General features: G+C 38.4%; 2 protein-coding genes across 4 annotated transcripts; one reads left to right on the forward strand and one right to left on the reverse strand.

Moving 5' to 3' along the window:
• Positions 1 to 2,297: 2,297 nt before the first annotated feature.
• Positions 2,298 to 63,118, forward strand: EMILIN2 (elastin microfibril interfacer 2). Its single transcript, XM_020970682.2, has 8 exons — positions 2,298 to 2,841; positions 3,471 to 3,593; positions 33,432 to 33,607; positions 37,484 to 39,436; positions 55,787 to 56,191; positions 57,797 to 57,832; positions 58,623 to 58,751; positions 62,718 to 63,118. Exons 1-8 carry the CDS (start codon positions 2,729 to 2,731, stop codon positions 63,053 to 63,055), a joined length of 3,273 nt encoding a protein of 1,090 aa, XP_020826341.1. The 5' UTR covers positions 2,298 to 2,728; the 3' UTR covers positions 63,056 to 63,118.
• A 3,268-nt stretch (positions 63,119 to 66,386) lies between these two features.
• On the reverse strand, positions 66,387 to 172,540 carry LPIN2 (lipin 2). Of its 3 annotated transcripts, none has more exons than XM_020970654.2 (20): positions 172,287 to 172,540; positions 131,984 to 132,184; positions 124,329 to 124,424; positions 117,027 to 117,325; positions 106,394 to 106,501; positions 105,671 to 105,794; positions 101,559 to 101,913; positions 98,557 to 98,656; positions 93,051 to 93,238; positions 89,467 to 89,560; positions 89,022 to 89,091; positions 87,783 to 87,872; positions 85,795 to 85,877; positions 80,561 to 80,705; positions 77,362 to 77,510; positions 76,478 to 76,564; positions 75,014 to 75,166; positions 72,900 to 73,014; positions 71,571 to 71,674; positions 66,387 to 70,665 (listed from the first exon to the last, which is right to left on the reverse strand). In XM_020970654.2, exons 2-20 carry the CDS (start codon positions 132,173 to 132,175, stop codon positions 70,521 to 70,523), a joined length of 2,697 nt encoding a protein of 898 aa, XP_020826313.1. In that variant the 5' UTR covers positions 132,176 to 132,184; positions 172,287 to 172,540; the 3' UTR covers positions 66,387 to 70,520. The 3 variants fall into 3 exon arrangements, with proteins under 3 accessions (XP_020826313.1, XP_020826311.1, XP_020826312.1); XM_020970652.2 differs by lacking the exon at positions 172,287 to 172,540 and adding an exon at positions 147,986 to 148,312; XM_020970653.2 differs by lacking the exons at positions 66,387 to 70,665; positions 172,287 to 172,540 and adding exons at positions 71,221 to 71,430; positions 147,986 to 148,313.
• Positions 172,541 to 232,286: the final 59,746 nt, after the last annotated feature.

Here is a 232,286-nt window from a genome sequence, read left to right on the forward strand (position 1 = left end):
TGAGAGGGCTTAAGTGATTTATCTTGGTCACACATCTACAGTCTGAAGTAAAATTTGAATTCAGGTCTTCCCGACTCCAAGTCACTCCACTACATCCCCTAGATGCCCACAGAGTACAGAGGGTAATTTATTGTTATTTAAATAGTTTTTCTGGTCACAGCTATAAAAATTTGGGCCTCAGACCCTTGGTCAAGTCCCATTAATTCTGTAAGAAAATTAGATTCCACCCATTCATCTGTTGATATAAAGCTATCTTTCTTCAAGGCTCTGCTCAAGTACCATTTCTTTTCCCTAGATGAAAGTGATCTTTTGTCATCAGATATTCTCAGAAAAATTGATCCAGATATATCTTTGCCTTTGTTAGAGTCTACTTCATATTATTTGTATACATCTTGTAGTGAATTGGAAAAGAATGCTGTATTTGTCACCAAAGGAGTTTTTGAAATGACTCTGCCACTTACTACTTATGTGATCTGGGGCAAATCCCTTCCCTCCTCTGGGCCTGTTTCCTCACCTATAAGGTGATAATCTAGTTGACCTCCCATACATCCCCTACAGCTATCCATCTGTGATCCTTCCTCAGTATCTTGAGAGCCTGGCACATAGCAGGAGTTTCATCAGTGTTTGCCAGATTATTTCAACTTACTTTCCTTTCCATTAACATAATAATCCATCATGTTTGAGGATTACTTTTGAAGAAAAAATGGTGTTAGTATTATGACATGAAAGGCACGTTTCCTTTTCTTTTCTCCCACTGTCCTTTTTTATTTCTCTTCTTATCTGCATAGTGGATGGGAGGCTATACAGAGATACAGACAGGATTACCCAATAGAAAATGATTTCTGACCTTTTTGAATATTAAAAAAAAACAATTTCCACTAAATGGTCTTTTTTGAAAGCTATGATGATATCAGTCATACATCAATTTCATAATATTTCATTTTCAGAGTCTGTGGATAGATTATATGCCCTTACATGGTAGAAATTGCTGCTTAACTCTTGAGGGAAGTCCCTTGTTAGGGAATTTCCTTCACTTGTGTTACCAGGAACAAACAAAAAAAGAAAAAGGAAAGGAAAGGAAAGCCTGTCAACATCAGAGTATCTTTTTGATTCAGACTAATTTCTTTAGTTTGTGCTTATTCCAATGTATTCCAATTCATTTTGGAGGCCAAGTTGCTCCAACCAGTGAATGCCATGTTAACCTATATTACCATTAAATATATGACTAACACATGACAAAATTAAGCATTGCATCAGACACAGTAGATTTAAATTAATTCATGACTTCTCTTTTAAGTATTTTCTGAAAATCCGTATCTTTGTTTAGGACTTCTACTAAGGGGTCTCTAGAGCAAGTTTTCTCCTTTCTAAGAAGAGATGATGAGGATAAGAGAAAGTTAAAAGGATAGGGAATCCAAAAGACACTAAATGAAAAACAAAGTACAAACAAAAGCCTGTTGACTTTTCTAAGGCTGTTAGAATTTGTTAGAAATTATTAGATTCGGTAAAATGCTGAAGGCAGCATTTTATACGTTAAATGCTAAACCAAGAAAAAAAATTCTAGATATAGGATGTTATGGACAAGGGCTTTGATTTACCTTCCAAAAATTAACCCCCATTCTATACTAAACCACAATTCTGAGACCAGAGCCTCTTTTTAGACAATTCTTTGGGTGATATAAAGGCCCCCTAGGAAAATTTCTGGTTAAAGGGAGAGCACTAACTTAATTATGAAGGTGATAAAGCCAAAAAAGTCCAACCGTGGTATTACTGTAGGTATTACTGTAGCTTTGTCTGCCTCTTTTCAGGGGGAAAAAGTGTATTCGAATGGTATCAAAGTCAGTAGAGATGTGCAATGTTGATTTGGCAGTTTTTAAATGAGTACTGACTTCTGTAACTTTGTATTTTGTAAAGATGAAAAAGAAAAGACACCGTCTTCTTAGCTTTCCTCTTATCTCCTCTCTGCCCATAAAAGTGGTGGAGATGAATCAATGGACATAAGAAAAGGGGCATGAATGCATGCCTCCTGCCAGATGAAGAAATCCAGATCAGTACCTTCCCCAGGGGACTGATAAAGATGCCCCTGGACTCTGCAATAGAGCTCAGCACCCAGGGATGCCTGTGGGAAGAGACTCTCAGACTTCGGATTGCTGCTCCTGAGGGGCTGGGGCTGTGTATGTGTCTGGAAGGTGGAAGGCGGAGTTCCTGTGCTTCTGGGAAAAGACCAAAGGAATGAGTAATTTGAAATATTGTAATACAGACCCTTCTCCCAATCCCTTGCCCCTAACCTCCCGCAGAGAGGCGAAGGGGACTGGAGACACAGAGACGGAGCCCGGGTGGAGGGAAGAGTCACATTTCGGAGGGGGAAGTGAAATAAAGAGGAGGGCGGCAACCGGGGGGACCTGTGCGTCATTGAGGGACCCGAGGAGGAGAAGAGCAGGGTGAGGAAAGCCGGAAAAGGAGAAGTGTGAGAAAGTAGACTGAGGGGCCGGGTGCGGAGCGGGAGGGCGGGGGGCGCTGGAAAAGGGGCGAAGCAGCGGAGCCTACTGCCTCCAGCTCGCAAACCTGGTGGCCCGGGCTCCGGGTGGCTGCCCCCTGCCCTCCACCCCAGAGCCCAGTGTGCGGGCGCATTCGTGCCGGCAGGGCGGTGGAGCGCGCTAGTTCGCTCTTTTTGCGCCAGCTGCGGCAGCTGGAGCAGCGGGGCCATCAGAGCGGGGGGCGCAGCAGAATGTGGCCCTGCGGCTGGGCGTGGGTGCTGGCGCTCCTGGCCCTCCGAGAGGACTGGCTCGCTCAAGCTACCCCCCATATGCGGCAGACCAGCCGGCCCGGCGTTCGGAACAAGTAAGTGCCCCCTCGCCTCTTCCCCTTTCCCTAGGCAAGGCGAATCCCCTTGGAGGCGCGGGCTCCCTGCCTGCCTGCCACTCCCCCAATCCTCAGCGCCCCAGAGCTAGCTCCCAGCCCCGAACCCGCTGGGAGCAGCAAGAAGTCCCCGGGGTGCTGCAGGGTGACACGTAGACTCCCCGCGCCTACTCTAGCGAGCATCGCCGGGGCTGGGGGCCGGTTTGGGGAGCCTGTCGGGCAAGCAGTGAGCTGGCTGGCCAAGCGGAGGAGCCGAACTGCAGGCGGGACAGCAGCGGCCTGGAGACGTGCAGGACTGGCCCGGCCGCACGCTGAGCTCGGGCTCTCCCAAGCCCTGGGGGGCGCGGGGCTGGAGGGAGGGAGCATCTCCTGCCTTGGGGGCTCCCCCAAACCTGTCCAAGGCACACAGATGCTGGAGCAGCTTCCCTTGGCATTCATTCTCATTCTTTCATATACTTAATTTGTTTTAAAAAAAAAGAATCCCCTCCACACCCACGTGCCCTCAGCCATCAATGCATTGTATGTATACAATCGACTCATCCTTTCTTTGCCATTCTCATTGTTCACCCATTTTACAGTTAATCCTTCTCTCTCTTTCTACCCCGCCCCAGGAACTGGTGCGCCTACATAGTGAACAAGAATGTGAGCTGCTCCGTGCTGGAGGGAACTGAGAGTTTTATTCAGGCTCAGTACAAATGTGCCTGGAACCAGATTCCCTGTCCATCCACGCCGGTGTAAGTACTTTCAAGCAAGCTGGGCGGGGGTGGATCGGGGGAGTAAGGGGAGCGCTAGGTCTCCATTCCATCAACAAATCACTTCCAGATCTAGTGAAAACCCTAGAGCCGGAAAGTTACCGCGCTTTGGCAGGGTAGCGCACGGTGTGGAGCTATTTTAAAAGTTTGTATCTTTGTATGGGGATTGAAGAATATATATATGATTTTTGAGCCTATGATTACTGGACCATGTTAGATGATGAACAAAGCTTTCCCTTTTTTGTTACTAACATAAGGCAGCTGAAGCTAATTAGATCCATATTGTGGACTGTGGGGCAAGAGCACACAGCACAAGTTTCCAAAATAGATATTGTTAAAATCTTGGGAAAATTGTGTAGTACTTTTGGATTGTATAATACGGATCAAAATGGTAGTTTTGTAGTAATGTCTTACTCTAGAGAAACTCCACCTCAGTGCCTGAATATAACATTTATTTACAATTTCAAATTCCACCCAGAAAAAGTCACTGTTTAAATTTTATAATTTTTTTTTTACAGTTAGGTGCTTTTGTAAGTGAGTGCAAATTGTTGTCAGTGATGGCATAAAATTATAAGAATTCATTAGCATTGTTTTTTTTTATCAAGATTTCAGTTCCTTACAACAGAGAAAAGGCACCTTTTAAAAATGTACTATACATACACTCATGTTCTGTTAGAACCAACCGTTATAGCGGGAAGAACTTCCACTGGATTCAAGTTCTTACTCTTTCACTAACTGTATGAGAAAGACTGGACCTGTGATTTCATTGATAGAGGGCATTCCTAGATGGAGAAACTCCCCATACCAATGTGCAAATCAACATCTTTTCTGCAACTTTGTACTTTTAGAAAGTTACCCCATCACACTGAGTAGTTGCCCAGAACAACTCAGCCATTATTTGTCAGAAGTGGTAATAGCTGTATGATGGTGAGAACTAGTCATCTGACCAATTGGAACCATAATGATTTCATCTTTAATGTAAATGATAGAAATACTCTACCAAAGTTGTCATCAAATTCAAATGAGGTGATGTGCATAAAACATTTTGGAAACATCCCTCTGATTAGGAGTTATTTTATCTTAGTAAATATAATTTTTGCAGTTATAGTTAGATATAAAATAAGGGCAGATATGTGAATGACAGTTCTGAATGTCACAGAATGACAGTTGTGGCTATGTAGTGCAATTATAGGTGCAATTCATTTTCTCCAAATAATTAGTTTGAATGTATAATTATCGTAATACAGAATTCCAGGCAAAGAAAGTATGCCACTGATTCTTGCCATTCTTGGGATGTTTTTTCTACTTATAGGATCATGGATTTAGAGCTGGAATATACCTTAGGGGTCATCCAGTCCTCCTATTTAACAGGAGACTGAAAAGCCCCAGGCTCAAAAAGGTTACATGACTTCACTAGGGTCACACAACTAGTGACTATCTGAGGATGGATTTAAATCCAAGTTTTCCTGACTCCAAGTCCAGTGCTCCAGACTGTATCAGCAGAATGAAACCTTAGGGCAAAAACTTAGAGCTTAATTGCCTGAGTCCAGACTTGATGAAGTGACTGGGTGGTCCTAGGACCCAACTGTTGAACTGACTATTATAAATATATTAAAGAGGAATTTCTTTGCATGCCCCATATTATAAGGGAGAATCTTATCAGTCAGGAAGTCTTGCAAGGAAATCCTACTCTGCCTTAATAAATATAGAAACCTGTTTAGGCTTATTTAATCCCTTACTCACTCACTGACAGATTAGATTGGATAAATGATCAGATAGAAATGTTTAAACTTTTCATATATATTTGTAATTAATATCAATAATAATTTAGACCAGAAATCATACAACTTTATCACTGAAAGTAGAGTTAAATTTTTTTCTAATTACAGAAAAGAGTCTGCAAAGATTTTTTCCATTGCAGTATTGCGGATTCCTTTTACTAATATAGCACATGTCTCCAAAGCCCTTATTGATCATTTTGAATTGGTTGTTATAATTAGGATATATTTGATTTAAATCAAATAAATGTACATTTTGATCTAAATTAAGGTTAACCAGCTGCTTATTGTGTCTTCTATGTGCAAGCAATGTGCTAGATCGTGAGAAAGATACAAAGATGAATATGTGGTTCCTGCCCTTGAGAAGTTTATGAGCCAAATAGAAATTGCTACAGTCTTAGGTTGCATTAATAAAAGTATAGTGTCCAGGAGAGAAGAGGTGGTTGTCCCACCATACTCTTCTCTGGTTGGGCTACATCTGGAATATTGCGCTCAGTTGAGTGCCATATTTTAAGGGCAGACTTTGACAAGCTGGGCAGTGAATGGATGAAAAAGCACTTATTAAGCAGTTATGATATACAAAGTACTGTGCTAGTGGTACTGGGAATAAAAATAGAAAAACAAGCTAGTTCTTTCTCTGAAGAAACTAACATTCCAATAGTGAGAGATAACGCATAGAAGAGTTTTCAGCTACAATTCAGATGGAAAAGCTGAGGTCCTTAGGGTGAAGTAAAAAAGCAAATGGTCACGCATGTTCTTTAATGCCATTTCCATTCATAAAGTTGTATCAGTTTCTGATGTTGATGGCACTAAGGACTTTGGTGGTAAGGATTTTCTTTTCTGGCCATGTTTTGAGGAGAGGTACTACTAGTATGATGAACAGCCATACCAATATATGAATCAGTTGAAAAAACTAGGAAGATTTGGCTTGGATTTTTGTGTTAAGATATTTGGAATGCTGTTATGTGGAAGTAAGATTATTAGATTTATTCATGATTTGAGAGCAGAAGGAGGACCAGTGGAGTGGACGTTACAGGGAGGAATTTTTCTGGTTAGTAAAATTTCTTAGCAATTAATGCTGCCCAAACATGGAATGAGCTTCCATGGCAGGTAGTGATTTCCTTTTTAGCAGAGACTTTTATACTGAAGCTAAATGACCACTTGTAAGGGATATTTAGATGTGAATCATGCTTCAAGTAGAGAATAGAACAGACGTTTTACTAAGTGCCTGCATTGGGTTGCACTAAATAACTTCTGAGGTCTCTTCCAACTCTGAGATTCTATTAGGTAGCACTGGACAGCAGTAACAATGATCAGAGAGGTGAGAAATCAGGCTAGAGAATGTATCTCACCTCGGCTAACACCATACTCTAAAAATCTGTGACTTAACTAAGCGAAACAAACAAAAGTTGGAAGCGTCTTTGTAGGAAAGATAAGAGGGGGCGGGGAGCAATTTGGCATGCTGGAAATTGGACTATACTGAGAAGGGGAGATCTGGAGTGCAACCTCTGCCACTTATTTTGTGACCTTGGGTAAGTCACTTCTCTGACAGAATAGATGTTCCCTAAGATCATTTTCAGTTCTGAAGCAAAAGGAAGGTTTTGTGTTTCTCTGATGCCTAATGTCTCAAATTGACATGATGAGATTTCCTCAGAGGGGACAGCCAGGTGGTGCAATCAGTAGTGTCAGGCCTGGAGTCCAAATGACCAAAATTACTTCACATTTCTGTGAAAAAGGTAGTTTAAAATCTCTAAGAGCACGTGTAGGCAAAGGACTTACTAGAAGTATTTTTACATATGGACACCAAAATCTTCAGTTTGGCTTCCAAGATTTTTTAAAGCAGTTTGACTTTTCCAATTGATTTGGCTGGACCTTTTAATCTTAACAAGGATGTCTGAACTTCCCTTCAGAACCTCCTTCTCATAGATTTAAGGCTGTGTTATTGCAAACACATTCCTTTTAATAGCTTCTTGTTGAATTATCATCCATCAAACAGTGGAGATAAAATACAATTGAACAGTGAATGAGAAGGAAGCCAGTCAGTGAGGGACAAGGCGGAACCACAAAAGTAAATTGTATTAGAAGGCAAGGGAAGAGTTCTGAAGAGACCTTTTGTTGTTGCTGTCAAATCGGTTCAGTCATGTCCGACCCTTAGTGATCTTATTTGGTTGTTTTTTTTTTTAACAAAGATACTAAAGTAGTTTGCCCTTTCCTTCTCCAGCTTATTTTACAAGATGAGGAAACTGAGACAAATAGGGTTAAGTGACTTGCCTAGTAAGTGTCTGAGGCAGGGTTTGAACTCAGGTCTTCCTAATTCTAGGGCTGGAGCTTTATCTATTGCACCACGTAGCTGTCCCTGTTCATTTGATTAAAATACCTTTTTCTTGGGTTTGACGGAGGGGCTAGTTGTTTGGGTCAGTTAATTCAGTTAGAATTCATTCATTCATTCATTCATCAAACATCAGATGCCTAATGTGTAATTGCTACAGAGATAAATAAGACATAGTACCCAAATTCAAGGAGTTTACAGTGTAGTAGGGACAAATATACTACAAAACAGGATTTAAGAGATACATTAATATGAATGTTCAGAGGATGGAGTTACTTCTGTCTAGGTGAGTCAAAGAAAGCTTCTTGTAGCAGGAAGTTTCCTCATCTGTAAAATGGGTATAATAACATCAATTACCTTCTAGGGTTGTTGTGAGGAGCAAATGAGATAACCATTATAAAGCACATTGCAAACCTTAGAGTGCTATATAAATGCTAGCTGCTGCTCTGCTATTATCATCACTTGGATTTCAGTTAGGTTTATTACCAGGATTTCAATGGGCTCAGTTGTGAGAAATGAACACATTTCATTCTCCATTTGAGAATGGAGTGAATGAATAGAGGCATCAGGGCAGAAAAGTGAGGGATGTATTTGGGGACCAGTCAGTGGTCCAGTTTGGTTGGGTTGTGAAGGCTGGAAAGGTAGGTTGTAACAAGAGCATGGAAAAACCTGGACTGCCAGGCTAAGGAGTTTGGACTTTATTATATAGGCAGCAAGGAACCAGGGATGTGATCAGAGCTGTTTATGAGCGAGACTAATCTGGCAGTGGTGCATAGGAAAGACTGGGAGGGTGGTGGTGGTAGTGGTGGTGAGTGGAGGTGGGTTAAGAGGCTGTTGCAACATTCTTTAATCTAGAGGTAATGAGGGTCTAAACTGGAGTGGCAACCCAGGAGGCTAATGGAGATGAGAGGAAAGTGCTGAGATGGAATCAACTGGCAGCTGATTGAATGTGGAGGACAAAGTATAGGGAAGATCAAAGGCAATGACCTTTTAAGGTTTCAAGTAACTAGTGGGGGATGGTGGTCCCATGAACAGAAATCGGAAAGTCAGGACAAGGAAAAAAGAAACAAGTTCATGAGGCCAAGGGTGAAGGTCACAGTTACACTTGAGCATTATAATAGGTTTACTGTGTTCCAGAGCTACCAGAGAACTCATACATAACCATTGCCAGCTGTCCTGGAAATGTGTAGCACTGGTCACAAGGGGACCAGGGGAAGATACTCAGAAGGAACCTATCCCCATCACCAGAAGAACAACTTACACCCAGCACCTCAATGACAGTGGGCCAATAGCATGTTGTTCATATGAATGATGGCACTTTAGCCATTTGTAATTCTGAAAGTTTTCCCAACTGTTAATAATAGCAACAACCTCCTCCCTACCTTTCCCCTCCAAAAAAAAAATCCACTTAGGATTTTAAAAATACCTTTCTCTGGTTTGGGTTTTTAATTAGAATGACGTTAAGCTAGCATTTTGGGAGAAGTACACTTTTCCACTATACTCTGTCATTTTGCGAATATATATCTATGTATACCAAATACAATGCATGAGTAATTAGAAATCTGCAGGCAGATTTCATAAGTGGAAGAAGTTACAATTTAAAATTCAGTTTATTCAAACATAAAGGCAGATAGGTTTATTAACATTTAAGATTAGTTGATAAAAGTTATTTATATAAATTCAGTTAATTGCAAAATGTTCAGAAAAGAAAAAGCTTGATGCTAAAAGAATATTAATACTAGAATTCATTACACTGATTTGATCATTAACTGCTTCGGTGGATGAACCTAAAGGAAGTGCCGAAGAAGGCCTGGTGATGTCCCATCTGTAAAAGACATCTTTATCGGTAGTAGTATTTATCACTTGTTGAGTGCTAATGGCTTATCTGTACTACACAGGATGAGGAAATGGCGATTTGTAGATAATGACAGAATTTGCTCTTTGCAAACTTGTTTAAAATGATCTGTTTCTATTTAAAAGCTGTTTTTGTACTTTAAAGCATTGCCTTTTGACTAGTCTTCAAGCTTGTCTTTTTATTCTATGAACCTCCCTTATCAGGCTGAGGTAAAATAAAAAGATTAAATAGCTGAAAAAAAGGTATAAGCCCCTAGCAAAGAACTGGTTACAGCTATAATCTTCACTCATTAAATTTCTTCAAAGTCTGGCCTTTATAACTCAGTTGGAGGAGAAGACCTGATTTTTCCTGGCTCTGTGTGTTATTCACTGGGCAACAGCTCTGTCTTATCTGCCCTGTTTCCATAAAACCCTGTTTATTTTAAAGCTCTGTTATTCTCTTAGAAAGCAGTTACAGGCTGTGACTCAATACAAGTGTTGTAATTTTGTGCCCTTGGTTGCCCCTTAAAGACATTTTCACAGAATATTTACTCTGTACAAAGGTAATTTTATATTGCCTTGTGAAAAAAGATTTCCTTAATTTTGAAATATACTTACAGTATTAGTTCACATGTGTTTCTGCTTCCACCCTAGTTCAGGCCTTTCTTACCAGTCAAGTCAGCAAGCATTTATTAAGTATCTGCTCTGTGCCAGGCACTGTGCTAAGAGGTAGGTATACAAAGAGAAGCAAAAACAGCCCTTGCTCTCTAGGAGCTCACAATTTAAGGAGGGAGGCAACACGCACTTAACTTTGTACAAGCAAGGTATATATAGGATAAACTGGATATGATAAGCAGAGAGAAAATACTGACATTAAGGGGGAATAGGAATTTGAGCTTAGACTTGAATGAAGCCGTGGAATCCAGGAGGTCAAGACAAGGAGAAAGAGAGTTCCAGACATGGGGGAGAGTGAAAATGTATAGTCAGGAGATGGATTGTCTTATTTGAGGAAGAGCAAGGAGGCCAGTCACCATCTTAGAAGGAAGTAAGGTATCCTAAGACTGGAAAGGTAGGAAGGGGCCATTTATGAAGGGCTTTAAAAGCTAAACAGGATTTTTTATTTGACCCTGACAGAAGTAGGGAGCCTCTGGAGTTTATTGAATGGGGCAGTGGGGATGACACTTTGATAGCTGAGTGGAGGGTGAATTGGAGTGGGGAGAGACCAGAGGCAAGGAGAGAAACCAGAAAGCGGTTTTGTTAATCCAGATGTGAGGAGATGAGGGTCCATATTGGAGTGGTGGCAGTGTTAGCGGAAAGGAGAGAGCCCTGCTCTCTCCAAAATTAGCAATGATCTCTTAATTGCTAACACCTATGGCTCTTTCTCAGGCCTCATCCTTCTTGACCTCTCTGCAACCTTTACTACTGCCATCTTCCTATTCTTGACATTTTCTTCTCTCCAGATTTAGGTGACACTGCTCTCCTGTGCTCCTCCTGTCTATCCACTTCTCAGTTTCCTTTGTGGGATCTTCATCTGTGTCACTCCCACCACTTGTAGGTGTCCCCCAAGGCTCTGTCCTGGTCCCCTTTCTCTACTGTCTCATCTAGTGATCTCATTGGCTCCCATGGTATCAATTATCAGCTTATGCAGGCAATTCTCACATCTATTTGTCCAGCCCCAATCATTCCCCTGACCTCTAGTTTTGTATCTCCAGCAGCATATTAGACATCATGAACCATCATGTATCATCTAGACATCTTAAACTCAACATGTCTACAACCAAGCTTTTTTTTCCTTCCCTCCTAAACTCTGCTTTCTTCCTAGCTTTCATATTTTACTTCCCTCCCATTTACAATTTTCCCTGTCACCCAGATTTACAACCGAAGTGTTATCCCTGAGTCATCACTCTCTCTCATCCGCCATATCCAATCAGTTGTCAAGTCTTGCTGTTTCCATCTTAGTAACATTTTTATGTACTTCTCTTGACACTGCCACCACAGTCTGACCACGTCCTTCCCCATCACCCTTCCCCCCAGTCAGTAAGCTTCCAGTATTCCCTGTACCTCCCAGGGTCAGATATAAAATCCCATTTGGCTTCTACAACCCATCATGATCTCCACCCTTCTACCTTTGCAATCTTCTGGCACTTGACTCCTCTCCACATACTCTCAGTCCAATGTCTCCAGCCTCCTTGCTTTTCTTAGAATAGGACCTTCTATTTCCCTGCACTGAGCATTTTCACTGTCTGTCCTTCGTGCCTCTCTCTTGCCTTATCTCTGCTCCTGGCTTCAAGTCTTAGCTAAAGTTCCACCTTCTGCAAGAAACCTTTCCCATTCCTCTTTAATCTTGGTGCTTGCCTTCTGAGACCATCTTCAATGTATCCTGTGTATGTTGTTATATGCAGTTGTTTGCATCTTATCTTACCCATTAGACTGTGAGCTCTTTGAGAGCAGGGGCTAAATTTTTACCTTTTCCTTAACTTTTCCTACCCAGTGCCTAGCAGTCTTTGGTACATACTAATTGCTTAATAAATGTTTGTTGACTGATGAATTTATTAATTGTCAATGTATTAAGCATTTATTAAACCTACTATGTGCCAAGCATTGAGAAAAACAGGACCTGACTTCAAGGTGCCTACATTCTATCACGGGGGTACAATATTTATACAGATAAATAAGTTAAATATGATTTGAGGAGGAAGAGAGCACTTACAACTTGGGGGATTAGGAAAGGCTTCCAGTAAAAGGTAGCCTGTGAGTTGAACCTGGAAGGAAGTTAGAGATTCTGAGAGGCAGAGTTGAGGGAGAGAATACAATCAAAGATGTGTAAGTGTGCAGGCAAGAGAAGGGATAGCCAAATCAGAAAGCAGACTTCGGAGTCTGATCATGTATACCCTGAAATCTTTTTTTTGTAAGAGTGGCTCTTCATTTAAATTAAGTCACATGATATACTCTTTTAGTTAAAAAATACGGATCATTGTTATGCAATAATGCTGAATTGCATAATACAGATGTTGTAGCAATATACAGTTTGATGAATAAAAACAATGTCTTTTATGATTAATTATTCAATAAATGATCCCTTAGGCTGTGAGCTCCTTGAGATTAGGAGCTTTTTTTACCTTTCCATTCTGAGTGCTCAGCACAGTGCCTGGTATATAGTAGTAGATATTTAATAAATGCTTGATGACTTGACCATTAAAAAATAAAATTCCCTCAGTACATTCTCTAATGGAATATGTAAGTGGGCCAGTTTGGCTGAAAAGTAGAATACATGAGAATCATATGAACTTACATGTTTTGTGACAATTTTATTCTTCTCCTGTTTTGAATATGGCTTTTAGTCTGAGAAGGTGATTAGATAATATATGAGAATAGTTTATGTTTCAAAATCCTTTGGAAGAATTCAGTTCAGCAAATGGCCCTTAAAAATAGGATTCAGGCTGTTCATGGTGGTGTATTTCTGAATCACTGGTACTGGGGAGGCTGAGGCTTGTGGATTGCCTGTGCTTGGGAGTTCTGAGCTGCAGTAGGAATAGCACTTCCACCGTACAAGTCGTAGGGAGACCCAGACTCAAAAAAAAAGGAGGGGTGAGGGAGACTTAGGTTGGATCGCTGGAGTGTTTTCTTTCTGAGTAAACTCTGTAAACCCTACACTTTTAGTAAACACCAAAAGGCCTAATCCTATTTAAAGTAATTCATTCTTATGATGGGTTTATAGGATTAACTTTGTAAACAGTTACATATGGAGCATAGTGGCTTAGTTTCTACTTGGAGTGCCCTTTTATGTACACCACTTTTCCCTGTTTAGAATGATGACACAGGGTGAATTTTTCAGGCTGACCCAGCATAGACTCCTGAATCCACTTCTAGCTCTTACCTAGGTTTATGGACCTGGACTTGAGTATGCAGGGATGTTTGTGAGGCTCAAATGAAATACTGGATATAAAGCAATTTGCAGACCTGAAAGTGCTATGTAAATGCCAGTTGTTGTTATTATTATTCATTGCTGTTGTTAGCCTCCATTCACCAGGTTTCCAGATTAGGAATGATTTTATTCCCTGACCCTTCTAGTGTAGTTCTGCTGAGCTCAAATAGAGCAATACAGGGCTGTGCTGGTGAATGTCTAACAACTAGGGCTCCACTGAGGGGAGAACGCATGAACACACACTTTTAAGTATAATCTGCATTATTAACACTTTCTTAAGTCTTGACAAACAACAAAACAATAAATACAGCTCTGATTTGTACTGATTGCCAGTTTTTGAGGAGTAAATGTTCACACTGAAAATTAACAATTACATCTGACTGCAGCTACTCACCCTGGGAGGATGTGTCTGAAATCCTTAAGGGTGCACGGATATGATTATAAGCCTTCTCCCACCAGGTTGGGAATATTGTTTCAAGGGACTTTTGTGCTTTTCAAAGGAAAACCACATGAGATTCAGGAGGTGGAGGCAGTGGAGGGAGGGAGCAGGTGAAATAACTCTAAGCTGTTCATTCAGTCAACAAATATTTATCAATTTCGTATTATGAGGTTCTGAGGCAACTTACTAGCCTTTTGGCTGAGAGTCTAAAGTATCCCAAATCTCCAAACTGTCTTAGGTAGGAAAAAATTTTCATCCCCTTTGTGAGGTTTTCCCTAGTGTTCACACCTGCATCTCTGAGGTCTCTGGTCATGAGTGGAGTATGACCTACTTCTACTTGACATTGGGTAATCATAGGCCAATGTAGGATGTTCACAACCCTCTATGAGGGGGGTGAAGAAGTGTGTGTGTGTGTGTGTGTGTGTGTGTGTGTGTGTGTGTGTGTGTGAACTGTTGCCTTTAGGAGGTCTCCCTCCTCCTAATAAGTATTTTGATTTACAGCTTGCAGAAAACAACACTGTCCTTCTTCTCTGCTAATTGGAATGGGCATTGTTTCCTTTCATACATCATTCATGCTTTGTTGCAGTAATTCCAGTTATTCACATAACTTCCTACTCATATTAGAACTGCTAATTGCTACTAATATTTTGGGGTCTTTGGGAGAGTAGAATCTAAAAAGAGGGAGTATTGTTGGGGATAAGCATCCAAGCATAGCCACGTGTATCTCAGGAATATTTCATCTACATTTCTGAACCTCCTCCAGTTATATGCCGACTGGAAAAGGGCAAGATTTTTCTGACATCACAAACTGACACAGACTTATCATGCTAGGTTTTTTTTTCCCACTTCTTTCTTTGTATCTTTGATATCTTGGAGCAATTTTATTTTATTTTTTGGTTAGGTTTAAAACAACAAACTATAGCTGAGGGTAGGGAGGATGAAAGGAAAGAGGCTCTGGGCTAGTCAGCTCTGCCTCATCTGTGGCAGTGATAACACTGAGTAAGGAATTTGTGGTACGTGGTGTTTGCAGGAGTGGAGTGCCAGCATTTCCCTCATCCTAATTACATTTTGAAGGAGGCTTCTCACTGAGGTTAGTAAGAAAATTGTCTATAAGAAAGTTAGGTTAGGAAAATCAGAGTATTATCTTACTTGGAAACACTGAAGACTAAGGTAATTCAGGAGACTAATTAAGATCTTGGGCTTGACTTCCTTATGTGATCTCAGAGCTAAAAGGGACCAGAATATAGAAGTCCAATCCAGCCCCACCTCTCCCCAGCCCCCACCTTTTTTTTTTTTTAATGTATGAGGAAACTGAAGCCCGAAGACATGAAATAACTTCAGCTAGATAAGGTCACACTACTAGTTAGTGTTAGAGCCGGGTCTCTGGGCTTCCAAGTTCAGTGCCTTCCCCAACTCTAGCACTCAGTCCAGATAAATACATTCTAGGAGCCTTCTCTTGGCAGAACTTGTCCAGAGTTAAAGTTGACACCACTATCTCTGACAATAGTAGTATTGAACTGCCATAATAGATGAATGAATGAAAAAGCATTAATTAAGTGTTTTCTCTGTGTCATACACTGTGCTGTGTTGGGAATACAACTGTAAGTAGGCAAGACAGTCCCCACCTTCAAGGAGCTTACATTCTAACAGGGAAGAACAATATATAGAGGAGTTGTGGCCAGAGTGAAGTGTTTTAGACACAGAAGTCAAAGAGAATAATGATTGGAGCAATAGAACAGTTAATTGACATGTTTTTATCAGCAGTGGTACTGTTGATTTGATTACTGTTCTTAGAGCTGGAGAGGTAAAGGTGGGATGGTGGGGGCAGAGGGAGATGGAAAATATGTACGAGGGATGGAGACGGCCGGAAGGGTCGTGATGGGCCAAAGACAAAACAAGATATGGGAAGATGCAGACCAGTAGAGTTCAGGAAGATCAGGTTCAACCTACAATTCTGGATAAAGGTAGAGAGCAGGTGACCTTTTGTCAGACAGCCAATTAAGTTCAGAGATGCTCAGCCTCAGAAGGTTGCCCTCAAGGTGATGAGTTTTCTTTTATACCAGTAATTCTTGAAACTCTACTAAGGTACAACACAAAGAAGTTGCCCACTATGTCAGTGGTGGTAGAGCCCATGTGGAAGAAATCATGGAACTTCTGAAGCGTCAAAGTAAAAATATCATAATAATGCCGACTTACATGATTGTACGGTGTGGGTTGGGTTTGTTTTTTTCAGTTTTCCAAGCGCATTCACATTCATTTGCTCATTAGATTCTCATAATCTTTTTTTATTCAAAGAAAAATCTTTTTGCTGTGGTGTGAAACCTCTAATGCAAAATCATGTAACTTTTGTCGCTATGAGCCATGGTGTTTATGGCTTTAGTACCTGAAGAAGCATGTGGTAGGAGCTTGGATGTACATGGTGAATGGAGTCCATTGCTCTGTGAGGACAGAGATTGTGTCATCATCATCATTATTAATAACAATCTCATCTAGTATAGCACATTACATGTAGTAGATGTTCAATAAATTTTTGCCAAGTTGAATATATTCTCCATAATACTCTCAGAAAAAGGGAACATAGCAAAAGGCACAGAGGGCTGTTTTTAGATCTGGATGAACTGGTTTTAAGTCGTACTTTTGACACATACTAGCTGGGCGACCACTTAATTTTTCAGTGCCTGAGGAGTTGCATCGATGGACATCCCCCACAGTGATGTCTGGACCGTAACAAGCATAAAAAATACTTTCAGCAACATGTTGTTTCTATTTAATTTTATCCTTTAGTTTTTCACCTTTATCATCAGCCTTTTCTTTGTGCCTTCTACCATTTTCTTAGTCCTTGAGAGGCAGAGGGACATAATGAATAAGGTGGTGGACTTGGTGGCAAGAAGGCCTGGATTCAAATACTTCCTAAAAAACCTATTAGCGGTGTGGCTTATGGCTGAATTATTTAACCTGCTTGTGCCTCAGGTCCCTTATCTGTAAAATAAGGGGATTAGACTTGATGCCCTCCAAGGGCCTTTCCAACTTTATTACTCTGTGCTCATTCCCATTTTCCTTTTCCTCTCTGCATGTCCCTTTCTTGGTGATTAGGATACACCACCACCACCACCAGAGTAGCACCTTAGTCTTTTTTTTAGTACTTTTTAACTTTCTGGAGTCTAGAAGACAGGAGGTGGGTTTCCTGGAGGGTCAGTTCAACTTAATAAACATTTATTAAGGGCCAAGTTCAGGCTGGTGACATTTGGACGTAGAGAAGAAAGAAATCCTTTGGGGAAAGGACTTAAGGGTTAAGCTGGGGAGGCTAGTCCTCATCTCCCTAGGGTGTTTCACCACAAATCCACCCATTGTATTTGGCAGCAGCATAATTTACTGAGAGTTAACCGCATAGTGACTTAAAGCTAGAAGCCCGAAGAAGTGTGGTAGATGTGGGCTGGTGTTTTGGAGCCCCAGGTTACTTAATGTGAGTTAAGGTGGTTAAGGAAGTGCTATGACCACTACAGCACTCCCAGGGCGGCAGGATGTATTGAAAACCAAGTATGTTGGAGCTTACTGGCCTCATTGGTGAAGATCAGTGAGAAAATGTGTATTGAAAGGTATTCTGCGGGCACATACAGTGGTGCATGTGTATGATTGGCTCACAAAAGTATTCAAGTATTCCAAAGAGATGCTTAACGTCTGTAAAATGAGAGGGGTCTCAGTTCTAATGTTACTTTCTTTTCTGCATCTGTGATTCTGTAAAGATAGGTATCTCTATGACACTGAGGAAGTTATTTGAGATTCTGGAATTTGGTCACAGATTGGGAGACTTAGAGAAAACAGCAAGGCACCTTTGGAGTAACTTAACAGAATTATTCAAATTGTACCTTGGTTTTATTGTCCCCCATCTGTAGTTATAGTATGTTAACCACAAAATTCCTGTTTATGTTAGTGAGAGTGAGCATAGGCATAGAAGAGTCGATAAGGTAATGGCTTAAGACTAATAGAAGCTTAAATAAAATTAAACTATAACCACCTCAAGAATAGAACAGAGTATTATAGACCCTTTGCATTTGACACAATGCCTAGGACTGTGCTAGGCATGCATCTGATCAATAAATAGAATTAACTGCAGGCTTTTTATAGAAAGATGACAGTGCTTTGAATGGTGAATATAAGAACAATAGCAAAATCCTTTCTAGTTACATCCATTTACCAAATTTTTCCAATTGCTTCCATTTCCTGGAGGAAAGTCGTTGTCATAACTCCCCATTGTTCTTTCCTTCTCACCACATACCTTGTTCCCAGAGATGACAAATTAGAATCTTGAAAATAACAGCCAACTCCATGATAAAATATCTCCTAAGTTACAACAGTGGCAAAGAAAAATAACTCTTGAGGACAACGTCTGGGAAGACCCAAGATTAGCTTACCTCCAGGGAAAATCAGATTGCTATTTGCTTGGCTTTTTTCATGTGTTGACATTTTTTGAGTTTTGTATTGTAAAATAATGTGGTAGAATTCTTTTTTTAAATTTTTTTAATTTTTTACCAAACACCATCATGGTAGACAGTATGCGCTCTCTATCTGCAGCTTTCCTTCTGCCTTTTCCTTTCCTTCTCAGTTTTGCTCGTGCCTACCTCCAAACCTCCTTCCTGGTAGGAAAATGGAATTTGAAAAAAGGAGATGGGGTAGTGAAGCAATGCTAGCTTTTGAGTCAGAAGCCCTAGGTTTAAATCCTAGCCTTCATTTACTCTGGCCCTCTGGTTGACTTCTCAGGTCCCTTCCAATTCTAAATCTCTGTGATCCTAAGAGGAAGCAAGTCTGTAATTCTTCCCCTTCACCTCTGACACTTCTATGAAAAAAAGTATAACTAAAGAATGTGAAGATTCCAACTTGCAAATGTCTCTAAGCAGACGACTAGCAAAAAAGGAACACATAAACACAGAAGTGTATATATGTACATGCCCCTCTTTAGTACATGAGTCAAAATACTGTTCTTTCTGTTATCCGATCACTGTGGTAAAGGCGTGGAACATTCACAAACCATTATTTTCTTTGTTTGAGGCAAAAAGGGTATATTTGAAAACTTAAAAAAATAATTTAAGGAAGATTAAAATTACTCAAGGATCTTGAAAATAATTCAGATGGCCATTTATTCCATATTTTTTTTAAAAAAAAGTATTTAAAATCATAACATTTCAGAGCAGGAAGAGAACTTAAAGGTCATTTATTCTAATCATTTCATTTTACAAATGAGAGAAACTGAAGTCCATAGTTGTTAACTGACTTGCCCACAGAGCTGGTTAACGGCATAGCCAGCATTACAACCCAGGGCTCTCAGTCCAGCCCTTTGTGTACTTTACTACTTTTTCTAGAATCATTTAATTTCCACGTTAGATCAAAATGTACCCATTGCTGGGGGCCAGTAGAAACACTGATATGAGGATATCTGTGACTTGGTCAGGTTTACCTTGGTGTCTAAGACACAAATACAGCAAAGTAAGAACAACCAATTTTAGGATTTGGATTCCAGCCCTGGCTTTCACCATTCTGCTCTACCTAGTGGCCCTTATTCTCTCAGGGCACCAGTGCCTTTATGCTGCTGCGCTCCCTCCTTCAAAATTCTGTCTCCTCCAATGGGAACTCCCATTCTGTCAATACTGAAAATCTCAGTTAGATGTCAGTAGGGAAGCAGTATGATTGAATGACCATATTGGATCGACTATAGACAGCATCTGAATAGAATCACACAGAATTCAGAGTTAAGGGATCTTAGTGTCACCTGGTAAATATATAGACTTAAAGTTAAATATGTAGACTTAAAGTTAACTTTCTTTTAAAAGAAAAAAATACATAGGTATACAGTATATAGGTATATACAGAATGACCATGTAAAATTTTACTTTTAAAGTCTTTTCCCCCCTAGCATATCTTTCAGTTCAAGCAGAGATGCTTTGTTCATTTTTATTATCATATGAGAAGCAGTATGACAGTACAGAGAGTAGGAGGCCTTGAAGTCAGGAAGGTCTGGGTTCAAATCCTACTTCAGACACATACAAGCTGAGTAACCAAGGGAAAATTACTTGATTTGTCAGTACCCGAAGCAATTCCCTGAGACTAGAATTATAGACAAATTGCTTGAGTTACATGAGAGGACAAAATTTCCATAACAGGAATGCCCCACCCCGAAGAAATTGTAAGTCCAGACCTTCCCCCTCCTCCAATCATTTTAGTCATTACTGTTCTGTTTATCTTCCCCACCATGGTTCTCTTTCTCTTCGTCATCTTTACTACTATCCATTGCATTCAATGGGCAAAAATTACTGAACTACACTGAAGTTCTGAGAAGTTTTCAAAGGTTTTCTCATGCATTTTGTCTTTGCTACCTCTTATTCTTAGAATGTGAGCGTAGGCCATGCTCTGGTTTTGAACAAGTCAGATTTTGGCACTTAACAGCATGACTATCTGATAGGCTCTTGTCCCTGGAAGACATCCTAGCACTTTAAAGTAGAATGTGTGCTAACCCAAATCGAACAACAACAACTACAGAACATTTTACAAAGTTTATCAAAGATTAGTGTTTGCCCAGTACTTAACAAGAGCGTGCCTTGCTGGGTAGTCCCCCGTATGCTAAAAAAAGAAGGAGGAGAGGAGGAGGAGGAGGAGAAGAAGAAGAAATTAAATAGCTGAATCAAGAATTAAATTTCTTTAAAAACTAAAGTATGCAAGTAGCTTATAGTTCTGATGCATATAAGAATATATATATTTTTTTTATTCAGTTGTTTTCAGTCATGTCTGACTCTTTGTGACCCCATTTGGAGTTTTCTTGGCAAAGATACTACAGTGGTTTGCCATTTCATTCTCTAGCTTATTTTACAAATGAGGAACTGAGGCAAATGCAGTTAGGTAACTTGCCTAGAATCACACAGCTACTAAATGTCTGAGGCTAGATTTGAACTCAGGAAGATGAGTCTTCCTGATTCCAGGCCTGGCACTCTATCCACTGCACCACCTAGCTGCCTATATAGGAATATGGTAAATGGGAAATTTTTCACATCGAGCTGTGTTGATAACCACCCTGGATGTCTATTGCATTTCAGCATTGGTATTAAATCAATTAAGACTGAATAGTTGGGTTGCATGTTCCATGTTCAGTCATTACAAGTAGTGTTTAATTAGTGTTGATAATGTGTTCAGCTTTGAATGGAATGGTTAACATATTGCTTTAATTATTACTCATAGCACAAAGGGCACTTCCTTTTTGGGGAATATTAAAATATTATTGCATGTTGAATGAGTGTGAACAGTATAGAAGGTGCCAGTTAGAACACAGTCACATGATATTTTTAACTAGTGTATTAGTCTAAAATTGATAACCTTAGGCTAGAATTGAATGGACTGTCTTTTTAAATAGTCATCCAAAGGTTCTAATTTTTTCTTTAATCACTAGGTAACTTCTTTCTTGCCCAAATAAATTGTTTCTTTCTCTGGAAGAGCAGCTTTTTGGCCAACTAGAGCCCTGAGAAATAAACTGTTTTCATCTTCTGGCTCAGTTACCATCTCTCTCTCTCTGAAAAAAAAAAAGGAAAAAAAAATAAAGGACTTTCCAGGAGATACAAGAAGTATATGATGTTTTAAAAATATTGTGGCATTTTCTGCCTGAAAAGAAAATGCTCTGAAAAATTAATTTCCAAAAATTAATTCACCACTTGGTTATCTCTTCTTTGACCACTGTGCAGTAATGATGGGTGTTGAACATAAGTAGGCAAGTTCGTTAGAGTTTGTTGTACTCCTGATGTGGAAATGTTGCAGAAGGCAAACTTTTTTTGGGGTGTGTCCTACAAAAGGACCCAGCTGTTCTTATTTTCTTTAATGTAGGAAAAGATGAGAAAATGCTCCTTAAATATCATTCTTTGCAGTGTCAGCCTTTCAGGAAAAATGCACTTTCAGTTATGCTGTACTATATCCACCCTAATTCAGAAAGAAAAAAAAGTATTTCTAGTTTGTGATCTGAGGAAGCTTGTACAAGCAGCAGAAAGGGAGGGATTAGTTTGATGAAAAGGATTTCTGTTGTTATAGGATATCTCAATTTTTCTTCCAACTCTTCAAAATTTTATAAAAAAAACCTGTGATCAGGTACAGTATACAGAAACTTGAATTGAATGAAACATTGTTCAGGGTACATTTTACAAAAAAATGGTGATTCTTCTTTAAAAAAATTTATTTTTTATAAAGATGGCATCTGATCCTTCTGCTTTGCCCAGATCCTTCTGCCATGGCCTGCTTGTCAAAAGAAATAAAGAAAAAATGGTGTATTGTATCTGCATCTGATTTGGCATGTCCACACACAGTTCTTTACCCCATGTTCATTAAAAAATAGCTGCTGATTTTGAAAAGTTCTATTTTTTAATATGAACTTAATAAATACCAACAAACATGACCATTTCAGTATGCACAGGAAAATTTTAAAAAAGGGTTGTATATGAAACTATGAAAGTCTGTTAACATACAGTTTGTCTTTTTTTCCCTCACTACGTAGAACTTGGGTTTTAAAAATATGTAATTTGAATTTAACATAGTAATTCTAGCATTGTATCTAAATTAATACTTGTCTGTATCCTTTTCTGAACTTCCTTCTTTTTTTTCTTTTATGATTCATTGACATTCTTCTCTAAGTATAACTATTGATACCCTCACTACCTTCCCCAAATCTCCCCTTCCAAAAAGAAAAAGAAACAGTGATTACTTGTAATAAATAAGCCTGGTCAAGCGAAAAAAGAATCCACCCATTGGCTGCATATGAAGATATATGTCCCACACTGTTTTTCCTGGTCTATCACCTCCCTGCCAAGAGGTAATAAGCAATGATGTTTTAATTACAACAAAACTATGATGTAGGGGAGAAGAGTTTCCCAGTCCGAGGCATTTCACTGTTCTGGCCTGTGTATGGTTCACATCAGATTTGGTCTAAATATCTTGCACAAATCGGGTAAATGAAGGTTGTAAATGTTCGATGAATGAGGGTGGACACAACAGTTAGAACTTCTTGATGGTTCTTAACCATTCCGCTTCCAATATGTGTGTGTTAAAATTTTTAATTAGAATTGTGAAACATTTAGTTATTGCTTCCTAAATCAATAACTATGTGTGACGTGTAAGACATGATGTATTAGTTTTCCATCCAGAACAAATATGTCATCCTTTGATCACTCTCACATAATCTAGAAGCCATTCTACTTCATGATCATACAAAACAACTAGCCAGGTAAAGCATTTATTTTCTCCCTTAACACTGCATGAGGCAGAGGTGTTGAATATGTGGTCTGCAGGCTACATGTAGGCCACAATGTTTCCAAGTGCCACTCAACTCAGGTTAAAATCTAGTTGGGAAGCATTTAACAAACAAATAAGAGCACAATAAAGCATAGATCATATTAATATGTAGTTTAGCAGCCCCTGTTTCTATTTGTTTGTCATCATTGGTGTAAAGGATAGAGAGGTGACCTTGAAGTCAGGAAGGCCTTGTTTCAAAGCTTTGCCAAGTAGGAAATCAAACTCATATTTTCTTAGTCTAAATCCAGTGGGTTTTTTTCCAGTATACTAAATTGCCCTCAAAAAACAAAGTAAAGTAGTTGTGTCTATGATAATTATTTTAAATAATAATTTGTAAATAATATATTTGTAATTATTATATTAAATAATATTTATAATAAATAATATTTGCCACAGCACTGATAAATGAAAAGCCAATTAAACGGATACTTTGAAGCTATGAAAATGACTTCGCAGATCCAATTTTGGTTTCTGAAATGCATTGAAGTGTTAGTTGAAATGATAGTTAGACCATTGTTGTCCAAGGATGTATGTCTTTTTTGTCCTAGGAATATGAGGGTTTTAAAACCTGCTTCCCATGGCTGTTGTGAGAATGAAAGGAATAATTTCTAACCAAAAGTATTTTCCTCACAACAATTCTGTATTATTATTTCCATTTTACATATGAAGAAATAGAGGCACAGATTTAATGACTTTTTAATGGTCAGATGACTAATGTCAGAGAGGGGATCTGAACACGGATCTCTTGATGCCAAGTCCTTTATTGCTTCCACAACACTTAATAGAAGGGTCAAAGGTAGTCAGTGTTTTTAAAATAAAACAAATTACTGACTATAACTAGAATTTCCTCTTTTTCAAGGAGTATGAAGTAGGTAGAGATCAATTCATGTAATTTAGTTTGGAGCAAACACTTTCTTTTGAACTAAACCTGTGATTTTGTTAGGAAAGAGAATTCCCAGTGAGGAAACACCCTTTACCAGTGTAGATCAGTACCTGCTTTGCAACTTATAGTCTTACAGAATTGTCAAGGACAGTGTTGTCAAACGCAAATAGAAATGGATTCCCACCAGCCATGTATAAACTTAGGATGCCACAAATTTAACATTGTCTATGTTGTATTATATTTTTATCTATTTTGTTAAACATTTCCCATTATCTTTTGATCTGTTTCTGGTATGCTAGAGCACTTTGCGGCCTCTGGGTTTGACGCCTGTGATCTAGGTACTGAGAGGTGATGTGACTTGCCCCAGGGTCACACTTATCTCTGAGATGAATCAGAAGACTTCATCATAGGATCAAAGCTGTAAAGTTAGAAGGGATGTCAGAGGTCCTGTGGTCTAACTCTCTCATTTTTCAAATGAGGAAACTGAGATCCATGAAGATGAAGTGGCTTATCTAAAGACATAGGCAGTAAGCATCATTTGAAGACGCAGCAAAATGCACAAAGTCCTTGCTTTAATGAAAAAGAGTCAGTAGTTTGTGGACTTTTTCTGAGCAACTGCTAGGATGGTAAATATATAACAAATGTTAGGCATTAGAACAATGGTGTTAAAAACCATATGTACAGTAATAGAAAATGGTAGATAAAGTATGAATGATTATTACAGTAACCTTTTCAAGTAGCAAGAATATGCAGTAGGGGTTAAATTTAGTAAACATTAGGTTATGTGGAGGTTGGCAATTATTTGGTTTGTGGTGTATTTTGGCCTTTGGCTTCAGCACCCTCCCTACCTTTTTAGTTTGCCTGTTTTGGCCACCTAATTGGCCACTGACATGTCCAATATAATATCTTGCACATATTAGGCATTCTACCAATCTTTGCTTGAATAATTGAGTGAATATATATCTCTGACTTAGCTTCCCTTTTCCTTGTGTTTTCTTAATTAATAGCCCTTATTGATACCTTTTTAATATGAGAGTAATTTCTCACATCCATCAGTTGACTCCTCCCCTGTAACTAAGAAAAAAGTGAGAAAAACCCATTGACAGATCTCAAGCATTTGACAATATGCAGCCTTCCACACCTTTTCACTGTTGAGAATCAGAAATATTGAGTGTTGTTGTTTAAAAACATAAATATTGAGTTGTTTTTAGTTCTTCCACAGACGGTAGTCTTCAAAAACAATGCTTTTTGACCATTAAAGATTTTTTTTTGTTCATAGCTTTGATTTCATTAGCATCCACTAATCCAAATTAGCAGCTTTTGTGCAGTTTATAATGCTGCAGAATTGCTTGGTACATTGTTGTACTTCTTTGATCATTTTCAGTTGTGCCCAACTCTTCACGACCCCATTTGGGGTTTTCTTGGCGGAGATAATGGAGTGGTTTGCCATTTCCCTTCTCCAGCTCACTTTCCAGATGAGGAGACTGAGGCAAACAGGGTTAAGTGGCTTGCCCTGGGTTACACAGCCAGTAAGCCTCTGAGGTCACATTTGAACTCAGGTCTGGGCCAGCATTCTATCCACTGTGCCACCTAGCTGCCACTGATCCCATTGCAATGGTAAATAACTTGTCTAGTGTCACATAGCCTGTGTGGTAGAGGTGTCATATGAGACTGGGTCCTTTGTGTCTCCAGATTTCTGATTCTGTCTACAAGACCATCCTGCCACTCCTTGGAAAGTAGATTTAGCAAATCAAGATGAATTAACTTATAATTAATAGTAGCTCACATTTATGTGTTACTTTATAAAATGCCTTTTCGCATTATCTATGTGATCATCAACTTTCCTTAAGTAGTTAAATGCTGTTATGTATGATACTAAGAAAATTGGCAAGAAAATGGACTCAGAGGTGACAAATGGCTTGTGAGCTGTTTGTTAAACTGTTCTAAAAGAGTCAGAAATGCCATAAGCTGTAATTACCTCCATTTCCTGATGAGATCTTTTGTTTCCCTAAGCAACTCTGTTGCAGAACCCATAAAGAACAAAATAAGAAAAACAAAAGGAAGAGGATAAATAAATTATCACAGATTTCTTACTGAATTAAAACCACCTTTTCTTCTATCTTTAAAGTTAGCTGGAGGAGAGATAAGTATTCAAACTGAAAAAAGAGAAGAAAGTAAAAACAAACAAACAAACAAAAAACCCCCAAACAAATAACCTACTTAAAGTCTCTGAGCAAAAGATTGGGTTTTTAGAGCATCTAAGGTAATATCTGTGAGAATCATTCATATTAATGGGTGATGTCCATAAATGCTCTCATAGAGTGTGTATTTTGGGAACAAAGAAGAATAAGTTTATTAGCAGATGGCAGTAAGGGTGTGTGTGTGTGTGTGTGTGTGTGTGTGTGTGTGTAGAGTGTCATTCTGACTACAGGAATGAAGGAATGTGATATAAGAACCACAATTGGGATGGTTTGATTGATTTGGGGGAGCAGTTTTTAGTAGTACAAAGCATTTACATACTACCTAGAAAAGTATTATATGTATGGGCTTGGCTTATAGAATCTTCTCATTTTCCTTCCCAGAGCAGGGTGGAAGTTTTACATACCGTTGTATTTGGAAAATAACATCAGTTTTAAAAAAAGGAGTCAAAAACCATTAGAAATCATAAGCAAAAGTTGTATCTCTTGGTGAAGGACACACCCTGCATCTCACTCAACATGACATCAGGCTTAGCAATGCAAGCTTGCTCAGAAAAAAGTTAGTACTTTTGATTCAGAGAAGAGCAAACTCTCTCTCTACCGTGGTGGTTTGAGATTGACCTTTGCTGTCGGGATGCTGCCAGGAGGCCCTCCTCTAGCTTGTTTAGGGCTGTGGATAACTGTTTTCTTCGCAGTGAAGGTGAAGCATTATCAAGGGAATAAGATGGGGGAAACCTGCACTCCTTAATGAGGTTGATCAGAATATTCAGTTTAGACAAAAAGATTTGTTGTCTGTTCTAGGATTTGGACTTTTTAAGTATACAAGTCTATTCATTCATGTCAGTGGTTACTGTTACTTAAGATAAAAATGAAAAAAAAAAAAGTAGTTAACATTTACTTTTTGTAATAGAAAGCAGGTAAACCAGGAGGGAGTGCTGGTGTTTAAACACATCCTCTATTATAATACTTTTATGTTTTGATCTAATCGAGGCTGAACAAATCTGCTGATTTTTATGTTTATTAGATATCTTTTCTTTCTCAGCAATATGTTTGTCTAAGGATTTGTAGCATCTTGACATTTTGATGTTATAGAAAGTCGAAGTGAGATATTTCCAATTCAGTTACATTCACCTCTAAAGAGTTGTCCTGCCCACCATTGTCATAAAACAACTGCATTCATAAAGGTAGTTGAGGAGGTATGAATGGACATTCTTTGAAAGATATATTGATTATTATAACAAGCACTTTTGGTGCTATTGGCATATGTATCATAGTTGCCTTATAGGGAATGAATGTTGCTTGCAAAGATTTTCATTGTCAGCAGAAGATGCATTGGAGAGAAAGTCCCCCTCTGTCCATGAAGCCCCCACTCCATTTTTGGAGATGGTTATGGCAACTTACTGGGCTTGGAGATGCAGCTGAGACCCAGTAACTGATCCCAATATCACAGTCTAACTTCATTTACTTTTAGCAGATTGTTATTTTAACAATAGCAACAATGACCTCCCTTTTAAAAATCTCAAAAGATTTCATAAAACATAGTCTGTTCTTGGCATATAACTCGCTTTTTTTCAGTTTACAAAGTGAAGCCCTTTTTTTAGACTTTGTAAATTGGAATCCTTTATTTCATTGGAGCCAGTGATGGCTGCAATAAAATTGCTGCTCAATTTGGAAGTTAAGACAATAGAAGTAATAATAACAACTCTCATTTATATAATACTTTTAGCTTTGCAAAACGCTCTTTACCCCAATCCTGTGTCATAGGTAGTAGAAGGGCTGAGGCCAAGGTGGTGACTTGCCCATAGAGCTGCCAAGTGTTTGAGGTAGAATTCAAATACAGGCCTCCCAACTCCAGGTACAACAGTGGTTTGCACATCACATCAGACTTCCTTTCAGAAGCCCAGATGGCATCATGGATAAAGTGCTGGACTTGCACTGTCAGGAAGAACTGGGTTTTAATCCAACCTCTGATATTAACTATATGATCATAGCAAGTCACTGAATCTCTCTGAGCTTCTTCATGTGAAAATGGGGATAATACTACTACTCTCCACATCTCATAGGGTCATTGCAAGGAAACTACATTGGTACAATCCTATATAAATGTGAGTTATGGTTATTGTTCCAAATTTGACAAAACGCTTATCACCGTCGTGAATGTCGATTATTCCAGTCTGTTTGGATAGTTCTGTCTTCACAGATCACACGTCTGATTTACGCTAGTAAGCAGGAAAGAGATACTTTTATTTTGCTTATTTTCCCACTTTCTCTAGTCCATTACTCTTTAGATTTGGTGAGCAGTTCTCAAAATATAGCAAGGAGTTTCATCCTCTAAGGTATTTCTTGCCAGACCCAAGACTGGATGAGTAAGACGTTTTCACTAGAAATTCAGCACAGATTGTATCCCCAGGAGGTACTGATTAGTTATATTTTTGTATTGTGTGCATCTTTTTAGAGACCTGCTTGAAATCTAGGTAAAATTCTTCTTACTGAGATGAGAAAATGAACTTTTAAAGATTTGTAGAACTTGCAGAACAGATGAACAGAGTAAGACACCCATTAGTATTGTTTGATTATTGCAGAGGCAGAGAGCATTTCATTTAGAGAAAAGGGATGCTGCAAGGGAAGAAATTTAGCTCATAAGAACAGCTGCTTGCCTTATGGACCTGCTTCTGGAACCTAGTATATAGTTCAGAATAATCCCATAAGGTTATAATTGTTAATGTTGTTTTTATCTCGCTAGACTATAATGACCTGAAGGAACCAGTGGAGATTGGTTCTGGTTTGATTCCAGAGTTCAAGTCTGTTCTAGGGCAAGCTCAAGGTGGCTTTAGGTTCTTAGAGCCATCTAGCCCTGTCCCAAGGCTTCTCTGAACCTTATCTTTCATAGTCCCAAAGTGTGATCCTGGAACCAATTAGTTGTCCACAGTGTTCTTTGGATGGGGCATGAGCCCAGGTTAAAGCACAGTTGTTTCATCAAATGAATTATGACCAAGAGACCATTAGCTACATGTCCCTCCCCTTTGATTCAGTTATTCCCTGAATCTCTGTGGACTTCTTTTGAGTCCCCTGAAGCTGGATAGGTGATGTGTCAGAATGGATTATGAATATCTCCCAAGCTCTCATAGTTCTCTGTTGACTAAAATGATCCCAGTTACCGTCCCATAATTCTGAGCCTTGGTGAGCTCCCTAGAGGTGTAGAGATGAATATTTCCTTGCTCTGCCCTGGGCAGGGAGGGAAGGGTTGTTTTAAAACCCAGTCATCATTTTGCAATGAGTCCAATTTTTATTCCCGTCTTCCCTCCTTTGCACTCAGGGGTTATGCATAGTGGCTCAGCATTGTGGTGGTGGAGAAAGCTAAAAGTTTCCTCAAAGCCATTTAGGTCTAGGAAAATCACCAAAGATGGAAAAGATAGGGCTGGATTATCCCTTACCATTCTCTCTTCCAAATTGGGATCCCAGGGCTAGGTATCTGGGGTCTCATCCAAACACTAGGACTTCCCATGGCCTGGAGTTCATAAAACTGCCAAGCAAAGGGACAATAATATTGCATGACTAATCTTTGTCCTGGAAAAACATCCAGATTATAAAAACATACTTTCTTCTTCTCAGTAGAGAAGTGAATGATTACAGGTGAGCAGTATTGCCTACTTTGTCAGATAGGGTCATTTTGTTGGTTAGTTTGCTCTGAACTAACCCACTTTTTCACAGTTAACATGGAATGAGATTGGGAAATAACTCATATTAAAACAAAGGATATCAATAAAACTTTAATAATGTAGAGAAGAAAAAGAATTTAGAAAGAGATTTGGGAAAAGGACTTTTAAAATTAACATTCACATGTATCTGAAAACACTAAATTATGGAATTTACAGTTTCATTATGATCAATTTTTATTTGGGGGTATTATAATATTAGTAAACAACAACAGAAACAAAGCCTAGGATTAATTTTTAATTTTTTTAGGAAGAAATAAAGTAAAATTCCAGGATGTTTCCCATGGCAGTGAGGTGTATTCTTCATCATTTTTCCAGGGAAGATTCTTCCATATGTTCAGCTTGGGGGTAAAATGCTATGATTGCTATTCTCTAGGACTCCATAGCTATAAAGTGAGACTATTAGAGCAAGAGGAGAACTGGGATTGACTGCAGGAGAAATTCATATCACTTTTGAGCCAGTTTGTAAGTGGTTTTCAGGGAGGAATAAAAGGAAGAAAAGCATTTACAAAGTTAGGGATTTTACAAAGTGTGGCCTGTGCTGGCTCAGTATGATGGAGATCAGCCCACTCCTTGTCTGAGGTGTTGAAGATCAGGCTTCTCTTTCCTCCTCTTTGGAGGAGGAGACATCAAGCTCTTTGATATTCCTCGCCTGGCCTGGTCTTCCTTACCTGATTCTGTTACTTCAAATACTGCCAGGTAGGCAGTATTAAAGAGCAAACAGCTTTACCCACTCAGTCCAAGGGACTTGGCTGGGTTCAGTAAGTTTTTCTGAAATTATACACTGTTCCCACCCCCTAATATTACTATGTTCTTTTTCTTCAAGAGACAAAACACAAATCAGAATTTTCCCATTTTTAAAAATGGATATGAGGAAACAGATTGTACAGTCCTGTTTGCTGGCAGGAAGGATAAAGAAGAAAGACAGGTTGAGAGCTAGCCTCTTGGCCCTTGATTTTAAAGCCTTCTGGGGGCACCTTTGAACAAAGCACCTTTAATTAAACACAAAGCTGCTTTCTGGGCCTGTGGAGGTGGCATTCATCATTGTCAGTTAGTAGAGTTATCTTCAGATGTGAAGTTCTTCTTTCAGAGAAATGTTACCATCATTTTTAGGAATTTATAACCTTTGGAGCTAGAAGAGACTATAGAGATATCTGAGTCTATCCATTCGTTCAACAAACATTTATTAAGTAGGACCACTGAGAGATGTGGATGTGGACCTTTCTCTCCCACCCAGCTTGGGCTCATGTACCCACTTCATCCTGAGGCAGGAAAGATACCTGCCTCCTTCCTGGATTAGCACTCCATCATTGCTGCAGTAGATTCTGGCCCTGTCCCCAAGCAGCTTCTCAGCAGAGCACCAGGAGGTTCAGAAATTAACCCTGAGCACCACCTGCAGGTAAACAAGCCATGTCCCACTGCAAAGACTCCAAAGGTCCCTACCTAGCCTCTCCAGTTTCTTCACCTTCCCACTCTCCACCTCCGTTCAGTCAGGATCCTCTTAGTTCATCTTTATTTTTTTCACTTAGTATAAGAACAAGGGATAAAACAGCCAGCCAGAATGCTGCATTGGAAGCCTTGAGACCTAAAGAAAATCCTTTAGCACTTTGGATACATTCTCTACAGGGCACGGATGGAGGAATTTGGACAAGCTCTCACAGCATAAGAAGGCCTGGATAGGTTGAAATCTATACTGATGGAGCAAATACCCATGGCCATGAGATCATGGACATCTTGGAGTAGTAAAGGGCTTAATTATAATAAATAAATAAATAAATTAATTAATAATTTAAATAGAAAATTTAATAAAATAAATAATTTAATAAAATTAAATTAAATAATTAAACAAACAAATAAATAATAATTTATTATAGGCCCCAGCACATCCCACAATTAAATATAGATGTTGGTCTTGCACTCCCAACTCCTAAGGTTTTTGCTGCTGGTAAGGGGGCATTTTCAAGAGTTTTACCTCTTCCAGAGAGACAGTCTCCAGAGCCCAAGATCTTACTATACCCAACCTCTCTCAACATGGGTTGCTTTACAGTAGAGATGATCTTTTACCATCGTCTGTCTTGAGTAGAAAGGCAAGAAAGTTTAGTTAGCTTACCCTGGTTAGAAAGGAATTTGTTATACTACCTTTTGGTAGTAGTAGGAAGCAGTAGGCTGGCCTTAATTGTCCCAATTTGATTTAACCTGGTTTCATAGGCTCTGAAGTCAGAAGACTTGGGTTCAAATTTCATCTCTGATGTTTACTACTTTTGTGTAAATTTGCCTTCAGTTTCGGGATTGGACTAGATGGCTTCTAAGATTTCTTCTAGCTCTAGATCCAAGACCCTTTGATGACTCACACTGCTTACAATTTCTCACACAGGAAGGCCATTTCCCATCTCCATGTCTTTGCACTGGCTCTGGCCCCTGCCTAGAAGGAGCAAACTGCTTTCTTATCCCCACCTCTTAGAATCTTGGGTTTCCTTCCAAACTCAGCTCAAGCTCCATCATCTAAGTGAAGCCTTTTTGATCCAGACTCAAGCAATCACTTTTGTCTTTGTGTCCTGAGCACCCCGTGCAGTGGCTGGCACATAGGAGGTGATTAATAAGTGCTTGTTGGTTGATTGAATCTAGCGCTCGAAGTACAATATAATAGATATTTTCAGTTCAAATGCCGCTTTCCACAAAAGGTCTTCCCTAGTGTCTTCCCCTTTAAGGTTACCTCTGCATCTGCTTTGTATGTACATATGTACATATCTTGTATATATCTATCTATGGGCACGTTGTCTCCCCCACAAGTCCTTGATGTCAAGGACTGTTTTTGCTTTTTCTTTCTACCTCCAGAACTAATTTTGACTAACATCTGACCTCCAGTCATCCTGGATCTGGTACCTTCTCGTAAGGGAAATAGGGAAATGTTTGCAGGATTTTTGTATTTATGGAAGTACTCCAGATACTGGCTTTATTTTTAGAAATCTGAATAAGAAATGGAACAGTCCACCAAAGAAACCATGAATATTGTTGGAGAAAGATAGATGGTGGGGAGAGAGGGTATAAATGTCAAGACTGGAAAGAAGTTCAGAGGGCCAAAGGTTTTTAGAAGTTTTCTGTTTCTTTTGACCTTAGTAAAGAGTTTAGGGTACAGAAAGTTTCCATGAGAAACAGGATAAGGTCCATCACAACTATTCATACCTGGCCAACTGCTTGGGTTTGCCCTCATTCCCCAGATCATGGGAGTCTGACTTCAAGTAATCTTCAGGGGGCAGAGCTAGACTGAGGAGAACCTGAAAGCCCCTTCTAGATCATATTGGATACAGGAGCAGAAGTCCCCTCATTCAGACACAATCCTAGGAATGAGGGTAGTAATTTAAAAACAAAATAATAAAGGAAATCATTGACCTTTTCTTTTTCAGGTATCGAGTTAATTTCAGGCCCAGATATACGATTAAGTTCAAGACGGTCACACAGCTGGAATGGAGATGCTGCCCTGGGTTTAAAGGTGGTGACTGCCAAGAAGGTCCTAAAGAGCCAGTGAAATCTCCTCTACCCACACCTGCCCGGCCCCGGAATACTATGAAGAAAGCCACAGGTAACGTTTTGTTTGCATCCTGGCACACATGCTTACAGTGGATTTTTCTTGGGCTCTTTTATATCAGTAGATTTATGATTTCTGATCAAATATATGATTTTTAATGATTAGACAAATTCAAATAGCATGTATGCCATGCGAGTATTGGAGAGTGTATACACACATTCATGAGTCACTGAATTTACTGAAGCAGTTCCAATGAGTACATTGACTTTGTTGCAGAATAATGATTTGTTAGAGGTGATTTGTCATAAAACCCATCTAGTTATTTGGAGCATAGGAAGTGTCTATGTTAAGATAATGATTCTTTTAATGATGAACTTGGTACCATGTGGATATGCACTGTGTCTTTTTATTTTATTTTATTTTTACTTCACAGAACAAAACAAACATTTCCATAACAGTATGACAAAAATGATGATTGCACAAGAAGCTGCAAATCTACCATGTACAATTTGTTGTTCCCTCCAAATATACAACAAAATTATTATGTAAATTTCTTTTTTTCCTTTTTTTTCTTCCCTTCTCTCCTCCCCTTCTTCCCCCAGCCCTAGAGATATCTACCACTATGATATCTGTAGACTGTTGTTTCTCAGCTAATCTTCGTCTCTCCCTCAGCACCTAGTTCCCTCCTCTGGATGTAGTGGGAATAGGTGTTTAAGAAATGTTCGATTGAATTGAAAAATGAATTAAGTTATCCCATTTTTGTATGAAACATCATTTCAAATCCCACATGGTATAGTGGAAACAACACTAGCCTTACAGTCATGAGACTTGGCTCTGTACTTCGTTAGTAGTATCACCGTGGGCAAATTCCTTCACTTCTCTCTGCCTGTTTCCTCATCTGCAAAGGGAGCTCAAAGGTCCCTTCCAGAGCTTCACACTCTGTGATTCTGGTTTTGAGACACACATTTTCCAAGTTTGACTTGTATGATTTCAGCTCAGATTTCATGTTCAGTTTCACAGGCGTATTTACAAGCCTTCCAAAATGTGGGAGATTTGGGCTCAGTGTTACTTTTGGAGAAAAAAAAAATTCCTACAGTCTCATGAGGAAAATGAACTTGAGTCATCTTTCTGTAATGAATGGGACATTTGCCTAAATTAGTCCTTAGTCCAGAATACTCAGTGGTTATTCTTAAATGTTTTCCTTAATATGCAGATTACTTTAGTTAGAAGACGATATTGCATTAAAATAAGAAAGTTATCCTTGTTCTATCATAAAGTTTTCTTTCTTTGGGTAACATTAGTAGAGTACTTATGACATTGAACTCCAATTTATTTTAGGCTTATTTTCTTTGTGTTGTAAGTTCAATATAATAATAAATGCAGCACGAATTTTACTCCTAAAATTGTACATTTAGGTCAGCCATAAATGATACTGTCTTTCCATGGACTATAATTTCTACAGTCTTGAAATCTGAAGTGTTTCCTGATTATTTTCATCAAGTTGTAATTTTGGTTGATTGAAGGAAAATTGTGGTGACCAGCTGGTAGGAGTGTGGTTCATGGAACTGAGTTAGGAGAGCTGGATTTAGGATTAATCCCATCCATCTCTGGGCAAGTGACTTAACTTTCTGAACCTCAGCTTTCTTATTAGTAAACCATTTCTGAAATTGTGACTCACAGAGCTCTAATAGGCCCCACAATGGGAAGAGACGTTCTATGAGGAAATTTCAATGATATTGATATTTTTCCCTTTCAAAATAGTGAATAGAAAATTACAAATTAGAAATAGAAAATTATAAAATCACACATGACAAATTTTCAGAATAAGAATCATTTTAATTTTCTTTGTTTTGATACAAGATGTCCTTAATCTTCTATTGCAAGGATATTCCATGACCCCAATCCTCATTGTCCCCTAGTAGTTATGATTTCATTAATATATTCCATGAATAAAAATTTTTCTGTTGCCAAGCTAATTTGAGAAATGCTGGCTTAGGTGATTTCTAAGGTCCCTTCAAACTCTGAAATTCTGTAATGTTATGAAATCTCTGGTACATGAACCGGTTTTTACTGTAGGAGTAGGACCTGCATAATCACTGACAGAAGAGAATTCTCTCTCTAGCCCCCTTTCTGATTAGTAAAGGATAAAAACCTCAGATGTTCATGGGCAGGCTACATGGTCACTGGCTAACACAGTTTCCTAAGGTATCTAGGAAGTCAATCAGTCAACCAACAAGCATTTATTAAGTGCCTACTATGTGCCAGGCACTATGCTGGGACCTGAGGGTACAATAAAACAACCTCTATTCACAAAGGAGCTTACATTCTAATGGGCAAGACAAGCACAGGTTGAAGTATATATATATATATATATATAGAATAAATAAATAAATATATATATATATATATATATATATATATATATATATATAGAATAAATAGAGGGAGAAATGTAAGTAAGTACCAAGTAGTTAGGGAGGGAAGGCACTGGCTCTTGGGGATGGTGGCAGTGAGTGAAGGAGCAGCTCTAGTCACTTCTGGACAGGATGGCGTCCTTCCCGTGCAGCTGTGACTTGGCACCAGCTCCCACTTTGGAGGTGATGTCCATGGCCTACTCATGACTCACGGGCTGGAAGATGAAGCTTGTTATTTATAGATCGAGCTTTTAAAAAAACCCAACTGAATCTATTTCCAATTTGGTTCAACAGTTCTTTATGGAAAACCGATTGTGGGAAGCACAAAGTTTGGTTCTGCAGGACATAAAGTGTAAGACACAGTCTTTGCTCTCAAGGGGCTTAAAGTCTAGAAGGTATACAAGATGAGCACACAAATAATGTACGAGGTTGAACTGGGTAAATGAGTGATGAAAAAGAGGTCCAGAGGACTTAAGTGCCCAGGGGGTGTTCAGACTTCTCCATCCTCTGAACACATGTAAGTTGGAAGAAACTTGCAAAGGCATTCTAAAGAAGATAATATCTGAACAACATAGTATTTCTGTAGGCAGAGAGGCTATTCCAGGTGGAAGAAGCAGTATGTGCAAATACTTAGAAGTGGGAGAAATGCAGCATGTGTTTTGAGATACAGCAAGGAATCCAGTTTATAGCAGAGAAGTGGGAGCCAAGTCTGAAAAGATGGGCTGGACCATACAGTGGAGTGCTTTGAATGCCAAGCTGAGAAGTTTGCCTACCAAAATAAATGCAATAGAGAACAATTCTAAGTGTCAGGGTAGGGGAGTAACATGTCCTCAAAAAACCAAGGTGTTGCTAAGGACTGCATCTACTACAGAAGGTTTTTCAGTTTTTAAAAGGTTCATCCTTTTATTTATTCATCCAGTCATTTAACAATCATTTATTAAGCATCTATTAGTCTGATAAGGAAAACAGAATGGGGACTGCAATCTTGGAGAAAGAGGATTAGGACAGGAATTACAAGACTATCTTCAGGTACAGGTGCTGCCACTCAACTTCTGAGACACTTGAAGAGGCCTTTTTTCTGTCTCCTTCTAAACCATGTCATGCTTTCCCCATCTGTATTGTGAGGTTAGTAATCCTCACACTAGAATGCTAAGGAAAAGGGAGAGACTAGACGATTGATACTAATTTACATGTGGCAGAATTGCATCAAATAGAAGAATATTGGGTCTGGCCAAAGTTGTAGTCTATGGCATTAGGGAGTGAGGTCAACCAGCAGCCTGGGGACTATCTTTCATAATTTCATTGTGGGAAATGATGTCTTCACGCACTGCTTAGCACACAGTAAGTGCCTAGTAAATGTGCTGATTGATTGACTTTAAAGTAGATAAAATACATTTACCAGCAGTAGGAAATTTGTGAAGGAAGGGTTAGATCTAACTTGTGCATATGTGGGCTGTGGGGAAGATGATTAAAGCCAGAAAATTTTAAGTTCTGTCTTATTTTACTTTTGCAACAGATACCGAACCAAAGCAAGTCACAGAACCAAGGCACACAACAGAACCAAGGCACACAACAGAACCAAGGCAAACAGCAGGCCCAAAGCCAGGCCTGCAGGAACAGCAGGACAAGAAAATACAGGTGCTTGAGGACAAAGTTTCCCGACTTACAAGGACCGTCCTTGACCTTCAGTCCTCCATTGCAGGAGTAAATGAAAACTTAAAACATGCTGTTCAGGATGATGCCAGTAAAATGCTAGCATCGTGGCTCAACAGCCTTCATAACCCACCAGGGCCAGACAGTGTTGTTGGTGGCGAAACAGAAACAGTTCAGCTTCCTGGGATCCTTGGGGGTAAGGAATCAGGAATGAAGGACATTAAATCTGAGTTGGCTGAGGTTAAGGATGTATTGAAGACAAAGAGTGACAAGCTAGAGGAGCTGGATGGGAAAGTGAAGGGTTGTGAAGGACAGCTCAAGCAGCTTCAGGAAGCTGCCCAGGGGCCCACTGTGACCATCCCGACCAATGAATTCTACCAAGCTTATGTAGATAGCAAATTTGAGGCGCTGAAAGAAGAACTGATGGAGGGAATAGACAGGAAAATGGCAGATCTGAAAAACTCCTGTGAATATAAGCTGACTGGTATCCAACAACAGTGTGATGATTATGGAACTAGCTACTTGGGCATGATAGAACTTATTGGAGAGAAGGAAACAAGTCTAAGGAAGGAAATAAGTGACCTTCGAGCTCAGATACAGGCAGCTCCATCAAAACAGCCAAACTGCTGTAACCTTGATAAAAGTGTTGACTTTGGGCAACAGATCAAGGATCTAGACCAGAAAATCGAGAGGGTTTCAGAAGCCACCAGAATGCTCAACGGGAGGCTAGACAACGAATTTGACCATCTCACCATGCCAGAACCAGACGAAAGTTTTGATGAAAGGTGGAATGAGTTGGATGCAAGGATCAATGTGACAGAGAAGAATGCAGAAGAACATTGTTTTTACATTGAAGAAACTCTGCGTGGTACAATTAGTGGTGAGGTGGATGACTTGAAGCAACTTTTGGATCAGAAAATACAGTCCCTGGAGGACCGTCTGGGTAGCAGTCTCCTAGACATTGCTAATGGCACCGATGTAAAATTCATTAACCTGGAGTCCGTCCTGCCAGCATCTGGCAATGGTCAAGTTACTACTGAACTTAATCATCTGAAGAATAAAATCCAAGATGTGGAGAATCTTTGTCTGCAGAACTTCCAGTTAGGGTCTCACGGAAAAGAAGATACTCATCCCAACAAGCATGATGATCTTCAGAAGACAGGTGACACCTCTACACTTCTGAAGGCTCTAAATGACACAATGCACAGGAAGTTCAGGGAAACGGAACTTAATATCCAGAAAGTGCAACAAGATTTGAATTTACTCTCTTCTCGTCTAAATGACACTGACAAAGACGTGAAAAACCTTCAGGGTGGGTTGAGCAACTGCCAAGAGCAACTTGCAGGCGCCATTTCTACATGCAGAAAGGCAGAAGACAGTGTTTCCAGGAAGCTGGAGGATCTGGATAGGACCACTGAGGAGCCCACCTCTTCCCTGGCCCCGGCTGGTCATTGTTGCAGTCATCTGGAGGTGAGGCTACAGGGGCTGCAAAAGCAAATCCTTTCAGACCTTGACATCTGTAAGGAAAGCACTCAAGGTGTCCAGAGGGAAGTCATGGTTGTTGGAGGCAGAGTGTCTCATATCGAAAAAGCGTGCAGCAAACTGGACTCCATCTCTGGAAGTCTAAACAGGATCAAGGAAGGGCTGAACAAGCATGTCAGCAACCTGTGGAACTGTGTCAGTCAGATGAATGGCACTATTGTAGCCCATTCCAAAGACATTTCTGGCCTCAATAATTCTGTCCAGGAGATCTACGGTCGTGTCCTCCAAATTACCACAGACCTCCAGGATCTGGCAAAAGGTCAACCAGCAGGACGTAAGTTGACAGATACAATTTTCTTTTTATATTACTTCTTGTACTTGAGAAATGTTATTTTGCTAGAATCCAGGCAACTAGATTATCAGTGTGGGGAGATTATATTTGGAATCAGACTGCTAACATAAAAATTTGGATATGATTATTCCTTCTTTTATGTATGCATCTCAACTGTTGTATGCTCATATTTCACTAGCTCAAGATTTTTTCCTAGGAGGAAACAGGTTCCAACTAAAGAAAATGTGAAGATAGGCTGAGGCATTGCCTAAAATCTTTGGTGTTTGCCTTGACTATAGTTACTTCAAGTTTACCAAAGTGTATTCGATTATGCATGCATGTATGTGTGTTTATATATCGGGGATGTTGCATTGGGTGGGATTTGGGACTAGATGATCTTTGAGTTCCCTTCTGACCTGAAGACTCTGGGAGTCTATGAAATGCTATTAACTGCCATGTGGTTAATTCCAGGGATATGCTATTTGATAGGGTATCTGCTAAAGTGTTATTTATTTGGGAGGAGTTGCTTTAAATGAAAGAATATGACAAAACATTGGGATGGGTTTCCATGGAAGGTTGGAGACTCTCCTTTCCTAGAAAGCATTAATAGGATAGGTTTATTTCTGGTCGAGGGTGATCTTAGGTAGAGATTAAAATAGTTCAGGATTTCTAATTATTCCCACATGGAAATCATTCCTGTGTTCCTTTCCCCTCACAGAGTTCTTTTCCTCATCAGTCACCTTTTTAGTTGCTAATTTCACCTCCTTTTTCCGTACTGGAATATGGTGAGAGTAAAGTGCTTCTCATTGAGTTTTTGGGGCCACAGTGGGAGGCCATCAGGGCTCTAAACTTCTGGAAGGCACGAGGGACTCTGTCTTGATCTTCTCTTGAATACCTTAGCATGAGGCTAATTCACAGTAGGTACTTAATCAGTACTATTGGATTTGAGTTTCTCTGTGACATTGAGACTGAACCAGTAAAACACTAGTAAAATTAAAGATTCAGTGCCCAAAATAAGATTATGTGTATAAACTGAAGGACTGTATTGTGTTCTATAAGCTGACTACTCTATGAGAAGGCGGGGATGGGTATGGGTCTATTTTTCAGGAGATATTTCTTGAGGAGGTAGAACATGAGCTAGGCTGTTTGGATTTAAACGATCAGAGATGAAGGGGAAGGCATCAGGTTCAGATGGGAAACAGCAAGAGAAAAAGTGTTGGAGGTTGGGAGTGAGCATCACAGCAGAAAGTGCATGTTGAAGAGAAAGGGAAAATAAAGTTGGCCAGCTTAGGTGGTGCCAGAGCATGGAGGGCCTAGAAAGGAGGCAGAGAAGTTTAGATTTGATTTGGTAGAAAATAGGGAGCCTTTGTGTGGTTTCTGTGTTTTGTTTTAAGCAGGAGAATAGTGTGATGCAAGTAGCATTTAGATAAGCTTCCAGATTGGAGGAGGGGGAAACTCAGAACTGCAGGATCTGTGAATTGAAAGGACAATGAGCTATTTGGATAGCTCCAAGTTACTTAACAAGCATTTTTGTTTTTGTTCAGTCATTTCAGTTATGTCTGACTCTTCCTGATGCCATTTTGGGTTTTCTTAGCCAAGATAACTAGAGTGGTTTGCTATTTCTTTCTCTAGCTCATTTTACAGATGAGGAAACCGAGGCATATAGGGTTAAGTGACTTGCCCCGGGTCACACAGCTAGTAAGTATCTGAGGCCAGATCTGAACTCAGGAAGATGAGTCTTCCAGACTCCAGGCCCCCCACACTTGATCTAATGAGCTACCTAGCTGCCCTAACAAGCATTTATTAAACTCTTTTTATGTTTCAGACCATATGTGCTTGGTGCTGGCAATACAAAGGCAGAAGTGAACTAGTCCTTGCCCTCAAGGAGCTTACATTTTAGTGGGGGAGAGAACAAGTACATATATTAGCATATATAAAACACATACCAAAAACACAAAATGTAACCTTGCAAGGGAAGGCGCTAGCAGCTGTTCTCATGTAAATGGTATTGTTTGAACTGTGCTTTGCAAAAAATCAGAGATGCCAAGAGAAGGAAATGAATGGTATTGTTTGAACTGTGCTTTGCAAAAAATCAGAGATGCCAAGAGAAGGAAATGAAGGGAGAGGAAATTCTAGATGAGATCATAAAAACTGCCAAGGCATAGAGATGGGAGATATGACTGTTGTATGAGAGGAACAGCAAGAAGGCCAGCTTGGGTGGACTACAGAATGTGAAAAGTTGTTGTTGTTTTTAAAGAAATTTTTGTTATCATTTATTTTTATTTCACCTACTAATGTATTCCCCATCTTCTTTCAGAGGTCTGTCTCTTATAACAGGGAGTAAAAAGAGAAAGTAAAAACTGTTCAGCAAAAATAGCCAATGTATTTTTTTAAAAAAAGTCTGTTATCACTTGTGTGACGCTTCCATAGTCCCCCTGCTGCACCACGCTTCCCCTCTCCCACTCCTTTGCAGAGAAGAAAGGATATTTTCTCATGTCTCTTCTCTTGGTCTTTATGCTTTCTTAGCATTCAGTTTTAATAGTTTTGTTCTTGTTCTTTATGTTTGCATTATTAGTCACTGTTTATATTGTTTCCTGGTTCTGTTTACTTCGTTTTGCTTGATTTCATGCAAGTCTTCCCCTGTCTCTCTGTGTGCATCATATCTTACAGTGACTTATTCCACTACTCCCCAATCAATGGGCATCTTTGTTTCCAACTCTTTTCTGCTACAAAAAAATGTGGCTCTAAATATTTCAGGGCTATATGTGACCTTTCTTTTTATTACTGACCTCCATGGAGTCTGCCACATCTTAGGAAGGAAAATAAAAAGCTGGAGAGTGTTCACAGGAAGGCAGCTAAGTAGTGCAGTAGATAGAGCACTGGACCTGAAGTCAAGAAGACCTGAGTTCAAATCTGGCCTGTCATTTACCAGGTGTGTAGGTGTGTAACCTTGGCAGGTCACTCTCTCTGCCTCAATTTCCTCATCTGTAAAATGGGGTAATAGTAGCAGAAAATAGTACTGGCTCAGGAGGCATAGAACCTGGGTTCAAATCCTACCTCTGACTATTACTACCTATGTGAAACAAGTTACCTCCCTGGGCCTCATTTTCCTCATCTGCAAAATGAAGGGATTGGATTAGATCACCTCTTGAGATCCTTTCTAGTTCTAGCTCTATAATTCTTTTGTTGTTGTTGTTGTTCAGTCATTTTTTAGTGGTGTCTGACTTTTCAGGACCCCATTTGGGGTTTTCCTGACCTTGACAGAGATACTGGAGTGGTTTGTCATTTCCTTCTCCAGCTCATTTTGCAGATGAGAAACTGAGGCCAACAGGGTTAAGTGACTTGTCCAGGATCACACAGTTAGGAATTGTCTGAGTCTGGATTTGAACTCATGAAGATGAGTCTTCCTGACTGCATACCCAGCGCTGTATCTACCTCACCGCCTAGCTGCTGCTCCCCATGATCCTTTAATCTATCTTATATTTCCAAAGTAGATTTTTTAAAAATTCCAAGCTTCAGATTTTGCATTTATTACTAATTACATTTTATATTACTAGAGCTGGCTCAGCCTCATCCAGAAAAAAAGGAAGGAAGCCAATATTTGTTAAGTACCTACAACATGCCAGGCGCTGGACTAAGCACGTTATAAATATCTCATTTAATCCTCACAACAACCAAGGGAAGCAGGTGCTATTCTTATCTCTTTTTTGCAGTTGAGGAAACTGGGGCAGGTAGAGGTTAAGTTACTTACCCAGGGTCACCCAACTAATATGGGTCACACAGCTAGTAAGGCTTTGAGGCTGGATCTGAACTCATGTCTTCATGACTCCAGGTCCAGCCCTCCATTCATTAAACCAGCAGGGAAAACAAGCACCAGAGGAAATTATATCAACAGTGTGAAGAGTGTAAGTTACCCACAAGAATTTGTCTTTAAGGGAAGTTGAGTAGCAAAAGAAGCTAGTATGAATATTGTTACAAGAAAGTATACTGAGTGTCAGAAGCTTCTGTCTTCCCACTATTTAAACCAAATGGAATTTGAAGACCAAATTCTGCATTTGGTTCTTTCTGTTCAGGCCTTTGGACAGTAGGTCTTCTAAGACTAAATAATGCTTCTCATTTTTAAGGGAATTTTAGAAGTAATTCTTTACTGGTGTTTTTATGTGGATGACTTCCTTGTTTCCTGAAGGAAGATGAGGTGGAATGTTAAGTGATCAATAAAGTTGGGAGCCTTTTATGGAGAGACAAAAGGGGAAGGTAGTCATACTATGTAAATCAGGTCAGTTGTGAATATTGCCTGCAAGAATGCGCTTCCTGTCCATCACTGTATCTTAATGTATCTAAGGACCAGAGTTGTATTTCAGAGCAAAGTAGCATACAGAAATTAAGCATTTGTTTAAAATTTGTAGATACCCTATACATGTTGTAAAAGAGCTGTAGACCTCACCCCACTCCACTCCGTGAAATGTGGCAGACACTTCATCCCAATTCTTCTTCATATTTACATGTCTCCCCCTTTCCTGACTTTCTAGACTCCTCCTTTTTGTTTTATTCCAGGCTGGCCTCTCTGTGCTATTCTGACCCCCTTCCTTTTCCCTGTTCCCAGTAACGCTTGAACTTAACTCAATAAACATTTATTTAACACTTACTGTATTTTGCATTAGGTGTGGTACTTAGAAAGAAACGATACAGTCTCTCCACTCAGGGAGATTTTGCTCTATTTTGGGAAACCACATGTAGATAAATTAGTAAATACACGGGAATTTGAAGGAGAAGTCAGTAATAAATAGGAATATCAGGGAAGGCTTTCCAAAAGAGCTGGTATCTGAACCTTGAAGGTTGATAAGGATTCTTACAGGCAGAGATGAGGAAGGCTTGTAAAGTAGGCAAGAGGTACATAAATGCATGTAGGCAGGACATGGAATGTGACATTTGGAGGAAAACCAATTGTCCAATTTCACTGGAATGTAGAGTGCATGAAAGGCAGTGGAAAGAAAGGAGGCTAGAAAGGGAAGTTAGAACCAAAATGTGGAGGACTTTAAATCCAGGGTGAGGCATTTGTATTTTATTAGAAAAAATAGGCAACCACTGAAGGTTTTTGTTAGGGCTTTAGCAAGATTCTTTTGGAAGTTGTATGGAGGATGAATTGGAGAAATGAGAGTTGGGAGATTAATAATCCAGGTGATAGGTGATGAGTGACATGGGAGAGAAGGGGACAGACATGAGAGAGAGGTTGCAGAGATTGAAATCAACAAAACTTGGCAAATGATTAGATATAGGGAGACGTGGAGAGTCAAGGATGACTCCAAGGTTATGAATGAACCCAGGGGACTGGGAGGGTGGTGATACATCAACAGACATAAAGAAGTTAGGAGGAAGGGTAGGTTTTTGGAGGAAAGAAAATTAATACTGCTTTAGTCCTATGGCGTGAGGGGTAACAATTCTCCTTGCCTGGTTCCCACTGGAGGGAACTGAAAGAAGATGATAGGGAAATTTGTGATACTGTAGAAATTCTTGATCAGGCAAGCCCTGGGTCATGGAAACTAGAAAAGTAGAATCCGTCCAGGCCACTCTGCTGCCATTTTCTCTGGAATTTCTAGGAAAGGGTCTGGCAGTGTGCTTGGAGAATTCCGTGTGCCTTGGACGCTGTCTGCATGGTATTTTGTAACCACCGCGAGCTACGTTGTGCCAGTGTATTAACAGTTGTCTGAGAATAAACCAAATAGCTTGGGAAGTTACATAAACTGCTTTAGGATGCTCTTAAAGAATAATGTCTAATCTAATCTAGGGGTTTTATAGAGTTACTGCAACCTACAGAGAGATTGTGACTAATTGTGCCTAAGTGGTATGTATGGAGAAATGGAGTTGGCAAAACAAAACCAAACCCCACGAAACAGAACCACATACATTCCAGTACAGTATATTGGGGGAAGCAATTATGGCCACATACCCCACCCCTCCCACTCCCACCTTTTTTATATAAGGAACCTGAGTAACAAATCAAACACATACCAAAAATTATATAGCAATCAAAACTCAATTGTTATGTTCTGAATGCCTGTAATATGTAAAATGCTGGTTAGAAATGTTAGGGTATACAGGGATGAATAGTAATCTGCCCCTCTGTTCAAGGCACTTATAACATAATACAGAGATACAGTAAGACATCAACAAATGAAATTATATAGTCATAGAAAGAGGTATGTGATATATATCAAGTGAGTGGTAGAGATGATAAGTTGTGTGGGATATGTGAGGAAGAAGAGAGATGTGTGGGCTGAAGTGGATAGATAAGGTGCGTCTTGTTGAGGAATAGGTAGTTTGGATATTTGAAAACAGGAGAACATCCCAGGATAAGAGTAATAAGGAGGAGATGGTGTCCTCACTGGTGGATAGGTAGGAGGTACAAGGAATCTATCAGGATGACAGTGGGTAGAATACCAGAAATGGGATTCAAATTGGTGTTTTAACTTAATCCATTATTCTTCATATTAGATTCTCCTATCTCTTTCAAACTCATCCACAGATTGCCATGAAGATCCAAGAACATAAAGGTTACAGAAGTCCTGCCTTCTCTAAGAGATCCAAGAAGTTTTGCTATGTATATTTACACACTGTGCTGTAGTGATATTTGCATATATGATACCACTATCATTTTCTGTTTCCACTCCAATTATACTCCTTTAAATAACTTAAAGGTTATTTGCCACTCTGTTATATGAAGTAAAAAATCTGATTTCATCTGAAAATGTCACATGGGTAGTACTATGTCAATTTTTTCCCCCTCAAATTGCTAATTTAAAGCAGCGTCATAATGCAAAAGTATGGCCTAGTCAAAATTTGCTATTGAGGTTGGGCAAAGAAAGAATAGTCTGATGCCAATAACAAGCAAGTTTTGGCTCTAGATTTTACACTGAGTTTGGAGCCAGGGAGATTTAAGGATTAGTTCCAAGAAAGTATAATGGAACTAGTAAGAATTTTTTTTTAAACATAAAACTAAACAAAGTGAATAAACAAACAAAAAAAATAGTAAAACCCTGCAAATTCTAAAACAAGCTTCCCCCTAGCAGCTGACTTCTCTGGCGTTCCAGAGCAGGAAGGATGGATTCATGGCTGCATTCCCCAATCTCAACTGGGAAATCAGGATTGAGTGTTCTAGGGAATTCAGTGACAATAAATTATGTTTAAGTTTAAGTTTGTGTGCATCCAATATTAACTTTTCAGAAATAGGTGGACAGGACATTTTCCACGGTGCTCTACTTTTAACTTTTCAGAACTGGGTGGACAGGAGAGGCAGAGCTATCTCATGAGTTTTTTCTGGTCATTGTCATGTGTCTGGACTTTACTTTTGCAGTTGATACTAGGGTGACTATTGTTCACTTTCTCTGTATTCTTCAATACAGACAATCTGTGATATGATGCCAGATGTTGCATCCTGACATAATCACCTCTTTAGATTGTACCAGTTCATATTTTTGCCCTTTTTGGGGAGGGGGGCATCTTGCCATTGCCAAAAGCATGAGCTGGACCTCCAGTTTGCTTAGACTAGAATGATTCCAGTGGGTAAATATTTTTCTTAACTATTGTCCCAACAAGGGGATAATACAGATTATCTGTTCATAGCAGTCCTTCCCAAAGGAACTTTTCCATACTTCTGTGTCAGCATTGGAGGCCGTTAACCCTTCTGTTCGCTTTTCTCTTTTATTCATGAGCCATCGCACAGGGTTGCAGGAATCGTGTGCCACCAAGCTGTATGTACTGGGGGAAATCATTCTGGCAGCCTTCTCTAACTCACCATGTATGTGCTCATTCATTTCCAGGAGCAATGGTTTGCTTCCCTCGATCCTGCTTTGACTAATGATGTTTGTCTTGCTGCAGTCACCAAACATGCTGGTGCAGAACACATCAGAAGAAACGTATTATGTAACTATCGGGACAATCCACTGTTAGATATTGTGAAATCTCAGCCAAGCCAAGCCTAGAATTTTGTACATCAACTTCTGTGAAGGGCTTTTCGTAACAATTTCTTAGCAAAAAATTTAATCTTACTTCAGCATCCTGGACTCAGCTCTTTGTGGCCACAAATAGACCTAGCCTGTCAGAGGCCATAAGTCTATTAGGAAGGTCACCACAAGGCTGTAAGATGCTTGCTGAACAGATACAGAGCTCATCTATTACCAATAAATTCTTGGCCACTTCAGCAGACATTGTACCAAGCATTTCAACTTTGGACTTCCTTGCAGCCAGGTTTCTCAAGAATACCTGTAGAAAGCATAGTGTATATTAACCAGAGAGAAAATAAACAATTTTCCCATATTAATTTAAGTTGAGCTAGTTGATTACAGAGAGTACTAGACAGTAAGCTTCCTGAGGACAGGAACAATAGCATTTCTAAAGTTCATATGTTCCCAGTGTCCATGTAACTAACACTGAGCAGGTGCTAAATTGAAGGCGCACATTCACAGCACACCAGTTTCATGGATTTTTTTTCCTTAAGGGACTGGTTCTTTGTAAATTGTTTCAATTAAGTATTCGTAGGCTTCTTATAAGAAATGGCAATATTGGTATATCAAGTTTTCTCCATTGCACGTCACTCATGTCAGTCATCTGAGAGGACTAGTGTTCAACCAGCGCCACGACTTTTGTCATACTGACTTGTGTGCTTGGTATATATATAAAAAGATGGACTAGTAACCAAAAGAAAGTGTGTGATGGGTGCCAGTTTGTTGGAATTAGACATGGTTGAGATCGATGTTGATGCTATTTACCCTTTCCTTGTACTTTGCAAACAGTGGGGAATAACACTTGACCCTTCTGAAGAATTCAACTCAGTTCACACGGTCACTGTCAGAACTTGTATTAGGGACATGTATTCAGCTCAGTGGCAAGCAAACTCTGGCAACACCCGCCAAAATAGAAAGGCCTCAAGGAGGATACCTTTTTCTCCACTCATGCCACAGCCTTCCATGGTGTACTTGAGACCATCGTCACCTCTTTCCTGGACTGTTGCCATAGATAATGGTCTTCCTACCTCTAATCTCTCCCCTATCTAATCTATCCTCTACACAGCTGCCAGAAAGCACACGTCTGACCATGTCATTACCCTGCTCAATAAATTGCAATAGCTCCCTCTTACCTCTAGGATGAAATACTGTGATGGACAATTAAAACCCCTTACAGCCTAGCTTCAACCTACTTTTCCAGGCTTTTTTTTTTCTTTTTGGTGAGGCTACTGGGGCTAAGTGACTTGCCCAGTAAGTGTCAAGTGTCTGAGGCCACATTTGAACTCAGGTCCTCCTGACTCCAAGGCTGGAGTTTTAACCACTGCACCACCTAGCTGCCCCTTCCAGGCTTTTTATATATTATGGCCAGCCAAATTCTTCACACAGATTCTATGTGGCTTTGAGTAGATTTCTCCCCATATCTGGAAAGCATGCCCTTTTCACCTCCATTGAGACCTTTCCTGATCCCTCAGCTAGTAGTACCTTCTCCCCAGCATGTTACCTTGTATTTCCCTTGTACATATGTTGTTTATGCTCATATGTGTGCATTTTGTTGATCCCAGTGGAAGGCAAAGCAGGGACAGTTTGCTTTTTGCCTTTGTATCTCCAGTGCCTAGCCCAGTGCCTCATTTATAAAAGGGAATTAATAGGTATTTGTTAATTGGTTGGTTAATATGTTAGATTCAAAGGATGATTGCTAACTTGAGAAGTGGTAGATTAGGGAAGATTTCATGGAAGAAATGCCATTTGGGTTGGTCCTAAAGGGATGGGTGGAATTTCAGCAGGTGGAGATGAGGTAAGAGGATATCCCAGACCCACACAAGAATGGTATGAGCAAAGACATGGAGGCAGACAATTAATCTGGTAACAGAATACAGAAAGGATTGGAGCAAAGAGATTCTGGAAGGCAGGAGATATCATAGGAGGCCAGGCAAGAGGTAGTGAAGGCTTCAAATAGAATGATGACAGTAGGAATGGAAAGGGAGTCATTTGTGGGTGTGAGATAGATATGAAAGATAAGTTGCCAAAGTTATTTTCCTAAAGAGCATATCTGACCATGTCACTACCCTACTCAATAAACTCCATTATTTCCCAAGTGCCTGTAAGATCAAATCCTTTTGGGGTTTTTTTAAGTCCTTCATTTTTTTTCCTTCTGTCCCTAGTGCCTAGCACAGTGCCTGGCATATGGTGGGCACTTAACGAATGGCTGATTGCTCTTTGGGAGGCTGAATCGATAGTACTTGGTAACTGATAGAATTGAGAGACATTTGGGATGACTGAGAATTTTAGCTTGGTGACTGGAGAATGGTATTGCTAGTAAAAGAAATTGGGAACTGGAAGAAGGAGCTGATTTGTAGTGGAGAGAAATGATGAATTTGGTTTTCTGCTGAGAGATCCAGCTGGAGATACCCAGCTAGCAGCTGAAAATGTTGAGTTTTGTACCTAGAAAAGATGCCAGAAATGGAGACATAGATTTAGAAGTCATCTACATGGAAGGGATAGTTGAAGCCATGGGAGTGGCTGGAAAGAGTGACAGGAGGAAATGATAGAATCAGGGGAGGCAGAAGGGTGGGATAATGAGGGGACATGCTATTATTTTTTTAAAAATATTTTATTTTCCCCCAATTACATATAAAAACCAATTTTTAACATTCTTTTTTTTTTTTTTAAGTTTTGAGTTTCAAATTCTATCCTTTCTTCCCTCCCTCCCTGAGACAGTAAGCAATCTGATATAGGTTATACATGTGCAATCATGTAAAACATTTCCGTATTAGCCATTCTGTGCAAGAAAACAAATTAAAAAAAAAGAAAGAAAGCAAAAAAATTGTATGCTTCAGTCTATTCAGAGAACATCGGTTCTTTCTCTGGAGATGAATAATATTTTTCATCATGAGTCCTTTGGGATTGTCTTGGATCATGATATTGCTGAGAAGGCTAAGTCATTCACAGCTGTTCATTGTATAATATTGCTATTACTGTGTACAGTCTTCTCCTGGTTCTGCTTACTTCATTTTGTATTAGTTCACGTAAGTCTTTCCAGGTTTTTCTGAAATCATCCTGCTTGTCATTTCTTATAGCACAATAATATTTCATTACAGTCATATATCACTACTTGTTCAGCCGTTCCCCAATTGATGCGCATTCCTTCAATTTTCAATTCTTAGACATCATGAAAAAAGCTGCTATAAATATTTTTGTACAAGTAGGTTCTATCCCCCTTTTTTGGATCAGTTTGAGATAACAGACCTAGTAGTGGTATTGCTAGATCAAAGAGTATGCACAGTTTTATAACCCTTTGGGCCTAGTTCCAGGTTGCTCTCCAGAATAGTTAGATCAGTTCACAACTCCAGTTTTCCCACATCCACTCCAACATTTGTCATTTTCTTTTTTTGTTATATTAGCCGATCTGATGGAGGACATACCATTTAGATAACAGATGATGAAAAAAGATAGAGGGATAGTTGCCAGAAAGATAGGAGAGACAGGAGAATACAGTATCTTTAGGGCAGCTAGGTGGCACAGTAGATAGAGCACCGGCTCTGGATTCAGGAGGACCTGAGTTCAAATGCGACCTCAGACACATAACACTTACTTGCTGTGTGACCCTGGGCAAGTCACTTAACCCCATTGCCCAACAAAAACAAAACAAACAAAAAAAGATTGAGCCTTCAAACTCAGGGTTATAAAGTGCTAACAAACTTGAGTGACTGATGGAGAACATTCATTATACCCTTGAAAACACAAAGTTGTGATATTGAAAGGAATAGGTGTCAAGGAGAGAAGAAAAGGAACATGGAGAGCTGATTGCCTGCTAAATAAAGTCTCATCTTTTGAGCCTCGTATTTAAGATTCATCACAATCTACTGGAACCCTGCTTTTCCAGCCTTACCTCATGTGTGCTCTAGCCAAGCAATGCCCCCTGTACACACTGCCTAGTTTTTTGCCTCTATTCCTTTGCTCTGTGAGCCTTGAAAGCTTTCCTCACCCCATAACCTTGTGCTGAAATCCTACCCATTTTTTAAGGTACAACTTGTAAGCTGCCTCCTACAAGAAACCCTTCCTAATGTACCCTCTACCACCCAACTAATGATCTTTGACCTTTTACAATTCATTCTTAATTTTTGGTTTGTGTAACGTGTGTGTGTGTGTGTGTGTGTGTGTGTGTGTGTGTGTGTGTGTGTGTGTGTTGTATGTTCCTGTTAGGTTGTGAGCTTTCTGAGAGTGTGGACTGTGTTTGACTTGACTTTTGTGAAGAAGCGATGGATTGTTACCTGATACAGTGAATGCAATGATAATAAACTTATTTATTTAAAAAGGAAGGAACAAGGCTGGATTAGAGGAGAAACGAGTAGAAATATGACCCAGTGGACTTTAAGAACATAAACTAGACAGTTGAAAATAATACAAACTCTGGTCTCTGAGGTCAGAATTTGATTGTACTTGTCCAGAGGCCCCAGCTAAATAAGATGTACAAACACTTTGAAGATGGGGTATGCAGGTCTGTGAGTCCATGACTGTCCAGTTGGCATCAAGGCCAGAACCAGTTCTTTTCACCAGTCCTGTGGCCATTTAGGAACACCTTCCTGGAGTTTAGTTTCAAGATGGTATTCAAAGGAGGAAAGGGTGGCTCCTTCCTGGCCTACTTGAATCTATTCTGAGTTTAAGAAAAAGTGAATCAGGAGATTTTCCCATTTGAAATTCCCTCACTTAGGGATATGAGGACATAATTCCACTGAAAGTAGAATGGACAAAGGAATGGCCCCATGGGAGCTGGCCATTTTTAATTTTTAAAAAGTTGTTGTTTTTTTGGGCATTTTAAAGTGCGTGTTCCAAAGCAGTTAAGCGACAACCATCTAAAAAGAGTGGTTGTGGCCAATAGTACGTATATTCCACATGTGTATTTATGTAATATTAACTGCAAGCAAGGATTTCTGCTCTATTTTAATTATTAGATACCAGCACTATCCATCATATTTAGCCTGAGTTTTTCTGAAATTTAGCCTTGACTCCATTGCCATGGTTGTATACACTGTGTATGTCATTCTTTCAGCCCTGATTTCTTCACTTTGCATCACTTCATCTAAGTCTTCCTATGTCTTTCTGAATTCTTCATAGTCATTGTCCCCTGGCTACTCTGGAGCTTGCTGTTAAAGCAACAATAAGCTGTCCAGCGGAGCAGTTCAGATGCTATGGAGTCCTCTATGAGTGTCCATGCAGATATCCTGGGGCTAGGTTTTGGGTGACCTCTGATGAGTCTCTGGTTCATCACTTATAACTGCTGGCAAACAGCTGCTACTTTTAAGGGAGAGAATTCTAAGAAGCTTGAGGGAGCCAGAATTTGTTTATGTGACTAAAGTCTGGCCTACTAAAGAAGATAACATATTAATAAACTGCATGATTCCAAGCCAGTCATGTGTACTAGCACAGACTTGCACCCTAAGGGAAAATAGGCGAGTCTTCCAAAATTCAAACAGCAGGCAAGGAATCACTAAAATAAATGTGGGAACATTTCCCCTGTAGTCATACTATACTAGTTTAGAACCTCAACCTCCAGGATTCTGTTAAACCTAAGTCACCTGGGAAAAGTGTAATTGTAGGTCATTTGGAACTTAACATTTTCTGGAACAGAGGATGCTACTGTTAAGAACAGTCTGACAGTAAATAGGGCTTGGCATGGTTAGTTCATTATTATTGAAGTCTATTATATTGAAGTATATTAGAAATATGCAGTTGACCCTGCATTAAACAAGGCTTGTTGTCCCGAGAGAGAGAGAGAGAGAGAGAGAGAGAGAGAGAGAGAGAGAGAGAGAGAGAGAGAGAGAGAGTGTGTGTGTGTGTGTGTGTTTGAGGCAAATTGAGTCTTTGATCCTGTTCTCCTCCCAAGCTGATCCACATCCTCACACCTTTAGAAGTCTGCTATCTGGGCTGAAGGCAGTGATAGGATTGCAGAACTCTGCCTTAAGCAATGTTCAGTATTCAGCCCACTTGTGGATGCCACATTTTAGGAGAGTGACAAGCCAGAGTTCCTTCTGAAAAGGATGCCCCCAGAGGATGAGGGCTCTTAAAACTGAATTCTGTAAGAATTATGTAAAGACACTGGCAAGTTTAGCCTGAAGAAAAAAACTCAAGGGTGTGGCCGGATAGCTGCCATCAAATATTTGAAGATTGAAATGGGTTTAAATTTTTTCCAAAGGCATAACTAGAACCAATCGATTGAAGTTATAGGGAGGCAGATTTCAGCTCAATATAAGGAAAAAACGTCCTCATAATTAGAACTGCCGAGTAGGAAGTGAGTTACCTTGAGAGGTAATGACAAGGATACTTATCACAGATTTTCTGCTCAGCTGCCCACTGCAAATAGCTTCCATTATTGCAAGTCTTTCAGTAGAAAGTCTGAGCAGGATTTTCTAGGGGTGATTCATGTTTCAGGTAGGGGTCACAGTTAATCTTCCGAGGTCCTGTCTAGCTTTAGGAACCTTTTTTTTGGTTTGTTTTATTTAATTTTATTAATTTATTTTGATTTATCAATAATCACTTCCATATGCTTTTGAGTTTAAAATTTTTCTCCCCCTTCCTCCCCACCACCCTCCCCAAGATGGTGCACAATCTGATATAGACTTACATTCCTATTAAACATATTTTCACATTAGTGGTGTTGTAAGTAAGAATTAAAACCAATAGGAGGAACCATCAGAAAGAGGAAACAGAACTCAACAGAAGAGAAAAAAATAGCAATTCAACTTCCATAGTTCTTTCTTTGGATGTGGATATCATTTTCCATCATGAGGCCTCTGGAGATGTCTTAGATCCTTGTATTGCCGAGAAGGGTTAAGTTTATCAATATTAGTCATTGCACAGTGTTCCTTTGGTTCTGGCCATATCTTCAGAGCTCAGACTCATAATTAGTTTTCCAATACTCTTTTTCCATTTTAGGCTATCATCAATCTCTTTTCATTTAATGTTTCAGAGGGTTGGTGTAAGCAAGGCAATGCATATGAAAATCCTTTGAAAGCTGGAAAGCGAAGTTCAAATATAAGGCTTTTTTTTTGCATTTTTATTTTTTATTGTTTGGTAAACCTCTCAGAGGGATTAAAAATCTGGATCTCATGGGAGAATACCTAGTGGGAAAAGTAGCTCTACTGCTCTCAAATGGAGTTTGTTTGTACAATAAAGATTTGGTAAATTTCTGCATTAAATAAATGTAGACATATGTCTATATCACTCTAACTAGAAAATTTCTGGCCACAGGACTGATTTTAGTAGTGCCACCTGTGGCCTGCCAATGAGCTGGGCCCAAGCAGATTCAGCCCCAGGGAGTGTCTGTTACAGGTTCTCCACTGAGCTATCCATTGAAAATAACCAGAGGAAGTCAATGCCTTCATGGTGAGGCCAGGACTGAAGCATTTAAGGAGCTGGGACAGGCTCAGAGGAGAGAAGGTCAATATTATAGAACACCGATTTTTAGAACTGTGTAGATGGCTAAGAAAATGAGAACAGATTATCATCATTTATGAAACCGGAAAGAGTAATTAATTAGGCCAGAATTCCCCTAATTTTTTTTGTCTTTCATTTGGCTTTCTTCATGTCTCTGTCTTTTAGTCTTTGTCTTCTGTGAAAAGTGGACCCCAGTGCCTGTTCAGTACATTGAGATAATACTGTGACTTCTCATACTTCAGAGATAAACTCTTCATACACACCATATGTCTGTGTCATGGAATCTGTAGCAACAGAGGTTTTGACAACATGATAACAATGGAATATTGGAAAGTTGAACACTTTGGGAAGATACTAAAAACCCAGAGGGTACTGGAACAATGGATAGAGCACCAGCCAGAAGTCAGGAAGAAATGATTTCAAATCTGGCCTCGAATACTAGTTGTATGACTCTGGGCAAGTCACTTAATATTGCTTGCCTCAGTGTCCTCATCTATAAAATGAGCTGAAGAAGGAAATGGCAAACCACTCTAGTATCTTTGCCAAGAAAACCCCAAGTGGGATCACAAAGAGCAGGACGTGACTGAAATGACTGAAGAATAACACACAGTTATCAGGTACACTGTGTTATTACGAGAAGGCATTTACCAAATGGCCTCTTCAGACACAGCCAGAGGTTGTCGACTAGACTTGGGAAACCGAGCTTCTTAGACTGATGGGTCATTTTGTAAATCTCTTAGTGGAGGGATGTCAGCTATCTGACTTTGAAGGGTTTCAGGTTCTACTTTGTAGAAACAAAACACAGTCATTTGTTTAAAGGCTATACTATTTCCATTGTCTGTGTAAAGAAAACTGTGGTTAAACCATTTGGTGATTGACATTCCTAACCCTACCTCTTTCTACGTTTCCCAATGCTTAGCGGAAGCCCCATCAGAAATAGCCCAGCTCATACCACAACAACCAAGAAGCTCCCCTGAGCCATCACGACCAGAAGTTCCTGGAGAATCATCACGCCCAAAGATACCCCAGCAGCTTCCAGAATCAAAAGGCCCCCTGCCTCCCAAGACTCCTGGGAAACCCTTCCAGCCAGGAATACCTCAGCAGCCTTCACAGTCAAAGACTCCTCTACAGCCATCGCCCCCAGAGTTACCTGGGTGGACAGGTTTGCCCTTCCTACCAGGATCTACAGGGGTCATCATGGAGACTGGGGAAGCTGGGCCTCCTGGGAAAATGGTAATGTCAGGAAGAGGTTTGCCCAATGGTGTAGATGGCCAGGATAGTCGGTGGCCCATCCCAAGCTCTGAAGGATATGCTGGAGCCCCGGGTGAGTCATGAATTAAAGCCATATATGTATATAGTAGCCAAGTAGTGGAGGGGGGATGAGAATCTAGGTCTCCTGACCTAGATATGGCCTCAGTCTCTTAACACAAATGGGAAATTCATGCTATTGGTTCCAAAAGGGACCAGGGAGAAAACAGTGCTGGAACACCCTTAGGGAAGCAGTTGTAAGGACACACTCTCCCATGGTGTCAACAGCATCAATTTCCTGGGGAAAAGGAAACACATTCGTATCATTTTCTACATCAGAGTGACAGGGAACATTAAACTAATTAGCTCAGGTATAGAAAAACTTAGGAACCATCAGAATGGAGAATCATAATTTTAAAAGATGTTTATTAATATAACAATAATCTTTTATTTTTGTATCACCAACAATTCCCTCTGTAACTTTTTCCCCTCTTGGAGAGTTATCCCTCATAACAGACATTTTTTAAAGAAGAGAAATAAGAGAAAAGAAATTCAGCAAAACCCATCAATCTGGCTTTATATGCAACATTCCACATCTGTAGATCCTGCCTTCTGCAAAGGAGTGGTGGGAGATGTCTGTTCATATCTCTTCTTAAGGACCAGGGTCGGTTTTTCCATCATATTCATGTACCACCAATATGTTTATCCATCCTCCAACTGATGGGTCCCTACATTATTTCCATTTCTTTGCTACCATAAAAAGTGCTACTAGAAATATTTTGGTGTATATGGAGCCTTTCTTTTAGTTGGTATTTTCCATCAGTAATAGAGTCTCTGGTTCAAAGGGTATGGCTGTTTTAGTCCCTTGATTTGCACAGTTCCAAATTGCTTTCCAAAATAGGCTTACCAATTCACAATTTTTATTGGTGTGTTGGGGAGAACAAGTTTTAAAAAATCATCACTAGATAGTAGTTTGTTTGAAAAGATCTTGACCTTGTGACCTTGGGCAAATCATTTATTTTCTGCTTCGGTTTCCTCAAATGTAAAATGGGGATGATAAGAGCACCTACCTTCCAGGATTGTTGTGAGGATCAAATGAGATAATATTTGTAAAGTATGGTGGTACAGAGGTGACCCCAGTTTTTCTCAGGTTATACTAGCAGAGCTGAGGCTTTATAGGTTCCTATGAAATTGGAAAGCCTTTGAGGATGGTTCTGTTAATGAACTGTGTATCTGTTATCCAAGGACCAGCCCAAGTTCAGATGGGTTCATCATCAGGTGATTTCTTTCTTCTTCTTCTTTTTTTTTTTTGGCCATAGCAGCTCCTGAAGATAGTCTACTGAGGTGTGTGGTTTATGTCAGCCTAAAGAACCTACGTCGATGACAACACAGGCCTTTTAAAGTATTATTATAGTTATTTTTGCCATCTCAGTCTCCCTCTGATAACTTTCCCATTATCAGTAGAACCCTGGAATCTAACTCTGAAAGTTGGGAAGGCTGGGGTAGATGGAAGGCCATTATTCTGGGACTGAGAAAACTGTGTTTTGCTGTTAGTATGCATGTTTACTTAATCATAAAGATAAAAACATTGTTGTTTTCCATCAGTGACATGGGAGTCCAACGTTATCAGTTAGTTATGTATTAGGATTTTGTGTAACATTTGAAACTTTTTGTTTTGCAGGATACCCTAAACCACCACCTCCTGTGGAATCACAAGGTAATGGCTGGTGTCAGAGGGATATGTTATATATGTGTGTATATGTTATCCCATTAGATCCTTACAGCAGTCCTGTGCCTGGGGCACAGTCCTTTTCTGCTTGGCCTAAGTAGATAAAAGGACTCCATTGCAGGTGGTGGTCAGACTCTGCTTCTCAACAGTATGGAATTCATTCCTGAAATAGAGAACTTTGCTTCATAAATCTTTCTGTCTCATTTACATCCCAGAGCCCGTGTGTGCGTGGGTCTGCTACAAACCTGTCATGTTAAGACTTTATGGGTCCCAAGCTAAGTCACGTTTTCCAACTGGATCTAGGCAGAACTGCCATCCCAGAATCTACCTACTCAGATTCCTCAGCTCCCAAATTCTTGCCTTCAAAGGCATTCTGCAACATGTGACACTAATCTGAGAATTCTCTAGGATATTGGTAGTGGTTGCTGTTTCAAATTAGAAGAAAAGTGGTGCTACCCCTTAGAAACTTGCAGAATGGCTCTGGGAATAAGACAGAGCTGGAGGGGGTTTTTGAGATCTAGTTCAATGTTGTTACTTTAACCTAAGAAATTAATGGGTTAGAATGGGGAAAATGACTTGCCCAGGGTCACAGGTACTAAGTGACCAGAGGTAGCTCTTTCTACTTTATTACCCTGTTCCCACCCCTGACCCTTACTCTCCATTCTCTCACCCCACCCTCCAGTCACCCCCAAACAGACAATGCAGCAGGCTGGGAATGGGAAGGAACAACCCCAGCCCAAAGAGCTCTGACAAATCAGTTTCATTTCCTCTGTTTTAGGGATTCCTACTGCCTCTCTGGTGTCATTTTCTGCTGGTCTGACTCAGAAACCTTTTCCGAGTGAAGCGGGTGTGGTCCTTTTCAATAAAGTGCTTGTGAATGATGGAGAATTTTACGACCCAAACACTGGTAAGCTTTTGTGGGAAATGGGAGTTGGGATGATGAGGCAGTATGGACACCTTTTGATTTCAGCCTCTCCTCACATGTTCTGTTGTTTAGCCCTCTTGACCCCAAAGTGTTGGGAAACCCTCCAAATCCCCATAATATATTTGGGTTCATAAATCCCACGATGGCATCCTGTCTGGGAGAGACTGGCAGCTCCATCAGGTGTGGACGCCAAGAACTCAAGAGGGTCGGGATTGCATAATTTGTATTCTTTCCAACATTGCTGTTTTTAAAAAAGAAATTTTGCCCCGTCTCACATGCAGCAAAATATGATGTGCTTTAAGGGTCTGGAGACCAATATGCAATAACATTTTCTTGTTATGAGATCACCATACTTGTCCTCAGCATTCACTAGTCAGTAGAACCTCTCTTGGCACTGCTCTACATGCTCCTCCCACAGGCTCCTCATCCATAGGAACCACCAGAGGTTTCCTTGTTTATCTTTATCTGACACTCAATAAGTGTGCACCATGTGCTTTGCACTGTACTGGACATAAAGAGACACTCTCCTTGGTTTCCCTTCCAATTTTGTGTATTATTCAACGAAAAGGAAAAAAAAAAAGATGGCAGGGAACCAGATTCTCTTCTTAATGGGGATGGGAACTCTGCATGTTGTATGCTGTCAACATAACTTTAGACAAGGATCACTTTGACTTGGTGTTTGGGACAAAACCAGCACTCTCCTCATCCTCCCGGGTGTGCAGTGAAACAATAGGAGGGACATTATCGGCTTCCTTTAGGTGGAAACAGCCTGCCTTCTGATTCCAAGCCCTATGGCCTTGGGCTCCTAGCTGCGTCCTGGACTTCTCACTATTCCTGAACTCCTAGGCTTGCCCACCCATAGTGTGGAGCCTGCTGAGCTCAGGTAAAATCAAGGGAATTCACTCTTATAGTCCCTCTTATCAATTAGTATTGGTACTTCTTTCACCTGGGAGGGTGGGCACCACAGAGGAATGGAAGAAAATAAATTGAAAACATTTAACATTAACATTAAATGAAAACATACAAGATGGAGGTATTGGTGGCAAGCCTAGGGAAGACTTAAAAAAATCAGCAAAGGCCATTTTCTGAAAGAGTCACCTGGGGAGCAGAAGGTCCTGGACTTTATTGTAAGGTCTGGGGAAGGACAGAGGATACAGCCTAACAAACATTTATCAAATATCTGCTATGTGAGGAAAAACAAAACCAAACCATGCTGGGTACTACAAGAGATACTACAAGCTTTGTATTTCCTATTTGTTCATGTTTAAATAAAGCTATTTACATATACTTTAAGTTCCTCTGAAAGCCCACTTTTGTCCAGACAGCTTTTTAAATTTCTTTATCAAGGGTTAGCAACTTGACTGGGACTGTGGAAGTATAAAATTTTGCATCAGTCCTCCCCAGAGAGTGACCTACATTCCAGTGAGAATAACTTACAGAGCACGTTAAGGTTTAAAAAGTGCTCTTTTTTCAATGAACCAGTCAACCACCATTTAGGAAACATTTGTGTTAGGCACTGTGCTCTGTGCTGAGGATACAAAAGAAAAGGAAAAGGCCTCACTCTCAAAGAGTTTACTTCTTTATTAGATTTTTTTTTATCATTACATCAAAGTTGTCAAAGAGTTTACTTCTTAATGGGGGAAATGACATGTATATAAACTAATAGTAATAATGATGGCTAACATTTATATAATAAATGCTTTCTATGTGCCAGGCACTGTGCTAAGCACTTTAGTTTTTTTTTTTTCCATTTGATCTTCACAACAACCCTGGGAGTTAGGTGCTATTATTACCCCCATTTTGCACATGAGAAAACTGAGGCAAACAGGTTAAGTGATTTGTCCAGGGTTACACATATAAGTGTCTGAGGCCAGATTTGAATTTGGGTCTTCTTTATTCCAGGCCCAGCACTCTATCTACTGCACCATCTAGCTGCCTTAGTTTAGGTGTATGTATATAGAAGATATATACAGAGTAAATTAAAAGCATTAGCAGCTGAGGGTACCGCAATACAAGGTAGAGGAGTGGAAAGAGAGCATTAAAAGCATGGAAATAAATATATTCTCTTTCCAACTGCTTGGATCCTTCATCCTTTCTTTCCTGCCTTAATCTTTCCTTCAAGGATACACAGGTCCCCCTCCACCCCAGGCCTTTCCTCCCTCCCTCTAGGCTACATTCACCCCATCTCTTCCTGAACCTAATTCCTTAGTCAATAATAATCAGATGGCCTTGAGCCACATGCTGCCTAGCATTGGAACTTAACTGTTTCACCCGTTGGATTTGTCTTTCCATTCCCTTGGGAGGCCCCTCTATGCTTATCCCATCTAGGTTATGTGCAGTGTGGGTGATCAGTAACCATTTACTGAATGAACTGCTGTAACTGCATAATGATGCAGCTCTCCTTGTAGGCAAATGATCCTGTAGGCAAAATTAAGCCCCTGACCTGAGAAGCTTTCATCATCATCATCATCGATGTGGTCCATCAGTGCACTGGTTGATATGGTGCTTGTGGGTCAGCTGGTCTTGATGTGCCTTGGGAATTAGACCAGAAGAGGTCTTAAGAACATTTTTTTCTTAGGACTCCTAAAGGTGGCATTGGGCTAGTCACCCTCTTCTGAGTACTCTACCCTGACTCCTAGATCCTAGTAGATGGGAAGGCCAAGGCACCTTTAAGCTCACCCTGCTCTCTGTAGGTATCACTTTCTCTTGGCCAAGGCCAAGGGTCACCACTGAAACAGTTGGATTTCCTTGGACCCTGATGGAGAGTAGTAGTTCAGCCTCTTGGGCCTGGACCTGAATTTATACTTGCCTTACAAGAGCTTGAGGAAAAAAATGCTCTTGGGTTCACAAAATTTGCATATTTTCCTATTCTTTCAACTCTCCCTTTGTCCCCTGCCACCTCTTTTCCACACCCTTCATTCTATGCTTTGTGCAGATGGGGCTCTTGTTTAGTGTTCAGGATAGGCCAGCAGCTTCTCAGAAAGCAGTTAGATGAGCAAAAATCAACAGGGTGCACGGTTGGTACTAAAACCATGTAGCATAGCCACTGACACTGACCTCCAAACATTTGGGAGTCAGATAGTTTTCAGGAAAAAGTGCTGAATTCGTGATCTCATCAGGTTCCCTAGGTTTCCCCTTCTAAGGAAGTTGTCTTGTTCATTTCTTGGTATTTTTGCACAGCAATGTAGGAAATAACAGCAGCAGCTTTTCCAAGAGACGCAGATTAGAAATTTGGCTCTTTGGGTATTTCCAGCATAAGCCTCTTGAGAGTTGAGGGCCCTAATGGGGTGGGGAACCTAATGGTGTGGCGAACTTAATGGTGTGGCCCCGAGGCCACAGGTTCCCCGTTCCTGGCTTAACTAATTGCAAAGAACTTTCGAAACAGCATAAAAGAGGAAACAATGAGGTTTGAGCATATTGTTTTCTGTGAAACAGTCAGGATAGTGTCAGTATCTGAAACGGGCACAGTGCATGTGTAGTGTAGGGAAGACCAAGGCCATGGAATGAATAAAACTGGTGAAAAATATCTGTCCTCCTCCTAAGAAGCCTCAGGAGCTGTGTTTAAGGGGAAAGTTTATCCTGATGATTTGCTGTTCTATTGGAATTTCATGCCCTAATTATGCTACCTCCCTGGTGGGCCCCAGCAGCTTGAAACCCTGTGTGTGGATTGGTACTTGTTTGTTCTTCTTAACATTATTGTAAGAAGATACAAACCAGGATGGGGCGGGGCGGAGAGGGAGAGAGAGGGGGAGAGTGTGTGTGTGTGTGTGTGTGTGTGTGTGTGTGTGTGTGTGTGTGTGTGTGTGTCAGTGAGAGAGAGAGAGAGGGAGAGAGAGAGAGAGATGTGATGAGAGGGGACACAAACTTTTGTTTGTCTGCTAGCTCATCACTTTTAAATGAAAAGGGTTTTTGGTTTGTATTAACTGAACATCTGTCTCCTTCTCCTAGGGATCTTTACTGCCCCATATGATGGTCGATACCTGATCACTGCCATCCTCACTCCTGAGAGAGATGAATATGTTGAAGCCGTCTTGTCTGTCTCAAATGCCAGCATAGCCCAGCTGCACACAGCTGGATACAGAAGAGAACTCTTGGAATATCACAAACCCCGAGGGGGATTGCATACCTGTGGTGGAACAGGGACTTTTCATCTCATTGTACACTTGAAAGCAGGAGATGAGGTGAACATTGTGGTGACTGGGGGCAGGCTGGCCCACACAGACTTTGATGAGATGTACTCCACATTTAGTGGAGTTTTCCTCTATCCTTTCCTTTCTCACATCTAGACTGGCTTAGAACCTCAAGGAAAGGGTAAAGATAGTTGTAATAAACTCTGAAGCTTTAATATATTCAGTCGATGTATGTAATTGTAATGTGTCTTTCATGACCCCAAGTCCCCTTTCCCTGCTGCCTTTATAAAAAGAGAGTTCAGATTTTTAAGACCAAGACCTCCACCTCTGGTTTCAAAGCCAGACAACATAAGAGGACACACACACACACACACACACACACACACACACACACACACAGAGTCACTAACTCTCACAATGATCTTTTTCATTCCTCCAACCAAGCAACTTGAAAATCTATTTTATTTATCTGTCATGTTTATGACTCAGAATCGCATCCTCCCTGATTCCAAAGCAGTTGCCCTCAGTTACATCCATCAGACCTTCTTGCATCTCCTTAGCTCAGACCCTGAGTCTTTTCAGACTGCTGGAGACAGGAACTGCCGGTGTGGTGGTGGATGGAGTGTTTCCTCCTGAGAGAGAAGAACAGCTGCTGTTGACTTCCAAAGCTCTTCTTATTGTGGGGAAGATGGTATCAGACCACAGGTTTTGAGAGCTAAGTTAATGACTATGCTAATTTCTTCCAAAGAGCAGAACCAGAGGGACAGAGGGGAGGGTGTGCCCCTCTGGTCATGTCATAACACTGATGCCTTTAATCTATATCACAAAGGGGAAAAGTTTAAACACTGAAGTGTCTATCTGTGCTGCCATCAGAGGAACAGGACCCCTGGGCTTTTGAAATTCTTCTTACAACTTCCACCTGAAACCATGTGACTCTGGCCCCAAGTCGCCCTGCTCCTCTCTTCTGGGCTTGTTACCCCAGCTGAGTGTGGGGAATAACCAAAGACTCGATGTGTTTGTGAAGCCAGCTGGGCTCCTCAGATGACATGTACATTGTGAGTGCAAAGACAAGGAGTACCAGTAATAAAAAAAAAAAAAGGTCAAAATCACGTGATGGTAACTTCCTCAAGTTTGGAGTGTCCTTTTTTGGATGGGGTGGGGGGTGGGGTGGGGCTTCAAAGAAAGGGGGAAGAGCTGAGGGGGGCCAAGAGGCGGGAGAGGAAAGACATATGTTGGATCCTTCATAGCCTGTGGAAGCTAAAAAGGAGATAACTTTAAATATCTGAACTGTTAACTTAAAAAAAAAAACAAAAAACCAAGCTGTGTACTTGCCTTTTGGGGCGCGTAAATGCAGACCAGATGTGAATGGACTGAAATACCCCCACATGATCCCTGCAGCTAAAGGGAAGAGCGCCTCTGAGGGGACATTTTAAATTTATATTTAATCAACAGCCTGCCCAAGCTGATGAGAAAAAATGCTCATTACTTCACTGCATAGTTCAGTAATAGACACTGGTTTAAAAGCACTCTGGTTTCTAAGCAACAAAAGGCTCAACATAAAACTTATCACATCTTTCTTACAAGCTGAGATCATCTTGAGAAATACAGAATACTAATATATTTTAGTTACTATTAATTCAAATGACAATAATAGTTTACACTTATGTGGCACTTCTTATCTGCCAGGCACTCGGCTAAGCACTTTACAAATATCGTATCATTTGGTTGTCACAAACACCTCAGAGGCAGCAGCATTCCCCCAAATAGGTTTGGCCTCAAGTTTTCTCAATTGATAAGGCAAAAGCTGCCACCCTGTGATATGGATGCTTTTATCTTTAAGGAATGTAATTAACATTTTAATTTGAGGGGGTTCCATGGTCAAAGACAGTTTCATTTATCCTTTTCTCCACTCTGATTCTTAGTTCTGGGGCACTTACTTTGTGTTCTCATGGCACACACCAGACTTACAACTTATTTTGGTATCTGGAAGGCCTCGAAGGAGAAGAGATAGAGCTCCAAGGACAAGAAATCCTTTTGTACTTGGAATTTTTAAACTCTGCCCAGAAGGGTAGGGAGACATGCAGCCCAGAGAGAAGCAATTTCAGTTTACTGGCTACAAAGCTAGGGGTTTGACTAAAGGTAGCTTGTCACATTACTGTCGGCTGTCTTGAAAATGACTCACAGAAACAAAAAACCAGTGTAATAAAGACTATTTAGTCTCCTTTCTCTAACACACCCCACTGTGAAGAGAGTTTGCTCAACACTGAAAAAGGAAAATGCTGAAGGCATAGACCAGGCAAATATTGCCTGCTTTTGCTACAGGACCAAGTGCAGGAAGGACCCAAGTGCCTTCTGGTGTTGGAACATCCTCTTCAGGGAAGGATACATTTTTGCCCTTTGGGACCAAAGCAGGCAAGCCAAAAAAAAATTAGATACAGACAGCCAATGCATATAACATGCGTGTGTGTACATCAATAAATTAAACATTTATGAAGCACCTACTATTTGCCAAGCACTATACACAGATACATACATATACACACATTTCCCTACATGGTCTCACAAAAACTTCAAACCACAGGTCTGGTTGTAATTAGCATTTAGTCATCCACAACTTAAGAGGAGTGGTGGAAACTGCTCACACTTGAATAGCTTAAAGGTTTTGTGGGCAAAAGCACTTCCTCTTGAATGGCTCTCCCACAAATTGTTCATTAAACCTGTCTCTTTTCCAATTTGAACTCATCTTTTCTTTACCCAACTAATTGACTCCCACAGTTCTGCTAGGTTTCCCAGATCTTCCACTCAGTTCTACCCCCACATCAGCGCTGAATTCAAGTTCAATGTAAAAAGTTGTTTTCATGGCTTAACTTTGTAACATAATAGGTGTGGAATGAATACTCACTGATGAGGGTAGAGCTTAAACATCCACTCATGTAAGGGTTAAGAGAGCTCAGGAATAAAACAGAATTCAAATAAGACATAGGAAATGGTTGATGGGATAAGTTTACTTTGAAGAAAAAACATCAATTTTCCTTTGAAAACTGATTAGTAGACTGGGTTTAATATCTAATGTACACCAATGTTGGCCAATTTCATGAAACTGACAAATTGGATAGAGCTCTAAGAGTTCTGAACATTATGTGCAGAGAGAAACACTGAAAGAGAGAGGGACAGGAGATGAAGGCAATTCTGCTAACACCAGTCAGAAAACAATAGAAATTGCATATGTATGAATGAATCATTCCTTGGCTGAATCCACAAAGCAGGAGAGACTGGTTCCTGCTGGCATGTACTAACTTTGGGAAACACATTTTAAAAAATAATCACCAAAAAAGAAATCCCCTTTTGTAAATAAATCTGTCTACAAAGATTGGAATGCTAATTTATGGAAATGATCAATTTCAATTGAACAGTTTGCTTTTCTGGCAAGAGCTCAGAGACATCTTGTTGGGGCGAATAGCCTTGAAAAGAAGAAAGAGTCAATGTATTTAGTTTACATTTGTTTATTATCGGAACATTTTGTTTTGAACATCAAACACTGCACCAAAATGTGAGCCATTTACCCCGAGATAATGCAGTCTCTTTACCAAACCCAAAGTATCCTACTGATGCTCAGATTCATTTTAGACAACTTAAAAGAACTCATTAGTGTCTTTGCTGTCCAACAATCAAATACTTCACCATAATCTCAACTTAATTAATTGAAAGCACTGAAAAGTCCCCTCTTTTCATACACCTTCAAAACAAACCAACAATAACAGTTTTCATCTTGCTTCTAAGAAAAATTAAGTTTTGAACCAGTTTCACCCAACAAAGCAGAACTGAACACAGGAAACTCAAGCTTCACAGAGCAAAATATACCACTTCAAAGCTGATAACATTTCTTGAATAGTTGCACTTTCACCATCTTTCATAAGAGAAGGAATTTGCTTTATAAGCTATTTGTTTTGTTTTGTTTTTAATTTTAAGTGCACCTTTCCTATAGGACTCTTTAAGGGCCCTTGAAGATGCAATGAGGCTTAGAATGGTGAAGTGACTTCAGTGGCTGGACCAACAGCCCAGACTTTTCCGTTGAATTAGCTGTCTCTTCTGAAGCTCCATACAAATTAGCAGTTGTCATTTCAGGGCACTTGAACAGCAAGAAATTTTCCCCCCAGTTGAAAACTATGGAAACGTTCTGTTCTATCTAAACACAGTAAAAGGATTTGAAAGGGCTAAATCTGCATGCTCTGGGACCACCATACCTGTACTTCTATGACAGTCTGATCAACAATGGACAAATCTTACATTTTGCAGAAGTACAAGTTCAAAGCACATGGATATAAAAGCAATTGGTAAAGTTAATAAGACTGATTTTATTATTTTTAAAGGAAATTCAAGCTATTGAAACACTGGAGATAAGGAAGGCGTGCAATAAAATAAGACTGATCAAATATGCACTCCAACATTCCTTAATATCTCCCATTACTGCTGAAACACACAGCTTCTCACATGACTTCAAATAAATGGGAATAACATATCTTCATTAACACACCATCTTAAGGGTTGGTGTACAAACACACTGAATTTCACCTCTTTCACAGAAAGAACAAAAGTCATTTGTACCAAATGGCAATGGGATTTTAGCACAAACTTAATACTTGAATAACACTATCATCAGAGCAAATCACCTACTTCCAGTAAGAGAGACTTTTTTTAAATAAGGAAAGAGAATTACTGTTCATTAGCATACATAGAGCCACTGAATCAGACTGCAGCACAAAGCAACGAGTTGGGCCATTAAAACCCATTTCTTATGGACACTAACACAAAAGGGTAGAGTCACAGCAATCACATAGAGAGGTAAGAATCCAATTCGCAGGCTGGATCCAAAAAAAAGGCCTATGTGTCCAATGAGAAGACTGTTCATTAAAGAGAAATAAAACCATCAAACTCCTAAAAGGCTGTGTCTCCTTTGAAGGAGAACTTAAGAAGGGGTGAGTGTATTCAGAAATGTTTTGTACCTCATGTATTAAAAAACCCAAAACACCCTTACATCTGGAGGTTAGGTGAGTAGCGCTCACAAGCACAAGCTTTATAGATGACACACTACTGGCACTTATGAAAATAAAGTTATCTATCTATATATATATAGATATATGTGCATGTGTGTGTGTGTGTATATATATATGTATGCATACAAATACATACATACACATATATATGTACATACACACTCTACTATGATTTTAATTCACTAAATAGGTAGAATTTCATAAATATAATCTACTTTCTCTAACTTAATATGGATAAATACTTCAATTAGCTCACCTACACAATTAGTCATTCTGAAACATTGACGGTGAGAGGTTTTACCTAGAGACTTTTTTGCCCCTTATTTGGGAACACTTGACTCTTGAGTTTTGCCACTGAAAATCATCCAAGGCATTTCAGGTTTTTCCCCTTGCATTTGAAGTGTGCTCTACATCCACATAAACCAACGAGGGTGGACAGCTAAGACAAAAAGACAATTCCTAGTTATTCTGACCTGGAGGACTGACCCTACCACTTCTTATCTCTAACCCATTTCTAGATCAATATTTTCACAGTATGGGAAAGGCAGGTCAAAACTGAGAATACTTATCGTTCAAAATAGCTCCTGGAAAGAAGAATAACAGAAAAAACAATTGGAATGCAGTTTTATTACCCTAAGTAGTTCCCATTTTGTGCCACTGCCATCTCAGTTCAGAGTGTTTTTCAGTGACTGGGCTATGACCCTACCTATATAACACAGTCTACTCCAAACTTCTCTACTAGTTTTCTAGAATAGACACTGAAGGAAATCCCCAAAAGAGATGTCACTCTTGTCTATCCATTGATGAGTGTCCAATCTGGATTCTGAAAAATAACCTAAAGTACAAAACTTTTGAATTTGTTTGTGCCATCCATTGGGATATATAGACCACTGGTGGCAAGAGCCACTAGAGCAACTATCTGCAATTTTCAATTAAACTGGGAAATCCAGCTATTGATTTTCTGGTAAAAGCACCTCAATTTTAAGTCTGCAAATTTCGTTTCTCTACTTTCACTATAGATACCACCAATAAAACCATTTTGTGCTCCCCACCTTTCTACCAATGGAATACACTCCTGATCTGCTGATTAGTCTGATTTGTCTATACTGAACCTAGACTTGCAACACTGCAAACACGAGGACTTTCAATGATTGTCCTGGAGCTTTTCCTCAGGGACAGATAATCTACAGTAAGACCCCCCCCTTCTCCTACCTCCCCCCAAAAAAAACCACCTCTCAACTTCTCTTGGCTTTGTCATGAGACTAGATTAAAATGCTCAACTGAACACTGCTATTCTTTGCAATCTAACCAGGAAGGGAGACCCAGAGTGGCCAAAAGAAAAACGCTACATTAACAAGTCTGGAAACTTCATCCTCAAGAGAATTAGCCTTCTGAAGTGAATGCCAACTGTGATACCCAGAAGCAGCTCACCCCAGGTAAGAGACCACCTGACATGAACATGCCTGCCTGTTTTTCCTGAGAACATGTAGCTAATTGGGAAGAGAAAGTATGGCCAAGAAGTGCCAATTGGAATTCTGAGAATGCAGTCATAGGTACTTCTGCAACTATGTGCACTTGCATGTGATTTACTGGCCCACGAACCCTACTGAGATTCCCATTATTTGAAATTTATGGTGTAAAACAAATAAGCACAGGTGTGATTTGTCTCTCTTGGCCAAGTCTGAGCTGGAACAACAAAAAGGCTTTACCCTAGGGCAATTACAGGAAAGAAAAATAAAATTCAAGAAAGTTTTTCCCTAAAAGCTCACAATGCTTTAACATAAGAAAATTAGTTCTTACATTAAGGCTCATATAAGACTTGCTTATTTAAAGGGGGTTGTATGTGTGTGGAAGTGGTTGGGGGACAGGAGGAGAGAGGATGTCATTATATGATTAAGTAATGGGGGTTTGGTTAACGCGTGCCAATATTGCTGTACATATGATAAAACATATTTGTACATCTAAGCAGCTATTCTTTCATATTTTCTGAGTAAGGTTTTTAAGAACAGATATATACAGATTTTGTACCTACATTATCAATTGGCCCTGTAACAGTTAACCGAACAACTAATCCTCTGAAAATACCCTGGTAATACACGGAAACACTAAATCCAAAGTGCCTGGTTGGGGACTACTCCAATCTGCCTTCCATAACTTTTTGGTGAACTTTTTTTTTTTTGGCTTCTCCTTTCCACCTTCTAATTTAAGCAATTAAAAGGGGAAAAAAAAGAAAAAACAAAACCAAAACAAACCACCAAATACAACAGGATTGCAACAAGAGAAGCATAGGACTACAAACTTAAGGCTAATGCTTCGTCTTCACTCTACCACCTTCTGGTACCATAGGCTCTGGCAGTGTTAAGTTCCAGATACAATCAATCCCCAAGTCAAGCCAGGAGAGTGAAGCTAAAAAGGCTGCTGTGCCTTTCACTGCTCTGGATTGTGCCTCAACACCTACGGATCTAAGGTAAGATGAATGTGCCCTCACTTCAGAAGTGCTTTTCACTCTTCACAATGAGCCTGAGCATCTGAAGAGCAGACCCCTTTTCCCGAAGGGGTGACAACATTCAAGCCAGGTCATCCATGTTCACCGTAGGGATTGGGTCTCGCCAGTAGCAAAAGGAACTGAACTCTGGGCATGAAAAAGCAGAATTCTGTTCTTTGTTGAGGAGTGGGAACACATGTTCTACAAGTTCACTCAGCCTGTGATACCTAGATGAGAAGGGGTCGGGGGTAGGGTGGGGAAGAAATACAGAAGTCAGACCTTTAAAGGTGAGCAAGAAACAGAAAGTCAGAAATTATCATTGAATAAGAAATTCAATCTCCCAACTCTGGGCACTTTTGCTGGCTATCCCCCAAACCTGGAATGCTTTCCCTCCTCACTCACCTCTGCCTCTTGGCTTCCTTGCAATCCCAGTTAACATCCCACCTTCTATAGGAAAGCTTTCCTGATCTTCGTCTAGTGCCTTCCCTTTGCTATTTCCATTTTCCCCTGCATAAAGCTTGCTGTATATAGTTACACATAGCTTGCATACTGTCTGTGAGCTCATTAGACTGTGAATTCTTTGAGAACAAGGGATGTCTTTTGCCTTTCTTTGTAACCCCAATGCTTAGGACAGTGCCTAACACATGGTAATGCTTAATGAATGTGTAGTAACTGACTGACTGACTATATATCTTAGATCCCTTAAATATGTAGGGGGAAAAAAACCATACATCTAGCCCCCATCTAACAAACTGAATTTATTAATGTCCAGGTCAGTCAAGTTTCATTTTAAAAGTCTGGTTTATTGAGGGTTTTTTTTGGGGGGGGGGGTAGGCAATGAGGTTAAGTGACTTGCCCATGGTCACACAGCTAGAAAGTTTTATATGTCTGAGTCCACTCTCAAACTCAGGTCCTCTTGACTCCAGGGCTGGTATTCTTTCCAATAGCTGCCCCCTATTGAGCATTTCTTGTGAGGCAGGGGAGACAAAAATCTAGGCAAAGAGAAAGGTCTCCCTGAGTTTGGACTGCCATCTTAGTTCAGCAGGGACCTATCAGTTAAGGTTTTGTACTTTGTTTCCAACCCACACTCCTTGCAACTGTGCACTGTAATGAGAAATGGAAATGCTCTTACGATGACTTGTTCCCTTTGGTCCGTTCCTGTATTAATTCTCCTTTGGGATTCACCGTGAATATTCTACAATCTGGGACCCCAACTTGTGTGTAGGCATACACATCCTGCAGAAAAACATCAACAACAGGGAAAGAGGAAATTGCTAAGCACCTTTCAAGTTCCTTAGGACAGGCAAGCCCTAGGCAAGAAAGAGGGCATTTAAGGAAAACACAAAGGCCTGCGCACATTTCAGCTTTGCCATTGTACCTGAGCTCTAAAGCAACAGGCAAACCCAACAGTGACACAAGGTAAAATGGGACCCTTGGGGAGTCTGGCAGGAAAGGTGGCAGCACCGCCAACTGGACACTAGGAACTAGCACTTTCACCACAACTGAGCTCAAGAAATAATTATGAATTGCTACAATTTGGGACAACTAACCTGCTGGTCCCTGCCCCCACCCCCCAATGACCTTGTATTTATATTTTATAATATTTTATGTCCATATATATATACACATAAAGACATTGTCTCTGTGACAGATGTCAAGCTCCTTTAAGGCAGAGACTGATTCACTTTTATCTCTTACTTGTAGCATGGTGCCTGGAATATCGTAGATACGTGATAAATGCTTACTGATTAAATGTGATCAAGGGTCACAGGGTCATGCAATGTTAAAACTGGAAGGAAAGTCAGAGAACATCCAGTACAAACTGCTAGTTTTGCAACTGAGGAAAACTGTCTCCAGATTTGAAGCGACTAGGCTAAGATCATGCAGCTAATAAGTAGTATAACCACATTAGATTTTGCTCTTTCCACTTTTCAGTGCTCTTTCCAACTTCATCTGTGAGACTCTGGTACTAGTTAACTCACAGCTAAACACCTGCATAGAGGGAAAAAATCCACAGGGAAAAGGCAGAAAAATCCTAAAAGCAAAGAAAAACATGTCTTTGGTTTTAATTAAAAGTTCCAAAGCAGATAGACCTCACAGGTTCCCAATTATTATGGGAATGTGGAAAAAGCTAAAATTTTTATTGTCTCTCCTAGGCATCTTTACATTCCAATAGCATGTAAACTCTATGAGAACAAAGAATTTTTTGTTTTCCTCTTTGTAGCCTAATCACCTCCTCTTACACTTAGTAGGTGCTCATTAGAAGTTTGTAGAATTAGATTGAATCTAACATGATCACTCTTATAGCAGGAGAGAGATTCATTTTGATTAGATACTTAGTTGGCTGGAAAATTCTGGCCTGGTAAATTTCCTAAAACAAAACAAATGATAAGAATAATTTTGTTGGACTTTTAACCAAACAGATTGGAACCCATTACATAGAGAGGTGGTATAAACTTACATTTGGTCGATTTCCGAAAGCAGCATAGAATGGTTCTTTACTTGGAGCAAACAAATTCTTGATGTCATTCAAACACTCAATTTTGAATTTTTCAGGTTTCTTCTCTATCACTTCCCTAAAACAAAATAGGGACATAATCAAAGAATGCCAGATGATAACCTCTCCTAATGTTACATTTTTGACATGGTTTGGTGTTCCATTTGACCTTTTTAAAGGAAGTCTCACTTCTTCATCTTTAGAATTATCTTCAATAAAGGTCTTATCTTTCACTGTGTCAAAAACTTTGTTGATACTTTGATGGATCACCAATGTGGTTACTTCACTCCAATGATGCAAACTGTAACCTACTTAGACTATCTCCTCTGCTCTGGCTCTTGTCCATGTTATCTCATACATCCTCCAGAAGGGGTTTCCACCTAATATGCTTTCCTTTAACTCTCTTTTAACATGTATGGATACCAGTGGAGCATAAGTCTGCCAAATGTACATACTCTCCAAGAAAAATGATGATGGTAATAATAATAACTAACATTTATAAAGTCCTTTATGACATGCAAAGAACATTACCTTCACAATCTCATTTGATCACAATAACCCTGTGAGGAAGCATTTAAGCTGAATACCCTCACTACTCTTTGCTCCAACAGAATGTAAATTCCTTGAGTAGGAACTGTTTTTCATCTTGTCTTTGCAGACCCAAGGCCTAGCACAACTGGTGCCTTGTACACACAGTAGTATTTTAACAAATGCTTGCTGAATGAATTTATTCTATTCACTGATATCAGAAATTAGTTTAAAAGAGTAACCAAAGTATACTGAGTCGAGAAATTCAATGGGTATGTATGTATGTATGTATGTATGTATGTATGTATGTGTATATATACACAGACAACACATATACACACATGTGGATTATATGGTTAGAAAATCATTGATTTAGAGATTAAAGACATCTTAAGAGATCATCTTGTCCAACTCTCTCATTTCCCAGATTAGGAAACAGTCCGCTGTGACATGGCTACAGGACCTACAGGGTATTAAGGAGCTGTGCTGGAATTCAAAGCCAGTTCCTCTTTCTACATATCTAGCATTTTTTCCCCAGTGTACCATGTTCAGACACTGTGTTTCCCAGTTTTCCCATGTTCACTTGGTCAGTTTTTCAAATTCCTGCCTTTGAAGCACTCATTAATGTTTATTTCCTCCATTATTCTTATTCCTCCCCAGATAAGTGATAATTTTTTTTTCCTGAAATTACACTAATCTGTTGTTAGGAGGAAAAGGTATGAAGTCATCAGTCAGCCAACAAGTATTCATTAAACACTTACTATATATGCCAGACACTTTGTTAAGTGCTGGGGATAAAAAGAAAGGGAAAAACCTGGACTCCCCCCTGAAGAAGCTCACATTCTAATGGAGAAGAGACAACATGTAAACAACAATGTGTATACACATACAGGGTATATGGGAAAAAATAAGAAGAGACTAGATTGATATTTTCTTTTGTGATTACTTATAAACATAAGACCAATATCTAATTTAGACTACTTTTGAGAATACCCCAAAGAAACCAAAGAACTAAGAAAGAAATACAATTTCTGAAAACAAAAACCACGATACTCAACTAGTACATCTAAGGTTTCTATTTTTACTACAGTGTTTCTCTTCTAATCCCTTCACTGAAGTGCCAGTCTGATGCTGCACTCTTGCATGGAAATGAACTTTGCCTCTTGAAGTCTATGCCCTTAAATGACAAGGTCCTACTGAGCAGGAAAGATTCTGAGAATAGGCAGTGTACCTGATTGACTGACTGTTCTCTGATGACTAACCTACCTATATTTGGACAGGAGATTATGAACTTTTTTGGGGGAGTGTTTGTGTAAGAGGAGAGTGAGTCACGGCAATTCTTGAAGACTTCACAAAGTTATAGAGAGTCTGCAATCTGCTATGATGAAAGACTACTCACAGTAATGAACAAATTTCTGATGTCACACTCAGTCACACATTACTACCATGAGCTAGTGCCACCTTAGCAAGACTGTTCTACCCAACAGCATCCCCAATCAACCATACACACACTCACAGACAGATAAAATGTTCCACTTACTAACACATACCTATGAAAAGCAGAGAACAAGCTGCTAGGAGACAACATCAAAGGCCCCCTAGGAAGGATAGTTCCTTTGTCATTGACCCAGTGCAGGTACCCTCGTGTCATGTCTGCCATTCCAATGGCCCGAGCTGAGCAATACAGAAATTTGTACCCGTTCCTAAAGAAGAGAACACATTCTCCAGTAAGAAATGGGTAATAACAATGTCCCCTAAAGGCAGCTATCTATAATGCTAAATATTGTAGAAATATAAAATTCGCTATAAACCAAACCATTTAAATATAAGCTATGACTCAAGGGAGAAAAATATAGTTCTCTGTTTTAAAAGGCCCAACCAAATGAAGCTCTTTCTTCCTAATCATTCACTAAGAGAATCAGATTCTACAGCTTAGGAGAGAGTCAGCTAAGAACACAAATTTTTACCTTTTTTTAGGCAATAATGTGGACCAAAAAAGAATGCAAACTGCTTCTTACCCCCATAAAACTAAAGACTGTTAAATTAATAATGCTAATAATAATAAATCACGAACTAACATATTCATTAACTACTTAATGTAAGAAAAATTTGGTTTCTATTTCTGATGATTCTGTCTTGATGGACAGGTGTCATTCTCTTTATTTATAAAAAGGGTGTGTGTGTGTGTGTGTGTGTGTGTGTGAACACACAGCTTACAGTATCTGAGCTGTGAAATGAAAATGTATAAACCTAAACCTCAGTATAAATATTTTTGCATACTCATATTCTGATGCTTTTTAGTCTATGTTGAGGAATTCTCAACTTTTCCATGGAAAGGGCTCCCTGATATTGTATCCAAGAGATTCAAAGGCATACACAGCTATAGAAATTAAAAGGCAACCATTTCCTGCTGAAAAATCATCACCACATCTGAGAATCAAAGATGGGGTAGAACTGTCAATGAGACATGGCACACACTATTATCACCTTACTGATTTATTGGCTCCAACCTTTGCATTAACAGAGAAAGTTTGGAAAGAAAAGTGCATGCGTACATACAGGGCAGGATATAGGGGAAGGCAACTAGGTAGCACAATGGACAGAATAGTGGACTCTGTCAGAAAGATCTGAATTCAAATCCTGCCTCACAAACTTACTAGAAGTGTGACTTCAGGCAAATCATTTGACCTCATTGTGCCTGTTTCCTCATTAATAACATAAGGAGGCTGGATCTAATGACCTCTAAGGTCCATTCCAGCTCTCGCTATATGATTTCATGATCCTACAAAGAAAGAAAGGAGTGGGAAATTAAAAGGAAGCCTAAGGAACTCGGGTGCCCCTGTATTCCGATATCTATCACCTTCCAAAAGCAAAAAGAAGTTCTACTTAAAATCTAAAGGGGAATCCCCTGCCACAAATGATTTAGATTGGTTGATTATTCTACTCCTTAAATGAGTAAGCCAAAGCAAGTCTAGGTTCCCAGAGCTCCTTCCCATGCCAGAAGGAATACGTACTCATTGATGGAATGGTAGAGTTTTGCTATGCCCTGATGAGTCCAGTCTTTGCCTAGTTGTGGGAGAATCTGCCCTAAAGCATCAGACCTAAGAAGAAAACAAACAAAAGAAATAAACACCAAGAACGAATGATGAATTACATAATTATAGAAATATAATTATATAATATATATAATTACATAATTATAGAAAGCTGAAAATTTTACTATCTAGTTAAATGATGCTCTGTTCCTTTCACCTAACTCTCCCCCACCCAAGAAAAAAAAATCCTCAGCAATACAAAATGCAGATGTGGGAGGCAGGCAGCTGCATCATCCAAAGGACAGCCTGACAGCTGCCTAGAAGGACCAAAGAAGCAATTGAGGTGATTTCACCAACACACTTTAACTTTCTTTTTTTTTTTAAATTATTTTTTCAGTTGGGCAATGGGGTTAAGTGACTTGCCCAGGGTCACACAGCTAGTAAGTATTATGTGTCTGAGGCCGCATTTGAACTCAGGTCCTCCTGAATCCAGGGCCAATGCTCTAGCCGCTGCGCCACCTAGCTGCCCCTCACCAACACACTTTACAAGTAAAAAGAAGTCATTTGCAAAGTGGATCCCCACTATAGTAACTTTAAACCTGAAATCATACTCATGAGATCCAGATGTTAAACCTAAGAGGGAACTTCACACTAGACTCCTTATAATCACATCCTTCTAACCTCTCTAAATTTGATATAAAAGATTACATATGCTTGGATCAGCATCTGTGATCTCTACGCTTCACAACTCTCCACAGTGCTGCTCATTACTGACAGTGTGTCCGAATCATCACCAGGCCAGAAGCCTCCCAGGTAAAGAGCTCACATTCTCCCCAACTCCCAAACAATTTCTTTCTACTTGCTTGGTTATTGTTCCATCGATATCCGAAATTATGATCTTGTCATTCCAGTTCCACAGGTAAATGGTTCCCGCACAGCGACAGGTGCCTTGATACTGGGTTGTAATGCTGAACACGACATCATTTGGGCCATCTTGGAGCTTCAGTTTTGCCTTTATAAAAGCAGAGGGGAAAAGTGGTTACATATACCTGTGTAGTTTAGATTCAGATACACAAATGCACAGAATAACTTTTATGAAGCTGAAACATTTCCTAGGTAAGGAAGGTTTGTTTGCCCACTACAGTTCTAGTTATTACTGCCTTTTTGTATGCTCAGTATTAAGCATGGTGCCTTGAATGTAGTAATAAGTGCTTAATGAATGCTAAGTGACCATGGAGATAAGAGACATATGGAAGTTCTCAAAGGCTAGACAAGGGGAAGAGGTGAGTAAACTCTGACAGGTCTGGCCAGGCTGAGGACTGGCCCAAGTTCAAAGAAACTCATCACCAGGCTGGCCAGAAGGTGCTAAATTTTTCAGCCCCACCTTCAAAGACCTGTCAATTCAAAGAGGGGCTGCAATCTGCATTCATGGAGGGAGTAGACACACTGATAAAATCAGATATTCTAGAAATGCTGAAGCATAATAAAAAGTTACACCAGTCTTTCCTAAGTTCAAAGATATGTGTCATGCTGCCCAATGCAAAAATACAAAAGAGTTATATTTATTAAAGAAGAAAACAGGTTTACTTATATAAAAATCACCATAGTGATGACAGGAAGTACAAATAGAGGCAGGATGGTATACATTGATGATGGAACCATAGGAGCTGGGTTTAAATCCCACCTCTGATCCTGTGTGACCTTGGGGAAGTCACTTAAACTCTTTCAGCCTCATTTCCTTGGTCTATAAAACGAGTAGGCTGAACTCAATGATGTCTGAGGTCTCTTCATGAACCCATCTGGGGTCTTCTTGGCAAAGATACTGAAGTGGTTTGCCATTTCCTTCTCCAGCTCATTTTACAGATGAGGAAACTGAGGCAAGCATGGTTAAGTGACTTGCCCCGGGTCACACAGCTAGTAAGTGTCTGAGGCCAGATTTGAACTCAGGAAGATAAGTCTCCCTGATTCCACTCGATCCACTGTGCCACCTGGGTGCCCGCACAACAGTATAGGTCCTGGTAAAAATGACAGTTACATTCAACAGCAGTCACATAGCTCAGGATCCTCAGGCAAGACTAAGAAAGAATAAAGCTGAACCTAAATCAAATCAAGCTGTGGATGAGAACCACAGCAAAAATGTGGGAGAAAAAACAAGAACTCTGTGTACTACATGGGCTACTGATGCTCACTGTCTCTTGCGAGCTGACCATCTTTAAATGATCTAACTCACAGGCTGGTAACAATTTATCATTTTCTGTGGGATGACTTTTTAAAATTTACCATATTTTTACTCCAGCCATTGGATTTCCTCTATTTAATTTTGAGGAGGAAATAAATGAGCTTTCTTCTCATAACACAAATTCTCCACTTTTACTTCAACATGAACAAGCCTTTACCTGTCTTTAGATCTGTGACCTCAGGGAAGTCACTTAACCTCTCTGAGACTCAGTGTGTTTCACTAGACAATCAGTGAGTTGAACTAGAGAATCTACAAGGTTCCTTCTAACTCTGAAAGTCTATGAATTGAAGCACTTACATCTTAGGATTAGCAAATTCCTTCTCCTCTGCTCCAGCTTACCGGCTCCTCTGATTCCTAATGGTTTTTCCTTTAATGAACTAAGAAATCCTTGGACATACCAGTAGCTAAAGTTTTGAGATCCATACGGGAGCTTCTGCCCTGGAATTTTCATCATTTCACACATGTTGAAAAACTTTCCATGGCTCCCTATTACTTACCACATCAAGCCTTATTTCTCTACCTGGTATTCAAGGGCCATCCACAGTTCAAAGTGACCCATTCCACCCAACCTTGTTTCCAACAAATTCCCAGCATAAATGACCTCACTCTCTGATTTTGTTAGGCTGGTCTTTTCACTGTTCTGTCTCTTACTCATTCATAACTTTGTGCTGTGATTAATTTTGTTCCCATTGCCTGGAGTGCTCCCCTATCCTTCTGGCCAAAGCTTCTTTCTCTCTCTCTCTTCTTTTTTTTTGGGGGGGGGTGAGGCAATTGGGGTTAAGTGACTTGCTCAGAGTCACACAGCTAGGAAGTGTCAAGCGTCTGAGGCAAGATTTGAACTCAGGTCCTCCTGACTCCAGGGCTAGTGCTCTATCCACTGTGCCACCTCGCTGCCCCAAAGCTCATCTCTTTTCAAGGCTAAGCCATCATGTCCTATCTTTCCTCTGCAGCTTTGTCCAACTAGCCAACCCTCATGGATATCAACTTCCTTACTTTAAACTCTTGCCGTCTTCAGTCTCTGTCGTACCATTAGTCACTTAAATGTCTCCCATCTGGCATCATTTTCTAATTATTTCATGTGCATTAGTCTCGTTTTTTCAATTATCCTTGACAATCCTTACGCTTTTGCATCCTCCACAGGGCTCAGCATCACATGAGGAACATAATACATGCTCAACAAATACTTGCTAGGTAAAATGATTAGTCTTCAAAATGAATAATCTGTCTTTATTTCAAGACACTCATTCTCATTGCCCCTGGCAGAGGTGGGGGAAGGCCTTCCCCCCGGATATCTATGCATGAAAGCTAACAGGGCTCCTATGTATAACTTCTCTCCTGATGCCATAAGACCATTCTTACATTTAAGCAAAAATTATTCACATGCTTTCACTTCCCTTTTTACAGTCAAAATACCTAGGAGAAGAAAATTCAAGGTAGTAAGAGATGAGAATGATGAATGAATACGTTATTTGTAAAATTTTCTTTAAAATATATATACACATATACACACACACATATATGCATATAAACATGTGTGTGTATATATATATATGAAAATTTTTTGTGCAGCTTAACATGATGGAAGAAACACCTGGTTGGTTTCATAGGACCTCAGTTCAGATCAGTGCTTTGACACTTATTAGCTGTATGACTAGGCAACTTACTTAACCAACCTGAGCCTCAGTTTCCTATTCTATAAAATGGGAATACTGGCTCTTTCACTAATTCCTTCATAGAGCTATTATCCAGAAAATACTTTGTAAAATTTAAAGTGCTAAATAAAGGTACATGACTACAATACACAATACATAGAGACTACTTACAATTTGGTCTGAAGAAAGTCGAAGTGACTTCTTATAAGAAGTAGTGCTTCCATGGCTCAAGTGTTCTACTGGGACAGGATCAATTTTGAGGGAATCTTTAAGCTCCTGGGAGTCCTCGTCACTAGATGAATCATTTTCAGTTGGCCTATACAACATCAATCAACATTAGCACTTATTTAACTCAACTATTCTTAGTAATACAATGATCTAAGGCAATTCTGAAGGACTTATGATGTCTCTAGAGAAAGAATGGTGCAGCCTGAACGCACATTGAAGTTAATTTTTCTTTATTTTTTTGTTTATATTTTCTTTCACAGTGTGACTTACATTGAAATGTGTTTTGCATGACTACACATGTATAACCTATGTCAAACTGCCTGCCTTCTCAATAAGGGGAGGAGGGGAAGGAGAGAATTTGGAACTCAAAATTTGAAAAAGAATGTTAAAATTGTTTTTATGTGTAATTGAGAAAAAAAATAAAATGCTAAAATAAATAGGGAAAAAACTAGTATTAAATGCTTACTATGTACTAGGTGCTGTGCTAAACACAGAGGATACAAAAACAGACCACATTTCCTGCCCTCAAGTGTCTCACAATCTAGTGGGAGAAATGATATGTACTTAAAAAGGTATATACAAGACAGATAAACAATAGATGGAAGGCAATCTTAGAGGGCAAAGTACCAGTAGCTGGGGAGTGGATATGGGGAAAACCTGCAGAAGGCAGTGCTTAAACTTAGCCTTAAAAGAAGTTAGGGATTCTAAGAAGGGGAGGGGAGAAAACCCTCCAGGTTTGGAGAAAAGAAGAACAGCACCTAGACCAGTATGTCTGGACTGTAGTGTGGAGGACTCAGGTCATAAAGAGCTTTAAATTTCAAACAGAGGAGTTTCCATTTGATCCTTGAGGTAACAGAGTTCACTGAATGGGGTATGTGTGTGTGTGCACAATGTAGTTAGAAAAAAGTGATTTGGGAAAATCTTTTTAGTACATAAACACAAACGTATTAAATTCCTACTATATTCAAGGCATTACACTGGGTACTAAGGTAACAGATGAAGAAGACATGGTTCTCTGCCCTCAAGAAACTAGCCATCAGAAGGAGAAAACACAGAGAAAAATAAGACAGAAATATGTTGAAATACAATGCATGCCTAGGACAGAGACATAGGGTTGGAGAAATTAAAGCAGCAGCAGATTACTCTGTGCCTTTTTTGGGGGGGTGACGCTCAGGTAAAGAGACTCAAGTAAGGCTTCAATGAGGCTGTGGAATCTTTAAGGATAAGAAGTATTGCAATTGGTGGAGACAGGGGCAGGGAAGGAGACAGGGACAAGGGTGAGAGAAGAGCAAGTGCTTTCCAGGTATGGAAGACAATGTGAGTAAAGGAATGGAAATGGAAAAAGGTGGACAAGAGCAAGGACAGGCTGAGTAGTCCAATTTGACTAGAACCAAGTACAAGAAGGAGATGCATGTGAGCTCAAACTGGAAAATATAGGCAGGAGCCAGACCATGGAGAGAATCTTGAATACTGCGTTAGGCTAAGGAGTCTGGGCTTTATCAAAACAAATTACTGTATGCATTTATCGATTACAAACAAGCTTAGCATGTTTTCTACTAGGTCAAAATATGCTGCTAGGCTCCTCAAGAAGCTTACTCAAGGAAATACTTCAGGGACTGCTTTAATCTATGGAGGGAAAAAATATCCAAGATATTTTTAGTTAAACTAAGTAAATGCTGCATTTCATTTACTAAATAGCTTTGTATTTAGGAGCTAGGAGATACACAAAAGATTAAATCAGACCTGATCCTTCCCATCACAGTGTTTCAAGTTGAGTAGAGAGATGCAATGTATAAATAAGTTACTACAATACAAAACAGTCCATGATTAAATCTCCATGAGAGATCTACGCTAATTAGTCACTCTGCCATAGAGGTGACCTGGGAATTGAAAGGTTACCAGGGGCTGGGGAACCTGTGGCCTCAAGGCCACATGTGGCCCATATGTGGTTCTCATGTGCATCCATTTGAATGAGTCCAAGTTTTACAGAAGAAGTCCTTTTATTAAGAGGATTTGTTCTGTGAAGTTTGGATTCAGTCAAAGGGCTGCACTTGAGGACCTAGAGGGCCACATGGAGCCTTGAGGTTCCCCACCCCTGGGTTATACCAATGGAGCCCAAGCTTTGGGAGGTTCTATTAAACCTGAAATGCTTTAAGTATGAGTCCAGTAGTGGTTTGTATGTCTGTTATTTTAGGAACAATCTAAGCTGGGAAAGGCTCATCACTAGAGGTTTGCCACCAGTCACTCAACTAGCAATTTATTAAGTATGCACTATGTAGCAGGCACTGAGCTAAGACAAGGGATACAGATAAAGCCAAAACCAACCTAGTAACAAAACAAACAAACAAACAAACAACAACAACCCAGTTCCTGCTCTAAAGGAACTCACAATATGATGGGGGAGACAACATGAAAATAGCTATGTACAAACAAGATACACACACACACACAGAGTGCTAAGTTCAGAGGGATGGTTTATAAGGACAAGTAAAGGCTCACAGAAAGTGGGTCTTTAACTGAGACTTGAAGGAGGCAAAGATGATGAGGGGCAGAGTTCTAAGCCAGCTAGTGAAAACGATCAGAGTTGGAAGACTGAGTTTCATACACAAGGAACAGCAAGGGCTTTGAAAGCTAAAGAGAGGATTTTATATTTAACCCTTGTGGTAATAGGGAGCCACTGGAATTTACTGAATAGGGGGGTAATATATGGTCAGACTTGTGCTTTTGGAAGATCAATTTGACAGCTGAGTGGAAGACAGACTGGAGTGATGAGAGGCTTGAGGCAGGGAGACCAATCATCAGGCTATTTAAATAGTTTTGGCATGAGGTGATGAGGGTCTGCCCCAGGATAGAAGGGGACATTATATATATGTATGTATATGTGTGTGTGTGTGTATACACATACATATATACACACATACATACACACACACACACACACACACACATATGTAGGTATAAACTACAGGACTTTACACCTAATTGTATGATGGGTGGTGCTAGGTCATGATCTTAGATAGTGGTACCCTTGTTGTTAACAGCGAAGTTAGAAAGAAGGGAAAGTTTGGAAAAGAAGATGAATTCAGTGGCGGAAATGTTGAATTTCAGTTGTTTATGGACAGACAGTTAGGGATGTAAGACTGGAGTTTAAGAGAGAGGTTAGGGCTGGACAAGTAGATCTCAGAGTCATGTGTATAGAGATGTATTACTAAAATGATAGAAGCTGATGAAATAGTACATAGATGGAGAAGAGCAGAAGGCCCAGAAGAGAGCCTTGGAAGATCCCTACTGTTAGCAGGAGGGACCTGGTTGAAGATCCAGCAAAGAAGACAGAGTAGGAGTGTTCAGACAGGTATGGGGAAAACTAGGATAGAAGAGGGCCGTGAAAACCTACAGAGAAGAGAGTATCAAGGAGAAGAGGAAATCGGCAGTAGTGTGAAAGGCTGAAAAAAGTTAAGGATGTTGATTCAGAAAAAGACATTAGATTGGGCAATTAAGAGATTATCAATAACTCTGGAGAAAGAAGTTTAGGTTGGACAATGAGGCTGGAAGCCAGACTGCAAAAATGTGAATTTTTCACGTGGTTATTAGCAACTCATGAAGACCATTTGCTATGACTTTGGTGTCAGAAGTGAGAACCCTGATCCCCAAATTACTGAAAGACAAAGGTGAAGAAGAAGTTCTGTCTGACAAGATTATTACCAACTGGGAAAAGCAGTGATGGTTTTATTGAGTGTTTGAAATGGCTTTAAAAGGGCAATTAGGACTTCAAAAAGCATTGAAGGAATTTCAGGTATAGGGAAGAGTATAAACAAAGGCCCAATATCAGCAATGCCTGGGACAGGATGGTGAGCAGTCACTATGGCTACAGTAGAGAGTCATTATAGGAGATTACTATGAGATAAGGGTGGAAAGGTAGGATGGCAGCAGATCATAGAGGGCCTTGAATGTGAGGCTTCTGAATATGAACTTCATTAGGTAGGAAATTTGAGATTACTGAAGGGTTTTATACAGAGGAGTGACATGACGAAATCTTCATATATGGAAGCTTAATCTGGCAACACCATAAAGAATGAATTGAGAAGGGAGAGAGTATAAAGGCAAGAAGACCTAGCAATTGACAATTTTATTTTTTAAGTTCTACTCTTATTTCTTTCTCAAGCAAAAACCAGGAAACATAAATGGTGCCTTATACAAGGAGAGCAACATTAACTTGTCAATGATCTTTTAGCTTTGGGTTTTTTTTTAATAAGTGCCAAAATTACTCTACCACCTTCACAGTCTCACACACATATGAACTAGTTGGAAATCCTAAATAATTAATCAGCATTTTTCTTTGGCTAATTAGGCTATCTTTCCTTGACTCCTACAACCTGAATGTAATTAAAACCTGTCCATGATTTGCTATTGTCTTACTATATTTTTAGCTCAGGTAACTAAGGTCTGCTGATGCCTTTTGCAAGGGATATCTGAATTTTGAAAAGGTATAGTTTAAAGAGAAAATTTAACTGCTCCTATTGAATTCAAAAGCCAAGAACACCCCCTAAAGATTTTATTCACAATCTTAAAATAGGAAGATGAAGGAATAAGAAAATGATAAAGTAAGGTCTAAGGTTACTATGTTAAAGAATTGAGGGAAAGGAGGATGAAGAAAATTTAAATGGGGAAAAGGCAGAGGCAATGGAGGAAATTCTGCAGGAACGCCAATTTTTGGTACTAACTAAAAGAAAAATCTGGTGGTTCAACTCTAGCCTCCACACTGGTTTGATTTTACTAGTGCCAACTATAGAGGCAAGGAGTAAAGTTTGCTTCTTCAAAGAAATGGTATCTTAAGGGGTACAGCATCTAGTCCTCTCAGGTTCTCTTCTTTTGTATCTTTTTAAACAAGTGCTATTTTAAAGGCAATCCTTCAAATTCAAATACTTAATCGGTCTGTTACAGCATACCGTATGTTCATCATCTGACTTCACATGTTTTTAGAAAAGTCAAAGTGAGCACCTTCTAACTAAGTAATTCAAAACAATTTCCAACTAAGGACATCCAAAAAACCTTTCCAGCCCCAAATCACAGAATGATCTCCTCTGAATCTTTGAAAAATAGCAGTCAATTTATTTAGTCCAGAGAAAGAGGAAAACAAATCAAGTAAAATGCTCAGGTAATAATGAAAAGGCACTCACCTTATATTTGTTTGTTCTTTTGCATTCATTGGTAAGTCACTTGCTTGTGGAACCTCAGATTTCCCTTCTTTGGCCTCTGGTGGCTTAAAAACACACAGCACACACATACAATGTACCACACTAATAATGGCAGAAGAACAAGGTCGTCCAGGCCAGATTCATGAATGCCTTTGATAGAAGGCACATCCCTTAGAAGTGATCATCTAGTCTCTTACTGGTGGAACATTTGCTTCCTGAGCTACTTCACAAAAGAGCTATTCCAAGGGTGGACTCTTACTGTGAGAAAGCTCTTCTTCCTTACAGTGAAACAAAATCTGCCTCCCTCTAATTTCAACCAGCAGTGAACTGGTAAATGTTTTAAAAAAATGACTTTCTAAGGGGAAAAAAACAATGTACACAGGACACATTTCAAAGTTTAATCTGCATTATTATTTTCTCCATCACTTTCTTAATTCTAGACAATGAATGGAACAACATTGGTAGCATTTGCTGATTTCTGAGTGTCAATACTCAACACAGAAGTTACTCAAAGTTGTTCTTAAAACAATATTGCTGTTACTGTATACAGTGTTCTCTCAATTGAGGGACTAAATAATTTTGGCTATTAGAAATACACAAATTAAAAATAAAAGACATATAAAGAGAGATGTATCTCTGTATCCAGAGAAAGAACTGATAAACAGAAGTTTGTATAGAATTTTATATCTCTCTCTCCATATATATATATAGTGTATATATGTATATACACACACATACACATACATATGTCTGTGTGTATACATATACATATGTACATATGTGTGTCTAATGGTAGCCATCTCCAGGCAGGGGGTGGGGAGGGAAGAAAATAAAAGAAAAAAAAAGAATTTACATGATAAGGAGGGAATAGGAGGGAATAGCAAGTTGTACATGATAGATTTGCAGTTATAGGTGCAATCATATTTTTTATTGTCCTGTGCTATGGAAATGCTTGTTTTGTTCCCTGAACTGAAAATTAAATTAAAAAAAAAATCCAACACAGAACATTTAACAATACAAGCTGGCTTCCCCACAACCCTGACTTTAACCCACTGGTGTTACTTCTATCCTTTGGAGCCACAGAGGATAAACTTAATCTTTCTTACAGGTAATAGATTTCAAATATATGAAGAGCATTCTTGGACTTCCTAAATCTTCTTTTCCTTTAGCCTAAACTTTGCCTGCTCCTTTCCCTGTCTCTTCCAACTCAGCAAGTGTTCCTTTGTGCCAGAGATTCAAAAAGAGGCAAGGGAGGGGGGAGAGAAACAAAATCAGAATGGGTCAGCAAAACCAAACAACAACACGTTTGCTAGTATATGCAATATTCCTCACTTACAGTCTCCTATCTCTCTAATGAAGGAAAAGAGGCGCATTATCTCATTTCTTCTTTGGGACCAAATTGGATCATTATAATTACATAGTGTTCAGTTTCAGTGAAATGTCTTTCTAGAAGAATTCTGGAGATAAAATTGCTGTGTAAAGTATAGGTCTCCGACCCTCCTAACTCTGCTGTATACTTTCATTTTATAAAAGGAGCCATTTCTTATTTTTGAATTTCAGAGGCTGTAGCAGTAGTAGTAAAAGGAGGAGGAGGAAGAGGCAGAGGAGGAGGAGGAGTGAGAGTGAGAGTGAGAGTGAGAGTAGGAGTAGGAGTAGTATGGGTTTGTTCCAGGGAGGGTTATGTATGGAAGTACTATTACCTTTCCAGTAGATTCAATATGAACTCTCCAAGTTCACCACTTAGGGAACTTTTTTTTTTTAAACAGCCAGGGAGAATGATTAGCTGTAGTTTCATTTAGGTCAAATCAATAAATATTTATTAAGTACTCATGTACAAAATCATGGGGAGAAAAAAAGCTGAAACAAAACACATGCCCATGCCCTTGGGCAGCTTAAAATCTTAATGGCAGAGATAATACTGTACACAAACTCTATAATTAAATTAGAAAAAGGTACAAAGGTATCCTTACCTGTTTGGCCATATTCTCCTTTTTGCGCCAGAACCACCATCTCCCAGACTTCTTTGGCATTTTGTCTTTGACCCAGGATTCAACCGTAGCCTAAAAGCGTTCAGTCCAAGTTATTTCAAACACTTTACCAATTATGTAAGACTCAGTTACCTTCTATTTACCTGTTACAGGAGGTGAATCACTCTATACTAGGCTATCTTTTCCCCTCTTGTTACAATTTCTTCTAGGCTGACAGTTCAGGCTTTTAAAATCAACAGACCTGCCTTAATCACAAAGTTCTTACATGACTGGAGGTTTCTTGAGGCTTTAGCGACTTGTTTCACCTGTTCTATCTGGTCCTTTCCCCACAGGCAGGCCCCAAAGTTTGATGTTGGGTGGCCACATAATATGGAAGTAGTAATGTGGAGATCGAACATAGTAACAGTGTACTGTACCTGATAGGTAGGCAAAAAAATCTCCTTGACCTATTCTTGGGTAGATTCCTCCCAGGAAACTGAGCTGATGAAATAATCTTTGTGAACAAGTTCAAAATTTGCCAGGTCCATCGGTCTGTAAAATCTCTCCTGGTCTTACTGATGCTGACACCATTCCTTTGCTAGCCATATCACCTTCTTCTATAAATTCATCCATATTAATAGACTGAGAAAATAGTTGTTCAACTTTGAATTGACTCTTATAGCAAATACACTCAAATTCTGTGCACAAGTATGGATTGCCAAGCAATAAAAAGAAGGGATAGAGTTGTTGTTTTTTAAAATTTCTTCTAGATCAATTAAATTTATTTATATGGTAGAACAGAGAAACTGGAACTGCAGTCTGGAGGATACTGAGTTCCAATCCTACTCCAGATATTTAGCCCGGTGACCCTGGGCAAGTCACATAACTTTTCTTGGTCCCAGTTTCCTCAACTGTAAAATGGGGATATTAACAGCACCTGCATCACAGGGCTGTTTTGAGGACCAAAGGAGATAATCTATGTAAAGCGCTTTGCAAAACTTAAAGTGCTCTCAAGATTCTAGCTGGCTATTATTTAATCTCATTGCCTGATTTCTTTGTGGTCCTAGGGTGTGCTACTTTGCATAGCTGTACTGAACTGTGAATCTTTTACAATATTTGGTCTTACATAACCCTCTAAGAATGAAAAACATTCAGTACACAAGTGTATACATTTGGGTGCTTTGCAAGTGCCATCCATATTACACTTTCTAAAGGTAGCAATACAGTATTGGGACAGCTTACCTTGGGCAAGCTCTTCTGGAACACTTGTAAGCTTAGGATCATGGGAGCAGCCAAGGCCCAGTTATAGTACCTGTCATAAACACAAATTATTGGTGAGCAACTATTAGATGATTCAGTGGGAATTAATTTTAAAACATGCAGAACAGCCTATTTGTGTTGGGAGGTAAGAGGATTAGTTAAATTTTTTTTTGCTGCATGAGTAATACTTGCTTTAAGCCAAATTGCTCTGGAAATGCAATATTCAATAAAAAAGAAAATAACATTCATTTCAACACTTTATTTTCAAATAAATGTGGTTCAAGTTTGAATTTGCATTTCAAAGTCATTGCCTATTTGTTTATTCAAATTAGATGATGTACTTCAAGAAAAGTAGCAAAGTTTCATCAAGATTTCAATGCCATTTCCTCTCACTTAAAAAAAAATCATAGAAACACATGATATTTACCGGTTATAGATCCGTATCACTAGATTAGGATTATCTATAAGTCCAGGGTTTTCTGCAAATTCATGGTAAGTAATGATATGTTCCATGAATTTTTCTGAAAGGCAAAAAAAAATTTGATCACTTTGGTTAGAGAAATAAAACTATCACCAAGTCCCTATAACCCAAAAGAAGTCGAGCTGATTTCCTCTACTTGTGAATATTAAAATTCTACAAGAGAATTTTCAGATAGGCATAGAAAAGGTTTTTACTGAACTTCCGTATTCATGAAAATCAGTCCAGAAACATTTTCACAGGAAACAAGGAAGACTCATATCCCAGTTTCCCTTTCCTCTTACATAATCCCAAACCCCACTAAGGAAAAAAAGGAGAAACGAGAATGGCAAAGACCTTTATATAATGTATCACAGATGAGTCCATCTAGAGGAGCAAAAATCTATTAAAGAACAACTAGGAACTATCACTAAACCACAGTGTGATGAGAAGAACCTCTTTAGTAACTGGAGATCATGCCTTTGGGGAAACAAAAGTAGATTGTATTCTAAGTTTAGAGTTAGAATATGTGCTATGTCATAAAATAATTTCAGTATCATGTAATTTCTTATTTAGGAGGCATATTGCAGACTGTATTTCTCAAACATTTGGGGTCAAGAAAGTCATTCATTGGGTAAAAAAAAATATTTGTATACTATTATCTCCCCGAAAGATTAGCAGGAGCCTAGAACATGACGAAGTCACCCAGTACTGACTAGACAGGGGTACTGGAAGTACATTTAGTAGAAAAATGTGGACAGGTGTCATGTGAGGAGTAAAATGATGTGGGGGAGGTGAACAGTAAATGGGTACTGACGTCTGAAATCCCAGCGAAGTAATAAAGAAATGGTGGCCCTGGTTACTCCATGCTGATGGTGCAGTTTTCTTCTATGAGAGCCAGGATAGTTGAGTTTGATAGAGGATTCACCCTTGGGTTCTGATCCCTAAAGGGAGAATGCTCACTAGCTGCTATGAGAAGACTGAAAGAAAGGGACTAAAATGAGACTGCTGTAGATGTGATTAAAACTCTGCTATGAATTTACATGAACTGCATTTTTTTCTCCCACTGTGTCATGGACACATGGGGAAATGGATGAGGATCTGACTCTCTTGAAGGAAATGGAAACGAAGTCTCTGGGGATGGGCACTGAAAATTCTTGCTACCTGATTTCACTTCCTTGTTATTAGCTTGCTATTATCCTCTTTCATTAAGTGTTATCTGCCATCTTGCTTGACCTGCCCAAAAAATTTTGGGTAGGACTAGGGAACTATGGATCTGAACAGGTGAGGTATCCAAACAAGTACCAGGAACCTGGGTGTATCTGAGAAAGGATCTACACTTAAAAATAAAACTACTAATTCTGGGGCACAGAGTACAGAGAAAAAGCGTCATTTAGTCCTTGCTACATGTTGATCTTGTATCCATTTGGGCAACAGGCTCCAATTTCCTTCATTCCCTTTCTTCTAAGTCCTGACTAAAAAAACAAAAGCAAATTCAAAAAACATCTGCTTTTCATTTTTTAAGGGAGAATTTCTCTCCCAAAACACTGAGAAAGGATAAAACATTCACATAGGAAGATTTCATATTTTTTTTCCCCTTTGGCATACTAAATAAAAACAACTTTATAACTAGGCTAATTTCACTAATATTTAAAATGACTCCACAAACATGTTTAAGTAAAGGATAATGAAACTCAAATTCATACTCCCAACCTACTTGACTGTGCCTCTTGAATCAAACCAGTAAACACGCTGCAATCTAATAGTATACAAATCACATCAGAAATGGAGAGGGGGTGGAGGATGGGGTGCACAACAAATTCTCTGTAAACTCTGAAATGACCTCAAGGAGAGAAATGAGGAGGTAGTTGTAGAGTGAAGCTAGCCAGAGGACCTTCAAATCAAAACTCGGTGAGAAATAAACTGTCAATTTATATCTCACTCCATTTACTACAAGTAATGGAAAGAGGATCTTGAATTAAAAGGAAACCCGACCAAAGGGCTATTGACCAAATTCAGAAATTTTATTTAAGGGCTTAAAGTTGACAGAAGGAAGGGATGACCAAAAGCGCTGAAGCTGTTTTTGTAACTGCACACTTGGGCGCTTTCTCCCTATTGATTGAGGATGCCTCAACACAGAACTAAAAAGTCACTGGTCTTGGGATATGCAAAGCTGAGCTGAAGTCCTGGCTCAAATGTTTACTAGCCAATGTCCCTATGCCTTCTAAATACCATGATCCTAGTTGTGTGACTATAGGCAAGTCATGTAAATTCTCTGCACCTCTGTGTTCCTGGTGAAAAATAGGGATAATATGATTTATACTGCCTACTTTATAGGGTTAATGTGAAGAAAGCACTTTTAAAATCTTATGGCACCAGATAAATTTGTGTTTTTCTTCTACAGGAGAAGCCCTTACACCAGGAAGGTGGAGCTTTTCCCACAGCTCCTCGGACAATTACTAAAACCAAGGCAGAAACTAACTGAAAAGATCACTTTCCTAACTGAAAGATTACTGAATACAGAGGCCCTCAGGAGGTTTGTGTTTTTTTCTGCTCTTTTCAAAGTCTACTCTTCCTGAGGAGACCTTTTCCTTTCCCACTCCAAAGATGAAAAAAACAAAAATTATGATGATTGCTAAATCACTGTGTTGTTGACAAATTCTTTTACAGGTGGGGAGTCAGATTAGATGGCCACTGAGATCTCCAACTCCAAAATATCTGCCTCTCAGCGTTCCTGGCTTCTGTCAAGTCCCTACTAAAACCCTGCCTTCTATGAGAAGCCGTTCCTGATCCCCCTCGATGCTAGCGCCTTCCCTCTATTGATTATCTCCCATTATATATGTTGTTATATATGTTGTTTCTATGTAGTTGTTTTCATGTTGTCACCCCCATTAGACAATGACCTTCTTGAGAATGGGACTGTCTTTTGGTTTTCTTTGTATCCCTGGTCCTTAGTACACTGCCTGGCACATAGCAGGCACTTAATAAGTTTACTGGCTGACTGACTCTTTGTGAATGTGGGGAAAGTAACTTGTTCAACAATCTCAACCTATCAAAGATTCAAATAAGTAAAGCTCCATGAACTATACTTTGCTAAAGACTCATGTCTTTGATATCAATCCCATTTGATACTTTACAGGTATATTATATGTAGGCATGTCCTATTAGTACAGATTTTAAAAATAAGATACATGCTGTTTTCCTATCGCTCCTTCTCAACTTAATTATAAATAAAAGAAAATTAAAACCTCAAAACAAGTATGTATATAATAATCAGCAAAACAAATCCCCAAGCTGGCCATGTCCAAAAACATATGTTTCGTTCTGCCTTTTAAGTCCATTACCCTTCTGTTAGGAGGTGGGTGGTGTGCTTTACCCTTTACCTCTAGAATTATCTACCAGAAACACTTTTTTAAAAAAAGCAGCATCCTAAACCATTATTATGGGGAAGGTGTAAAGCTATGATGGGGTTTGGTGACAGATTGTAAACAGGGATATAAACTCAGATCTGTTTTTTCTTTTTGAAGTGAAGACAGGGTCCTCCTGTTACATACCTTTTGATATCTCTCCATTCTCACTGAGGCCCCCACAAAGTGACAGGGTCACATCAGGCAAGTCCATTGCAGAATCAGAGAGGCATTCTGTGCCACTGTCGGCAGCTGCACTTCCCACTGACTGAGGAGACTGAGAGCCAGACAAAGTATCAGACTCCGTCCACTGTCTAGAACCTGGATCAGAATCACTGGAAGAGGAAAAAACAAAATCTATTCATCTGACATAGTTACACAGATTTACCATACTATATTCAATAGAGTGGTAACTTCATTCTAGATCAAATGATATCACATATCACATTGTGACCCTGGGCAAACCCATGTTTGCCTCAGTTTCCTCATCTGTAAAATGGGCTGGAGAAGAAAATGGCAAAGCATCCCAGTATCTTTGCCAATAAAACCCCAAATGAGGTCATGAAAAGTCAGACACAACTAATCAACTAAACAACAACAACCTAAATAGAGACTACTTTTAATTGAAGATTTCATTAAATTGTAAGCTTCTTGAGGGCAAGGACTATCTTTTGCCTCTTTTTGTATCACCTGTGCTCAACACAGTTCCTGGCACAAAGCGGACAATTAATAAATGTTTACTGGTTGATTGATACTAATTGCACTCTCTCTGCCTGGAAACGGTATCTGGATCTCAACTTTTATCAGAAGGAGGGAAGTCCTAGTGTAGAAACTTCCTCTAGGTTAGCAATTCATGTGTAACTCAGGAGAGTTATCTAGAGCCCCTAAGAAGTTTGTCTACAGAAGTTGTCCAGAGCCACTTTAAGAAGCTAAGTAACTTGCCCATGGTCACAAAGCTAGAATATGTCAGGATTTGAATCTAGGTCTTCCTGACTTCAAGGTGAGTCTTCTATCCATTACTTTATCTTGCCTCAATAAGACCATGAAATCTAGAATATGCACTTATTTATTAAATGGTTTAAAAACATACTCATTGCTAGTCTTATCTACATCATGTAGCTGATTTTAAAATCCCCCAAAGAGCACTAAGGCAGAAACATACCACACATACAAAAGGCAGGTAAACATTGTACACGTTCACTGAAGCCATTCATAAAACAAGGCAAAAATGTCAATTACCTTTGCAGTCTTTCTGATTTTAATTAAAGGGGTAAAAAAGGAGAAGTACTTATTTAGATTTCCACAATGAAAATTACAGTGTCATTAAAAAGAGCATGATATTTAGAAACAGTTTGATCCTAAAATCCTGGAAAAAGTAGAAGTACTTTATTATCCTGCAGAAAATTACTATGGTTTTTGAGAGATTACTTGAAAACTGTACTTTCCTAAACTGTGCTCATCTCAAAAGGCTGAAAGATTGGAGATAGAGAAAAAGAAAATTCCCAAGAGTTTAGACATCCTTAAGAAAAGGAAAGATTTTAAAGAAATAAACAGGGGCAAAATTGCTTTTATATTAACAAGAATACTAATGACATTCAACTTTGGGGATACAGGGGGACTACGGCCTGTACTTAGAAGCTGATCAACTCAATTTGTGAAGGATACTATGGTAGGTATTGGTTATGCTAAACCAAAAATGAAACAGTCCCTGACCTCAAGGAGCTTATATTTTATTGGAACCTAACAGAAATATCTGTTGAAAATTGTTTTAAAAAATAATTGCAAATTAGTGAGAAATTGGAAAAGAAAAACATAATTTGCTTAATTCTCTTTACATATTTAGGAACATGTATTATCCTAACTAGCAAATATTACCATATTACCAATATTGCAGACACATTTAATCCAAACAACTAAAGAACCTACACTAATTGTGATACAGATAATTTAAATAAAGCAAATGCCTCTATGAGACATTTTACTAAGCACTACCAAAAGTGATTATTGTAGAAATAATTCAAATTACTTAATAGCTGATAGATAAAATCAACATATGAGTACCAGTGAATTTGTCATTTACCACATCAGAGAAAAATCTCAAAATTAAGCAACAGGTTGACAAGTATTTCATAAATGGATATTTCAAAATTTAACCCAAAAAAGTAGAGAGCTACACTAAGTGAGTTTTTCTTTGTCTATTTCTCACTTTAATGGCGAAGTTGTCCAGTTTCTGTCCTTTAAAAAATAACCAATACTGACTAGAAAGTCAAGACTGAAGTTAAATCAGATCAATAGGATTATTCTCAAGAGAAGTAATGACAGGCACTCAGAATACAAAAGGTACATCTCCCTCACTAATCCTCCAAACAAGGATAAACAAGTAGGTTGTGAGAAAGATAAATTCTATGCCAGCCACCTATATTAAGGATGGAATAAAATGCCATATAACCAAATTCATGATTTGGAGAGGTATTTTATAATAAATTTTGCTGTTTACTTGTCAGCTGTCCTGTGTGACAACGATAACAAAATTAATAAGCCTTTAAGACATGCTTGTTATTTTAGATAGTGGAAGAAAAGAGAATGGGGCAGCATATGTTATTTGGAAAATACTGCCAAAGGGAGAAGCCCACATAAGAATGTGGATGGTAGGTCTAATAGTCAAATTATGAGGTCTAAAAATAAGAGCTGAAAGTCAATATGCCTTAATGGAGAATGTAGTTCTTAGAGTCATAAGGACCTGGGTTCAAGTTATGCCTTTAACACATACTAGTTGTGTGAACATTTAATATAAACTAGCTGTTTGGTTTTTGTTATTGACACCAGGCAACTTTCTAAGACTAAATTAAAGAGGAGTTTCTGACTTTGTAGTAGCATAGAGCAATGGAGGGAGTTTCCTTACCAGGAGACTTGTGTTGACACAGATCTGAACAAAATAACAACTGGCATTTATATAAATGTTCACAGATAACAAAAGGCTGTACATGTGTTATCTTATTTGGTAATTCTAGGGCAGCAGCGCTTCTCCCCCCCCCCATTTCTGCTGTCATCCCTTTACCTGAAAAGGGAAACATAAGCCTTGTGGTTGCAGATTCCTTGTGCACAAGTACACAAGTTATTTTTATTCTCACTATTATCTAAGTACTGAGGAATAATGGAGAGAAAAATATGGTAATGCACGGGCATTTTATCTTTCTAGTTTTAAGGTATTTGAGGTTGTTCAGTCCTCTCACCTTATCTTGCAATATCATATGCTCTCAATAAATATCAGTTCAATTAACCAATTGAATTGGATGATCAAAAATGAAACAAAGCTATTAGAACCTGGGGTAGAATTGAAATTTTTCAATAAATTTTATGGACCATTCACAAGTTGAATAAAATGAAAGTTCGCAGGATCATACTTTTGGTGCTCATAGATATCATCTAATTCCTTCATTGGTACAGATGGGGAAATCGGACTCAGAGTTAGTGGTTTGCTTAACATCACCAGGAGCACAAAGAACCAGGATTCTAACTTCTTTTTTTGCTAAATACAGGTCTTCTGACTCTAAATTCTACGCTTCTTACAAGTTAAGCCCTATTATTACAACATTCATCAGTTTTCTATTTCAAACAGAAAATTACATACAAAAATTCAATTATACTGAACTACTACCATATACAAAGATTCATCCCTATGGCTTGGTATGGTTTCATGTGACAATTTAATATTCCATGAGAGAATAGGAAATATTTTAATATATTTAATTGTAGTAACATCCTTCTCAATAGAAATATAATGATATAACAATATAATGATTTCAAGGACAAATTCCCTGAATACATAAAAAGTTTAAATAACTTTTTAAAATAGTACAATTTAAAAAATATTTAAATAGTACAAACTATATTTTAAATTTCTGTGTTCTTTCGAAATTAAAAAAAAGAGGGGGGAGAATGAAAAAAGGAAGAAGAAAGAGAAGCAGCACTGTGCAGTAGGAAGAACACTGGATTTTGTGGCAAAGGATACAGGTTTGAATCCTGGTGCTGATACCTGTGTGACCTTAGGCAAAGCATTTCATTCCATTCATCTCAGGTTCCTCATCTACAAAATGAGGACTAGACTGGACTAGACTAACCATTCTCAAAATATGGTCTGGGTATGACTGAGAGTACCAGGATTTTTTCAGGGGGTCTATGAGTTCAACACTATTTTCATAATAATACTTAGATGTTTAAATGTGCACACCCTTTGACCCAGCAATAGCACTTCTAGGGCTGTATCCCAAAGAGATCATACAAATGGGAAAAGGACCCATATGTACAAAAATATATTAGCTCTTTTTGTGGTGGCAAAGAATTGGAAATTGAGGGGATGCCCATAAATTGGGGACTGGCTGAACAAATTGTGGTATATGAATGTAACAGAATACTACTGTGCTATAAGAAATGATGAACAGGCTGACTTCAGAAAAACCTGGAAAGACTTATATGAACTGATGCTGAGTAAAGTGAGCAGAACCAAGACGACTTTGTACACAATAGCAGCCATGTTATGCAATGACTAAGAATGTTAAACTGAACCCTTCTCAGCATTACAAGGATCTAAGACATCTCCAAAGGCCTCATGATGGAAAAAAGCTATCCACATCTAAAGAAAGAACTATGGAGTTTGAATGCAGATGGAAGCATACTATTTGCTATTTTTTTTCTTCTGTTATGCTTTGTTTCCTCTTTCTGGTAGTTCCTCCTACTGGTTCTAATTCTTACTTACAACATGACTAATATGAAAATATGTTTAATAAAAATGTATATGTAGAGCCTATATCAGATTGTGTGCCGTCTTGGGGAGGGAGAGGGAGAAAAATTTAAAACTCAAAAGTTTATGGAAGTGATTGTTGATAATTCAAAATAAATTAATTTAAAAAGTAATATAAAGATGTTTTCATCTTTAATACTGTAAATATTGATAGATATAAGCCACATAAACAAAAGCTCCTGAGGAGGTGCTCAATAATTTTTAATAATGTAAAGGAACCCTGAGGCTAAATATTTGAGAACCACTGGCCTAGATGATCTCTAAATACACAAAATAACTACTGAAACATTGCTTAAAAAATGTTTCTAATCAGCCACCAGGGTAAGCCTGCTTTAATAAACAGAAAGGGTTGCCTTGTAAAGTGGTACTATTTGCATATCCTGTGCTAAAAGTCATTCATAATACTATTTCCTTTAAATAAGTTGATAAAGCTACCTAACTTTGTCCAGACAATTTTAATTTGCTTAACAAAACTTCTTCTATAAATAGATGCAAAACACTGCAGTTCATGTAGATTGTGAAAAATTTAAATTACTGTAACCCAGGTTAATAAGATTTTGCTGTACTTCTGGCTATTGGGGTCAGGAATGACCACAACTGGCACTTGGGATCAGATTTTTGGTGCCTGTCTGCTAATCACAAAGTTAAAAAAGCATACAGAGGCTGAAAACAATAGCAAAAACATAGTATGATTTCTACATTTTCTAAACTCAAAGCAATCATCAGTTCTGGTCTAATATCTTTTATTCCCATTCTTATCTTTCTGAATGGCTTATACTTCATTCTACAACTAACTGGAGTATCAGATAGTTTGAGAGCTGTCTTCCCTAAGAGTGTAGTTAAATACAATACCTTTTGGGGAAATAGAGCGCTGCAACTTCAGGTTCCAAGGCTTTTAGGTCATCTAGGTAAATATCATCAGGCCCCTGGTGCTGGCTTCTCTTGTGGACACCTGTTATCACAATTAGGATGTTTTTAATGAAAAGCATGAAAATCATAGCATGTAAGAGCTGAAATTTATTTCAACTCCTACCCAAAGCATAAATATAGTCAACAATATCTCCCCCTAATGGTCAGCTGGCTTCTACATGAAGCCTTTTAGCAAGGAACTCACTTCATGCTTCTTCTCTCTCCATCTACTTCCCTCTACTACGAATCTGCCCAAATTACTGACTGTAATATTAAGCAGGAGAGGTTCCAGGAGAAGTTTGTGTAACTCTATTAGAAACCACTATCCTTCCAAGTTGACACAAATCCACTAATCAACACCGTTATGCATCCTTTCAATCAGTTTTGAATTAGCCTGACTACTAGGATTCAGTCCACAGGCAAAAGCCAGCTATTATTTTGGTATTCACTTAAAACCTTCAAAGTAAATAGACTGAGACTATTGTCAACAGTGAAATATGGAGGGTGGCGTTTGCATTCTGCATTTCTTGAAGCAGCCTAAATTTGGATCTTCAAAGGGCTCGACAGGACTGAAAATAAGTGATTATGCAGAGCAGACACCATTTATAAATTTGAACTGTCAAGGTTCTGCCATGATTGCGACACAGCAGAGACTTTTTCTATAGCTGATCAGGGGTTTTCACAAAGCTGCCTATGGAAATGTCATGTTAACAACTGTAACAACTGTAACCTCCTTAGTAACGATATGCTTTACACTTTATTGAACAGTTGGTATGGTGGAAAAAGCACAGGTCTAGGATTCAGAAGACCCGAATTCTATAATCCTTGTTCTACAATTTTCGAGTTGTAGGCAATTAACCTACCTGAGTCCCAGTTTCCTTTCTTCCTTTTTTTTTTTTAAAGGCAACAATAACACATTAGGATCAAATGTGGACTTAGCACAGTGCCTTTCTTATAGTTAAGTGCTCAACAAATGTTTAATAAGTCAAATGAGATTATTGTTAACATATATAGAAGTCTCCTAACAGTTACAAAGCTACTATGTGAATAGAAGGTTATTATTTTACTCTTTGAGAAAGGGCAAACTAATATTTGGGGTTTTTTTGGCCAGGCAATGGGGTTAAGTGACTTGACCAGGGTCAACACAGCTAGTAAGTGCTATGTGTCTGAGGCCGGATTTGAACTCAGGTCCTCCTGACTTCAGGGCCGGTGCTCTATCTGCTGTACCACCTAGCTGTCCCCCACTTTTAAATCCTATATATATATATTTTTTTAATTTTTAAAAGTTTTTTTTTTTAATTTTTAGGCAATTGGGGTTAAGTGACTTGCCCAGGGTCGCACAGCTAGTCAGTGTCAAGTATCTGGTCTGAAGCTGGATTTGAACTCAGGTCCTCCTGACTTCAGGGCCGGTGCTCTATCCACTGCGCCACCTAGCTGCCCCTAAGGGCGAACTAATATTACAGGTGAGGACAGAAGGTTATCACATTTGTCAGTATAATCATGGCTCAATCTAGATGTGAGAACAATTCTCTTTCTTGGTTCAGAGCTCTATTTACTGCATTATACTGATTCTTTGGACAAGAATCATAGGAACCAAAGATAATTATGACAAACTTGCTTATTAAACATATAATACCAGAAAAGAATCTTAAAAAAAAATTTTGGCCAACTATATAGTAAGTTTTCTACATAATTCAATAGCTGATGTTTAATGGACATTTTTATATAGCTTTAAGGTTTCCAAAGTCCTTTGCATATCTCCCTTTGTTTCACAGCAACCCTTTGAAATAGGTAGTAGGCGTTCTTTTCCATCTTATAGAAGAGGTAACTGAGGGGCAGAGAGGTTATCTGGTTTGACCACAGTTAGATAGCTAGAATGTAAAAGAGGGAGGATTTGAACCCAGGTTGTTTGTTTAACATCAGCTGTTTCCTTATATACTTCTCCTCAAGCCCATTCAACTCTCTTCCATGTTGATTAAGCACAACTATCTGGAAAAGCAAACAAGTTTGACAAGCTATGTCATATTCTGTACCTGAAGTCTCCTACCTTATTCCTGAAAGGACTGTATTACATCTTCTATTTCCCAGGACTAAATATTGTTTATTGCAATTAATTTGAGATTAACTGCTTTTTAGTGATGTGTTAATTTACATTCCTATTGTCATTATGTATGCTGCTTTTGGTTCATTTTGTTTACCCTTCACCAATTTATAAAAAGTCTTTCCATGTTTCTCTGAGCTCCTCCTTATACTCCATTTCTTATGGGACAATAATAATATTCCTTTACAATCACACTACAATTTGGTCAGCCACTCTTCAATTAATGGACAATCACTTTGTTCCTATTTTTTGACACAACAGAATACTGCCATAAGTATTTTGTACTGATCTCCTTTGGGCATATACTCAATAATGGGTTTACCAGGTCAAAGGCTGGGAATAGTTGAGTGATTTTTCTCCCATAATTACAATTGTTTCCTAGGCACACCAGCAGTTCAGAGCTCCACCAACAAGGTATTAGTGTTCTGTCTTCTCACTATTTTTCCACAATGACCACTTTCATTTAAAAAATTATCTTTACCAATTTGATGAGTGTGAGGGTGAAACCTCAGTGTTGTTGTTTTAATTTGTATTTCTCTTATATTTGGAGTATTATTCCAAATGGTAGATGGTAGTTTGCATTTCTTTTGAAAATGGTTTGTTCACATCCTTTGCCATTTCTATTCTGTCCCCTGACTCCCCTCTGTAATTTAAAACAGAAAGCTTTTGTTCTTAAAAGTCTCACTGATTTGGCTAGTTTCTCAGGGCTTCACTTCACTTTTCATGTGGCGATCTAATGGCTCTGTTATAAGCTCAGCCCCATACGGTCTGAAAACCAGACTATCAAAATGATCTACCATCTACGTTCAGGACTGTTAATTCCAAGTTAAGAGCAAATGAATACCTTTCTTCTTTGATGGGGAATCCAGTTTAGTGACTGGCTTTATTTCTGATGATGGAGGCTCCGCTGATGGGCTAGGGAGAGGATCTGCATCTAACATAGATAAAATTTGTGAGCTTTCGAGAGGAGGTTCAAGGATTGCAGAAGCAGCAGAAGTTGTCTCAGCCGTCTCCCTCATCTGAGTACAGAGTGCCCGTGGCTTTGGTTTTACTATTGTACACACAGTGTCTTCCAATGAAGCATCCTTCTCAACTTCATTTACCAGGTTATCATCATTGGGGATGACCCTAAAATGAGTATTTTCTGATGGTGTGATGGTAGCCGTTCGAGGGTGATCTGATCTCTCTTTCTTGCTGATCTGAAAAAGATAGGCTGTAGTTGTTAGCAAAAAGAGAACTGTCAACTCTGTTACTCCTGGAATGACTTTCTCCTGACCTCTAGTCTCCCATCACCAAAAGCCTATTTACCATCTCAAACTGGATGTCTCACTGATATATTAAATTCAATATGCCCCAAACAAATCTTCTTTTCTCCCCCAAACCTTTCCCTTTGCCAAATATAAATTACTGTTGAGGGTGCCATAACCCTTCCAAGTCACCCAGCTTCAAATCTAGGAGTCATCCTTGATTCCTCAATCTCTCATGCCCTCCCCATCCAATCTATTGCCAAATTCTGGCATTTCTACCTTTGTAACTCCCTTGCATATTCCCTCTCTGACACAGCCCAGCAGTAACGGTATAGACCCGTATCACCTAACGCCTAGACTACTAGCCTGCTGATCTCCATACTTGTCTCTCCCTACTCCAGTCCAACCACTCAATTGCCAAAGTGATCTTCCCACAGTGCAGGTTGGATTCCCCTTGCTTGCAACACAATAAACTCTAGTGACTCCCTATTCCTTCCAGCATCAAGTATAAAATCCTCTGATGTTCACAACCTGGCCCCTTCCTAACTTTCCAATCTTCTTACACTTTGCTCCCCTTCACATATTCTATGATCTAGAGACATTGATCTTCTTGTTATTCCCTATATGTAACACTCTGTTTTGTGATGCCACACTTTTTTTTTTCTGGTTGTTCCCATGCCTGGAATGTGCTATTTCATCTCTATCTCTTAGCTTTCCTGGTTCCTTTAAAGGTGAACTCAAATCTTACTTTCCACTAAGAAGCCTTTCCAGTACAATCCTCTCTTCCCTCTTAAATGCTACAGCCTTCCCTCTGAGATTACCGCAAATTTACCCTGTCTATATCTCACATATATATAGTTTATCAATGTTGTCTCTATGACTAAAATGATATACTTGATGGGAGAGACTGTTTTTCTCTTTATTTTCCCAGCACTTAATACAATGACTGGCATATAGTAAGCAATTAATAAATGGATATTGACTTCATTTGACTTATAACACATACCATACTGGTCTGAATACAGCTTGTGCGCCCCTGAAATGGGATCCTTTTGCAAGGAAAAAAATTGCAAACATACAATGAAAAGTAACACCAACTACAGACTATATTCAGGTTTTCTACAAAATTGATTTTTTAATGGAAACATGTGGCCTCTATTTGGATGAAGATACATGTTTTTGCAATGAACAGATAATAGAATCACCTCTCAAAGGTCACCCAGTCAAACATCTGAACAAGAATCTGTGCCCTACACACATAGCTGACAAGTGGTCAACCAGCCTTTGCTTAAATATCTCTGGTGAGAGCCCTTAACTTCCTGAGAAGCTCATGCCACTTTTGATTAGTTCTAATTTTTAGGAAGCATTTGCTTACATCAAGTCTAAATTTGCCCACTTACAGTTTTCAGCCACTGATCCTAAGTCTGTTCTTTGAAGTTAAGCAAAACATATCTAATCCCTCTTTCATGTAAGGCTCCTTCAGGTATTTGAAGAAAGCTATCACAGTCTTTCCTCTCCCCCCTCATCTTGTTCTCTGCTGGCTATTCTAAATGTGGTCTGACCAGGGCAGAGTACAAAGAGACCATCATTTCCCACTCCTGGCCACTATACTTGACTTCCATATTACATGTTACTGACTCTTATTGAGCTTGAAGTTCACTAAAATCCCAAATTTTTCCATTGAAACTGTTTCCTATTTATATTTTCTCTCATCTCATAAATGGGAAAGTAATAGGCTTAACCCAAGTACAAACCTTATATTTATTGCAAATTTCATCTTACTGGATTTGGCCCAATTTTCTGGTCTGTAAAGTTCTTTTTGGACCCTGTCTGTTATCCAGTATATTAGCTATAACTTAAGGCTTGGTGTCAGTTGCAAATCTGAAAATAATTCCATGTATACTTTTATTCAATTCACTGTCAAAAATGATAAATAGCACAGAACCAAGTATAAATTCTTGGGCACAGCACTAGAGACTTTCTTTCAAACTGACATTGAATCATTAATGACCATTCTTTGGGTCTGGACATTCTACTAGTTCTGAACCCTCCTGTACTGTCCTTAGTCCACATCTCCATTTTTTCCTACAACAGTTGCATGAAAGTAGTACCATCTTTTGTGGTAACAAAAAATTGAAAGCAAAGTTAGTGCCCCAAAATTGGGGGACTTAGCCAGCACAAGGTGGAGTATAACTGCCTTCTTTCTAGACTAATGCCAAAAAATGGTCTGACTTTAAGGGTGAGTAGAAAAAAATTTTTTTTTAAATGTTTAATATACAAAACCTACTTATGCTTAGAAATGTAACAAGTTTATTAAAATATATCAATTTATTAATATAGTATTATATGTTTATTATAAACTAATATTAACATAGCTATAAATTATAATGTTTACATTGTATTATATTATAAATTATTTTTATATAATATAAAAGTTAAGAGGTAAGACCTGAATATAACCACAGATAAACTCATAATGCCTAGCTCTGCTGAAATAAAATATAAGCCTACATTATTTTCCTCTCAACAAACTCAGCTTTCATTTTCCAGTTCTTATTTTTCTGTCAAAAACAAAACTTTCAATCAGTTTCCTTTTTTTAAATGTTAATTTTAAGATTTAGTAAAGCTTCCTACTCAGCTTTTCCCCCAAATCCCTACATTCTAACAGACCATTGTCTGTTTTAAAAAAAATCAATATTTTAACCAGATATTTTTCAACATTTATGCATGCTGCTAATACGAACTTTTAAAAAATGTTTTATTGATGTGATTTTTTTCTTTTAAGTCACTGACTTCGCAATGGCCACTCCCCAACCTAACTATATCCTCTCCTATAACAAAAAAAGTATAATTAAGCAAAACAAATCAAAATATTCACTACATCAACATTACACACCTACAGCCCCCCATGTTTTTGCTAAGAAAAGGGAAATATAAGGCTCACTATCTGAAGTCAAGGCCAGTTATCACGTTGCTCAGAACTCTGATATCCTTTATTATTATTTTCTTTTATATTATGTGCCCGTTTTGTATGTGCCCATCCTGTATCAGTTCGTACAGATCTTCTCACATTTTTCTGAAATCTTCATGTTCACTATTTTGTTTTATATTCATATAACACAATCTGTTTAGTCAGATTCTATAAACTATGGGCATCTACTTCGTTTCCAGTTTTTCGTCATCACAGATAGGGCTGCTATACATATTTTACAGTGTTTTGTTTTTGGTTTTTTGGGAGGCAATCGGGGTTAAGTGACTTGCCCAGGGTCACACAGCTAGTAAGTGTCAAGTGTCTGGTCTGAGGCCGGATTTGAACTCAGGTCCTCCTGACTCCAGGGCCAGTGCTCTATCTACTTCGCCACTTAGCTGCTTCTTGCTATACATATTTGTCATCTATGTGGCACCTTCACTCCTGTCTTTCACTTCCCTGAGACATCTGCCCAGTAGTGGTATTACTAGGCCAAATGATACAAACAGTTTAGTGACTTTCTTAACATACCTCTAAATCGTTTTCTGGAACCAAAATGTTTGAAAAGATATTTGTAGTACAGTTATGTAACCACAGGAGGGCACTCAAGTCATTTTTACATGTGAAAGTAAATCTTTGAAATTCCTGTTTTCTTCTGTGAATCCAAGAACATTTTACAAGTGTTTAATCTTTATAAGCAGAAAAACAAAAGCCGCATCCATCCCACATGTATATCATTACCTTGGTAGACTCTGGGAAACCTCCCCAAGTCCACTCCATGTGAGATTCTGATCTGAGCAAGCTCTCAGCAGGTTTCACTTCGAGCTCTGAATCACTCTTAGGACAGACGGTCTGGGAGAAGGCACTGTCAACATAAGCAGAAAGACATGCGGCAGTGACTGAAAAAAGCAGGTAATTAATAGGCCCCTTTAGCTTGCCATGATTCATGTAAGTCTGGAGGGTACATGTACGTTGGACTTACAAGTTTACCCTGCTGATAGAAAGACCCCAGTGAGAAGCAGTTTCAGCTTTTCCTTCACAAGGCAGAAAGGCCCCAGAGGTCTTTCAGAACACCGAAAAAGCTTAAAACAAAGTCTTGTCAGATGGCTTCATTTTCACACCTTGTCTGCTTTTAATATTACTCATAGTTCAAAAAAAAAGTCAGTGGCTGACCTAGGATTAGAATTTCAGGATTTTAAGGCCCCAAGTTCAGAACTACATGCAAACCATCACATTGCAATTTGGAAGACAGACAGACTAGACAGAGGTTGTTAGACACAAAGTAAGAGAAAGAATCCAATTCATATCAGGGAGAAAAATCTCACGTTTTTATCACTAGGAAAAGACAGAAAGGTAATCTGATGCCTGCTGAAAAAGAGAGTAGCCATTTAACAAGTCTGCCTAAGTCCTTCTTGCCTTCAGAAATTTAAACAAATGAAAAGAGAAGTTAATAAAATTATTTACTTGTCCAAAGGGGACCAATCTCCATCAGATAATGGGTAATGATCACTGGAATGGAAGATCAAAGGTTCCTTATAGTCTTCCTCCTTCATTGTAGCAGCTGAAGGTCCTCTGTGGAAGAAAGAAGAAAAGAATGGTGGAAATGACTACAATTAACTGTAACCATGCAGGCCTCCAATGACAATTGTCTCAATCAAAAGAAAGAGAAAGAGGATGGGTTATTAAAAACAAAGATTTTCCAAAGGAAAAAATTATGGAGAAGGGGTTGTTAATAGTGACAATGAAAAAGAGCTTCACAAGTTATTTCAATTGCCATTTCCATTTAGGGGAGGAAATGTGATTTAAAAGAATATTTTCACTCAGTAGTTATTGATTTATAAGAAAACATAGCAACTATTTCATGCCATGAATTATATACTTCAAAAATTTAGAGACAACAGTAGATATATTATTTAAGGCAGATTTTAACTCAAAGATTAGCTTAGAATAGATCCTTCCTCCTCCTCCCATACCATTTCACTATTCATTAGCACCAACTCCATGATATATAGGGGAGGTAATGAGGAACCTGTGAAATCAGATGAAATGTTATTGCTTTCCGGGAGCTCCTGCAGCTATTTTGTGGGTGAAGAGAGGGAAACTATTAGTCATAATAAGATTTACATCAATTTCACATATGACCTTTTTTCATAGATGAAGCTGTACTGAAAAATCACCATCCTCATCTATATCATAGATATTACACAAATGAAAAAGACAGAATTTTTTTTCATGACCTCCATCTTAATGGAAAATAATAATGAATCTGAGAAATTAATAACATCAAAAGGCATTCCTACAGGGCTTTAGAACAGCAGAAGAGGGTAGTGGGTAGAGAGCTGATTTTAGAGTAAAGAAGACTTATGTTCAAATCTCACCACTCATACATACCAGCTGTGTGACTATGGCCAAGTGACTTAGTCCCTCAGTATCTGAGGCAACCAAGTCTGTAATTTGCAGAAAAGATACTGACACAGGCAATTACAAATCCAATCCTTATCCCTAATTCACTGTCCCTTCCTGGGGATACAGATGAAGTCTCCAATGCTTAAGGAGCAGACTAAAATGAACAAATATTTACATTTCACAGAATATGCTTCATTACTTTATTAAAGTTAAGCCAAGAAGAATACCAAAGCACTCATTCTGATAACTGGATTTAAGAATTCCAATAAAGAGATTCAGCATAAACAATTTCCCATGATGGCTAAGACAGAGGAAATTATTTATAGTAATTTGGGATCCTGGATATGACTAAAGTGAAAATTTTTTTTCAGTCTCGTGACTCTATTGTTAACATAGTACTTACATAAACTATTTTACAGAAAACTTGTAGTCTTTACAAAATGAGATGACTCAAAATCTAGAATCATTTTATACAGTGATAACCTTTTCTCCCCTATTCAAAAAATCAATGCTAAGTTGAAAGAGGAAATTTAAATTATCTATGCCTGGCAATTACAGGACACAAGTAGGCTGCAAAACATTAGCTCTAAGAGCAACAAATAAGTCATGAGGAAAGTCATCTAGCAGGAGTTTGATCCAATCAGTTGTCACGTATTTACAATGACAATTTTAAGAAAAATTATCATGTAGATGAGCAATGTGTTTGTTTGAAGCCTTAAAGAGAACACAGAGGAAATCCTGTTCCATTCACTTAATAATTGCTAGATTCACATTTGGAATCTGACATTTTTCATGAACATCTCTCATGCAACACAGCTCAACTGGCTGAAATAAAAGTCAGATGATTAGATAATTATGTTTGCTTATCTGTTCCATGTCAGAAATGAGAAAGGACAAGAGGAATTCAGGCTATAAACCTTTAAGAATAAAGTTATCCCACAGTGACTATAGTCATTATAGGGCAGAAGATGAGGAATGGCTAAAAGGGATCTACAGTAAAGATATTCCCCCCTCTGGGGAACAGATTTGTTTCCATCTTTTTCTGCCAATCTCTCTCTGGACTTGTTCAATCAACCAACCAATAAGCATTTATTAAGCATCTACTATGCGCAAAGCTTACATGGTAAATGGGGAGATAATGAATACCTATGTCAGTTCATACAAAATATAGGGCAAATATTTTTAGGAAGAAGGCAACAGTAGCTTTGAAGGAAATGAGAGATTATATGAGGTAGAGTTGAGGAGGGAGTGCACTGCAGTCGGGCATGGTGGACAACCAGTGCAAAAGCTTGGAGATTTAAGGTGAAATGGTGCTTGTGAAGGACAATAAGAAGGCCAGCTTGGTTGGAATGAGGAGTACATCAAAAGGAATATGCATAATAAGTCTGGAAAGGTAGGTTGAAGCCCAGATTGTGAAGGACTTTAAATGCCAAACAGATCTGTTTTGTTTTGCTTGGGGGGTACATGAACTGGGATAAGGAAAAAAAAATTATTTTCACAAACTTCTACCTAAATCTAACATTCCCTCCAATTACAAATGTAGGAAACAAATATTATTCTGAAAAGGGGTCCATAAGCTTCACCAAAGTGCCCAAAGAGACCATATCACAAAAAAGGTTAGGAGCCCTTATGCTAGAAATAATAGGGAGCCAGTTAGTTTATTGAATACGTTGATCTTTCTTCTTTTGGGAGGAGGAAGGGGCAAAATTTGGGGTAGGAGTGTTACATTGGAGTGTTACATTGCTTTTTATGCTATTACTTTTATGCTTCTTGTTCTGATATTCTATTAATGTCATTGCTGGATGTTTAAAATATTTTTTATTAATGACTGACTTTTTGTGTTGCTCTTGCAGTCTATAGTCGGGGAAAGCATTAAAAAACTATTCATGCTCACAGGAAATAATTTTTATTTCTATAAACTAATATGTCCGGTGAAAAGCAATCAAGGCTTTCATGCATTATTCAAGCCAAAAACCCACATTATGCTGGGGGCAAAAAGTTCAACAAAAACAGTTACTTTGCATGTTTAACCGCTTTCATCAGTGATCTTAGGAAGAAGCAGACTTATTCTAACACTGGTTGCCTGCACCAACATGACTAACATCTAAAAAGAGCACAGCAATTTTAGGTGTGATTCATACAAGCAAGTTTAAGGCTCTAATGTTTCAAGAAAAAAGGGGCAGCAATTCATTTCCTCCAACTTTTCTTTCTTTCATTTTCAAGAAGCCTAAATTAACTTCAATGTTTGTTCAATAAATGAGTCTCCAAATTAAAATATTAGTAGCATATTAGAATGTTATTTATTAAAATGAGAAGTGAAAACTTAGTTTTGGAAACTATGAGAGTGTGACAAAGGTGGTCTTCAAAATTCCAAACTGATATGATACCCAACTTCAAGACAATGAAAAGTCTCAACCCCTCATACACTAGACCTGTTAGCTGTTAACATAGCCATCTAGATATATACATTGGGGTTTAAGGTTCTTTTATTTTCTCTGTCTGATCTCTTTAAGAAGTACATGTTACGTGAAAAAAAACTGGAACACTTATACATGGCTGATGGAGTTGTGAACTGATCCAACCATCCTGGAGAGCAATTTGGAACTATGCCCAAAACGCTATAAAATGTGCATACCCTTTGATCCACCAATATCACTGTTAGGTCTGTATCCCAAAGAGATCAAACAAAAGAGAAAAAGGACCTATTTGTGCAAAAATATTTACAGCAGCTCTTTTTGTGGTAGAAAAGAATTAGAAATTGAGGGAGTGCCCATCAACTGGGGAATGGGCTGAACAAGTTGTGATATATGATTGTGATGGAATACTATTGTTCTATAAGAAATGACGAGCAGGATGGGTTGAGAAAAAAAGATGGGAAGACTTACATGAAGTGATGCAGAGTGAAGTAAGCAGAACCAGAACATTGTACACGGTAATAGCAATATTTTAATGATCAACTGTGAAAGACTTAGCTACTCTCATTAAGACAACAATCCAAGATAACTCCAAAGGACCCATGATGAAAAATGCTATCTACCTGCAGAGAGAAAACTGGTAAACTCTGAATGAAGACTAAAGGAGATTTTTTCAATTTTATTTTTGCTGGATTGTGTGTGTGTGTGCACGCGTGTGGGTGCATGTTTTCTTTTGCAACATGGCTAATATGGAAACATGTTTTGCAGGACTTCCCATTTATAATATCATATTGCTTGCCTTTTCAGGGCTCAGGGGAGAGGCAGGAGGGAGAGAATTTCAAACTCAAAAAATTTTTAAATGAATGTTAAAATTTTAAAAAATGTAAATGGGAAATATTTAATGAAATAAACAAGTAATATTAAGAAAACAGAAAAAAGAAGTACATAAAAAAGAGGGAACTATTTTTTTTAAAGCAAAACAGAAATGGGGAAGGGGCACTTTAAAGGAAATGGAAAGACTGACAAACTACAAAAAGAGGTGGTAGAATGAGATGTGTCAAAGGGCCTCATTTTTGTAAAGTCTTTACTATAAAGTTGTTTTTTTTCCTCAACTCTAAACCATATTCCTTTCACTCAAAATCATTCCAAGTGCTACTGTGCCATATAAACCACTCAAAAATAACAAGAAATGCAACGAAAATGGCACAAGAATTATAAAGAGATACACACAGTTTGGCCCTTGGAACCTATGGCATACTAAAGACCACATAAAGTGAGCTTGTAACAAATTAAAGCACGTGAAATAGACAATATAGCTCACACTTATATACTTGTAAGCCCATACTATATTCCTGCAATGCATAAATTAACATTCTTTCCCTAACATTGACAACTCACCTTTTTATTAGCAATTAAACGTAACTTTTTGAACTTTTTTCTTTTCTCTGATTTTTTTTTTTTGCAGGGGGAAGGGAATGACACTTTTCATTATTTTAGTAGCACAATTAATTATGTAATTTAAAATCTAAAATATCTATGCTAAAAATTCATTTAAATTCACAGAATTTAGGAACTGCATAAGACTTTAGAGATCATCTAACCCTCAAAGTTTGTTCAAAGGCCTCTGGGCATCCCCAAAGCCTTTCAGGGGAGTCTATGAGGTCAAAACTATTTTCATAATAATACTAAGATAACCTAATGTGGTAAATATCAACAGAAGTAACCCACAAATGAAAGCTCTTGGGGGGGTTCCTCAATAATTTTTATGATCATAAAGGAGTCCAGAGACCAAAAAGTCTGAGAATCACCAATCAGCTTATCATCCATATTTTCCACATAAGAAGCTTGAGGCCTAGTAAGTAAACTTGGAGTTAGTAAGTGATTGGATGGGATAAGAACCAAGATCCCTGATTCTGAGTCCATCCAAAAAGTCCATTCTCTTACACAGCTTTATGCTATGGTTAGAACTTTTTCTAATTAAAAAAAAATTGCCTTCTGATAACTGCAAAATTATTTGCTAACACTACTCCTGAAACAAACTATTTTCTCTCAAAGAAAGAGAGAAAAAGTAAAAAAAACCCAAAAAACTTTCAATTTATAGGTCCTTTAGACTCTCCTAGCAATGTAATGAGAAAGGACAAGCATTAGGGCAATAGTACAGGCGCTGAATTTACACATCTAAAAGCATATTTTTCGCAGGGCCTATTTGTTATGTCGTCAGCAAGCTCTGGTTTACAGAGATAAGCAGTCAACTACAAGCAGGAGTCAGCCAGCCAAATCAATAAGGTCCAGGGCCTCTGGAGGTTTAAATACAGTTCTGGTTGGCTGCTAAAAAACCTCTATGGTACTAAGCACCAAGGTAACACTCAGTAAATATTTGTTGATTGACTGACTGATCATTCAGTTTACACTAACAACAGGAGTGGACTTTTTTTTTTTTCTCATTTTTACTCTTTCATAGGATTTAGAGCTAAAAGGGAGCTTAGAGGCCACTGAATCCAGTCCCATTATTTATAGTCCTGACCCTTATTCCTAATGAGGACTGTTTGAGCAGAATAGTTCTTGTGGACTCAGCTGAAATTACAGCGATTTCAATAATTCTCATTAGCATCCCAAGGGTAAGCTGTAGGCACTGAATTCTATTCCTAGCTCTCTTACTACTAAACTTTGTCTACATTTGGTTTATAAACTGATGCACAAACAGGAAGTGTTAAATGCAAAATGTCAACAAAAACTTGTCTACTTTGGGCGATGGAGGAGACTTTTCAATTTCATTCTTGGCAGAATGCCAGGTAAGAAAAACACATTGGTAAGAACTAGGGCAGCTCTGACTAATTTGATTTGAGCTGGCTTACCCAAGGGAAAGAATAGAAATGTTATTCCAAATGAGGTTTGGATGTGGCATGGATGCAAACGTCTTCTGAATTATCTATTACTTGTCCATCTATTCAACTGCAATACCAAGCGTATCATGAGTACGGGCAACTCTCAACCTTTCAAGAGAGGACCTCACATTCTCTGAAGAGAGGTGCCCCTCATCCCATTCCCCCCAAAAAAGCAAAGGGATAATAAAAGATTCCATACTGGAGAAGGCAGGGAACTACCTGTAGCAGACACTGGAAACAAGAAGGAAGAAAAAGGAAAGGGAGGGAATTACTATTCTTTATGTAGCTAGCAGTCCATAAGATTTTAGTCTTCCATTCACTCAGAATTCCTCTGAGTACAGACTCCAAAAGTACAAAGCTTAAATTTGTCATTAATCTCTTTGCAGCTAATTTTTTTTATGTTAACCGACAGAGCAATTACTCAGAATTTATTGACCTATTCTGGCTTTCTTAATTGTTTAGTTTACATTGATACAGTGAATAAACAGTGAACAAAGTCAGTACTTTGCGTCTGTATCTTTTAATCTTTAATTCTTTAGTTTGAACTGAGGAAGCTGTTTTCTCCCAGAATTGGTATGAGGTGAGAGAGAGAGTATGTGTGTGATTTGTCTAGAATGAGAAGAGTTGGAAAAGATCTGAAGAGAGATAAAAACCATCTTGAATCTCAGATTTTAAACTTCTTTCATCTAACATTTAGAAGTAACAGACATATCATTTTCCAAAGGTCATAAAAGGGGCCAGAGGTAAACCTAGGCTATATCTCAGGCCTTGTTTCCTAAAAATTTGGAAGTTAAGGAATCACAATTGTCAAGGAGAAAAAATTGCAATACATTAATAAGAAACTTCTTTACTTTGATCATTTAAAATTCAGATTTGGTAAGAAAGTGACTTAATATATAGTACTTGGATTTTTCAATTGGGGAAATAAATACATGAGGATTCTCATGTAGAATATAGTTGCTTAACTTCAGAAAAATTTTTCTAATCAACTCTGTTACTAGGACATTATTGTACCAACTGTGTTACTCATAAGTCTGAATAAAGGAACAACTCTAGCACATTTCAAAAGTAAAGGTATCTAATTTTAAAAGAGAGATTGTGGGGTCAGGTAGGTGACACAATAGATAGAGAGTCAGACCTGAAGTCAGGAGGACCTGAGTTCAAATCCGGCCTCAGATAATTACTAGCTGTGTGACCCTGGGCAAGTCACTTAACCCCGACTGCCTCAAAATAATAATAATAATAATAATAATGAAAGAGAGACTTTGGAATATTGAATAGCTGACCTTGGAGTGAGGAAGACCCACGTTTGAGTCCTGCTTCTGACACATATGTTCTGTGTGATTCTGGGCAATCATCTAACTGTTCAGTGCCTTGGGCAACTCTCTAAGATGTTAATTTGCAGAGGAGATGCTGGCCTGCTTTGGTAGATACAGTTAACTGATCTGATAGCTTCTCATATCAATCAAATCAGAGGTCCAGGCCCTATCCCTAATTCCTCAATTTTAAAAACCAAATGATTTATCATTGACTTAAAATTGAACATAAATACAACCCTGCTTTGTAAATTAATTATATTTAGACGAATGAATTTCAATATATAAAAATGTGTAACTTTCAGTCATTTGCTCTAAGTCTCCATTAGAATTCTTTGTTCCCTTCAGAATTATTCATTTTTCCTCTTATGTGGTTGTATTTAGTGAATACTCTATCCTGCTTCTGCTTTTTCAAAGCTCTATATTATTTCCAAAAGGCATTCCTGGATTGCTTTATGTTCCTCTTACTTTTCACCCTTAATTGCATTTCAATATTTAGTATTCCATCAATGTGACATATGGTTCAGTTAAGTATTTTTCTATTGTTGGACATTTAGGTTGTTTCCAGTTTTCTTGAAGTTAAAAAATTCTGCTGCGAGGATCATTGAACAAATAGCTCATTCTTTATTATTATTATTATTATTATTATTATTATTATTAATTTATTACAAATAGCTCTTTCTAAAAATTTTTTTTAACTTTTGAGCTTTATTTCTAACTATGGAATTCTTGGATCACAAGCTATAATTATTACTATATCTATTTTAACTCCATAATGCTAAATTGAGATGCAATTTTTAAAAACAATTTCGCAATCCCACCAGTTAAGTAATTTTTATGAGATAGAATATGACACACTGGAATGCCAAAGGACTTGAAGCTAGACAATGTAGGCTTCAAATATCACCTCTGGCACTTGTGCAATCATGAACAAATCATTTAAACTCTCTGAGACTCAATTTCCTCATGTGTAAAATGAGAATAATAATATATTACTACCTACTTCAGAAGGCTGTGGGCTGCATCTAATAAATGCATAAAGTACTTTTAAAATTTTAAACTGATATGCCAAATATTATAATCACCATTATTATGGAAAAAATCACAATTTTTCATATTTGATCATTATTTCATATTCATTGTTATTTCTAGTAACAGATAGTACAGACTAAAAGACAGAATCATCTTACACATTAGAAATTTTGGATAATATTTTTCAGATCTATCTCTAACTTGCATAGCAAATCAGCTGTAATTTCTATTCCTCAACTGAAAACAATACTGATTCCTATCTAATCCAGTGAAATGTTCAAAATATCAAGCAAATTAAACAAATTAGTTTGAACTACTAAAGGCAGGTGATGTTACATTATAACTAAGTTAAGTCAACTGATATTTATTGTCTCCTATGTGCCAGGCACTGTGCTAAGTGCTGGGGACATAAACACAAAACAAAACAGTCTTTGCTCTCAAGGAGTTCAAAGTCTAATGAGAGAGACAACATTACAAACAACTATTTACAAACAAAATATACATGGGATAAATTGAAGATAATTAATATAGGCAAGGAACTAAGATTAAGGACAAATTTTGTTGAGTCGTTTAAGTCTTGTCAAACTCTGACCCCATTTTGGGGTTTTCTTACTGGAACGTACTGGAATGGTTTGCCATTTCCTTTTCCAGCTCATTTTACAGATGAAGAAACTGAGACAAACAGGATTAAGTGACTTGCCCAAGGTCACCCAACTTGTAAGTGTCTGAGGCTGGATTTGATTAGCTTTTCTGATTCCAAGCCCAATGTTCTATCCACTTCACCACCTAGCTGCCCCTAAGGAGGAATAGGAAAAGATTTTTTGTAGAAGGTGGGACTTTAGCTGAGACTAAAAATGAAGCCAGGAGGTGGAGATGAGGAAGGACCGTCTGTGAAAATATATGGAGTTGAAAAATATGAGAGGAACAGCAAGGGAACCAGTATCACTGGATCCTAGAGTACATAGTGGAAAGTAAGATATTAAAAGACTGAAAAGGTAGGGAAGGGGCCAGGTTATGGAGGGCCTCAAAGCCAAACAGGGATTTCATATTTGATCCTGAAGGCAACAGGAACCACTGGAGTTTACTGAATGGAAGAGGCAGGGGGGCAATATCATCAGACCCACATTTTAGGAAGATCAATTTGGCAGCTGAGTAGAACATGGATTGGAGTGTCAATCAGTCAATAAATATTTATTAAATAACTACTATATGTCACACGCTCTGCTAAGCACTGGGGATACAAAAAAAAGGTAAAAGAGAGTCCCTGCTTGCAAGGAGTTCAGTGTGATAAGGGAGACAACATGCAAACATGACATATACAGGATAAACTGGAGACAATAAACCAGGGAAGGCACAAAAGTGGGGAGAGACCTGAAGCCAGGAGACCAGCCAGTAGTCTACTGAAGTACTCTAGGAATAAGATGATGAGGAACTATACCAAGATGGTGGCAATGTCAGAGGAGAGAAGTATATTCAAGAAATGTTATGAAGGTAGAAATGATAAGACTTGATACCTGATCAGATATAAGGGTGTGGGGAACGAGAGAGAGTAAGGACTTGAGGATGGATGATACACAGGTTGTGAACCTGGGTGATTGGGAAGATGGTAGTATCTTTGATAGTAACAAGGAGGTTAGAAAGAGGGTTTGGGGGACGGGAAGACAATGACTTCAGTTTTGAACATGTCGAGTTTATTTCCTAATTTTTTGTTTTAGGGGTGAGCGGTATTGGACCTCTATGAAACTAGCTATTTAACTATAAGAGAAGAAAACAATTAAAAATTCCTTTCCATGCTGATCTGGCTTTTTGAAACTGTGGAAAAAGGATACTGATCTTTGGCAACTCACATTTTCTACTACCACAGCAAATTAGAAGATTTAATAGTAGATTTTGAAGGGATTTAGAAAGAAAAATTCTTATTTTTACTAAACCCAACATTACCTATATGTAAAAGAAAATTATATCTTATTTTAGTTTGGTGTCATGCTGTCATATTTGGATGCTTCAGAGCAAAAGCATTTTACTGATCAAGGCACTTGTTTACCTCATAGGCTGGGCTCCTTTTTCATCATCAGAACTTATGTCGACATCAAAGGTGTCCTCCATTCCAGGAGATGAGGTCTGATCTTCCTTCTTGTCTTGTTTATATTTCTTTTTCCGCCGTTTTTTCTTCTTCACAGAACCTGGGTTGAAAACGGTCTCTGACTCCATTATGTGTGAGATTTCTGCACTCTGACACATCCTTTCATTTCCACCTGACTGAATCAAATGAGTCTCAATATCTTTAAAGAACTGATCTTCTGTAGGTATTGGTGAGGTAGCCAAGTAGGCAGGAAGTTTTTCCTTAAAAAGAACAAGGAAGACAACTAAGATATAAAACAAAACACTTGTTGACTTTTTATGTAAAGTTAACAATAGCAAAAAAAGATCTATTTCAAGTAGAAGCCAAAAAATCTTACAAAGTTTTTCTACCACCTTGCCTAATTTGGAAGCCAGGAGCTAACTACTTAAGTAGATCACTGAAAACCACACTTTGAACATGTCTCTCCAAATAGTTGCTGAACAGCTCAGTGCTGAGTCACATTAGTACAAAAGTAGTTAGCTTTCATAGCACACATCTAGAGAAATTGACACTACATGCTTGGAGGAAAAATAGAAAAGGTATGATAGGCACCACCGTTAAAACAGACAATTAAAATTGCTATGAAAGTAAAACAGTAGTTTTACAAAGGACCATACAAAGAATTTACTGAGATAAAGAGCAATGAGACTGAAGGGAAGTAGGAGGGAAACTCTAAAAGATTCACATCAAACAAAGGGCTGATGGAAAAATCAAATATAGCAAAGAAAAAGTGCTAAAGCGAACAAGGGGACGTAGCTGAAGAAATAGTTTACGAATGACTTTGCCCAATTAATTAAGTGTGGAGAGGAGCGGGTAGGCCAGAGATTCCTCTTAATAAACGAAATTAATATATCCTAAAATGAGGACATTTTAAAAAAATCTGTTCTCCTGGGAAGAAAACCAGAAACTTGTAAGGGCAAAAGGAAAATAAGGAAAGCCCTTTTAAATTGGTTAATGGAGAAGAAATTGACTGGAAATTAACATCAGAAAAATGAGTATGTCCTGATATTCAATAATAAAGAATCAGTTAATGGATTTCTGAAACACTTGACATCAGTAACATCACTGATACATACTTTTGAACCACAAAAAGAAAATGGTAGGGACTTATGAAGACATAAAAGAAACCTTCTCATTTAATACAATCCAATTTAACAAACATTTATTAAGTGCCTACTCCGTGCAAGGCACTGGAGATAAAATGAGAAGAACAGACCCAAAGAACTTTTGAACTGAAAGGGACACCAAGTCCGAACTGTATTATGAACAGGAGCTCTCTCTACAACATAGCCAACAAGTGGCCATTCAACCTTTGTTTAAAGACTTCCAGTGAAGGGAATCGACTCTGCACAGAGGTAGACTGATACACTTTTAGTTTAAAAATTAGCAACTGAGCTACAAAAGGAAATTTTTTCCTTGTGTTAATCCTAAATTTTCCTCTTTGCAATTTATGCCTATTGTTCCAAGTTCTGATCTCTAAAAAAAAGCAAACTATCCCTTCAAATATCTGAAGATGCCACCATGCCCCTATCCTACATCTTCCCTTTTACAAATTAAATAAACAGCCCCTGTTCCTTCAGTCGCCATCTTGGTTGCTCTACTTTGGGCATTCTCGAAATTATCAATACACAATATTCAAGATGTGGTCTGATCAGAACTGAATAAAAAGCAACTATCGTCTTCTTAGTTCTGGACATTATATGTTTCTTAATGAAGCCAAAGGTTGAATTAGCCTTTTTTTTTTTTGGCCACCAGATCATACTACTGACTCATTTTGAGCACTAAAACCCCCAGAACTTTTTTTCAGATGGGTTGCCATCTAGCCACACCTCCTCCATCCTGAGCTTGTGAAGCTGTTTCTTAGAATCCAGGAGTAAGACTTTAAGAGTTAATTCTAAGGCAATTTCATTTTGTTAGATTTGATTTGGGCCACTGTTCATCTTTGCTGACATCCTGACAGGTACTGATTCTATTTTCTGTTGTGTTAAGGAGCTCTTCTAAAGCTTTTTCTAACTTTTTCTATCCATCCATTCTCCACAGGCTTTCAGATATCACTCACAGAGGCTTAGCATCATGGTATATGGCTATGCCAATTCTTTGTGTACCCTACAATACGCAACTTGGGTCAGATAATTAGAACTAATTAAATGGAGAACAACTAAGAACATCACTCTATTATTTATCTTCCGGAAACTATCTAACCAATTGTCCTTAAAGGACTTACATTCTATGGGAAGAACAGGTACAAGGGTATAAATATAATGTTAATATAAATAAATACACACACAAGGATATAATTAAGGAGAGAGGCAGCACTAAGAACTGAAGGAATGAGGAAAGGTTTTGTGGAATAGGAGCCGAGCTGGATCATGAAAGATGACAAGAATTCCTTGAGGTGGCAATAAGGTGACAGTGCATTCTAAGCATTCAGGATAACTAGTGCAAGTCTGTGGTGAGGAGATAAAGTATTGCGTTTAGGGAATAGTTAATAGTCCAGTTTGACTGGAATGTAGAGTTTATGAATGAAAGTATTATAAAATAAGACTGGAAAGATAGTTTCTTTCTTTTTTTTTTTTAAAGGCAACTGGGGTTAAGTGACTTGCCCAGGGTCACACAGCTAGTGTCAAGTGTTTGGTCTGAAGCCAGATTTGAACCCAGGTCCTCCTGACTTCAGGGCCGGTGCTCTATCCACTGTGCCACCTAGATGCCCCAGTTCCTTCCTACTAGACTATAGAGGGTCACAAATACCAGGCAAAGCATGTTTCATTTTATCCTATAAGCAACAGGGAAACTACATTTTTAAAGATACAGGTCCCAGTTCATAACCATGTAATCTTTAATTCTTCATTTCAGCTTGTTACCCATAAATCTGTTTTTACAAGAATAGCAGGCCATGAGAGAAGGGTAAAAAACACTAAGTTTCTCAAGACATTATCAAATGACAGATCCATTACAGGAGAGGAATGAAAGAAAAAGAAAATATAAAGTGTTTGGGCCACACTTCAGCCTTCCATGACTTGAATCATCTTCTCTATAGACATGACTTCTAGACCTTTATCTTTTCTGCCAATCTCTCCTCCGAGTTTCACTCCTACCTGCTGACCTCTCCACCTTCAATGTTTTGCTGACTCCTAAAACTAAGCACATCCAAAACAGAAGTCATCATCTCTATTAATCCTGTCTTATCTCAACTTCTTTATTTCAGGTGATGAAAGTGAAACCCTCTCAGTCATCCAAAGTCAAAATCTCAGAGTTATCTGAGTCTCTTATCTCACCAATCATCTTCCACAATCAATTTAGAGCACTGGCTCCGGAGTCAAAGGATCTGGGTTCAAATTCTGCCTTGGACACTTATTGTCTCTTAAGCTTGGGCTAATTACTTAAAACACCCTGGGTCTTACATGTCAGTGATACTATGGAAAGGAGAAGCATGAGGCTATCATTAGAAGAGAAGGGTCACTGGATCCCTGCAGTGCCAAAGGTGTGAGTTGTCTGGGACATATGGGCTTTCTATGTATGTGTCCCCTCTCCCCCACTGATGCCATGTGTTAGTTGTAGAAGAGCATGCACCAATTTTATGGGGAGGGAGACGTTTTATAGTTTACCTTATTAAGATGACATTTCACTTAATGAATTTACTTTAACCAATTTTGTCCCCTGGAAGACTATTAAAGGTAACACACCAGTGGGGGCTTGTGAGCTATGGTTTTATGAGTGCAGATGCACAAATTACTTTGACAGTGGGGTACTTGTCCCTTGGGGGACCCAATCTGTGAAATTTGGGGAAGGGCAGTAGCTCAGATGGAGTACTACTTGAAGAAGACTTTAGAATTCCATGAGCTTATTGGATACTCTAAGATGCTGCTTTTTTTATTTTGCTATAAAAATGTACCAAATATGCTTCCTCATAACAACATCTGTAACAACCCTAAATGAAAGCAAAAGCAGAAAAGTAGAACTTGCATTATACTTAGACCACATTCTGTAATAACAGTAATGGTTAATAATAGCTAGCATTTATATAGCACCTACTATATGCCAGGCACCATGCTAAGCACTTTTCAGATACGCCTTATTTGTTTCCCACAACAACTCTGGGAGGTTGGTGCTATCATTACCCCCATCTGACAGGTCAGGAAATCAGGACAAATGGGTTAAGGGATTTATCCAAAGTCTCGCAGATTAGTGGGTATCTGGAGCTGGATTTGAACTGTTTTCCTAACTCTGAGCTCAGTGCTCTGTCACCTGGGCCACCTAGCTGCTTCACCATAATATAAATAACAAAATAATAAGTAAAATATAAATGGGAAAATGAAAACATTCTGGGTCTCTTTCTTTATATATAAAATGAAGCAGTTAGGTAAGTGGCCTCTGAGGTATCTCCCAGCTTCAGATTTATGAGCCAAAATCCTGTCATTTCTGCCCCTAAAATATCTCCTATATTCCTTCGTTCTTTTCCAACCCCACTGCCCTCATTATTTCTCACCTAGGATATTAGTCTAGTCTAATTAGAACTAGAATTAGAATTAGTCTTCCTGCTTCTGATCTCTCCTTTCTACAGCTGCCAAAATAATCTTCCTAATACTCCAGGTCTGTCCATTGAGTGACTGTAACTACTGTTGCTACAATTACTGAAGTTTTGTGGATCCCTTGTTTCCAGATTTGAATATCAAAAGTACAGTATGGCCATGGCTATAATCAAGAACTACTAATTAATATTAATATATTAGTACTATATATATATAATATTATATATATAATATATTATATATATATATATATATATATATTATCTTAATAAAGAATGAGTAGTTACTTGGCTTCTTAGGTCTTTCCTTTAAATAAAGTAGGCTTTTATGTCAAGAAAGATAAGCCAGGAAGCCTAAGAGAGAAACAGGAAATATACAGATGACAGAGGAAAGCTTTCAAGTAATGGTGAACTACATAGCAAAGCCCCTTTAAAGTAAAAAAACAAAACAAATCAAAACAAAACCAAAAATCATTTCCTGCCCCTTCTGTGTTACTCAGTTATTGTTAAATAATAACAACTAGCATTTATATAGTGCTTTAAGGTTTGCAAAGTACTTTACAAGTATTATTTCATTTGATCCACACAACAACCTTGGGAAATAGGCTGCTATTATTATCTTCATTTTATAGATGAGGAAACTGAGACAGAGAGGTTAAGTGATTTGCCCAGGATCACAAATGTCTCAGGCAGGATTTGAACTCCGGTCTTCCCGACAATGGGTAAAGTGCTCTGAGGCTTAAACAATTTTGCATTAAAACAACTATTATACTACTGGAGTGGAGGGTAGGAAAACTATCATTATTCAAACAGCTTATGTTTCCTTGGTAATGTAATAAGGCAACTTTTTTAAGACTCTAGGTTGCAGAATAGGTGTCCATTTGCACTGGATGAAAAATTTGCACTATATTCATGAAATTACAGTCCCCCAAAATATTTTTTCCTGGTGACAGATACATCTTCACAAAAATATGCTACTCATACTTAGATGTCAATTAAATGTCAGTTTTATTTAACTGTGAAACGTAGGAAGCAATATATTTATTAAGTTAAAGACATTTTGGTAATTTTAAAAAATATAAATCGTATTAGTTCTAGCTTTAATGTGACAGAAAGTCATGTAGAGCAAATCAACTTCCCTATATCTTTTTAACTTTCAGCAACAAACAATAAAAATGCCCAGGAGTCTAGTTGACAAAAAAAAAAAAAGATTCTATTCATTATGTCTAGCTATCCCTACTCACAAAAACACTCCATCTAAAAAAGGAGGCCAGAGAAAATTTTTAAAAATGAGTTGAGGTTAAGGATATATGACTCAAGTGAGACAGTAATGTAAAGTGCTTGGCAGACTTTAAAGAACTATTTAAATGTCAGTTGTTTTTCTTACTACTTAGCTGAACAGTTAGGTTAGTACTGTTCAAAAGTCTATTTTAAAAAAGGAAGAATGAATGTGCTACATATGGAGGTTTAATCTTTCTCACTCTTAACTCAAACTTGAAGACAAGCTCACACAGAATTTCTAAATCAATTATGAAGTTAGAGAAGTTGTATTTCCTAGAAATATTTCCACTTTCAGGGTAAAGAAAGCCTAGCTTAAAATGGTAAGACATCATACTCTTCTCCATCCCCCAAGACAAGAAAATGATACAACTCCCTACCTCAAGAACATATAGTAATATACATATGAAAATGTTTAATGTAGAAAACATTATTAAATTTGGAATATTTTAATAACAGAAATCACATTCTTTTGAATAATAAAGTTGCATTTTTTATCAATATTATGTTTTAAAGAAAAGCAACTGACTTTTAACAGGCACACGATTTCAGAGGGAAACTAGTTAAGCAATCAGCAGGAAATATAGCATGTTTTTAGCTCAGCATTAGGGAATACTAAACTAGCAAGTCTGTACTTCTGCAGTTGCCTTTGCCCAATTTGGATGGAATCATCGCAAAGTATTGGTTAGTCAGTGCTCTCAACAGGTTTGTTTATATATGGTACACAATTCATCATGAAACCATTTTCCTATACTGAGAGCTATTTGTAGTTATTTTTAAAACTCTCAAAAATGATTAGTAATTATGACAACTGTAACTTCAACTGTCATTTTCTGGTTTTTCCTTCATAGGCAGCTGAAAGAATTCCATGTAAGACAAATAAATTCCATGTAAGTAGTGGTGATGTAATATGAACAAGAAGACAATGTACAAGGAATTCTCTTGATTTGGTAAACATGTTTTCTAAGTCTAGAGGTCAATACCCTAAAGAGATATGGCTTGGCAGCTAAATGGAACTTTATGTCTTGACTTTCATGTTTACCTGAGACAAACTGCAAATAAAGCTTATTTAATTTAAGAGGAGATATATGTGCCTGCTCTCACAGGGAGGAAAGAATGCAAAAGCTCTTTACTGAATCTCTAGAGAGCAATAAAGATATACAACAGAGATTCAACGTCAGTAAAGACTTCTACTGGCTGGATGAGATGCCATGGTCACTATCCCAGCTGCAAGCAGTGAAACCTAAAGTTTCTCTAATCAGCAGAAAATTTGGGCATGACCAGTCATAAAAACTGCTGAGCATTTCTGTCATTTTAGTTACAGGAAGAAACGAATCTCAGACACCAGTATTGGGTGATGACCTGGATAAGGCAGATACCAGTTTCACCACCGTGACACCAAAGTTCTGAAAACCTACATATTCCTCTTCAATCTCCTCGACAAAGAAGGCTTCTCCATTATCCCCCAGCTTCATGTGAAGGTCCACAGCATCGCCATTGATTTCTATGTCAATCTGCAACAGAAACAGATTTTCATCAGTGAACTCACCAGCACTGTGACCATGGATGCTCGAAGAAAAATTAAAATTATATCTATCCTCCAATATCCATAATCACAATGCTTCATAAATCCTGCAAATGTTTCTTTGACAGTGACCTTCTTTCTCCTACACTTACCACACCTCTAGATCAAGAAATGAATCCAAATGCCCTAGAAGGCTGTGCCTTAAAAGGCTAGCTCATTCATCTCTTGGTGAATTCAAGGGTGGTCCAAGACTAGCCTGAAACGGACCTGCAGTCTACACTCTAGTAACTACTTCAAGGACCCATGATTTTATAGGTATAACTACCCCTTCCATCATGCCAAATGAAAACCTTCCACATCTTAATAGGCTGTTTTTTGAGATACCAGGGACAGAAAGATTCATCATCTGAGAGGTGATATGCCCCTCTGATTTTGGCCAGGCTGGTCCATTGCTGGATCTGTACTTGGAAGTTTTTCCAATTCTCAAAGAACTTCTGACATAGACTTTCAGAAACCAAGGGCACTTCTGCACCACTAGGAGGCATCCAAAGAGGGCTTCCAGGGAAATATTTATTCATAATTCTTATAGACAGGTAGTAACTAGATGGGTGAAATAACCAATACTTTTTTAAAAATGAAAAGGCATATTTCTCATTTAAATCAGAGTTTAATTTTTTTATTAAAATGTTTTAAAAATAAATTACATTAAAAGCTCATATTATGTTAAAGCAAGAGGTTTTTTTTTTAAGTCCCTCTGGCAGAAAATATTATATAATTATAAAAGAAATCAATTATACTTAAATATTATTATAAAAAATTTTTTTAATCACTCTTTTTTTTTCTTTTTGGTGAGGCAATCAGGGTTAAGTGACTTGCCCAGGGACACACAACTAGTAAGTATCTGAGGCTGGATTTGAACTCAGATCCTCCTGACTCCAAGGTTGGAGTTCTATCTACTACACCACCTAGCAGCCCTGAAAATATTTTTATAAATAAGTTTTCTGACCCCAAGGTTAAAAATACAATTTAAATATATGAGACAATCTTGTTTTATGTTAATGGCACACACACACACACACACACACACACACACACACACACACACACACACACACACACATATATATATATTTCAAATAGAAAGTAAGCATACAAACTTTTTAGAAGCATTCTATAAATGGATCATTGACTGGCCCTAGCTCATTTTCCTGGCAACAATGACATTTTATAAGAGGGCTTGTCAGTAATTTCTGGAGTTAGTCAACTAGCATTTATTAAGTACTTACTATATGTCAGGCACTGAGCTAAGTGTTGGGGATATAAAGAGAGGCAAGACAGTTCTTGTTCTAATTTGGGAGACAATAATACAAACAATATGTCAACAAACAAGATATATTCAGGATAAATTGGAGATAAACATCAGAGAGAAGTCACTAGAATTAACAGGAAGAATCAGGAAAGGTTTCTTGAACAAGGTGGAACTGGCTGTAACTCGAAGGAAACCAGGAGACAAAGATGAGGATGAATAGAGTTCCAGACCTGGGCAAAGATCACAAGGTCAGTGTTTTTGGAGGGCTTTATCAGCCCAACAGAGGATTTACTTGATTTTGGAGACAACAGGAAGCTACTAAAGTTGAATGATCAAGGGGATGATATGATCAAACTTATGCTTTAGGAAGATCGATCAGAAAATTGAATGGAGAATTGCCTGGAATAGGTAGAGCTTAAGGCAGAGAGGACTGGGCATGTCACTAATATTTAACAGTCAATCTTTTTTAATATTAAACTACATAAACAAATTCCAGATCTATGAATGATCCATTTAAGAAATATATGTTTTCTTATGAGACTTAAAGAAAATTCCAAGGGTGAACAATTCACTGAGAGTATATTATGAACGCATGTAATAATTCAGTTCTTGACAATGGCTTCTTCAGGTAAAGAAAAGAATGTTTTATTCCTTAGTAGTTCTTCACTAAAGAGAAAAACAATTTGAAAATTTAGATAGAAAAACAATTCTATTCAATGAGTAGAAAAAGGTAAAGACTATTTCAGTAGCTTCATCTAAGAGGTTCAGTTTCTTGTGCTGACCTGAAATAATGTATTCAACTTTTGTTTTCATTATGCATTTATGACTAGAAAAGTTGAACATTCAAAAGTAGATTGCTTGCTTTGTTAAAATTATTATGTTTGCTGACTGAATTTGTAGTTTGGCTTTTGATAAAACAAGCATTCATTTATTAACTATTAATTAACTATATTTATTAACTATGCATGGCTAAAAACCATGCAGTCTCTCCTCAGGGGTGCAGAACCAGTGGCTTTGAGGCCACACGTGGCCCTCTGGGTCCTCAAATGAAACCCTTTGAATGAATCCAAACTTCACAAGAAAAAATCCCCTTAATAAAAGTATTTGTTCTATAAAACTTGGACTCCGTCAAAAGGCTGTACCCAAGAATCTAGATGGCCACATGTGGCCTTGAGACTGCAGGTTCTCCACCCCCATACTACCTTCAACGGGCTTACAAGATAATAGGGAGCCGAAGGAATGAGACATACTCAAATCCCTATAAAATACATGAGAAAAACAATGAAGTACACATGAGTTCTAAGAATCCTGAGAGACTGGGGTGTGACTTCTTGTGGGGTGGAGCTCTGCAGAGTAGGTACCTCCATGGAAAAGGAAAAAGCTGGGCAAGATCTTGAAGGAAGATAAGAAAGATGTTAAGAGGTAAATTAGGGTAGGAGGAGAAGAGCTTGTTCCAGTCTGGAAAACCAGTCTCAAGAAGGTAGCAAATCACACCTATCAGATTGGCTAATCTGACAAAAAAGGAAAATGTTGGATGTTGGGAGGGGATGTGGGAAAACTGGGACACTAATGCACTACTGGGGGAACTGTAAACTGATTCAACCATTTTGGAGAGCAATTTTGGAACTATGCCCAAAGGGCTATAAAACTGTGCCTATCCTTTGATGCAGTAATACCACTGCTAGATCTATATCCCAAAGACAACTAAAAAAAGGGAAAAAGGACCTTTTTTATTTATATTTACAGCAGCTCTTTTTGTGGTGGCTGACAATTGGAAATCAAAAGGATGCCCATTAGTTAGGGAATGGCTAAACAAGCTGTGGTATATGATTATAATGGAATATTACTGTGCTATATAAGAAAGGACACAAGCAGGATAATTTCAGAAAAACCTGGAAAGACTTAAATGAACTGATGCATAGTGAAGTGAACAGAACCAGGAGAATGTTGTACACAGTAACAGCAACATTGTTCAATGTTCAATGAAGATCTGTGAATGACTTAGCTATTCTCAGCAATATAATGATCTAAGACAATCCCAAAGGACTAATGATGAAGCTTACTATCTGCCTCCAGAGAAAGAACTGATGTTGGTTGAAAACAGACTGAAGCATGCTATTTTTCACTTTCTTTCATTTTTTTCTTTTATTCGAGTCTTCTTGCACAAAATGACTAATATGGAAATATTTTACATAGCTGCATGTATAATCTAAATCTGACTGCTTACCATCTCAGGGAGGGGAGAGGGAAGAAAGGGATAGAATTTGGAACTCATAATTTTAAATAAAAATGTCCAATAATTAAAAAGAAAAAGAAAGCACAACTGTATTTATGAGAATGTGCAGGTATAATAGTAGGAAAGAAATAGGAAGGTTATAATGATTTTCCAACTTCCATAGGATTGTAGATAATAGGACTGTAGCAGTATAAAACATAGCTAAGGCCTAAGGAAGTTATATATTTTAATAAAAATAGCTTTTCAGCAATTAGTAGCTAAAAGGTCATTTAACACTTAAAAAAAAAGAAGGTAGCAAATCAGGAAAATACCAATTTGGAGGATAGTGAGAAGTTAGTTTGAGTAAAACGAGGTTGTATAAAGGTGAGATAGGGAAGAGGACTGGAACTGTGACTTCATTAGTGGACTGAACTCCCTTAAGAGGAAATTCCTTCTAATGATGCAGGTCAGTCACTTCTCTGCAACTGACAGTCTTACAGATTTGCCTAAATTACTGAATAGCCAGATGACTTGTCCAGGTCACAATGCTAATTAAGTGTCAGAGCTGGAAACTGAGCCCTGGTCTTCCTGACTCCAAGCCAACTCTTTGTCCACTATACAAAGCTGTCTCTTGGGTGAAGATAAGTACCTTAAAATAAGACTAGAAAGGTAAGTTGGAATTACACTATAAAGGGCCTTGTCAGGCAAAGGGCTTTGTATTTTACTCCCTAAGCAAAAGCACACTATTGAAGATTATCTGAACAAGAAAGTAACATAATCAGGCCTATGCACTAGAAAGATTACCATGACAACAATGTCAATTAGTCATGCAATAAACATTTATTAAACACCAACTCTGTGCCAGGCTCAATGCTAAGCTCTAGGGTTACAAAGAAAGGCAAAAGACTGTCCTTGTCTTCAAGAAGTTCAGAGTCTAATGGCAATATTTGGAAATTTGGAACCTACAGGTTGAAATCAGAGTTATGAAAAGCCTTCTTAATAACAGGGCAGCTAGGTGGTACAGTGGATAGAGAAGCTAGGCCTGGAGTCAGGAAGACCTGAGTTCAAATCTCACCTCAGATACTTACCAGTTGTGTATCCCTGGGCAAAGTCACTTAACCCTTTCTGCCTCCATTTCCCCAATTATAAAATGAGCTGGAGAAGGAAATGGCCCAACACTCCAATCTCTTTGCCAAGAAAATCCCAAATGGGGTCATGAAGAATCAGACACAACTGAACAACAACTTCTTAATAATACTGCCAGAAATGCATCAGGCCAGCCCTAGTTAGTTTTACTAATAGGAGAATGAATGCCAGTGGTTCGGGAAATCAGTATCTCTCCAGAACATCCTTAGAATGTTTCTCTCTTCTCCTTTCTACCACTGATTCTAAGAAAGGACTTTGATGAAAGCCTCAACATAATATGGCAATGATACCAGAAATATACAAGTACTCTGGCAGTTTTTGAGCCCCTATGCAAAAATCTTATTACCTGCCATATTCCAAGATAGAGAGTAATAAGAACAATTTAATTACAAGCATAATCTTGTGCTGGAAGGAAGGAAATGTCATCATTAACACCCTCGTGAGTTCTCTCCACATTATCCTCCTTTTCCAGAAATAGGATGTTATTTACCTATTAACATGTTATGATAGTGCCCTGCAAAATCTGTTGGTATAAGACCAACAGATGGAATCTCAAGTACAGACACATCTTGAAATAAAAAGCCTTTTTTTTCTTTTGGCCAGAAGACTAATGAAACTGTTTGGTCAAAAACTCAAATTGAAGCAAGGAAACTGATGACTATTATGCAGGAAAAAGAGAGCAAGATTTTCAGTCTTTTTTACATTTACACTCTCTACTTCCATTCAACATTTCTGGGCAACACAGAGACCTAGAAACATTATCCTTTGAAGATTTTATGTAATATGTGTAATGTGCTCATTACATTCTTCTTGGCCAGTGGAATATATCCACCATTAAACAACAGGTATGATGCCAACTTTTATTTTTTGGCTATTGTTTGAGTCATTATTCAAAAGTGCTTGGTTACAAGAACAAACAACTTGGTGACTGATATTGCATCTCCATGTTTTTTCTTTATACTAGAGGACTTAAAAAAAAAAGATGTTTGATGAAAATAAATATCCTCCATATGTGCTTTCATAGCTGTCAATTTAAAAAAACCTAAATTTGTAAAAGTAGGGCAGGTTACCGTAACACACAGTCTCCATGGCACCATGGAAATTCCAAAAGAAGAGCCAAGGGTTAGTGTTACCGGGAATGAAACAAAAACAAAACAAACAAAAAAAACAAAGACTAGGAAAACTGAGTTTGGTCAAATGCCACTTTTGCAAAAACAGAAAGTTTCTCAGTCAGCAAGTAACACTGCTTTTGGTTTCCAACAGCTAATCCTTTAGTTTAACATAGCAGTAAACAGATGCCAAACCACATTAATCCTGCTGCCTCTGGCAAATGGAAGGGGAACTGAGTTGAAACTAAACTTTGTTATGCCACCACCTTGAAGTAAAATCATATATGTCTGAAAAAATGAATAACTTGTCTTGTGAAGCCAATAGTCCTTTCTTCTCTGCCTCCTTCAAAGTACAATACATTTAACAAGGTCGGGGGAATTTTCAGCTTAAAGGCATAAACCAGACATGTCCCCTGTTTTGTGTGCATGCACATACACATACACACACACACACACACAACATACACTTGAAAGAAAATATATTGCAAACTTATGCAGTGGGTCTTCCAAAATACAATCTCAGATTTAATAGCAGAACTCCTTTTGTAGCCATGTTATGGTGGAGGGAGGGGAGGGGGAAGTTGAGAATCACAGAAAAATTTTCCTACAAACTTTTAGTGAAGATGGTGAGGCAAAAGGATGAAGATTATTAAGAAAGTGCTTTAGTTTTACACATACTAAGTGCTCCAAACATATACATTGAATGAGTGCCTCAGAAGGAATAATAATGCTATAAATGAACCTTCCAAACTCCAAAGTTTAGAAGTGTAATTCATCTTCATCAGGTGAAGCAATGAACCTTCTCTAGCCATGTTCAAGAGAAACTTCTCCATGTGGCTTCTGTTTCATGACAAGGAAGGATAAGGGTGAGGATAAAGCGGAGAGCTGGCACCAAATTCTGGCAAAGCAACTTGTCATCCAGGATGTCCCACACTGAAGAATACAATGAAGGTCACTTTTAAATATTACTTGTTATGAATGAAGACATTTTAATGAGACAGTAGGACACTATTCTTGGAGTCAGAAGAGGAGTGAGTTTAAATCACACTTGCAACACCTGTAAGCTGATTCAGCTTTCAGTTGATTCTTCATGGTCCCATTTGGAGTTTTCTTGGCAAAGATACTGGAAAGGTTTTGACATTTCCTTCTCCAGCTCATTTACAGATGAGGAAACTGAGGCACACAGGGCAAAGTGATTTTCCCCAGGGTCACACAACTAGGATATGTCTAAAGCCAGACATGAACTCAGGAAAATGAATCTTCCTGACTCCAAGCCCAGCACACTATCCATTTTGCAACCTAGCTGCCCTGTAAGCTGATTAGGGAATACTTAAACCTGTCTCTCTGAGCCTCAGTTTTTAAATGTGTAGAACTGTAGGTATAGTGGCTATAGTAACTCATGTATAATCTATAGCAAACTGCTTGCCTTCCCAAGGAGAGGGGAAGGAAGGGAGGAGAGAATTTGGAACTCAAAAATTTTTAAAAAGTGTTAAAAATTGTTTTTTACAAGTAATTAAAATATATGAAAATTTAAAAATAGGTATAGCATCTGATTTACATGTTAATTATGAGGATCAAATGAGAATGTACATAAACAAGCATTTTGTGACCCCTCAAAACTTTAATGTCAAGTTTGCCTAGTAACACCACTGTCATTAATTTAACTTGTGAGAGGAAAAAAATCTAGAAGACAATAAATACTTGCTAACTGATTGATAATTAGCCCCCTTTTGTCCCCTTCAAAAAAAAAAGACTGCTGTGAGGCTTACCACTTTTTCCTTTGATCTGAGGACTCCAAGCTTCCCGAACCGAACATGAAATGGAGAACACTGATAGGTGCCATCCTGCTGCCGAACCACAATGACATCAATGCATCCAGAGAGCGTGGCTTGATTAATGCCCTTGTATAGCTCCTTCACAGTGACAATGACTTGCCCAGCCAGCTGCCCCACATAATTCATGGTTTGAGACTAAAAAAAAAAAAGATAGGAAAATACAAATTAAATGATAACAAATCATAGCTATAATCCAGCTGGCATCAAGATGCCACTCCAGGGAGCAAGATTTTTATACTTTGCCAGATTTTTACAAGATCGCCTAACTTGGAATGCCCACTGACAAGCTTTATTTATGATTGACTACCCCTATAAGGTCTTCCCCTTCTTCCATTATGTCTATAGGTCTACTCCTTTTCTCCCTGACACAGCTGCTGGTAGGTACTCTTTTCTCCTTCCTCTTTCCTTTCTTGGCCATTGGCAATGCCTATTTCTCAATAGCCAAGACCAATAAACCTATACCTACCGCATGATGAATGTTAGACTACCCATCCCCACCCAAGATTGGGACCCTCAAAATACTTTCCACCAGGTGAGTATCCTCCTCCCCCAAAGAACCAGGTCTCTACTGCTACCACCTGCCAAAGATCTGGATCCCAGCTCACAACCACCACCACTTGAAGACTGTGACCCCATATGGCTTTGGCTGCCCACAGAAGAGGTGGCCTTAAGTCCTAGATCCATCACTGTCATTGACCAACTCCAGAAACACTCCCTTCCTCCCCACCTTCCCTGCTTCCTCCTGCCTGGATCCCCTTCCCTGCTACCTTGGACCCCTATCCCACTTTGGTTACTGTGTCCAGTACTGGAGAGGGAGGAGAGGGGTGTCCCTCCTCCCACTGCCCAGAGTCCTAAAATAGAACTTGGAATAAGTTTTCCCATAGAAACAATATTATACATGGTTGTTAGATTCCATGGTAAGGCCTAATATGAGAGAACATAACGTAATTTAGCTATATCATAGTTTTAAAAGTCCTTTACCAGCCGATGTAGGAACCTTAACACTCATTTATTACAATGTAAACATTTTTATAATATTGTTTCTATGGGAAAACCATTCTGAGTTCCAAAACAACTGACAAACAGTTTTGGAATGGAATAGATTCTTCCAGGGATGACATATTTGTATTTCATAAACAAAATGAAATTAATACATGCTTTTAGTCTCATCATCTTCCTTAAGATACTTAATGTGATCACTTCAAAACATCTAATAGATTTTCCCTCTCTTATTGATTTTCAACCTGAGATTATGATCCCTAAATGGGATCCCTAAATATCTACAGAAAGGATTTTCTGAACTTTAGGTGTGATAGAGGTCTCCAGAAACTAGCTAAAATGGACTGCCTCCAGAAGATGTGTGATAGAAACTGGGGAAAAAACTGGCTAAAGTTCCCTTGCTCCCACCCCAATGGATTCCTTAATCCTTAAAATGTGCCCCATTGTTCCAACCAAGAGTGATCAGCTTTAATCGGTGAACAATGCCTCTCCTCCCCTTTACCCTCCCCACCAATGGGTGGCTATTGCCTTTCCTCCTCATAGTCATTGTGACATGACTGTAGCTAGGGCCCTGTTAACTTTCAGGCAAAAGTGTGTAGGGGGGTCTCAATGCCTTCAAATCTCTCAATCTCAAAAATACTCTCTTTGTATGCCAACGATCTTTAAAATTAAGTATTATCTGTTTAGTTCTCTTTTAGATCTTAAAGACTCATTTAAGGTCACAGGAAAAAAAAAGAATTGGGAGTAGCTTTACTCTCAGCTGATAAAGATTATTAGAAAGTATTTACAGATGTGGAAACTCACACACACAAATAGAACACCGGTCAGAAGTTATGGAAGAATGAGCAAAAGAACCTCCCTCACCTGAACCTGAGCTCCCACTGCCTTGCTCTTCTAATGACAATTACTTAGAAGAAATGGTTGGTTCTTATTAAGAATTTTATGGCACCAGATAACAGTTTTTATTCAAGAGCAATAAATCCAACAAATACTAACTAAAAGTCAACTACATGACAGAATAATACACTAAATGACCAGTGAGATACAAAGATTAGATAAAATAAGGTATTTGCCCTTAGGAAGTTTCCAGTCCAGTTTATAGGGAGAATTTAAATTTTATACACTCCATATATTAACTTTAAAAAATGAGTTAATTTGACAAGTTTAAATCATTAAGCTGCATCTTGCATCACAATAAAAAACAATTCATTAATGATTTTTAAGTTTTTTGCTTTTGGGTCTGGGTTACAATAATATTAAATTCTAGGCCTTGAAATAGTCTGGAAATAGAAAAATGAGACAGCAAGAGTTCCACTGTAAATGGTTCACATTTAAAGCCTATATTCCAGGAGCTCAGGCTCAGAGTTAGAAGAGAAAACTTAGAAGTCATTTTAGTCAAATTTCATCATTTCACAAAGGAGGAAAACTGAGGCCCAGAGAAATTGTTACTTTCCCAAGCTCATGGCTGGTGAAAGATGAGATTTGAAATGTCCTGAATCCAAACCCAGTGTTTTCTCATTATACCACACTGCCTTTTGAAAAGAAAACCCTCCGAAATTGTTATATTCTGTAGATAATATGATGACATATTTGTTCCTCAGCAGAGTGCCAAGTAACCTAAGTTTTAGTTGATGCTTAATCAATGACAACATTTTAAAAACAGCATTCTGATCTTTATAAGAAGTGACCAACTCACACCTGTTATCTACTTCTAGTAGCTTCTCTCACTTGGGAAACGGAAAAAGTAAATCTAGTGATACAAATGGGCAATATGATGCAGTGGATAGAAAGCTGTCCTGGAAGCCAAGAAGTGGGTCCAATTCCTATCTCTGACACTTACTGGCCATGTGACCCAAGGTAAGTCATTTAACTCTTAGTGATCTAGGCATCTTTCTAAGACCATAGGTTGTTAGAGAAGGCACTACCCTGTACGATTAGAGGTAGTTCACTATATCAATATGATCCCAAATCCATTCCCTACCCCATTCACCAATCAATCGAACAACAATTAATAAGCATACATTAAATGTGTATATGCTGAATATACTATATATGTATATGTATGTATATATGTATAATGCATGTACTAGGCACTGGGAATATAATGATAAAAAAGAAAATAGTCCCTGTTTTCAAGGAGATAACATTTTATAGGGGAAGGCATAATTACTGACTAGATCCATAACTATTATATGAAAGCAATATAGTATAATATAAAGAGCATCAAATTTGGAATCAGCAGACCTAGATTCTAGTACTTTGTCCCAACTTTGCCACTAACTAGTAAGTTAACTATAGGCATATGTCGCCTCTCTAGGCCTCAGTTTTCTCATCTGTAAGGTTAAAAAGCTGACTTATTAGTGAATCTCTAACATTTTGAATTTACTTTTTTTTAAAGTCAAAATATACAAGCTTTGAGAGAAAAGACACCAGTGAAAATGGAACATTAGGTCCCTAATTAAGAACACTTATGTTGATTCAAGATGCTTTTAATTACCATGGTTAAGTGATATGCTGCCTATGTAAGAAAAAACTATTGTGCAAATGTCGGTTTCTAAATACAGCAAAATATAGGCTGTCAAATCACAGGCCTTTGCTTAGCAGTCACAAAGAGCTCTGTTTATATGAAGAACACTGAAATAACAAAAGTAATGGCAGATACACAGGGAGATGTGCTATACTGTGATAATGAAAAACAGTAACTCTGTTCAAGTACAAACAAGGCAGAAGGGAGAGCTTTGCTCTTGGCATGTTTGCGGGAAAAGCAGGTAATCACCCTGCGGAGGAGGCCCTGCTTCAAGCAAGGATTACATCATAATTATTTACTCAATTGCAACATCAAGGACTGCGAGAACACCCCACATCTATCAAATATTTAATTAAGTCACTGATCACATGCAGTCTCTAATGTTTACAGGGAAAGCACTGCTACAGGTAGTAAGGTACAGTGGGAAAAACTGGAAAAGGAGTCAGAAGATCCCAGTTCTAATCCTGGTTTTTACATGTACTAAGTGTCATTTAAAATCGAGCCTTAGTATCTTCATCTGTAAAACAGGGACAAGAATCAATTAACAAACATGTATTGATTGGTTAGCAAATGCCAAGCACTGTGCTAAGATACAAACAAAAGTGCCCTCAAGAAACTTACATTCTAATGGGGAACAAAAAACATGAGTCTCTTAGTACATAAATAATGTATATAACATGAATACAAGAGAATATTGGTGGAGAGTACTCTAGCAATTAGGAGCAGGGATAAGAAGGGTTTCATATAGGACAGGAGCTCTTATATGGGGTTCATCCACTCTGAGAGGGTCTTTGGAAAGATTTCAGGGAATAAGAGAAATACAACTTTGATTTCACTAACCTCTAACTGCAATTAATCATTTCCTTCAACTATGACTTTTTAAAATATTCTGAGAAGGGGATCTAATAGGCTTCACCAGACTGCCAAAGGGGTCTATGACACAAAAGAGATTAAGAACCCCTGATATATAGAAGGTGATGCTTGAGCTGTGTGTTTAAGGTTTCAATGGGCAGAGGAAAGAACACAGTCCATTCCAGGCATGGGGTACACACAATACCAAGCACAGAGATAGGTTAAAAAAAGAAAGAAAAAGGATAAAGATGGCATGAGAGGGTACCATAATCTGTATGAAAATAAAAGTGTTGTTGCTTTACTGTTAAGTAGCTTTAGAAATGTGAGATGCTATTGATAGTGGTAGCAGGAAATAAACTAACCTCTCCCTGAAGTAAAAATATCAAAAAAAAAAAAAAACCTATCTGAAGCAGAAACAGGAGAACCTTTTTCCTACTGGGACCAGCCCAGGTGTTACCTCCTCCATGATGCTTTCTTGATCTTTCTATGAAAGTCAACCGCTTCTCCTTGAACTTCTCATTTCCAAAGCTAATGCCAAAAAATAACATTATTCTATAGGTGAGGAAACTGAGGCTGTTCAAGAAAGTTAAATAACTTGTCCATGCACGTAAAGCTGGTAAATGTCAATGTTAGGATTCAAAATCAGGTTTCCTGACTCCCAAGTCTCGCATACTATGCCATAATTGTCGCTTGCTATGATGTCTGGCTTCACCCATGCACACACAATCATAGTAACTTGTGTTATTAGTTATAGGTATCTAGGTCTCTCAGGAACTATACTGGAGCCAGCTCGAACCAGCTTGAGGGAGTTTACTGCTAAATTTCAGTGCGAGCACTGACACCTCAGAAATCACCAAACTACAAGTTAGGGCTTGCTTTATAGTTCCATTGAGTGTCTAGCCTTAAGAAAGTGATGGTGAAAATGTTAACAGTGAAGATTAAATTTAAAAATATTTTGTCATACATTTCCTCCTGGTCCCCTAAAGTAATATGTAAAACATATCGATTTTCTATTCTAGGGATAGAATAGACGCAGGGCCGCAGGGCCATATCAGCTATCTGTTCTCAGCTTCTCACATAATGCCTTCTGCTAGTTTTTGTTTGTTTGTTTTAGGCCAGACCGAAGATTTCATCGGATATAGGGAACTCCCTCTCAATGAAGAAACTTCCTTGTCTATTGACACCTAATGTGTAGTCTTACAGGCACCAAGGCATAAGGTCACAAAGTAAATTGCTTTGACTGGCAACTCCCCACTCTCTAATCTATCTCTACCTATCCACTGGCTCCTTCTTTACTGCCTACAAATAAATATGTCTCTCCATTAATAAAATTTAAAAAACCCCTTCACTAGATCCTATAATCCTTTCCTCTCTATTTCAGCCAAATTCTTTGAAAAAATCATTTATACTCAGTGCCTTCACTTCTTTTCTTCTAAATCCTGTGAAATCTGCCTTCCTACCTCATCATTCAACCCCAGCTATTCTTTCCAAAGCAACCAATGTTGTCTTAATTGCATAATCTAATGGCCTGTCCTCAGTTCTTATCCTTTTTCTTTACCACTTTGTAGAATTTGGCACTACTAAACACCATCTACTTCTATATATTCTCTTCTTTGGGTTTTCTTGATACTTGTCTCTTTGGACTCTCTTCCTACCTGTCTGATTACTCTTCAGTCTCTTTAACTGGATCATAATCCCTATAAGACCTCTAACTGTGGTGTACTGGGCCTCATCTTTTCTTTCTATACACTCCTTCATTTGGTAGCCTCATCCTTTCCCAAAAGTTCAATTATAATCTCTTACATAGTTGTTTCCCAACACTCTCTGTAATCAGTGGAGTTCCAGTCTCATATTATCTATTGGACCTCTTGATAGAACTGAAGTACCTCAAACCCAACAGGTCCAGAATAGCCTGAATTATCTTTTTCACCAAATCTACACCTCTTTTAAACTTCACTATTACTGCTGAGGGCATCATTGTCCTTCCAGGCACTAAGGTTCATAAACCTGGAATCATCCTTGATTCTCACATCCACCCCACAGATCCAATCAGTTGCCAAATATTCATTCTATCTCAACATATCTTTTGTATACAGCCCTTTCTAATCACTCACACAACCATCACCCCTAATTTAGGTCTTTATCACTTCTCATCTCAACTACTGAAAGAGCTTCTGATTTGGTCTCCCAGCCTCCAGTCTCTCCCCAAACAAATCCATCATCCTCTTAATCATCATTATATCTTCTAGATAAGGAAAATGAGGCTCAAAGAGATGGAGTGACTGGCAAAAAAAAACTGCATAGCTATTATGCAAAGGTCTTCTACTTTGAATATTGTGCCCTTACACCATAACTACTTCAGCATAGCTAAAGATTCAATACAAAAGCACAGCAGGTAAGAATAAGAAAATTAATGAATTAAGAGTTATATTTACAACTTTTGATGAGAAGAGGTATTTGTTATGTGCATTTAGTATGCAACTCAATCAAAATAAGTCAGCCCCAGGCCCTGTGCATTGATTATGGCATCAGTATATTAAGTATTGACTGAACCTGAATCATTTCTGTGAAACAACATAAGATACAAGAAAACACACAGTCATTCCTTAATTCCTACAACAAACGAATTTTTGGAAAGTTAGGCCTGAATCAAATTTTTCTTTTGTTAATAGGATCATATCAAAAATACATTTGGAGAACTCAGTTTATAAAAGGATTTATCCCTAATTTTGTGTGTGTGTGTGTGTGTGTGTGTATGTAGACACATTGATTATTGCCTTTCATTTTAGAAGAGGACCAAATTGACATTATTGTGTTAGAGTCAAGTTACAGAGTGTCCAACTGTGGCTGATCAGACCAATACAAGTTCAGAATGCTCTACCACAGATTGAACATTTGGGATGGATTTTCTCAATTTGCATACCTCGCACCTTCTCTGATGAGGGCACACCATGCTGGGTGGTCCATTACCAGTATCTCCCACATCATATAATCAATTCCAAAGTTCTTAAGAGAGACCTTGAGAATGTCTTTGTGTCATTTTTTTCTGACCACCATGTGACACACTCACATAAACACATATCCCCAAATGTGTGCATATATAAACACATATACATATATCCCCATATATGTGTATATATATCTATTTATCTATAGAAAAAAAAACTTTTCATGTACTCATGCTCACTTGTAGCCTTAAATGACAGATTCTCTAATTTAAAACAAATAACTAGCCTTAATGTACCTATTTAAATTTTACTTTGCTTGCTGCATATTCTAAATGTATGCACCTAAAGTTTCGAGAGGACAAGGAACAGATATGAGTGTCATGTGCAAATGGGCATTTAGGAGAATAGGTGCAGTATAGTGGAAAGGTTGGTGCATTTGGAGTCAGGAGATACCTAGTATCCAACCTCTGACACTAACTAGGTGACCTTGGGAAAGTGACTCAACCTGTTTAAACCTCAGTTTTCTTATCTGAAAAGTGGGGATCATAATCATTTCAGTACCTAACACATATGGTTCTTTGAAGTGTTATATACATGCTGGCTATTATTACTCTATTAGTATAATAATAAGAAATTAAATAAGGGATAGAATCGTTGTTTAGGATAGATGGCATGATAACGGACAGAAAGGTGGAATTAGTCAGCTTCTACTTTCTTTTCTCTATCAGTAAGAATAGCCTTCACACTGGGAAGAAAAAACCAGAACTGGTTAACAGAAAATGGAGAGCCTAAAGAGATAGTAAGGGAACATTTAGCCAAGCTCAATGAGTCCATGTCACCAAAGACCTTTTCAAGCTATATCCTAGGGCACTGAAAGAACCCATAGCTGTGACTACTGAACTACTGTTAGCAATCTATGAAGAATCTTAGAGAACCACAAAGGTACCAAAGGCCTGGACATAGACAAATACTGTAATTTTTAAAGTAAGAAAGGTCAATTCCAAACTATGAATCAGTGGGCCTGGAAAAATTTGAGAACAAGTAATTAAAAAGTTTCTGAGCACTTAGAATGGGAAGTGGTGATTACCACAAACCATTATGAGTATATCAAAAGCAGGTCATATAAAACTGAGCCCACAGCAACACTTAGAATAGCAAACTCACTTAGAATAGCAAACTCACTTAGAATATCCTTCAATCCAACAAAGCGAATTCAACAAACATTTAATAAAAGCCCATGGTTTACAGAGAACTGTGCTCAGCGGCAGAGAAAATACAAATTTAGATAAGACACATTTTCTGTTCTTCATGGAATTTAGAGTCTATACATAGCAAGATATGACAAAATAATTATTATATAATTACACATATAATTAAATGTAGATGTTATAAATAATTATTATACAAAGTAATACATGCATTAAAAAAGTACCAAAATGTGTTGGGAGAGTCAAGGAGGCAAAGTGGGGAAGTCACTACTGATCTGGGAGGTAAGAGAATTTTCAGAGCATAAGGAATAGTGAAAGCAAAGGATAGAACCTTGGCATACAGCAGACACTTAAATGCTTGTTGATTTGATGTGACTAGGGAGCATGATGAGATAGGGCTAGAAAAGGTGTGTGTCAGATTTTGGAGGGCCTTGATTATCTTCCACAATCATTTTACTGTTTATAGACAAGATAGAATGATATAGGTTGGTTAACAGGACAGTTATATGGATTCAGAACTGGACAAAATATCCTCACTGAGGAGGACTGATGCACCAGTTTTCCATGTGAAAGAAGTTGCTGTAGTAGAACACTGTGTTTTGTCATTGGTCTCTTCAGCATTTATATCTATGATTTAGATGAAGACAAAGCTGTCATATTTGTGAAATCTTTAAAAGACAAGAAAGATGGCCAACAGAGAAGAAAGCGGTAACAGGCAAGGTTGGCACCACAGCAGATGGAGCACTGGATATGGAGTCAGGAAGACCTGAGTTCAACTAGTAGCTGTGTGACCCTGGGTGCGTCATAACCTTTCTCTGCCACAGTATCTTCATCTGAAAATGAGGACAATAACAACAGCACCAATTTCCCAGGGTTGTTGTGGGGATAAAATGAGATAATATTCACTTTGCAAACTTAAAGTGTTACCATCATCATTATTAACAACAGGATGATGGAATCATTATCCCAAAATACCATGAAAGGGTAGAACAGTAGGTTGAATCTTATAAGATGACATATAAAACGAAGTTATATAAAGTACTAAACTGGTTTTTTTTTTAAAAAAAGAATGGCTTAAATTTTGTTTTTATTTTTGAACTTAAATACAAAAGACAAAAAAAATCATTTCCATGTACACAGCACAAATAAAAAGAGGATTCAATATAAAACCATGAATTTCCATTTTTTCACAATGTATTTTTTTAAAAAAACACCTTTGTAATAAATACTAGCCATCGTTTTCAAAACTACACTGCTTTTCTGTGCTTCCTTCTAAGTTTTCTTTTGTTCTCTGCTGTGCATTTTTTTTCCCTCCAAGAATCACTTGTTTGTTTGGTTTTTTAAAGGCAATGGGTGTTAAGTGACTTACCCAGGGTCACACAGCTAAGAAGTATCTGAGGTCGAATTTGAACTCAGGTCGTCATGACTCCAGGGCCAGTGCTCTATCCACTGTGTCACCTAGCTGCCCCAAGAATGACTTTTTATGGCTGGATAATAGTGTATATGAAAAAGATCTTGGACTTTTAACTGACTCCAAGTTCCATGTGAGCTAATGGTTTAAGATGTCTAGTCTGATCTTAGGCTACATTACTAGAAGCAAAGTGACCAGACTATAGGAAGTTATAGTCCTAACGTATTCTGCCCTGGTTAGCCACATTTAGAGTATTATATTCATTCTAGGCACCTTATTTTTAGCAAGGATGTTAGATGACTAGAGAACCATCAGGACGGTAAGGGGAATAAGAACTATACCATACAAAGACTGGTTGAACATGTAGGTGGAGGAGATATTTTCAAGTATATGAAGTTCTGTCATTTGGAAACAAGATTAAGACTTGTTTGAAGAACAAGGAACAATGAGTGGGAGTTTCAGGGAAGCAGATTTCCAACTGATAAGGAAAAACGTCCTAACATTAAGAATTCTCCAAAGTAACTGTTTTTTAAAGGAACTCTGAGTTCTCCGTAACTGGAGGTCTTCAAGCAAAAACTAAACCAACACTTTGTTAATGATGCTATGAAGAAAAGTCCTGCTATGATATACATAAAAACTACATCTGAGATTCCTTTCAGCTCTGAGATAATAAACTGCTTTTTGCTTCAAGTACAGTCACAGGAATAGACTATGTCTAATTTTCAAGGACCAGGCTTGATAAGTACAGTAGGCTACTTGTTAATAAATTCTTTGACTATGGCCACCCTTGAAACATAGCTTCATATTACAAAGAAATGTCTATGCTTAGAACTAGCAAAAAAGTTTGAAGGTAATCTGTGTTTTTTAAAAAAATTATTTTTATAAAGAGTAGGTAGTACCTGACTGTGATCAGTTTTTCTTACTAGGTCTTAACTCACTGGTAAAGCTTCAAGCATAGGTGAAGACATTAACCAGCCTAGCTAAGTTTGAAGAAGCTTGTCACCATGGGTTCATCAGTGAGTGATTATTTGATTTTTTTTTTTTGCCATGGCATCTCATGAATACATATACAGTGTAAAGGGTATTATTACATTCTCCATTGGAAAAGGAAGATGAAATCATCAATATTAGAAACAAGCTACATGTAACTGACTGCTTACTTGGGATTTTGAGGAGGGGAAGATAAGCTTCTTCTGATTAAAATTTCACTAATATGCTCAATTAAATGTATTTTCTAATCTTCTTATGCACTGGATATCTAGTATACCTAATATAATCTAAGATACCAGTAAGGAACTCTTGAATCATATTACATATTAGGAAATATTACAGAATCAAATACCTTCAACACAAAGATGGTACACTTTTGGCAAGTTTTTAATAAATGAGTATGCGATTTTTAACAACTGGTATTTACTAAGGCACAAAAATTACTAGGATACAATTTCTTTGAAATAGGTTGACTTGTGGAAGCTTCTCCTCCCTATCTGTGTATAGTATAAATAGATACTCATGACACTTCTGCAAAAGAAACAAAAGTCAAGGTGGTAAGATGAGACCTCTAAGACTACCAATTCTCTATAAAGGATGGCAACCCTCATGTTGGTTTCTTTTTTACTCTTCAGTGAAGCTGAGATTTCACCAATGAGTTTTCAAAAATCAGAGGACTTAGAAAGTATTTCTATTTTATGGCATAGCATAGGCAAGGAAAGCTTCTGGTTAGAAGTAAAGAATGTAAGATTTAAAAATAAGATATATCTTTTCTCCATTTCCCATGAAGAAAAAAAAAAAAAACAAAAATGTTTTATTTTTAAGTTCCTGATCACAGAACTTAGGATTTTGTGCTTCCAATTTTCTCTGTCAGTGAATGATTTCCTCTGAACAATGTTTGTACATAAGTGAAAAATTAAAGGATTGCTAACAGATGTCAAAAGTGTAAGGCACCATATAAATGAAAAGATTATTACTAGTATAGATAAAGAGGATGGTACTGACTCAAATAATAAGAAGGATGAGGCCTTTCCAATAATTGGTGCAGCTCTACCTACACACTACTGCCCAGACCTTTCACCTTCCACAGCATATATTTGCAAGCAAGAAGGCTAACTAGGTTTAAGGGCAAAGTCTGTGACAGCAGACTAATGTTGTTGTATCCTCCCCAATCCCCATATCTAAAGCTAACTGACTTATACTAGGAGAACAGGACAAGCTTGGCTTCATTCATACCACATCCTAACCAAATAAACAGGCCAAGGCAAGGGAATGGCCTGGAATCAGGACATCAGCAAAGTTTAAATCAATGAAAATAAAGTTCAGATACTAATAGAAAATTTCCCCCAGGCCAAAATTTCTACTTTGTTATTAAAAGATATGATTCTAAACTATAATCTCTAATACCAACAGCATATACCCAAGCTTTACATCAATAAACACAAGAACAAGTCCTTAACGAACTGTCCCCAACTGTCTGGTAATAAAGAGAATCCCTTAAGAAACAATCCAGAGACACAAATAGTCAATTTACTGTCAGCATCTCCTTCCCAACACAAAGTGCTCTGGAGAAAAAAAAATGTGAGGTTTTTAAACTGTAAATGCCCCACAGAGACAGTCAGGGCTGTGGACCTGCTAGGGGGAAATATTTTGAATGATAGCCAAGCATTTTTGGAATTGAGGTTCCCCTTCACCTTAGCCTGGGAGAAGATGGATATACAATCTGGGATTAGGGATACAAGATCTGGCAATGTGTAGAGCCAGAGCAAAAAAGGGGGTTGGGCTGCAGGTAGGAGCTAAGGAGACTAGGAAAACAAGGCAGTGGCTGATCAAGGGCATGTAGGGTAACAGGACTTTCCATGAGGTGACCAGCACCATTGTTCGAAGCAAACTGACAGGACTGCTGCAATCTGATTGGGAGAAAGGCCTGGACTATAAGGGGCTTTCCCCACCTAGTTCTGATTTTGAACAGGTGAATACCCCCACCTTTCACCTATTAAGATGCTGGTGAAAAGAGTGCTTTGAAACCAGAGCACAAGGGTTCAAGTCCTAGCTTTGCCACTCACTACCAGTATGACTTTGGGCAAGCCCCAAACTGTCTTTAGGTCTCAGTTTTGTTATCTGTAAAATGACAGTGTTGGACTAGATAGCTTTTAAAGTCCCTTTCAACTGAAATTCCATGATCCTGGATAAGATATGTGGGCTCTAACATTCTGTGACTCCATTAATCATTTCCTATGATTCTTCAAGAAATACTGACTGAGCATCTATTATGTGCAAGGCATTGTGGTAGGTACTGAGGGGGAGCCTATAAAAGACACACTTTTATTTGATTATTAAATTACTTGGACATTGGAGTAAAGGAGTTCCAGTACTGCCCAAGGTATGCAGGTTTATTTTCGTACAATCCCCCAATTTCAAAAAACTTTAAAAATCTAGGCTCTTGGGGCAGCCACGTGGCACAGTACAAAGAGCAGCACCCCTGGAATCACAAGGACCTGAGTTCAAATCCGCCCTCAGATATGTACTAGCTGTGTGACTCTGGGCAAATCACTTGACACCTATTGCCTCCAAAATTAAAAAAATAATAATAATCTAGGCTCTCTTTTGATTATTGAATTTGTTTGATGGTTAGATGAAGCTGTGATTACATTTCCACCTGTGTATGATGAAACAACAGACAGAAGAATGAGAGGCTTGTTAGTTATCTAGGTTCTGAAGTCCTGTGAGTTGATTTGAACAATGTGTATGAGATACATAAGGAGATAGTCTGTAGACAATAAAATCTATAAACACCTATAAAAATTTTTAGTTTACAAGCAAAAACTTTTATATTAACGCATGTACTATCCTTCAAGCCATTCAAAAATCAGAGTTCCTCACAACCATTCTTGAGAGGTAGGGAGGGGTCACATGATTCCATACAGTGTGTTGCATAGAGTGTATGAGGGAACTTGGATACAATGGTCTAACTACCTATCACCTGACAACCCGTAAAATATCAACAGCAAGAGGAGAAAGAAGTTCTCGTGGTTGGTTTCTGTTGTTGATAGTTTCTATATATCTGCATATTTATACGTATATATGTACTTTTTACTGCATAAGTGAAAATTACATATAAAATAACCAATTAGTACAGTGTCATACTTCCTTATAATCTTTACATTTGTTTTTACTTTGCTAACGCACATTCCAGAAGGAAAACATTTCTCTCTAGTGTTCCCAAGTTGGGCTCACACATAGATAACAGGCATCATATTCGGTAAGAAAACACTGAACAAGTACATCTTTGTACTAAAGCATTTGAAATTAAGAAGCAGACAAGTCATGATGTCATTGTGATAGCAGGTTTATAGTAGCAATAAAGCTTTTGTGAAAACTAACACTAGCTAAACTAAAACTAACATTAAAACTAAAGTCAGCTTGGATATTAAACAAAGGCCTCAGAGATGGTCACTTTTGTTTCTGTCTGCTTGCTGGTTTTATAGGAAGAGAGTCAAATGCCAATTTATGTCTTTATCTTTCAGTTTAAAATGAGCATCACTTCATTTTACTTAAAAGAAAAAAATATATATATATATGCACAAGTTGAGTTAACACGGCTTTATTCCAAATTTAACAATACCTCAAAGGACCAGGCTGAATCAACTGATACACACACACATACACACACACACACACACACACACACGTATGTATATATACATAAACATGTGTATATATAATCCATAAGGCAAAGAAAACAGAAATAGGATGAAAATGTTTACTTCAAAGTGAAACTATTAAAAATTTTTATATTGATTGATAGGTGCCAGGATCTTTTAAGTGTTAAGCTGTCCTATGTTTAGTTAATGCAGAGTTCTGGAATACTAACTAGCCTTATGCTGTAACTTATATTAGTCATGTATTATCATACTACCACCAAAAGGGAAAACTCTGGACAGACAAATTTAAACATTCATTTGCATGTTTTAAACAAATAATACTTTCTGTTCTGAATCATAGAACAGAAAAGGAAAAAAAAGGTCAACTCCTTCACACTTGGCTACAATATATAATATAGTGAAAGCCAATTTCAAAACACTGATTTGCCTTACAAACACTTAAAGTTTATTTAAGTCAACAGGACACAGTCTTTCTCTGGGGTACATAAAAGCCCAGGCCGCTAACAGTTTTTGAGATCCCTAGTCATAATTTTAAATATAAAGATACATTAAAAGGCACTCCAAAAGGGCAGTGATAATTTAATTTAACAAATATTTTCCTCAGCAAAAATGGCCTTACTGAAGAAAACTCGAGTTTCCATGCAATGTCAAAATTGATTGTAAACCTGGCCACACAATTCTAACACTCCCAGCGTGGTAAATTTTAGGGCCTCTTCGAGCTTGAGGTCCAGGGTTAAATTGTCTTTGCATCCTCCTCCCCCATTCTAACTGTTCCCATACAAGTTTATATGTCTTTTTACCCAAGCTTCAATCAGAACTGAATGTGAAACTACACTGAATGCGAAACTAACATTGTTTCAAACCACAAAAAGCCCTTTAAGAATCACAAAGTTTAACAAAACTACAACATGCACTATTTTTTTTTTTTGCTAATCAGGGAAAAATGTGGAATATGTAAGGAATTAAGAATTGGTAACACAATCAAAGAAGTAACAAAATATGTCGATGATGGAGAGAAAGGTCATACTGTAAAGAGAAGGAAAGCCCAATGACCAAATATTGTTCTAACATATAAGTCAAAGGATTAGAGATCAAGGTATTAATCAAGAAAAAAAAAGGGAAGATATTCAAGACTACATAGGCAAAGTACCACCTAAATCACACTTTCATAAAGAATTTTTAAAAATTTTTCATTGATATTTGTACAAGTAAAACCAACCAAACAAACCCTCTCAAAACTTTCCAAGGCATAAAACCTTATTTTTCTTTCTGCACCAGTCAGCTTGAATCACTAGACAAAGGGGAGCAAAAGGTATCACCTGTGAAGGTAACTCACCAGGATACCAGATGGGGTTTTTCCAAGAAAAACATTTTCAGGTTTATCTAATGCGCCTTCATCATGAGCATTCTTCTTCTCCTCATCACCATCTTCTAAGTAGAACATTTTAAAGTTAAACTAGCTCTTCAACCATGTCTTTTGCATTGGTGAAAACACCTCTGAATTAGAAATACAGAAACTTGCAGCTATTATCCAGATTGAAAGAAGGTTGTTGCCTTGCAAACACAGTGATATGCTTAAAACTGAAAGGAAATGGCTCTTTAAAAAAAAAAGTCAATACATGAGACTTCTTCACCAATAAGATTTGCTTAAATTGCTTCAGCCCTTCTCCTCAGCAGAAGATAAGCAGTGGCATGGGATAGACTTTGCCACATGTTTATACTGATAGGTGCCCAGTCCTGCCCAATCACATGATAGCCACTGGTACTTCCATTAAACTAACAGGGATTTAGTTAATAATTCTTTAAACTTGTCATGTACTTTTACAAAAAGACCACACACAAATGAAGAAATAAACAAACAAATGAATTATCTAAGGGGGAAAAAATGACTAGTAGTCACTTTCTGAGCAGGTCTGGAGTTTCCAAAGAGCTGGGCAATGTTTTCATATGCCCAATAAAGATCTATCTGAACAACAAACAGAACCTTTTGCTTGTGTCACATCATTACGATCCAAAAATCTCATTTAATTATGAATGAGACCTTTGCTGCTTGAGTTTAAGAGTCTGATGAGTGAATCATAGGATCATAGATTTAGATCTGGAGGAGAACTTGGAGGTCATCAGGTCCAAAACTTTCTATTTTCAAATGAGGAGACTGAGGTTAAGTTTAGAGGTAAAAAATACCTCTTAACTTTCTTTTAAAATCTCTTTAAACAGATTTTTTTCAATTTTGATTTTTTAAAAATGGTTTGATATTTGTTTTGTTTTGTTGTTTTTTTAAACCCAATGGGGGGGGAGAAATCATAACATAACATAGTTCAAGCAAACTCAGAAACTCTAATGAAGTCAGTGCAAGCAACTCAGTATTTACTGAGGTCAGCATAATGAGGTAAGATTCAGATTTTATACCAAGAAAAAAAACTAATATTATAGAAAAGTTTCACTTAGCACAGACTCAATGATAATTGTAAGAGCTGGAAAGGGCTTTGAGGTCATCTAGTCCTCATTTTGCAGATGAGGAAACTAAGGTCACACAACTGGTAAGTAGCTATGGAGCTGCCAAGACCACAAAGTCATCTTCTTTTCAGAAAAAAAAAATTTAAAAAACCCCAAAAAACCATTCTATTGTGGAGGAGTTGATTCTCATTATTACTCCATGCATCATAAGAATTCTACCTATATATCCCTATATACTTTTCATGAACAGACAAAATTAAGGCAGTCAGGTAGCACAGTGGCTACAGTGCTGGACCTGAAGTCAAGAAGACCCAAGTTCAAAGCGAGTTCCTAGCTGTCTGACCCTGGACACATCACTTAACCTCTGTTTGCCTCAGTTTCTTCATCTGTAAAATGAGGATAATAATAGAACCTACCTCCCACGGTTGTTGTGAGGTTCAAATGACATAATGACTGTAAAATGTTTAGCACAGTGATTGTACATGGTAGGTACTATATAAATGTTAGCTATTATTATTGTTGTTGTTATTAATTACTAAATATTTGTAAAGGAAATTAGTAGTAAAGTTCCCTGCCTCAATATCACAAACCTCCAAGAGATGAGGGTTATAGGATAAAGCATACAGTTCTAACTTCAACAAAATCAATCATTAGAAATTCAGTAAGGGAGCATCTGGGTGGTGCAGTGGATAGAGCGCTGGCCCTGGAGTCACGAAGACCTGAGTTCAAATCTGGCCTCGGACATATAACATACACTAGCTGTGTGACTGTGGGCAAGTCACTTAACCCCAATTGCCTCACCAAAAAAATGTACATAAAAAAGTCAGAGAAAAATTATCAAAAAGTCAATCAAAAATATCTATTGAGGTCTCATTTTATGTAGCATATTTTAAGAGTTACAACACAGAGGTGCTAAGAATGGATCAAAAAGTTCCCTCTAGAAACTTGCAGTCTAGTTGAATATAAAGTATAGGGAATGCAGATAACATACAAATCTCTTACACAATGAAAAAAAGATCATTAAAAATAAATCATTATATGATCAATATAAAACTGTAGCGATTCCTCATTTGCGCCATGCTGTAGTTCTTTGTCCCTAACATTAGATGGCAGCAACAGAAAACCTAACCTGGAGCACTGAGGATAGGACCAAAGAAAGGAAAGAGAGGAAAAAGACATAAGGTGATAGTGGTTCACTGAAATGAAAAGAAAAAGAAACCATAAAAGGAAAGGAGGAAAAGGAAGAAGAGACACTGGTAATGAGAAAGAGAAAATGTAGCCAAAGATATATTAAGGACAGCCCCAGTATAGTGAATTTGGAGTCAGAAGATTCATGTTCAAATTCTGATTCTGTTGCTTTATTCTTTTTTTGGTTTTTTTTTGGGGGGGCTAGGCAATGGGGTTAAGTGACTTGCCCAGGGTCACACAGCTAGTAAGTTTAAAGTATTTAAGGCCGGATTTGAACTCAAGTGTTCCTGACTCCAGGGCTGGTGCTCTATCCACTGCGCCACCTAGCTGCCTTTGTGGCTGTATTCTCATATGATCTTCAGTGAATCATTAAAACTCCCTGGGCCTCAGTTTCTTCATCTGTCAAATGAGAGTTAGACTAGATGAGATGGTTGGATTAGGTCATTTACAACTCCAAATCTATGGTTATATGCAAATAGAGTAGAAAAAAGGAAAACTCAAAGGGACATAAAAAAAGAGAATGTTAAAAAAAAAGGGAAACAATAAAAGTATAAAAGGAGGAAAATGAAACAAAGGCAAGAAAACTGCATAATTCTTGGAACTTTGAGGTTTCAAAAGGGACATAACAGTATCATAGACTTAGTTCTAGAAGGTACTTCTAAAGGCCACCTAGTCTAACTTTCTTAGTTTACAGATAACGAAATGGAAGCCCAGATAGGTTAAATGATGGGCCCAAGTAACAAACCTTGTGGTACAGGGTCAACCTAGTTCATATTCTTATGTTCAAGTACATGAACACAACCACCACAACTGGACAGATTAGGAATGAAAAAGAAAGAGGTTAGAAGAGAAATGGTAGGCTTCACTGGATGAAAGGTCACTTGTGGTTAACCTTTTACCCAATCCTTCTACTTCTCTTTTTACTCACACTGGTTCTAATCCTCTCAAATGTAATAATAGCTAACATTTATATAACTCTTACTATGTTCCAGGCACTGTGCTAAGTGCTCTACAATTAGAATTTCACTTGATGTAAGGAGCGTTCCGCTATACTTGGTTTCACTGGAGTTCAAAGTGTTCACCAACATTATTATTTTGAAGGAAAATACCATATACTGAACTTTCGAAAATAATTCAAATTGAATTATATAAGAATAAGTGTTTGGGTAGAGATATTACTAGGTTACTATGAAATATTTTTAAAATTCAGTCAGATACTTTTAAAAAAAATATCACTTAATGAGAACAGTCCTGAAATGAAATACAGGCAAAGTCATAAGCAAAATGGAAGGGAATGATCAGAGCTTTGTCCACAGTGCCAAAATTTAGAGGGGGAGGGGGGAGGAAGAAGAGAAGAAAAAATAGGAATTTATTCCATGCCAGACTTCTCCATTCTAACCCTCAGTGAGCTCCTTCCCCACTCTCCCTCCCCAGTCCCTACTCCCAAGATGCCACAGGTTCCTTTCTCCCAAGGATCCAGGTGTACTGAACTCCAAGATTGCTCCCTGAGGTTTTCCCTCCCCCACCCCCAACCATAACCAAAACATTCTTGGTGATTTTGAGATACCCAGACGCACTCAGCAAGGACAGAATTAACATGCATATTTCTCCTATCCCACTCTTGAGGGATAAAAGGTACCTGACACACTCTTGATAACAATGTTACAGTTCAAGTACAATTAGGTTTCTTTTATTATTTTTTTTTTAAATTTTGTCCCAGATGGTTCTCCTGTCAGCTACAACAGTGCCCACGAGGTATGCTTCTGGCCATGCTTCAAAGAAGCAAATCATATCTCCAAAACCTTTATGAAGGGTGCTAAATCATTTATCCTTCATAATGACTGAGTGAGAGGCAATAAGATATGGTAGATAAAGAGCTGGCCTCAAAGTTAGAAGGGCTAGGGTTCAAATTCCATTTCTGGCACATACTGGTTGTAGGTCCCTTCACTTCACTTCTCAATGCTCCCAGGCATTGCTCTAAGAATATAAATTTCTGAGAAAATGTTGATTTGTACTGGTAGTGAGAGTTCTTTAATAGGTAGAAGGTCCTACACTGCTTAAATTGCAGGTATGATCAAAAAAGAAAAGTGTGAGAAAGCTGATGGAAAGTTATCCCAAAAGACTCAAAAAATATATAACCAATCTGTTTTTTTTTCTGAAAAGATGAAAAATTTTCCCCAAAGCTAAGAAAAAATGCTTCATGTGTGTTCTTAAAGCACTCATCCACCTGCTGATGGAAGAGCTCCTAACCAGTTTATCCTGCTTTTGTCCTAGTTTAAGATGCCATAGCATACAGGAACACCCACTGTCCTCTGTCAGAATAACTGGCAGCTATGTTATTTCATTTGACCTCTGGTTACACAGAACATTTCTTATCCAAAAATAATCCTATTACACTACTTAGTTGTCTTTGGGTGTGTTTTTGTAATAATATTTGATTCTTTCTATATAAAAGATGGCAGAGCTGATGAACTATCAGTAGGTCATGCTATGTTGTTTTTCTAGAAACCATTTTCATTAGAGTATGACAGAGACCTAGGTTTTAGTTCCCACTATATTAGTAATCAGCTATGTGATCTGGGCAAGTCACTTAACCTCTCTGGGCCTCAGTTTCTTTACATGTAAAATAAAAAGACTGAGCTCTATTCTCTAAGATCCTTCCAGTTTGAATATTCTACAATCCATCCAAACTTTTCCAGCCATTTTTCATCATGTTTAACTGAGAGACAGCAAGGTGAGGTTGAGAATAGAGTTTTGCCCATCCAATGGATGGACAGACAAACAGACAATCAGATCATTTATTAAGGGCTTTCTACATGCTGGACATTATGCTAACTTCTAAGGATACAAATATGAGCAAGCAAGATAGTTCTTGCCTTTAAGAACCTTACATTACAATGGGGGGAAAGGCAACACCTAAAGGGTGTTGGAAATGGCAAGAACACTAGAACCACCCAGCAGTGTGGCATGGAGATGGAAATGGAGATGGTGAAGTGGAGGCCTGGATCTCAGCAAGTGAGAGAAATGATTATTTGTCTATTGTATTTTATAACTAATTATTGATTTAGGACTGAGGTTTTTCCCCTTTTCTACTTCCCCATCCAGAAATCAACCCGTGTGGGAAATCTTGGGCAAATACTTACCCAGGCTAAGATCTAATCAAAAAAAGTAAAGAAATTATAAGTTTAGGCAAATGGGTGGATTCCTGCTTATTGTGTTTACTTAGGTCTGGTAAAATGTGGATTCTCCAAAGTACAACAAAACCTTGGTCTTTTTTGTTTTTGTCTAAATCTGTTAGTTTAATGATGTCTTGGTGAACTGTGAGTGAACTGTGTTGATTTTTCTAATAAATCTTAAGAAACCTTCATACAGCATGAGGGCTGTTGGCATTTTGGAAAAAAAAGTATTAGCATACACGTTTTCCTTTTGTTTTTGAAACCTATTTGTAAACATAAATAAACATACCCTTTTATTAAAAAAAAAAAGAAAAGAAAAGAAAAGAGAAAGAAAAGAAAATGTGGATTCTCCCTTCTGTCAGACAAGTGACATGGAAATTGATAAGTCTCTTTGACCAGGATTTGGGTGCTCAGTGTCACAACAAGACCCTCATTAGAATAGGTCCACCTCTCACTGTAATATTCATTCTCTCTCATTAATTGTTAACCAATCAGAGTTGATTGCCATCCTCAGGGACACCCTCTCTTCCAAGGGCATATAAACTGTGAGCCCACCACCATGAAGGGGTCTTTGGCATTCAAGAGTATCACTGACCCTTTTATTAATAAGATGCATTATTAATAAAATGATTAATTACCCAGAAACTATAACTCTGGAACTTTTTAAATGTCACCCAAAGTAAGATGAGGGCTGGCCTAGAAGAACTCAGGTTGGTCCTAAGGTCAGAATCCAAAGTTCCAATGGGAAGAAGATGGTCACATAGAGAAGGTGAGACACAGGGAAGCAAAGTTAAATTAATTCATTTGACCCTGACAACCACTCAAGCTCCTATATTTCTACCTCCTATCACCACACTCACAGAAAAGGGTATCCTTACTCCCTCCACTTACTCAGCTCCACTCACTTCTCAACCTTTTGCACGTAAATTGCTCTCTCCAAGCTTATCAATGATGTTTCATCTGTGAACTTAGATAGTTTTTTCTCAGTCCTGGTCATAGTTGACCTCACAGGAGCTTCTGATACTCTGTCCAGGAGGAGATAGTAGTCAACACTCTCCTCTCTTAGCTTCCCTGACACTGTTTTCTCCAGGTTCTCTTCTAACTTGCCTGATTGCTCCTTCACATTCTTCTTTGCAGGATCACCACTCATTTCATATTCCTCAGCCATAGTTTCCCTCAAGTTTTCTTCTGTGTCTTCTTTTCTCTTCACTCTACACCATTCCTTTTGGTGAGTTTATCAGCTCCTATTACCACCTCTATGTAGATAACTCCCAAATCTACAAATCCAGACCTAAACTTCTTGCAGTTCTGTATTACCAGCTGCTTTTTGGACATCTCTGCCTGGAACTCTCATCCCAATCTCATATGTTGCCCAAAGCAAAACTTTTTCTTTTGCTCTGAACCCACAGGGAGGGGATGCTTTGTATAGGCTGCCCCTGGTACCCAGAGAACCTCTTCACTTTTGCCTCTTAGAATTCTCAGCTCCTTTCAAGGGTCAATTCAGGGAACACCTCTAAAAGTAAGTCTGTCTTGATCTGCACATCCACTCTCCCTATTCCCCACTGTTAGTATTAACTTCTCAACTGATCTTGTCTTTACCTATCCAAGTGCCAGCTGTATCTTCTAGTAAAACAAAGTCCACAAAGTAGGGATAGTTTTCAATTTTTTATGCTTTGTATTTCTAGTACTTCATGCAGTGTCTTAACACTCAAGAAATGTTTGTCAACTTGAAAGGAAATGATGATCAAGAAAATTTAAACTACCATCATGGAATCATCAGAATCTGTTTTAACCAACTTTTGCCTAATTGTCCTGGGAATTTCCAAAACATCCACCAAAAATAAAAAAAAGTCACATTGAAAAGTTATCTATCTTCCTCCATCCTGCCTCTTATCTCAGAATTCTTCTATCCCAAACCATTATAAGCAGAAGTCCTTAACCTGGGGCCCACAAACCCCCAAAGGATGTAGGGATAGATTCCAACGGGTTCATGAACAGGGAAGGGGAAAAAATGCATCTTTATTTTCACTAACCTCTAACTGAAATTTAATGTTTCCTTCAATTATTTACAAATATTATTCTGAGAAGGGGTCCATAGATTTCAACATTCTCAAAGGACTTCATGACACACAAAAAGCTAAGAAGCCTTGATTTAGAAGATGAAGGAAATACTCATCAGACCCACACCTGATATCCTGAGCCAAGCTATCCTACAACTTGATGTACAATTTGCTGTAGATCTTGAGCTCAACCTTTCTCTGAATCAATGGGTTATATATACATTTAACTATTTTTGTTTAAAAACCTTAGAGAGTCTGTGATAAGAAAAAGATCAGCGTACTTTTTGAGAACAAAATGTCCAAGTGTTTCAGGCTTTCTACAGTAACTTGGAAAATCAACATGAGGGCTGAAAAACTTGCCCAAGATATCCCCAAGTGCATAAAATGCAGCAATACAATCACGAAAAATTTTACCACCTGGGCAAAGAATCACCAAAAGATAGTTACAAACTATAAGTACAATTAAATTTCTTTTGATTCATAACTATCTAATGAAAGATAACACAAAATTATTTTTCATTTCTTTATAGTAAGACATTCTTGTTTTTCTTCCATTCTGAGTGAAACCAACTTGTTTTCTGGTCCATTTGAAAAACAAATAATCAATTCAGGAACACCAGAAAAAACACTACTATTGCTAGGCCCCTAGAGGTAGAGCAATATAGTGGATAGTGAGCCAGCCTCAAAGTCAGGAAGATCTGGGCTCAGGTTCCACCTCTGACAAATACTGGCTGTGTGACCCTGGGAATGCCTCTTAACCTCCCAATACTTTAGGCATTCTATAAGACCTAAGTCACAGAGAAAGTGCCAATATCCAGGGAGATGGCTGCATCGTGAAATTACAGGTTCCCTCCCTATCTCTATACCAATATGCTAGGCATTGTGTACAAAGTAAAAACAGTCCCTGTCTTCAAGAAGCTAATGTTCTAATGGAGGAGATGATCATATACAAAAATAAACAGTTGTCTCTTGCACATCAGGGGGGTTAGGGGTGTGGCACCCACCACCACAATCTGGAAAAAAATCTGCTTAAAGTTTTTGGCCCTCCCTTTGTACCAGAGAAGTCTGAATTATTACGGTATCAAAAGATAAAACATATTGATATGATACAATACTATACATCTATTTTATGTATTTCTGAGTTTCTAAATGTTTTTCTGTGTTGTCTATGGCTTCCACAAAACTCCCCCCCAAAATCCCCATTTAATTTCTTATGCCAACCAATATAGCACTGTATACAAAATATATACAGAGTTGATGTAAGGTAACCTTAGAGGGGAAGGCAGCATCAGCCTGGCACCAAAGACCTTTGAGCTGAGACTTTAAGGAATCTTAGGGGTATCTCCCTGAGGAGAACATTCCAGGCATGGAAAAGCGCCAGTGCAAAGACACCAAGATGGAGCACTGGATATAAGGATAGTGTGCCTGATGGAGAGTAATGTATAAGAAAACTGGAAAGCGAGGACAACGCCAGATTTCAAAGTGCTTTAAATGTCTGAGTTTATATTTGACCCAGAGGTAATAGGGAATTACTGGAGTTCCTGAGTTGGGGGGGGGGGGGGGTTTGTGATATGGTCAGACCTGAAGTTTTGGACAATCACTTTGCCAGCTGTGTGGAGAATGGATTAGAGTGAGGAGAGAGCTGAAGCAGAAAGACTCATTAGGAAGGTACCACAATAGTCCAGTTTAGAAGTGATGAAGGCCTGAACAATGATGTCAACTGAGCAGAGAAGAGGGAAAGATGTCATAGAGAAAGAAATGATGATATTTGGCACCTGCTTTGGTAAGTGAAATGAATGAAAGTGATAAGTGGAGGAAGATACCAAGTCTTTGAACACAAGTTAACTTAAAAAATGGTGGTGTCCTTGTCAGGAATGAGGAAATTCAGAGGCGCAGAGGTTGAGGAAAAGGCAATGATTTCTGTTCTGGATGTGCTAAATTTAAACTGTCTATGGGACTAATTCTAAACATCCAATAGGTAGCTGATGATACAAGGCTGGAGCACAAACTTTTTTGTTATAGTTATCTTCTCTTCTGAAGTAAGTACAAAAGTATGGTTTCAAAAACACAGGGAGTTGGTGCAACTAGGTGGTGCAGAGACTACAGCACCGGCCCTTGAGTCACGGACCTGAGTTCAAATCTGGTCTCAAACAAATGATACTTACTAGTCGTGTGACCCTAGGCAAGTCACCTAACCCTGACTGCCTCACCAAAAAAAAAAAAAACACAGGGAGTTCCAAACATATCGAAGCTTATTTGTAAAACAGTTATAAAACTCAGAATGTATTTTCTCATGGAAACTATGTTAAACAGATGATTCCCAGGCCTGACCACAAAACCTGAAGTAAGACAGTATATTAATAGTCTTACAGAACACCTAACCACTCTGTGTAACAATGTTTCTATTTGAAAATGAATTCAGAGTTTTACCTTCAGACACTAGGAACCTGTCTCTGGAAATGGAATAATCTACCTGCCCCTTGTGGGAGCAGAGACAATTCCAACTTCAAGCCACTCATGGAGCACCTTAGCCTAACAGGGATTCTAAACTTTCTTTTTTTAAACATGGACTCATTGGGCAGTCTGGTGAAGCCTACAGATCCCTTCTCAGAATAAAGTTTTTAAATGCATAAAATACATAGTGTTACATAGGAAACCAATTAGGTTGAAAAACATTTGTCAAAATATATTAAAAAAAAAACAAATACACGGACCCCACTTTAAGAACCTTGGCTCAGTGCATTATACTTTGGAAGGAACTGTGGTTGGGCTTACCACATGGAAGAGGAGGATGAGGACTGTTCTGCTTGGCCCCAAAAGTCATGGAGGTTACAAGGAGATAAAGACCAGGCATTGTAAATTCTCCCACCATGAACCAGTTCTGGATCAAGATGAGGAGCTGGGAATAGTGAGCGACTAGTCAGTTATGGGGAAGCAGTTTCAGACATGGAGCTAGAGGAAGGAAAGGGAGAAGAGGAGGGGACGAAAATCCAAATCAGATGGCAAGGGCAGGTACCCTAGCCAGCTACCTGATGCTCATGGATATCATATTTAGGTAGTAAGGAGAACTTCAGAAAGATTAGAACTATTTGGAATTAAAAAATTGGTAATTTTCTCCTTTACTTTATAGAGGTTAAAATAAAAGCATTCTGACACTAGAAACCCTAATTTCATTAATTATCCAGAGTCAGGAATTCACCCATAGTCTCCTAAAATCATATTATCTATTTTAGAATGTTAATTATCTCACATTCCTGTATTCAGGCCTAAAAATATTCTCTAAGGCCTCTTTAGGTGATATTAGGTTCATCCTGAGTTGGCAGAACCCAAGCACTGTAAGGTCTAAGGAAGGAAGAAAAACATTTATTAAGTGCCTTCTTTGTGTCAGGCATTATATGTTAAGTGCTTTACAAATATTATCTCATTTCACCATCACAACTCCAGGAGGTAGATGCTATTATGATCCCCCTTTTACAGCTGAGGAAACTAAGGCAGACAGAGGATAAGTGATTTGCCCAGGGTCACCCACCTAGTAAGTGTCCACGGCCACATCTGAACTCAGGTCTTTTCTGACTCCAGGCCCCAGCACTCTATAAACTGTGCTACTTAGTTGCTTCTGATGGTACCTTGGCAAAGCTAATGCTCTGAGTACAAATTCAGTAACAGACTGACCAGTCAAGACTCAGTAAACACAAAGACCTAAAAGTTCCGCCCACCAGGTGAATTCAGCCAAGCAACTCACGAAACCATTTGCTAATGTGTGGAGTAATTTTTATATCTGTCGTGGAGAGAATGCTAACAGATGAGATTGTTGGTCTCTTGAAGTAACAAAGCATGTAACGATTATTACATGAATACTCCATACATCAATGTGAGGACTTGTGATTTTTCTCAACATGGGAATCCATTTGATTGTGAGCTTGTTGGGGGCAGGGACTATATTTTCCCTCTTTTTGCGTCCCCTGCACACAGCACTGTGCGAGGCACATAGTAGGTGCTTAATACATATTTATCGACTGACTCCTTCATGAATACAACTTCTTCCTCTCTGAGAACTACCTGAGGCTGGGGGTGCGTGTGTGTGTGTGTGTGTGTGTGTGTGTGTGTGTGTTAGTTAAATGATTGTTTATGATCACATAGCCAGTGTGTTAGACGCAGATCTTGAACACTCTTCCTGAATCCAAATCTAATACTCCGTCCATTCAGCAATGCTAGAGAGCCTCTCATGAATAATCTCTATAAATACAAAATTGATGAAAGTTCGGAAAAATTGAAATTTCCTATCCATGTGAGTTAATAGGTAACAATCTATGACCATCAACACAATCTCTTACCCATCCATCCTTTCCTAATTAAAATGCTAACTAAAGAATTTCTTTCATTATTTTATTTAGGAAATTTCATGTTGTAACAAGCTAGTCACATACCCTTGGGTCCTTAAATATGCTAGCTAGATTCCTTTTGGATATTTTAAGAAGAAGAAAAAATATGAGCAAGAAACAAAGTACGAAAGGCAGTGTGGTTTAGTAGAAAGAATACAAGAGTTCTAGCTCTGCCACTTACTATCTATGTAACCTTGGACAAATCCCTTCACATTTCTAGGTCTCAGTTCTTCATCTGAAACATGTGAAGGTGATGGACTAGATGGTCTCTATGGTCCCTTCCAGCTTTAACTCTATTATCCCATAATGGGGCAGAGATCTACATTTGACAAGTTTTAATATATGCACATTTTGATAATGACAAGAGTACATAATTACAACAATAACAGCAGAAACACCACTATTAAGAGTCAGCATTTATATATATTATATATTATATAATTATATATTATATAAAGCAAGAACATTATATCATTCTGCCCTCATGACCATCCTGGGAAGTAGGTACAATTATTATCCCCATCTTAGAGATGAGGAAACTGAAGCAGATAAAGTACCCAGGGTCACAAAGTAAGTACTTGAGGTAGGATTCACACTCCAAGTCTTGCTACCTCCAATTCCAACACTCTATCCACTGTGCCAACTAGCTGTCTATAACCTCTCTTCCTGGAAAAGACAAAAGCAAAAATCACCCCACAGCAGATGTGGGGGTAAAGAAAAGTTATTTACCTTACTCTTCATGGTTAAATGTTTCCAATGTCTGCATTTCAGCTTGCTAGGATGTATTTAGTCTCTGAAGAATGAGAGCGACTTTTGAGATATCTGAAGAATTGTTTCCATCTCCTAAGAGATAACAATACTAGTGAGAGACAAAAGGTTCTCTCATTGTGGTATTGTTGCAATTCCTTTATCCCTCTTCCCCAAGTTTAGTGCCTTTATATTTAGTTTGGATGGAAAAACACCATCCTCTGGAACGTCAAATTAATTTTATAAAACTTAAATTTAATCTGTAGTTACAACTTGCAGATTTCTTTTAGCAAAGCTAAAATAATTAAATATTCACAAGAAGCTTTATTTTACAACTTACAATTCAAATTTGGGATTCAGTCAGCTTACTGGGCCCTGATATAATTATGGTAAAACACAAAATTGAAGAAATTAGAAATTACACATCCTTTGCCAAAAACGACTCTTTCTGACAGTGTGGTACAGTGGGAAAAACACAGTACCAAGAGTTCTGTCTCGGCCAACAATCGATTAGGGAGTTGGAGTAAAATGTCTGGCTTCACAGCTATAGTCTACTAATCTATACAACAAAAGTATTGGATAAAATTATTTTTCAGGTCCTTTCCAGCTTTAAAATTCAATTATTTCATATTTCATGATATATATGTATATATGTATACATGCACACATGTATGTATGTATATGTATAGACATGTATATATGTCACATTCAGTCTATAAAGAGGAATTTTTACTTATTCTAATAGGAGAGGGAGGAAATAAGCATTTTCATAGCACCTACCTTCTAGGCACTGTGCTAAACACTTTACAATTATTATCTAATTTGATACTCACAATACCCTGTGAGGTAGGTACTATTATTATGATCCCCACTCTACAGTTGAGGAAACTGAAGCACAGTGAGGTCAAGTGATTTGCCCAAGGCCACACAGCTGCTAGATGTCTGAGGCCAAATTTGAACTCAGGTCTGACTCTAGGCTCAGCTTTCTACCTACTGAGCCACTAGCTATCTCATTACACTCAACACAATAGTGATATTGTTGCTTAATTTGGGGGTGTGAATGGGGAAGGGAAATGCCTCTTTTAGAAGTACCTTTACAGTAAGTTTATTAATAATGCAAGAAAAATCAGCCTCATTATTTTATAATCACAACTAAATGATATTGCTCAATATGATCAATGATCTTATTAACCAGACTTGACTTGTCTGATTTCCATAAAGATCTTATCGAGAAGCCTCTCAGTTTTCTTGTATACATTCAACCTCATAAGAACAGCTCACCTTACAAATGCTTTTTGGTAATTTGCAAAAATCAAAACCACCCCAGAGGACAATTTGCTGCCACTGATCATGCTGAAAATTATATCCCACATGCTCTAAAGGCAATTACCAAAGAAAAATTCTGAATGTGTTTTGAGTAACACCAGCATTATTGGAACAACTAAGAGCAGAGCCTCTTAAGGTGATCAATCTGAAGGATACAAGACTTATTTGGATGTTTTGATTGGTTATTTTTTTAAAGACACATTACATTATGGTCACACCTTATAGAACATACACATTTTCTTCATTTTCATACTTCTGTATTCCTTTCCAAAGGGAATATTACACAGCACAATATTCCCATTTCTTTCTATTCATGAATACAGGAAAAAATGAAAGACTTAAAATAAGTAAGTTTTCTGGGTCAGGAGCTTATTTAATAAAAAAAAGAATAGCATCATCTTATTTTTTTTTTTAGGCAATTGGGGTTATCATCTTCTTAGTGATTGTTTTTAGTCATCAAAAATTCCAAATGACTATGGGATAAAGCAAGAGAGAAGGCATACTTACCCAGTCTGTCATATTTCAGGATACATGACTTATATGCAGCAAAGGTCTCTTTACAAGACCATGTCAATGAAACAGTTTTTTTTCTAAATTCTCCCGGGAACTTTTTATTCTGTAGCAGATAATTTTAAACTTCTGTACAACAGTGATCTATCTGCACATGTATTTCGCTGGTCATAAGCATCACTTAGCAGATTTTGCCCTCCACTAAATGTTATTAAAAAACAAGAAAGAGGAACAAGAACCAAAGCAATAATGTGCAAACATAGGGCATCATCCAAATGCAGAAGAATGCGCTCATAACAGGTTAGCACTCCTTCATGTTATCAAAACTGTCCCCAAAGCCTGATGAAATCCTGACCTCTGCAACCTTGTCTGATAACCCTCACAAAACCTTTCATCCAGAAGCCTGAAGGCAGGGAAGGAATTAACAGATATAGTTTAATTTAAAACAACCCATGACAATGCAAACAGGACAATGGATAACCTATTTTAAATTGAAAGAGTGTTAAGCAAGATTTCCATAAAGACCTCAGCCAGAAGCCTCTCAGTTTTCTTGTATACATTCAACCGGATGTGAACAGCTCACCTTACACACCAAAGTCAGCATATTTCTGTCCTCAGGAAGATGGTACCCACATCCAAGCACCCCAACTCAATAATGAATCATGCTGCAGCAAGTAAACTCTCAACTGACTTCTCCTCTCTTCACTGTAGTTGCTGTCACTGGCTGTTTTCTCAATTAAATAGAGCCATTTGGTAATAAGGCCAAGGTCATGGGTTCAAATTCCCACAAAAGGCATATTTCTTAACTCCAATCACTCCTCTTGTAAATGGGTGTAGCTGCCCCTAAGGAGGAATGAATGTGTGAATGGAGAAAAGATAAATCTATCACCTCTCTGGAACAAAGTTACAGGTACCCTACCTAATCTGGAGAAGGAAATGCAAACCACCCTAGAGTCTTTGCCAAGAAAATCCCAAATGGGGTCACAAAAACCTCTCTCCCCGCCCCCACCTTCCCTATTACCATTGAGGGTAATATAATCCTCCCAGTCCCTCTGGATGGCATCCTAGGAGTCATCCTGGATTCTTCACTATCTCTCACTTCCCCCTCCCCCAAACCATACCCAAACTGTTACCAACGCCTGTTAATTTTACCTTTGTAACATCCCTCCTTCTCTCCTCTGACACTGCTACCACTCTAGTGCAGGCCTTCAACACCTCACTCCTGGATTACTGCAATGGCCTGCTGGTGGGTCTGCCTGCCTCAAGTCTCTCTCCACTCCAATCCATCCTCCACTCAGGCACTAACTTAAGGACATTCCAGGCAAGGGGGATAGGAAGCACATGAAGACAAGGGATAGAATGCCAAGTTTGTGGAACCATTGGGTCAGTTTGGCTAGAACATAGAATTCATGAGAGGAAATAATGTGCAACATCCTAGAAAGATAGGCTGGAGACAGAATGTGAAGGTCTTTAAATAGCAGGATGAAGAATTTGTATTTTATCTCAAGGGGCAATAGAGAGTCATTTGAGGGTTCTTGAATAGGGAGTCACACGGTCAAACCTGTGCTTTAGAAAGATTATTTTGTGTGGAGGATGATGTGAGCCAAGACCAGAAACTGGGAATCCAATTACGTGACTGTTGCAATAGTCCAGTCAAGAAGGGATGATGACTTGAACTAGGGTGGCAGCCATTTGAGTGGAAAGAAGATGAATTTGACACTGAACAAGACTTGGCAACTAATTAGACATAGGGATTGAGTAAGGGAGAAGCGTCAAGAGAGACTTTGAGGATGTAGACCTGAATGACTAGAAGGCTAATGGAAAATTCAACAGGAAAAGGGAAATTTAGAGATCAAAAATTTGATGCAACGATAATGAGTTCTAACTTCAGTATGTTAGATTTAAGATACCTATGAGAAATCCAGTTCGACACACCTAAAAGGTGGTTGGTATTGCAGGAATAGAGTTTAGGAAAGAAAATAGGGCTGAATACACACATCTAAGAGTTATCTGTGTACTTGAACTAAAAGATACTTCAAAAAAGACAACATACAAAATAATATAACTGAAGTTGTACCAATTCAGAATGAATGAAAAGAGAGGCCTCCAGGAGGCCTAATTATTGTATCTCATCAAAGAAAAAAAAAATGGTAAAATGCCTGCATGGTTCATGAAGTTTAATTATTTGGAACCAAACGCCTGTCTTCTCCTCTCAAAATAAAGAGCCTACAGTTGTTTTAGAGTTAATTATTACCTTTTCCTTCCTCAACACCTCCTTTACTTTTCTCTGTTTTTCACATAATTCACATGGTCCTTGAAAAAATATTTTTCCCTAGTTTCAAGTTTTTGTCCATTTTTCCAAGTCATATTTAAAGTGTCTATGATGCCCTACGAAGAACTCTTCGCCTCTATTTCTTTCTAAATACAACATTCAGATCAAGAACTTTCCCTGTCTTCCCTCTTCATACCCTTTATCATCTCTCATAGTCAAACTACTAAACAACCAAGAAAAATTTGGAGAGGGAGTAGGCTTGGTGTGGGTATATCCTCAAAATGCACTTCTACTAAGTATTTTCCAAAATACAAAAGAATCTTCAATGTTAACATCTGATTAATACTGTTTGCCTTTTCTGTTGGACCATTTAACCCATTCCCACCGTGTTGTTATATTTTATCTATTCCTCTTTTCAAAAGTCAACATTTATCAAGAGCCTAGAGGGTATGTGGTATGGCAGGCACTGAAGAACTGGGGAAACTAGACAGTGAAATAAATAAAACAAATAGTAAAATATGGTTCCTGACTCAGAGTTTACCTAATTGGGAAGACAAAATACTTATTCATACAATAAATATTTATCAAGTGTAAGTCACACAGTCATTACTTCAAAACAAATACAAAGCATCACACCAAGAGCAAAATTATATGACAAACAATAAATAAAACTAGTAGAAATAAAGTTTGTCAAAGAAAGTCCATCCCAAAGGAAATAATTAATGTTGATTATTTGGAGATGGGAAGAGGAGGAACCCTTTGGGAGAAATGAATAAAAAAGGAGAGGAAGAAATTTGAGAAAGCAAACAAAAATGGAGAAAGCAAAGAAATTGGTCTAGTTGGAGCACAGTCACTGCAGATATAGTTAGATAGGTACACACAGGAGGAGCAGTTGAGTTTTGGCTATTAAGAAAAGGAATTTAGATTTGATGACAGGCAATAATTATGAACCAAGTTTTTATCAGGGAAGTGACATTATAAAATCTTTTTGAAAGCTTAGGCAACACAATCCAAATGCACTAAGTATACTTATACACTATAACAGCACATTACAGTTCTCAATAACTTCATAATATTAATTATAGTGATACATGACTTTTTAAACACCTCAGATCTGGCTGTCACGTACAGGATATGCTAAGAAACAAATGCACAGACTGCCTGAATATACATACACTGAGCATGATTTTTTAAAGGAGGTAATTATTTTCCTTTAAAGTAGAGAGGAAACTGCAGTGAAATTTTACAAAGATGTTGTAAATGAAATGAATAGAAAAAAAAAATTTGGAAACTATAAGATGCTATAGTTATAAATACTAGATAATATTTCTAGACTTCATAAAATCAAGTACTATAAATCAAAACCTTTAAAAGTGGCACTTTTCTCCCACTTTTGAGCTATCCTTTTTTCCAATGTATCGCAGATGCTGTAGTTTCTGAAATTATATGAGATCTACATATTCTAAAGTATTTTCAAAAGTATACCCAATAACCATGCACATTGTCAGTTCTCTTGCCCTTATTCTCACTGTACTGAATCTAAAAATAAAAGGCAGAAAAGACACTGATGATGTAACCAGTCTGTCAAGCAGCTGCATAGTTAATTCTATTCAGCAGCTTTCTGGCTTTTTCCCTTTTCACAACAACAGTTTGAATATAAAACAATGGCAACACCTCTATTTTTTTTTAAGCTTCAAAAACGTGGCCAATGAATCCACTTGGGGAAAAAATGCATATTTCACTTTCCCCCTATATGAAATCCCATTAAGGATTTAAATTTCAATTCAACAAACATTTATTAAGCATGTAATGCAAGGTTCTGTGTTAGGTGCCAGGGATGAAAAGACAAAAGAACAAAACAAAACAAAAATCCAACGCAACCCTGAATAGTCCCTGTCCTAAAAGAGATTACATTTTACTGGGGAAGAGGGGGAGGGCAAACACAACCTGTACATACATAAGCAGATACAAAGTAATGTCAAAAGGAAGGGGGCACTAACAATTTCAGGGTGGGAAATCAGAAAAAGTTTCATGTATGAAGTTGTACCAAGATGTACTTTGAAGAAAGCTAGAGTAAGAGGCCCATGTAAGACAGAAGTGCACTATAGACACTGGAGACCAACTCTGCAATGCTGTGCGTTGGAAACAGCTTGCACGCCAGTGAGAATGGAAAAGTGTGTATGAAGGGGAAGAATAGGGAAATGAGAGAGGACAAGGTACGTGAATATAATGGATTATTACTGTGCTGTAAGATACAATAAACATGAAGATAGAGAAGCATGGAAAGATCTAAAATAATGCAAAGTGAAGTAAGCAGAGTCAGGAGAACAATATACATGATGACTACAAGAATGCAAATGTAAATAATAATAACCAGAAAATAATAAAAATATGTACTGTAAAACTATAAAGGCCAAGCTTGGCCTTGAATTTGAGCTATGAGAAGACATCTTTTCTCTTCCCTCATCCTTTGCAGAGATGAAGCACCAGAGATATAAAACATTATATATAACATTAGGGTTGTGGTTTTGTTTTTTTTAATATATATTGATTGGTTTTGCTGACTATTTTTTCTTCTTCCTCTTTTTCTATTTTAAATTCTTTGTTATAAGAGATAGCTCTTTCAAAGGGGATGGAGGTGGAGATTCAGGGAAAAAAATCTAGGCAACATAAAAGCAAAAGCTATCAATAAAAAAACTATTAAAAATAAGATATTTGAGCAATATTACTTCTTTATTATCCTTTTCCTTCCCTTTATAGAATGGGGAAAATGAAAGAAAAATCACAGAATTTTATAGCTGAAAAGGACCTTGGAAGATCATCTAGTTCAAATCCCTTCATTTTAAAGGTAAAAAAACTCAAGCTCCAAGCCATTGAATGGATTGCCAAGATGTCACAGCTAGTCAGTAGCAGAATAAATGAGGGAAATACAAGCAACTGTTCATCCTGAAGCCCTCTCTTTTTGATAAGAGTGCAAATAAAAAGCCACAAAGCCAAACAGTACATTAAAACCACCAAATCTGGGCAACCTTCTTCTCAATGTTTTAATCAAAAATAGTCACGATTATATAGTTTTCTGCCCATGAGAAGCCATGTTTACTCATTAATGAGTTGATTACTTCATAAAAAGGCAGACTTTAAGGCTTAACCATGCAGTAAAAGAACTTACTAAGTGAAGAATATGCATATTGTAAAACCAAAATAAGGGTGCAAAGCTACTAAATAGCTATAGCCAGAGCAACTACACAAACATGAGCATGTAAACACACATAGAGGAAGGCAAAAGGAAGCACTCTTTTTCAACCAAGTACCAAACATATAAAAAACATTTGAATACATCAGGAAGAATTTAGGTCAGCCTTAACTATAGCATGTAAGCACCAATCTGGGGGTATGGGAATGATTGTTTTATTAACGTCTTAGTATCATTCTAAGCATCTAATAGGAACTTACTAAATGCTTGTTGATTAACAAACTGACAACAAAACCTTCCTAATGCTCAGGGATTTTTAAGCACTGAGATAATTTATCAACCAAGGTTGAGGAATCTTGAACATATACCCACTTATCTTGAACAGTTCAGGCAAAGTTTCCCTGGAAGCAGCAGAATTGTTTGGATTCTAGAAATCTCTTCTAGTTCCGCGATTATTATGCTGCTCCTTGGGGAAACATTCATATAAAGAAATATATCAGAAAAGGTAGATATTGAAGTAACCTAAAACTAAAACACTTGAGAAAAATTTTAACGAAGATCATAGTTTTACAAGATTTGTGGAGTAATTCACAGTGAATTTTGCTACAATCTCAAATTTACCTTTTTAATTAGAGGAACCCAAATTATTGGGGTTTGATACTCTCCTGAGTATTTCAAAATTCATAACTTCAGGAAACTGGAGTGCATTCATCCAGGAAAAGCCACAGAACAATTTGCCTTCCTTGAGTAACTCTAAAGTTATTTTGTCTCCTGGACTTTTGGAGGAACTTCAGAGTCTATAAGGAACCAAGCTGATCTTCCATTTTCCTTTTAACAGTGGTCCAACTTAAAATGGACCATTTTCAAATGTTCCTATTTTCAAAACTAAGTTTGTACAGTCCTAATATTAAAACAAAATCTACCATTTAAACTTTACCATTCTTTACTCTTTCTGGTAACTTTATGTCAGAAGATTCTTTCAGTTTTCCACCGTAAAGTCTACTAATCATTGGTGCCAAAAGAAAGGAGAAGTTAATATTTCATAAGTCAATCAACTTATCTTTAGAATGAGCTTTTCCCACTTCATTTGAATATACTCTGGAAAATCACCTTTCAAACAAAATAATGAAGCTACCTAAATTCCTTGAGGGTGTGGACCAAATTAACCTTCTTTGTTATCTCCCATAAAATGCCTGGAACATAATAGACCCACAGATATTTGTTGAGTGACCTAACTGAAGATCTGAGTTATCCATTTTCATAATTCTGTTTCTGGTTAAGAACTCTTCTTTGCTCTAATGTTATAGATTAAAAGCACCAATTCTTGGACTATATTTTTTCTTATCAATTAAGGGAAAAATCAGTGCCATATAGGTGCCAGAGAAATCATAAACATTATGTAACACTAAATAATGTGAAAATTACCTATTGTAAAATTAAAAGATTTGACTAGATTTAGAATTAGTTGTTTATAAATAGGTATAATGATACTTTTCCAATAACCCCAGTGAAGTGACTACTTCCCAGTGGGGATCTAATTTGACAAGAGAAGGGATTCTGTATGTCCAGCACCAAGTACAGTGTCTTGCATATGGTAGGTACCTAATTTGTTCAACTTTATTTAAATGCAGCATTCTGTGATAGAAAAGATACTGTATTTGGAATTAAAGGAATTTGGAATTAAGAGTTTTGAAGCAGCTCTGCCACTTAAGAGCTGTGTGATCTTGAACAAGTGATTAAACCTATGGGCCTCAGTTTCCTCATCTTTAAAAAGAAAGGATTGTACTAGATGGCCTCTAATGTTCTTTTCAGCTCTAAATCCACGATCCCATGATCTTGTGAATAATGTTGCTGAGCTATCATACTAATTACAGTGGCCTAAATTCTGAGAGTAGAGGATCATGTATTACAGGAGTGAGTTCTGGCACAGAGCTGGCTCCGGGCAAAATTTCAAAATGTTAGTTTTTGGCACCCTCTCATCAATGTCTAAACATTGATCATCAAAGTGTAGTGCTGAACAAATCCTTAGAGATTCCTCTAGCTCAGTCTTCTAATTTAATACAGGAAGAAAATGGTGGTAAAAAAACAAATTGGAGCAAGGTCTCACAATTAGTTCAGAACCAAAACTCAGGTGGCCAGATACTCTCTTCAATGACTGAGAGACTAAGGGATCATTTGCATTTTAAGATTCAAAGTTGGCTATTACCCAAATGAAAATCTAATTAATTGGTGATGTAAGGAATTGGTGGAAGAAGAGATATTTGTGGGAAGGAGCTCATTTGCAATACCTTTTGCATCTCCACATGCAGGTGATAGTCTTAATCCAAGGACCCTCCCTGAAGCAAAATTGATTTTATTTTATACACCGTCTTTGGCTAGCTTGCTGCCTCTAGTAACTTTCAGTTCTATCCTCAGTTAACATCAAGCTGTGAATATTAGGTTAAGAAGGGGGTGGGGGTGGGAAAGGGTGCTGCAGACACAGAGAGAAGTGGAACATAGAAATGATCTTTAAAATGGAGAAACATTCACATTTTGCTCCAGATATAAGCTACTTCGTAATTTGTTTGCAATAATATGGACCTAAATTGCATTGAAATCTTACCAAGATACCTCATCCTGGATCCTACTTGACCCTGGGTTGCAAAAGGTCCTATCAAGCTGGTAAAAACTTTGACTATGTTTCTTCCCCATGATCTCGGTCTGTTGTTCTTGGATCTGTCTAGCTAGGGGTACACAACTAAGAGGGCTGGGCACCCGAAGATTTTTTTTTAAATCCACAACAAGCCATTCAGCCATCTACGAAAGCTGGAAGGGTTGGGATTGGTGGAGGGGGTAAGTATACACATGAATGAAATCACAGACCTTTACGTAGGGAAGTTTATAATCCACAAGGAGGCTGAACCCATTCAGAGGCCAATAGTCCCTCAGTAGCTCCTTTCCGGGAAGAGGGAGGAGGGGTTTATAAAATAAATGACACATTTTCAATTGGTGGCATTAAGAGAGTGTAACAAAATGAAAGATCTGAGGCAGTTTGGAGAATGTTTAGGGGTGATCTGCCTCTCCACTTTCTTGCTTCCGTTCCGTTCTGAAATCAGATATCTAAAATAACTTAAGTTTTCCCACAGGAGGCAGAGGCTCTGGGAGTGAGGGGAGTGGCTTGTGCGTGAGACCTGTTGGTTAACTGGTTACTTTTAATCCTCGAACTGCTACCCCCCCCACACCTTCCCCCCCCTCCCCAAGGTTAAAATAGGGAGGGGGGTGGTAGCAAGAGAAAAACTGTTGTGAGCTGACCCTCGCAGCACTGCGAGGCAAGTGGCCCTAGGAAGACATATAACTTCTTGCACTAGCGCTTCAATTGCCATCACATGCCCGTACCCCCGCTGGGCAGAGAATAAAAGGAGGGGAGGCGGGAGAGCGCTTCCAGAGTCTGCCAGCAGCTCTTTCCTCTTTCGTGACCTGCTTGGCAAAGAGTCAGCCACCATTCGAGCCTCTGGTCCCCGGAAATCCCAGAGAGGCGTGTTTGAAACGGAAAATCTTCACTCCCCCACCCCCAGGACAATTTTGAAAACCCCTTTCCCATCAACACCGGCGCGCCAGTCAGAGTAACCCACCCACCGCCACCGCCTCTGCTGCTGCTGCTGCCTCCGCGCTCCTCCCGGGCCGAGGCCGGGGCCGGGGCCGGGGCCCGGGCAAACCGGCTGCTTCTGCTGCTGAGGTGGCAGGCTCCTCGGAAAGGAGCTCTCCGCCAGAGTCCCGGGTTTCTTCGGGAGCCCAAGCAAACGGCAGGGCGCTCCCCCCACTGCGGCGATGGAGCCCTCAGCCCGAGAAACGGATGCCCGGTGGTCACGAAAGCCCCCTCGCCTTTTTGCTCTCTCTCACGCGCGTGCATCCACATCCACATAGACATACATTACACATAGACATACATTACACATAAACACACAAGCCCAGCCTTTTAAACAACGGCTTCCCTTCCTTCTCCCGCCCCCGGAGTCACCACGGGGGCCCCCAGGCCAGGCGGCCTTCCGCAGGGCAGGGGAGAGCCAGAGGTCGGACCCGGGCTCTCTCCTCTCTATCCTTGGAGAAGAGATAGGCCTCCCACCTTGGAGAAAGGAGAGGCGAGAGATGCACCAAACCCGAAAAGTGAGCAACCCGCAGCAAGCCGGTCGGAGGGAGACAGACCTAGGGGGAACAGAGAAGGGGGCGGGGGCAGCGAACTGGGAGGTGGGATGGGGGCTGGGGGAAGAGCGAAACTTAGGAGCAAAACCTGGTGGGGGGAGGCGCACAAAAATTCCAAACCACAAGCACCGGCGCGCGCTCGCTTACCTCAGTCTACCTCCTGGCTTCAGGCGAGAGATGAAGGTGAACAGAGGAGGTGGAGGGTGCGAGCAGCTCGGGAAGAGGAGGGGCCGCTGGCTGAGGGGCTGCTGCCGCTGCCTCTAGAGCCGCCAAGGCTGCTGCGAACCCAGGCGGCTTTCATGAATGGAGCGCAGCCCTGGGCTAGGGCTCGCTAGCAATCAGGGAGCCCAGAGGTTCCCGCTGTCCCCTCCTCCTCGACCTCCTCCTCCTCCTCCTCCAGCTCCTCCCGCTCCTCCAGCTCAGCCCGGCCGCCGCAGGCACGTGATCCCTTAGCCTCCTCCTCTTCTTCCTCCTCCCCAGCTTCCCTCCGCCTTCTGCCACTGCGAGCTCAGTCGGTAGCTGTTGCTTTGCTAGGCGGCTTCTTTGCTTCTCGAGCCTCTCCTGTGACGTGCCACGAGCACCCCGGGGCTAATCAGTAAGCAGCCGAAGGCCCTGACTGCGTGAGACAGAGCGGGGCGGCTGCAGGAGCACGTTTTTGGCTTTTTTTTTCTTTTCTTGCTGCTGCTTATCTCTTGTGGGGCAGAGCCAGTTGGTGCCTGGCCTCCAGGCTCAGCAGACTCCTGGTGGTGAGCAGCAGCGTTGGTGGTGTCTGCTCCTGGTTGGGTAAATGGCAGCCTGTACGTTACTTTAAAAAAAAAAAAAGAGTGTGTGTGTGTGTGTGTGTTGTGTGTGTGTGTGTGTGTATTAAGCGCTTAGTGACTTGGTTCCCATAGCAACAGCCCTACTGAGAGTAATGCATATAATGGAAAAAAAAATTAAAAGTCCAAAGTTTTGACCTCCCTCAAGCCACCCATTTTACCTGTTCTATATCTCACATTCATAAGACACTTCCCCTCACAACCCTGAAGGGTTGGTAGTACAAGTATTATTGTATCCATTTTATAGATGAGAAAAATGAGAATGTTTGCCTACGGTCCCACCACAACTACTAAATGGTAAATACTTTGACTGCAGTCCTTAAGACTGGAAAGGCAGTGCCTCCTTCTGGGTCACTTTCCCCCCATAACTATTAAAACCAGAGTGTGTGTTTCTTTTTAAATGGATAATTGAAAGGATGAGTGTTATAGACTTATCATCAGGGTGACTAATTGATGAATTTTTTTCAACTGCAACAACTCTCAAAGACATCGACTAGGTAATAGTGGAGTTGTAAATGTGTCTAGATTAAGGCAGTACTCAAGACAAAATCAAGGATCATTAAAGTATCGAAACTGGGCTTTCCTCTTTTGAAACCTGCCAAGTCCTTTCTCCGTGCCTGGAAAGCATTCCCTCTTTCCCTCTGCCTCAAAAAAGAAAAATTCCCTACCTACTTTCAAAGCTCTCCTCAGATGCTACCATCTACAGGAAGCCTTTTCTTCTCTCCCTTCCAGCTAGTTGTTGGAACTCTCGCAGCCATATTGCTTTGTATTTACTTAATTGTCTCTGTATATAATTTCCCTCCAGTAGAATGTAAGCTTCTTGAGGACAAAGACTGTTTCTGTCTTTTCCTTAGTATCCCCACTGTTTAGAATTGTGCCTGACACATAGAAGAAATATGTGCTTTTGTTGAATGAATAAATTGATGAATAGATCCTATAAATTACTGATCCAGCAGTGGTGTTTCTTTTAACAACCAGGTCTATAATTTTTGATGTTTTAAATGAAAAATCTTTAATAAATTACCCCCAGGCTGTAGTTAAACTATACAAATATCCTACAGTGTTCATCTGTATAATCCATGAATATAATCTATATTCTCTACACAGCTGCCAAACTAGTCTTACTGAAAAACAGGTTTGATCATGTCACTTCCCTTCAGTGACTATTTTCTCTGAGACAAAAGATAAATTCATCAACTTGGCATTTTAAACCTTTTACTATCTGTCTCCAGATTACTTTTAGATTTATTACTTCAGGTTTTTTTTTAAAGGATTCATATACAGAGAATGGGAAGAGAGAGACCTTAGAAGCTGTAGACCAACATTATTTTACAGGTAAAGAGTCTGAGGCCCAGAAAGGATCAATGACCTGGCCAATATCAGACAGGAAATAAGAACAAGAATGGAATTTGAGGGAGCAGCTAGGTGGTGCAGTGGATAGAGAACCAGCCCTGGACTCAGGAGGACCTAAGTTCAAATCTAGACTCAGACACTTGACACTTAGTAGGTGTATGACCTGGGGCAAGTCACTTAACCCCATTGAGCAAAAACAAACAACAAAAAACAAACAAAAAATAAATAATGAAATTTGAACTTGAGTCAGGTCTTCTGACTCAAGATCTATTTGTTCTTTTGACGACATCATGATGCCCCGATGCTTATTAGTCCACTTTGAAAACTCTATGTTTCAACAAAACTGGCCTAGTAATTGTTTCCCAAAGCTTGGCCTTTTATATCCTATGGCCACCCCTTAACCTAGATTGTACCTCAAGCCTCCAATACACTATCTCTTCACATCTACTACAGAATCTTTAGTGTCTTTCAAGACTAAAATCAGGTTATACCTTCTATAGAAAACTTTTTTCTCCTTTTTTCTAAAAATGAAATTTAAATTTTATTTTCAATTCCAAATTCTCTCCTTTCTCCCTAAGAAAAAAAAGCTCCATTGTCAAATGGATTTACAAATTCTACCAAACATTTAAAGAACAATTAATTCCAGTACTATATAAACTGTTTTTTTTAAAAAAAAGATTAAAAAGAGTGCTACCAAGTTCCTCTGTAACACAAAAATGATTTTGAAATCTAAACTAGGGACAGCAAAAACAGAAAACAAAACACAAAACTATAGACCAATCTCCCTACTGAATATTGATATAAAAATTTTAAATAAAATACTAGCAAGGAGATTACAGCAATAAATCGCAAAGATCATTTGCCGGGTTGGATTTATACCAGGAATGCAAGGCTAGTCCAATATTAGGAAAGCTATAAGCATAACTGACCATATCAGTAACAAAAACAACAAAAATCAGAGGCAGAAAAAAAAACTTTTGACAAAATACACCTATTCCGATTAAAAAATGCTAAAAAAAATAGGAATAAATGGAACTTTTCTTAAAATGATAAATAATATCTATGTAAAACCAAGAGTAAGCATTATCTATAATAGGGATAAACTAGAAGCCTTTCCAATAAGATCAAGGATAAGGCAAGGATGTCCATTATCACCAATATTATTCACTATTGTACTAGAAATGCTAGCTATAACAATAAGACAAAAAAAGAGAAAGAAATGGAAAGAGTAAGCAAGCTGTTGCCTAAGCATAGACAATGAGGAAACAAAACTATTGCTTTATTTGCACATGATATGATGGTATACTTAGAGAACCCTAGACAGCCAACTAAAAACACATCAAAACAATTAACAACTTTAGCAGAATTGCAAGATATAAACTAAATTCACACGAATCATCAATATATTATCAACAAAACCCATCAGAAAGGGATAGAAAGAGAAATTCCATTTAAAATAACCACAGACAGTATGAAGTACTTGGGAGTCTACCTGCCAAGACCCACACAGCAACTATATGAACAATTACAAAATGCTTTTCACACAAAGACAGATCTAAATAATTGGAGAAACATTAATTGCTCATGGGTAAGACAAGCCAATAAAATAAAAATGGCAATGCTAAGTAAATTAATTTACTTATTCAGTGCCATACCAATCAAACCACCAAGGAATTATTTTATAGAGCTAGGGAAAAAAAATGAAACTCATCTGGAGGAACAAAATGTCAAGAATAGTAAGGGAAAATATCAAGGGAACCAATGAAGAAAAATTCTAAGGAAGAAGACCTAGCAATCCCAGATCTCAAACAATAACTGCAAAGTAGTAATCATCAAACGATTTTCTACTGGGTAAGAAATAGAGTGGTTAATCAAAGGAATAGATATATACCAAATATAACAAAGTATACATAATGTACCAAAGTAAATTAGAGCAGTAACTTGGTTTTTGATAAACTCAAATGTCCCAGGTATTGGGGCAAGGACTCACTCTTTGACAAAAACTGCTGGGAAAACTAGAAAGCAGTCTGGCAGAAATCAACATCTCACATCATATGCCAAGACAAGCTCAAAATATAGACATGATTTGGACACAAAGATTGATATCATAATCAAACTAAGGGAGCATGGGAGAAATTACCTGTCATATCTATTTGCTAGGGGAAGAATTCGTGACTAAACAGGAGATAGAGAGATCACAGGGGGTAAATAGTTTTTGCCCAAACAAAACCAATGCAGGCAAAATTAAAGTAAGAAACTCTGTGGATGTGTGTGGGGGTGGGGAGGGATTTGCAGCAAGTTTCTTTGATAAAGGTCTCATTTCTCAAATATATAAGAATCAGAATCAAATTTACAAAAACTAAGAGCCATTCCCCAATTGATAAATGGTCAAAGAATATGAACAGGTGGTTTTCAGAAGAAGAAATCAAAGCTATCAATAGCCATATGAAAGAAACATTCTAAATCACTAATAATTAGAGAAATGTAAAATAAAATAACTCTAAGGTATCACCTTACATCCATAAGACTGACTAAGAATGAGAGGGGGAAAAAAATGACAAATGCTGGATAGGATGTAGAAAAACAGGCACATGAATGTACTATTTATTGGTAGAGCTGTTAGCTGGTCTAATCATTCTAAAGAACAATTTGGAACTATGCCCAAAGGGCCATAAAATTGTGCATAACCTGACCCAGCAACACTAGCATTAGATCTGTATCCCAAAGAGATCGGTGAAAAAGCAAAAGGACCAACATGGGCAAAAATATTTATAGCCGCTCTTTTAGTAGTGCCAAAGAATTATGAATTGAAGGGATGCCTATCAATTGGGGGATAGCTGAACAAGTTGTGATATATGAATGTAATGGAATACTATTACGGTATAAGAAATGATAAAGGGAACAGTTTTAGACAAATTTGGGAAGACATTAATTACCCCTTGCATTCTCAATTTGGGGCAGGGGAAAGGGAGAGGAGGAAAGGAAAGAATTGGAACTCAAATTTTTAAAAAATGAATGTTAAGAATAAATAAGAAAAGGGGAAAAAAGGCATGAACTGATGCAAAATGAAATGAGCAGAACTAGGAGAAATTACATGTAGTAACAGTAATAATGTAAAGATAACCAACTGGAAAAGACATAGCAAGTGATCAGTACAATGAACTATGACAGTTTCAAAGGACTCCTACTGAAAAATACTTTCTATCTCCAGAAAGACAACTGATGAACTCTGAATGCATAGTGAAGGATTTTTTTTCACTTTATTTTTCTTGCTTTTTTTCCCAACACGGCTAATGTAGAATTACATTTTGCATGACTTTCTATGTATAATGGTATCATATTTCTTGACTTTTAAATAGATGGAGGAGGGGGTGGAGGGAAGAAGAGAATTTAGAACTGAAAATTTAATAAAAAAAGTTTTAAAGAGAATCAAAGATAAGTAGAAACTGTAAAATGTAACAGAAGTTAAGAGAAACCTAGAAAAATAAATATATTTGAACGTTTGGAAAGGGGTAAATGACAATGAACTGCTTACATTCTAATAGGGGAAGAAGAAATAATGATCTGTTTCCAATACTATCTTTAATGGACACCAAAGGAGGGAAGAAAGACCAGACTAGGAGTAGTTTTGTTCTATTTTAATAGTTTCTAGAAAGGAAAGAGAAAAGACATGGTGAGGGGAGGAATACACTGAGGAAGAAATAAGGAAAAAGAAGGAGGAACTTACTATTTACCATCATTTCAGATGCTCAAGAAGAAGACCATACAAACATCAAAGAAGCAGTGGAGGAAGCAGATGATTCATGAACCTCAGCCATAGCTGAATTGGAAAACGGAAAGTTAAAAACACACATTCTTGCACACACATACATGAAATTTAATGTAGAAATGCATTAAATGCAACAAATGATAGGTGAAATGGAGAGTAGATTTAAGCAACAAGCAAAATAAACTTCAGCGTCAGAAGGTAGATCATAAAAAGGATGTAGAAAGGAAAAAAATATAGCAGCTAATGATCAGGTTCTAGGCTAGGTGAGAAGAAAATACAGTGGAATGGAAGCAGAACATATCAATTCTGAATTATTAATGTTGATTACATTCTGTCTCTTTCATCATCATGATGATGTAGGTAAAAAAGAGGAAAAGAATATGCTAGAGGGAAATACATAATTAGCAATTATAACTGCAAATGTAAATGGTATGGATTCACCCATAAAACAGAAAAGGGTGGCAAAATGGATTAAAAAGCGGAATCCACTAATATGTTATACATAAGAAATATAAAGACCCAAAGAGTTAAGTTGAAGGTTAGGAGAAGAATTTATAATGCCTCAAGTGATCAGGAAAAAAAAGTAGGCAGCAATCATGAAATCAAACAAGGCAAAATTAAAATAGATATGGTTAAAAGAAATAAACAAGGAAATTACATTATGTTGAAAATCAACATATATAATGCAGTAATATCAGTATGTAATACATATATGTGTACCAAATGCTCTAGCATCTAAGTACTTAAATAAAATGTGAATCAAATTACAGTGAGATATTGATAGCAAAATATAATAGTTGGAGACTTCAATGCACACCTTTCACACCTAGAGAAACTGACAAACTGAAAAAGAAGAAGGAAGTTAAGGACCTCAATTGCATTTCCGAAAAGTTAGCTATGAAACATCTCTGGTCATTAGTAATAAAAGTAGAAGGGAATATAGGTACATGGCATCTTTGTGATGTTCATGTATGTAAAAAAACATCATAAACAATTGAAAAAAGCAGAAGTATTAAACACATCTGTTAATGAGTATAAGACAATATTATAATCAATAAAAGGAATGTGAGTAAGTAGGTACTATTAAATTGGTGCTAAATAATTTAATCCTAAAGAATTAATGTGTCAAAGAAGAAAACAGAGAAACTACAGATAATTTCATCAAAGAAAATGACAGCAATGAGTTAACATGCCAATACTTTTGGGATGTGGCCAAAGCAGTTGTTGGGAGAAAATGTATCTCTCTAAACACTTCCATGAACAAAGGAGAAAAAAGACTGATGAAAAGAATTGAGAAAGTAACTTAACAAAAACCTAAAAAAAGCAACAAATCACAAAACCTACCAATATACAAAAAATTTTAATTTTGAACATCAAAGAAGAGATAAAAAACTAATAAAATATATGTTATTAATTCATCTCATAAAACAGAGGAAAAACTAAATTACCAATATCAAAAATTAAAAAGGAGAATTCACAACAAAAGAAGAGGAAATGTGAAACATTATTGGACACAATTGTGCCAATTATATGTAAGCAAAACACATAATTTAGATGAAATGGATGAATATTTACAAAAATATAAAATATCGCAATTAACAGAACAAGAAATAGCAATTTGAAATAACTCGGGCTCACTTCTGACTCTTTGGACTTTCTCTACCATGCTATAGAAACCTTCTCACTGTAGAAATTCACTCTAGCCCCTGGACTTCTCAAATTAGAAATATACTCCACCCCTGTGGACTCTTCCTCTAATTGACTGGTTCTTCCCAGGACCTTCCTTTTTAAAAAAATACCTAGGTGAGCCATACCTTCATTCCTTTCTTGCCTTGGCTCCTGTGGGATATACAGATGTTGCTTCTGCATACCACTCAATCAGAGGTTGGAGTCAGAGAAATGGTTTTTCCACAAAAAGCCAAGTGGAAACCTTAAGGAATGCAGTCTGGGGGGCTGGGTTGAACAAAGGGAGTTATGTTAGAATAAGAAAACACTCTTGGTGGTGAACAGAATAACTAGCGAAAACTAGTTCTGAGGGTAACATAAAAAGGGGTGTCCCCAAGTAAGGGCCAGGGTCACCAAATTGTGGGGAGTGGGAGATGTAATTAGGCGTGGAGACTCACATGGGGAAATTAGGCGTTTTGGATAGTACTCGACGAATGGGGAAACAGGGGAAGGAAATTCGAATGGGGAATAGGGAATAAAAAGGAGTGCGTTTATTGATAGACGTGCTCTCATATGTATGCTTTCACACATGTAGGACGCCCGGCCTTCCCAGGTCATTGATAAAGCTTCTTCCTGATTCAGCAATGGCTTCATGGAATTCATGATATTGATATACATAACAGCTCCTAACTTTTTGGCTTTCTCTACCATGTTCATATGTCTGCATGGTCCTCCTTTTGCTTTTTAGCTTTCTTGCTTCCTTTTATATTGTCTTCCCCCTCCTCCATTAGAATGTAAGCTCCTTGAGGCCAGGAACTGTTTTTCTTTCTGTTTATATTTGTATTACCAGCACTTTGCACGGTGCTGTAAATAGCACATAGTCAACACTTAAAAAGTACTTGTTGACTTGAAAAAGAGAATTTGAAGCTGGGCTAAATGAACTCCAAAGGAAAACAAAGCTCAGGACCAGATGGAATTACAATTTGCTTCTATTAAATATTTAGAGAACAATTAATTCCCCTGATATAAGTGTATATATGTATACACACACACACACACACACACACACACACATATATATGTTCTGCAAAAATAGAAAAAGAAAGTATCCTTCAATACTTGTTCTATGAGATGTGTGGTTTTTGATGCCTGTAGGCATCAAAAAGATAAAAAGAGACAAAATAGAGAAATAAAACCATCGGTCAGTATTCCTAAGGAATATTGAAACAAAAACATTGAATGTAATGCAGCAAATGTATTGTTGTGTTATTTTGTTTGCCTATGTAGGTCTGTATGAACTTGGCTTACAGAGAGACAAGAATAGATATCTCTAGTTTCTCTTCCTTCCACCCTTCTCCAAGGGAGACTGTTTTCTACCAAGCAGAAAGTAGGAGGTTGGGGCCAGAGGAATAAAAGGTCAAGAGTCTTAAGGGAAATAATGTAGGGGTGGGGTCAGCAGAAATGGGAAGGAAAAGGGACTAGTAGCAACAGATCTGAAAATATGCTATGTAATAATAACCATAACAACTATTTGGTACTTGTCAAAAAAAAAAAAGAAAAATTATTTAATGAAACAAATTAGGTATATAAGGTCCAGGACAAATAAAAATATTAGCAAGGTTTTTGCTAAACCTAAGTACCTCAGCTTCTGAAGCAAAGACTCACTATTAATTAAAAACTATTGAGAAAGGCACAAAGCAGTCTGGTAGAAATTAGGTTTACAGCAACACTTCACATAATATGTCACAATAAGCTCCACTTAGTTATAGTACATGCCTTAGATATAAAAAGTAATATCCTAAATAAGAGTAGCATGAAAGAAGATAACCTTTCACAGCTATGGCTAGGGCAAGAGTTCTCTCAGTTAAACAAGTGATAGAGGAGATTGCAACATATAAAATGGACAATATAATGATATAAAATAGAAAACTTATTACCCAAGCAAAATCAGTTGGAAGGGAAATAATTTAGTGGGGCAAAGGGTGTGAGTGTGAGTAGGGGAGGGAAGGGGATGGGTGGGAAGAAGCCTCTGCATCAAATTCTCTGATAAAGGGCTAATATTCTAAATATAGAGAGATTTTATTCAAATTCATAAGCACAACTGATTCCCCATAGATAAAGTCAAAGGACATGAATAGGCAATTCTTAAAAAAAGCCAAAGTAGAACTATTGAGGTAGAGAGGATAGTAATAAAAATCCCTTGCTGAAAAACAAGAAAAGAGAATCAGCGACCATTTTAAAATACATAAAATAAAGAGGGAAAATCATAAAGTGATGCAGACAAATAGGCTGGTTTTGGAACTTACATGTTAAATGTATTATATACTCAAAAAATCTAAGCTGTATGCAATAAAGATTCAAGGTTTTGTATACAATCCTCTTTTTTTTGTTACTTTGTATATGGAAAAGATCATGTTTATTGATATTTCTGAAGTTCATAATAATAAAAAAGAAAACTTAAAAAAAGAATAGCCCTTGTATGCCTAAGTTTTTCTTAGAATTTTGTGCATAAATGAATGTTGAATATTTTCAAAGGCTTATTCTACATTCATGGATATAATAATATCCTTTTGGGTATTTGTTTTTAATATGATTAATTGTTTTGGTTGTTTTCCTGATGCTAATCAATCATTGATTTTCTGGCATAAATCCAACTTGGCAACAGTGAATAATTTTTTTGGTATATTGTTATATCTTTTTGGATTCTATTATTACAATCCTTCTGGGCTGACTATTCCAACCTGCACTGGCATTAGCAGATTGAATTCCTAAGACAATAACTGCTATGGCTGCCAGGCATCTAAGAATAGTTATGGTGGCTGTTCTCCTAAACTATAACTCATGAGTCCCTACCAGTGTGCTTCCCTTTACCAACCTGCCAGTGGGACCAATTATTTCTAAATTTAGCAAAGGCATTTACTCGAATAGATTGAAAGAATAGCAATTGCTATGATCTCAAAATTACTAAATGGTGTATACCCTTTGACCCTACCATATTACTATAGGACTATACTCCAAAGAGATCAAAGAAAAAGGAAAAGAACCATATGTACAAATATATTTATAGCAGTATCACTAATAGCATTAAAGCACTGTAATAAATCACTGGAAACTAAGGGAATGTCCATAAATTATGGAATTGCTGAATGAATTATGGCATATGAATGTAATAAAATATTTCATACTATAAAAATTATAAGAGAGATGGTTTCAGATAATTTGAGAGGACTTGTATTAACTAATCTGAGCTAAGTGAGTAGAACTAGGAGAGTAATTTATCCAATAACAACCAAATTGTTATTAAAAACAACTTTGAGAGACTTAAGAACACTGATCAATGCAGTGACCAAAAACAATTCAAGAGGACTGATGGAATATACTACCCAACTTCTGCCAGAGTTGTGATAGATTCAAGGTAGAAAATGAGACACATTTTCTATAGCAACCAATGAGGTAATCTGTTTCATTTGACTATATATTTTTTGTTTAAAGGGTATGATTTCTCTTTTTTTCCTTCAATTTTGAGGAATAAGGTAGGAAATAGAGTGAGTCATGTAATAGGGTTGCCTCCCAAGAAAGAAAAGAAAGGCATTTAACCACTTTTTAACGTATAAAGAAGAAAATAGAAAAAAGGCCAGGAAGAATCACAAATTAGCAGGATAGCTTTGAAAAATTCATATTGAATTTATTACATGCTTAAGAGGAAAAATAAGTTGTACGTAAAAGATTAGTGATTTTACTTAAAATCCTTTTTTTCCTATTCTTTTTTAAATATATATTTTTTTAAAACAGCACTTTTTATTTGTTTATTTGGCTAGGCAGTGGGGTTAACTGATTTGCCCAGGGTCACACAGCTAATTAAATGTTACATGTCTGAGGCCAGATTTGAACTCAGGTTCTCCTGACTCCAGGGCTAGTGCTCTATCTACAATGCCACCTAGCTGCCCCCTTAAAAGTACAATTATAAAATAAGAAGGGTAGGTCAAACGTATTTCCCTAAAAACAACTTGGATAGGTTCTTCTACTATATTCTCTGGGGGGAAGAAAGGCCACAAGCTTATAGTACAGTGGTACCTAGGGCAGCTATGTGGTGCAATGAGTAGAGTTACAGGCCTGGAATCAAGAAGACCTGGATGGAAATGTGATCTCAGACACTTATTAGCTGTGTGACCCTGGGCAAGTCATTAAACCCTGTTTTCCTCCGTTTCCTCATATGTAAAATGAGCTGGAAAAGGAAATAGCAAACCACTTCAGTATCTTTGCCAAAAAAACCCCAAAGGGGGTCATGAAGAGTTGGACCCAACTGAGCAATGACTAAGTGAAGTCCACCTGTAGGGAGCACACATAGTCAAGGCAGCTCATAGACCTGGACCTATAAGACCCCGGTTTCTCTTCTTTCTTTGTAGGATCCTCATAGAGTTTTGTGTGAGACATAGTTTCAGTGCTAGATGAGTCATTCTGTTGCTCAGGCAGCTTGCTCTTCATAAGGAGTAGTATCTCTATGGGTCAGGTCAGTCCACTGCTGGACTGAGCTATGTTGCTGGGATGCTGTCAGTCTGGGTTAACTTGACTACAGGGCTATTCACAGGATGTGTCTTGATCCAGTCAGTTGATCCACTGAATTCCTTGGGCTTGCTCTTCAATGGCTAATTGCATTCTTTTACCACCCACAACTATTGGATTGTCTGTGTGGTGTCATTCTCTTGTCAGCTGCACTGATAACAGTGCTCTTTCAGTAAAGGAATCAGCCTAGGACTGGCAGAAACCTCTTCTCTCTGACTCTCTCAGGGCCGTGGCTCTAAGTCTTGTTATTTTCCAGACTGAAGGTTTGGTTAGATCAATGAAATCTACCATCACATACAGAATTCCACACTCATAATATCCCGTGCCTGCAAAAAGAAAGTACTACATTGTCATATTTCTTGGGAACCAGGTGGGGTTATCATTTCACAGCATTCAATTTGTGTTGTTTTCTCTATTGTTTTTTAAGTTTCCTTTATTGTAATTATTCTGTAAACAATTTTCCTGGTTCTACTTAAAAATTTCTGGTTCTACAGGACTACTGGTTCTACTTCACTTTGCATCCATCCATCTTCCCATGCTTTTCTGTATTCATAATTTCTTAGAACAGAATAATATTCTATTACATCCATATACTACAGCTTCTTTAACCATTCCCCAATTGATGCAAACTTTGTTTCCAGCTCTTTGCAAAGCTTCTTAAGATACATTGCTGCTCCCTCACCTACTTTTTACCTATTCTATTTCTGAGGTATTTTGAGATATTTTCAGTCACATCATTCCACCAAGTTCAGTGGTCACATGAGGTCACATCTGCTCTGTTTCATTAGGATCACTAGCATATCATTTTACTACCCCATACTTTGTGCATTTGTAGATAGATAATAGATTTTATTTACTCACTCCTTTCTTGGACTTGGTCTCCTTTGAATCTCTAGGCATCTCTATTGTTATTATTCCTACATTTTAAGTACTCTATTGTATCTAATTTGGTAGATTAACATAGACAATTTTCTCCTTTCTCTTTCTCTTTCCCTTTCAGTATAAAGTCCTTTTGCTTAGAATTGGATGACTTCAAGTAAATAACAACCCCTTGTTAGGTACGTCCTAGGGCAGGATTCTGTCATCCCTATATTTAAGCTGTGATCCAGAAATCTAAATCCTATCTTCAGATAGCATTTTCTAAACCCACTATTTATTTCCTAAATCTGCCTTTCTTTACGGTATCCCTTCAATAGGTAGCAGTGATGAAAACACGATCTGTGCCCATATGTTTTCAGTTTTTTGGCCAAGGCTTCAAAATCTTTAGTGATTTTGTTTAGGTTCTTTGTGATGTTATCAATGGTGCCCACACAATCACCATAAATGAGTGATAGTTATTAGGTTTGGTAATTCTTAAGAAGTTCCATCTTTGTCTCTGTCTCTGTCTCTCATACACGCAATAGGGAGATAGCAGGCTTCTGCATTATTATTAGATTAATAAATAGTCGCCTTAGTTATTGTTGTCCTTTGTTCTCAAAGAGGACCGATGACATCATGAGGGTGATATCTTGACTTGTGAGTGAATTGGATTTAAGTAAGGCATTTGTTTCTTAGCTCCAAATGTTCAATGGTCCTTCTCATCTTCTCTATTTTTTTTTTAACATCTTTTCACTCTCCAACATCCTGACACAAGTTGGGTTTCCCCTCTACCACTTTAGATACTCTTGTTTCTGTTTTCAAATCAAAACCCATAATTTTTATTAAAAGAACCCTTCATTTTCCTTTGTAATCTTGGGAACGGAGAGGTGTTATACAGGCTCTTTGAAACCTCTGTTCTAGGAAAGTGACCAGACTTCATTTGGGACATACTTCATAGATTCTAGGCTGTGGCAGAAATACCATCATTTTCCACTTTCTGCATGCCATTACAACATGATCACTGCTCTCCATACCTGCTGCAAGTGAGAGCCTCGGTTCTTGCTCTTGCTAGTGGCTACCCTAATGGACTTCTGTGTCATGCTGCTTGTGTGTCTTCAACGTTGGCATCTTTTTCTCACCCCATCAACACTCTCATAGCCACCCAAATTTTCCCTTCTCTCTAAGTAAGCTCTTAATCTCTCTTACCAACTATCTTCTGCTTTCAAGCCTCCTTTTTGAGCCGCCTTTCTACTTTTCTTTTTCCTTCTCATTGACTCTTCTGGTTTGATTCCTCTGCATTAGCCTTCTCCACTTCCCATCTCCCAAGTCCTTCCAAATTTTCCCCCTTCCCAAATTTAATCTCTAAACTTTTCTCCCCAGTTTCAAAGCCATCCAAATAACCTTCATAATCCCTTGTTCTTTTCATCAAAAGTCCCCATTTCTTCTCCCATGGAAGCCTAAAATGGACTCCAATGATTCTCTATTATCTACTGAGTAAAGTTAAAACTCACATTAGACTTTCAAGGCACTATGTAGTCTTTTCAGTTTTATCTTATACTTATACTCTCCATATACTATATGCTTCATTCAAACTGGACAACTTTGTTCACCAAATATGCTGTATGATCTCCAATCTCTATGACCTTGCTCATATTCTGGAATGTATTCCCTCGTACTCATCTTTTAGAGTCTAATTCAAATCTCTTCTCCTCTAGAAAGCCTTGCCAGATAACATGCCACTGTTGGAAATAATCTCCTGTCTTAGGCCTCACATAGAACACTTCTTTCTATTTCTCCAGTTCTCTTGTCAAGTAATATTGGGAATTATTGTGATATGTGTTTGTGTCCTATGGTCTTGCTAGTCTGCAAGCTTCATAAGGACAGGGCACATGTCATAGCTAAACTGTATGTCTCTCCCTATGCCTAACCCCCACTTCACACCATTTAAAGTGCCCTACAAACACTAGGCACTTTATAAGTATTTGTTGAATGAATGAATGAGTACATGCAGTTTTATATAGGATAAACAGTGTTTTCAGAGTCAGGAGACCTAAGCTCAAATCTGGCACTGATGTTTATTAGCTTTGGATAAATCACTTCACCTCTCTGATCTCTCTTTCTTCATTTATAAAGTGGGAATGATAATACTCACAGGGTTATTTTGGGGAAAAAAAATTGTGTCATAAACCTTAAAATGCTGTAGAAATGTGAGTTATGAATGAACCAACTCTTTGACATATTGTTACATTGGTCATGTGCAGTACTTGGCTGCTAGGAAGTCTTTCTGAAGCCTGTCAATCCTATCCCATCCTGCAGGAATGACCCCCACTGAAAATCATTTTGCCTCATTTTGCTCCCATCTATCCTATAGGCTTATACTTAGTAATTTAGGGGACTGTTCTTTCTCTCCCCCGTTCCCAATTCTACTTTATCCTTAATAAAATACTGAATATTTAATATAAGCATCTGACTGTTGGCATATTTGGATTCTTCTATATCTGTATAATGTCAGCCATTTAACAGTACTTATTTCGTATCATTATTAATAAAATGATTTTTAGAATCTGTTGTAGGGAAAAGTCTCACCAAAGAATGGCTTTTTGCCCTTCTTTCAATTTAGAAAGTACTCAGTAATTTGTATCTTTTGCATTACAGATTCTGATATGTGACTGGAAAATTTCCCATATGTGAATTTTAACTTCCCCAGCTTTCCAGAATGGGTTGTTTTAGCACCTACTATTGTTTAAACTTTTAAAATGCTTTCAGTACAGCGTCTCATTTGAAAGGCATGTCTCTGCTACTGAACACAGTATATCTCTTCTGTCATCAAGGATTGAAAGACTAAAACCACACCTTTTTTTTCTTTCTTTGCTTTTTGCATGGGTCTTCTACATGCTTTGGTATGGTTTTCTTTGCCTCATGTCAGGATTAGCTAAACCATTTTAGGGATGTGATTCTATTTCAACAGAGCTTAAACTATTCCCTCTGATCACCTCTTCTTCCCCTCCCCCTCATCCCTACTTTTTCCCTAATGAGATCTTTCTTAACAAAACAAATTATTTTGACATCTCAAAGCATTTTCCCCTTCTTTGTCCCACCTTGTACTTTTCTAATTTTAGGTTCCCATTGTTAGACATATTTGTTAAGTGCCACTTTTACCACTAGAATTGCTATGTTCACAGTATGGTAATTTTCCTTTCCCTAAATAATACTTCCCAAGATTTATGAATTGCTTGAAAGTTTCAGAATGCCTTGTGGTAATTAATTACTTCATTTATATGTGAGATAACTATATTAGCATTATCTCTCTCCTCCACAGGAAGTATTTACTGGCTCAGGAATGACCCTAGTAGGAATTGAATTTCTGTATAGGTGGTATAGAGGATTGGATACAGAATCAGGAGCAACAAAACTGTGTAATCAAAATGGACATGGACGGGATGACCAAGGTTTTGAGTGTCAGGCTGGTTCTGACATTTGCTAGATATGTGATGATGGGTCAGCCATTTAACCTTTCCAAGCTTTAGTTTCTTTACCAATGTAAGAGGTGAAAGTATAGGGAAGATATTGGAATAATATGGAGTTAGGCATACATGCTTTGTCTACACGGGGAGACAAGTGGTGCTGTGATCTCTTGCTAAAGGGCATGCACGAACAGAATCTCCAAGTTGGTCCATTGTTCCTGCAATGGAAGTGGGGACTATGTCAAAGAGGCCAGGAATAGCCTTCCACTCAACTTGAAGGAGAAACTGAAAATCTCCATTTCCTTTTCTGTCAGTCAATAAACATTTATTAAGAGCCTATTATGTGCCAGGCACTATGCTAAGCAGTTTTGATACAAAAAGAGACAAAAAATCCTTGCCCTCAAAGAGTTCACAATCTAATGGGGGAAAACAAACAGATAAATATGTACAAGCAAGCTATACACAGGATAAATGAGAAAAAAATTAAAAGAGGGAAGGCACTAGAATTAAGAGTGATTGGGAAAGGCTTCCTTTAGACGATGGGATTTTTGTTGAGACTTAAAGGAAGCCAAGGGGGCCAGATGGCAGAGATGAAGAGGGAGAGTATTCCAGGAATGGAAGACAGCCAGAGAAAATGCCCACAGACAAGAGATGCAGTGTCTCTCTTTTTAGAACATGCCACTTGGGACTCTGATAGCTCTCTCTTAGACTTCCAGATGTGGGGGAGAGAAGAAAGAGGAAATTTTCTCCTCTTCTTCTTCAATCGTAGCTATGGTGATGATACTTGCATGACAGTGAGAACATATGCTTGCCTAGGGGAAACTGAGACTGGCTACCTCTTTTGCTTTTTGTTTCTTTGCTTTCCTGAAGATCACTGGAAAGTAACCCTGAGAAATGGACATTGCTAGTATCAACAGCTAGTATCAACCTTGTGAGTTTGAAATATCAGGAATCATTGAATGGGGTGCTAGTTGCCCAGGGGAAAAGTACTCTCTACAACTTCTTGAGAAGATAGCCACCACCAGAATGATGAGCCATGCATGTCTGACTGATCAGAAGATACAGAGATTGCTGCTCAGAGAGTGCAAATGAAGTGGAAGGGAAATCCATTCAGTCAAGCTGCAAATGTACTGGGAGTTTTGCCTACCTTCAGGACAGAATAATACAAGTGATGGATTACTATTTCATGACATTTATTTTTCCATACACATTTATAAGTCTTTTGCATTTTAAACTTTTTTTGTGGTAGCAGAAATAAACATATGATATCCGATATCTACCACTTTGTATACTGAGTACTGTTCTAGAAGGGATCCTGTTAATCCTTTTTGAGGAAGACCCTAGATATGAATCATACCTAAACTTTATTTAAGAGATTTCCACTGAAACTCTGAGTTGTGGGCAAAGTGAGCCAGATCATGTGAGAAAAAAGCCTGCCTCCTCCCTTTGGGGTTAGACTTCCCTGGAACTGAATCCAGGTCTCCTTGATTCCAGAGTTGGAATATAGGAGATGGTTAACCTCTATTTGACTACCTAACATTGAAGTTAGCTGTGGAGGAAGCATCTTATAAACCTTAAAGTGTTAAATGAATGTGAGCTGTCATTATCATAGGTTGTAGGTCAAAAGAGTTCAAGAAGAAAATATTGGAATATTGGTTCTATAACTTTTATTCCTTTGATCTTTCCCCAGTACATGAATGAACACACACATATGAACACATATGTGCACATGCACACAAGAAAAAATGTGGTTGGATTTTCATCAAGAAAAAAATAGAGTAATATCTGTCCTATTTTAACCCAGAGGTAAAGGGACTTAAAAGGAAGAAAGGGCAGACAAAGAAGGTAGCAGTGTATAATATAATAAATAAATAAAAGACCTCTGCCACATAGTGAGAAATTAATCAGGATTTTCTGTTTGTTTCCTGACTTCTGAACTAGAGAAAGGGGGAGGCAGAAGAGTAGTCTGTGGAACAGAAGATGTTCCTAAGAGGTCGGTACAATTACCATCAAACAGTTGTTCTGCCCTGCATAACTGTCCTACTCAGTCTCCCTACCCACCTTAGAACTTCCTTGGTAACCCTCTTTTTGGTAAATACTATTCCATGACTATTCACTACATGGTAACAGGAGAATATGCTTACGTGTTAGGGTGTGAAAGTCTTTCTAGTAACTCCAGAAGCTCAAGAAAACATGGACTGCCTGAGGGTTTAATGAGGACTTCAGAAGGGAAATGATAGCTTAGCCTGCCATCCTATTTTCAGAAGTGAGTCTAAAGTTAGATCATTCTATATACTAGCTATAAAGGGACTGAAAAGCCTTTCCTGACATTTTAAATGGAAACTCTTTAGCCATCCTATTTTTGCCTGAAGGAGTAAGATTATGTTTGAAATGCCAGTCTTCTGAGAAGTCAAGCACTTAGTTCAGACATAACGTTGTCGATTTACTTCTTCAGAATTATATTGTCAGTCAATCAACAAGTATTTATGGCTCTTGATACAAAGATAAAAGTCTCTTGAGGAGTTTACATTCTATCAGGGGACACAACATATACATATATTCAGTTAGTATATGCAAAATATGTGTGAAAGAAGTACTAGGTAATTTTTGTGAGGAAAAACTTAGCAGCTGGGGAGGTTAGAAGGGCTTCTTGTAGGAGGTGGTACATTAGGTGAGCTTTGAAGGAAACTAAGGCAGCTAGGTGGCCTAGTGGATAGAGTGCCCCTCCTGGAGTTAGGAAGACTAATCTTCCTGAGTTCAAATCAAGCCTCAGACACGTACTAACTGTGTGACTCTGGGCGAGTCACTCAACACTGTTTGCCTCAGTTTTCTCATCTGTAAAATGAGCTGGAGAAGGAAATGGCAAACCACTCCAGTATCTTTGCCAAGAAAACCCCAAATGGGGTCACAAAGAGCAGGACACAAAACGGCTGACCAACAACATTCTGTTATCAGGTATGCCAAGAGTTGGACATGATTGAAATGACTGAAGAACAACAAAGATTCTGAGGAGGGAGGGCACTCTAGGCATGGGGATATCCAGGGCAAAGGCAAGTAGATCGGATGTGACACCTCCTTCACTTCTTTAGTTTCCTCTCCTATAAAAGCAAGAGGTATAATATTGGCATTATCTATCTTATTTCTAAACTATATAGCATTATGATGTAGTGGAAAGGATGTTGAATTTATTTGAGGGTGCTTTTAAAAAATCATTTTATTGATGACTTTTTCCTGTCACCACAGCAATTTCCCATCCCATTCCTCTAGACTGAAGTCTGCCTTGTGCAAAAATAATTGTAGGAAAACGTCGATTACAGAGACTGTATCTGATGATGTATACAACACTTTGTTATGGTGATCATTTACCTTTAACCATTCATATTTCGTTATCTATTCTCCAGTTCTTCATTGTTGGTTTGGACTACACTGGATTTAGCATTCAGATACTTGGGTTTGAACCCCACTTCTGCTACTTATTAGCTGTTTGAACTTAGGCAATTCATTCCACTTGTCTGGGTTCCAGTTTATTGATTTGTAAAATGAAAGAATTCAATTCATCTGGCATTTATCTTGCCATGGGAAAGGTACCGTGTTAGGTGCTGGGAATACATTGGAGGACGAGCCTGACTCAGAGTGGTCCCCTGTTGGTTCAAGGTGCATTGTGGGTACTAAATGAAGCATTAGTCAGTCATTCAACAGTTAACAAAAGGAGGTTAACTTGGCCATAGCATAGAAAGGATAGTCGTCAAGGATTCTCCCACACGTATAAAAACACATCTGGCCAGCAGAGTAATTTCCAGTGACTTGCATGGCTTTGAGAGATCCATTAAGACTAAAACACCCAACCTCATGTGGGTAGATGTTTTATAACCATAAGTGACCAGGAAGCCACATCAATATAGCCACAGGCTACTAGGAAACTGTATCAAGGTAGGCTCGGCTTGAACTTTGCCCCACCTCCGAATCAATAAAATTCTTGGGACAATTTTTTCTTCTCAGCATGCAGCAATATGGTGGGCAAATGCCAACTATGGCAAGATGGATTTTAGGAGAAACACTTTATAAAGATGCTACACCCACATAGCTAAAAAACACTATAATCTATATTGTTGACCTTGCAGCTTTCCTTTATCTTGATCAAAGGTAAGTTTACAAACTGGTGACAACAGGCAGATCAAGCTAAGAAGCAGGAGGTGGGAAAAGAAGGTTAATTGCCCCAGATAACTTCTGACACTGCCAAGGTACAAGGAGTACTTAGATCTCCAGAACTATCTACCATTACTCCCTTTCTCTCCTACATGAACCCTCTGGCCAATCAAATTGATCAGCTTATTGCTTCATAAACATGTCTTGCTCATTCCTGCCTTCCCACCTTTAATTATGTCTTCTCCTTTCCCTGGAATGGTCTCCCTTCATCCTCTAGTTGTTTAAGTCCTTAGTCTTCCATCAAGGCCCAATTCTAGTTCCCCTTCTTCCCTAAATCCTTTTCTGATTACTCCAGTCTGGTGGTCATTACCTTTTCTAAACTCCCGTATTATTTTCCCTACTACTAATTTTGCACTTAGCTTGTGCTAAGCTTTTAGAGTTATTTCTGGTTTTGTCTACGGGGTCTGCCTCCCTGACAACTAAGTCTCACCATTTGTGTGGCCTTGAAAAAAAATCATCTCTGTACCCTCTCCCCTCCTCCTCACCTAGACCAATGGTGTCAAACTCAAATAGAAAAGTGGTCCACTAATCTGTACATAAGGATGTCTGTGGGCTGCGTACTGATTTAGAATTAAAATGTAATGTCATGTGTATTTTATTGTATTTTTATTGTTTGTTATATATTTCCCGAGTGCATTTTAATCTGGTTTGGGCAGCACAGGAGAGTTTGGCACCTCTGATCTAGACCTCAGTTTTCTCACCTGGAAAATGACATTGATTTCTTTTTGTTTTCTTGCTCCCAATCTAGTTGTTCCTTCTCATTCTCCTTTGTTGGATCATTATGCATTATGCCCTCTGCAGGAGAGTTTGAATGCTTGGCAGTTTAATTTAAGAAAGGACCCCAGTGTCTGGTATCTTATCCTGCCAGATAATCTTCAGAATCTTCCTAAGACAATTCAAACGGAAGCGATTCAGTTCCTTGGCATGGCACTGGTATACTGTCCAGGTTTCACAGGCATACAGCAATGATGTCAACACAATGGCTCTGCAGACCTTCAGTTTGGTAGTCCATCTAATGCTTCTTCTCTCCCACACTTTACTTCAGAGCCTCCCAAACAATGAGCTAGCTCTGGCAATGCATGACTCAACCTCATTATCAATGTATGCATCTCTAGAAAGTATACTGCCACAATAAGTGAACTTTTCCATAGCATTCAAAACTTCGCCATTTGCTGTGACTGATGGTTCTATGAATGGATGGTGTGGTGGTGGCTGATGGAGCACTTCTGTTTTCTTGGTGCTAATTTTTTTCATTAATTTATTTATTTTTATTTTTCAACATTTACTTCCACAAGATATTGAGCTCCAAATTTTTTCCCTATCTCTCCCCTCTCCCCACCCCAAGACAGCATGCATTTTGAATACCCCTTCCCAATCTGACTTTCCTTCTATCACCACCCCCCTTCACTTATCCTCTTCCCCTTCTATTTTTCCTATAGGGCAGGATAGATTTCTATACCACATTGCCTATATATCTTATTTCCCAGTTGTATGTAAAAACAATTTTTAACATTCATTTTTAAAACTTTGAGTTTCAAATTCTCTCCTTTCCTCCTCTCCACCTACCTTCATTGAGAAGGCAAGCAATTCGATATAGGTTATACATGTGTAGTCATACAAAACACTTCCATAATAGTCATGTTGTGAAAGACAAACTATAATTCCCTTCATCCCATCCCGGCCCCCATTTATTCTATTCTCTCCTTTCACCCTGTCCTTCCTCAAAAGTGTTTGCTTCTAATACCCCCACCCCCAATCTGCCAGCCCTTCTATTAATCCCCGCCTCTCTTATGCCCTTCCCCCCTATTTTCCTGTAGGGTAAGATAGATTTCCATACGCAATTGAATATGTATGTTATTCCCTCCTCAAGCCAAATCCAGTGAAAGTAAGATTCACTCATTCTCTCTCACCTCCCCCCTCTTCCCCTCCACTGAAAAAGCTTTTTCTTGTCTCTTTTATGTGAGATAATTTATTCCTTTCTACCTCTGCTTTTTTCCTTCTCTCACCTCTTAATTTTATTTTTTAGATATCATCCCTTCATATTCAACTCACCCTATGTCCTTTGTCTATATGTATGTGTGTGTGTGTATATATATATATATATATATATATATATATATATTCCCTCCAACTACCCTAATACTGAGAAAGGTCTCATGAATTACAAATCTTTCCATGTAGGAATGTAAGCAGTTCAACTTTAATAAGTCCTTTATGGTTTCTCTTTCTTTCTTACCTTTTCAAGCTTCTCTTGAGTATTGTATTTGAAAGTCAAATTTTCTATTCAGCTCTGGTGTTTTCGTCAAGAATGCCTGAAAGTCCTCTATTTCATTGAATTTCCATTTTTTCCTCTGAAGGATTATACTCAGTTTTGCTGGGTAGGTGATTCTTGATTTTAATCCTAGATCCTTTGACCTCCAGAATATCACATTCTAAGTCCTCAGATCCCTTAATGTAGAAGCTGCTAAATCTTATGTTATCCTGATTGTGTTTTCACAACACTTTAGTTGTTTCTTTCTGGCTGATTGCAATATTTTCTCCTTTCCTGGGAACCCTGGAACTTGGCTATAGTATTCCTAGGAGTTTTCTTTTTGGGATCTCTTTCAGGAAGTGATTGGTAGATTCCTTCAATTTCTATTTTACTCTCTGGTTCTAGAATATCAGAGCAGTTTTGCTTGATAATTTCTTGAAAGATGATGTCTAGGCTCTTTTTTTGATCATGTCTTTCAGGTAGTCCAATAATTTTCAGATTATCTCTCCTGAATCTATTTTCCAAGTCAGTTGTTTTTCCAATGAGATATTTCACATTGTCTCCTATTTTTTCATTCTTGAGGTTTTGTTTTATAATTTCTTGATTTCTCATAGAGTTGTTAGCTTCCATTTGCTCCATGCTAATTTTTAAGGAATTATTTTCTTCATTGATCTTTTGGACCTCCTTTTCCATTTGGCCAATTGTGACTTTTAAGGCATTCTTCTCCTCATTGGCTTTTTGGACCTTTTTTGCCATTTGTGTTAGTCTATTTTTAAGATGTTATTTTCTTCAGTATTTTTTTGGGTCTCCTTTAGCAAGCTGTTGTCTTGTTTTTCATGATTTTCTTGTGTTGTTCTCATTTCTCTTCCTAATTTTTCATCTACTTCTCTTACTTTTCAAAATCCTTTTTGAGCTCTTTCATGGCCTGAGACCAATTCATATTTTTCTTGGTTGCTTTGGATGCAGGAGCTTTGACTTTGTTGTCTTCTTCAGGCTGTACATTTTGCTCTTCTTTGTCACCAAAGTAAGATTCTATACGCTGAGTTTTTTTTTTCCTGCTGTTTGCTCATGTTCTCAGCCAATTATTTGACTTTTAACTTGTTAAGGTAGGGGTCTGCTTCCACTGTGGAGGATGTACTATCTCAAGCTTCAGGGGTTTTGTGCAGCTGTTTTCAGAGGTACTTCTAAGGACCTGTAAATTTTCAGTTCTTTGAAAGTGGTATGATCAAAGACAAGGTGTTTACTCCTTTCCTGGACTGTGCTGTGGTCTATGAGTGACCACAAGCACTCTTTTCTGCCTTGGCACTATAAGGAGGATTTCCCTCTGTACCACGACCACAGATTCCACCTTGCCAGCGCTCCACCTCACCCCAGGACCACCACCCTGGACTGTAACCCAGATCCAAGCATAGGCAAAGCAAGAGAGTCCTGCCTCAGTGTCATCAAAGAGTTTCCTCCAATCCCCCTCTGATAAGCTGCTCCATCCCCCGACTGTCTGTGGGTTGAGAGCTCCAGAAGCAGCCACCACCACCACCTTCCTGGGGCTGCACCAGGGCTGGGGCCAGATTATGCTCCTCTCTCACCCAGGTCTGACAGACCTTTCCTACTGACCTTCTAAGTTGTCCTTGGTGTTTGTGGGTTAAGAAGTCTGAAAACCACGACAGCTGCTGGTGATTCAGTCCCCTGAGGCCTGCTCCAGGTTCACTATGGCCCCATCTTTGCCTGTGTGGTCCATGCTGAACTGTGTTCCTCTCCCAGCATGGTGCAACAGACCTTTCTCATTAATCATCCAGGTTGTCTTGGTCTGGAAATTTGTTTCACTTTGTCTTTTTGTTAGTTCTGGTGCTCCAGAATTTGTTTACAGACATTGTTTACAGGTATTTGGAGGGGTTTGGGGGAGAGCCCAAGCAAGTCACTGCTTTTACTCCACCATCTTGGCTCCACCCTCTCTTGGTGTTAAGTGTTAGGCCAAAATTAGGACAAGCAGCAGAGAACTGATCCATACTTTATTGCATCTCAGCTTCAGAGGCTGTATTGAGTGCACACAAAAAATCATGCACCAATTCTCCCTCCATCTTAGTCTTGGCTTGTAGCCTTTTCAAGTTAAATAATTTACCATCAGTGAGGTTCTCTTTTGGCACATTGATAATAAGGATCTCCAGGTCTTCATAATTTTTTTCTTTGAACTTATCAGGGTTCATCATTGTGGGAGCATAGGCACTGATGATGGTGGTATGGCATTTTCCTGAACTGTCACGGGTCTATCATTTACTCTTTTTAATATGCATAACAAGCTCCTCGATTAGATTAGTTTTGATTGCAAAACCTACTCCAGCTTCACAGTGTTCCCTTCACTGTAGCCACTCCAGGAAACTGTGCATCCTGCTTCAGTTGAAGCTGGCCTTCATTTGCCATCCTTGTTTCATTTGGGTGTGGTACCTACTGAGTTCTCTTGCAACAAGAGCTGTTTGTCTTTCAAGTCTACTGAATTTTGTGTTGTCTATAAGTGTGTGCACATTCCATGTACCAATGGTGAGTGGAATCTTCAGTTCATGTAAGTCTTTCCAGGTTTTTCTGATATCTGCTTGCTTGCCATTTCTTAGAGACCAATAGTATTATATTACATTCATATACTGCAGCTTGTTCAGCCATTCCCCAGTTGATGGGCATCTCCATGATTTCCAATTCTTTGTAGGGCACCTTTTCTAGTCCCTTCCTCAAACCAGGAGGTGAGCAGTGTGGTCCTTAAAAGGCTGCTCAGACACCCAGAGGGCTGCCGAATCCCACTGCTGCTTCCAGTGAGAAGATACTCTATGGCCTGGGCCGCCTGTGGGCAGGGTTGTGACTACAGCTCCCAGTGTATGTACACCTGCTGCTTTGTCACTTGCCTGTCACCACAGGACTTTGAGATAAGTAAAAATGGTAAGATGGTAAGGCTGAGGTCTTTTGCTTTATGCATTAATTGGATTTAGGTGAGGTGGAGTTGCACGAAGTTGTTGGCCTCAGTCTCTCTTCCAGACTTGTCACAGTCCAGTGACAGGACAGAGTCAAGATGACTGGTGATGGCTTCAGATGCAGTGGATGACTTTGGTGTCTTCAATGTCTAACCAAACTCTAAGTGCTCCACAATGCCTTCAAGGCCATTGGAACAAATTGTTTTCATCCGCCCATTCCACCGTAGGAAGTCTTCACATGCATGAGGTAGACAGCACCTAAACCACTGATGGCTTTGAGACCCACTGGTTACCCTCAACCTGGTTTAGCCCATCTGGTACATTGTTGGTCAATTGATTAATTTTCTCCCTCCATGCCTTTGCAAAAGTGGCCCCCGATGCCAGGAAGACCTTCTCTCCTCACCTCTGTCTTGAAGAATCTCCAGGTTCCTTCAAACATCCTAGTAGCACCTTCTAAATGAAACCCAGGTGTCATTCTCTCAGTTGTCCCTCTTGAAATTATTTCGTATTATTTTCTATTTACTTTGTGTTTACTTACTTGTGTTCATGTTCTATGGTAGAATATAAGCACCGTGAGGACAGGACTATTTCAGTTTTTGTATATGTAACCTCAGATGCTACTATAGTAACTGGTACATAGTAGATAATTAAATCTTTGTTGAATGGAATTATATAACCAATACAAAGTACCTCACATATAAAAAGCATTTGGTAAATATTTATGCTTATGCTGATGACAAAAGATTGTTGATTCTATTATTGTGGTTGAGTTGTTTCAGTCATGTCTAGCTTTGTGACCGCATTTGGGGTTTTCTTGGCAAAGGCACTAGAGTGGTTTGCCGTTTCCTATTCCAGTTCATTTTACAGTTGTGGAGACGGAGGCAAACAGGTTTGAATGGCTTTCCCAGGGTCACACAGCTAATAAGGGTCTGAGGCTAGATTTGAACTCAAGGAAGATGAATCATCCTGACTCTAGATCTAGCACTCTCTCCACTACACCACATAGTTGTTCCAGTTGTTTCTATTAGGATCCTTCATTCTGATGATGATTTGATAGCATCCTTTGTGCTGTGGGAGACATAGGAAAGGGGCTGTTTGGATACAGTGGTGTGCTGGATCCAGCTTGTCCAGGTTCTGGAGAGCTGATTCTTAAAATTTTTCAAATGGATCATTGAAGCCTCTCAAATCAACACATGTTACAAATCAGGGCTTAATTTATTGTTTTGTTGATTGTCTAGACTTAAGAAAGTAGTAGAGAAAATGTTAATAACGCAGATTTAAAAATGTAGTGTGTCCTTTTAACTTTTTTTTAAGAGAACTGGTTAATAAACATTTGCTAACATATCCCTGATTGGGTTTCTTTCTGTTTATATCAGAATCTGCCCTGATCCTTTCCTTTTCCACCTCCCCCAGTATGAGGTTTGAAGTAGAAATAATTGTACTGGTTATCCACAAGTTTGCATTTTCCTCAGCCTATGAATTATTGTGGAAATGTCACCCAAAAAATCAAGGGGAGGCATGCTACAAAATCTTGGCCAAAATCACAGACAAGTTATTGTGTAATGTAGTCAGCTGTGACTCCTAAAAATAAAACGTGGCTTTCATTTACAGCCCAGCATTTACAAGAATGAACTCACAAAACAGATTAAGTTAGTGAATGACTATATTGACGTTGCAACAGAATCCTTTGTTTTATAAAAGGATTCATAGCGGTGTCATCAAACAGTGATTTCTTTGAGTGCATCTAAAATATGATTTGAACTCCCATTTTGTTTATTTGTTTTTCTTTTATTTATATCTACAAATGCCTTCAGGAACATATGTACAATAAGAAGCAGCTGTACATCTACTTCCCACATATAAAGCATTGAGACTGGGAAGTAGAGCTGAAGAGCCTCCTGGTGCACATACTTAGTCCTCTCCCATTTCAACATTTTTTAGCTTTGCTTCCTTGGGCAATAGTACAAGGGGGTATGGGAGAACAATAGAGAATAGTGCTTTAGAACGATAATATCTTGAGTAAAGATACCTAAGTGCTCAAAATGTGATTTTGTTAATTATTCATGATCTCTATGATTTTATCCTGTCTTTGCAATCATCCTTATTACATCAAATAGAGGGGGTGGGAAAGGCAAGGTACAGAGCAAAGGGGAGAATATCTTTGTTAAAAGATAAAGACCAGTTGGCATGAACTTTGGTTCCTGTGTTGGAAAATTGGAACTAGATTTTAAACAAATCTCTATATAATTAGGAATAAAAGGACTAGAAAATTCTTATGGGAAATATATGTAATAGAAATTATATGTGATATTAATTGTCCATGACTATAAGGAAAAGAACTAGTTAAATATAAGATTGGATATCTTTTTTACCCAAAGTGGAATTGATTTTCTCATCCTCTAAACCTATTATTTTTATGCACTTTGTTTCTATAGACTTCTGTGTTTGTTTTATTCCTTAGTTGAATATAAGTAGGGACAGCTAGGTGGTGCAGTGAATAGAGTACAGGGGCTGGAGTCAGGAAGACTCATCTTGAGTTGAAATCCAGCCTCAGACACTTACTAGCTGTGTGACCCTGAGCAAGTCATTTAATCCTGTTTGCCTCAATTCCTCAACTGTAAAATGAGCTGGAGAAGGAAATGGCAAACCACTCTAGTGTCTCTGCCAAGAAAACCCCCAAAGGGGTCACAAAGAGTTGGACACGACTGAAATGGCTGAACAACAATAAAGAAGATAAGTTCTTTGAGGGCAGAAATTATTTCATTTTTTGTCTCGTTTATATCCCCCCGAAACTGGTCTTGTGAATTTCTGAGGGCACTGTGATCCTCCTAATCACCCAGGTTCAGTCCCCTCAATCCCATATGCAATCAGTTACCTAGTTTGTTACTTCCATTTCAATAACATCTCTTGCTGCCATTTAATTCAATACATTTATTAAACACCTGCTATGTTCCAGGCACTGTGCTAGGGACACAAAAACAGGCAAAAGACCATCTCTGCCCTCATGAAGCTTAAATCGAATTCTTTTCCTTCTTACAGCTAGGAGTTTAGGCTGTCATCATCTATAGGACTACTATATAATAGCCTCATAATTGGTCTCCTTGTTTCCAATCTCTCATTCCAATCTCTCCTTAAAAGACTGTAAAAGTAATCCTTCCAAGGTACAAGTCTGACCATGTCACTGCTCTGTTCAAGAATCTTCAGTATCTTCCTATTGCCTTTAAGAACAGCAACAACAACAAGACAGCCTAAATTCGTCAGCCTGGCATTTCAGGCCCTCCACAAGCTGTCTCCACCATGCCTTTCTAGCCATATTCAACCAGGCGATTAGTTCTTCTCCAAGTTTGACTTACTACTTCTTGCCTCCACAGATTTATTCAGGCTGTCTGCTATGTCTGGAATGTACCACCTTCTCAACCTACCTGTTAGAATCCTTTTCTTCTTTCAGGATCTGCTCAGAGTCATGTTCTCCAGTTCTCAGATTACCTTACATTTATATATTTCTGTGTTAATAGAGACTGGCATGTTGGTGCTTGCCTGAATCATCCTTTTCTATATGTTGCTATAGCTCCCCAACGGAATGTAAATTTTTTGAGGGCAGGGACTTTCATTTTTGTTTTTGTCCCTCCCCCCCAATCTAACATAGTGCCTGGCATATAGTAGGTGCTTAATAAATGTTTATTGAATCGAAATGGAGGTTTGCTAAGTTTTTTGGGGAAAATGACAACTGCGAAATTTGGGTTTTTGACATAGAATCCACTAAATTACTCCTTCCCAATTTTATTAAAGTATTGCTACTTCAATAAATTAATACTTTAATAAATAATAAAGTTTAATAAGTTATTGTTACTTTAATAAATTTGGGAAGGAGTAATTTAAAAGAATTTAATGGATGTTGTAGTATATACCAGTATATCTCAAAAGTCTTAATGCATTTTCTAGGTATTAAAACTTAAAACTGAACTTGTTTGTCCTTCATTCTTGAAGAGGACCATGATATCAGGAAGGCGATGCCATGACTTGTACATGAATTGGATTTAAGTGAGGGAGAGCCTGTGCAAAGTCACCAGACTCACTTTCTCCTCCAGAGCCATCTGGGTCGAGTGGCTAGATATAGGTCAGGAGGACTGGAGATGTCCGCCTAAAACTGTACTAAGACTTTTGGGACACCCTATGTATACTACTGAATCAGAAAGCAACTTTTGTAGTGCAGAAGGAAATGAAAGTAAAACCACTTGGTAAATGTTATAATATTTATGAATAATGATATATTTACCTATTAACATATACTTTATGAACATTTCCAGTTATTTTCAGATTTTAATTCTTACAACACAGTGTGATTAGTGGATTTTATTCTTGTTAACAAAGAAAAGCTGTGAATTGTGGAGGATAGGGCACTGGAGTGGGAGTCAGGAGGATCTTCATTGAAATACTGCCTCAGCAGACACTTGTTAGCTTTGTTAGCCTTGGCAATTCTCTCTCTCTCTCTCTCTCTCTCTCTCTCTCTCTCTCTTTCATTTAAAGTATTGCTTTTATTGGCATATCAATGGACAAAAATGTTTGTAATATCTTTCCTTAACATCTTACGTCTAAAAGCACCAGCTAGCATTATCTGGAAATAAGAAACGTTAGAAGTGTTTTCCAAAAGGTCATAGGTAAAGCAATCATGTCCATAATCACCACTTTTGTTTGCTATAGTTCTGTATCTATATCTCTAGCAATATGAAAATAAAAATAATTATCTTGATCTCTATTTCCTAATTTGCAATATGAGAGGGTTTAACTTGATGGCCCTTAGGGTCCTTTGCAGGTCTAAATCTATGAGCCTGTGTTATTATATACTCTAAAATATAAAGTATATATTATACATATATTACATATACATTATATACATATATACATATATATATATATATAGATAGATAGATAGATAGATATAGATATAGATATAGATGGGGAAACCAATAGTCACAGGTTATGTGACTGCTCTAGAGATACATAAACCAGGGTGAAAGTAGGAAAATACACCAAACTCTTTTAACTCAGTCTTATATTATAACCATCTGGCTTCTTCCACATTATAAAAACACCTGTAATTTGGTGGTGGTGGTGGATTTAAAGTGCTTGTTTAATTTCCATTTAAATGTGTGTGTGTTTTTAACATTCTGACTTTTGTAAGATCAATTACAGAAAAAATTTCAGAAAAACTTGCTGAGACATTCTATGAAAGCTGCTGTTTGCTAAGTGTCTGGTAGGCCATTGCTAAGACGTCTGGATTTCAATGAAGTTGTACACATTTCTGGATAGTGAAGTAAATAGCCATTAGAAAGAAACTGCTTCACTCTATTTAAAGAGCACTGTCTTCTGAATGCAAAGAAACTGGTAATGAGAGTTTCATGTTGTTATCATAAGGGACATCCTTTTTTTTCTCTCTTTTTGTACAGTTTCTCAAAAAAAAATTACCTTTATTTTGTATGTACTTACATATGAATATGTTGCCTCCCACTATGAAAACGTATTTAAGTAAGCTCCTTGAGGGCAAGAACTGTTTTATTTTCAGTAGGTGCTTAATAATTGCTTGTTGATTGATGGCTCTTCTATAGTTGTAAAGAAAGAGACTGGAACTCAGAGTGCCAAGTGCTAGGGAAGGCAAAGTAAGGGCTTTCTTGTAATTAGTAGAAAAAGTCCAAGATAAAAAGAACCATATTTATTAAAGAAAAGAAAGCTGTTGGTAGCTGACAAATCCACTTGGAGGAGTCTGTTGACACCAAACTGGCCAAAAGCCCAAGAGCCCTATATAAACCTATAAAAGACTTTGTTAGCACAACCTAACCTTCTGTTAGGCTGCATGCCTGAGCTATGGGAGGAAGATTGCTGACAATATTCCCTAATGAGGACAGCTGCCTTTCTCCCACTGCCTGCAGGTCAGAGACACAATCAGGGAGACTCAGCACCTCTGGGCTGGTGTTTTACTTGACCCTTCACTGTAATAGACTTGATTGTGTGGGAACAAGCCAAGAGATGCTGCCTCTCTGTACCTGTGGAGGCCAGTTTGGAAGCCTGTTTTTCCAAAACGTCTTTCCTTGTGCATCTTTTCTTGAGTTCCCTTGTATGTCTTCCTGGGAAAGTCTTATATTCTGAGCTGGGTTAGATGCTCCCTGAAAGTTTTAGACACAGAAAACACTTAAGGGCCTCTGGGGTCAGGATGAATCTGTGTCATGAGGTCAGGGACAGACTCAATATTGACAACCCCTCTGAGGCCTTCCTTCCTCTTGAAGATGTACCTGCATTAGAAGTCCTATGACCCTTACACTCCAAGACTGACTTCAAGGACAGGCTTAAAAGGAACATGTAGGCATAAAATCCAAATTAGATTAAACAATTTAATGCAACCATAGAATTTCAGAGATGGAATGGCTCTTAGAAATAACACTAACTCACATTTGGAAAACACATTAAGATTTACAAAGCACTTTCCCCACAACAGCCCTATGAGGAAGGTATTATTATCCTTATTTTACAAATGAGGAAACAGGCTCAAAGAGTTAAGGGACTTGTATAGGGGCATGCAACTAGCAGGGGCTAGAGTCAAGATCTGAAGACACATCTCTCCTGATTCCAAGTCCAGCGCACTTTTTGCAATAACACATAGTGTCTACATTTTAAAGATGAGGTAACTGAGGTCCAAAGTGACTTGCCCAAGGTCACATAGCTGGTTAATGGCAGAGCCTCAACTTGACCTCTGGCCTTCTAACTCAGTTCAGGGCTCTTTTCACTGGAACACTCTACCTTCTTATTACAGTTTTAAAAATTTGAGGGTGGGGCATATAGGTGCTAAGGTATACCTAGAACTGATTTACTTTTAAAGCTCATGTAGCAGGGGTGATCAAAGGAATCCCTAATTTGCTGAACACCATTGATGGAAGATGTGGAATTTGGATTTTGCCTAGGTGAGCACACATCTTCTCCTGCCGTGTTTTTGAGTGACAAGTCAGCATTGCAACTAGGGGTTGGGGGAAAGAAGTTTCTTCTCCCATCCTTTGCTGGAAATCTACATGAGAGAAAGTCCTGGGGGGAAAAAGAGTCTCAAAAGAAAGGAGAGTTGTTTCTCCTTACTCCTCTTAGAAACCATTGAGGGGGCAGCATCTCCTGATAAAAGTTCACTCTCCCAACTCTAAATTAACAATCATCGTTATTATAGCCCTAGTCACTGGGGACTAGCAGGAGTTCCCTGTGTAATCCCAGCAAGGCATATATTCCTTAGAAAGGAGCTAGAATGTGTGCCCAGTTTCACAGGAGGTACCCAAGGGACTGGGGAACTGGGGTCAAATCAAAGTCACTCATTTACCCATAGGTGAGAAACCAAATTACTGTGGCTGAGAATTACTCCAGTGGATACTTTCAACCCACAGGGCAAGCCATGAATTTCCCTAATGCATCCCTGTGATACACAGGACAATCCAGATCAAGGACTAGACAAAAAATATTTTCTTTGGGTCTCTGCAGCATAAATAGAAATGCAAAATTTCTCAGTGAACATACGTAACATTCAAAATGAAGGCCCAAGCTCTAGGACAAGCAGGCTCATTTGAAAATAAATCAAGCTTAGATGAGTGCCAAAGGTATTTAGGTGTTCCAATGACATATAAAAACATTTGGTATTGATTAAAAATTAATTCCTCACATCCCAGATAAGCCTTCAGGATGTACCCCAAGACCCATGTGCAGGTCTATAGCATGTGTCTCAGTTTATCAAATCGGGGGATTCCCTGAAGACTACTACTATATTTATATAAGAATTATTTGCTTTACTGTTTATTGCCCATTATATTTAGTTTTTTAAATAAAAGGTATATTTAAAATTATAGTACAAATATACCAAGAGGAGCTGGGTGGGATTTCTTTCCTTCTCATGGGCAGGGAATATGGGAAAGAGAGAAACTTTCTATATTAAAGGAAATAAGAAGGCTGGAGGAAGTAGACACAGGATAGCAGGCTAAGGGATATGGAGCCATCCAGATGCAGGTAGACCCAGAGATAAACCAGGGCTGTATCTGCTCATTATTGGATGGAAAGAACTTGTACCAGGTGGGGACCTGAGATATCTATAGACCCGGAGATAAGCCTGAAGTGATAGCTGCTATATCTCCTGTTTCTGGAAGAAAGCAGCCAATATCAGTCAAGAACATTGCAGCAGAATGTAAATAATAATGTAAGTAAGGGAAAGTAAGGTCGGTATGGCAGGAAACTTCAGGAACCAATGGCTGGCAAATAGATTAAAAATTAGGCGAGATGAAGCACAAAGCCTAAAAGTAGAGGAATCCACCTGGGCCTTGGCCTTTACAAATACTGTGAGACATGTGGACTGTGTAGTCCTTGAAGGGGTGGGATGGGAAGGTCAACTTCTAATAATATTCTCATAGGATAGTACCATAAGTCAGAAAGAATGCATCTAGGTGATACAGTGGATAGAGGACTGGACCTGAAGTCAGGAAGACCTGAGTTCAAATCCAGCCTCAGACACCTACTAGTTGTGTGATTCTGGGCAAGTTGGGAAGAGGAAAAGGTTTGTGGAGGAAAGATAAAGAGTTCGGTTTTGGACACGCTGAGTTCAAGATGTCTTTGGGACATCTAGTTCAAGGTGTCTAATGGGTAGTTGGAGATGTAAGAGCTGTTTGCCTCAGTTTCCTCAACTGTAAAATGGGGATAATAACAACATCTACTCACAGGGTTGTTGTGAGAATCAAATGAGACAATATTTGTAAAAGCATGTAGCACAATGCCTGGAAAAAGTAGGTGCTATATAAATGCTTATTCCCTCCCCTCTCCTTCCCTACTCTTAGTCCTTTTGGGAAGCAGGAAAGGTTTTTGTTGTTGTTATTTACTATCCACAGGCTTGGTTACAAGTCCTTTTTCTAATCTGTGCTTACCTGAACACTTGCAGAACTGAGAAGCTGAGGACAGCAAGCTACCAGAGGTCCAGCAACTGGAACTCATACCGGACTTTGCCCACAGCCAACTCAGGTGAAGGATCAGTACAGCTCTGAGGAGTGACCAGCTTGACCTAGCCCAGCAGGGGATCAATGCTGAGATGCTATGTCCTGTGAAGTGAGGGAGAGACTCATTCAGTGGCTATGTCATGTTTAGAAGTGAACCAGCTAGGTGGCACAGTGGATAGAGCACCAGCCTGGGGGTCAGGAGGACCTGAGTTCAAAACATGTCTCAGACATTTTTCTAGCTGTGTGACCCTGGGCAAGTAACTTAACCCTGATTGCCCTACCCTTCTCCTTGCCCTCCCAAAGGAGTGATCCTGTAGCAACACTTCCATGTTTGAACCCAAGAACTGAGATGGTAGAGAATAGATTGTGACCCAGGGATTGGGGGAGATGTGTTGTACTTTTGTTCTTGTTATATCTTCTCAGTAAATATTCCTTTGCAAAAAAAAAAAAAGAAAGAAAAGAAAGGAAGAAAGAAAAAGAAAAAGAAAAAAGTGAGAACAAATATTACATAGTGGTTAAGTTTTCAAAACTTCATAAACTTTCAAATCCTCAATAATTACACTGAGAAAGGAATTCACAGAATCACAAATTTTTGAGTGTGTAGCAATTAGATCTGGCCTGCACATACATTCTTTGGTGGTTCCTTTCCAGAATTTACCTCTTTCTCCTTCCCTTCTATCTTCTTTGTTTTAGCACATTAATATTTTTAAAAATTCAATAAAATTATTTTGATGTCTTTTATTTTAGTATTACCTATATTTCCCTTTCCAGTATAGAGAATAGAGAGAAAAACAGTTCAGCACAACTAACCAACACATTGAAAAAAATCTAATGTTATAGAGTGTTCCACACCCCTATTTCCCTACTTCTGCAAAAAAAAAGAAAAAAAAAGAAAGGAGGTACCTTTCATATCTGTTTTCTTTAGGGCGAAGCTTGGTCACTAAATTTCACAACATTTGGTTTCAGTTCTTTTTTTGTTCTTTCCATTTCCATTGTTGCATTTGTCTTCCTGCACCTCTTTGTATCTGTCTTCTCAAGCTTCTCTGTATTCATCATATTCATTATTCCTTCCAGCTGAGTAATATTATATTATATTTATGTGTCACAATTGTTAAGACATTCCCCAGCTGATGAGCATCTACTTTATTTTCAGTTCTTTGCTACTACAAACAACAAAAAGTGTTGTTACAAATATTTTAGAGTAAATAGGCCTTTCTTTTTATCACTGACCTCCTTGGGGTATAGACTAGCAATGACATCTCTGGGTCAAAGGGTAAGGCTATTTTAGCCACTTTCTTAGCATAATTTCAAATTTCTTTGACAACGTGAACAATAATTCACAGTTCTATGATTGTCTTTTAGGGTGTGCTTATATTTCCACAACCCCCTTAATGTTGATTATTTCCATTGTTTGTCATCTTTTCCAAGTTGCTAGTTGTGAAATGAAATGTTAGCGTTGTATTGATTTGCTCAACTAGGCAGCTAGGTGGTTCAGTGGATAGAACACTGCATCTGGAGTAATGAAGACTGAGTTCAAATCCAGCTTCAGATACCTATTAGGTATGTGCCCCTGGGAAGTCACTTAATCACTGTTTGTCTCAGTTTCCTCAACTGTAAAATGGAAATAATAACAGCACTTACCTCCCAGGGTTGTTGTAAGGATTAAATAAGATAAAATTATAAAGTGCTTAACACAGAGCCTGGTATATAGCAGGCGCCATAGAAATATTAGCTATCATTATTATTAAGGGGAAGCATGAAAGCACTAGATACTAGATATGGATATAAATAGAGCAGAGCTATAACTAGAAACTCTTGGAAAAACACCCAAAATGTACCTGGGGAAGCACTACAAATGGTTGTTCATCGTTTTCAGTTGTGTCCAACTCTTTGTGATCCCATTTGGGATTTTCTTGGCAAACATACTGGAGTGGTTTGTTGTATATTTCTCCAGGGCCAGTGCTCTATCCAATGTGCCACCGTCTTTCAATAAACTTGTGAAGAAAAATCCCATTGGGGTGGGGTGGTGGTCCCCCCCGAGAAAGAAACCTTAGAGAGGCACCTCAGACTGAAGGATGCAAGGATCTATGAGAGAATAGACTCGGGGACAGGACCCTATGGGGAAGAGACAGAGACCTTTGGGCTCCTGGAGAGAGTAAGGTAAACTAAGTCAAAGAGAAGCTCACCTGGAGTGTGGCTGATAAGAGGAAGAAACATAGCATCTGGTAGCTTCCTACTTTAAGTAATTATTCTTGTTTACTAGGCATCAAGCTCATTTGTTCATCATGAAGAAATACAATTAGTGTCAGTGTGCCCTTGGCCAAAGTTCTGATTACCCTACTCTGGTTAAAACTCAGGTCAAGAGACATCATTGCGAGGCTTCTCAATATTCAGAGGCCTGTCTGGAATAGTGGGAAAGATTCCCTCTTAGGAGTCACGAGGTGTAGTTTCTAATCTGAACTCCGTCCTTAAGTAGCTGTGGACAAGTTACTTTATCTTTCACTCTCCTCATCTGCAAAGATAAAAAACTCTCAAAGGTCCTTTCCAGCTCTAATATTCTAAGATTCTAGAATGCAAATCTGATCTTGTGTCTTTATTTTGGATCCTTGTCACAACAAAAGAAAGCATAGAGCAGAAGCATGATTTTTACAAGGAGATCTATAGGTGGCTGCCATCTGTCTTTATGAAGACAATAAAAACCATTCAGCCACAACATTCTTGGCCTGATTCTCATCTCCTCCACCTTTCCCCTCCCCGCCTCCTTCAATCCTGAAGCAACCATTGACCTCAATAGGAAACCCTGGTAGAAGTATTAAGGTATTATGTGAGGTTAATAATTAGAAACTTCCAAAAAGTAGTAAATTAGAGCTTCTTGTTATGTGGGAAGAGGGAAAGGAGAAGGCTTTCTTTCTATCAGTGATTTTTTTCCTAAATGTCTCTGGCAGCTGGAATGACAGAAGCAGACTATGGGCCTGCAGGCGTTTCACTTAATATCTCTGAGCCTTTTGTAATTCCTGTAAAAAAAAATAGAGATAATAATAGTTGCTCTATCTACCTTATAGGGTCATCAGGAGGAAAAGGACTTTGTGAGCTAGGAAATAACACACACACACACACACACACACACACACACACGCGCACATACCCCACATGCATGAGAGAGAGGCAGAGTACTAGATCTGAGTTTGGAAGTTGTGAGGTCTATTTCAGAATCCTATCTCAGACACTTAAATAGTGGTATGACCCTTGGCAAGTTGCTTACCTCTCTGAGCCTCAGTTTCCTCCTCTGTAAAATGAAGACAGTAGTAGAATCTACTTCACAGGGTTGTCATAAGAATCAAATGAGATAATAGATATAAAATGCTGTGTAAACAATAAATGCTAGTGAATATTATGTGGGTTATTATTGTTTAATACTAGAAGAAAAGGATAGTAATTCTGTGGGACAACATATTTTATGTTATATAAATTGTGTAGAATTATGTAAGTATCTGTTACAATTCTCACCTTCCATCATAGACTGATGCTCAAAGGCCTGGTATCCAACCTGGGAGATGGTGTGCTATAATGAAAAGAGCATTAATCTAGGAGCCGTAGAACAAGGAGGTTCTTAATCCCAGTTCTGTCACTACCAGCTATGCTACTTTGGGCAAGTTGCTTAGTTTCTCTAAGCCATCATTTCTTACTTTTGTAATAATGAAGAGAGTAACACCTGCCCTTTGTACCTAGCCAGCTTGTTGTGAAGATCAAAGTAAAAATGGAGAAGTAGGTGCTTTCAAAAATACCAGGGTCCACACGAACGTAAGGATCTTGAAAAAATAAAACCATCAAAGCAAATTCTTCAGATTATCTAAACAAGCAAGAAAACCCACAAACACCAAAAGACACAAAGACTTCCCTTTCTCCCACAGTATTTCATATGTTTATAGTACTTTTATTTACCTGCTAAGGAGTTTCTCAAAACCAATGCAAGGAGCATAATTAGGCAAAGTCACTTGTTAAAGATCACAGAGCAAATTATTAGTATAACTTGGATTTACAGGCAAAAGCTTTATTTTTCTAGAAATGCCCAGACCATCAATTATCTAATCCAATGCCAACCAGACTTTTGCTAGAGAATACAGGATTCTGCAGAATATTTGTTTTTCAAACTTAGTCCAGGGAGAGCAGTAGATGATATAATAACGCTTAGTAACATAATACACATTGTGATGTAAGATGTCTTACTGGTTTCATTCTGATGTAATAAGGATTCAGATGGTCAGTATTCTAGGCCCTGTGTGCCACTGACCTGCTTTGTCTTTGTAGGCAAGTGACTTGTCAGATTGAGCTCTGTGTCTACACCTGAACACCCACAGCTCCTTTCAAAGATGGAAAATAGGGAGGAGGTCACGCCTTTAACTATATTGCAGTGAGAAAAATTTGTTTGAAAGAATTAATAAATTCTTAGGATTCAGTCTGAAGTCTGTTTCTTTCCTGTGACTACACTAAGCTTTTCTGCCACCCAAGTGTTGGACAGTTTTGTCAGACATCTGGTTCTATTGGAAATTTGGAAATGGAACAAACTAATCCCTGAAACAAGCCCATCTTAGAAAAGTCACCAATGAACAGCAGCGATCATTGATTTTAAAACGAGTCTGTGTTGGGCTGGGGGAGGAGGAAGGGAGCTGGCTGATGAGCACGCACAGTGTTTTGGATATTGTGATTGCTCTTCTGGAGGCTGGGCAAAGTCCGATTCTGGGCATGTTTAATAGCAAGACCCCTTCTTGGGGTTTTTGTTTGTCCTTTATTTTTGGTTGAAGAGTAAGTACCTCTATTTTTTTTGTTGAGGGAATTGGAGTAAAGTGACTTGCCCAGAGTCACACAACTAGTGAGTGTTATGTGTCTGAAGCCAGATTCGAACTCAGGTCCTCCTGACTCCAGGGCTGGTGCTCTATCCACTGCACCACCTAGCTGCCTCCCCCTTCTTGGGGTTTTTAGCACACACACACACACACACACACACACACACACACACACACACACAATCTATTTCTCGCTAGCAGCTGAGGGCATCGAGGAAGGCCTTCATGCAGGGATGTACTGGTAAATGTTTAATATTCTGCTATTGAGGGGGTAGAGGCTGGCTCCAGCACAGCCCTGCATATGTCAACTATTGTAGCATCATAGATTCAGAGCTGGAAGATCTCTGAGATTATCTAGTCAAATCCTCTCTTTTTTCATGTGGGGAAACTGAGACCCAAAGACATTAAGGAACTTACCCAAGGTTGCAGGTGCAGTAAAATTTGAACTCAGGTCTTCTGACTCCAGATCCATTTGCCTTTTCCAACGATAGTGCCTCTAGGGGAGAGAAGAGTGCCAATAGAAAAAGACTGGAAACCTATCACATATTTTAAAAGTATAAATGTCTGTTTGAGCTTATTTAAATAAGCTTTAAGGACTGTCTGTAAAACGGCAAGTGAGCTGACTCTATTGTGCTCTGGCCTTCACTGAACACATTCAGAACATGAATACAATCAGAGGAGAGAGCGTATTAAATAAATGTAATAAAGTGGGAGAAAAAAATGAAAGGCAAGACAAGCATTAGAAAGCTGTGCTAGGGTGAAACAAACCAAGAGGAATTTTGAGATACAATGAGTTCCAAGTTATTGATGTAAGCATTATTAGATAATTGTGAATGATCAGAGCTCTAGCTGGAAGCCTCACCCCCAAATCCAGCTGCCAGCCCAGAATTTAAATATGTGGAAGGGGCATCTGTCATTAGAGAGCCTTTCCCTTCATCCAGGCTCATCATTTCAGGTGAGGTAATCATTCCTATAGCACTTACCCGTACCACTCCTTTGGTTAGCCATACTGCTTATAGACTAACTTTTTGTTCATATGGATGTTTTATTTCCCCACCAAGATTATGTGAACACAAGGGGCAGTAACTAAATCCTTGTGTTTCTTTATAAAAGCACTTGGCACAGACAGCACTTTGAACATGGTAAGCACTCAGCAAATATTGTCAATGATTATAATAATGATGATTAACTGTAGTTTTCAAATATTCAAATTATTTAAAGGAAATAGTACTTCCTGGACAAATATTGGTTGGTGTGGTGAGGGCTTGTCCCCTACACCTCTTCTTCCCCCACCCTTTTCTTTTGTGTGTGTGTGTGTGTGTGTGTGTGTGTGTGTGTGTGTGTGTGTGTGTCTGTGTGTGAGGCAATTGGGGTTAAGTGACTTGCCCACAGTCACACAGCTAAGAAATATTATTGTACTCAGGTCTCTAGACTCCAGGGCCGGTGCTCTATCCACTGCACCACCTAGCTGCCCTCTCCCACACCCTTTTCTAATGGAGATTTTAATTCCTACCAGGAGGAGAAGCAGGTGGTTGGGGTCAGAAGTTTGGATACTTTGCTCTCCCCAGAGACAGGGAGTAGTACACACGAAACACGATACAACATGCCATGCAAAGACAGACATGCAACAGTCCCTGCCCTTAAGAAGCTTGCATTCTATTGGGTTCCGTGGTAGAATTTTATCTATCTGCTCCCTTAAATATTGTTAATCTAGGGGATATGTTTTTCAGGTTTAAACTAACTTCTGATCATTGTTCATTAATCAGGGGAAGCATGACCCCAAGCTTTATATCCAAGACCTCTTTCCCACTAAATATTGGTTCTACAATGAACACGCTCATACTAATGGACTTTGGGACTCTGTCCTCACTGGTGGAGATCAGTGCCCTGGATATGCATGAGAGGGGTGTTGGAGTTGGTGAGAAAGGGAGGTGGGAGAAGAGAACTTGGAAGAGAAGAGAGTTTATCAGGGTCCCTGGGGGTGGCAGTCCATGAATAGGTTGTGCTACAAAGACATGGGCCTCTGGATGATGTCAAGGTCCTTCTTGGGGAAGGCAGCTTTATTTAATGTAAAGAATACTGGTGCTCTGCTAAGGGGGGCAAATAAGGAGACATCTTGTAGAGTAGAGAAGACCAAGGGAACCAATTAATGAAGGGCCACTTCCAGATAGCCTCAATCTAAAAGCAGAGAAATGAAGCCTGGAACTGTGTTGGTTAGAAATATTTGTAGTGAAAGAACCAAGTAATCTCTACATAAAAGAATTTTTGATAGTCAATTAAAAAGCAGAATCACCACGGAGGGTGGATGTTTCCATCTCTGGAAAGGGAGTTCCCACCCTTTAACTCTCTTCTTGAATGATGTCAGTGTTCATTCTCCTGCAGGCTATGAATCACTTCCTGGGCAAACAAAGGACCACTGAACTGGTGTTACTATTGTTAGCAGCGAAAAGGAGAATGATTCCCTAAGATGATATTTCCTCATCTTTATGTAATTTTCTTTTTGAGAGGGGTATTCCCTTAGCCTGCAAAGACTGCTGTCCAGCAGTAATGAGCATCCAGGCTAAGGTTACCTTTATTTGTGTTTTTAACTTATCCCAGTTTTTCTGCACTGTGGCCCAACTTATGTGGTACCAAGGACCTGATAACTTACTAAAAGGCCCTTAAAAAGGTGACAAGACCCTTCACTTGGCTTTAGTCCTGTGTGTTCTAGTGCCCCGGGAGTGGGAAGAATTGGTGTGTATCTACATTATGCAAGACAACCGTCTACTTCGTTTTCATGAAAACTGCTCAAATGTCATGCAGTGAAAACACATCCTGTCCATTGACTCACATTCCAATAGACTGAGGGACAACAAGCTTCTGAGTTAAAGTAAGATGGAGTTCTAGTGGGTCGATATTTTAAAATACAAAACATTAAACATTTTATTTCCCTACATGTGGAAAAGCTTTATATTACATTTTGAACTGGAAGCTCTTTTAATAGCTTTTGTATTTCAGGATTTTGTTGTTGTTATTCAGTTGAGTTCCACCCTTCATGACCCCATTTGGGGTTTTCTTGGCCGAGATACTGGAGTGGTTTGCCATTTCCTTCTCCAGATCACTTTTTAGATGAGGAAACTGAGGCAAACAAGGTTAAGTAACTTGCTCAGGGTCACACAGCTAGCAGGTGTCTGAGGCCAGCTTTGAATTTGGGTCTTCCTGACTCCTGGCCTGGTATTCTGTCCACTGTATCACCTAGCTGCCTGTAGGTGAAGACATAAAAGTCCAAAAAATTTGATGACATGCCCAAGTTCACACAAGTAATGAGTAGCAGAGCTGGGAACTAAAAGGCTTTTTGAGTCCAAATCCAGGATGTTGCCAATATACCATGTTGCATTACATTCATATGTAATCCAGGCAGGTCTGGGCATGCTTAATTCAACTAATGTAGGGTCCCTTGAGGGACCTTTGGAGCATGTCTAGATTGCTAAGAATGGAGGAGTATAGATCCCTACCACTTGGATGGGGGATAGCCTGCTTTGAATAGCTGTGTATATCTTTTAAAAGTGTCAAGAATGAGTCTTTCATTCTCTTTTCTGACTTTTTTTCCATGATTCCTATTTGTTGTGCCTGGCGTGGATGCCATGAACTAAGCCAGTGGGAAGAGAAGGACTTGCCTTCTCCTATTCCCTTTCTTTTATCCTGCTCTAAAAAATGGGTCTGGTGGTGGTTTTTTTTTTTCTCATTCTGTGTAGTTTGTCTTCCCCAGTTTCAGGTGCTGGAGGTGATTCTCGTGGGACTCAGGAGTTTGAGCCATGGTGAACTTGGAGCCAGGTCTGTAGGCCAGGTGACACAGCCAGCCAGCCCAGCATAGAATCCCTGAGAAGCCAAGGTGCCTAGGATGCCAAGCCAGAGGTAGGGTCTAGACTGGGAACTGAGATGGTGTTATATGGGAACAGAGCTAAGCTATAAATCTAATCTCCTTCCCCTCCCCAGGGACTGTGGTGGTGCAAGTGGGGAGGAGGATTATGCCACCCATGTGATGGAGGGAGCAAATTTGTATATTTGTTGTTATTATCTTTTGAAGTGAACATTCCTTTGTTAAAGCTCCTATGTTACATATAGAATTTTAAAACATTATTTTCATAGATTATAACACATCTACTTATACTCTCTCCTTTTAGGTAGTACAGTGAATAGTGAGGAGCCTGTTGCCATGAAGACTTACCTTCCTGAGTTCAAATCTAGCCTCAGACACTTATTAGCTGTGTGACCCTGGGCACACAACCCTCTTTGCTTCAGTTTCCTCATCTGCAAAACAAGCTGGAGAAGGAAATGCTAAACCAGTCCAGTATCTTTGATAAGAAAACTCCAAAAAAGGTCATGGAGAATTGGACAAGACGGAAAAATAACTAAACAACAACATAGATCTAGAAGGGATGTCAGAGTCAGTCTAGTCCAAAGCTCTCATCATACAGATAAGGAAACTACTTGGTTGGCAGGTAGTGAAGTGTCAGAGGTTAGAGTTGAGATCAAGTCCTCTGATTCTATAATTAAGAGTTCTTTTCAATATACTATAGACCTTTTTTTCCTTCATGTCATTTTTCCCACCTTGAGCTGAATTGTAGTTAAGACTGAACCCAGGGGCAGCTAGGTGGAGCAGTGGATAGGGCTCTGGCCTTGGAATCAGGAGTACCTGAGTTCAAATCTGGCTTCAGACACTTGACTATAGTTGTGACCCTGGGCAAATCACTTAACCCCATTACCTCACCAAAAAGCAAAAAAAAAAAAAAAAGACAACCCAGAGTAGGTAGGGGTTTCAAGGGTGATGATCATGCCTGTACAGCAGCTACAAGAATCAGCCTCTCTTCTCCCTCTGCTTCTCTTCCTGCTGCCTCATGAGCTTTCCCAGAGGAGTTTGAGGCAAAGTGTAGTGACCTTGTGCTCTCCTCCTGGAAGGGAAATCTGACAAACGTTGTATAATGGGCCACGTTTTAGAAAGAGGTCTTTGAATGGCAGAAGACTTGGAGAACTGCTAGGTAAAGCTTTCTGATTTAACAGTAGATACTGATTCACTGTTTAGAGATCTCTGCTCTGATTACCACTGGATGTGTTCAGTAGGCAGAAAAGATTCTAATAAGTGAAAGGAAGCTTTCATACCAAGTAGAACTAAGTTGAATTGATATAAAAAAATTAAATCTGGAGAGGTAGCATTGAGTACTGGATGAAGAGCCAGCCTCAGAGTCAGACCTGAATTCAAATCCTACCTCTGACTCAAACCGGTAATGTGACTCTGGACAAGCTAGTTACCCTCTCAATGCCCCCAGGCATCTCTTGAAGATTATAATTGCTAACCTTCATTGGTAGAGCAGAATTTCCTCACTCTACACAGGTCTAGACAGAAAAAAACCCCAAAACCCAGAGCCTCTGATATTAAGAAATATTTATTGTTTTTTCCCAGGTAGCTCTTCAATTAAGTTACAAAAACATCTAATACAAACAATGCCCAACTGGCCTCATTCTTTTTTCTGCTACAAGTTAAGTAGTTCCAAAGGAATACTCCAAGGATAAAACAAAAATGATGAGAGGAATCAATTAAAATCAATAAGCATTTATTAAGCACCTACTATATGCCAGGCTTTGTAATAGGTGTTGGAAGTACAAAGATAAAAATGCAACAGTTCTTGCCCTCAAGAAGTTAGTTAACATTCTACCAATGGCACATAACATGTGATGTCTTCAAAAACAAAAGAGGAGGGGCAGCTAGGTGACACAGTGGATGGAGCACCAGCCTTGGAGTCAGGAGGACCTGAGTTCAAATCTGGCCTCAGACACATACTACTAGCTGTGTGACCCTGGGCAAGTCACTTCACCCTGTTTGCTTCAGTTTCCTCGTCTGTAAAATAAGCTGGAGAAATAAATGGCAAAGCCCTCCAGTATCTTTGCCAAGAAAACTCCAAATGGGGTCATGAAGAGTCAGACATGAAAGAAATTTCTGAACAACAGCAAAGAGCAAAGTAAAAAGGTTGTAAAATCGGAAGAAAGTTTAAGGTATCTACTATCAAAAGCACATGACATGAAATACAGGTCTAAGAGAAATAATTTAAGACTCAGTCTCCTTGAAAACCATGACCAAACAAAAACCTTGACACCATATTTCAAAAATCTAGGCATGCCCAGTTTGCCTAATCTGTGTCATTTGGAACCTGTCCGGACTGCTTAGAATGGAGACCTTTGGATCCACTATCACATGAGTGGGGGCAACCTCTTTTGATTGGCTGTCTGCATCTTTAAAACTGAACCATTCCTTCTCTTGTCTGACCTTAGAGCCTGGATTGTAGGTGAAGTGGTGCAATTAGCCAGCCAGCCAGCCCACCCATCATGGAAGCCTTTCCTGAGGAGTTTTGGACTTAGAACTAGGACTGTGCTCTATGGGAACCTATCTAAGATATTAACTTAATCTCCTTTCCCTTTCAAGTCTTCAATGGTACAAAGGGAGGACAAACTGCTATGTGTTATACCTTTTAAAGTAAATATTTCTGTGTAAAAGCTAATCTGTTAGTAGCTAATAGGACTGGGATGAATGGGAAATTTATATCCTCTACAATGGGGAGACATCGTCAGTGGAGGCTGGAACCAATAGCCGAAAACCTAGCTGCCTCCAGCCCTAATCCAACCAATTCTAAAAATCTAAGAAGAGATGCACAAAATCGTGAACCTTAAAAAACTCCAAACAGCCGAATTGATAAATAGTACTAGAAGCTGTTAAAAAAAACCTAATAAAATAGACAAATCATTAGCTATTCTGATCAAATAATATAGGGATAACAACTGGGCCTCTGATTTCATTTGCATAGTGAGCTACCAGATGAGGAAATTCCTACTAATGTAGGTTGGCACATTCTCTGAATCTGATAGTCTTGGAGCATTGCCTGCTACTGACAGATTAAGTAATTAAATCACCCAGGGTCACACAGCCAGTGTGTATCAGAGGTAATACCTGAGCACAGGTTTTCCTGGCTTCGAGGCTGTTTTCTATCCATTATGCAACATTGTCTCTCAATCTCATAAAAAAGAGGGGAGAACCAAATTGTCAATATAAAAAAAAAAAGAAAGAAAAAAATTCATAACAAATGCAGGGGGAAAAAGAAGTTACTGGATATGTTTTTTTCTGATTATATATCAAGAAAACTGATAAATGAAATGAATATTGACAAGAAATATGAAATACCCAGATTAACAGAAGAAAGATAATTTAAATAACCCAATGTCAGAAAAAGAAATTGAATAAGTTATAAAAGATCTCCCAAAGAAAAAAACCCCAAGAACCCAGGACTAGATAGATATCTTTACAAATGAATTGTAATAAGCATTCAAAGGATGGGAGCAACGGTAAGGTATGCGTAGAGAAGTTAATCTGACAAGGAAGACTGATTCTGCATCAGAGTCTGGAGAAAAGCATGAAAAAGTGAGGAGCAAAATAGAAGAGTTTTGAGGTAGGAACTAGAAAAAAGGAGAGCTTTAGATTAAAAAAAATGTTGATGTATGTAGTACAGTGATTTTGTTTGCTGGTAGAAGTAGGGCAGAGCTTACTGGTTCTACCGATCTGAAATGGCTCTATTCCAACTTGCTTTTGAGTTGATTTGCATGGCAAAGAGGCACATGATGGAGCTGAAACAAATCTCACCAAAGCAATACTCAGGTCCTTTGCAGTTTTGTTAAACAGTGCTAACTGTTTGATCCTGGGCAAATCACTTAACCTCAATTCACTGGAGAAGGAAATGGCAAACCCCTCCAGTATCTTTGCCAAGAAAACCCCATGGACAATATGATCCATAGGGTCACAAAGAGTCAGACACAATGATAACAACAAAAAGGTTAGCAACCTCAGGGTGTGAAAGGAGTTGAAGGGAATTTTCTCACTTTACCTCTTATGAGGTTTAGATTGAGATGTACCACTTCACTTTCCCCATGACAGTAAAGGAAAAGAGTTCAAAGGACAGATTTAAATGCTTAAGAAGGACTACTGTAGTGAGCTGCCTGGCTGAAGCTGGAGGGAAGGGATTCCTTTCAACCTGATCTTGGCTGTACTTGCCACACTAGTCAACTCAGGTACAAGCCTGAGAAAAAACCCAGCTAGGTCTGGGTTACTAGTAACCTTTCCTCTCCTTCCTACTAGCAACCAAAATTGTTTTACTCCTTGCATCACTAAAGCAAGAGGCCAGGACAGTGGTAGTGGGGTTTGGCAGAGCGAAATTGAGAGGGCTGGGGAACCTATGGTCTCAAGGCCTCAGGTTCCCCACCCCTGGAAGAGGTTTGGAACTGGAAGAGGTTAATGCTCTGAAAGAATGAGTTGGATTATGACATTTGGTTAAGGAAGAATAAAGGATTATTGTAGATCAGTAAGAGTCCAATTGAGATAGAATGACATGAATTTGTAGTGGACTCATCCAACGTAATGGTGTGACTTTTTCTAGTGCTAGCTAGGAATAGGAGCAGAAAAGTCAGATGTTGGGAGGAACCCAGAGTTGAGGCTTGCTGAGGCATGAATGGCCACAGGACAAGGAGTGAAGGGATAGTCTCACAGGATTCTGTCTAGTCAGAACGCGTCTGGGGGATTATGTTCAGTCCTGGAAACCACAGTTTAAGAAGGACATTAATGAGCTGGAGAGTGTCCAACTGGGTGAGATATGGGGAGAGCCTTGAATCTGTGTCACACGATCAATAGAAGGAACCGAGAGTCTTTTAGCCTAAAGAAGAGAATACTTACTTAGGGCAGGGGATGTGTTGACTGTTTTCAAGTATTTGAAAGGCCATCATGTGGAAGAGGTACAGACTTGTTCTGTGTGGCCATGGGTTAGAACAATGGCAGAGGTAGCAAAGAGATTAAAACAATCTAAAAGTTTTCCCAAGGAGACTGGCTGAGTTCATACTCAGTAACAGTTCCCTTGCCTGATCCTAAAATTGGAAGAAGAGGAACGAAGGTGAAGTAGACATCCAGAACATGCCCACCCACAGTGTGCTAGAGCCAGCTCAAACTGGGTCCCAAGAGCCAATTGTTAAATCTTCAGTTTGACCATATATCTCTCTGAAATCAGCAAATTCTACAAATCAAGGCTTGATTTATTGTTTTGTTTATTGTCTCTAGACTTAATGAAATGATGGCTAAAAAGGTTAATAATGCAGAATGACCCTAAAAGTGTGTCATACATATCTTTTTCTTTGGAAAGCCAGTTGTTAAACATCCACCGCTACATCATTGTGGACACTCATACAGAGTGTACACTTGATTCTCCTGGTGTCTGAAGACTGGTCCTAAATCTGGTCCTTGCAGCAGGAACCCAGTCTCCATGGCCTAGGCACTGGACAGGGTCCAAGCTAGAAATGTATTTTTAATTTAATTTTGTTTTTACTTTGTTGCCTTTAAAATATTCCAATTCCTCTCTGGATCTATGACCTTATCAGTGTAGGTATGCTCACCTGCCAATGGTGCAGATGCTAGCCTATGCTTTTTCTCTCACATATGAAACTCTTGGAAATCTCTTCCCAGAAGTCCTTCAGAAGGGTCCATTGTGTATCTAATCCTCTCCCTCCCTCTTTATCTCTCTCCCTCCCTCCTTCCCTGTCTCTGTCTCTCTATCTTTCTCTCCTTCCTCCCCCTACCTCTTTCCCTTTCTCCTCCCTCCCCCCTCCCCCCCAGCAACATATATAAAAACAGAGCTTCCTCCAAATTTCTTGTCATTGCGTGGGTCCCAGTGGGGCACAAGCTCTTTCCACATCTTCGTTATCTCTTCTTGTTACATGACCATTCCAGCTCCTTTTCTGTTCTTACATTTCTCTGATAGCTTTTACACCATGCCCTGCCCCCTTGTGCAATTCCTTACTGGTAAGTATTGCCGCTGACTTACACCCACAGTGCACCTCTTCACTGTCCTTTGATTGACCAAGAACTTTTTCAGAGACTGTAGTATTTTAATGGCTTACAGCCACATGGCCTGAAAAATGATGCCAAAATGATGAGTGCCAGACCATATAAAATAACTAAACAGTATAAAAAATATGAGAGTGTACCTGCCAAAACAGACACAGAATTGTACAAATATAAACACAAAGCAGCTTTCACATAAAGTTAGACCTAAATAATTGAAGTAATATTTATTGTGAATGGGTAGGTAAAGCCAATATAATAAAAATGACCATTTTCCCTAACTAATCTATTTATGTAATGCCATCCCAATTAAATTACTAAAAAATTATCATGCTGAGTCATAAAAAATAATAACAGGGTTTGTTTAGAAGAGCAGAGGATCAGAAACTTCAAGGAAATCAAGGGAAAGAGATGTGAAGGAACTCAGTTAGTATCAGACCTTAAACTGTATTATAAAGTATGAGCAGTGTTGAAGTGTAAAATGGATAATTTTGATTATTTTAAATTTTAAAATGTTCTGTATAAATAAAATCTATGTAACCAAAAATAGAGCGAATGCAGAAAATTGGGGGGGAGGGAATCTCACAGACAATATCCCAGATAGAATATGATTGGGTTGGAATATTGATGTGGTATAGGAAATGATGAGCTTGCAGATTTAGAAAAATATGGATAGACTTTGGACTTATGAAGGAAGATGCTATCCACCTGCAGAGAAACAGATGACAAGTGGAAATAAGCATAATGCCGTCTCACGTATGTGCATTTGAGTTTACATGTATATGTGTATGTGTGTATACATGTGTATGTTTAGGGATATCTATGTGTATATATGTATGTGTGTGTAGGTTTATGGATATCTATGTATATAGATATGCATATATATGTATATATGCATACATGCATATACACATACATACACACATATATACATATGCATGTGTGTATGTGAATACATATCTAGGCTTAATTGTAGCCTTCTGAGGGGGGGGCCAGGGAGGAAGAGGGAAAAAAATAAAGTAAAAAGTACACAGCAGAGGACAAAAGAAAATATACAAAGAAGCAAAGAAAAGATGAACAGCTTTGAAAATAATGTACAGTATTCACTATATAAGTTTTCCTGAAACGGGAATTTATGGCTTTATATTGAATCCTTTCTTATATGTGGCTGTGTACATGGCAATGTTTTTTTTTTCTTTTCTTTTCTTATTTTGTATTTAAGTTCAAAATAAATTTAAAAACTAACCCCCCCCCCCCACAAAATGCTGAACCCTTGTTTCAGGGAGAAGTTTGTGGCCATTGAAAGCACAGGCAATTTCCTAAAGGCAATCCAGCCTGCTCACTTCCTATTTAATAAAGTTTTTTTTTAATATAAAAATTGAGTTGTTGATAATTTGTAAATTTCATTTGATTTCTTAACATTTTAAATTTGTATGTGGTAACTGGATGGGTTGAGATCCGTATTGTTGGAAGGAGATGCTGGATAGAGGAGATCACAGGATCACTTGACAATATGGTCTGATTGAATGTGGCACGGTGGGATGAACACTGAATTTGGAGGCAGGGTACCCAGGTTCAAACCTTGACTCTATAACCTATTGTCTATGTGACCTCAGAAAAGTGAAACCCAGTGAGATTACTCGCTGGGCCTCAGTTTCCTCATCTGCAAAATAAGAGGGTTAGAATAAATGACTTCTGAGGGCACTTTCAGTTCAAAACCTATGACCTTATTGATTCTTCAAAAGCATCTGAGTCTTGCAGGAAAAGCTTCCTTTTTAGGGCAACATACATAAAACCCTGAGGTCTGGGTCAAAATTTGAAAGCATAATAATAGTTTTTCATTCATCTATACTCTCTATAAGGTCAGTTATAGACAGGGGAACAGAGTAGTTTTGAAAAGGCCATATAATGTCTAGCTATTACCAAGATAGTGACGATGGTTCAATTAGTATACCAATTTGTGACCAAATCTATAGTAATGTATACTTAGAAGCTAACTAAACATCCAGATGTGTGCCCAGCTGAATTGCAATGTCCATTCACACTCCAAGTGCATACTCCTTTTACCAAATAGAGTCCCTGTCCCTCTTCTCAGGGCTCCAAATGCACTATTCCAGAGAGGAGGGGGAGAAATGCTGGGAAAACCCACTCACTGATTTTGCTGTGGAGAAATAAGCTCATTACCTCAAAGAAGCAATGAGTTCCTTTGCCTCTTGTGGGTTGGTTCCATAATTACAGTAGCAGGTAAGCTTTGGTGCTGACGACAGAAAACTACTTCAGTTATGAGATTTTTTTCCTCCACTCAGTTTGTTTTGTCCATACAAATGGCATCCTCTGCCCCTGCTTCTTGTCCCCCGTCATCATCAACCCCACCTCTTTTCTTACAGAAATGGAAAGGGAATTTGGGGACCTAGTGTCTTTTCAGGAGCAGTAGTTTCTTGCACTCATGGTTTTAAAACAATCCTGTCCCTTAGGTTTTCTTGACGGAAATATCTAAGGGCCTAGATAGAATATAATAATTTAAGCTATAGCTTATTTTTTTCTCTTTTTCACCCAGGAAGGCAAGAACATGACCTTCGAAGCAACATTCGTGTGATCTGTATAAACATTCAGGAACAGATATTTCCTAGTAATCAAAACTGCCATCTGAATATCATTACTCCTAACACAGCTCCTTCCTGTAAGTAATCAAAGGTATAAATAAGGGAGTTATTCCCAATAGAATGTAAGCCATTACAGTTGCTTGATTTTTGCAGGGCAATTTTTTCCTAAGCTGCTGATGATAATATGTATTTTTCCAAGTGATTCTGTTCTTATTGGTGTCAATGAAAGGTAGGGATGGAATAGTGTTTACCTTTCTTATTTATGGATGGGAAAATGGGGTAGAGATGGAGTCAAATTAAGACAGTTGCATCATTATGATGAGAAACACCAAATTATCTCTTGAATTTTAGGGCAAGTGTTCTAACTATTGGGCCAAACTTATTTCTTCTCTTGACCCTGTTTTTGACTTCCCCTGGACTTTAAAAACCATATCCCCTCTACTCCTGGTTCATCCTGGGATGTCCAAGAATGCCTGGTTCATAGTAAGAGATTAATAAATGTTTGTTTTCTTCTTTGCTTCTTTCTCGTGACCCAAACTCTTAGTTGCTTAAAGAGGTCACTGACATAGTGGATAGAGTGCTGAACTTGGAATCAGGAAGACCTTATTTGAATCCTGCCTTTGACACTTGGTAGCTGCATGACCATAAATAATTTGCTTATCCTCTCCAAGCCTTGGTATTTTTAACCTTAAAATGGGGATTACAATACCTAGAGGTATCATCCTCATCAGATTACGATGGGGCTTAAACAAAATAATGTCTATATGATGCTTTGAAAACCATAAAGTGCTATTTAAATGTTCCTAGTTATCATTTTTTCCTCTTGATGCTTTCAGACTATTCAGATCTAAAGAGATCATGAAAAAAACTATTACCATTCAAGTTTGCTTCTTTTAAATTTAAAATTAAGAAATGCTGTGCTGCACAGGCAAAGACTACTCTTTAAGGACAGCCCCTATGGGGGGAAAAAGGGAGTAGAGATTTTCTTTTACTATTAACAGAGGAAAAGGGGAAATTTTTTCAAAAAGTTTTATCTAGGACTCCAGTATTTAAACTTCTGATACTGATTACTATAATAAAGATAATTCCAACCATAGCCTTTCAATAAAGTTTTAAACTTTTATTTACAAATGACATAAGAACATATATAAATATTCATACATATATAAATATAAGTATATTTATAAATGTTAATTTTTAAATTTCAATTTAAGTTTTATTTTAAATAAGCATTTCTTTTTCTCCTTTTCATCCTCACAGAAAAACCTCATAGAATATTTTCAACAAATATACATAGTCAAGCAAAATAAATGCCTACATTAACCATGTCTAAAAACTAATGTTTTATTCTTCAGTCCAACCCTCTCTGTCTGGAGACGGACGACATTCTTCATTGTCAGTTACCCATCAGAATGTAAGCTCCTTGATGGTAGGGGCTATTTTTCTTTTTGTCTCTGTATTTCTAGTGCTTATTAGCACAGTTCCTAGCACTGAAAGCACTTAATAAATATTTATTGATCTGACTTGGTAACGTACCAAAGAAGATCTTCAGTGTAGGTAAACTTGTGTTCTTAAATGCTATCCTTTCAAGACAAGCTATAAATGATACCATAGGGAAATATGAAAATTCACAACTTCTTGTTTTAAAAAAAACATTTATTATTTATTTAACATTCTTTTCTTTTTAAAATTTTGAGTTCTAAATTCTGTCCTTCCCTCCTACTTTTCCCCTCACCCGCTGTGAAGACAAGCAAATAATATCAATTATACATGTGAAATCATATAAAACATTTCCATATTAACCATATTGCAAAAAAAAAATAAAGTGAGAAAAATCATACTTCAATTTGCACTCAGAGTTCATCAGTTATATCTCTGGAGGTGGATAGCATTTTTTCATCATGAGTCTTTTGTAATTGTCTTGGATCATTGTATTGTTCAGAAAAGCCAAGTCTTTCACAACTGATCATCATTACAACATTGCCGTTACTGTGCACAGTGATCTCCTGGTTCTTCTTCCTTCACTTTTCACTAGTTTATGTAGGTCTTGCCATGTTTTTCTGAAACCACCCCCATTCGTTATTTCATATAGCACTATAGTACTCCATCACAATCATATGGCACAACTCATTCAGCCATTCCCCGACTGATGGACATCCCCTCAATTTCCAATTCTTTGCCACCACAAAAAGAGCTGCTATAAATTTTTTTTGCACATACAGGTCCTTTTTCTTTTTCCTTAGATCTCTTTGGTATATAGACTATTAGTGGTATTGCTGAGTCAAAGGGCACACAGAATTTTATAGACCTTTGGACATAGTTCCAAATTGTTCTCCAGAATGTTTGGACTTCACAACTTAGCAGTTGATTAGTGTACCTATTTTCCCTCATCTCCTCCAGCACTTGTCATTTCTAATAGATATGACGGGGATTCCTTAGAGTTGTTTTCATTTACATTTCTCTAATCAATAGTGATTTAGGGCATTTCCTATTATAACTATAGATAGCATTGAGTCATTTGTTGTTGTTCAGTTCTTCTGAAAACTGCCTATTCATATCAATTGGGAAATGGCTCTCATTTTTATAAATTTGACTTAGTTCTCTACATATTTGAGAAATGAGGATTTTATCAGAGAAACTTGCTACAATTTTTTTTTTGATGTTACTTTATTATCTTTGATACCTTTTAGCTAAATGCAGTTTCCCCGATTGGAAGGCAAACTAGGCCATCTTTTGCCTCAATTCTTATCCAGACTTTAATCACTGAATGGACATTGCCTCAGACAAACTGAGACTCAGGAAAGACCTTAGCTTAAAAAGGCCAATATCTCCCACTATGTCTGGGGCCATTGCCAGCTGTCTTGACCTTTGTTTTGCCATTGGACTCTGAAGGAGAGAGTGAGGCTGATGTCTTTGCACAGCTCTGCCTCACTTAAATTCAATTCACTTGGAAGTCAAGACATCACCCTCCTGATATCAATAGTCCTCTTTGAGAATGAAGGATGAACAACAACAACAAATTTCTCTGATTATCTCTTTTAATTAGGCCTTGTTTTGCTTTTGCTTTGTGTGAGATCATGATTGCTACCCTTGCCTTTTTTATTTCAGCTGAAGTATAATAGATTCTGCTTAGCCCTTTATTTTAACTTTGGGTGTGTCTTTCCATTTCAAGTATGTCCCTTGGATTCTGATTTCTAATCCATTCTGCTATCCACTTCCATTTTATGGGTGAGCTTATGCCATTCACATTCACATTTATCATTACTGTGTATTTCCCTTCATTCTATTTTCTTTTGTTTATCCTCTCTCTCTCTCTCTCTCTCTCTCTCTCTCTCTCTCTCTCTCTGTCCTGTGCCTCCTCAAGTCTGTTTTGCTTCTGACCACTGCCTCCCTTAATTTGCCCTCTTACAGAATTTTTTTCTCCCCAGCCCCCATATTTATTATCCTCTTTTCCTTCTATTTCCCTGTTGGGTAAGAAAGATTTATATATCCAACTAAGTGTGTATATATATTCTTCCCCCTTTGAACCAATTCCAACGAATGAGGTTCAAGTACTGTCCACCATCCTCCTCCCCATTTTCCTCTCCACTATAAAAGATCTTCCTGGTGTGCCTCTTTTATGTGAGGAATTTTTCCCCCCCATTCTACCTCTCCCTTTCCCCTTTTCCCAGTGCATACCTCTTTTTCCTACCTTCATTTTTTTTTTTGAGATCATCCCAACATAATCAACTTATGTTCATGTCTTCTGTCTATGTAGACTCCTTCTAACTGCCCTGATAATGATAAAGTACTTAGGAGTTACATATATCCTCTTCCCATATAAGAATATAAACAATTTAACTTTATTGAGTCTCTTATTATTATTCTTTCATGTTTACCTTTTTATGCTTCTCTTGAGTCTTGTGCTTGAATGTCAAATTTTCTACTCAGCTCTATCTTTTTCATCAGAAATGCTTGAAAGTTTTCTATTTCATTAAATGTCTTCCCCCCCCCCCCCCGAAGGATTATACTCAGTTTTGTTGGGTAGGTTATCTTGGGTGTAATCCTAGCTCTTTTGCATTCCATGCCCTTCACTCTTTTAACATGGAAGCTGCTAAAATTTGTGTGATCCTGACTGGCTTCATGATATTTGAACTGTTTCTTTCTGGAACCTTGCAATATTTTCTCCTTGAAAATGGGATCTTTGGAATTTGGCTATAATATTTCTGGGAGTTTCATTTTGGGATCTCTTTCAGGAGGTGATGGGTGGATTATTTTAATTTCTTTTTTATCCTCTGGATCTAAGACATCAGGGCAGCTTTCCTTTATAATTTCTTGAAATATGATTTCTAGGCTTTTTTTTTTTATCATGGCTTTCAGGTTTCCGATAATTCTTTTGTGTTATCTGTCCTCAATTTGTATTCCAGGTCGGTTGTTTTTCCAATGAGATATTTCATATTTTATTTTATTTTCTCATTCTTTGATTTTGTTTTTATTGTTTCTTGATGCCTCATGAAGTGATTAGCTTCCAACTGCCCAATTCTAATTTTTAAGGAATCATTTTCTTTAGTGAGCTTTTGTATCTTCTTTTCCATTTGGTCTATTCTGCTTGTTAAGTAGTTCTTTTCTTCAGTGAATTTTTGTACCTCTTTTACCATTAGGCCAATTCTGTTTTTTAAGGTGTTATTTTCTGCAGTACTTTTCTGTGCTTCTTTTGCCAAGCTGTTATTTCTCTCTTCACAATTTTCTTGTCACTTTCATTTCTTTTCCCAATTTTCCCTTTACCACTCGTTTCTTTCTTTAACTCCTCCAGAAATTCTTACTGGGCTTTGATCCAATTAACATTTTTCTTTGAGGCTTTTATCTGTTTTCACATTGTTGGCATCTTCTGAGTTTGTATCTTGGTCTTCCCTGCCACCATAGTAGCTTTTAATGGTCAAGCTCTTTTTTTGTTCTTTGCTCCTTTTTCCAGCATATTTCTTGACTTTGAACTTTATGTTAAAGTTGGGATCTGCTCACCTAGGGGTGGGGAGGCACTGTCACAAGCTTCAGGCTTTTTTGTGCTGCTGTTATTCTGGGAGACTGCCCATTTTCAGTACTTTCAGGGTAGAGTGATCTGGGGAAAAGTGTGGTCTCCTGGTCTATGATCTGTTCTTTACCTAGGAAGAGCCCCTGGCCCCAAGCACTGGCTCTTCTCTTGGCCTTGGAAGTGTAACCAGGGTCCCTTCTTCCTTGTGTCTAACAATAAGTGCTCTTTTTCACCCTACAACAGTGACCCAGAACTGCATATGAGCCATAGAGTTGCCAATCAGTGCCAGCTGCGCTCATGCCAGCAAAGGGTCCTCTGCAATCTCTTTTTGACCAGTTGTCCAGTCCCCATACTATCTCTGGGTTGAGAGCCTCCAAAGCTCCAATAGCTGCTGTGGCTGTCGCACCTGCCTCCAAGGCTACTGGTGTTGCCATGCATGCCATGCTCTATCTGGTGCTCACCATGGTGTTGCAGACCTTTCCTGCCAATCTAAATTGTCTTATGCTGGTAAAATATCTCACTCTGACCTTTTATTGACTCTGACACTCTAAAATTTGATTTAAGGAGTTATGGTAAAGTTGTTTGGAGGGGAACTTTGGGAGAATTCAACTAGATTGCTGCCTGTACTCTGCCATCTTCATATATTGTTCTTAAGAGGTAAATAAAGAAGTTGGCAAAGTTGGCTCAAATGTGTGCCCACAGACAGCTAGAATGATGTGACACTTGGCCTTCCTGCCTTTCAACACACATTAGGTGGATAATCAAACTAACTATCATGAAGATAATTATAAAATAATTATCTGTCTCAAAGGAGGAAAAAGTAGAGGAATTCAATGAAGAACTTGACAAGATCCTCCCAACGAAATCAACGTTTAAGCTGGGACTCGAGTCTATTTGCATTTTTGCTGTTCAGCCACGAGGAGAGATTTATGCAAATCAGTGAAGCGTGGGTTACAAGCAAATACTCTGATATTCAGCAGTATTTGTTTCTGGTCAGGATATTTGGTTTCAGTTCCTAGTTCTGATTCTTACTGTGTGACCAGGTCAAATCAATAAATCTTTCTGACCTTCAATTTCCACATTGGCAAAATATAGATGATATTATTTGTATCACCTACAGATCCTGTCCTGAGAACACTTTGTAAACCTTAGAGTGTTACATGAATGTGGATTTATATACATTTTTATTGTCAGCGATTTCATTATGGAAATGTAGGTGCAGGGGAAGATAGCAAAAATTATGCTGAAAAATTATTCAGGATCAGTCAATTAAAAGATTACAAGGTTTGCAAACTAAGAAGCATCACATGCATACAATGAATAGTTTCTTTAGAAAATAATTGGAATGCATATGGCACACTAAAAAATAAATGATCTTAACAGACAGAAACTAACTGGTTACAGCTGTAAGCAGTCACTCCAGAAAATCATCAAATGGTTGAACGCAGGTAAAAGTAAACACCAGATTAAGAGAAAAGATAAGGAAGAGAAGTCATAGTTTACAATTACAGCTATTTAGTTTGCTCTGTTCAGATTCCAAGAAATGGGAACTAGACAATACAAATGCCAGGTAATTACTATAGAATGGGAAATTCAAAGAGCCTAGAAACTACATTAGGCAGGAAATACTTAATTTCCTTAACGCTTAATCATGGATATGCTCTTTTATCAGTCTGAAAGACTTGGCAGCCCAAAGCAACACTAGTTTAGAGAGGAGATCCTTTATAAAAGACCACTGAGGAGAAAAAAACGAAGATTACAGGAAGCATCGCTTTACAAAAAACAGGAAGACAATGAGCCTTTAGAGGGTTTGTTTGGAGATTCAGCTAAAAACCAGATTATCTCAAGAGCATTTATAGATTAAACACCTAAGAGCTACCGAAGGATGCAAAATGAAATAGATAGACCAGCATGTCGATAGTTATCTATTTTTATCATCAGTAATAGTAGAAACCACATCATTTGGATTCTACCGCTTCTTTACCCGAAGCACTAAGTAGAAAAAATGGCAATAGCATTTACAATGACATGTTAAAGAAGATATATTAAAAAACAATATAATGAAAATATATTAAATACTGGCTGAACTTGACTAAACCCAAACTGAAGAAAATTCATTTTGGAGGTATTTCAATTTCTAAAGACATGCAGGGATCAATTTTTGAGACAGAACAAAGAGGGGATGGTTTAAGAAGACTGGAAAAGGATTATAGGTGGTGCTTTTACAAAACAAAAAACAAAAAAGGCTACTGAGAAGTCACCAGCAACTACTAACCCATATGCCTGCTTTTTCATTGCTTTAAAATTAACAACAATCAATGCACACATTGTAGATATCTTTAATGAAAATATGAGAAAAGAGAAGCTTTTTTCTCTTTTTGTAAATTAATACCCTTTGATTTTACATATTTACTTATCAACAAATGTCACCCCCAACATATATACTGTACTACTTTTCCATAAAAAAGTGGGTTACAACTGCATAATATAGTGATTGTAAAAGATGGTACATGCTATTTTCACTTGTGTAGAAAGGGTATATGCTTTAACTTTAATAATTTGAAATCAAAATTATTTATTGTATTTTACCTGAATTTTACTGCCTTTCAATATTTTTCCGATTTCATGATTGTAGTCATTGTGTAAATTTTTCTTGGGTTTCTACTTTCTTCATTCTGTTTTGGTTCATATGAGTCTTCCTATGTTTCCATGAATTCTTCAGATTTGTGGTTTCTTATGACAAATGATATTCCACTAAGTTCATACACCACAGGTTTTTTTTTCAGTTATCCCTTTAATCATTGGGTATATGATTTGTTTCCAGGTTTTTGCTATCATAAATAGTGCTGTTATGAGTATTTTATTATATTAGAGACCTTTCT

This window comes from Phascolarctos cinereus, unplaced genomic scaffold (genome assembly GCF_003287225.1).
Source record: "Phascolarctos cinereus isolate Bilbo 61053 unplaced genomic scaffold, phaCin_HiC Scaffold_4;HRSCAF=312, whole genome shotgun sequence".
NCBI lineage: Eukaryota > Metazoa > Chordata > Mammalia > Diprotodontia > Phascolarctidae > Phascolarctos > Phascolarctos cinereus.

Bases quoted from the DNA above. Each gene is read 5' to 3' on its own strand.
- LPIN2 (XM_020970652.2), bottom strand. From the start codon at position 148,093: ATGTTCTACTTAGAAGATGGTGATGAGGAGAAGAAGAATGCTCATGAT. The intron at 105,795-106,393 runs GTAAATAATTTT...TTATGTTGACAG, and splicing joins GATTGGTCCCCTTTGGACAA to TGCCTTCTCCCAGACCGTCT. The intron at 87,873-89,021 runs GTAAGCTGTCCC...GAACGCTTTTAG, and splicing joins TCCAGAAGAGCTTGCCCAAG to GCTACGGTTGAATCCTGGGT.
- EMILIN2 (XM_020970682.2), top strand. From the start codon at position 2,729: ATGTGGCCCTGCGGCTGGGCGTGGGTGCTGGCGCTCCTGGCCCTCCGA. The intron at 39,437-55,786 runs GTAAGTTGACAG...CCCAATGCTTAG, and splicing joins AAAAGGTCAACCAGCAGGAC to CGGAAGCCCCATCAGAAATA. The intron at 58,752-62,717 runs GTAAGCTTTTGT...TCCTTCTCCTAG, and splicing joins ATTTTACGACCCAAACACTG to GGATCTTTACTGCCCCATAT.